Raw genomic sequence first — 288,358 nt, 5'->3', positions numbered from 1 at the left:
GATGCTTGAGAAGCATTCTCTAATGCTTCTTGAGAAGTAAAAGCACTGTCAAACCAATCAATAAGCCTATTGACTGTGTTGTGGCAATCAATACAGCAGGAAAGAATGCCCTGATGAAATTTAAGTACTTTAGTCATTCAGGAGACTGAGGGGAGAGGGAGAGAGAGTCTTTTTAAAGATAATCCCAGGGCAAAAACAAGTATGGGGGTTTGTTGGTATGTGTTGGGAGAGATACTACTTAGGGACATATTTTCTTTGTCAGTTTTCTAGTTATTTATCAATATAATTTAAGTGATTTACCCATAGGTAAGAATATTAGCCTACAAAGCCCTTGAATTCAAGAAATTTCTGTTGATAATTCAAGAAATTATCATTTCAAGGGCTCATCTCCTTTGGCAATTACTGAAGTTTTCTACTTAATGGAATCAAACTAAATATTTGTTAATTTGATATGAGAACTGTTTGTTTCACAATTTTAAGGGGGTTATTAAGAACCTTTTCTGACATTTTCCCTTTGGAATTCAGAATTTAAACTTACATTACAGTTTCCACCACATTTTACCTCTAAAACAAATTTCATTTCAATTGGCATAATGTTTTTCAAAGTGAAAGTGTGTTGGAATTCATGAAGAACACACATGATAAAAAAAAATACCTGAAGTTAAACTTTGAAAATCTAATTTCAGACCATAGATGAACTATTTTCTTCCTAGTTAAGAGGATTTTATTCAGTCATGTCTGACTCTTCATGACTCCATTTTGAGGTTTTCTTGGCAAGGATAGTAGAGGGGTTTGCCATGTCCTTTTCCAGATGAAGAAATAAGGCAAATAGGGTTAAATGACTTGTCCAGGGTCACACAGCTAGTAAATGTCTGAGGCCAGATTTGAGCTCATAAAGATGAGTTTTCCTGATTCTAAGCCCAGTGCCAGACTTCTTCCTGCTGAAAAAATTACTAACTTCTTTTTTTAAAAGTTAAACCTTATACCATGCTTAATTATTATATTAGCAACAAAATCCTAGAATTATTTCACTTGGAAAGAACATTAGAGATTTTCTAGTTCCATTCTCTAATTTTACAGGTGAAGAAACTGAAGCCAAAAGAAATACAACTTTGCCAGTCATACTAGTGCAGTAAAAGAAGCATGAGATTTGCAGAGGACCTAAGCTCAAATTCTAGCTCTACCTGGGTGATGTTGGGTAAATCAGTACTCCTCCCTTGGCCTCAATGATCTCATCTGCAAAATGAGAGGATTGTGTTAGACAATCTGTTAATTCCCTTCCAGTTCAAAATCCTACAGGTAGTATCAGAGATTAGTTATAGGATAAAGAAGGAATAGTAAATGGTTTTCTACCTGATCAGCATTCAACAGCATATCTGAGGATGTATCATCTGAATTAGCAAAGACCCTAACTTAATGCTATTATTAATGCAACTAATGTAAAAAGGGGAAAAGGGATAAACATCATTTCTGGTTACAAATTAGTTTGCTGTTATTAGGCCATTTTTCAGTTGTGTCCAACTCTCTGTGACCCCATTTGGAGTTTTCTTGGCAAAGATACTAGAGTGGCTTTCCAGTTCCTTCTCCAGCTCATTTTATAGATGAGGAAACTGAGGCAACCAGGATTAAGTGACTTGCCCAGGATCATACAGGTAGTAAGTGTCTGAGGCCAGATTTGTACTCACAAAGAAGAGTCTTCCTGACTCCAGGCCTGGCACTCCATCCATTGCACCACCTAGCTGTCATTCGTAAACTTTTTGTAATGACAATCCTACTTATTTTTAGGGGAAAAAAAAGTCTTTGCCTATCACACATTTCATAAAAAGATCTACATAAGTAATTTTCATAGCTTGTATTTATTAAAATAAAATAAATTAATATTTTATAATAATAACACACAAATATTAAAATCTAATAAAATTATACACACTTTTCAATGTTCATTTTAACATAAAATAACAACCCCGATAATTACTATCGTGATGAATAAACTTGCTTTTCAGTGAAAACTTTTCAAAGCCTGGTGTCAATGATATTACAACTTACTCTTTTTTCCACAATTAAGATAATATTCATATCACTGTCAAAAAAACCATTTTGCTTGCACAAGTAAGATTTTATAGACAACAGTAAAAATTTACACTGCTTTGTTTGATAAACCTGAGAACTTCACCTGTATACAAAACATGGTAAGATTTTCAAACTGAAAGTATTTCTTTCAACATATACTATCACAAGACAAGTCCATTAACTGTTCTTGTTCAGATGAATACCATGAGTATCATATTTGTCCATTTCAAATAGGTCCCTTATTAACATTTATGAATGTATAGCTCATTAAAATAAAATGAGAATTTCTTCTGTCTAATAAAAGTTTTTTTTACATTCATCCATTTCACTCACAAAGTATTTCTTTTCATTTTGAAATAACAATACTCAGTAAGGAAGAAGTATATTTCTAAATTATAAGTAAAGAAGCTAGAGAAAGCACTTTAAGAAAAGTGGATGACTTCCTTCTTTTTTTAAAATAATATGATTCGTACCATGAATCAGAGTTATAACTAGCACAGAGGAATCAGAACTTTGCCCTAGGATGCCACATGATGGTTCTGGTGACTGGGGGAAGGGCAGTAGCAGGGCTAGCAGAAGACTGCAAGGAACAAGCACTGGAAATAATTACATATCCCATATCCCCAGATGTCAGCACCCTGGATGAAGTAGGAGAAAGATCACCAAAGTTGAACCCTAGGGGTTTTCATTGCCTAGTATTACCAAACTGATTCTTACCAAAACTGATTCCCTGTGTAATGTGCAACTTCGGCACTCATAACATACAAGAGAATGACTGAGATTAGCAGTGGGATCAGTGCCTGTGTTGTCATCTATAGCACCTTTGAGATAGCTCTGTCTCATCTCCTCAACTAAATTCATTCAAGATGCTAGAATTTTCATTTACAATTACACTATGAACCCCTGAAAACAGCCTACATTGAATAAAAGGTTGTGTAGCATACTTCAAATAGCACTGGACTTGGAACCGCGGTATCAAATCCCAACTTTCCCATTTATTAATTGTATGACCTCTGAGCCTTAGCTTCCTCTTCTGTAAAATGGGAATGGCAATATTTGCATCTTCTACCTCATGGGGTTACTGTGAGAAGAACTCTCTGTAAAATGCAGAACACTGCGTAAAGGTAAGCCACAGGGACACTGAGTAAGTGCAAGAAAGCTTACCCGGGGTAGCTTTACAATCACAAGACAAAGGACAATATTTGAAAGTGGATGTGATGTCCAGACCATTTATTTAACATGAATATCTATGTCCACAGATATTAGGAAAGTGTCTGATAGTGAAATGTTAAAATGAGTGTCCTGAAAAAACCCTTGTGGCTTTCTATCTCATTTAGTTTTAGTTTCTTTCAAAGGTCAATGTAGTGGCTCAGCTTTCTTTCTAATAGCTCTTAAAACCATTTTGAAATATCACTGCTAATGGCTTATAAAGTTTTTCTTCCCTTCAAGCTCCAGAATTTGGTTGCTAAAAGCCAGGCTTCTAGCAAAATTTAAATTGTACACCTTTTTATTCCCCATCTACAAAATATCATAAAAGAGGGTTTATTCCTCTTGGCAAATAAAGTATCTTAGCTCCACTTGTCTTTTTTTAGACTGTTTACACACACCAAGTGAAACGGAGAATGGAGTTATAGCTCTAAAATAATTATTTGTAGACAGAATCAGAGATTAGAAACTAAACTGTGGACATCACCAGACAAGCATCCTATCTCCTTCCCCGGTGGGCAAACACATATTTTGGAACATTACAGACCTGACAGCCTTGTAAGGAATAATTCACAAAAGCATCTGTTTGTTGTTGTCACTGACCTGCCTGCCATCTGTCCTCAAGATATGATCCCTACCTTTTCTAATTCTCTTGTCACTTGTTTAATTTCTGACCTCTTTTTATAGGACTACATGTCATCTATTAATTCTTCAATTTAAAGCAAATTCTGATTAACCTTGTGAGAATTTTACAATGCTTCTCAAAATAACTATAAGAAACCCTGAAATGGAAAATGTCCAGGATCAGAAGTCATTGTTAGAAGTGCTACTCCCCCCATCCAGTACACCACAATTATGTGTTATAATAATACTCTTGGCTATGAATTGGTTTTTTTTTGTATTCCTAGGTATCAGTTCACTCAGAATTAAGCACAGTAGATCAGAACTTTAAACTCCTAAAAATGTACACATTTTAGATTTTTGCTGATTTCCTGGGCCAGTCATGGCTTAAAGTCAGAACAAATCTGATTTTAGTAGTCCATCTCTACTGTATACAGAAAATTACTCCTTCCCCTGCCCAAGATACATACATGCTCTTCTCTCCTGAAGTCATCTCTATTTTCATAAATGCCAACGCATAAATTATGCATCATTACTAATTGTTTTAGTTAGTAACTAACAGTTACTAGCTGTTTTCTCCTTCTTTGCCTCAATCAATCATTGATTTTAGTGGCTTAAATATTGTTTAGAAGAGCGCATGTTCAATTTAGATCAGCAGAGCCAATTTAAAACCACAGCACTACCAGTGGCTACCTGTGTGACTTTGGACAAGTCAGAAACTTTGTGTCCTCATCTATAAAGAAAGTAGGGAACAAGCATTTATTAAGCACCCACTACATTTCAGATAGTATCCTAAGCACTTCATAAATATCTCAGTTGATCCTCACAACAACCCTCTGAGGTAGGTGCTATAATTATCCCCATTTGACAGTTGAGGAAACTGAGGCAGGCAGAGATTTTAATTATTTTCCCGGGGTTCACAAAACTAATAAGTGTCTAAAACTGGATTTGAATTCAGGTCTTCCTGATTTCCTGGCACAGGGCTCTATCTACTACACTACCTAGCTTAAGAGATTGAACTAGAAGAACACTAAAATTCCATCCAGCTTGAAATTGATGATACTATGTCTTTGTCCCTGCTTCAGCCAGATTTCTACCTGCCTTTCTCTTCTTTCCCTCTTGAATATTCCTCAGCATTCTGTCACAGTTCTTCCATATTTACAGATTAAAATCAAACACATTTAAGCTTTCTACTATGCCTTATTACTGCCCATTTCTAAATACCTACATAGGCACTAAGTAAATGCAAACTATAAAAAATGTTGAACTACACTTTTAAAAAACACCCTAAAGAATCCAGAAATTGTTAGTAAAGGCAATTTTTAAAATCTATAGTATCCATATAATTGCTAAAATTCTCCGCTTTTCTTCCCATGTAAAAAGATAGTATTACTGAATTATATCTTTGGGTAAAAGGAGTAGCTTTCAAGTCTTAATTTGAGCAAGATTAATTATAGGGAATATTTGTAGTCACCACAATTAATCATATGTAAATATAGTACTAATCTGTATTATATATGCATAGTAACATTGAAAATGTAATAGAGTATGTGTGCAAATTATATATGCGGTACCCAGGACCCCCTCAATGGCAACTATTTTAGTTATCACAAGTTCATGGATCTTTAGTACGTATTACATACTCAAATTCCCAATTGTTAACATTTATTTCCACTGATTCTCCAACCAAAACCAAGTAAGCCACAGCATGGGAGTTGGGGAGGGGAGTGAAGACAGACAAGCAGCAAGGAATTGAAGAAGTTGGGAATATTTGGACAGGATAAAAAGAATGCCTGAGGGACATAATAGCTGTTTTCAAACATTTGAAAGGCTGTCATGAGACGGATTAGACTCCTTCTGTTTGGCCCCAGAGAGCAAAACCAAGAATAGTGAGAAGTTGAAAAGGCAAATTTAAGCTCCATGTTGGGGTGGGGGGACTTCCTAACAAATAGAGCTGTACCCAAGGAGAATGAGCAGCCTTGGGAGGTGGTAGGTTCCCTTTCAAACAGAATGGGTACAAAAAGCAGATGACAACTTGCTGGATAGGTTACAGTGGGGATTCTTCTTCAGGTATGGGTTGGACTAGATGACTGATGAAGTGTCATTATAGCTCTAAATTTTGTGATCTTGTGATTTTGTGATCACATCATACAGTAAAAGCAGCTAACACCATGCATCCCAAAATTCCTACCTTCCAAACCTCAAGGCACTGGAGTCCACTCATTCTGAACCCCTTCCTGCCCCTGCCCCCACATCTTCAACACAGCAGGAAAGGGGCAGTACCCACCCCTCCCAATTTGCCTTTCTCTCTCCTCAATACTAGAAAGAGGGGAACTTTAGAGGGAGGATAATACTATGGAGGAAATATTAGCAAACAAAAGAAACATCACCACATCTTTTCTATTCCTGGTTCTGATCTGTGACTTCATCAGTTGAGGGAACTCTTAGCATGAAATCTTCCTGCACCAATTCAAGCTAACAACTGCCTAAAACTTATATTCTTAGGGAAATTCTGGAAGTACTGAAAGGTTCAGTAAATTGCCCATGATCATAGAGCCAACATGGATGACAGGCAGAACTTGAACCCAGGTCTTTCCAACTAAAAAGCAGAAACCTCTTTATCCATTACACCATGTTGCATCCTTTTCCAATGCCAATATCCTCTTCTAAATCCTCCACCAAGAGTCTTCCTCTAGGTCTCTTTCTCTTAGTATAGATACTAATGGAATACATGGTCTATTCATTAACTATACCATCGGTCAGTACATAACCAGCTCATCTCATTTTCCATTCATATATTTCCCTAATAATATCCTTTATTCCACTTTTCCATGCTGTTCTTCATCAGTAAGATATTGCAGCTTACTCATCTGCCATTCTTTCAATTGCCCTCTAGGCCACCTGCCACTTTATTTAGAAGCAATGGCTTTTCATGCTTCACAGTCATCTAGCATCACTGAAAGAATGCTGTTGTTAGAAAGTTAAGCTTTTGATTCAGGAAGAATGCTTGGGCTTATGAAAAGTATTGTTTAATTTCTCAAAAATCATTCATTCCACTCTTCTCTTCATATTAAATTCTGTGACCAAGTAATTATCCATGTGCAGGGCATGTCCAATATATGGTATCCATGCATATATATACATGTATGTACACGAATACACAAACATACTATGGGTTGTCTATTCAAATGCTTTTCAAACTATGAACAATTGACATTATTCTTCTACTTGATTTTTTCCTGTGTGAATAGTTAGATCAAAATTTTGAGTCATTATGTTCCTTATTCAATAGGCTTAGCAGTGTCACAGAATGTAATGGAATAAGAATGTCATCATCGAACAGGAACATTGAGAGCATGTTCAAATCTAGAGAATCCTTCTATTTTGACTCTGACAGTGGCAAATGTCTTTAGTGAACATGATGTTCCACCCTCTTCTTCTTTAAGATTGAATAAGTAAGTTTAAAATTCTTAACCAGTGTCACCCTTTGATAATATAACTCTCTCATTCGGCAAGGAGATGATATGTTTGCTGGTGAGGTGACATCTAGACTTTTTTTGGTCTCATCATGGTGATCAATTTATATAAACTAAACTCCCTTGGGAAATGGTCATAGTCTGTGTCAATGGCTGTCCTTTTATCTATTTCATATTTTATAACATCAAAGTTTACTGAAATTGTCAGATCATAGTTCTATTTATAGTATGTAATATTTTATTTGTATTGTTATTCTTCTAATTGGTTATTGATTTTGATCTCTAGCAGATCAAATATATTATGTATACAGAGATGGCTAATCCAGAAATAAATTCCACATCTATAACTAGTTGTTTTCTATTAAGATATAATTGACTTCATTTTAATGACATTATTCAGAATTTGCCATGTTTCATGACAACTGACTCTCTTTTTGAAGAAATAATTCGCTAAATGTGTGTGTATATGTGTATGTTTGTGCGTGTGTGTGTGTGTGTGTGTGCATTTGTGTGTATGTGTATGTGTGTGCTAGGCTTCTGCTAGCTTCTTTGTTTCTATTGCTAACCCATAATTTCCAACATTATTTTGGTTGTCCTTCATACTGTTGACTTCATTTTGATTGTGATATTGAGCTCTTCTCCAATAAGTGCTGGCATGCAAGCATACCTATTTTCTTCATGATTATCTCTTTTGCAAATGCCATCCCAAACTGTGCAATACAAAATGATCACGTGACCCATGAAATTAGGTTTCTTGTTGCCTTCTAATGCAAAATAAAACCCACTCAGCCAACTCCTCTGCTAGCTTCCCAGAGAGGAGCCCAGAAACCACCCTTCCATTTATTTGTAACTTCATTTTGTTTTCTCATTTCATGTATGTCAAAAACGTCAACACTGGCCTAATTCAGTTTCTCCAGAATTATATCTGGTTTTGGGTCACTGGATAAGCATCTTGTGTTTAGAATAACAATGGTTAAGACCACGGCTGTAGAAAGTCTAAAAATGATTCTCTTCTTATTCCCTTTCTGTATAAAAAGAAAGGGGCCGCTGAGGATTCAAAGACTGTTTTATACTTTTCTTTGTTTCAAGAGTTACCATGGACAAAGAATTAACCATCAAGTGGCCAGCTAACTTAACAAGGCTGGCCCTCAGAAGGCAGATGCATGGTGTTGCCAGGATGATAGATAGCTAGGTGGTAGACTGGTTTTAATGTTGGACCTCAAGTTGGAAAGAAAAGATTCTGCTTCAGGTCCCTCATCTGTAAAATGGGGATATAAGAGCTACCTTGTAGGGTTTTGTGAGGATCAAATGAGATATTTGTAAAGTGTTTGCAAACCTTGAGGCACTATATAAATGCTAGTTATCATCATTATCATCAGTATTGATAATATCAACATAAGAGAACCTCTCAGAGTTTATATTTCTCTGATATGGCCTTCAAGAAACCAGGATCAGCTCCATGCTGAAGTGAGTCAAATGAGTAGGATTCTGTGGACTTTTTCTGCACAAAGCTGCTTTTTTCAAATGAATAAAAATGTAGTCTTGTTAATAAGACACACAAATATACATATATATGTATATATACATATATATACACATATATATACATATATATACATATATATACATATATATACATATATATATATATATATATACATATACATACATACATATATATATATATATATAAAACACACGCACATAATTTCTTGTTGTTGAGTCATTTTTCAGTCATGTCCAACTCTGCACGACCCTATTTGGGGTTTTCTTCACAAAGATAATAGAATGGTTTGCAATTTCCTTCTCCAGCTCATTTCACAGATAAGGAAGCTGAAGCAAATGGAGTTAAGTGACTTTTAAAGGGTCACACAGTTGGTAAGTGGCTGAGGCCAGATTTAAAGTCAGGAAGAGTTCCTGCCTCCAGACCAGGCACTCTATCCACTGTACAACCTAGCTACCCAGGACTTAATAGCTAAAAAATAATCTGGCATTTATTTATACAGTGCTTTAAAGTTCACAAAGTGCTTTACAAATATCAACTCATTTTCTACTGACAACAACCCTATGAAGTAGATGCTATCAGTATTCTCATTTTACAGATAAGGAAACTGAGGTGGACAGAGGATAAGTGACTTGTCCAGAGTCACACAGCTAGTAAGTGTTTGAGGCTGCAATTGAACTCAGACTTTCTCATTTGTTTTTTGCCTTTAATCACATAATAATAAAGAGCCGGTACTAATTCACTTTTCATAACTCCGCTTTCTAACAAAATTTGCATAAACATTTTGTAGTACAAAGTACAAACAACCTTATGTGCAGTGCTCAGCACAATAAGTATCCTGACTCAATAATTATTTACTGATTGTCAGCTAAAGTGCCACCCTCCTTCTTGTGACTTATCCAAACTACTCATCCATAAAAGCCTACCTGAAGTCACAACTCTTCAATGTGATTTTTTCCATCCAGAAAGACCCTCCAATATAAGTTCCTTGAAGGTACAGAGTGTTTTCAATTTTGTATTTATATCCCCAGAGGTAGAAGTACTTAATAAATGGTGATTTTGTTTTCATTCATTTCACTTGGATATCCCATAAGTCTTCCAAATTCATCATTATCTCCCCTTCCCCCTCTCACTCCTTCTTCTGGTTTTCCCATTTCTCTTAAGGACACCACCATCTGTCTAGTCACCCTGGTTCACAACCGCAGAGTCATTCTCTATTCTTCATGGTCCCTCATCCCAAACTTTCAATCTCTTACCAAATCTTCTCAATTCTCTCTCCACAATATGTCCTTTGAATTTATCTCCTCTCTACTCTCACTACATTCATCTTAATTCAGGCTCTCATCGCCTCTTGCATGGACTATTAATTGACTCCTAATTCTCTCCGCATTCAGGCTCTTTCCTCTCCTATTTGTATTCATCCTCTATAAAACTGCCAGATAGATATTCCCAAAGCAGAACTCAGGTCACGTGATTCCACGGCTCAAGAAGGATCAGTGGATGCTTCATGCCTCTGGGATAAAACGTAAACTATTTCTCCCTAGTATGAATGAATGAAGCATTTGTTAAGTGTTCACCATGTACAAAGCACTGGAGATACAAACAGAGAAAAAAAGACAGTCTATTCTCAAGAAGCTTCCATTCTATTGGGGAAGACAAATCATAGAAAACATTTCAGCTGCAAATTAGATGGAAAAGTCCCATGTTTCTTGGGGTTTGGTGGCAATATAAATATTAATGCTTCTTCTTTAATGTTATTTTCACTGATAAAATCTTGCCAGTTTCAGATGTTGAAACTTGGGATAATGCCAAGGGTTTTGGTGGTAAGAATTTTCTTTTCTAGTGCTTTAGTACAAGCAGTTGCAAGACTGTATCTCCAGAGGGATTGCTTCCCATGGGTGATATGTGAGGGAGGGTATTGGGCTGGAAGTATTGCTATTCTCAAGGTTCTTGGGTTCAGGGTTCAGACCCTATCAAAGTCTGAGGAGAGATAGCCCTCAAGGTGGTGGTGCTAGTTTGAATTACTTTGCACCTGCTGCTTTCTGTCAATTCCTCAGGGTACCTTGCTGCTTCATCTAGACTGCCCTGTGTTTGGAAGTTGGCTGGCAGTTGGTAGGAATGACTGGCCCCTTCTCCACAACAGTTGCTTTGTTGGGTGAGGGCTTTGGGAGAGGGGCTGAAAGCAAGAATGATGGTCTGGGTAGTGGGTGCTGCCCCTCTCAGAACTCCTGCACCGAGTTGCCTGTGGGTCACCTCCAGTTAAGTGATAGTTATTGTTAGTGGTGATGAAAGCGGTGGACCCTTTTTGTGATAGAATGTAAGGTTCTCAAGGGAAAAGACTGTATCTTTTTTTGTATTTGTATCCTTGGCACCTAGCACAGTACCTGGCACTAGCATTTTTTAAATAAATGTTTGTTGATCAAAAGATTGATAGATTTAGTATTCGGAGCTTTACATAGTCTGGTTTCAACCTATTCCTTCATACATTCTATATTCCAAGCTGATTTACTTGTTTCCATATGTGACATTCTATCTCTCTTACTTCTAATTTGTACAAGCTGTTCCCAGAATGCTTTCCTTCCTCACCTCCACCTCTAAGAATCCTTGGTTCCTTCAAGGCTCAGCTTAAAGATCACTTCCAACAACAGGCCTTTCCCTGATTCTCTTAACTGTTTACTGACGATGATGATGATGATGATTGATGATGACGAAGACGATGACGATGACTAGGCAGCTATGTGGTACAGTGAATAGAGTGCTGGGCCTGGAGTCAGGAAAACCTGAGTTCAAATCTGACCTCATACACTAGCTTGTGTGGCCCTGGGCAAGTCATTTAACCCTGTTTGCCTCGGCTTCTTCATCTGTGAAATGAGCTGGAGGAGGAATTGGCAAACCACTCCAGTATCTGTGCCAAGAAAACACAAAATGGGGTCCTGAAGAGTTGGACAGAACTGGAACAACAACAAACAATAATAATAAATAGCATTTACTTAGCACCTACTATGTGCTAAGAATTTTACAAATATATGATCCTCACAACAATCTTGGGAGGCGAGTGATATTATCCCCATTTTACAACTGAGTAAACTGAGGGGAAAAAGAAGTTAACTGACTTGCCCAAAAGCACATAGGACGTGTTTTCATCTGGATTTAAAATCAAGTCTTCCTAACTCCAAGGCCAGCCCTCTATGCACTGTACCACATAGCTGCTTCACCCTAAGTACTTTGCATTTATTTGGGATATATTTTATGTTTATTTTTCTGTCCTCTCTTCTCCCCACAGAAGGTAGGCTCCCCGAAAGCAGGGACTCTTCCATTGTATCTTGGCATCTCCAACATCTAGCATCACGCCTGGCATATGAGTCTATGAGTAGGAACTCAATAAGTACTGAGTGAATTAAATTAAACTGATTTGAAAATTATTATTTCTGTTTCGTATGTTGCTCTTGTTCCCACTAGACTTTGGTGAGTAGGAAATGTGTATTACATTCCTTTTTAATTCCCCAAAACGACTAGCACAGCACTGAGCACACAGTACGAGTTCCAAAAAGACCCATGGTAAACTGAAAAGACTACCAGCCAGGGAGTAAAGAGATGTGAAAGAGTCAGGGTAAGGCAGTGGAGGAACTGTGCCAGTGTTTGAATCAGAGGATCTGGGTTCATATTCTGGCTCTTTGAATTCTCTTCCTAGTCACTAGTAAGCAAGTCACTTAATCTGTATGAGCCTCAGTTCCTTCATCTGTAAAATGGTATGACCATCTAAAAAGGATGACCTCTTAGGTACCTTCCAGCTCTAAATCTGATTCTAGGATTGTATGGTCCAGCAAACTTATGAACTAGATCCTTTCTGGATAAGAAATGAGATGATTCTTTGGTTTAGATTGATTCACCTGGGACACACAGAACTAAATTCTAAGCCAATTTTCTGGGGCTGGGCTAAGCTCCATATCTACTTCAGCTTTCATGCTGTTAACATCTGCTCTTCTGCATCTGCCATTAGTTTGCTAGTGTTGCTTTCCCCTTCATTGGCTGGGAAAAGACAAGTGAGGATTAAAATCTCTCAAGCTGGGAGAGTTATGAAGGGATAATCAATTTGTCTGAAATTCTTCTGATTCTGGAATATTGTTTTTTTCAACAAGTTTCTTCTCAGTCCCGTAGGAGGGGGTCAGCAAACATACTCCACAGTGAATTGAAAGAGAATCATCACCACAGCCCTTTTAGGGGCCTTTCTTCTCTGGCTTTGGCTGAGTTTTCTGCTATGTTAAATGTGTTCTGTTTTAGACACATGGGGACTGTAGCAAAAACCTGTCCCCAGACTGTTGAGAGGGTTTTATTTCATTCAAGCAGCTCTCCCGTGAATAAACTTAGTTTTGCTCCATCTGCAGAATTGGAATGGTTTCTTGAGAACACAGGCACGTTCCTTCTTGAATTTCACAATAACTCCAGATTGCAGTCACCCTTTGCAAAGCTGAAATCCAGCTCCTTGGCTTAGTGGAGGATATGGAGCTGCTCTAATTGATACTTGGAACAGCTCTCTAAATGAAAATCTGGCTGTTTTAAGTTCCAAGCATGAAGTAATGAAGCGTTCTTGCTTAAAAGTATTGCCCTGATGCGTCAGTCCTCAGATCAAAATCTTTCAATGACTTCCTTTTGCCTACTTCTTGTTGTTTGTCCTTTGTTTTCAAAGAAAACCAATGACATTACAGAGCAACATCTTGACTCGCGCATGAATTGGATTTCAGTGAGGCAGAATTGCACAAAGTCATCAATTTCACTCTTTCTTCCAGTCATTGAAGTCCAGTGGCAAGACAAAAGCAGGATAACTGGGGATGGGCCAGGATGCAGTGGATGCCCTTGGCAGCTTTGATGTCTGATCAACTCTAAGTGCTCCACAGTGCCTGCCTCACCCTCCTTTGTGGCCACTGGAAGAAATTGTTCTCATCTTCTCATTCTGCCAAAGGAAGCTCTTCACATGCTTGAGATAGACACCCCCCCAACTTACTGATGAGTTTGACACCTGTCACTTACCCTCACCCTGGTTTAGCCTGTCTGCTAATATGGTTTTACCAGGATGCGGCCACTACACTGCAGCTTCTTGGAGCCACAGGTGAGCGTTGGGTGACCAGCTGGGCACCAAAGGTGGATAAGCAGCCTTGAGAAGAGTTCAGCAAGCCCTCAAACCAGAGGTGCCAGTCCTCCCTCAACACCTCATATGCCTCCTTTTGCCTACTAAATAAAGGTGCAAGCATCATAGATTTAAACCTGAAAAGGACCTCAGAGGCCAATTAGTCCAACTCTTTCATTTTACATGAGGAAAAAAAAATCTCAGGGAGATAAAGTAATTTACCCAAGGTCTCACAGGTAGTAAATGTCAGAGGCAGGTTTGCAACCCACCCTATGGCACATTTCATAGGACCTCTTTTAACTCCAGAGCCAACGTTGTTTCTACTATACTGTGTTGCCTCCCTCTGAGAGAGATATGGAGGTCAACCTTCGTGGCCTGGTATTTATGACTGTCCCACCCCAGTCACAATCTGGCATTACTCTACCTTCTCAATCTTATTTAATATCATTCCCTTTCCACTGGGGCTGTGCTCCAGACAAAATTGAATAAATACTGGTTATCTGACATAAATAGCCTCCATTGCACTTCCTTGCCTTTATTTATACTATTCGCTACCCAAGGATTGACTTCCCTTCCCTGTCTCTACATACTGAAACCTTACCCATCTTTAGAGGATCAGCTCAAATATCACCACCATCATGAGGCCTTTCCTGATCTCCCTACTCAGCAATGATCCTTCCTTTTGGGACCTTGCATATAGCACTTGGTTTAGACCTCACTTGTGCCTTTGTGATGTATTGACCTGCATACGCATTACTTTCCCCTACTAGACTGTGAGTTCCACATGGATGGTAATCATGTCTTATTCAATCTTTGTATTTCTCCCCAGTAGCTAGCCTAGTGCTCTTTACACAACAGGCATTCAGTAGATATTTGTTAAAGTGAAATGATATAATTTTTGTTTATGTCATGATTGATACGAGAATTTCCAGACACTTCTAGGTCATGGTACTTGTTACATTCAGCACCATATGCAATATTAGTTAGCAAATATACCAATAAGCAACACTGTTCCCTTGGAAACATCTGCCAGCCTGAAGAACCTCTAAAATTCAAAAATTATGGCATGGATCTTGGGGGCTAGTCCATTTATGACCACAGGTAAGTAAAGTGGTAAGTGGAGAGAGTGAAATCCACATTCTCATACTAACTTCGGGCAGAAAACATCCCCAGTTCCCTACAGTGAATTTTAAACTATTTATTGAATTTAATTCAGTAGATGTTTATTAAGCACTTTCTTTAGACAAGACACTGTGTTATATGCTGAGGCTACAAGGATAAGAAATGAAACAGTCTTAGTGCCCCCTCCTCATGAACCTTATAATCCAGTGGAGGGAGGGAAAATATGTATGCAAGTCAACTTGATGGAGTGTAGAGCGTAATAGGAACAAAGAAAAAAATTCAGATGAAGTTCTCCAGAAAAATTCAAGGAAAAGACTCTCTTAGCAGTAAGGATGAGGAAATGATGTCTGAGCTGAATCTTAAAGGAAGAGAAGGATTTCAATGGGTGAAGATGAAGAGGGCATGCAGTCAACACATGGGAGACAAACTGTTCTAATGCACAAAAGTTGGAGAAAGGAGGACAAGATGAGGACAAGATAGTAATTAGTTTATCTGAAATACAGAGTGTATGATGGGAACAAAATTAAATTAAGCTGGAAAGGTAGGTTCAAGACCCATAGTGGAGGGCCTTAAATGCCAGACTAAGGAATTCACATTTCTTTTCTATAAGCAGTGGGAAACAACTAAAAGATTTTGGGCAGGGCCACAATGAACAAACTAATGGATGTTTTAGGAGATGCAGCTGGGTGGCTCAGTGGATAGAGCACTAGGCCTGGGGTCAGGAAGACCTGAGTTCAAATCTGGCCTCAGACACCTACTATCTGTGTGACCCTGGGTAAGTCTCAGTTTGCCTTAATCCACTAGAGAAGGAAATGGCAAAATACTCCAGTATCTTTGCCAAGAAAACCCCATGGACAGTATGGTCCATGGGATCATGAACAGTCGGACATGACCGAACAACAACAAGGTTGATGATTAGTTCTGCATCGATGTGAAGGACGGACCTGAGAGGGGAGTGAATGGAGGCAGAGAGATCATTTAGGAGTCTATTCTAGGCTAAACATGCTGGGGACCTGAATTAGGGGACAGTACTGTGAATGGCAAATAGAGGATGGAGGAGATATAAGTACTAAGGGTAGAATGGAAAAGACCTGGCCACAGAATATATGCTGGGGATGAGGGTGGGGGGGAGTGTATTAGCAAGCACACCCAGGATGGCCTGCTAGCATAGGGTCGTTGATCTCCTTTTATAAAGGAAAGAGCTTCCAATGGGTTAACAATTCTACTTTATTCAAACAATGCAGACTTTATTGTATCTGACCTTCTCACAAGGGTTGCAGAGCACCAACTCCTACAGCATTCCCTAATCACCCTTCTGGCAGGGGCTGTCAAGAAAGCATGCCAACTCTCTCTACATCTCGATGGGGCCAATAGAGACAGGCACAGCTTGTGCATTCCCCTAAATCCCCTCGAACCTCAATGGGGGCCAGTTGAGGCAAACACAGATTCCCCCCAAGCCTTGATGGGGGCCGATCAAGGCACGTACAGCATCCTAGCTTGTGCATTTCAACCCTATAGGCTCCCCACTCACTGACCAGTGCACCCTGCTTTATACCTACATTCCACCCCTCTAGGGTCTTGACCTTTACAATCTAAACAAGTGACCCTTAGCCCTTACAATCTACACAGGTCGTGGTGGAGATGTTTTGAACCATCGAACTCATATCTAACACCTGGGGATGGGAGATTGTTATGGCCATGGATTCTGGAAAGCAAAACTCTGAAAAATACTAACAAAAATCCACTTTGCTTATGCTTACAGGAAGGGAGGGGAGGGAATGAGAGAGGGAAGGAAGCATCGCAAATGACTCCAACATTAACTATCTGAGTGACTTGGAGGACACCATCAGTAAAAATAGGGAAGATCACATGAAATCAGTTTAAGAAGAAATGCAATGATTTCAGTTTTACACATGTTGAGATTGAAGTGTTGGAAGGATATCCAAGTGGATCTGTCTAGTCAGCAGTTGAATATATGTGTTTGAGAGTTATCTGCATAGAGTTAATAAGTAAATCCCTGAGAGCAAAGGAGAGAAAAAGGGTATGGGGATAGAGGTAAAGGGCTAAGGGTAGAACTCAAAGGTCACCAACACTTATAGATTATACTCGATGCAGAGGGTTAGTTGTGAGTTTACCCCAGTTTATACACTGCATCAAAAAATTATTAATTAAAAAGAGTAAGGACCAAAAAATAAAATGAGGGAGTAAGTAGTAATTTCTAATATCCCTTCCAGTTCTTCAATCCTATGATTCAATGAGTCATTATTAAGTGGAGGTTAGAGAAAGGCAGGGTGGGGGAGGGGGGAGATTGGAATAGGCATATATCCAGTGATGTCTTAAAGTGTTTTGTACAAGAGTTCCACACAATTTCTTTTTTGATGATCCAGATAAAGCAACTACTTGAGAATATATTCATCCAATTTGCAAAGAAATTGCTCAAGGTTGGTAATACTTTACAACATAAGAATAAAATGTTAAATAACCTCAAACAGTTGGGGGAAAAAAGGGATCCTAGCTAGGAGTAATCAGGCATGCCTATAGTCTTTGCCACTGGGGAGGCTAAACCAGGTGCACTTGAGCTCAGTAGTTGTCAGCAACAATAGGTCTGAAGTCAATCTGGTGTCCATGCTAAGTCCAGCACAGATCCTACAAAAGGGATAACTGGCCCAGGTCAGAAATTTAACATGTCGATCTTCTGTGCTGGTGAACAGTGGGATCAGTCCCATATGTAGCTACTGAACTTCTAGCCTGAGTAAAATAGGGAGACCTGGTCTCCAAAAAAAATCGATCCAGTATATCTAAACAAAATTTGGTGATGATAAGGACACAGTAGACAGCCCACCTAAGCACAATTTTTGTTGTTCAGTCGTTTTCAGTCATGTCCAACCCTTCATGACCCCACTCCAACATCTGTATGTCTGACTCTTCTGACCTCATTTGGGGTTTTGTGGGCAAAGATCCTGGAGTGATTTGCCGTTTCCTTCTCTAGCTCATTTTACAGTTGAGGAAACTGGGGCAAACAGGGTTAAGTGACTTGCCCAGGCTCACACAGCTAGTAAGTTTCTGAGGCCAGATTTGAACTCAAAAAGATGAGTCTCTCTGACTCCAGGACTGTGACTCTCCACTGCATCCCCTAAGCTGCTTCTTGACTACTGGAGGGATAATATCTTAGAATTGGTGGGTAAGGAAGATTATAGAGTTTCTATCCCTACAGAATTGACAGATCTTTTTCTTATATGTCTGTTAGGTCAGTTGGTTAAGAATCTAGTGACATCTGGACTATTCCATGGTTGGAGTAACATTATATGGGGCTGTTAACTTTAATTTGTTCCAAAATAGACCCCAAACCTCAAGCCAATAATCTAGGAAAGTATGTGTCATTTATCATAAAAGGAATGGAGTTAGTAAATATAAATGGATCAGGCAATATCTATAGGTGCATATGCCCTCTACAATGGGTCAGAAGCACTATCGTCCTCTGGCACATACTAAGCAAAGCACGTTAAACGATCACCTGCCTGAAAGTAGGGGACTGTGGTGACTATCCTCTAAATTCCTTCCAACTCTGTAATTCTACATTTTCTCATATTCTTTATCATATAGCAAAAAATAAAAAAGGCTTTTTTAACCTCTGAAAAAATTAACACTTGTCTCAACATAGAAAAAATGTCTGTCACACCACCATTCAAATGTTTGACTTCTGTGACAGGAGTTGAAGTGCATTATTTCCAGTGAGAACCAACTCATCATTTCATAACTTTCTCAATGATACTGCATGTGAAAATCAGCTCTTCAAATGAAGCAATTTTATGAGGTTGGGAGGGATCAAGAGTAATATACCCAGTTGTGAGAAGTTAAATAAGAAAACGTATTTCATTCTGAGCTGTTTTCATTCCTCATCATTCCTGGTTTTAGAAAAATATATATATCTATTTTGACCTGCATGTATTTCCACTGCATATGAAGGTGAGTAGCCAATCGTGGCTATGTTTTGCTTTCCTCTCTTATCTGGTAGGAACAGGCTTTACATTTGCACAGCTGTTCTTTCTGGGGAGAGAAAAACCAGCTACAGGTGAGTAGTGACATTTCCACATATTCAGTACTGTGCCAGTGAAAAGTTCTCTGACCTTTATTAGTGCTTCACCTACTCCTGGAATCTCAGATTCCCTGAAAAAATTCTAAATTCTGAACTTATGTGGAGAAAATTCATCAGCTCTAATATGATGATCAGTTAGAAATGAATAGGGCAATGTAGACAATTTCAGCCAATCTTACCTGTTAACAGATACCTATGTGATTCAAAAATTGATCATTTCATGATAGCATTGCAGGGTTTAAGAGCTGAATAGGGACTTAGAAATCATTAAATCTAACTCTCCCATTTTGTAGGTGATGATAATAAAGCCCATGGGGGCAAAACTAATTATTTAAGGTCTCATTGCTAATTAGTGGAAGAGTGATAACTGGAACCCAGGTGTCTTGACTCTAGGTTCAGTGTTCTTTCTGCTGTACAACATTAATTTTATTTATTGATTGATTTATCTCTGCCATCTGAAGTTTTATCCCACTTATTTATCTACTTACAAGTAAAAACCTATTACAGATCACAAAAATTTTCTTTTCTGTTAATAATAATAATAATAATAGTTTCTTTTCTGCTAATAACTTGATCCAAAACAGTGCATAGAACTCAAAACCAAGGAAAAGAGATGACTGAGGCAAAGGTCAGAGAGAAAGGACTATGACCAGATCAGAGAAGAGACTCCCTCTGAGATTAAAGCCAACAAGAGTACAGATGCCATAAACAAGGTTTATGTATGGGAAATGCCATAGTATGAGGAATTTTTGAAGTAACCTATGCTACAATGTGATTTGTACTGATAAGATTGAAAGCCTGTAATTTAGAAGAGGAATTACACTTTTTCTGCTTGACCCTGGTGGCCAGAACTAGATACATAGCACAGACTCTACAAAGAAGCTAATTTAAATTTCATGAATAGAAAACTTCCTGATAACTAAAGCTATCTGAAAGTGAAATATTCTCCCTTAGGAAGCAGTTTGTTTCCCCTTGTTGGAGGTCTTCAAGCATAAGCTACATGACCTCTCATCAGGTATAATGTAGAGGGGATCATTGTTGATAGATGGATTGGACTGTATATCCCCTGAGGTACCTAACAGCCTTGAGATTCTGCGTTTCCAGTATTAAGGCAATGCCATAGAGTCCACAGTGCTGCAGCCACCATAAAACACCAATGCAAAATAAACCATCAAGCTGAAAGTTATAGTGTATAAAATGTACATTGAGATAAGGAAAAGCGATGAAGTAACAAGTGCAAACAGGAGTCATGACCTTGTGGAATCCAGAAACTTGAAAGCTGAAAAAGCTAGAATTTGTCAGTCTCCAGCACCAGTTAAACAGAGCAGATACCTAGAGAATGGCCACAAGTATTCCAGTCTGATGTATAGCTATGTCATTATAATGAATATTAAGCCATAACATCAGTGGAGTGCTCAGGCTGTCTACCTATCATCCCCTACCCCAATGAAGTTGTTAGACCAGTAATTCTGTTTGTTTGAATTTCACATATATGTTCAACCAGGTCTTTTGATCTGAATTTTACTTCCCAAGTTACGAACAATGGTTTCCTGTTCACTACTGAATGAGAATATACTAACTGGCCAAAATGAATGTTTTGATTAACTTGGAAATTATAATCTAAAAATTAATCAATTGGTATTCCAATGTTATTATGAACACACTTTGGAAACCATAAAGTACTAATAACAATAATAATAGTTGATATTTGTTTGTGCTATAAGGCTTTCAAAGTGTTTTATATATTTCTCTAAGGTATTATTATTATTATTATTATTTGAGTCTAGGTGGCACATCTTTTTTTTAAATAAATTTATTTTTTATTTTTAGTTTACAACATTCAGTTCCACAAGTTTTTGGATTCCAAATTTTCTCTCCCTCCCTCTCCTTCCCCCAACCCCCCAAGAGGGCATGTAATCCAATGTAAGTTCTACATATAACTTCACACTGAACTTATTTACATAATAGCCCATATTTACATTCAGTAGTGAACAGGAAACCAATGTTGATAACTTGGGAAGTAAAATTCAGATCAAAAGACCTGGTTGAACATATATGTGAAATTCAAACAAACAGAATTACTGGTCTAATAACTTCATTGGGGTAGGGGATGATAGGTAGACAGCCTGAAGAATTATAACCAATGGAATGAATCACGAGAAAGAAGAAATGAAACCAAAAAAGAAGGGGAAAAAAGAGAGCAAATAGTTTGCCTCAAATCTGCATTCAGACTCCACAATTCTTTCTCTGGATGTGCATAGCTTTTTCCATCATGAGTCTTTTGGAGCTGTTGTTGAACCTTGCATTGATGAGAGGAGTCAAGTCTATCAAAAGTTAGTCTTTATAGATACCGTGTGTCTGTAATCATGTATAATGATCTCCTGGTTCTGTTCCCCTCACTCAGCATCAGTTCATATATGTCTTTCCAGGTTGTAATAAAGTCTATCTGCTCCTCATTTCTTATAGCACAATAGTATTCCATTACATTCATATACCACAATTTGTTTACCCATTGCCCAATTGGTGAGCATTTCCTTGATTTCCAGTTCTTTGCCACCACAAAAAGAGCTGCTATAAATATTTTTGTACATACAGGTCCATTTCCCATTTGTGTGATCTCTTTGGGATACAGCCCTAGAAGTGGTATTTCTGGGTCAAAGGATGTGCAGATTTTATAACCCTTTGGGCATGGTTCCAAATTGTTCCCCAGAATGGCCAGATCAGTTCACAACTCCACCAACAATGTAACAATGTTCCAATTTTTCCACATCCTCTCCAGCATTTCTCATTTTCCTGTTTTTTGTCATGTTAGCCAATCTCACAGGAGAGATATGGTACCTATGAGTTGTTTTGATTTGCATTTCTCTAATCAATAGTGATTTAGAGCAAAACTGCCTGTTCATATATTTTGACCATTTCTCACTTGGGGAATGACTTGTATTCCTACAAATTTGGCTCAGTTTCCTGTATAGTTTAGTTATGAGGCCTTTATCAGAGACATTGGTTGTAAAGATTCTTTCCCAATTTTCTGCTTCCCTCCTAATCTTTGTTATGTTGGCTCTGTTAGTACAAAAACTTTTCAATTTAACATAATCAAAATTATCCATTTTTCATTTTGTAACACTATCTTTTGTTGGGTCATGAATTCTTCCCTTCTCCATAAATCTGACAGGTAAACTATTCCTTGCTCTCCCAAATTGCTTATCGTATCAGCCTTTATTCCTAAATCATGAACCCATTTTGACTTTATTTTGGTATACGGTGTAAGATATTGGTCTATGACCAGTTTCTGCCATACTTTTTCCCAGCAGTTTTTGTGAAATACTGAATTCTTAACCCAGAAGCTGGATTCTTTGGGTTTATCAAAGAGTAGATTGCTATAGTCGTTGACTACAGCATCTTGTGTACCTAACCTATTCCACTGATCCACCACTCTGTTTCTTAGCCAGTACAGGTAGTTTTGATGACTACTGCTGTATAATACAGGTTAATATCTGGTATGGCTAGGGGTGGTACATCTTTTTGTTGTAGATAAACTGAGCTTTGGGTTCTAGACCTTCAAGGCTGAAAGAATAGATCCTGGATCTATCTATGGTAAACCCACCAAGTTGCAGTGTCCCACGAGATTTATAATAAACACTCTCCTAGAGTTTCTATCACCTAAGTACAAAGCTTATAAGGAGCCAGAGTGCCCAACATCAGCAACTGCTGTAGCTATGTGATAAGGCATTGCATAAAGAAGAAGAATTCAAACCATCTGCCCATGCAATGTGCAGTAAAGAATTGACATGGTTATCTAAATAATTAAAAGTGAATTATCCCCAGTAGAGGGGCAGCTGGGTGGTGTAGTAGATAGAGAGCCAGGCCTGGAGTCAGGAGGACTCATCTTTTTGAGGTCAAATATGGCCTCAGATACTTACTAGCTATGTGACCCTGGAGAATTTACTAAACTGTGTTTGCTTCAGTTTCCTCATTGGCAAAATGAGCTGTATCCATTCCAGTGTCTTTGTCAAGAAAACCCCAAATGTGGTCACAAAGAGTCAGACACAGCTAAAAAATGACTGAACATCCCCAGGAGAATGTAAGCTTCTTGAAGGCAGGGACTGTTTTCTCTCTTATGAGTTCCCCTGCACCTTTTACAATTCATGGCACATACTCAAATTCCCAAATGATGCTATGATCTCACTAATTTGGATGTTCCCTTGAATGATGCAGATCACAACCTATCCATACCTGTCTATTTTGTGGAACTCTCATCCATATCCTCCCTTAAATTTATCACAGTGGGTCAGATCAATGTGCTTAGGGCCTGGCTTACTTCCTCCTGGCACTATGAGAATACCAGTGGAGCTCTAAGGCTGTCTATCTGTCATCTCTTGCCCTCAGCATATGAACAATCAATTTTCCTTTTCTATCATGCATTTCCTTGATGGCAACTTTTAGTACTATTATTTTTTTAGGTTTCTTATACACACACATACACACACACACACACACACACACACACACACACACACACCACTAGAATGTTGATAATAAAATGAGGAGCCTTTGATTCTGGGAGAAATTCATAGTTACCAAAGGATATTTAGTTTCTTGAAGGTAATTCTGTTCTTCCTAGTTAATTTGAGACCCAATTTATTGTCCATCTGCATTTTCTATACTATAAAGAGAGTAGTAACATATGAGTTTACAGATCTATCGAACTGCATCATAATCTAGACAATAGATAGTCTTCATCCACTTAGTTTTTTTTGTTTGGATGGGCAGGCCAGACTCTTTGAATGGTTTCTGATTTCTTCCAAGAGTCTCAGAGATGTTCTGTGGCTTGATGCAACCAGCATGATATCACCCACAAAAAGGAAGATCTGGAAGAGCTCTGTACTGGATCTCCTCTATCACATTGGCATACAATTTTGATGAGGAAAACATCTCCCTGTTTTATGCCCTACTTTCCACTTATAATCAAAAAGTCACTGAATAAGACTATTACCATTGTTATATCTTTTAAGGAACCTTGAATGCTTTTATATATGGATGGGTAGCACCTTGTCAACAAGGAGCCTTTAAGGAAGCAATATTCAGTAGCAAATGAAATGCTTTCTTAAAAATTTAGAATAAATAAACAATAAGAACAATGGTCTGAAAGCAGTCACTGATATCTTTATGACATTTTGGAGGAAATCTCCAATGACTACTTTCAGGCTTGATCATTCAACCAATTCAAAATCTACTCAATTTTATTTAGATCTTTCCCACAGTTCTCCATTTCATCCAGAAGGTTACCTTGAAACATTTGATGTTATGGATTTTATTGCTGGATATGGATATTGTTGCTTATAAAAAACAATGGTATTGTTCTTTCTGTGTTGCACCTATTACTTTCTATTACATCAGACTTAGTAGATCTGTGTAGGCAGGTTTTTTTTCCTCCTCATCTCTTTTCAGTTTTAAACACCCTCAATCAGACCCACAATTTTCCAGTCAAACATACTTTACCAGTGCTCATTAGATGAATTGCCCCCTTTTCCAAGAATCTATACTGCCTATATTTTAAGTAATGATACAGAAATCCACAACTTTCTCTCAGACATTCTCTTCTTAACTAGATGTTCACTTCCTAAACCTGACTTTCCCCTCTGTAGCTCCTACCTTCAATCAGGAAAAAGGATGGGGAAAAAATTATTCATGTCCATGACATTTTGATTTTCTTATCCAAGAATACATATTATTTGCCAATGTTACCTTAGTTTCTAGTTGGCAGTATCATTTGTCACCAGATGAATCACTAAGAATTGGTATTAATAATCAGCTTTGGGGAGGTGGAACCATGATGGCAGAGTAAAGGCAGGGACTTACCTGAGCTCTCCCCCAAACCCTCCAAATACTTTTAAATAATGACTCTAAATAAATTCTAGAGCAACAGACCTCACAAAAAGATGGATTGAAATAATTTTCCAGCCCAAGAGAATTTGGAAGGTCAGCAGGAAAGGTCTATGGCACCAGGGTGAGAGAGGAGCACAGTCCAGTACAGACTCCAAAGCTACAGCAAACCAGGAGCAGACCTAAGGGAAACTGAATCACTGGCAGCAGTGGTGGTTTCCAGACCTCTCAGCCCACAGATGCTAAAGACAACTAGCAGGAAAGGTCTGACACACTTGGGTGAGAGTGAAGCACAGTCTAGTTCAGGCTGCACCAGCTCAACCCTGGCCTCAGCAAACCAGGAGAAGGCCTTGAGAGACACTAAATTGGCAGTGGCAGAAGCAGCTCCTGCTGCTGCTGCTTCCAGAGCTCTCAGACCACAGACAGTAAGGGGAATCAAACAACTAGTCAGAAGGAGATTACAGGAGTCTCTTTGCAAGCATTGAGGCAGGACTCTGGTGCTTTTCCCATACTCCAATCTGGGTCACATTCCTGGGTGGCAATCCCAGGGTGAGGAGGAGTGCTAACACACCAGAGCTTGGAACCACAGTGGAGTGGGGACCTTTGTCACAGTTCTAGGACAGAGAAGGGAGCTTTTGGTCACTCACAAACCAGAGCATAGGCCAGGAGAGTAGTAAACACCTTTCCTTAGATCATACCACCTTGGAAGAACTGAAAACTTACAGGTCCCTAGAAGTAGCCCTGAAAACAGCTACACAAAAACCCTGAAGCTTGGGACAATGAACTCTCCACCCTGGAAGCGGAGTCCCACTTTACTAAAGAGTTAAAATTCAAGTAATAGGCTGGGAATATAAGCAAACAGAATAAAAATGCTGACCATAGAAAGTTACCATGGTGACAAGGAAGATCAAAACACACACTCAGAAGGAGATAACAAAGTCAAAGGTCCTACATCCAAAACTTCCCAAGAAAAATATGAATTGGTCTCAGGCCATAGAAGAGCTCAAAAAGGATTTTGAAAATCAAATAAAAGGGGGAGCAGAGCCAAGATGGTGCCTGGAAAGCAGGGACTAGCGTGAGCTCCCTGCCAAGTCCCTCCAAAAACCTATAAAAATGGCTCTGAACTAATTCTAGAACTGCAGAACCCACAAAATGGCAGAGGGAAGCAGGGCTCCAGCCCAGGACAGCCTGGATGGTTGCTGGGTAAAGTCTATTGCACACGGAGCTGAGAGTGGAGTAGAGCAGAGCCCAGCATGGGCCGTGCAGACCAACCAGACCAGGAGCCTGGCAGAGCGGGCCCTAGCGTTCTGAATCAGTGAGCTGTGGCAGTTGCCAGTCTTCTCAACCCACAAACACCAAAGACAACAGAGAAGGTTAGTGGGAAAAGCTGCTGGGGACAGGGTGATAGAGTTCCAGGTTCAGCCACTGCCCCAGGGGCAGCGGAGGTGGGGGAGCTACAGAACTACAGCTGCAGTTGCTTCTGGCCCCAGGCCCACCTGGTGGGAGGAATTAAGTGGCGGATCTGAGCAGGAGTGCAGAGCCTGCTGAAGATCTGAGTCCAGTCTGGGTTGGGGGTTCTTGGGGAAGGAGGAGTGCTGGTGTGGCAGAGCTGGCTATAATACCTCTGAAAACAACAGCGCATCCCCTCAAGCTTGGAACAAAGTACTCTTTACTCTAAAGCAGTCATACCCTGCTGAAAAACTCAAGGATCAAGTAAGTTGGCTGGGAACATGGCCGGGGAGTCAAAACACACCCAGATTCAGTCTCAGACTTTGGAACCTTCCTTTGGTAACAAAGAAGACCAAAACATACAGCCAGAAGAAGTCAACAAAGTCAAAGAGCCTACAACAAAAGCCTCCAAGAAAAACAAGAACTGGTCTCAGGCCATGGAAGAGCTCAAAAAGGATTTGGAAAAGCAAGTTAGAGAAGTAGAGGAAAAATTGGGAAGAGAAATGAGAAGGATGTGAGAAAACCATGAAAAACAAGTCAATGACTTGCTAAAGGAGACCCCCAAAAATACTGAAAAATATACTGAAGAAAACAACACCTTAAAAAATAGACTAACTCAAATGGCAAAAGAGCTCCAAAAACCCAATGAGAAGAAGAATGCCTTGAAAGGCAGAGTTACCCAAATGGAAAAGGAGGTCCAAAAGGCCACTGAAGAAAATACTACCTTAAAAACGAGATTGGAGCACATGGAGGCTAGTGACTTTGAGAAATCAAGATATTATAAAACAGAATCAAAGGAATGAAAAAGTGGAAGACAATGTCAAATATCTCATTAGAAAAACTACTGACCTGGAAAATAGATCCAGGAGAGATAATTTAAAAATTATTTGACTACCTGAAAGCCATGATCAAAAAAACAGTCTAGATATCATCTTTCAAGAAATTATCAAGGAGAACTGCCCTGATATCCTGGAGCCATAGGGCAAAATAGAAATTGCAAGAATCCACCGATCACCTCCTCAAATAGATCCCAAAAAGAAATCTCCTAGGAATATTGTCACCAAATTCCAGAGCTCCCAGATCAAGGAGAAAATACTGCAAGCAGCCAGAAGGAAACAATTTGAGTATTGTGGAAACAAAATCACAATAACCCAAGATCTAGCAGCTTCTACATTAAGAGATCGAAGGGCTTGGAATACGATATTCCGGAGGTCAGTGGAGCTAGGATTAAAACCAAGAATCACCTACCCAGCAAAACTGAGTATCATGCTCCAAGGCAAAATATAGACTTTCAATAAAATAGAGGACTTTCAAGCTTTCTCATTGAAAAGACCAGAGCTGAAAAGAAAATTTGACTTTCAAACACAAGAATCAAGAGAAGCATGAAAAGGTAATCAAGAAAAACAACAAGAAAAAGAAATCACAAGGGACTTACTAAAGTTGAACTGTTTTGTTTACATTCCTACATGGAAAGATGATGTGTATGATTCATGAGACCTCAGTATTAGGGTAGCTGAAGGGAATATGTGTGTGTGTGTGTGTGTGTGTGTGTGTATATATGTGTGTGTGTGTGTGTGTATGTGTGTATGTGTGTATGTGTGTGTGTGTATGTGTGTGTATGTACGTATATACATATGTGTATATATACATATAGAGAGAGAGGGCACAGGGTGAGTTGAAGATGAAGGGATGATAACTAAAAGAAATAAAATCAAATTAAGGGATGAGAGAGGAATATATTGAGAGAGGGAGAAAGGGAGAGATCGAATGGGGTAAATTATCTCATATAAAAGTGGCAAGAAAAAGCAGTTCTGTAGGAAGGGAAGAAGGGGCAGGTAAGGGGGAATGAGTGAATCTTGCTCTCATCAGATTTGACCTGAGGAGGGAATACCATACACACTCAATTGGGTATCTTACCTCACAGGAAAGAAGGAGGAAGAAGATAAAAAAGGGTGGATGATAGAAGGGAGGGCAGATGGGGGAGGAGGTAATCAAAAACAAACACTTTTGAAAAGGGACAGGGTCAAGGGAGAAAATTGGATAAAGGAGGATAGGTTAGGAAGGAGCAAAATACAGTTAGTCTTTCACAATGAGTATTGTAGAAGAGTTTTACAAAATGATACACATGTGGCCTATGTTGAATTGCTTGACTTCTTAGGGAGGGTGGGTGGGAAGGGAAGAGGGGAGAGAATTTGGAATTCAAAGTTTTAAAAACAGATGTTCAAAAAAAAAGTTTTTGCATGCAACTAGAAAATAAGATACACAGGCAATGGGGCATAGAAATTTATCTTGCCCTACAAGAAAGGAAGGGAAAGGGGGATGGGAGGGGAGTGGGGTGACAGAAGGGAGGGCTGACTGGGGAATGAGGGCTGACCAGAATATACGCCATCTTGGAGTGAGGGGGAAGGAGGGAGGGAGAAAATTTGTAATTCAAACTCTTGTGAAAATCAATGCTGAAAACTAAATATATTAAATAAATTTTTAAAAAATTTAAAAAACTCAAATGAGAGAAGTAGAGGAAAAATTGGGGAAAGGAATGAGAGTGATACAAGAAAATAATGAAAAATGAGTCAACTGATTGGTAAAGGAGAAACACACAAAAAAATATACTGAAGAAAATAACACCTTAAAAAACAGACTAAACCAAATGATGAAAGAGATACAAGAAGCCGATGAGGAGGAGAATGTCTTAAAAAGCAGAATTGCCCAAATGGAAGAAGAGGCACAAAAATTAACTGAAGAAAAGAACTCCTTAAAAAGTAGAATTTACCAAATGCAAAAGGAGGTTCAAAAGCTCACTGAAGAAAATCATGCCTTAAAAATTAGAATCAAACAAATGGAAGCTAATGACTATGAGAAATCAAGAAACAATAAAACAAAACCAAAAGAATGAAAACATAGATGACAATGTGAAATATCTCATTGGAAAAACAACTGACCTGGAAAATAGATCCAGGAGAGATCTTTTAAAAATTATTGGACTACCTGAAAGCCATGATCAAAAAAAAAAAAGCCTAGATATCATCTTTCAAGAAATTATCAAGAAAAGCTGCACTGATATTCTAGAACCAGAGGGTAAAATAGAAATTGAAAGAATCCACCAATCATTTCAATCCAACATGAAAACTCCCAGGAATATTATAGCTATATTCTAATGCTCCCAGGTCAAGGAGAAAATACTGCAAGCAGCCAGAAAGAAACAATGCAAGTATTGTGGAGCCACAGTTAGGATAACATAAAATTTAACAGCTTCTACATTAAAAGATCAGAGGACTTGGAATATGATATTCTGGAGGGCAAAGGAGCTAGGACTACAACCAAGAATCACCTACCCAGCAAAACTGAGTATAATCTTTCAGGGCGGGGTGGGGGGGAATGGATATTCAGTGAAATAGAGGACTTTCAAGCATTCTTGATAAGAAAAGATCCCAGCTGAATAGAAAATTTGACTTTCAAATATAAGACTCAAGAGAAGCACAGAAAGGTAAACAGGAAAGGGAAATCATAAGGGATTTAATAAGATTAAACTGCTTACATTACTACATGAGAAGATGATACTCATACCTCATAAGAACTTTCTCATTATTAGGGCAGGTAGGAGTATACATAGGCAGAGGGCACAGGTGTGAGTCGAATATGAAGGAATGATATCTAAAAACAATTAAGTTGTGAGAGAGGAATGTACTGGGAGAAAGGGAAAGGGAAGGGTAGAATGGGGTAAATTATCTCACAGAAAAGAGGCAAGAAAAAGCTTTTACAGTGGTAGGGAAGAGGAGAGAAATAAAGGGGAGTGAGGGAATCTTACTTTCATCAGAATTGGCTCAGAGAGGGAATAGCATACACACTCAATTAGGCATAGAAATCTCTTACCCTACAGGAAAGTAGGAAGGGAAGGGAATAAGAGAAGGGAGGGTGATAGAAGGGAGGGCAGATTGGGGGAATGGGCAGTCAGAAGCAAAACACTTTTGAGGAGGGACAGGGTGAAGGAGAGAAAGAATAGAATAAATGGGGTGATAGAGAGAGAAATACAGTTAGCAATAGTAAAAAAATAGTGAAAAAAAATTTGAAGCAAGTTTCTCTGATAAAAGACTCATTTCTCAAACATGTAGAGAACTGAGTCAAATTTATAAAAATAAGATCCATTCCCCAGTTGATACATGATCAGAAGATATGAACAGTTTTCAGATAAAGTAATCAAAGCTATCTAAAGCCATGTGAAAAAAATGCTCTAACTCACTATTGATTGGAGAAGTGCAAATTAAAACAATTCCGAGGTACTACTTCATACCTATTAGATTGTCTAAAAGACAGAAAAGGAAAATGACAAATGGTGGAGGGAAAATGAGGTATTAATGCACTGTTGGTGGAGTTGTGAACTTACCCAACCATTCTATAGAGCAATTTGGAACTATTCCCAAAGGTCTATAAAACCATGCATACTCTTTGACCTGGCATTACCACTACTGGGTCTTTATCCCAAAAAAGATAAAAAGGAAAAGGACCTACATGTACAAAAATATTTATAAGAGCTCATTTCTGGGGGCAAAGAATTGCAAATTGAAGGGATGCCCATCAACTGGGGAATGGCCGAATGAGTTGTAGCATGTGATTGTGATGGAATATGATGGTGCTATGAAAAATTTAGAGCAAGATGCTCTTGGAAAAGCCTGGAGAGATTTGCATGAGCTGATGCAAAGTCAAATGTACTGTGTGCAACATGTAACAGCAGTACTGTGAAATGATCAGCTGTGAATGACTTAGCTATTCTAAGCAATACAATGATCCAAGACAACTGAAGGAGATATGATGAAAAATCCTATCCATCCACAGATAAATTGCTGATGGTGTCTGAATACAGATTGAAGCATACTTTTTTGGCTGACTTTATTTTTCTTGCAGTTTTTTTGTCTGTGTTTTCTTTCACAACATGACTATTAGGGGAATGTTTTGCATGACTACACATGTAAAAAGTACATCGAATTGCTTGCCTTCTCAATGGGGTGTGGGGGTGGGGGTGGAGAGGGAAGAGGAAAATTTGGAACTCAAAGTTTTAAAAATGAATGTTAAAAATTGTTTTTACATGTAACTGGGGAAAATAAAATGCAAAATATATATTTTTTAAAAAAACAGTTAGGTTTGATAATAATAACTGATTGCATACCATCCCAGATGTGTATATTGAGAAAACCAAAAGGACTCTATTGTTCATGTCAGGCAAGTATGGGGTCCCCTCAGTAGCTCTCAGCAGGAAGCCATCAATCACTGCCACTCATCTGTTATTTCTCTGACCATTACTGAAGGACACCTCTCCTGAAAATATTTGTGGAGCCACATCATTATCATTCCTGTGAGCACAAACGGCTGCTTGCTCGCAGAGGGTCCAGCTCACCTGTCAGGGCAGAGGCCTGTATTTATCACTATAAAGCTCCAAATATTTAGCAAGCCTTCCGTTCGTTTTCTTTGTCACCTTCTTCCCCTTCCAATCTCCTGTCATACTGTAGGATCCCCCTCTGCTTCTTTGTCCTCATTATTTTCTCTTTGAAGCACTTTATTCTTTCAAAGAACATTTTATTCTCTCTGATAAGGATGGGTAGAAAAAGGCAATCTTCCAGCCTTTTCATCTTCCCTTCCTTAGTTTCTTCAACTGTAAAATGGGGGTCATAATAGCACCTACTTTACAGGGTTAGTATGAGGATAAATTAGATATTTGTAAAGTGTTTAGCCCATAGTAGCTGTTTAATAAATGCTCGCTCCCTCTTCCCCTTCCCTTTTCTAACAATGTTTAGTTGTCACTCCAGCTGTCACTTACTACATATATAAATGTTACTTGTCACCAGCAAAAGCATAAACACAGCTCACTTTCATAGACACTGGGAAACCAATGCTTCTCGGTTAGAATTCCTTTAGTTTCTTTGATTCTGTCTCACTTAGAATGTACTTCTTTAAAGATTCTCCTAAATACTTGTCAGGCTGTCAAAGCTGCCTAACAGATCTATGCTGGAGGTTTCATCACTAACCTTATCAACCTCACACTCAAGCCCTGTCATCAAATTCTCTAAATGTTCAAAATGAATATAACTAAATTTTCCTGGCAGTTATTTTCTCTCAGCTACATTTATATTGTGCCTCTGGATGATAAGCTACAAATACTCTTTTATAATTCTATCAAAACTATCAATAAATTTTTCTAATAATTTTGTCTTACTCATATTCAGCAAACTTGAAAATGACTAAAAATTTTTGTATATATATTCACTCATTGAATTGGAAGCTCTCTTACTGTCTAAGGATAGATTATTAAGTGAGAATAATTGTTTCTCTTTGTTTTCTCTAAAGAAAATATGTATTACCTAGAAAGAGAAAAAAGGTATCTGGTAACAATTCAACTTTAAAACTTTACTGAGGCTTCCTTTGCTCAAGGTACTGCGTTAAATGTTGTAGATTGTACTAAGAAGAACCAGATGCCTGTCCTCGAGGAGTTTATAATATAGTTGAAGATAAAAGATATGCACAAAGAACTCTAAAATAAGGAAGAACATATTGAGAAAAATAAGAAAGGTATAGATAGAAAACTCAGGAATAACAGGCAATGAATCAAACACTCAACTACTACAACCCAGGTTCTGCTTATGACTATACAATAATTCTTTGGGTTTCCTTAAACAAGCAACTTTACTTCTATGGGCCTTGGTTTCCTTAACTGTAAAATGAGGGATTTTGGTAGATCTTCAGACTGAGGAATAGGGCAAAATTGTCCAAAGGAAATTCAAATGGAAAGGAAATGAAGATATTGTGGGAGAACAGCTAGGGGCCTTCAGTGACTTCAGCACCTAGTGGTGCAGTGGATAAGTCATTGGAATGGGAGTCAGGAAGGCACTGATTCAAATTCCATCACAATCACAAATCCCCAATGTACCCCACTAGGTATTTCCTTTAAGGTTAATATTAAACCATCAATGACTATCCTTTGGTTCTTTCAGTTTCATCATTTTGACTCCATATAACTGGTACTGTTGCCTAGTATGCATCTTGATATCTTAGGCACTTACTAGCTCCAATACCCTGGATAAGTCACTAAGTTCTCTCTAACTCAGATTCCTTATATTCAAAGGAGAAAAGTAAAAATCTGAAAGTGAAAAAGTGTGAACTAAAAACAAGATTCAGCTGACACCAGTGATCTAGACTATCTACTCCAAGGAGCAAAAACAAGAAGGGAAATCAGTTTAAACAACAGAAAGTAAATCCATTGAGATCAGATCATGAAGTAAAGGAGATTTCTTCTTGGATAAACTTCTATACCTCTGCTTGTACCTGAAAATCCCTTCTAGTGAAGCCTGATGGACAGAGTTCCATCTCTTCCAAGACAGCCTAGCAGCAAGTCACAAGATAGGTTTGCTGAAGTCACATGTACACGATGATGCTTGCAGAAGAAGTCGAGAAAGCATTGCCAACAATTATATGTCTTCAACAAGAAACTAAAGAACTTAGCAAAGTAGTCAGTGTCTTTATTGCTGGAGCCAGTCAAACACAAGCACTCCAGAATAAAAATGCAGATCTAAGAGGTGAGTAGCTAGTTAAAGGTTAGAGAATAGAATTCAGATTTTTGGACCAGGCTTTAAAATACTCGATTCTATAAACATTTATTAAGTGCCTATTATGTTCCAGGCATTGTGCTAATTGCTGAGGATACAAATAAGAAAAATAAGATAGACCCCAACCTCAAGGAACTTAAATGATCAAACAGAGGAAGACAACACAACAAAAAAAAAGCTGGAAAGAGTAGGGGGAGTTTGGAAGGGGGAGGCAACATGTTCCATAATGTTCTAACCAAACAGAGCTGCATATAGAAAGTGGAAAATAGGAGAGATATATAGGAATGGTGGGATCATGGCCAGAGACAGAGGACTCTTAAGTTTATATTTTGCCTGGGATATTATAAATCTAATCAAAAAGGGTTTGAATTGAAAAGGAAGATGGGAGAGGGAGAAAAAAACTAGTTATATCCACCAAACTATAAACACAGAAAGTAGCTATAACATAAGAATAGTAGCAGAGACACTTAGAAATTCAAAGGAAACAATCCACAATATTAGTAAGAGGTAAAATAGCATAATAATAATAATAATAATAATAGCCAGAATTTATATAGTGCCTACTATGCACCAGACATTGCACTAAGTGCTTTGTAAATATTATCTCATTTGATTCTCACAACAACCCTGGAAGGCAGGTATTATTATTATCCCCATTTTACAATTGAGGAAACTAAGGCAAACAGAGTTTAAGTGACTTGCCCAAGGTCACATAGCTAGTAAGTATCTGAGAATGGATTTGAACTCAGATCTTCCTGACTCTAGCCCCAGCACTCTATCCACTATGCCACACACCTGCTTGAGCAGTCTATAGATACATATAAAAAGTACAGATAACAAGCAATATAAAATAAAGATCCTAATGCAAGAAAGAAAAGTTGATCTCATAAGTATCACTGAGACTTAATAGAAAGGAGCTCATGATTAGAATATGACTGTTGAAGAGAGTGGTGTAGATGCACAGGGAACTCACTGGTCCACTTTGATTTTTTTCAAAGACAAGTACAGAAGATAGAAGCAGAGGCAAGTAATGGAGGATTAACACAAAAGCACAGGCCAACATTGTAAGAACATGGTCAAGAGTGTTAAAGGTCAGTGCTATGGCTAGGAAAAAATGTTAAGGACAAAAAACAGGGGGGATTTGGATGGGTTGTTCTACATTAGGAAAAGAAGAGGATCCAAGAGGGGTTTGGACTGCTGCTCTCTCCAGACAGAGCAATGGTTGTAGAAAACAGAGAAAATACAGAGCTATTCATTTCGTATCTTGCTTCTGTTTTCTCTTCAAGGGAGAATGGTCTTTGGCTTAGAAAGAATGGAATATAAATGGATGTGAGGGAGTGGAAACTCAAAAACAAGAAAGGAATGAGAAACTACCTAGCACCCTGGATGAGTTTAAATCTCAGGATCAGAGACATAATTAGTGAATATGATTACTGATTTAGTGAATATGATTACATGATTACAATGATCTATCAAAGTTCATGGAGCACAGAATAGGTGCCACAGAACTTTGATTCCTGCCAGGAAGGGAAATAGGAGATTGAAGCCAGAGACTGGCCACTCTGCTCTCCTTGAAGAAAGGGATTACTAAGCTAGAATTATATTTATCTACTCCATTAAACTATTAGTGCAGAAGATATAAATTTTAGGTTCAAGCCAAACTCCTGACCAATGTTCCTTAACAGGAAAGGAGGGCCCCTAACCTTTATCTCTAAGGCCTGACCTTGTTCTTATCAGATACCTGTTCTACAACGTACAGCAAAAAGGAAAGAAACTCATTTATCCAAGTCGATAACAAAACAAAAAACAGAGGAAGTATGCATAGGAGAAGACATAATAAACAATATAAATTGAATGAACTGTCCTCCTGGGAGTGAGATAACTCAGCTCAACCAAGAGAGAGAATCCCAGGTTCACCCAAGAGAAAATTCCATAAAATCTGGTAAAATAAGCTGGGAATAGGACATGAAAAAAGTTCTACATGGGGGCTTCTTTCCAGAGTCTTTCTCTCCCTTCGTTAACTTGAAGAGAGGTTGAAGCCCAAAGTCAGAAGATCCCAAATCTCTCTTTGCTGCTGTCACCAACTCTGCGCATTCAGGCAGGTACAGGACAATACAAAGTCAATCTCCACCAATAAGAAGAGAATCCTATACACTTGATCCTTTGAGCCAAGCACTAAATTTAAGCCTATCTGGAGGAAGATGACGAAGGTGCTGAGAAAACTAGAAACTTTCATTTAAGGATCACTTGAGGGAATCGAGGATATATAGCTTGGAGAAGGGGAAAGAGGAACAAAATAGCTGTCCTCAGTTATTTGAATGGTTATCTCATAAAACAGATAAGATTTGTTTGGCTTGGTCCTAGAGAGAAGAACTAGGACCAACAGGTAGAAGTTGCAGAAAGGCAAGTTTTGGTTCAACCTAAGGAAAAACTGTGTAACAATTAAAACATCTAAAATTCAAAATGTCTGCCTTGGGAGAAAATGAATTCCCCATCGCTGGAGATCTTCCAGTGGAATTTTGATGACTACTTATCAACGATGTTCTAGAAAGGGTTACTACTGAAATTTGAGTTTGATTATGTGACTCTTGAGGCCTCTGCCATCTCTGAGATTCTGTAATTTGATAAGTAGATAATCTAATCTCTAAGATCCCTTCCAGCTCTATAAGCCTAAAATAAGTACAGAAAGAAGTTCCTCAAATGCTTTCTCATTAAAGCTTGATAACCTTAATAAGACCCTAGAGGTAGGGGATAAAGGGTCAAGGACTCAAATGTCAGGTGCTTTGGGCCCTTAATAATGAATGTTTTGTTCAGCTTTATCATTTCAGGGATTCCTCCCCTAAGGAAATCAGCCTTTTTCAATCTAGAATTGAAATACATAAAAGGACCGGAAAGGGAATTGGATGTTCTCCTTTTACCTTTTCCTGAAAATCTGAGCACATGAATGAATATAATAATAGCTAACATTTATATAGCACTAACTATGTGCTGGGCACATGCTAAGTGCTTTACCATTATCTCATCTGATCCTCACAACAGCCCTAGGAGGTAGGTGCTATTATTTATTATCATAATTGGTTATTGTTGGAGACCATGTGGCTCTGTGCAAAACCAAAGCAACACTTTGAAACGTGAAAAAGATCACTTTCCTTCTCCAGACTATAGTTCCTTCACCTATAAAAGAAGGGAGTGGGGCTAGATGACCTCTAACATTGCTCCTAAATTTTAACCTGTGATCCTTTGATCCGGTTCAATAAAAAAAAAAAGTAGATATCCTTAAAAGGAAGATATTTTAACTGAATTCTGAATTGTTTTTATTAATGTTTCTATCCACTTAGACTGATAATAAAGTATATATAGTTTCTCTATTTCCCTTCTTTAGATGCTTTTGCCAAGCACCCTAACAACAGTCTGAATATGCTAGTACAGGTCAAGGTAAATTCCAACAGGAAAGAAATGGTGGAGTCGAATAAGACTTTTGTAGTCCAGATTCTGCACTAACTTGTAATAAACTACTTCACTTATAATAACTATACCTAGCCAAATAACTCAAACTTCAATACTTTATTTAGAAAAAAAAAATTAAGCTACTGCCTCAACCCTGATAACTGTCAGCAGCATGAATCCTTCCAGGCTGACACAAAGGGAAAGGCCCTAGGGCTCCTGTATGCAGATGCTCTGAATGAAGTAAACAAACCCTCCAAGGTCCCCTCCAGCTCTAAATCTGTGATATATGAACCCACATGAACACAGTGTAAACCACTGAGGTCTAAAATGCAATCACAGGCTGAGGAGCCAGCTGTCACTGTGGAGAGAGCCGATTAGAGAACAAAGGTACAGTCAGGACAGCTGGAGTTGTATTCTCACTGGCTTCCTCCCCTGTTGGAGGCAGTTAACCTATGTGTAGGAGTAGTAGCATCAAAGGCTCTTCTGATCTTGGTAAGCTGATGACCAAATTTTTCCGGTCTTGCTGAGGGAGGTTATCGCAAAGCATGAGTTTTGTGTGATTTTGTTGCTAGGATGCTCATATGAAGCTATATAAATCAGGAAATTTTCCTCTTTATATTATCTGGAATCCTTTCTTCAGGTGGAAGTTTGTATGTATCCTTCAGGGTCATCTCATTTGGGCAAAGGAGATGTATCCTGCCCTTGTCTTCATCAGAGACCTAAGACCCTCTTTAGGTATCCTACTAGTCTGTATCTTTTTTAAAAGTAATGGGAAGGAACTAGGAAACCCACGAATTACTTAGAGTGAGAGGGATGATAGCCACTGATAAAAACTGGCCTAAGAGTAGGCCTCTTTTGCCTGAGAAGGCTCCCCCATTTCTCTTTCATATATATCCAAGGAGAAGATATTACCCTGTCAGTATTTCCTTAAAGTACCTTCCTCTCTCTTTCCTTCCTTTCCTTACCTCACTTCTCAACATTATAGTTCACACTCTGTATCTCTACTTGTTCACCATACATTCACTCCTTAACCCTTATAATCTGACTTCCAATTTCCATCACATGACAAACTACCCTCTTGAAAATCAGTGACATTCTAACTGACGTGTCCAATTACCTTTTCTCAAGACTTCATTTGCCTTGACTTCACTATGCTACATGGCCAACTGGACTACCCTTTCTTTCCTGAAACACTTTCTTCCCTTGAGTTCCATGATACTGAACTTACCTATTTTGCCTCATACTTCTTGAATTTCATCAAATGTCTCCCTTACTGGTTCCTTTTGCTCCTCTGACTCACTAAATGTGGCCTAAAGGTTCAATCCTTAGCCCTCCTTTCTCCCCCTCTAAATTATCTCCCTTGGTGATCTCATCCATTTCCATAGTTACTTCTTTTATCAAATTTAACTTGTCAGCCTCAATACCCATAATAAAATATGGTTTCTCAATTTTAGCTCACTATTAGATATTTAGACCTACGTGGCTTGTAGTTAACTCAAACTCATTACTTCTGAAATTGAACTCTTCACTTTTCTCTCCTCCATGAACCCAGCCCCAAACTTGCTCTTTATCCCAACTTCCCAGTTTCCATTAGAGACAATGAGCTTTTCCCAGTAACCCATGCTCAAAACTTTAGATATATTCAATTGCTTATAATCCACCCCTACTTAATATCAGCCTATTCAATTCTGTTTGTACAATGTACCTATGTATTAATTCCACTCACACTGTAACCACCCTACTTCAAGTCCTCAGTACCTCTGGTCCAGACTACTGCAATAAATTTTGCACGTACATGTATATATATAAACTATTCCATTCTAAGGCCTCACAATTGGAGCATACTCATAGTTGATTGCTTGCATAGGCATTATTTAAGGATACAGAGAGATAATGTTAGCAACCTCCAGATGGCCCTATACACCAGCAGCTGCTTAACACAATTACCCTTGCCCTGGGACACTCCCAAATCCTGAGATGTGATAGTCAATGCCAGGATTTTGCTCCAATTAGAGCTGCATTTGTGTTACAGATTTGTAACCCAAACTTTCAGGGGGAAGGGTGTTCTAGTTCTATGCCATATTTCTCCATAATGATAGCATGAAATACTCTGTCAAATGTTTTATTTAAATTCAGGTATGCTACATCTACAGCATTCCCTGATTGACCAGTACAGTATCAAAAAAAAAAATATCAAATGGGGTTAGGCTGTCATGAAGCCATCCTTGCTCTTAGTAATTACCTCTTTTCCCCCAATGCTCACAGACCACTCTAAAGGGGTGCATTCTAAATTCAACTGGAGATAGAAGTCAATGCAGGGGTCTCTAGTTTTCAGACTACACTCTCTTCCCTTTTGAAAAATCAGGACATTTGTACTTCTCTAGCCCCCTAAATTTTAATATTACCTTACATGGGTATATTTTACATATGAAATGCTCCCCTATTACACCTTCATCTACTCTGTTCCACTTAAATATAATATACCCTTCCAGAGTTATAACAAAGTCATGAGTCTCATTTGCCAGCTTGCATTAGGAACTCTAGCTTACCTTATTTATTACCCATGCTTTTTGCATCAGCATGTAAACATGGTTCTATTCTTGTATATTGCTTCCTATGAATTACTGATTTTCTTTTCTGCTATTTTTCATTCCTGTGTTGTACCTACAGATTTCTATCATACATACTTATCAGGCCTACATGCACAGTTTTTCCTCTTTCCTGCCCTTTTTCAGTTTAAAGCCTCATTGATCAGATTCCCAAGTTTCCAGAAAAATGTTTCTATGCTGCTTCTTAGGTGTACTCCTTTGCTGATTAAAAGCCAATCATTTCTATATTTTAGATCATGCTAATTATTATTAATTTGAGAAAGTGTAAGTAACCAGAGCCTTCAAAGGCTTGATAAAACACAACCTTAAATACAACACTCTGTTGAGTGCACAGATAGAATATCATTGAGTAAACAAAATGGATATTCAGGTAGAAAAACACTGGAAACAAAGAGGACGCCAACTGAAAAGGGAATATCTGACCAAACTGTAGGAAAATAATGGAAATGTTACCACTCTATTAGAAAAGACAAATATGAAGAATTCAGAAAAACACAGGAAAAAACACAGTACTAGGAGGACAATATAAAGAATGACTAGCAGAAATGAAACACTAAGAGGCAGACTAATTGGAATAACTAATCTAAGTCCTTGAGCCGAGACGATAAAACACACAGATCTCTTCTCAGTGGAAATGTTGGAGACTATGGGAAAGGATTGCTTTAGGTATGATCAGATTCAATTGTTTTGGTAGTCACATTTGTTTGTTACAAGAGAAGGTTCAGTGAGGGAGTGCATAGCAGGAAATTATAATGATGTAGAAAATAAAAATTAGAAATAACACTTTCATTTTAAAATAGGCACTCAGTAAATAAATTGCCAAATGGGTCATACAATTTAAAACTCAAAAGGATCTTCATTTCTTCCAACTTCTTCATTTTACAATTGAGATAATTGAGGCATAGAGGTAATTAAGTGGTTTAGGATCCCATATTTAGAGCTTTAAAAGCTTCTTAGAGATTCAGTTCAATTCAAAAGCATCTACCAAGTGTGACTAGGTATTAAGGACACATAGACAAAAATGAAAAGCAAGCCTTGCTTTCAGGAAATTTACCTCCTTGAGTCTAACCCCATCATTTGTAGATTAAGAAACTGAAGAAACCAGAAAAGTTGTGACTTGTTCCCCAGGCCACATGGTGTGTAAGTAGCAAAGGCATATTTTAAGATAAACCTTCTGTCTCCAAATCAAGTGGTTTGCCAAAAATAATCATAAGTTGAGATTTTAATACATCTCCTTTGATTCTAAATATATAGTTTTTTCAACTATACCAACAAAATCTAAGTTATGATTTCTAATATGATGATTTATATAAACTATTATTTGCCTTTGATTTGGTCTGACCTAGTCTCAGTTCAAGTCCTACTATCAGATGTCTGACCACCAATCAAATAATTTTTTTTGATCACAGCAATGTCTGCTAAGGCATTGAAGCAGTGTTATGTGTATTTGTGGGAGGTATGCTCAGACAGATGAAATCTCATCCCTTTCAAAGCATTGATGTTAAATGTCCTAAGAGAACTGAATGGAGACTGAAAAATCCCAAACAGCATTGATCAGGTGCAAGCAAAAAGCCTGGAAGATCAATGTCATCAGCTAAACTGAGAAAAAAGAAAGCTAGTGATCCACTCACCCATAGGTGTACCTATAGGGCACTAAGAAGCCATTTAGTTCAGACTACATCTTAATCACTCAGCCTCAGTTTCCTGGCCTGTAAAATGGGGATAATAATAGCACCTACCTTCCAGAGTTGTGAGGATCAAATGAGATAGTATTTGTAAAGCAAATCTTAAGATGCTATATAAATACTAGGAATTATTATTCTAATAAGGGTGCTGTGCATTTCTTGGCTTAGGAGCTTTCACCTTGGAACACTTATAGGAAAGTTTTGTGTGCACAAGATTTAAGACAAGTCATTTTTTAGAAATGATTTAAAGTTATATTTCCACAATATCTTTTTCTGAGTATTCTTAGTTCTGTTTATTCTTACTGCTCAGTAAAAGATGGGAGCAATCTAAAAATAATAATCCATTTTATTGTTCCCTTAGGGGGGGAAAGGTTCCCTGTTATTAAATAAATGGCATGCTATGGAAGTCAGTCTTTCAAAATGTAATTTCAGGTGTCTCCTGCTTTTATAAGAAATTAGTTCCTAAAAAAGTGGGCATAAATTGAATTTTTAAAATTAAAACAGATTTTTAATTTGCTAGGGAAGTTTGCAATTTTAAAGAATCATATAGTAAATCTTTTTTCGTAAATTGAATAATCAAATCCTAGTTTACCCGTTTCGGACTTAAATACATTTTGGACTTCAAATACATTAAATACATTTTCATATACATGCATATATATATATATATATCAATACATTAAATACATTTTCATATACATGCATATATATATATATATATATATATATATATATATATATCTGTGTGCAAATTTACATGCCACAAGTGTGAGTTGAGTGCCAGGTAAGCACCAAAGGTGGATGAGCAGCCCTAAAAAGGGCTTGGCAAGCCCTCACATGCTCCTTGACCATACTATAAACCCCTTTTCAGAGCTGATCATCTACCTTTGATGTCTACCAATCACTCAGTTCTCACCTGTGGTTCCAAAAGGCTGTAGAATGCACAGCAGCCACACCCAACTAAACCATTTTGGCATTGAGGGTAACTGACAGGAAACCTTTTGGTGAGTTAGGGGGTATCTACCCAAGCATGTGAAGCCTTCCCCCAGAAGAATAGGTGGATGAGAACAATTTGTTCCAGAGGCCATGAAAGCAGTTGAAGCAGGCACTGCGGAGCACATAGAACTTAGTCAAATATCAAACATTCCAAAGTCATCCACTGTATCCCAGGTCATCGCCAGTCTTCTTAACTTTGCCAAAGGTGACTGAGGAAGAGAAAGTGAGGCTGATGACTTTGTGTAACTCTGCCTCACTTAAATCTAATTCATGCACAAGTTAAGACATCATCCCATGATGTCATTGGACCACTTTGAAAATGAAGGACAAGCTACAACAATAATTCAATAAACATTGATTTAGCATCTGTTATATTCCAGGCATAGTGTTAGGCAATGGAGCCATGAAGAAAGATAAGCCCTATGCTCCTTTTCTACTGGTGACAGTATGGCAGCAGAATAGTACATATAAAGATAAGTAAAAATGAAACATATAGAAAATAAATTCAAAGTAACAGGGAAAAGGAAAAATTAATAAGAGAAATAGGAAGCCTCTAATTGGAACTAGAAGTTCCAAGAAGTAGAAGCAAAGAGGTAGAGGGTTACAGGAAGATGGGCAACCTTTGCAAAGGCAGAGACTTGGAAAAGGAGGTCATAAACAAGCTAAAGCAAGTAGTCCATTTTGGATTGGAGGGAAAGTAATGTGTAATCAGCCTGGAAAGATAGACTTAAGACAGATGATAAAAGACTTTAAATACCAGGTAGATCATCAATAAGTATTTATTAAGTTAGTCAATAAAGATTTAATAAGTAACTACTATGTGTCAAGCTCTGTGCTAAGCCCTTGGAGCTCCATATACCACTGCCCCCCCCCAAAAAAAAACAGTAAAAGACAGTTCCTGCTCACAAGGAACTTACAGTCTAATGGGAGAGACAACTTGCAAACAAACATGTGACCAAAAAGTTACATGCAAGGAAAAAGTCAATAGAAAGAAGGTACTAAAATTAAGGGAGATCAGGAAAGGCTTTCTGTAAAAGGTAAGATTTTATCTGGGACTTGAAGAAAGCCAGAGGGAGAAAATTCCAAGCATGAGTGACAGCCATTGAAAATACATGGTCAAGAGATGAAGCATCTTATTTATGGAACAGCAAAGAGGCCAGTGTCACTGGATTGTCAAATATTTGACAAGAAGACTGGACAAGTATGGGGAAGGTGAGGATGTGAAGGGCTTTGAGTGGAAAATAGAGGATTTTAGATTTGACCCCAAAGGTGACGGAACCACTGGAGTTTATAGAGTAGAGGGCTGACATGGTCAAACCTGTGCTTTAGGAAGATTACTTTGACAGCTGAGTGGAGGGTGGGGATAGAGACTTGAGGCAGGCAGACCAACCAGTAGTCTCCTGAAATAGTCCAGGCAAGAGGTAAGGAGGGCCTGCTTCAGGGTGATAGCAGTGTCAGAGGAGAGACAAGGGCATATTTGAGAAACATTACAAAGGCAAAATTAAGCAACTACCAGCACTTTGCTAGGCTCTAGAGATACAAGTACAGAGACTGAAAAAATCCCTACTCTCAAAGAATTTATATTCAAAAGGAGGAAACAATACACATGAAAATGATCTTCTGTATATAGATATCTATCTAATACATATTTCATTTATTTTCAATAAGCATTTATAAACATATACATGTACATAAATATGAAATTACTAAATGGAAATATATACAAAGCAGATAAATACAAGGTAGTTTAGGAAAGAAGACACCAGCAGTTAGAGATAATTAGGAAATGCTTTACGCAGAAAATGGTGCTAAAGCTGCATCTTATAAGAAGAAAGCACCACTTTAAGAAGGAGGTGAGGAATAAGCACTTTTCAAAAATGGGTAACAGCAAATGAAAAGACAAGGAGTTGGTGAAGGAAATGTGAGTGAGGAATAGAGACAAGGCCAGTAGGGTTGGATTGCAGAGTGCTGAAGGGGAAAAAAGATAGATAAGAGCATGAATGTGAAGGGCTTTGAAAGCTAAATAAAGTAGTTTATATTTTATTCTAGATACAACAGTAAGTCATTGCACTTAATTGAAAGGGGGTCACATGGTCAGATTTGTTTTTAAGGAAAATTACTTTAGTAGCAGTGTGTAGAATGGATTGGAGTGAGGAGAGACTTGGAGCAGAGAGAAAATCAGGAGATTGTTGTAATAGTCTAGGATAGGTGCCTGGTCTAAGGTGGTAGCTGGATGAGTGAGTAGAAAAGAGTGATATTGAGGAGATGTTGTGAAAGCTGAAAAGGCAAGACATGACAACTGATTAAATATGTTGGGTGAAGTAAAGTGAGAAATCTAGTATAATTAAAGAGAATTAAAGAAAGTGTCAAAAATTTATGAATACAATGCCAAATTATGTAAAACAAGGGATTATAGCAAAAAGGAAATATTGTACATTAAAAAATTAAGATATAAAAAGTTGTAAAGTTTGTTCTATACATTTAATTTAAACATTTAATTATTTTATCCCAGTTAATTTGTATACCACTGTAGATAACACAAATGTGTAGCCTATAGATTAGGATCTCATATCTGAGGTCACATGTACCTGATTTGGCTTTTGTGATTTCTCAAGAAAATCTGTAAATTGGGCATCCCTACCACTCCAAAACATAAAAAAAAATGGCTTAAATATCCCTGGGTCCCAAGTTTGAACTCCCTGCAAACATAAGGCTTTTAAAATAACTGAGGTTTATTAATGGTAGTTAATAAAACAAAAAAATCAATAGAAGTAGTCCTCTTTTCTAGTGAATTCTCTTACCCTGCCCTCTCCCCACAACCCCAAGGTTTCTGAACAGTTCCTCCTAACTTGTAGTCCTGGCCAGGTACACACACACACACACACACACACACACACACACACACACACACCTATCTCAGTCTCACCTATCAGTATAATTGGCTCCATTTTATAGCTAAGGAAAATGAAGACTGGACAGGCTGAAAAAGGAAGATCATAGCATTGGTTGGGACATTAGAGATATTTGAGTCCAATCCTTTCATTTTACAGATGAAGAAACTGAGACCCTGAGAGCTTTAGCGACTGGTTCCATATCACACAGCAAGTGTCTAAGGTGGAGTTTGAACTTGTCTTCCTGACTCCAAGCCCAGTATTCTCTCTACAATGTTATTCTTCTTGCTCTAGGTCTATAGCTGGTAAGTGAAGAATCCAGAATTTGAATCTAGGTTCCTTACCTTAAATGCATTCTTTTCCCCCATGCCAGGTTTTAGGTAAGCTTCACTTTCTTCCATATTGCTCAGGAATCCAATAGTGATGGACAGCTCCTAGGTTAGCAACTAGTGCAAACCAGTAATTTCACTTTTGTAGACAACGGTCACATTTCCTGAACAGTGCTCTCACAGGAATATTGTCAGATCTATCAGGCTGTCCAAGGTGATGTTTTACTTTCTGTGCAAAATATGGTTGCCTATACAAGTGGCTCTTGGGACCATAATGGGATGTGAATTTGAATTCTAGGGTGTTTGGTTTTTTGCAATAATACCTTTTTTTTCATCTAGGAGAAAGACCTTTTCTATACTCTATTGTTAATCTCCTTTCTGGACTATTGAGTTTTAATTAATTCTAGAGATTGAAAACCTCCCTTGGGAAACATTTTAATGTACTTATTATTGAGAGCACATTTGGTTTCCCTGCCTAGATTAAGACTTTTCTTTGCTGCAAGAATAACTTTGAAATAACAAACTTTCATTAATCATTTGACGTAAAGGCCTTTGCTAGTGGCCAATTTCTGACACAAGAGTGGGCAACTACATGACTCTCTCCCTATCTTACAATGACAATTCTTCATTAAGCTTTCAACTTTGACACCTTGCCACTGGTCAGTTTCTGACACAGGTTGGGTAACTATGTGACTCTATAATTTGCAATAAATGTATCCGGTCATTGTCCTCTGAGATTCAGTGGCCAACACATGCAAGAAAGGAAGGGATGGGTTCTAAATGTCAGAAAGACAAGGAATGAACTTGGGCATACCACATTCTAATAATGACAATTTCTGTATTAATCACTCCTTTAAAAATTTACCTTTGCATGCCACTAAGAGAAATAAACAGAAATTCTATGGATTTAGCTAATTGTGGTGAAATCATCTAAAGGCAGGTAGAGGATAATGCTAGGAGGTAAGGGAGGCATTGTCATGGAAATGGAAGAGGTGATTCTAGATAAAACAGCAGTTCAAGTCACGATCAGGGGAGCCCCAAGGCAGCTTACACTCACACTCTCTTGAGAGCATCGCTGGCAACAGCCAGGAGTAGGTATGATTTTTTAAAAAAGAAGGAAATAAAATTCTCAGTGGCCACACTGAGAGTAACCAGATAAAGCACTGTGTTCAGGAGCAGAGTATTTTATCTGGCTGGCATATACACAGCCTGAGCCAAATTGTCTGGGGATCTGACAATCTGCATCAAACTAAAATGAAAATATGGTGCTTGGGGGGAGCCAATGCTGGCTGAGTGCTTATAAATTCTGAGCCCTGGTTAGTTTTCCTCCTATTTACAAGACACCAGAGAGTAAAAAATAAGTTAAAAATCATGCAACCAGTTAAAAGGACAGAAAAATAAAGTTATACGAAAGGGCATGCTGAGAGGGCAGCTGGCAAGCAGCCTAAGCAATTACAGATGAGCAGTTTTCCTTTCCATATCATCTTCAGAATCATGGCAGATTCAAAGACACTAGGAGAAAAATCAGAGCACAAAAATTTTATTTGAATGAGAATCTCCTTATATTTGACTCCACTGTGTACCTTCAATCCATTGTAGATTAACTACTGAGAAGCCCTCGCTCCATGTATATAAAAGCTTCAGTATTTTAATATTACAAAAGATTCCTGTTTCATCATTCTGGTGATTCCTTTCACACATACAGAACACAGCTCTCCTGTGCCTTAGTCAACAGGTTCATAAGTTGTCGTGCCCCTGCCACAAAACAAGATTCATCATTCTAGTGGGCAATCTAGCAAAGAGGTTTTTTTCCATGTTAGGCTGGGTGAGGTAGAACTCCAACACCTCCATTTAAGAAGAGAGCTCAGCTCAGCACATCTTATTTCTCACCCAGCTGCACTACTTCAGGACTTCTCTGATTTTTCTGCCATGACCATTCATTGGGTATTTGCCCCAGTTTTGAAAGAAAGGAGATCATTTTTAACTATTGTGAGGCCATCAAATCAACAGCCAAATAGATATGCTTATCTCTGAATTATCTCACTGACCCACACAGCTACCAAAGCAGGGGAAATTTTTAAAAGCTGAGTTCAAATCCTGACTAACTCACTCTCAGATTTTTGACATATTATTTCACTGCTTTTTGCCTCAGTTTTCCCATAAGCGAAATTGGCATGTTGATAATATCTACTCCTACTTTTCTCACATGACCAAAGATACTAATAAACTTATTACTGAGACTGACTAATAGATTGCTAGAACTAGACTACGATGGGGTTTGTATAATTGTCTGACAAAAGGGAGGAGTAGGGGAGGAAGAGAAAGAGGAAGAAGAAGAGAAGGAAAGAAAGCCTCATAGTGTAGTACAAAGACCCTATATTCATACTCAAGACATGAATTTGAGTCCTGTTATTAACACTTACTACTTGTATGACCTTGGACAAGTCACGTAAACTCTGAGAACTTTGAGGACCTCAGTTTCCTCATCTGTAAAATGAAAAGGTAGACTACATGACCTCCATGGTCCCTTGGAAAACCTAGAATCCCACTACTGTGAATATGAATGATGCATATGTATCTTTGGATGCCTTAAGACTTATTTTGAGATAACTCTGGGTTGTGGGCTCCTTGAGTGGAAGGACTGCCTTTTGATATGTGAGTGCTTAATAAATATGTACTAACTAACAAATGACTGAGATAGGGTGCTTGACCAAATAAACTTTCAGGGACCCCCCCAACCTTGTTATTTCTAGGAATGCATTGGCATGCCCTATCAGCATCCACTCCTCCTTTCTTTCTGTCCCCTACCTCTCCTAATTCTATCAAACTACCTTTGGACATTTCTCTCCGATCCTTATCCCCAGCTCCTCTCCCTACCAGAGCCAAAGGTAAATACAGAATAGGAATTTAGAAGTGAAAAGGAATTTAGAGATCATCTTCCAGACTGGTCATTTTTGCCAAAGAGGAAGCTGAATACCAGAGAAGTGAAATGACTTTACTAAAGGCAAATAGGTAGTTAATGGAGGAGCTGATACTGGAACCCAAGTCCATTGTCCTTCCACCAAAGCCTAAATGGTACGATTCAGGAAGAAGGGATATGTCGTTGGATGTCAGTCTGGCTTCACAGAGGCATGTCCCAGCAAATATCTTTCCTTTTACCATAGCTAGCTATATCAGAGCAGCCCAAAGACTTAATTTGGGCCTGATGAGAGGATATCTCCTTCCCATGAAATACAATGAGCAAAAAAAGAATAGAAAGTTTCAGGCCATATAACTGTCGATCCAGTTCAACACCTCTCTTAAAGGAGGAAATAGACTTACTTCCTTTAATTGAAAGAAAAATCTGTAATGGAACTTTGTCTCTGTAGTGTAGTTAATGTAAGGATGTGAATCCATCCCCACTTCAAGGAGGTGTTGTCTAACTAAATCATCACTCAGAAACCTACATTGTTACTATAGAAATCCCTTATTAAGTAGGATTTCCTTTTTTGGAGCAGTTTTAAGCCATTAGCTACAGGAAACACTGAAAAAAATTGAGGTTACATGTGAAGCCACACTTTTTTGGTCCTCTTGCCTGAGGAACAGTAAACTGGGATCATTCAAATGCTAATCCTTTTGAAATGATTAGCCAAAAGGAAGGACATCATATACTGTGACCAAGGATAATATATGTATAACAAAACTTTAAGGAAGGAAAATTGAAATGTTTTACGAAAATCTTATCCAATGTTAGGAATGTATGACTATAAATAGAAATGTGATAACACATTGTTTTAGTCATATTTATGCTGAATTTACAATAATAGAAAAAAATGGAAACATTAATTAAAACTGGAAAAAATATCATGGGTTGTATGAATGACAATTTGAAATGAGCTACATTATTGAGTAGTCGCAGATCTAATATAAAAGCAGCATTTTGAAAATAAGCTAAAATGATTTAAGTGATTTTTAGATCACTTTAGCTGGGTTCAAATCTTGACTAACTTACTCTCAGATGTTTGCCATATCATTTCACTGTTTTGTAACTCAGTTTTCCCATAAGTGAAATTTGCATGTTGATAATATGAATAAAAACACAATTTCTCAGTTTAAGGTGATAGTGATTAACAGGAGGAAAGCAAGATTATGCCTCTCCACTCTCCTATGTCATTTTTTTTTAATCCTAGCTATAGCAATAAGAAAAGAGGGCAGTCAGGATGGTAAATGGTTTGGGTCCATTTCAGATGAGAATTGGCTGAAAACGCTATGCATGTTTAGCCTGGAGAAGAGCTCCAGGGTTGAGGGAACCATGATTGCTGTCTTCAAGTATTTTAAGTACTGAATGTGTGGGAGAGATTAGACATGTTCTGTTTATTCCCAGAAAGCAGAACCAGAAGCAAGGAGAAGAAGTTACAAAAAGGCAAATTTAAGTTTGATGTCAGGAAAAAACTTCCTAACATACAGAGCTGTCCAAAAGTGGATTTGGGCTGTCTTGGGAAGTTGTGGGTTCCTGCTCATTCGTCAAGCAGAGACTGGATGAGCAATATATCATAGTGGAAATTCATTTTTTATGTAGGACTAAATAACTAATTCTGTGGTTCTGTTTTTTTTTTTTAAAAAAGGATTTCAAGGTAAAGAGCAGACATACTTATCCCTTCCTGATGATAATATGACAATTTACTTTGAAAATCCCAGAGAAATTCATGAAAAAAATCAACTAAGATAAACAGCTTAACTAAAGTAGCAGCATCAAAAAAATCCATAAAAATCATCAGTGTTTCTAAGGGAAAAAGCACTAACAAAACCAGGATGAAATGATAGAAAGCAACATTCTATTCACAATAACAAAAATGCACAAAGTATCTGGGAGTTTAAATCCCAAGGGAAAAAAGTCAAGATTTATAAAAACATATATTTTTAAAATATTTTTACAAAGCCTATATAATTAAAGAGACAATCAGTGTTCATGGTTGGACCATGCCAATATAAAAATAATTTACAGATTTAATGTTATAACATACTACAAAGGAAATTTTTATAGAAATATACAAAATAATGACTATTTATTTGGAGGAATAAATAGTATAAAAATTCAAATTAAAAGAGTATTAATGGAAGGAGCATTATCATTACCAAAGCTCAGACTATATGCATTATTACATTTATTACATAATCATTAAAAAGAGGTAACATGACATAAGGCATAGAGATCTGGACTCCAAACCTGAAAGACTGGTATTCAAGTCACTAGGCAACCTTGGGCAACTCTCTAAGAACTGAGTTGCAGACAAGATGTCAATGTGCATTGGTGGAAAAAGTTTCTTACTTGGAGGTCTCCATATCAATGATGTAAAGGAAAGAAAAATCATCAAAGCTATCTAGTGCTGGTTTAAAAGTAGATCAATGAAAGAGAATATATAAGTAAGACCCATGAGCAGTCAAAACACAGTGTTTAACAAACCTAGTCTTCAACCAACCAGTGTAGATAAACTACTTGGTCAAAGATGGCCTTTTTAGCAAGGACTTCTAGGGAAACAGAAAATTGTTTGGAAGGAATTCAGTGTAGATTAGCTTTTGTAGTATATACCATGACAAGCTCCAACTGGCTATGCAACCTAAATGTAAAAGGTTCCATCAAAAAAAAACAGAGGATTTGAGCATTTTGTAACTCTGCCAAGGAGAGAATTCTTTGCCAAAAAATGAGTAAAAGAGGAGAATGACAACAAATGACAACAAAACTAACTTCAACTACCTAACATTAAAATTGTGTTGCATAAATAAATTAAATGCAGATAAAATAAAAATATACTATTCAGTAGATGTAAAAAAATTGTATCAACTGTTTCTCATAACTCTATGATATTCAAGACATATAAGAAATTGACCTACTGTATCAGTAAGGCAAGATTCATGACATCAATGGTGACCATGAATATGCCTATATAGTTCAGAATCGCAAAGTATAAGAGACCCTGTATGGAAGGCAGAAGAAGTAAAACACTTATTCAAACACCAGAGGATCAAATCCCAGAAACAATAAGCCCAATTCAACATAGCAGTAATTATATTCCAAAACCAGTAAGTCCACCTCAATGTAACAGCAAGGAGATTAAAACACAGTCTCACAGCAAAGAGCCAAGTCATCCTCTAACCTACCTTTCTGCTAGGGCCTTCTCATAAACACTCACTCATGAATTCTAACTCTCCTTCTGAAGTTCTGAAAGCTCTGGCAGTTCTCAGAACCCTTCCAGTTCTCTCTCTGTCTCTCTGTCTCTCCATCTCTCCATCTCTTCCAGTTCTCCATCTTTTCTTGAAGTTCTCTCTTCCTCCTCCAAAGCTCTCTAGTCTGAGCTTAATGGCTACCCACAGGGTATGTATTCCTTGTTTGGGGCCCTGGGGCTTAGCACCTACTTAGCAAAGGGGGCAGTCCTGGAGCTTAGCACCTAATAGCAAAATGGTGTGGGCCTGCCTGCAAACAAGCCTCACCTAATCAAGCTTCCCTTAACTAGCTCCACCTGAGGCCTATTAAATGGGTGTGGAAGATCTTTAATCATGATTAGGACTACACTGAAGATATACCTCATCATCCAAAATGTAAACTGTCAAAACACAGGAAGTTTTCCTCCCAAAACTAATAACCATATAAAAAGCTCCAAATAACTAATATTCAGAGAAATACAGATTTAAACAACTCTGAGATTTTACCTAAAATCCCTCAAATTAGAAAAAAAATTACTCTTCCCAAAGAAAAGAATAGTCAATATTGAATGAGCTACAAGAAGAGAAGCATTAATACCTTATTAGTGGAGCTATAAATTAGTCCAACTATTCAGAAAGGGAAAATATTGAAAATATATGAGAAAAGTGAGTAAACTGTTCACACCATTTCATCCAGCATCCCACTACTGAGCGTATACCCCAAGGAAATCAAAGACAGAAAGGCCACTTATATGCCAAACTCATTATAGCAGCAGTTTTTATGATAGCAAAGAACTGTAAGAAAGCAATTCCTACTGATTAGAAAATTGCAATTCAAATCATTGTATATGAGTGTAATATTAAGGAAGATGAGAATTCAGAGAAACATGACAATACTTGCAGAAACTGATTCATAATAAAGCCAATGGAACCAGTATAACAATATATATAATAACTACAGTAATCTAAAGAAAAAGAACACTAAAAAGAAACTTCTATTTAACTCTAAGAACCAACCTTAGTCCTGGAAAACAGTTAATGCCACATTCTACCCTCTTCATTGTTAATGAATGATTGAAAAGCCTTTATCAAGCACTTATTATGTGCCAAGAGCTGGGATAATTATGATGATGATTATTAATAATGATAGTAATTAATGATAACAAAAACTAGATTTTATATAGTGATTTAAGTTTTGTGAGAATATTAACAAATTTCTCATTTTATCTCTGCAGCAACCAAGGGAGTTGCTATTATCATCCTCATTTTATTAAGCAAGGAGTCACAAATATCAAAGTTGAGGCAGTTCCTGCCCTAGAGGTGTTTTCATCCTAATAGAGGAAGATAATAGTGGTCCAGGAGGGGTATTTGGATTTGGAAAGTAGAAAATCAAACCTGTAGGGGGTAGATGGACATGCCCTTTCCAAGACAGTGGCAATGTTGATTTAATTATGGTTCAGGAACTAGGGATTGTTGTTGTTGTTGGTCTTTTCTTTTGGAAGAGGACCAGTGACATCAAGAGGGTTGCTAATGAACTGGATATAAGTGAGGCAGAGCTACACAAAGTCATCAGCCTCACTCTTTTCTTCAGTCATCAAAGTCCAATGGCAAGATGAAAGTCAAGATGACTGGAGATGACCCAGACTGTGGAAGCTAGAAAGTGATAGGAGGATACTTGAACAGAGGGAGTTATGATACTTATATAATACCTAGTACATGCAGCCTTGTGTTATAAATATATATGTGTGTATATATATGCATATATATATGTATGTGTGTGTACACATATATACAGGTGTACTTGTTATCTTCTAGTCTGTAAATAACTTGAGATCACAGACCATATCTAATTTACCTTTATATTTCCCTCAACATCTAGCACAGGGTCTTGCACACAGTAGGAATTAGAAAATTGAGGGCTGGGGAACTTAATGAACAGAATGAAAAGACATGATCTTTAAACTATAACCAGGGATACTAAAATTGCATATTATGAAGAACTTAGACTCATAGATTAGAAAGAACCTTAGATACCATCTAATACAGTCCCTTCATTGTATGGATGAGAAAACTCAGGGCCAGAGAGATGAGATGTCCTGAGACAGGTCTCTAAGGTATCAGAGCTAGTTAGTGACAGAGATGGTTTCAGAATCTCGTCATTTTATGGGTTGTTGTTTTTGCCTCATAAATAAAATATCCCCAGAAAACTGACCAAGTCAATCCATAAAGGTCCCATAAAAAAATAAACTCAATTTTTCAAGCTTAAGTGCAGTTTTAAAATTTTGGCACCAAAGAAGTTAAGGAATTGATCTGAAAAGAAATTGGTTCCCTCAAATTTTCAGATATGTCATTTCTTGGCATTTATGCTATAAAAATTCCTTAAGGTAAATTGTGAAAAATTGTTTTCCCTTATAAAGTAGAGTAGCCTTTCCTTTGGATTAAGTGTAGTCTGCCTGAAGGAAGAAAGATGCAATAAATTTTCTGTCAGAGCCCTTGGACTTTTGAGCTTCTACTAGTTTCTCTCTCTCTCTCTCTCTCTCTCTCTCTCTCTCTTTAAGGAAATAGAGCTGATCAGTCCCATTGGCTCTACCCTGAGTTCAAACCTGTACAGCATACACAAATTGGAAATGGGATTTTAAAAAAAATTCTGTTATACTCAATGGAAGATTACTGATAGGAACAATGCTTACAGTTCTGAGACACACAGATGAGCCAAGAAAAGTAAGAATGAAAAATAAAAACCCCCCCTTCCCATTGCAATTTTATAATATAGAGTGGGTTGTAATCCCTATTTCCTTGTAGATGAAAATGTAATCAGTTGTAAAATTTTAGAAATGTTAATATCATGATTGTATCTATGAGGCCTGCATGTGATGTTTTAGGGCAGGGAGCCCTTACCTGGGAAACAGAAAGGTGAGTGCATCTGGGTTGAAAGAGTGAGCTGCTATGGACAACACAAATAGACCATGTTAAGTGGCCAGAGGGCAATCAGAGAAGATTTAAAAGCAAAGAGCAGCTTTTAAGAGGAATTTGTCCAGACAGACAGGAAGGCTACAGAGACGGAGCATACCCATAAGAGATGCTAACTAGAATCCAACAATTCCTGTAGCTATGTTGTAGTGGACAGTTTGGTGGACTGGAAGTCAGGAGCGAATTAGCCTCTACTTTCTTTTTTTCTCTTTTTAAAAAAATTAATTTATTTTTAGTTTTCAACATTCATTTTTATGAGATTTTGAGTTCTAAATTTCCCCCCCCTCCCCAAAATGCCATGCAATCTGATATGGGCTATACATATACAATCATATTAAACATATTTCCACATTAGTCACATTGTAAAAGAAGAAACAGAAAAAAGGGAAAAACCACGAGAAAGAAAAAAACAACAAAAAAAGAGAAAATGGTATGCTTCCATCTGCATTCAGACTCCATAGTTCTTTCTCTGGATGTTAGCTTTCACTTTCAACTCAGAAGTTTACCAGCTGTGTGAAACACAGGCAAGTCATCATCCTCTCTGAGCCTCAGTCTCCCTATGTGTAAAATAAAGTTAATAATTGTACCTACCTCACAAGGCTGATAAAAGGCTTAAAGGAGATTATATGTGTAAAGTGCCATATAAATGGCAGCTTGTCCCCCTCCCAAACCCCTAGCAAGAAAGAAACAAATGTCCCCCTAAGTCTGGGGTAAAGAGTGATTTCGCCCATCTGGAACAGAACAAATTTGGAGCTATTAAGCTGTCACCATTGTCTTAAACTGAGACAAACGACATTCAATGAATCCCTTTGTATACCTGAAGCATCCAATGGTCCAATGGTTAGACCATTGTGCCTGAGCTCAGCTACAACCTCAGACACTACCTTTGTGAATCTGGACAAGCCACTTTTGCCTCAGTTTCCTTGACTATAAAGTGGAGATAATACTAGCACCTACCTCATTGCTATCAGGATCCAATGAGACAATATTTGGTTTTGCTGTTGTTGTTGTTGTGTTGTGTTGTGGCTGTTGTTGAGCACAGTTCCTGGCATGTAGTAAGCCATATATAAATGCTTATTTCCTTCTTCCCCCTTACCTGTAAATGATCTACCTCTTAGCCCCTCGAAGTGGCCTCATGATGTTATAATCTGTGAGTTTTGCACGCTGAACAGCCAACTAAACAGTAAATTCAATAATGCTTCGAACTGGGGAGAAACAGAAGAAAAGGCAGATGGAAGTTACACATGTCACACAGGTGGCCCAGGACCATTTTGTCAACTGCATAAGCTTGACTCCAGATTGGTGAAGAGGATGCTGATAGGCATTGCATGACTGCCTAAATATCAGAGTTGATGCAAGACATTTGAAAAAAAAAGAAGACCTTCATCATTACTGCTTCAAGAGCATACGCATGCAATTTCCAGACTTCGAGGAAAGATCCATGAAGAAAGAGAGTAGACTTTGGAAGGGAGATATGTAGAGGGAGTTAGATCCTTGGCATGCCGCTGATTTCCAGCTTGCCTCCCTTAGAGACTTTGGGGTACTTCCCTCTGGGTGAGGATAAGGCCTCTTTATCTTGGCTGAAGTGAGATATCTTATTCCCTGTAGGATAATTCATTAACTTTTCATATTATATGCTGTATTCTAATCTGTATAATTTATCTGATTTCTGTTTGCTATCTGCTTCAATACATTAGGTTACAGGTTATTCACTTCCTGTCATGGTCTTTTATTTAACTAGCATTTGGCAAGAAAGAGTCAAGTCAGGGGAGGATATAAGTATAATAGAACCTTTTGTGACCAGGGAAGGTAACAGCCTGAACTTAAAAAAATGAAAAAAGAAAACTGTTTCTGCAGGGCAGCTAGATATAAATTTATTCTGGTTCTTCTCTTTCTGAGTATGACTGACATCATGGCTGGCCTCATGACCCTTTCTCATGCTCCCCTCCAGGCAGGAATCAAAATCAAAGTCTCCCTTGGAGAGGGGTGAGAAAGGTTCCTAAGATATATACTCGTGGCTTCCCATGAGCCACATATAGACAACTGATGTGGACCAGACCCAGGCTAACCAGTGATGAACACTGGGTAACCTAGTATTAGGGAGTCCCCCTTCTGGTTTTGTCACAGAAACCAACCATATATTTTGGCTAAAGCTCTCATTCTGTGTCAGTATAAGCGAGGTGAAGGATAAGGATAAGAAAGCATGGGAGAGTGAAGAAGATTTTTGTTTGAATTAACTGCCACTTTTTTTTTACATGATTACATTTGACTTCCAAGCCATTTCCCTCCCTTTCTCCCAACCCCACACTAGAGAAGGCCAACATGTGACACAGATATATATGGGAAACTATAAAATACATAGTTCCATATATCAATTATTTCTCCGCAAATGAATAGCATCTTCCTTCAAAAGTCCTTTATAGTTGATTTGAATATTGATATAACTCAGAATAGCCTAGTCATTTTAAATTTATTCTTTGGACAATATTGTTGTTACTGTATACAACATTCTCTTGGTTCTGCTCATTTTACTCTTCGTTATTTCATGCAAGTCTTTCCGTATTATCCTAAAATCAACCTGCTGATCATTTCTTACAGCACAGTAGTATTCCATCTTGGCAACTAGTCTCATACCTTTCAGCAAATAGAGAAGAAATGGAAGCACTGTCAGATTTTATATTCTCGGGCTCCGAAAGCACTGCAGATGGTGACTGCAGCCATGAAATTAAAAGACATTTGCTCCTTGAAAAATCTGGATACTAAAAAGCTGAGATGTTACCTTATCAACAAAGACCTGTATAGTCAAAGCAGTGGTTTTTGCCATAGCAATGTACGGCTGTAAGAACTGGACTATAAGAAAAGCTGGGCTCGGCAGACTTCACAATTTTGAAATGTGCTGGAGAAAATCTTTGAGAGTCCCTTGAAAAGCAAGAAGATTAAATCAGTCAATACTTAAAGAAATTGATTCAGGCTGTTCACTGGAAGGTCAAATACTGAAGCTGAAGCTTAAATACTTTGGCCACGTGATGAGAAATTGGGTTTCATTGGAAATGACCCCCATGCTGGGAAAGATTAAAGGCAAAAGGAAAAGGCAAAGGATGGCAGAGGATAAGATAAATACATAATGTCATGGAAACAATGAACATGAACTTGGACAGAATTTGAGAGACAGTAGAGGACAGAAGGACCTGGCACGCTATCTACCATGGGGTTATGAAGAGTCAGATATGACTGAACAATAACAGCACTTCATCACAATCGTATACTACAACTTATGTAGCCATTCCCCAATTGACAGACATCCCCTCAATTTCCAGTTCTTTGCCACCACAAAGAAAGCTACTATAAATATTTTGGAACATATAGGTTTTTCTACTTTTTCCCTGATCACCTTGGTAAACAGATCCAATATTGGTATTGCTGGGTAAAAGAATTCCAGATTGCTGTCCAAAATGGTTGGATCGGTTCACAGTTCCACCAAAATGTTTGCCAGTTTTTCCACATCCCCTCCTCTATTTGTCATTTTTGTTTTCTGTCATATTACCTGATCTGATAGGCGAAATGGTACCTCAAAGTTGTTTTAGTTTGCATTTCTCTGATCAATAATGATTTAGAGCATTTTTTCATATGACTACATATAGTTTTGATTTCTCCCTCCAAAAACTGTCTGTTTATATATCCTTCGACCATTTATCAATTAGGGAAGGACTCATATGCATATACATTTGACAAAGTTCTATACATATTTGAAATATGAGGTCCTTGTCCTAGAAACTCTCTATAAAAAAATTTTTTCCCAACTTTCTGCTCTCCTTCTAATCTTGGCTACATTGGTTTTGTTTGTAAAAAAAATTTAAGTTAATTTTATCCATTTTACATCTCATACGCTACCTCTTTTTTTATTTACAAATTCTTCTTCTATTCATAAATCTGATGGGTAATGTATTCCATGTTCTTCTAACTTACTTTTGATATCTCCCTTTATATCTAGGTCATGTATCTATTTTGACCTTATCTTGGTAAATGATGTAAAATGCTGGTCTAAAACTAGTTTCTGCCAAAATGCTTTCCACTTTTCCCAACAATTTTTACCAAACAGTGAATTTTTATTCCAAAAGTTTAAATCTTCATATTTATCAAACAGAAAATTACTAGAATCATTTACTACTGTGTACCTACCCTATTCTGCTGTTCCACCATATTCTTAGCCAGTACCAGATAGTTTCGATAATTGTCATCTTATAAGACAGTTTAAGGTGTGATACACTAGACTTCCTTCCAAAACATTTTTTTCATTAATTCCTTTGATATCCTTGATGTTTTGTTCTTCCCAAAGAATTTTGTTACTATTTTTTCTAGTTCAATAAAACAATTTTTGGCAATTTAATTGGGATGGCACTGAATTGTGAATTGTCGTTTTTATTATATTGACTTGACTACCCATGAACAACTGATACTTCTTCATTTAAATCTGACTTTATTTGTATAAAAAGTGTTTTATAATTATGTTCATATAGTTCCTTGCTTTGTTATGGCAAGTATACCCCCCGGCATTTTATATGGTTATTTTGAAAGAACTATCTCTTCTTGCAGGGCTTTGTTGATGATTTGTAGAAATGTTGATGATTTATGTGGATTTATTTTATATCCTGCTATTTTGCTAAAATTATTCATTGTTGCAACTAGCTTTTTAGTTAAATCTCTAGGATTTTCCAAGTATATCATTATATCGGCTTCAAAAAGAGATAGTTTTGTTACCTCAGTGCCCATTCTGATTCGTTCAGTTTCTTTTTCTTCTCTTATTGCTATTGCTAGCATTTCTAGGACAATATTTAATAATATTGGTGATAATGGTCATCCTTGTTTCACTCTTGATCCTCAGAAATCTAATTTACTTCTGACCAATGCCTCCCTTATCCACAGACCCTTCTAAAAGTCCCTCACTTATCCTATCCCCTTTCCCTCTTATTTCTCTCTAAGTTAAGAAGACTTTTATATCCTATTAAATTATATATTATTCCCTCTTTAACCCAGTTCCAGTGAGAATAAGGGTCCCACACTATCAGCCCTCCACCCTATCCTCCTCTCCACTGTAACAGTTCTTCCATTTATGCCATTTTTGTATTCTCCATGCTCTATTTTTTAGAATCTTACCATCATAATCAACTCAAGTCCAAGTCTTCTTTCTATGTATATTCTTTTGATCATACTCACTGGCACATGCTCACTCCTCCTCACTTGCAACCACAGCCTGGGACCCCATCTGATCATGTCCTCTGTGTCCCACATCTAGTCCAGTGGAGGACTCCCACAGTCTTCCCCTGATAAGCCACCCAATCCTCACATTCTCTGTGGAGCAAAAGCTTCCAAAGTCAAGGCTGTAGCCAACAGAACTGCCCCCAGGGCTTGATGTTTGTTGACTCTGCAGTTTCTGCCCTGAGGTATCTGCACTTCAATCAGGCCAGACCACCACCTCCAGAGGTCAGATCTGTCCTAATTTCTTTCCAAGTTGTCTTAAGCTGGACAACTGCTTTACCCTAATCTAATTATTTCTGAAGCTCTAAAATTTACTTTGAGGCATTATTTTAAGTTGTGAGGGAATTTGGGAAAGCCAGATAGTTTCCTACCTTATTCCACCATCATTCCACATTCCCCAACTGCCTCACTTCTTAAATTTGCCTTCTGAATACATACCTTGAGGCATGACTATCATTTATGGACAAATGCTAGAGTTACAGAGAAAGGGGATTGAGAAATAGAGATGTGAGGCTGAAAAGAGCCCCAGGACAGCAATCATAATGTTTCTGTTTACCCAGGGGTAAAAATAAGAGGAAGCCTTTTCCCTTCCACTGTGTATTTTATAAATTTTTGCTTATCTATGTTGTGGATGAGTCTTAATCTAGATCTCCAATTCCAAACTCTTCTGAATTTCAAATTCACATTCCCAATTGTCTACAAGCCACCTCCACATGGCTATTCCAACAGCACCTCAAACTCAATATGCACAAAAGCCTGTCCCTCCTAAACCTGATCTTCTACTCTTTTTATCAGTGACACCACCTTTGGCTCAATCTCACCTGCTGAAATCTTGGGAGTAATCTCTTTCTCACCTCTCCTATCTAATCAGATACCAAATCCTGTCAATTCAGTCACTATATCATTTGCCATATCCATTTATTTATCCATTAATTTATTCAATGCACATTTATCAAGTACCTATTATATTCCCAGGACTTCAACAGTACTATATAGAAAAAAAATGAAGGACTCTCTGCCTTCAAGTACTTTCATGGGGTGGGGGAGAGGGGCAGAAGAAGAGTATGCAAAAATGTAAATATGACACATTTTTTCTTAAAAATTATTTTATTATTTAAAGTTTTAATTTTCAACATTGATTTCCACAAGATTTTGAGTTACAAATTTTCTCCCTATTTCTTCCCTCCCCCCACTCCAAAATGGCATATATTCTGATTGTCCCATTCTCCCATCAGCCCTCCCTTCTGTCACCCACTCCCCCCAACCTTTATCCCCTTTCCCCTTACTTTCTTGTAGGGCAGGATAGATTTCTATGCCCCATTCCCTATATAATTTATTTCTCAGTTGCATGCAAAAACAACCTTTTTTTGAGCATCTGCTTTTAAAACTTTGAGTTCCAAATTCTCTCCCCTCTTCCCTTCCAACACACCCTCCCTAAGAAGGCAAGCAATTCAACATAGGCCACACAAGTATCATTATGTAAAATACTTCCACAATATTAATGTTGTGAAAAACTAACTATATTTTACTCCATCTTATCCTGTCCCCCTTTATTCAATTTTCTCCCTTGACCCTGTCCCTTTTCAAAAGCATTTACTTTGGATTACCTCCTTCCCCTATCTACCCTCCCTTCTATCATCCTCCCCTTTTATGCCCTTCCCCCTTCTTTCTTGTGGGGTAAGATACCCAATTGAGTGTGTATGTATATTCCCTCCTCAAGTCAAATCCAATGAGACCAAGATTCACTCATTCTGCCTCACCTGCCCCTTCTTCTCTACTAACAGAACTGTTTTTTCTTGCCACTTTTATGTGAGATAATTTACCTCATTCTATCTCTCCCTTTCTCCCCCTCTCAACATATTCCTCTCTCACCCCTTAATTTTATTTTTTAGATATCATCCCTTCATATTCAACTCACCCTGTACCCTCTGTCTATGTGTGTGTGTGTGTGTGTATTCCTTTCAACTACCCTAATACTGAGAAAGGTCTCATGAAATACATACATCATCTTTCCATGTAGGAATGTGAACAAAAACAGTTCAACTTTAGTAACTCCCTTATGATTTCTCTTTCTTGCTTACCTTTTCATGATTCTCTTGATTCTTGTGTTCGAAAGTCAAATTTTCTATTCAGCTCTGGTCTTTTCATTGAGAAAGCTTGAAAGTCCTCTATTTTATTGAAAATCCATATTTTGCCTTGGAGCATGATACTCAGTTTTGCTGGGTAGGTGATTCTTGGTTTTAATCCTAGCTCCTTTGACCTCAGGAATATCATATTCTAAGTCCTTTGATCCCTTAATGTAGAAGCTGCTAGATCTTGTGTTATCCTGATTGTGTTTCCACAATACTCAAATTGTTTCTTTCTGGTTCCTTGCAGTATTTTCTCCTTGACCTGGGAACTCTGGAATTCGCAAGAATGTTCCTAGTTTTCCTTTAGGGAAGTTTTTCAAGAGGCAATCAATGGATTCTTTCAATTTCTATTTTACCCTCTGGTTCTAGAGTATCAGGACAGTTTTCCTTGATAATTTCTTGAAAGATGATGTCTAGGCTCTTTTTTTGATCATGGCTTTCAGGTAGTCCAATAATTTTTAAATTATCTCTCCTGATCTATTCTCCAGGTCAGTGGTTTTTCCAAAATAGTCTCCCTCCACATGCAAATACTCCTTCTGCCACAAATCATAGTTGCACCTTTGAGCTATACTTTACCTATCCTTTAAAGTATAACTAAAAAATGTAACTTTAATTGCCACTCCCTCCAAGGAATCTTCCCTGATCCCTCCAGTTGGCAATAACTATCACCCTTAAATATCATATGAACTTTAGTGTGCATTTCTCTATTGCATTTACATTATACTCATCATGTAATAAGTGTATATTATAGTTATCTGTGTTTATGTCTTGTCTCTCTCTTGGACTATAAACTTTAGGAGGATATCATGCTCAAACTTTGTATCTACTCTAGAATTTGGCAGGGAGGTCTACACACATCAAGAACTTAATAAATGTTTGTTGAAGGGAGGAATGGCAATGTGTGTTGTAAATGCATGTGTTGCAACAATTCAGCTAGCAGCTGCTGTGGGGGTGAAAAACCAACATAAGCCCAACAACAAGAATGCTGCAAGCCCAAGTTCTTTTGATCTGCTTTACTAAGGAAAGCAATGTTAAGGGGTTAACAATCTTACTTTAGTCCAGCATACAAATATCATTCACTTAGTTCAGGGCAAAAAGCCAGCACTCTGAACTTCGGAACAAATACAAATAAATTACAAACATCAAGAGACAGACCTTGCCTGATTCAAATCTCAATGCATAGTTACCAGTTACATCCAGGTTTACAAGCTGGAGGGCTCTTATCTACAGCTTCCCAGAGTCTCCACATCAGCACACTGCCAAGAGTGAAATCCCTAAGCAAATAGCTCTGTTCTCTCTTTTTATGCACTCTTTAGCCATCATCAAACATCATCTGAGCAACCAGAACTTAAGCTCTTACTATTGGCTCTGGTCTTAGCAACTCCCCTTAGGACACTGGGGGCTTCATGCCCACATAGGCTTAGCACCTAGTAGCTAGGGGTTTGGAGCCTATTTGGGAGCGAAGATATAATCAGACCTCCCTTCATGGACCCCACCTAAAGCCCCACCTTAGTTACCAATGCAACATGCTGTAAAGAACAATGAATTAGAAATAAAATTGAAGTTTATTCTTTTCTCAGTTACATCTAATCAATTCTTAAGTCTTAAAATAAGACTAGGTCTTTATCATTTTATTGGCCAGATTCTTTATATTTCTTGGTTTAGAGCATTCTTAATCTGATATCTATACTAAATTCATTTAATTTTATTTTGATTCTCAGTGCAATTCAATTTTATGTCCTCAAATACAATTGTCGTTAATAAAAAAAATGCTACAAATTTTAGCCTGTTACATAACTCCTATTTTTAGTCATTTGGTAGGTGTGAATTCTATTTTTCCCAAGGTTTAGCAAGCCCATGTATAAATTTTTAAAACATGAAGTTAGGGGGGCGGAGCCAAGATGGCAGCTAGAAAGCAGGGACTAGCATGAGCTCTGTACCGAGTCCCTCCAAAAACCTATAAAAAATGGCTCTGAACCAATTCTAAAACTTCAGAACCCACAAAACAGCACAGGGAAGCAGGGCTCCAGCCCAGGACAGCCTGGATGGTCTCTGGGTGAGGTCTATCCCACACGGAGCTGGGAGCTGGGAACAGAGTGGAGCAGAACCCAGCCTGAGCAGCATGGACCAACCAGACCAGAAGCCAGGCGGAGGGGGCCCTAGCGCCCTGAATCAGTGAGCTGCGGCAATTACCAGACTCCTCAACCCACAAACACAAAAGACTGCGGAGAAGGTTAGTGGGAAAAGCTGCGGAAGTGGAAGGAGTTCACGGTTCAGCTTCCAGCCCCAGGGGCAGCGGAGGTGGGGCAGCTACAGCTGCTGCCACTTCTGGCTCCAGGCCCACCTGGTGGGAGGAATTAAGTGGCGGATCAGAGCAGGAGTCCACAGCCTGCTGAAGATCTAAGCCCAGTTCAGGTTGGGGGTTCTTGGGGAAGGAATAGTGCTGGTGTGACAGAGCTGGCACCTCCCCCCCAAACGTGGAACATAGAACTTGTTAGTCTACAAGCAGTCATACCCCACTGAAAAACTCAAGGGTCAAGTTAGTTGGTTGGGAATATGGCCAGGCAGCGAAAACACACCCAGATTCAGTCTCAGACTTTGGATTCCTTCTTTGGTGACAAAGAAGACCAAAACATACAGCCTAAAGAAGACAACAAAGTCATAGAGTCTACAACCAAAGCCTCCAAGAAAAACATGAACTGGTCGCAGGCCATGGAAGAGCTCAAAAAGGATTTGGAAAAGCAAGTTAGAGAAGTAGAGGAAAAATTGGGAAGAGAAATGAGAAGGATGCGAGAAAACCATGAAAAACAAGTCAATGACTTGCTAAAGGAGACCCAAAAAAATACTGAAAAATACACTGAAGAAAACAACACCTTAAAAAATAGATTGACTCAAATGGCAAAAGAGCTCCAAAAAGCCAATGAGGAGAAGAATGCCTTGAAAGGCAGAATTAGCCAAATGGAAAAGGAGGTCCAAAAGACCACTGAAGAAAATACTACTTTAAAAATTAGATTGGAGCAAGTGGAAGCTAGTGACTTTATGAGAAATCAAGATATTATAAAACAGAACCAAAGGAATGAAAACATGGAAGACAATGTGAAATATCTCCTTGGAAAAACCACTGACCTGGAAAATAGATCCAGGAGAGATAATTTAAAAATTATTGGACTACCTGAAAACCATGATCCAAAAAAGAGCCTAGATATCATCTCTCAAGAAATAATCAAGGAGAACTGCCCTGATATTCAAGATATTCACAGGGCAAAATAGAAATTGAAAGAATCCATCAATCGCCTCCTCAAATAAATCCCAAAAAGAAATCTCCTAGGAATATTGTCGCCAAATTCCAGAGCTCCCAGATCAAAGAGAAAATACTGCAAGCAGCCAGAAAGAAACAATTTGAGTATTGTGGAAATCCAATCAGAATAATCCAAGATCTGGCAGCTTCTACATTAAGAGATCGAAGGGCTTGGAATGCGATATTCCGGAGGTCAATGGAGCTAGGATTAAAACCTAGAATCACCTACCCAGCAAAACTGAGTATCATGCTCCAAGGCAAAATATGGATTTTCAATAAAATAGAGGACTTTCAAGCTTTCTCAGTGAAAAGACCAGAACTGAATAGAAAATTTGACTTTCAAACACAAGAATCAAGAGAAGCATGAAAAGGTAATCAAGAAACAGAAATTGCAAGGGACTTACTAAAGTTGAACTGTTTTGTTTACATTCCTACATGGAAAGATGATGTGTATGATTCATGAGACCTCAGTATTAGGGTAGTTGAAGGGAATATGCATATATATATATATATATATATATATGTTTATGTATATATATATAAGTGAATGTGTATGTATGTATATATCTGTGTGTGTATATGTATATATGTGTATATATATAGGTATATACATATATATATTATATATATATATATATAAAACAGAGAGAGAGCAGACACAGGGTAAGTTGAAGATGAAGGGAAGATATCTAAAAGAAATAAAATCAAATTAAGGAATGAGAGAGCAACATACTGAGAGAGGGAGATAGGGAGAGATATAATGGGGTGGATTATCTGGCATAAAGGTGGCAAGATGAAGCAATTCTGTGGAAGGAGGGGAGAGGGCAGGGGAGGGGGGAATGAGTGAACCTTGCTCTCATCAGATTTGGCCTGAGGAGGGAATACCATACATACTCAATTGGGTATCTTACCCCACAGGAAAGAAGAGGGAGGAAGATAAAAAAATAAAAGGGGGGGGATGATGGAGGGAAGGGCAGATGGGGGTGGAGGTAATCAAAAACAAACACTTTGGAAAGGGGACAGGGTCAAGGGAGAAAATTCAATAAAGCGGGATGGGTTGGGAAGGAGCAAAATATAGTTAGTCTTTCACAACATGAGTATTGTGGAAGGGTTATACATAATGATACACATGTGGCCTATGTTGAATTGCTTGACTTCTTAGGGAGGGTGGGTGAGAAGTGAAGAGGGGAGAGAATTTGGAATTCAAAGTTTTAAAAACAGATGTTCAAAAACAAAAAGAAAGTTTTTGCATGCAACTAGAAAATAAGATATGCAGGCAATGGGGCGTAGAAATTTATCTTGCCCTACAAGGAAGGAAGGGAAAAGGGGATGAGAGGGGAGGGGGGTGATAGAGGGGAGTGCTGACTGGGGAACAGGGCAACCAGAATATATGCCATCTTGGAGTGGGGGGGAGGGTAGAAATGGGGAGAAAATTTGTAATTCAAACTCTTGTGAAAATCAATGCTGAAACTAAATATGTTAAATAAATAAATTTAAATAAAAAAACATGAAGTTAAGAACATAATAATAATAATAATTTACTAATTTGTGATATTTTTAAAGGATGTTATTATAAGATATATTTCACAAAGTCCTAATTTTGCTGACTTTTAATTGATCATATTTCTTTGATGTACAGCCAATAGGTATTGTTTTACACTAGCTTTTATTTCATTCACTTTAAATGACATCATGTAGTTTCATCTTGCTTTTCCCCTCCACTAACCAATTTTGTATCACTACTCCATTTCCCATGTCCTTATTATACTATTGTACATGTAGGAATGTATATGTGTATATATACATATATATATATATACAAAATATGTGTGTATTCATATATATATGTAGTTACACATGTATATCAACATACCTCTTTTAAATTTCAAAGCACTGGTGCTAAAATGCTCTGAGCTCTAAGTGAAATGACAGCAAAGAACATTACATGCTATGCAGTGTCCAGGGAACAACTACTTTTTAAGTTTGTGATGGCACTATCCTAATTCTACTTCTGCCATCTCTCTCAGGTGGTATATATTGCCTTTCCTCAAAATGAGCCCCCTGCATGTCTGACAGCATATACCAGCTTTGGTTGCCCAAGATTTCACAGATATGCTACTCTTCTAGGACCTCAGTTTCTAGTGATTTTTCTGACCTCTCTCAGGTTACCACCATTCCACTCACCATGTGGTATCTGCTTAATTGTTGTGTGAGGGAAACAATTCTTAGGAAACGGCTGCAGAACACAATTTAGTGATTTTCTCCAAATGGCAAATGTTAACTCTACTTACAGGTAAATGATAGATGAAGGTCAATATTCTGCTCTTTCAACTTAAGTAACAAGACACCATTCTAAAATGTGGCCATTCATCACCCATTAGGGAAAAATCTTCATTTATACTGTTAGTAAGGAAGTAAGTTTTAATTAGAAGAACTTGGAAATCCCCCACCACTACCACCACCACTGCCATTCATAATGGAATCCATAGTCCGAGATTCAGAGATAGATGAGGTTGCTTACCTCATCTAATTAGCAAAGCAAGCCACACATTGAAATTTGTAAAGCTATCCTTTGGGCTGGGCACTGTGCCCAGGGATAAAGCTTCTCTGACTTGCTGTAACTAATGTTACCACTGTCACCTCGTCCCTTCAATTATTTAGGTTTCCCCCATGCCTAGACTGGATTCCTGCTGACAGTATTGTGGAAAGTGTTCATTAATCATCTTCTTGTCATTCCACTCTGGGGGAGGGAGGACAGGGAAGAAGGAATGCTCCAGCACAAAAACAGAATAGCTTCTCTCTGATAGACAAGTGAAAGCTCTAATTAATATTTTCTAGTGTCATAGGACATGTTGTTTTCAATGTTTCCAGAGTAAATGTATATTTATATTCACAATATAACTGTATATCCTGCCTATGTAAGATGTTTATGGCATAAATAGTTCCTACAGCTAACATTTATATTGTCTTTAATACATAATGAAACACAAATCATGCATTTGAGCTAGCTACAGGAGTGCCTAAGGCAAATTCAATTTGAGGAATCATCAGGGAGTATGTTAGGTTAGCTGTGAATAGGTGAGACCTAACACTCAAGGGTACATGCGCACACACACACACATATGCACACACACTATATGTACATATGTACATATTTATACATATACATATGCATATATTGAATAGAGAAAGAGGCAATTATGATATCCATTTGCCTTCTCGTAGAAGCAATATTTAAGCTCTTGATAGGAATTCTGAAGAATTTCTATAAAGCTGGGTCAGAAGGCCTCTATTAGGGCTCCTTTACATGTATATAGTATTAAATGACAACTCCAAAAGAAAAGTTAAGAAATCAGTCTTATTTGAAAATTTGGTACAAATGAATGAGATTTTCCCAAATGCACAGGGCACCCTCTGGTAGTAAATTATGTAGGAAGGCGTATAATTTTTTTGAGAGAGGAGTAGGGTTTCGAGCATATCCCAAATGTTTACCCTCTGCCTATCCACTAGTTCTTTCCCTACTGCCCGAAAACATATTGAAGTGTTCTCTCATCTTTAAAAAAACTTTCCCTTGACCCTACTATCCCCTCAAGCTGTTGTCCTGTACTTCTTTTTCTTTCCTCAGCCATATTCCTTTAAAAAACTGTCTGCATTTGCTGCCTACACTTCCTTTCCTCTTACTCATTCCTAAACCCTTTGTGATCTGGCTTCCTTACCTTATCACTCAACTCAAACTGTTCACTCCAAAGTTACCAATGCTTTCTTAATTGCCACATCTGATGGTCTTTCCTCAGTCTTTATCCTTGATCTATCTGTTGTCTTCAACACTATTGATCACCCTTTCTTTCCTAGATAGAAGGTTCTTAACATTTTGGGGTATCACAGACTCCTTTGGCATTCTGGTAAAGCCTATGGATGCCTTCTCAGGATAATTTTCTACCATGGAAAAGATTATCAAAAAAATTATATTGAAATAACAAACATAATTTTTCCTAATGAAGTTCACAGACCTGAAATTTCTCCACCAATCCTTTGGCGGTCTTTGAAGCCCAGGTCAACAACTTTATTCTACATATACTTCCCTCTCCAAGTTTTCATGACACTACTCTTGTCTACTTCTGAGTGCTTATTCTCATGCCTTTTTATTGGCTTATCATTCAGATCATACCCCATAACTGTGTTTTTTGCCAAGGTTCTATGCTAGGCCCTCTTCTTTTCTCCCTCTATGCTTTCTCTTATGGTAACTTCAACAGCTCCAATAGGTTTAACTATCATATCTTAGCAGATGACTACCAGATCTATATATCCAATTCCAGTCTCTCTCTCAAGCTTTAATTTCAATTCCACAAATAGCTATTGGACATTTCAAAATGGACCTCACAAGGATATCTTTAACCCAGCATGTCCAAAAAAATAACTCATTATCTTTCCCCCAAAAACACTTCCCTTTTCTCTATCAAATGCACCACCATTTTTCCTGTCTCCCATGTTCATAACATTAGCATTATCCTTGATTTCTCGTTTTTCCTTCACTTCATCTAATAAATTGCCAAATCTTTCCATTTCTCCCTCCACAACATTCTCAGTTGCAACTATTCTCTTCACAAATATATCATTACTGCTCTCCTATATCATCAAGGCAATATCTTAATTGATCTCTCTGCCTCAAGTATCTCACCACTCCAGTCCATCTTACATCCTGTTGCCAAAGTAATTTTCCTAAAGTGCAGATCTGACCACGTGAATCCCCTACTCAAACTTACTCCAGTGGCTTCTATTGCCTTTAGGATGAAGATGATGGTGGTGGTGGTGATGGTGATGATAATAACATCATTTATATAGCACTTACTTTGTGCCAGGCACTATACTAAGCACTGTACAAATATTATCTCATTTGGACAAAATATAAACTTCTTTGTTTTATTTTTAGAGACATATTTTGGTCCCAACATTTTTTTCAGCTTTATTGGGCATTATTACTCTCCCAAACTCTGTAATCTAGACAAACTGACCTTTCTGATTCTCACACATAGGAGCACTCCATCTTCCAACCTCACGATTTTACATTGGCCATCCCACATGCCTGGAATATACTCCTTCCTTACCAATACTTCATAGAGTCCCTCTCTTCCATTAAGATGTAGTCCAAGAGCTCATGATGGAGAATGCTATCTCCATCCAGAGAAAGAACTGTGAAGTTTGAACACAGATTGAGGCACCCTACATGCTCGCCTTTCTTGCTTCTCTTTTGTTTTTGTTTTTGGTTTTTTTTTTTTGGTTCTGTTTCTTCTTTCTCATGATTCATTCCATTGGTCATAATTCTTCTCCACAACTTGACTAGTGTATAAATTAATTCAATGCGAAGTTAAAAAAAAAAGATGTAGTCCAAGAGGGGGCAGGGCCAAGATGGCAGCTGGAAAGTAGGGAGTTGCATGAACTCCCACCCAGGTCCCTCCAAACACCTATAAAAATGGCTTTAAACAAATTCTAGAACTGCAGAACCCATGAAATAGCAGAGGGAAGCAGGGCTCCAGCCCAGGACAGCCTGGATGGTCACGGGGTAAGGTGTATTGCAGAGGGCTGGGCAGCAGAGTGGAGCAGAGCCCAGTGTGGGCTGCACCCGCACCAACCAGACAAGGAGCCAGGCGGAACAGGCCCTAGTGCCCTGAATCAGTGAGCTGTGGCAGTTACCAGACTTCTCAACTCACAAACACCGAAGACAACAGAGAAGGTTAGTGGGAAAAATTGCGGGGGACAGAGTGAAAGGAGTTCAGATTTCAGCCACTGCCCCAGGGGCAGTGGAGGAGGTGCAGCTACAGAACTACAGCTGCAGTTGTTGCTGGCCCCGGGCCCACCTGGTGGGAGGAATTAAGTAGTGGATCTGAGCAGGAGTGCAGAGCCAGCTTAGATCTGAGTCCGGTCTCAGCTGGCAATTCTTGGGGGAGGAGGAGTGCTGATGTGGCAGAGCTGGCTGTATAGAAATAGCTCTGAAAACAACACTGCAGCCCCTCAAGCTTGGGACAAAGTACTCTATACTCTACAAGCAGTCAAACCCCGATGAAAAACTCAAGGGTCAAGTAAGTTGGCTGGGAACATGGCCAGGCAGTGAAAACACTCTCAGATTCAGACTCAGACTTTGGAATCTTTCTCTGGTGACAAAGAAAACCAAAACATACAGGCAGAAGAAGTCAACAAAGTCAAAGAGCCTACATCAAAAGCCTCCAAGAAAAACATGAACTGGTCTCAGGCCATGGAAGAGCTCAAAAAGGATTTGGAAAAGCAAGTTAAAGAAGTAGAGGAAAAATTGGAAAGAGAAATGAGAAGTATGCGAGAAAACCATGAAAAACAAGTCAAGGACTGGCTAAAGGAGACCCAAAAAATACTGAAGAAAATAACACCTTAAAAAATAGACTCAAATGGCAAAAGAGCTCCAAAAAGCCAATGAGGAGTAGAATGCCTTGAAAGGCAGAATTAGCCAAATAGAAAAGGAGGTCCAAAAGACCACTGAAGAAAATACTACCTTAAAACTTAGATTGTAGCAAGTGGAACCTAGTGACTTTATGAGAAATCAAGATACTATAAAACAGAACCAAAGGAATGAAAAAGTGGAAGACAATGTGAAATATCTCATTGGAAAGACCACTGACTTGGAAAATAGATCCAGGAGAGATAATTTAAAAATTATTGGACTACCTGAAACCCATGATCAAAAAAAGGAGCCTAGATATCCTCTTTCAAGAAATTATCAAGGAAAACTGCCCTGATATTCTACAACCAGAGGGTAAAATAGAAATTGAAAGAATCCACAGATTGCCTCCTAAAAAAGATCCCAAAAAGAAAACTCCTAGGAATATTGTCACCAAATTCCAGAGCTCCCAGATCAAGGAGAAAATACTGCAGACAGAAAGAAACAACTTGAGTTTTGTGGAAACACAATCAGTACAACACAAGATCTAGCAGCTTCTACATTAAAGGATCGAAGGGCTTGGAATACGATATTCCGGAGGTCAGTGGAGCTAGGATTAAAACCAAGAATCACCTACCCAGCAAAACTGAGTATTGTGCTCCAAGGCAAAATATGGACTTTCAATAAAATAGAGGACTTTCAAGCTTTCTCAATGAAAAGACCAGAGCTGAATAGAAAATTTGACTTTCAAACACAAGAATCAAGAGAAGCATGAAAAGGTAAACAAGAAAGAGAAATCATAAGGGACTTACTAAAGTTGAACTGTTTTGTTTACATTCCTACATGGAAAGATGATGTGTATAATTCATGAGACCTCAGTATTAGGGTAGCTGAAGGGAACATACATACATATATATATATATATATATATATATATATATATATAGACAGAGGGCACAGGGTGAGTTGAATATGAAGGGATGATATCTAAGAAAATAAAATCAAATTAAGGCATGAGATAGAAATACATTGAGAGAGGGAGAAAGGGAGAGAGAGAGTGGGGTAAATTATCTCGCATAAAAGTGGCAAGAAAAAGCAATTCTGTAGGAAAGGAAGAGGGGGCAGATGAGGGGGAATGAGTGAATCTTGCTCTCATCGGAACTGGCCTGAGGAAGGAATAACATACACACTCAATTGGGTATCTTACCCCACTGGAAAGAAAGAGGAAGGAGATAAAAAAGGTGGGGGGATGATAGAAAGGAGGGCAGATGGGGGAGGAGGTAGTCAAAAACAAGCACTTTCAAAAAGGGACAGGGTCAAGGGAGAAAACTGAATAAAGGGGGATAAGATAGGAAGGAGCAAAATATAGTTAGTCTTTCACATGAGTATTGTGGAAGGGTTTTACATAACGATACAAATGTGGCCTATGTGGAATTACTTGCCTTCTTAGGGAGGGTGGGTGCAGAGGGAAGAGGGGAGAGAATTTGGAGCTCAAAATTTTAAAAACAAATGTTCAAAAAGAAAGTTTTTGCATGCAACTAGGAAATAAGATATACAGGCAATGGGGCATGGAAATCTATCTTGCCCTACAAGAAAGTAAGGGAAAAGGGGATGGGGGGGAGTGGGGTGACAGAAGGGAGGGCTGACTGGGGAATGGGGCAATCAGAATCTATGCCATCCTGGAGTGGGGGGAGGGCAGAAATGGGGAGAAAATTTGTAATTCAAACTCTTGTGAAAATCAATGCTGAAAACTAAAAATAATAAATAAATAAATTTAAAAAACAAAAAACAAGCAATTAAAAAAAAAGATGTAGTCCAAGAACTACCTTCTCCATGAAGTCTTTCTTGTATTGCCCCACCAGATGCTAGGGTTCGCCTTCTCAAACTACCTAGTATTTAACTACTTTGTATATATTTGTATTTATTAATTTTATATTAATGCAATGTATATTTATATATTTACTTGTTATCTCCTCCATTAGAATGTAGTCTCTTTATTAGTAGAGGTTGTTTCATTCTTTGTATGTACTTCTATCCTCAGGACCTAAAACCATGTTCCTGACACAGAGTAGGTGCTTAATAAACACTAATTAATGTATCTGCCACCATTGCCCTTAGAAAAATCAGTCAATCAATAAATATTTATTAAGTCCCTACCATGTGCCAGGTACTGTGCTAAGTGCTAGGGATATAAAAAAGGCAAAAGATCATCTTTGTTCTCAAGGAGCTTACAATCTAAAGGAGGAGACAACATACCAACAAATATGTACAAGGCAGGCTATATACAGGATAGTAATTAACAGAGAGAAGGCACTAGAATTAAGAGTTGGGGAAGGCTTCCTGTAGAAGGCATGATTTTAGTTGGAACTTAAAGGAAGCCAGGAAGGTCAGTAGTTGGAGAGGAAGAAGGAGAGTGTTCCAGGCATGGAGGACAGTCAGTGAGAATGCCAGGATCTGAGAGATGAAGTATCTTATTTGTGGAACAGTCAGAGAGCTAATGTCATTGGATCAACTTAAGCATTAGGGAGAAACTGCCTCAATGTGTATTTGTTGAAACTTTCTTTAGTGGAAGGTTCATGGCATTGCCAGTAAGTACATGACAACAATCATTTGTGAAACAATATGTAAATAGCCTCATAGAATCAACACAGCTTTCCAAAAGGTCCCTATTCTTATTTATTCCATTGTAATAGGTTATAAACTAGGAGAATCTGGAACAATATACAATATACAGTATTACCTTCCTTAAACTTTACTCTTCAGGTTGGCCTCCAATTCTAAACCCTTTTCTACTTTCTCATCCCTGCTGTCACAACCTAATATGGCAATCAATAGAAATCAATATAATTGAGTATAAAGACTTATGACAATAGATAACATATGTAGATAATTCTCCTATAATTTCTCCAAGCCCTTCTCTATCATTCTTTATTAATAACAACAATAATGATAATACTTTGCCATTGTGTAGTCCTTCATACCTTTCAAAACTTAACACATATGATCTCATTTGGTACTGGCAATAAGAGAAATGGTAAAAAACAAATATTACTGTCTCCTTAGGGGAAGTGGTGAAAGCACATACTACTATCTTCATTTTATTAATAAGATAATGAGATGGAGGTGCTAGGTAGCTTGTCCAAATTCACAGTTTAGTTGGAAGAACACTTCCATTAACAGCAACAGAGCATAGTACAGTGAATATAAACCAGTCTTTGAGTAAGAAAAACATAGGTTCAAAACAAGTCTCTGACACTTATTTAGAGACCTTGTACAACTAACTCAATCTCTCTGAGCCTTAACCAGCTCTCTAAGAGTAAAAGTTATTTATGGTTTCTGTGACAAGATTACAGGGCCTTTGTGGAGTGGCAGAGTTGGAACTGGCATGGATGTATCCCATCTTCTAATTCAAGCTTTTTCCCACTACACTAGTAGTCATAGGGCATAGTGGTGTTTAAAATGATTGCTGTTGCTGAGTGCTAACTTTCAGATCAGGTCCTCTATACCTTAATTTTTCAAAAATTGATTTATCAGAAAAGAAGATTTTTTTCCATTTCCAGTATCTCCTGGTTGTCCATGTGTATAAGATAAAATTTGAAAAGGGATTAGAAAGGCTTCAGAGGCAAAAGAGGTAAGTCTGAGTTCACTCATTTAATCTTTCCCTGACAATATGTCTTCAAAATGTCTCCCACTTCCTTGTCTCTCTTGTTACTTTACATATCTCTTTCCTTCTCTCTCTCTTTCTCTCTCTCTCTCTCTCTCTCTCTCTCTCTCTCTCTCTCTCTCTCTGTCTCTCTCGATGCAGAATCTGTTCTGCCCTGATTATGCCAATTATAGGGTGGCATACCCTCTGAGAGAATACTGGGCTACAAAAGAGGGGCCTGTATTGGCTTAATTTTTATATTACTAGGTTTTATTTGGGTTAATTGGGGAAGTTTACTCACAAGAGGCCCTGTCCTTGGCAGCAGGAGGACAAAATGGTGGCTCCCCACCTGACTCTCAGACTAGGTCAAGCATTAGATAGAAACAGAACAAAGAAGGCATCAGGGATGGCCCAGGGTCAAGTGCAAGTTTTCCCATGAGATAGATTGTTTCTTTTGCTGTTTATATATATTCAAGATAGTTTACATTCACAGTGTGGAATTCCACAGTGTGAAATCACACTTCCAGGCTGTCTCTTTGTCTCTGTCTTTCTCTCTCTTTTCTCATAGAATCCAACACTGTGTCTACATGCTTGTAAGAAAAAATTTTCTAAGACCTCTGAAACATAACTTTATGTCAAACCAAAGTACACTTTCTGTCCTTGCGATGAACACTTATAGGTGTCTACGCTTTATAAATGCCTATAAATGAATGGAGTATTGGTATTTCAGTTTGATTAAAGATTATAACCAAACTAAACTAGAACAGTTCTGTTCATGAAGAGGTAGGCACAGCCTTTAAGTATACACAATTATTGCCTCAGTATACTTTTTTTGAAAATATCACTTCTAGTGATTCTACCACTGGCATATGACCTCTATTTAAAAGAATTTATAAGAAATTCCCCACACACATAAAAATATTTATTGTAAACCAGAGGAATGAAAAAATGGAAGACAATGTGAAATATCTCCTTGGAAAAACCACTGACCTGGAAAATAGATCCAGGAGAGATAATTTAAAAATTATTGGACTACCTGAAAGCCATGATCAAAAAAAGAGCCTAGATACCATCTTTCAGGAAATTATCAAGGAGAACTGCCCTGATATTCTAGAGCCACAGGGCAAAATAGAAATTGAAAGAATCCATCGATCGCCTCCGCAAATAGATCCCAAAAAGAAATCTCCTAGGAATATTGTTGCCAAATTCCAGAGCTCCCAGATCAAGGAGAAAATACTGCAAGCAGCCAGAAAGAAACAATTTGAGTATTGTGGAAACCCAATCAGAATAACCCAAGATCTGGCAGCTTCTACATTAAGAGATCGAAGGGCTTGGAATGCGATATTCCGGAGGTCAATGGAGCTAGGATTAAAACCTAGAATCACCTACCCAGCAAAACTGAGTATCATGTTCCAAGGCAAAATATGGACTTTCAATAAAATAGAGGACTTTCAAGCTTTCTCAGTGAAAAGACCAGAACTGAATAGAAAATTTGACTTTCAAACACAAGAATCAAGAGAAGCATGAAAAGGTAATCAAGAAACGGAAATTGCAAGGGACTTACTAAAGTTGAACTGTTTTGTTTACATTCCTACATGGAAAGATGATGAGTATGATTCATGAGACCTCAGTATTAGGGTAGTTGAAGGGAATATGCATATATATATATATGCATATATATATATATGTTTAAGTATATATATAAGTGAATGTGTATGTATGTATGTATCTATGTGTATATGTATGTATGGGTATGTATGTGTATATATATATATATATGTAAAAGAGAGAGAGCAGACACAGGGTGAGTTGAGGATGAAGGGAAGATAGCTAAAAGAAATAAAATGAAATTAAGGGATGAGAGAGTAACATACTGAGAGAGGGAGATAGGGAGAGATAGAATGGGGTGGATTATCTCGCATAAAGGTGGCAAGAGGAAGCAGTTCTATGGGAGGAGGGGAGAGGGCAGGTGAGGGGGGAATGAGTGAACCTTGCTCTCATCAGATTTGGCCTGAGGGGGAATACCATACATACTCAGTTGGGTATCTTACCCCACAGGAAAGAAGAGGGAGGAAGATAAAGAAAAAAATAAAAGGCGGGGGGGGGATGATGGAGTGGAGGGCAGATGGGGGTGGAGGTAATCAAAACAAACACTTTGGAAAGGGGACAGGGTCAAGGGAGAAAATTCAATAAAGCAGGATGGGTTGGGAAGGAGCAAAATGTAGTTAGCCTTTCACAACATGAGTATTGTGGAAGGGTTATACATAATAATACATGTGTGGCCTAGGTTGAATTGCTCATTCTTAGGGAGGGTGGGTGGGAAGGGAAGAGGGAAGGGAATTTGGAACTCAAAGTTTTAAAATCAGATGTTCAAAAACAAAAAAACTTTTTGTATGCAACTAAAAAATAAGATACACAGGCAATGGGGCTTAGAAATTTATCTTGCCCTACAAGAAAGGAAGGGAAAAGGGGATGAGAGGGGAGGGGGGTGATAGAGGGGAGGGCTGACTGGGGAACAGGGCAACCAGAATATACGCCATCTTGGAGTGGGGGGGGAGGGCAGAAATGGGGAGAAAATTTGTAATTCAAACTGTTGTGAAAATCAATGCTGAAAACCAAATATGTTAAATAAATAAATTGCATTTAAAAAAAAATATTTATTGTATAATTTTTGTCATAGCAAAAAACTGGAAACAAAGGAGATACCCATCAATTAGGTAATGGCAAAATAAATTGTAGTACATGAATGTAATGGTTTACTGTAAGAAACAACCAACGTGATGAATATAGAAAAGCAAGGAAAGACTTACATGAACTGATGAAAAGTAAAATAAGCAGAGCCAAGAAGACAACATACATAATGACTACAATGATGAAAATATAAAGAACGGCAACCAAAAACAATCAAAAGTGAATGCTAAAGAATTACAAAGAATCAGGAGCACCTGTTACAGGGAAACCTCTCTTAGAAAGGTAGGAGGTCTGGAAGATTGAAAATATTTCCAGATTTTTTTTCAATGTATTTATTAGTTTTGTTAATTTTTTTCTTTTCTTGAAAAATATTCTTTGTCTTATAGGGTGGCTCTGTAGGAGGGGTAGAAGAAGGATATGGGAGAAATTTTGGAGGAGTAAAAAACAAATGTCAATAAAAATTATTTTTAAAAACACTTATAAGCAGGTGCTAGTGGACTCTCTAAAGGTCACTTTCCGGTTTGTTACTTAAGATTTTACCTTTTCTGCCTTAGTAACTTTTCTTTTGCCATTCTTGTTTTCCAATCATGAATAAGAGAAACAGAAAGATATTACTCATGTTACTTAGAATATGCTGAGACAAAGAAAATAATGATTAGCGCCCCAATTATTACTAATGCAGAATCCTATGTGATAGGACAGATTCTGTTCCCAGCTCCTGTTTCCCAGGATATGATGTTGAACTTTTACATCAACAAAAATTGTAATAGGTTATCTTGTTCAGAGAAATAGGCATTAACTTTAATACATGATGCCTGAAACAAGTTCTTAATGAGAATAAGTTTTCAAAGAACAATTCAATTCATGTTCTGTTATATGTCATTGTTGATCTGTCAGGCACAGAATGAGTCTCTACTGGCTTTGAAGGAAAATCTGTCTGTACCATCAGTGTTGTGATAGGTATGACAATGGGATAAGATGTTAATTGTGTTTGAAAACATTATCTGAACATCGGAACAATCTAAATTTCTCTTTTAAAACTATAGCACTCCAGGTTATGCAATCTCATCCTATCTCACCAACTGCATTGGTATTCTTATCTTAGTGTTTCTTATCTGATTGACATAATAACAGAAAGTTGAGATGTGTTCTTCCAGTTGTCCTACTTGACTGAACTGAAAGCATTTCAGATTCCTTGTTCTTACCCCTACAATGACAGACTAGTCAGTCAACACATTCACTAGTGCTTAATGTGCAGAAAAATTTGTAGAATGTACTCATGGTGCAGAATTCCTTTAATTTATCTTCAAGGAGCTTATAATTTTTTATCAAAAAGCACTTTGACACTGTAGCTGTCATCAAAAGCTAATCAAAGAAAAATATACTGAGTGCCTAAGGGCTGAAGAAGTACCAAATATGCTAGCTCGAACATTATTCAAATAGAATCAGATGAGACATAAGTTCAATGTCTATTCCACTTTTAGAATGGTTTCCAAATGGAGGTGAATTCTTTCAAGATTTTACTCATATGACTTAAAATGTAGAAAGAGACATACATTTTCAGGCATGGACAATGTAGTAATTTGTTTTGTAGGACCTGCCAGCACTTGAACTCTGCTGGTCAAGCCATTAGTGAGTCATTACAGAGACATGTTAATGAATAAAAGTGTATTTGAAGCAATCTAAATTATTGTGGGGCTAAAGTTACCTGGAATAACTACAGAATAAGTTCTCTTCATGGACCCCACTAGTTTATCTGTCTTCATAGAGTTGACCTGGTATAATGTAATAGCATCATACCAGCTCAACTCTATGAAGACAGATAAACTACTGTAGTTTCTTCTCTTCCCTAACCCCACACAAGCACATACCTTGTTCTTCCCTGTTTTGATTTCTCCTCTAAAAAAATAACACAATGACTTGAGCTGAATTCCCCAACAAAGTCCTTGGATTTCTTAAAGAGTTAATGTGCTAAGCAACTAACTTACTACTATAAATAATAACAAGCACTGGGGGGATAACTAAAAGACCTTTCATTTCTTCAGTAAAAGTGTCCAAGCAACTCCTCTACAACTTAGTTGATGATCTTTGAAAATTACTGTGGCTAGAAAATGGATTACACTAAGTCAACTGACTTCTGAGCCTCTCTAAACTTAGATATACTAGTCCTTAAATGGCATACATTTTACCACCTGGCCTATATTAAATACTTTCTAGTTTAATAGGACTCTGCCAGAGCTTGTGTTCTGCAGACTTAGAATCCAGGTTTACCCCCATGCTGTGAAGAATTATAGGCCTGTTGCAGGGTGGGAGGGGAAATAGAACCCCTTAAAAATTAGCCTTCTGGAGCCAGCTAATAGCACAGTTTCCCAAAGAGGCCAGGATAACAGTTTCAATGCCCAGAGCTCCAATCTAGGTCAGCAATTAAGGGATACCCAGAGTTGATCATCAGTTTAGCCCCTGACACAAGCCAGCAGCACCCCAGCAGGCAAGACCACAGATTAAGCCCTCATATCTCCCAGAGAGGCCATCAACTATGGTGCCCAAGATCCCTGAAGAAATTAGTAAATAAAACAAGATAAAATACTACTATGATGCTAGAGATACCCAAGACACTAACCCAGATGAGAAGAACTCTAAAATACAACCAAAACCTCAAAGAAAAACACAGCTTTCCCACAAGATCAATTAGAATTCCTAGAATATATGATTTAAAAGATTTTTAAGTTTAAAATGATATTATAGATGAAATGAACAATAAGGAAAGAAATGGAAAAGAAATGAGAGCTATGGAAGAAACAATTAGAAAGCGAATTAACACCTTAGCATGAGAAGTACCAACCTTACCCATCTTAACAAAGTCCTTGAAAATTAGAATGAATGAACCAAATAGAAGTTAGTGATATAACAAGAAGATATGTTAAAAATAAATGCAAAAAGCTGAAAATAGAAGAAAATATAAGGTATCTCATATGGAAAAGAATTGACCTGGAAAGAAAATGGAGAGATAATTTAAGAATATACCTGAAAGCCATGACCAAAAAAGGCATCTGGGTCGCATATGTCAAAAAATCACAAAAGAAATCTGTCCAGACATATTAGAACCAAAGGAGAAATGAAAATAGAAAAACATCCTCCAGCCACTTCCTAAAAGAAACCCTAAAATGAAAACTCCTGTGAATATCACAGTCAAATTCAGAGCTTGCTGCAAACAGCCAAGAAAAAGAAAAGAGAAGAAAAAGAATTCAAATACCAAGTAACTGGTAAGGATCACACAAGATTTAGCAGTTACTACCATAAAGAACAGGTAGTGTGGAATATAATATTCCAAAGGACAGAAAACATGGGCTTACAATCAACAATAGCTTACCCAGTAAAATTAAGTATAATCCTCAAGGAGGAAATTGATCTTTAATGAAATAGAGGACTTTAAAACATTTCTGATGAAAATATCAGGGCTGATTTAAGGTTCCCAATAACAAGGAACTCACTAGCTTCCAATTCTCATTTAATTTTTAGGCAGTTATAATTGTGAGGACCTTTTTGTCTGTATATCAAGTCCAAATTTGCCTCTTTGCAACTCTTCCCCTTCCTCCTAGTGCTGCCCTCTGTGGCCAAGAAAAAAGCTGTGATGTATCTGTTATATAATGTAATCAGTCTTTCAAATATTTGTTTTCCTAATCTTTAGCAACACTTTCTAGGTTCCTCCTAAAAGTATCATTTGTCCCCACATGAATTATCAAAAGAACATAGCAGTTGCAAAGTTCAAAATTTCTCAGAAGACTTACTGGGGTCCATGGACAGATTTCAGGGGGTCCATGAACTGTGGTGAGGAAAAATTACATCTTTATTTTCACTAACTTCTAAATGAAAATTTGCATTATTTTCAATTTTGAATGTAGACAAAAAACTTTATTTTGAGACGGGGTCCACAGGTTTTACTACATTACCATAGAAGTCCATGACACAAAAAGGCTAAGAACCTGTGCTTTAATTCCTTGCATAAATTGTTTGGATAATTATGTCCTTTTCACATTGCCTACAAATATTGATGGGGTGTTTGGGTGCTTGTGCTTGAACCCTAATTCTAATAGCCTCTGCTTGGGTGCCTATGCCTGAACTCCAATTCCAAAATCACATCTAGTTCTAAAATCACTAGCTTCAAAGCATTGGCCCTAGGAGTTTCTCGCAGGGAAGCACATTCTAGCAAAATATTTATCTCTCCTCCTGATACTAGGCAGCTGTGCCTATCTACTCCCTGTGTACTGATAATTGGCTGTGCACTGGGTCATAACCATATTCACTACTTACTGACCTTAATGATATGTATGCTAGATATAGTCAAATGTATACTCTCTTACATTTATTTTGTCTAACAAGACATTTCATGAAAGCTACTTAGATATTCCCAGTCAGCCCTGACCGAAAGGTAACTTCGTGGCATTTCACAGTCAAAACCACACCTCCAGGTCACCCCACCTTGGGCTATTTCCCAGGGAGCCCTGGATAATATGCCTGTGCAGTAGATACAAAAAGTGCATGTTCCTTTAAGAACTGACCACCCCTTAACCACTCCCTAATCCTACCCCAAAACACCTAATTGACATGCTTCACCCCTAAATCTCTTATAAAAGCTCTTCCTGCACCCATGTAAGGATGCAGGTTCCCTAAGAACTCTTGCCCACTGTAAAACATAATAAATATTTGCCATCTTGAGTTAAAGAATGCTTGAGATCATGAATTCATTCCAGACAGCCCCAACCCTCTCCAGTACTCAGGTCCTTGAGGGGCACTCCTCAACCAAGAACTCCAGTCCTAGGAATCTTAGTTTTGGGATCCCTGAATCCCTGGGTTTTCTCCCTCAACAATATCACTGTGGAAATACATTAATTATAGGTAAGCACTGGAATCTCATCTTATATAATCAGGGCTAATTTTTTCCCTAATTTTTGAGTGAATAAAATTAGTCATTTGGACTTTTTTGTCTTAATCTGTGATTTTATTCTATATAGGGAGATATCTTTGAGGAAGCTTCCTCTCCCACTACAGATCTACAATTCACATTCTTAGAAAGTTGCCTTGGTTGTTGAGAAAATAAGACTTGCCACAGGTCAAATAACCAGTATATGTCATATGTAAGACTTAAATCCAGGCCTTTCTGGCTCAGAACTCAATGGTCACTTAATTACACCATACTTCTTTTAGGGCATTTCCTAACAAACCATTCTAAAGAATTGGATAATACTATAGAAAAGAATTGCAAAACACATCAATGTCGGTAGCATGGTGTAGTTGTGTGTGTGGTTTGTCCTTCATTCCTGAAGAGGACCATGACATCAGGGAGATGATGACATGATTTGCAATTAATTTTGATTTGAGGGAGGAAGGGCTATGCAAAGTCACCAGACTCACTTTCTCATCCAGAGCCATCTTGGTCCAGTGGCCAGCTATCGATCAGGATGACTGGAGATGGCCCAGGAGGCAGTGGGAGACCTTGGCCTTTTTTAAGCTAAGATCTTTTCAAGTTCTCACTTTGAATGAGACAATGCTCATTTAATGAATAGCCCTCTTTAAGGAGTGAGTCAAGGGATGGCCCCTTTAATGAAAAAAAAAATCAAACTGGGAGGAGAAAACTCTCAGGGTTGCTAGTTAAAAGAGAAACAGTTACTATTTACATTCATTCTGAGCCAAGAGGGACCTATTGTTGTCCAATCCATGAAATCCAGAGTGAATTCAGTTTGATGCTTGGTCTTCAAGATAGAAATCTAGCCAGTAAACCCCAAGTTAACTAGGTAGCTTTTGGGCATCAAAACTGACCTTCCTTGGGGCAGAACTGCCATCTCCAGTCATCCTGATCAAGATCTGGCCACTGGACCCAGAAGGCTCTGAAGGAGAAAGTAAGGCTGGAGACTTTGCACAGCCCTCCCTCACTCAAGTCAAAGTCAATTGCAAGTCATGTTATCATCTCCCTGAAGCATGGTGTAGTAGAAAGCAATGGATGTGGAGTCAGAAGACATGGGTTTGAGTTCTGACTGGCTCTCCCACTAACTAGGTTTGTGACCCTGAACAAATCCCTTCACTTCTTCTCTTCATATGTAAAATAAGGACTAAATGATCTCTTCCAGTGCTATGATCCTCTAATAGGAATAGGGATGGGGCCATAGTTTCACTGGTATAATAATTCCTTAGCAAGGAAACTCCTAAGAATTCTGGATGGCATCTTCTCTGCAACTTAGGTTCTTACAGAGGTGCCAAAAGCACTGAGAATTTATGTGGCTTTTTGAAAGTCACACACTTACCTGTGTAAGAGGTAGAACTGAAACCCAGATCTTCAAGCTCCATCAAGCTAGTATCCATGAGGATGCTAGCTTCCAGGCTGAAGCCAACTCTCTGACCATTACGCTACACAGACTCTAAGCATATCTTTTGAAACAGGAAATTCCATAGGCCATTAACTTCCTGCCTCCTCCTAGAAGTTTCTGCTCTTTACCTATTGAAACTTTTTTTGACTTTGTACTTACTTATCTATTTTATTTTTGTCTTTGTATTCTTGGAGCCTGGCCCAGGACCTTGAGTGTGATAGGCATTTCTATAAATATTTGCTGAACTGCTATAATTTCTAAGAAAGATTATTGATAGACTAAAATTTCTAATTGATGCTTGTCAATAAGATTAGGTGCTTTATTCTAAATATGAAGTAGATGGATAGAGAGCTGCCTTTATTTCCTATACTTCAAATGTCAGTGACTCAAAAAGAGGTAAGGAAATGATAGAGAAAAATTCCCTTTTAAAGCATTTTGGGTTTTTTTAGGACTTTCAGGTAAAGCAAAGCAAAACTTCAGGTTTCACTTTTTTCCAATATGGGATTGATGAACCAGTGTTACTATTTTATTAACATTCTTCTGGGTCCCCTCTAATAATAAAACTTGCTGTGTAGGTAAGTTTTTTTATGTACTCAGAGCATGATTCATAGTAGGTGCTTAATATTTGTCAAATTAAATCAAATGAATGTGCCTACTTGGTCTAAAATGCCAACACAGTTTTTCTTCTTTGATGAGCATAAACAAATAGGAAAGAGGTGAGTGCTTAAATGTACATAGGAAACATTTTTCCTGATGTATTATTCATTATTGTCTTTGCAACACTGGGCTATGAATTTTTTTAATCTTTTCAGAATTAACAGTAGGTATGATTCCCTTAGGGAAGTACTGAAAATACCTTGCTCTACATATGGCTTTCTCATCATTTTACCGCAGGTACACCTATTCTAAGATTACTTGCCAAAACAATTTATACAATGGCAATGAATGGAAAATGGAGATATGGTAGGCCATATGTGCATCTGGTATATTTTTTCTTTTCAATAGATCAACTGCACTTTCTATGTTCTTGCCACTAGAGATAGATGTTTTCTTCTTATTCTATGAGCATATTTTCTGCATATGGTAGCTATTAAGCTAGAATGCATAAATTTCAACTTATGGTATGTTCACAGTTACTGTTCCCATTATTTCTTTTGCTCCTGCTCATACTATAACCACAAGAATTGTTTTCTAGAACTGAAGTTTATTCCTATGTCTTATTTTATTTTTCTCATAGCTTTTGTTGAGATATAAGTAGTGCTTTGATAAGTTTTTTTCCTCTTCACTAATTCTTTCTTTGAAATGTTTGGTGATCACTCCCAGATCCTCAAAGAAAAAGAAAGGGTAAAAGCATTTGTCTTATAAAAATTGAAGGATTTTTTTTTAATTATAGGAATTAGTTTAATGACAAAACTACAAGCTTTATTTTGTTTTTACCTTGTTTAAGGTTCTTACAGACAAGCAAGTGGAAATATAGTAAATATGTCAATAATTTTATCAATATAGATAAAGTCTAAAAACTAAAGTCTAAAGGCCCATAAATGAATTTTTTGTATACTTTATCCTCACCATAAATTAAACAAAATACTTTTTCCCACATCAAAATCTAATAGGACTCAGAATTTACCATGGCCCTTATCTTCTGCAGTCAGAATATGAGTAACCTGGCACTTAAATATAAGCAAAAGAATTGTTATAGACCTATTTATTTCCTATTTATCCTGTATATAGCTTATTTATCTAATGGGAGAGACAACATGCAAACAAATATATACAAAGCAAGTTATATACAGGATAAATAGGAAATAATTAATGGTAGGGAAATTAAGCAGATAATTCAGGTTTATAAATAGGTCCCGAGGCTGAGAATTGGAAGAATTTGGCTTTTTTTTTTTAGCAGTTTTTTGCTTTCATAGATAATTAAACCTAGTCAATCTCAAACAGTAGTGCTATTTTTTTCATGTCCAAAGAAGATACAAAGCCAAAAAACTTTGAGAGGATAGATTAAGTTGATAACAGTACTTTTATTAATCTAAGAGTTGATGCTATTATCCCTAGAATGTAGTAAGTATTAAGTTACTTCTGTCTGACACAAAGAGTGCAAGTGTACTTTAAGAACATGTTATTTCACTTAAAAGGGGTTGGGAGGAACAATCTGAGCCACTTCCTGTCTTCTGAATCAGGTATTCATAGGGTTGTTCTCATTGTTTATATCAAAATATATTATCAGATCAAGCACACTAATATTCACATCTATACTAAAAAAAAAACTAAATGCAAGTGATCTCCATTATTGACACTACTGTTCTCTCCTGTTGTGAAGAGTAGCATCCTCTAATTACTTTATCCATAATAATGTCTATATTTCAGTCATAAATTATATGATTTAAATAAAAAAATTCTTGGAAAATCAGTGAGTGATCTTTGAGAAATTATGGAAATCAGGAAAGGTATCTCAGTATTAGAGAAGGTTAAATGTTTTGATGTAAAATGGATATGGAAAACAAATTGAATCTGAAAACTCTAGACCAGTAAATTTTATATTGATTCCTGGAAAAAATACAGAATGCATTGTTAAAGAGCTGGTTAGTGAAGATCTAGAAAAAGATGCAACACAGAACCAAAATGGATTCATCAAAAATAGATATTGACAGACCAAACTCATTTTCTCTTTTGACCAACTTATTAAACTGGTTCTTATTAAACTGTTCTAAATAGACTTTACCTAGATCTTAGCAAAATATGTGACAAAATCTTTTATACTATTTTGAATAACTTCAAATAACTAACATTAGTGAAACAATAGTACAGTTAAGTGGATTTAAAACTAGTCGAATTATCTGGACCTAAAAAAATGTAATCATTAGTGGCTTGGTGTCAACTTGAAAGGAAATCTCTAGCAGCATGCTAATATAATCCTTTGGGCAAAGGGCTCTGCTTCCTAATGTAACCCTGTGTCAGGGACTTCCATCTGACACAAAGAGTATAAGTGTACTTTAAGAACATCTTATTTCCCTTAATCACTGCTCTATTCAAACAATCTGGGAATTTGTTTCTGATATCCTACCACAGAGTATAATCACTAACTCCTCTAACATGCACATAGGTTCACAAGGCTCAAAGCATAAACAGTTTTATTTCTAGGTCAGGAAAACAAATACAATCTATCTCAGAGCCCTTAGAAAATAACAACACCTATAAGGGAAAACTTTTCCCCCATCATTTAAGAAAGAGATGTTTCAATCCTCACTATAGTAATTATTTTCTTTAGTTTAACATGAAAATGAGTTTGTGTTCTGGAGCCCATGCCAAGTGATATGGCTTTTTCAGAGTATCCAAAATAGGAGACCCATGACCTTCTCCACCTTGGATAACTGAGAATTGACTTGAGTTTAAAAGCATTGGATCTTGCATTTAATATATAGATTTTTTCCCAAAAAATTCACTGTAATTATATTGAACTGATTATTCTTTTTCTTGAATTAAATTTTCTTTGAGTGCTGTGACAAAAAAAATCTTAACTGTCAATCTCTCATATGACTTTCAGTAATATGGATTTGCATTTATTAAATGTTATTATAAGGAGATGCATTTTGCAATGACCTAACTCATTTACTGTAAGGTGCTGCTGCTAATAGCATTGTTTTGTCAAAAATTTACTTAAATAAAAAATTGAATAATAATCAGTATCAGAGATAAAAGAGAGAGAGTAAAGCTATAATGGCAAAAGTTACCTGGAAGATATTATTTAAAGAAATTGTTAGTAGACTACCACTTATATCTGGATGGAGCTCTGATCTCAATGATGCGGGTACTCCCTCTAGTGGTACAGATAGTATCCATCCATCCATGCCTTCTCATCTTGAGTGACTCTTGGAACAGGTCCCCTTCTAAGTCATCCACAGGAAATACACTCAAGGTACTAGGGACCTTTCTCTAAATTTCTAGATATTCTGTGGAACCAATGGAGCACAAATACTCTTCATCAGTTATCCTTTCCCAATTATACATCTTTTTGATAACAGCCTTCTCCTGCTTAACTTTTCATTTGTAGCCTACTTATGCCCACCATGTACCTTCCCCTACTCTTTAGGTGACCTGCCATATTCTTCTGAGATTTTGGTAGCCCATGACTTATAAACATGCAGCATCATAAGAACAGGGCAGTAATATTCAAATTAACTGGAACAACAGAAAATAAAATATATTGACCTATGGAAAAAATCTTACAACTTTTTACATGTTTACATGGATTAAGCTTTCATAGTCTCCTTTTGCTGTGGCCATTTGTTTTATACCATTTAGCATTCAACGCACTAAATTTTTTGTGAAGCCAAACTTTTATCACATTGGATATTAAGCATATCTTTGAAAGACAGTCCATTTTTCTGAATCTAGCCCATATGTTGGCAATGGAGTGTAAACCAAACAAGTTCCCAAGCTACTGAAACATGTTGATATTCTCCTCTTAGATAAATCCTAATTTTCAATAATGTCTATCACGGTATAAGTCTGTGTTCCATCTCCACTTAGGAATTTTTCTAATTCTGAAATAATACTAGCAATGACAACAACTAGCATTTCTATAGCCCTTTAAGTTGTGCTAAGCATTTTATAGATAATATCTCATTTTATCCTCACTACAACCCTTGAAGGTAGATGTTATTATTATGCCCATTAATCTCTCAAACAGGACAAGATTCTCAGGCCAACTGGAAGTAAAAAATCCCCCAAATGTTTTTTGGGCATAGATGTTTAATAGTTGGATGAAATAAGCAAATTTTACAGACTCATGTGGACTTCTGATAAGAGTAATGGTATAATTATGAATGAAAAAAATCAGTAAAAACTACTTTTCCAATCTTCAGTACTGTAGTCTTTGCATTGTTATATTGCTCAAAGCAAATGTTTTTCTTCATACAATGGTTACCTAAGGTTGTATTTTGTTTGATTGGTTTTTACTGATCTCAATGTTCTTCCAACTCCAAGAATCCAACACTGCACTATAGAAGAATCAGCAACAACCCCTCCAGCTTTTAGGACTCTCTGAAAGTTTTGCTTCTTTTATAAGAATTAATTAGATTGCTTCATAGAATTCATTTGTCAGTTCTTTGAATGAATTTTCATTTTTTACTGCACTATCCTTTGTGTTTAACATCACTGACACTGTTTTGTTAGGGAACTGAAAGATTCTTGAACTAGTTTACTTCCCACACCAAATAACTCCTGCAACATCTCTAACAGTCATGGAAGTGTGCTCTTTAAGAAAGCTAACTTTTGCACCATTATTTGATGTAATATAAATCCTTAAAACTACAAAATTTAAGATGCAACATAAGAAGGCAATGAAATACATGTGTATTACATGAAATCTAGCACACAATGGGCAGAGAACTAAATAAATATGTGGAAACAAGCTCAATCTGATTTCATTTGTTCAAAGTCAATTGTTCTGAGTCAGTCTAGTGTCACTAGAATAAAACATACAGATCTGAGGAAATATTTAAGGTTTGAGATTTGGGGGCTGTATATACATAGCAGACACAGTGAAGCATTTTTTTGGCAAATATATGATTTCCTTTAGGCCTCACGGGAGAGCCAGCTGGATTCAATTTCCTTTTCTAACAAGTACTGGCTGTGTGACCTTGAGCAAATCACTTGGCCTTTCAGTAACCCCGAGCAAATCTCTAAAACAATAAATTGCAGAGCAGGTACCAATATGCACTGGTAAAGGGAATTTCCTCAAGTGAAGGTTCTCTATACCAATAAAAGCACAGATCTTCTTGAGAGAGAGAGAGAGTGAGAGAGAGAGAGTGCGAACAAGAGAGAGAGAGAGAGAGAGAGAGAGAGAGAGAGAGAGAGAGAGAGATAGACATATAAGAAAGCATATACGCTTATATATGTACATACATACATACCACTTTTAGGCTAAAAACATTTTTATATATCCTTACATATATAAAGTACATTACATATTATGATGTATATTACATATCTCATTATACAATTATCATATAATACAAATAATATAATTGTATATGATGTGAAGCATTTATATATTATTCATATATAATATGAATGTTGGTTTAACCCTAACAATATTTTTTAAATCAGTGTATTCATATTCCTCTTTTTCTTAGTAGCTTTACTTTAGACTGTCCATGTGACATAGATGGAATAAGAAAACAAGAAAATTTTACTCCTATCCAATTCAGACTGGTAGGGAGAAAAACTAAATAATTCAGGACAAAAGTAGTCTCCTTTGGAGTATCATTTTTTATTTTTAATTCACGGAATAAAAGAATCATTTTCATAACATAATACAAAAAAAAGATTGCACATGAAACTGCAAATCTACTGTACATGACCTGTGATTCCTTCCAAATATACAAGAAAATTGTAATATAAATTTCTTTTTTTCTTTCCTCCCCACTCCCCTACATATGGCTACCATTAGGCACAAATAGGTATGTATATATACACACATACATACATACATGCATACATACACACACATATGTGTGTGTGGTGGAGTGTAGGGTGTGTTCAGAGAGGACTGATACCTCTGGTGTGATGGTTTCCAAGCCCTTTTCAGGGCTGCTTTCCACCTTTGATGTCCACCTGTTCCACCCAACTCTCATCTGTGGCTCCAAGAAGCTGTGGCATGTGCAGCAGCCACACTCCAGTAAACCATTTTGGCAGACGGGCTAAACCAGGCTAAGGGTAACTAAGGGGTCTCAAACCCATTGGCGAGTTAGGAGGGTGTCTACCCCAAGCATGTAAAGACGTCCCCCTGGTGGAATGGGCCGATGAGAACCATTTGTTCCAAATGCTATGAAGGCAGCTGAAGCAGGTGCTGTGGAGCGCTTAGAGCTGGTTTAGACATTGAAGATGCAAAGGTCTTCCACTGCATCTTGAGCCATCACCAGTCGTCTTGATTCTGTCCTGCCACTGGATTGTAATGCCTTTGGGGCGGAGAGTGAGGCTGATGACTTATGGTGCTCTGCCTCACTTAAATCCAATTTACTCATGAATCAAAAGACATCACTCATACCATTTTACCATTATTCCTATCTCAAAGTCCTATGGCAACAGACAAGTGACAAACCAGCAGGTGCGGATACACTGGGAGCTGTAGTCACAATCCTTCACACAGGTGGACCAGGCCATAGGGTGTTTCTCACTGGAAGCAGCAGTGGGATTCAGCAGCCCCCTGGATGTCTGAGCAGCCTTTTAATGATCACACTGCCGACCTCTTAATGTGAAGAAGGGGCTAAAAAAGGTGCCCTAAAAACTGTCTGCTTACCCAACCCTGGCCTGATTACTGCAGCAAGCTGGGAATCCCACTCCATGATAGAAACAAAAAAATATATACAAAAATGTCTGCAAAGATAATTCCACTCACCATTGGCATATGGAATGTGTGCACACTTATAGACAACACAAAATATATGTGTGTGTATATATATATATATATATATATGTTAAATTATTCTATACGTACTTCTATTTATCAGTTCTTTCTCTGGATGCAGATAGAGTCTTCATAAATCCTTTATAGTTAATTTGAGTATTTATAATAGTCAAAATAACTTATTCATTCAAAGTAATTCTTAAAACAATACTGCTATTATTGCATGCAGTATTCTCCTGGTTCTGCTCATTTCACTCTTCATTATTTTCTGCAAGTTCTTCCATGTTTTTCTAAAAATCATTGAGCTCATCGTTTCTCATAGTACAGTAGTATTCCATCACAATCACATACCACAACTTGTTGAGCCATTCCCCAATTGACGGGCATCCTTGCAATTTCTAGTTCTTTTCCACCAGAAAAAGCGCTGCTATAAACATTTTAGAATATATAGGTTCTTTTCCTTTTTCCCTAATATCCCTGGAAACAGACCAAGTAGTGGTATTGCTGGGTCAAAGGGTATAGATAGTTTGGGCATGATTCCAGATTGCTCTCCTTAGAGGCTGGATCAGTTCATGATTGCACCTACATTGAATTAGTGTCCCAATATTTTCCACATCCCTTCCAACATTTGTTACTTTCCCCTTCTGTCATTTTAGCCAATCTGATAGGTGTAAAATGGTATCTTAAAATTGTTTTAATTTGCATTTCCCTAATCAATAATAATCTAGAACATTGTTTCACATGACTATAAATTGTTTTGATTTCTTCATTGGAAAACTGCCCGTTCATATCTTTTGACCATTTATCAACTGGGGAATATCAATTAGTTGCATTATACATAAATATAACAAGTAAGTATTATATATTTTTAAAAACTAAGTTGCCCATTTAGAAATGAAAAAAATAAAATCTAAAGAAATCTAAAGTCTACCGGTAAAGAAAAGTGTTTCTTTTTAAAAGTATATTTGGCATATTTTGTTTACACTTCTCTAATAATAGCATGAGAAGATATATGGACTGACTGAAAAATACACTAAACAGATTTGGAGGGGGCTGGATACAAAGTTAGAACTTCTGAGTCATGAAAAAATCAGACAACCACTACAAAAAGGTGTAGCTTTTTATTTAAAACTGAGCTGCTATGGATGCTATCATGCTACAGACACCTCTAAATCAACAATCCATGTTGGCAAAATCTTATGCTGACAATTCTCACATAGACTGAAATTTTTCACTTTATAAACAAGTAAGTGGGAAGTCTTATCACCTAGGCTGCATCACGAGACTGGAAGTTGGAAGAGCTGAGTCCTCTGACAGGCACATATGACTTTGTGTCTCTGCTTTCCTGCTCTTTCACCTTCCGTCTAAAGAGCAGGCATTGAAAATAGCAGGGATATAATTATCATAAATATAAATTGTATTGTCCTCCTTAGGCTTGGGAAACCACAAGACACACCACTCTACCAATCTTTTCTAGTTTATATCCAACTACATCACTCATTTGCCACACTTCTGAAGGTATGGATTTAGAGAAGAGCCAATGATACATGCTAATTGGGTTCCTACCTTAATGTGGGTTTGAAGAGACTGCTATGGTGGATTTTACATAGCAATAACTTTCTGGTCCTACTCATACCAACCCCCAAATACCTCTGGTGGCCTAGAAGTGGGTAGGTATAAGCACTCCATGTGTTTATATATAAATGTAGGGATACAAATGTGTGTGTACACATTACAAAAATCACAGAACTCTGGAGTTGTAAGAAACCTCAAAGAATATTCAGTCCTATATGAGTGGAAATCTCATCTACGATATCCCACAGAAGTCATCATCTGGAATCTACTTAAAGGTCTCCAATGATGTGAAATTCACTAGCCCATGAGGAAGCTCATTGCACTCCTGATGAGCTCTAGTTGTAGGAAGATTTTTTCCAGACATAGACTGATGCGCCTCCCACAGTTTCCCATTTCTTCCCTCTAGGTCCAAGCAAACCAAAGAGAATCAATCTCTCTGTTGTATAGCAGGCCTTCAAGGACCTGAAGACAACACTCTAAGTTTTCTCCAGGCTTCAACATCCCCAACTCAGGTCACCCTCTTCTGGATATTTTCCAGTCCATGAAAGTTTTTCATAAAATAGGGCACCCACATGTCTGAGAAATGCTTCTTCTGGTCAGACTTAGGGCCAAACTGATGGTAGAGGGGTCATTTTGTGGATGACTAAACAGAAAAGTGGTCACACATCTGAAATGGTGTTCGAAAGTTAAACAAGGGCAGCATGGTAGTAGACCAGAGGTCATTAAAAACAGGGTTCTGGGCCCAGCTCTGCTACTAACTCACCTTGTGACTTTGGCTCAGATTCCTGTCTGGTTTTGGATCTCTTCTACTTGGTCTAAGAATTTGGTGGTATCCATCCTTTTTTATGGATTTTTACTCAGGGAGCATGCAAGGCACGGGAGTGGCCAGGGAATAACCTACTCAGCAATTCCAGGGTCTCTTGCACAAGGTTTGATACACTCGCTGTTGCCCAAAGTTTCTCATTTCTGGATGTTTCTAGATCTCTACACTGCTGAGGAAACAAAGGGGAGAAGAGGAAAGGAGGGACCATAGATTTAAAGCTATAAGGGACCTTACTGATCACCTAATATAACCCATTCATTTTACACATGAGAAAAACTGAGGCTGAGAGAGATTAAGTGCTTTGCCCAGCATCATACAAGTAGTGAGCAGTAGAATCAGAATTTGAACCCAGGTCCTCCAATTTTAAATCAAACCTAATTTCCATTGCATCCCCTTATTACTGCATCATGTCCCAAGTCAATACTATTTAGAGACACTAGATTGACTGAAGGTCTCCCAAAAGTAGATGACTCCCAAATCTATATAGATTTACCACCTGCTTATTGGACAGTCCATACACGACTCACACGCATCTCAAACTTAATGTGTCCAAACCAGAATTCATTTAATTTCCAAAAAAACCTTCTATACTTCTGTAGAGGGCACCACTAGCCCTCTAGTCTCTCAGGCTCTCAACCTAGGAATTTTCCATGTATAGAATCAGTGGTCAGATTTTATCATTTTTACCTACATACTATCTCTCTACAACATTGTCTTCCCGATAGAATGTAAGCTCATAAAGAAGAGACTTTCATTTTTGTCTGTCATCAGATACAGACAAATACAATGCTTGTCACATGGGAAGCACTTAATAAATGCTTGTTGATCCACTCACATTCATGCCAGAAAAGGGTAGATTTACTTCCAGACTTATCAATGTGAAATGTGTCTCTTAGAACACTTAGACTACTTACTCTCAGGTAGACACACAATTTGTCAATGCATTCTCAGTACAAGGGTCCAATGAAAAAGAAATGTTAACAAGACAAACCATTTTCCTTCTGGTGAGACAGGGTCTTGGGATCCACAAGTTTATAAAGCAAAGAAAGTTTAGACATTCACAGAATTCAGAGATCAGAGAATATCCAGTAGGCACTGGTTCATATTTAGAAGCTTCTTTAAAGCTTTTTTTGAAGGTATAAAATTTTTGAGACATCTATCAAAATCTTTGGTAAGAAGAAATACAGTAACAACCCTTGATTGCCTCAAAAAAAAAGAATACAGTAGCAACCTATATTTGATCACTTAATGCTATCATTTTGGTAAGTGACACACCATTCAATGTGAGCTAAAAAAATGTAAATCCCAAAAGTGGCTGTCAGGAAATTCTTAAATTCTATGGAATTGGCTCATACATTCCAAGTCATATGAAAACTTAATTGATTTAGTATACTCAGTAATCTTAAATATGTATGTGATGCTAACTATATATTATGCAGCCAATATCAATTATCTTTATATATCACATAGTACAGAATATAATCAATCTTATTAAAATGGTCAAGCTGTGCTTAAGTATTCCAGGAGGCACAGATCCTCTAAGTTCCCTTCTAGCTCTAAGATCCAATAATACTACATCATCCAGGTTAGTGCCCAAACTGTCTGGAGAGGAGAGGCTTTCAAGTAACCTGGTGGTTCTTCGGCACTCAATTCTACTAGCTCATTCCTGGGTTTTTTCCTCTGTATTCTTCTCACACAATGTTCCCTTCTTCAGATACTTTAAATCCCTCTGGTTTGTGTAGGGCAATGTCTGAGTTGAACTCTCCTTCCTGGAGGTGCCAGCTTAGATACTGGGCAACAGAATGCAAAAATCCTTGAGGACAGGAATTCTTTTTGCTTTGTTTTTGTATCCCCAATGTAGAGCACAATGGCTGGCACACAGTAGGTACTTAATAATGCTTGTTGAATTGATCTAAATTAAATTGCCCTCAGAATCCTTGACAGCCACACTTCTGTAGCAAGGAAACATTTATATGTTTCCTCTATGTTCCCTGGCCTAGCACTAGCCACCTCCCATCTGTGTCCTCTTCTGTCCTCAGGTTTCCCGGGCCCTCATGCTACAGCAGATCCTTCCTAAAATGGAAGGAGATCTACTGAATCAACTCGTCTAAGGTTCAGGATACTTAATGCACTAACCTTTCTAAAAATAATTGCAATTTAAGGATTGTATTTTTAATACATGGCAGCACTATTCCAGGAGGGGGTTGGACTGTTTATAAGTACCCCTGAAATCACACAATGGAGTCAGTGGTTAGTCAGCTCATGGTACTAGTTAGGCTGTGTTTGTAGTTAGTCCTTCTGAACTTAGCCTTGCTGACTACGTGTATGGAATTCATTCCTTTTGCCCTTTATCTGCAGTGACATTGGCTAATGCTAAACTGTGGCCTGTCTGGGACACTTAATTAGGTTATGGAAGCTGCCAAAACCCCAAAGTCATAATAAGAAAATGCAGCACATTGAGATGTAGGTAAGATGTAGAAGACAAAAAAGAGGGGGGAGGGGACAGAGAGAATGTAGAAATTTAATTCTTAATGCCTTCAAGTACTTTGACGAATGCACTGGAAATAAGATTTTGTGTCTGAATCTTCTAAAAACAGTACTGTGAGTCAAATTAAGTTCAACTAGATTTTTTGATCCCCACTATGTAAAAGTTTGAGTGGGCTGTGGAATCTGCCTATAGTTACATTATTAACCTTCTGGGTTTCTCCCAAGTTCATGACAGAGTGATTCCAATTCATTCAGAGATATCATCCATAGGAGTGATGCTATTAGGGCAGAGAGTGTGAAACTGCATAGTTAATGAGTATAACATTTTTGCATGTTCAAAATTACTTCGTTTGAATTTGGTGAGAAATGCATCAAAGAAGAAAGAGCTGTCTGCCCCCTGGCTATAAGGGATGGAAGTGCCACCCCTAAAGTCCAGTGTTCTCTAAGGAGCAATCTCCCCAGAGATGGCAATGAGCCCAGAGAAAGCAGCACAGCAGCATCTGCTGCTTCTGAACCACCATCCACACAAGGTAACTGAGTTCAGGGGCAGAAAACTGTCTCCCTGGGGGGCCCTCAAACTAGACAAAGATATTTCAAGTTTTACCTAGTTGACTTTCAAATTGCTGGCATATTGGATATTCTAAGTCTAAACAACTTGTTTAGATTATAAAGTATACTCCCTAACTCTTGGTACCTGTCAGCACCCTGCATCCTCAGCTTCAGACTTCTGCAAGAAGAAAATAACTCCCCCTGGCAAAAAAAGTTTAGATCTCTACGCCCCAGGATTGGTGGGCGCTTGTACACTATGTTTGCCCTACCCCCAAAGCTGCTGTGAAGTAGTAGCAAAAGCAGTGGATTTTAGAGCACCTTGGTGCAAATCTAGACTCTGCTACTGAATACCTCTGTGTGGCCTTGAAAAAGTCACTGTAACTTCTCTGTATAAAATGACAGCCCTAAATGAACTCTCAGGTCCCTTCCTGATCTACATCCTGGGATCCTAAACTCTAAATGATTGCATTTTCCTTGGCTCTTAAACTTGCTTGGGAATAAGCATTTTTCAAGGGGCAGATGCCAGTGACAAAAAGTACCTGTATAGAGACTAAGAATCTTTCCAACTCAAAAGCTGTTGGTGATTTCTAGTCTTAGACTGTCTGTGTGGTAATGATATTCACTTTCTTCCTCTATAAAAAAAAATAAAAAGGATAATACTTGCACTCTATTTCAAAGGATTGTTGGGAAGTGCTCTGAAAACCTTAAGACTGTGAAAACGAGCTGTAGTTGTACAATGAAATTACTCAAGGTGTCGCGTCCCGCCCCTGCCCCGGCCCATCCCCATAAAAAGGGAGAGTTGTGTGGTGTCCTGGAAAGATCATTAAGCCGGGGGTCAGAGAACAAAAACGACATCCTGGCTGCTAACTACTTAGTTGGATGACTGTATAATCAATCACTTAACCACTCTGAGCCTCAGTTGTTTTCATCTGTAAAATAGGGTTAACACCACTTTCTAACACTTACCTCACGGAGTTAATGAGTACATTTGTAAAGCACTGAACGAAAGTGCGATCTTTCCCCACTCCCTACCCCACTCGCCTCTCGACCCAATTCCTCACACCTCTGGCTGGATCCCCCGAGCCACGCCCACCCTGCCCGCCGGGCCAGACGTCCACGCCCGCGGAGCGCGAGCACTCGTGCCCTCCGGGAGGCGCATCAGAAGCACCCCACTACATTGGAAGGCTCCTCCTGCTTGAACGGCCCCGCCCTTTCTCTGTGAACTAGAAAGCAACCCGAGCAACAAGCAGCTATGGCCCCCAAGTCATTCTCCTCTCTCTTGCTCCCTCCCCCACCTTGACCAAAACCTTTTTTTCTTTTAAATATTTCATGGGAACCGCTCTCCAAGACTCCCCGCCACCTACGGCTGCTAGGAGAGCTGCTCTCTCTCTGAAGCACCGCGCCGGGTCCCTGCATCCCCGCATGCAGCTGAGATATTCTGAGCCCCAACATCCGTATGAATTAATAAATAACCCGCCTCCGGGGAAGGAAAACAAGCCTCTGAGCCTTTGCTTTGTACACGAGCTAGGTGGGCTTCCTGGCAGGGTCCACTCAAAGAAAGGTCTCAGACCTGATTTAAATCTATCCGACCATGAGAACAGTGAAAGGAAGTCTCCTTTAAAAAAAAAAAAATCCCAGCTCCGCCCAGCCCAGCTTTGAGAGGGTAGAAAAAGCCAGGGGATGCTACAAAGCAGAGAATCCAGCCCTTCCCTTCGGCCGCACCTCAATCCTTACTAAATATCCAAGGAAATGTCTTTCTGCTTCACATTCTGCACTTAAAGACACTTTCGTGTTCCTCTGACCTGCGCGCAGCGAACCCGGCCCAGACAGGGGTCAGACTGCCTGTGCGTGTGTGCGCGCTCAGGCGTCTAACTTTGAGGCAGCCTTACACTGTACTTGTAAACTGAGAACGTGAAGGTGCCCAAACTCGCGAATTGGGGGGAGACGGGGCAAGTGTTGGGGAGAGATTCAAGTGCTTTTTAACACTCGGAAAAGCAGCCACCCAAGAAAGGGTCATTCTTTTTAAGCTTTCTTTTTTTCCTTTAGCAGAAGGACGAAAGTGGGGCAACCTGTCAGGACGTCTAGTCCCAAGGCGTCTGGAGGTTCCCCCTGCCATCTCCGCCCCATTTCAACACCTCCTCGTAACAACAACCTTTTGGTTTTAGGGGGGCGGCAGGCTTAGTGGGTTGGAGTGCCTGGGTGCCGAAAGTCTGAAAATAAACTCGGGAGATCTTTGGCGTAGAAAGTTTGGTTTTCTCTCCTCACCCCCCTCACACTCCTTCACCACTGCCGCCACCTCCACCCTCCTCCTGCTGCTGTGCTGCGAAGAAAAGGGGGGAGGGGGCTTGCGGCGGGGGGAGGGGGCGCTGGCGGAGGTGGAGGAGAAGAAGAGATGCCAATAGCCTCCCTCTCCGCCTCTGGCGCTCGCTCGGAGGCTCAGACCTGTGCTGTTTAAGTAGCCGCCGCCACAGTTGACCTAGCGCTCCTCCGGCCCGCCGCTGCGCTGAAGACACTGGAGGAGGAAGAGGAGGAAGAAGAGGAGGAGGAGGAGGAAGAAAAGGAGAGGTGGTGGGGGCAGCAGCAGCCTAAGGGACTGGGGAGTTCGTATGGCCGCTCCCAGTTGGCAGGTGGTGCGCCCTGCTGATCTAGCTGCCGTGTAGAGCTTCGGGCGGCTTTGAGCCGTAGCGGTCTCTTGGGGATCGCCCTACCCAGCGCTACCGAGCCAGAACCAGGGCGAGGAGGAGGAGGCGGCGGCTGCCACCGTGGGCAATGTGGCCGGCTGGGGCGGGCAGCAAGCTGCCCTGTGCCCGAGACTCGGCTCTCCGGCGGGCGGCTTTCTCCGGGAACCTCACAGCTTTGCCTTCCCACCTAGTGCCGGCCGGCAGAAGCGTCCGGGTCTTCATCAGCGCCAATCCTGAAGGTAACTTACTCAAGGTCTCCACCTCTCCCCTCTCCCCGGGTCTGTCTGTCTGCCGGTCTGTCTGATCTAGGCTATCTGGAGCGTGGGTCTTGTGGACTGACAAGCTTCTCCCTTCCCTCTGTTCATCCACCCTCCTCTTTCCCTACAAAGCGGCTGCTACTCTGGGCTTGATTTTTTTTTTAAAGCAAACTACTTTTTCTTTTTTCTCCCCACATCTACCCCCGCCCTTTGCCTGCTGTCTTCCCCCAGGACCCACACACATGCCTGGGTGAGCCACCTGGCGATGCTCAGAATTGTGCCTGCCAGCCCTAGAGCAGCTTGGAAGTGATACAGGCTACAAGTCCAGGGCTCCCCACCCCCATCCCCACCGCGTCCCTTTCTCTTTTTCTTTAAGGTTAAAGCTGTTTCTTGCCACAGCAATCTCAATCTCAAGTTGTAGTTGCTGTCACTCCCCAGCTCTGCAGCAAGATCTGTAAAGCAACATCTCCTTGCTTCCTTTCCCACTTTCCCTGCTACAGGAAGAATAGATTCGTCTTACTTAGAACAGGGTCATCGCAGGGTGGCCAAGCTAGTTCCCCTGCTGACTGAAGGCTTCCGCGTAACAGGCTGAAGTCGCCCTTTGAGATGATTTTAAACCTTATGTTGGAGATGCGACCTTTAAACTAAACTGAAGCAGAGACACGGGTGAAGTGAAGCAGTTTGTCTGAGGGGGATGGGGAGAGGGTGGCAAGGGTGGCTCAGTCTGGATCTTGGAGTAAGAAAGAGAGTGTAGGGAGGTGGTTGGTGCCTGAATTAGAAGAGGCATTCGGGTTCTCTGGGCCAAGTCGAGTCAATAGGTTTTTTAAAAATGTTTGCTTTTTTTAAAATCCCTGTTCTGCATTTGATTTTTACCCATGCACAATTCTGGCCCTTACGCTGATAACATTCTTGACTCTCTGGTTTCCTTTTTAAGCTTGAAATGTGGGTCCGAAGCAGCTACCTAGCATTACTAGATACTTAGTGTGCGCTCAGTAAATACTTGTTGACTCATTACAAGTTTCTCAGGTACGTTAGGAATCACAGTTACCAGCTAGTAAATTTTTGTCCTAGTTGTTCAGTGTTAGTCTTTGTAGTCAGCTCCACCGTCTTTCTGTTTCTATTGCTGGATGTTAACTCACCCTCAGTACTCAAGGGGGAGGGAGTTGGAAGAGATGGTCTCGGGTCTGTATCTAACTTCCTTAATGGAATTTTTGTTTTGCAAGGTGATAGTTTAGCAATGAGCACAAAGTACAGAGGACTGAAATAACCTTTCCTGGTCTGCCTGGTAGTTGGTGGTTTTGGTTTTTTGTTTCTAGCTCTGAGTATAGGTACTTTGCATATCATAGGAATATATTAAATATCTGTCCAGTTAATTCATTTTTATGGGTGAGTTATACTGTAAAAAGAATTACTAAAGAATCTACTAAAATTAAATAGTAATAAAATTAACCTTATCAGTTGTTGAACACCATGCTTATTTAATAATAGCCTATATTTGTACAGAATTCCCAGCTTTCTAAAGTACTTTTCCCACAACGACCCTGAAAGTGCAAATATTATTATCCCCATTTTTCAGAAGAGGAAACAAGGCTTTGGGAGCTGAAATGAATTACTTCTGGTTACACAGGTAGGATCATAGCTGAATTTGATTCTGCTCCACTTTACTGAACTTCCTGTCACAATCTCTAACTGTTCTGCCAGTGAGGGTGGAAAAGAACGGACAGCTTTTTGAAGTTTCACTTCACTTATAAAATAATGAGCATGCACCAAAAGTTTCCAGTATAACTTTAAAATTATGACAGGGAAGTTGCATGAAGAATGAAATAGGTCATGTACATTAATTAGTAATGAAAGATAATAGAAGAAAATTTTACTTAAGGGGGGAGGAGGCACTTAAAATTCCTTTAATATTCTGATCAGACTTCCTAAATGACTTATACGTCATATAGCTTTTAAAGAGCCACTTTACATTTAAAAAATCTGTGTTTAGGATATTCTTAAGATATATACATTAATAGGATATATACGGGATATGTATGTGTAACAGGATATATACATCTTAAGATATGTACAGTAATTTAGAAAAATATATTTGAAATATCCAGTTGATTTGCTACAAATAGAAAAGTTGAAAATGTACATTAGAGAAATAATAAAAATGTTGGGAAATTATATTTTTAACTTTTCAGTGGAAATAATTTGGAATGTTGAGGATCTTAGTAAAATGTATCAAAATAATTGCTCACAAAATTTCCTCATTTAAAAAGAAAATAGATTAAGTGGTCTAGTGATGAAAATGTTAGTTATCAACAATTGCTGTTTTTCTTTGGAAACAACATTGCCTTTTTAACATATGGTGAAATCAAGTATCTGTTATTACTATAGTATACAGGATGATGGAATCATAGACTGTTAGTGTTAAAAGGGATTGTAGTGCTTAGAGTCCAGCCCTCTCATTTTATAGAAAAGGAAACTGAGGTTCAAAAAGATTGTGACTTCAGCTTGTTTTAGAATATAAATAAGTTCATTTTTGCCTAGTTTTTAACTTATTGGCAGTGGTAAATTTTTAATGAGTTAATATTGAATTAAGTAATACAGGAACAAACCTTCTTTGATCATTTTATATGCTTCCTCAAATTAGTTATATTTCATGGTAAATATTGGCTTTAGTGCATGTGTAAGATCATTGAGTTCTTGATTCTAGGCAAGGCTCTCACTAATACCATAGAAGACTTTTTGTGTACTGATTTAAGCGGAGATTCAATCAACCTAAGAAACTCCTTATTAATACAAACATATTCTGGGCCTGATGGTGCCAGCATAATTCCCATTAACAATTATCTGGCATTTGCTGCCAAAATCATGAAGATAAAATTCAATATTCCTATTAACCCCAGGGAAGGAGAGGGTGGAATACTAACTAATCCTGTAATTCTACATCCTTGACCCAGACAAATTCCACATGGCTCTTAATTATCTTAAATGGGAAGCTTACCTGACAAACTCCTACAGCCTTGAATTTTAGCTACATTACAAGGGAGAATGACATATTGAATGAATCTGAGTAAAATAGGTTATTTTCTTATAATCTAAGTGTGACACCTTGCAATCTTAGTAACAGCTCTTTCTGAGGAACACTTTACTGCAAGCTTTTCCTGGATACTATTTCAGCGCACAAATGGTTGTGTGTTGGTAACATCGATTATGAGATTCTCAGCCAATTCTAAAGATATTTTCAACTGTTAAATTAAGTCAAGGAACATTATCTGTTCTTTCCTTATAAAAGCAGCTTAGTTTTAATTTATTCTCTAAACAAAAGCTTCCCTATGCTGAATTATGTTCATTGCTCTAATAATCATGCCCAAGACTCTCCCTATCATTATCGATTTAATAGGTATTTGTTTTAAAAGGTTGGTCTGGCTGTATTCTCTCCTCTAAGTCAAGAAAGGGACAAGCAACAAACACACATCTTTCATTTCTCTCCTATGTCCTCAGGTCCATTCAAACTTATGTCTCATTTTGATAGTAATATATTATAGGCTAGAAACATGTTTGCTACCCTTAGTAGTAGCTCTTGACAGCCATAGTGAACTAGAGTTGGGTGATTACTTTCTACAAATACCTAATACACTTGCCAGAAGACACTGAGAAGCTGGATCTCAACTTAACATTTCTGATTCACTTTTATCCTACCCTGCCTTCTACCTCTGGGCCACAGTTTGCTGTGCTGTGGCCCAAGTGGCCTAAATGAGTATTTCAGTATTGTGCCAGAGCCCTGTTTTCTGGGCATGGGTGTTAGTGGAACAGTTCCCCAATGAACAACAAATCAATTCAAGCCCATTCCTCATCATACAGAGGAAGAATTATGTTTACAGAGTGATGGTATTATCTTAAAACCATAGAAAAAGCTTAAAGCTCATCTGCAATCTCCTACTCAGTGCAAAAAATCCTTCTGTAATATCACTGATAGGTGTTATATGAAAAATAAATACTCCACATTTACATCCCAACATATTAATCACAGAGTTTGAAGAGACCTAAAGAAGATTGTCTCAAGTCAATTCAATTTTATCTATGTATCTATAGAGAGAGAGAATGCAGGTTATTTCTTCCTGGCAGACAGGGAGAGATATAAAATTTAGATAAGACTTGATCCTTGCCCTTGTGGAACTTATGGTCTCATACACAAAATATAGCCCATATATAAATAGTTGTAATACACACAAACACCCAAAAACAAACAAACATAAAAAGAGTATAAGAGAAGTATGAACAAAATGCTGTATGAGGACCAAGGGAAATAAGACTTCATGGATGAGATGGCATTTGAGTTGAGTTTTAAAGGAAAAGTAAGACTTTACTATTAGGGATAAGGAAAAGATATTATGAGTTCCTCAAAGAAGGGTCTGATTCATTTTTGTCTTTGTATTCCTAGTGCTTGTTCATTCATTTCTCAGTCATGTTCAACTCTTTGGGACCCCATTTGGGGTTTTCTTAGCAGTGATATTGGAATGATTTGCCATTTCCTTCTCCAGCTCATTTTAGAGATGAGGAAATCGAAGCAAACAGGGTCAGGCGATTTGCCCAGGGTCATATACCTTGTAAGTGTCTAAGGCCAGATTTGATCTCAGAAAGATGAGTCTTCCTGACTCTAGACTCAGCACTCTGTCTACTGTGCCACCTGGCCTGCCTGACACCTAGTAAGCACTTAATAAATACTTGTTGATTGATTGATTAGTGGATGGCGAGTGGTCCAGTTCAAGCTGAGCTTAAAGTATGTAAAGCAGAGAAGTGTGGGATAAAGCTGAAAAGATAGGTGGCCAAAGAAGGAGATTAAATTTTATTCAGTAGGTAATAGGAACCATTGAATGGCTTGAGGCAGTAAAGTCCTATGACTATATTTATGAGTAAAGAAGATTAGTCTAGCATGGATTAGAAGGGAGAGGGGATGGAGTTAGGAAGCACTCTGTCCATGGTCTCCAAGTGCCAACCAGACTTAGACCTTCCAAATACAATGATCATTACAAAGCACAGACAAAATACTATACTTTAATTAGCTTGCACATTACTTGGGCACTTTTCTCTTGATTCTGCCACTTACCCAGATTAACATTCTGGAAAAGAAAAGAGGAGTTGGCTGTCACCGAGCTATTTTTCTTCTCTCCCCCTATGCTGTCTAATAGAAGTGTCCACCCCTAAAACACATATGCTTTTTAGGTCCATGGAAAGACAAACTACAATGGACAGAGAGCAGACATGATCATGCTTTATAGGAAAATGGGAAAGCATATTTGATAGACCTACTTCAAACTTGTCCTTTGGCTTCTGAGTGATACTCTTTTTGTATAAGCATTATCCAGGCAGCTAGAGTACCACCAGTACAAAAGGAGAGACATTTTACTACAGTTTACATTATTCATTCATACTCATTTTCTTTGTCCCTCTCTGTCTCTCTCTTTCTCCCTCTCCCTCTTTTTCCTCCCCATCCCCTTTCACTGCTTTCCTTTCCTTTATGTTTCTCCCTCCAATCTTTCTGTTTCTCTGGCTTTTGCTCTATCGTCTATGTGTGGGAATGTGCACACACACATTTGTAGTATGCACATACATATGAAGGTATGGTACTGGGTACAGTCTGCTGGAGCCCACTTTCTCTACCAGCAGATTAATATCAGGCTCATAAAGTTCAGTATGAATTAAGCACCTCTTCCCCAAAATGTATCTTCCCAAACATCTTCAGTTCCATTTTCTATTGTTGTACATTATAGAGACAGTTGAAGAGAGAAATAAAATCAACTTAACACAGCTCAGATACAACTTAGTAGTAAATAGTATTAGAAATGATGCTACAAGAAGAGAAGGCAAATTTAGTTTTCAAGAAAAACATGTGGAGCTATTATTTTTATTTTGCCCTCAACACATTAAAAGTGTTCCTTAATCATTTTAGGTACTTAATACTATTTGTCTTTATTTTACAGTTGAGGAAAATTGAGATAGCATGAGGTTAAATGACTTGTTCAAAACCATAATCAAATGTGAGATATAGTGATGAAAGTTTGAAAGAAATAGTGTTAGTTATTAAACACAGGACACTCATTCCCTTGAGTTACTGCAGAGCTAATGGCCTAGGATGATGTTATCATCATATACCATGACATAATAAATGCACTTAGCATTTAGGTGGAGACTCAAGAGGAAGTATGACCTAGACTATAAACGTATTCTGCTCCACTAATAAATCATGCCTAACAGCTTATTGATAATTCAATTCCTGCTACACTGCGGGAATTGCATCATTCATTTATAAAAGGTGAATCAGAGAGAATGAAATGCAAATAGAACTTAGCAGAGCCTTACTATAAAATATTTATGACCTCTTGTGGTGGCACTTCCTTTGGGGGCATTGGTTGGGCAATGTTCCATCTAGGTTTAAATTCTTTCTCTTTCACCTGTGGGACCTTGAGCAAGTCACTTGATTTCTATAGGCCTCAGTTTGCTTATCTGTGATATGATTGTATGCGGTCAAAAGAGTTGTCAGATCACTGCAAGCTCCAATTGATGTACCAGTGGATAGAGTGGTGGGCTTAGAGTGAGGAAGACCCGAGTTCAAATCCAGAATCAGATGCTCATTAGCTGTGTGACCCTGGGCAAGTAATTTAAAGCTCTGTTTGCCTCAGTTTCCTCATCTATAAAATAGGGATAATCATAGCACCTACTTACCAGGGTTATTGTGAATATCAAATCAGATAATATTTATTAAGTGCTTGACACATAATAGGTACTATATAAATGTTCACTATTATTATCATTATTACTAAATCCATATTGCTATCTATTGCCACTAACATTACTAATTCACAAGTGCTATGAATTATCTCAAATTGTAGTATTGCTGTCAGTCAGATTAAAAAACATTTATTTTTACCTACTATGTGCATCATACACAGACACAATTTTTCCCTTCTAGAATCATGTTTATATAAGTTTTACTTAAATATTCTGGGAAAATCGAGCTATCTTGCAGTTGTTCTCGTTGTTTCAATATTTAAGTCCAAATTTTTCACCATAGTTGGAGGGCAAGAGGGGGGAGAAGGAGGTTCTGTGGAAATAGATCCTTATATGGCCATGGAAAGATCAATCAGAAAACCTATACAAGTGCTTACTGTGTGTCAGGTGCTGTGTTAGACTCCAGGTATAACAAAGACAAAAATGAAACGTTCCTTGTCTGCCCTCAGAGAACTTACAGTCCACTAGGCAGAGCAGAATGTTCACAGATAAATAAACTATTTTTTTAACTACATAGTGATAGGGGAGGTATTGGGGGACCAATTTGAAGGAGCTGGCACTTGAGATTAGCCTTAAAGGAGACTCGGCATTCCAAGCATTAGAATTCAGGAAGGAAAAGCCTTCCAACATAGAGGAAAGTCTATACAATAATACATGGAAACAGCAGATGGGATGTGGTATAGAGGGAAGAGTAAACAGGCAATCTGGAATACAGAGTTATCTCATGAGGGAGATAATGTGGAATCAGCCTAGAAATATGGACTGAAGCCAAGTTATGAAAGGTCTTAAGTGCCAGCTTAATTTATTTCTTTCCTAGAGGCATCAAGGAGACACTGAAGCTTCTTGAGCAAAGCAGTGACATGGTCAGACCTGTACTTTAGGAAAATCAACATTTGGTAGCTTTATAAAAAAAACTGGATTAGAGAGGGCATAGATTGGATTCAGAGAAAGAAATAATATTTGTTGTCATTTGAGACAGGTGCTAAAGTTGACCTTCAATGACTTTATACAAAGTAGTATTATATCAATTCCCCTTTCTTCTGCCTCTCCCATTCTCAAGGGAACTTTCAGTGGCACTGTTGCCCTGGATAAATAGCCCTAAATGAGGGAGGAGCTCGAAGTAGGACAGAGAAAATGGAGATGGATCCAGTAAGCAAACTCTGTGCTTATTCTCTAGGGTAAACTTGTAGGAATGTTAGCCTACTAAGGTATTTAGAAGATTTACCCACTCACAACCACTATATATTGGGATTACAGTATAAAATCAAATAAAGTCAATTCAGACAAATTCCAATAAAATAATAACAGGCATTTATACACTATTTTCAAGCTTTCGGATGTTTTATATATTATCTCAGTGACCCTATAAAGTATAGATGCTGAGTATTATTATCCCCATTTTTCATATGAGTAAACAGTTGAGTCTCAGGGAGACAAAGAGGCTTGCCAGGGTCATAAAACTAACAAACATCTGAAAGGAATTGAATCTACATACTTCAGTTTGTATATCCAGTGATTTCTCTACTATACCACATGGTTTCTCCCCAGTATGGTCAAGAAAGTTCATAGATATCACCATCCCACTCTCAGACAAATCCAGTAAGTTCCTACTCTAGACAATTAATTTAGTGGTAAGAGTAAATGTTTCTAAAGTACGACACAGTGATGTGAATTTTGCTCTTGAGGCAGAATCTGTCAAGTCAGTCTTATTTAATTCAGAAAACATTTATTGAGTGTCTATAATGTATATAGCATTGTACTACCTGTTGGGAATATAAAGATGAAACAAAACATGGTACCTTCTACCCTTAGAGCTTGCAGTCTATTAATAAGTGTTTAAGAGAACCCTCCTTCATTGACAATTGATACCTGAAGCACTGGACTACAATAGCCAACTCCAGCTCTTTAGAAAGAAATCACAGAACTTTGGATTTGGAAAGAATTTTAGCACTCTATTCCAACCTCTAACTAAATCATGGTTCCTCTCTATCTACAACTCATATAGCTTCTACCTGAGGACTATGATTGATGTATAATGGACAAGTTATTGATACTACCCTTAGAGGGCCCTAAGGAATATCCAGAATCCCCCCACAGATAACCCAACCAAAAATAGATTTCTTAATGTTAGGGTCCCATAAGCTGCTATAGAGTTCCATGTACAATAACAAGGAAGAAACCATAGAAACTCTGAGTACTGGTTTCTCCCAATGTTTGTAATAAATACTCAACCATGGGATACAAAGTGGGACAGCTACAAATCTGTAACAAAGTTATTTGGAAATTAATACTAGCAAAGTTAAGAAAATGTGGTATATTGCTACTTGAAAAGAGTTACAACTAATAATAAAATATGGATCTAAATGGTTGCAAAGTCCATTAATAGAAGTGAAAATTTAGCTAAGGTAAAACTCAAATTATAAATATACATAATTTAAAACATGGCTAGCCAAAAATGGGAAGAGTTTATTTATAAAAATACTAAGATTGGAACCTAAGGAGGAAATGGATTTACTTATCTAAAAGTGTTTTCAGAAGAAAAGCCCTAAATATGACTTGAGACAAGTCACTTGTCTCTCTCAGCCTCAGTTTCCTTGTCTATTAATAAGAATGTTGGATTTGCTGATCTCTGAGGTTTCTTTCTGATCTAAATTCTATAATCCAACAGTGGATGGCCCCCAAATTTTCAAAAACATTTTAATATCATGTTTAATTCTGCCTGCATGGTGATGTAAATTTAGATAACAGAAGGCACCAGTTTTTCACATATATACCTTCTATGGAGAGCATTCCGGAATTGTGCCCAAAGAGTTATAAAACTGTGTATACTCTTTGACATAGCAATACCACTGTCAGGTCTGTTTCCCAAGGTAATTAGGGAAAAGAGAAAAGAACTCATACATTCTAAAATATTTATAGCAGCTCTTTGTGGTGGCAAAGAATTAGAAACTGAGGAGATGCCGGTCAATTGGGGAATGGCTAAACAAGTTGTGGCGTATAATTGTGATGAAAGATTATTTGTGCTGTAAGAAATGACAAGCTGCTTGATTTTAGAAAAACATGGAGGGGCAGCTAGGTGGCGCAGTCAGCAGAGCACCGGCCCTGGAGTCAGGAGGACCTGAGTTCAAATCCGGCCTCAGACACTTGACACATGTACTAGCTGTGTGACCTTGGGCAAGTCACTTAACCCCAATTGCCCTGCCAAAAAAAAACAAAAAAAAAAAAAAAAAAGAAAAACATGGAAAGACTTGCATGAAATAATGCAGAGTGAAGTGAGCAGAGCCAAGAGAATGTTGTACACAGTAACAGCAATATTGTCCTAAGAAAAACTTTGAATGACTAAGTCATTTTGAGTATTATTAATATTCAAATCAGCTACAAAAGATCTATGAAGGAAGATGCTATCCACATCCAGAGAAAAGCTGATAAATAGAAGTATGCATAGCATGATTTTACACACACACACACACATTTGTGTCTAATGATAGCCTTTCTAGGGTAAGGTAGGGAGGAGGGAGAAAACAATTAAAAGTGCAGAGTAGAAAACTTAGAAGGAAGCACAGTAGAGAACAAATAGAACTTAGAAGGAAGCACAGAAAAGCAGGGTAGCTTTGAAAATGATGTATAGTATTTATTATATAGTTTTTCAAAAAAAAGGTAAACTATGAAATGGAAATTCACAGTGTTATATTGAATCCTCTTTTCATATTGTGCTGTGTACATGGAAATGTGTTTTTTTTTCTTTCCATATTTAAGTTAAAAATGAATTTAAACATTTTTAAAAGAAAAGAAAGTATACTTTCTGGCTTATTGTTCTCCCAAAAAGAAGGAACTGGTTTCCAGAGTGGGAATAATGAAAACCTTGTGAGTTCCATCTTAAATAGGGAGAAAAGCTGTGCATAATCTGATATGGACTCTGGTTTTGGAGAGCAGATTTCAGAGTTCGGAGAAAGGATCATAAGAGCTTATGTACCAAAACTCATCAGGCAACATCAGCCCCAGAGGGATAGGAAGCTAATAGATGTTTGTTGAAATTAAGTCCTAAAGGCACAAAATGAAAGTGAAACAATTCTAGTGAGGAGAGAAATTGAAAGTTGCCTATAGAGACTGATGGAGTGGCACTGGTAACTTACTGATGAACTTGGATTTAGGAATACTATGTATGGAAGATGGAAGCAAAGCCTGGTAACAGTATAAATACAAAGTGTGTAAAGCCCTGTAAGAACAGTGACAGGGGGCAGCTAGGTGGCTCAATGAGTAGAGCACTGGCCCTGGAGTCAGGAGGACTTGAGTTCAAATCTGGCCTCAGACACTTGACACACTTACTAGCTGTGTGACCTTGGGCAAGTCACTTAACTCCAATTGTCTTCCCTTCTCCCCTCAAAGAAAAGAACAGTGACAGGAGGGTTAAAGATCAAAAGGAGTTGAATCTAATGAGGAAAGCTAAAGACAACAAAAAAATTTTTTTAGCTATTTTGTGGTTAAGCAAGTAATCAAAGAATGGATAGGATTGTCATTCAAAGTGGTTTAATGGCTAACCTGGAAGAGAGAGCATCTCTTATTTTCCTTTGGTTTTCATTGCCAGTGTTCTCTGAAGCAAGAATAAATTTAAAGGAGGTGATTTTCAAATAGGTAAATATGATAGATCCTAGCTTCCATTGATAAGTTCAAATTACTAGGGCCAAATGTACTATATTCCAAGATATTGGCAGCTATGAATGCTGAGCCATTGTTAGTGATCTTTGAAAGACTGTGGAGAAAAGGAGAGACTCTGTGGAGCTGGATTAGCACATAAGCGTCCCAACTTTTACAAATCAAATCAAAGGAAAAGAATGACTCTGTGAACTGTAAGCCAGTGAGGTAAGTTCAGTGGCAGAATTCTAGAATATATTATTAAAGAAGAGATGGGTAATGAACACCTGGAAAAGAAAGAAGTGACCATGAAGAGACAGCAGGGTATCATCCAGTACAAATCATTCTAGGCTAACTTCATTTCTTTTTTGACAGAGCTACAAACCTGGTAGATCAGAGAAATCGTGTAGTTATAGCTTGCCTTGATTCAAATTAACTTTTTTAAAATGAAGATCTGTCTTCTCTATCTCTCCACTCTCCCTAATCCCTCTTCATCATGAAAGCAAGAACAAAACCCCTGTTACAAACGTGTATAGTCAAGCAAAACAAACTCCCACACTGGCCATCTACACACATATATACATATGTCTGTATAGGTATATATGTATGCATATTTAAACATGTGTATGTATGTGTGTCTCAATCTGAAACCTTGAGTCTATCACCTATATCAAGAGTTAGGTAGCATATTTCTTCATGAATCCTCTGGAGTGGTAACTAGTCATTGCATTAATCAGAATTCCTAGGTCTTTCAAAGTTGATTATTTTTATAATATTGTTGTTATTATATAAATTGTTTTCCCAATTCTGCTTTCTTCCTCTGTATCAGTTCATACAAGTCTTCCCATGTTTCTCCAAAATCATCTCCATTATCATTTCTTACAGCATGGTAGCATTTCATCTCATTTCTATACTGTAACTTGTTTAGCCATTTCCCAAACTGTTGGGCACTCCCTCAGTTTCCTTTTTTGCCATTGCAAAAAGTGCTGCTCTAAATATTATTGTACATATGGTACCTCTTTCCTTAATGTTATTGTTATATAGACCAATATAGATGATAAGTGGCATAGCAGTGGTATCATTGGGTCAAAGAGTATGTATATGTGGTTTAACAGTTTGGGGGGGGTACAGTTTCAAATTGCACTCTTGAATGGCTGGACCAGTTCATAGCTCCACCAGCAGTACTTTAGTGTACCTGTTTTCCCACAACCTCTTCCAGCATTTGTCATTTTACTTTTCTTGTCAGCTCTGCCAACATGATAGGTGTGAGGTAAACCTCAGAGTTGTTTTAACTTGCATTTCCTAATTATTAGCTATTTAGAGAATTTTTGTGGTTTGATAGCTTGGATTTCTTTCTCTGAAAACTACCTCTTCATAAACTTTGACTATCAATTTAGGAAATCATTCTGATCCTTATGTAAGAAAAGAGATATTCATCACAAAAGCCTGATGCAAAGATTTTCACCAATTTATCTGCTTCTCATCAAATTTTAGCTGCATTGGTTTTGTTTCTATAAAAAACTTTTTTAATTTTTTGTAATAAAAATCATCCATTTTACCTTCTTTGACCTTCTCTGTCTCTTGCTTGGTCATTAACTATTCCCTTATACATAGGTCTGATGGGTGATTTTTTTCCTTGCCCCCTGATATGTTTCTGATATCAACCTATGTCATATATCCATTTTGGAGGTTATCTTGGTATATGGTGTGTGATGTTGGCCTATTCCTAGTTTCTGCCAAACTACTTTTCAGTTTTCCCAGCAGTTTTTCTGAAATAGTGATTGCCTTCCCCAATAGCTGGAGTCTCTAAGTTTATCAAGCACTAGGCTCTTGTGCTCTTTTGCTTTTGTATATTGGTGTGTGTCATCTGTTCCGTGGCTCAATCTTCCTGTTTCTTAACTAGTATCGGATTCAGTGGTGGAATTCAAATGAATTAACAACTGGTTCTCCACAGAACCAAGCCAAGGTTGCACCCCCATCCCCACTAACAACTGGTTCATCAAATTCAACCTAATATTAGGTACCAGTTCTACAGAACCTGTGCAAACTGGCTGAATCCCACCACTGATCAAATTATTTGAATTATCACTACCATGGAGTATAGTTCGAGATCTGGTACTTCTAGGCCCCTTTCCTTCTCCCTTTTTTTCATTAATTCTCTTTAAATTCTTAACCTTTTGTTCTTCCAGATGAATTTTGTTATAACTTTTTCTAGCTCTACAAAATAATCCTTTGATAGTTTGTTATAATATTGAATAAGTAAATTAATTTAGGGAATATTATCATTTTATTATATTAGTCCAACCTATCCACCAACAATTAATATTTCTCAAAAAAGATCAATTTTTATTTGGGTAGAGAGTGTTTTGTAGTTGTAGTACAGTTTTGTAATTTATATTTTCTATAGTTATTTTAAATGGAGTTTCTCTTTCTATCCCTTGATTTTCCCAAGGTATCTGAAAAAGTCTCTTATGTTATTCTTTCAGATAAGGTAAAGAGATATAAGTTAGGTAATAGTGTAATTAAGTGAATTTGGAAATGTTTGGATGGCCGAACCCACTAAATTGTGATTAATGGTTTAAGGTAAACTTGAAGAGGTCTCTAGTGAAATATCCCAGAGATCTGTGTGTGGTTGTCCTTATACTCTTTATTGTTTTATCAATGTGTTGGATAAAGTTATAGACAGAATGCTTATCATGGTGACAGAAGAAACAGAAGTAGCAATGTGGTATTAGTGGAAAATGCATCTGTCTGAAGAGTCTCAGGACCTAGATTCAAGTCCTGCTTCTGATGCTTACTGCTTGTGGGGACTTAGAAAATCTACTCAGTTTCCCTGAGCCTCAATTTCCTCATCCATAAAATAGGAAAGGGAAACTAGAAGGCCTCTGAGTACCCTTTCAGCTCTAAATCTATGAACTTCAGCAGAAATAACAGGGATAGCTTACATGTTGAATAGTAGTCAGGATCCAAAAAAATCTTAAGAAAAGGGGGAAAAGAGGCTAAATTTAATAGATATAAATGTAAAGTCTTAAAATATGGATTCAGAAAATCAGTTTCTCAAGTATAAGACATAGGAAGCATGCTAGGTAGACAGCATTTCATTTGAAAAAGATTTGGAAGTCTCACTGGTCTTGGACTTCAAGCTAAGGCGACAGTGTGATATGGCTGCAAAACACTGTGCATTAAGAGAGTCATAGTGTACAGAACTAGAGAGGTGATTTAGTCCTGCTGTTCTCTGCCATGACTAGGTGACATCTGGAGTTTTATATTCATTTATGTTTGCTACCGTGTCTGGCATGTGTTAAGCACCTAATAAATGCTGATTGATTGATTTCCTTTCTGCAAGTCCAACATTATTATATCACCCTACCTTACTGCCTCTAGCCCAGATTGATAGTCTAAATAAAAAGAACTTTTTCTGAATATTTCACTTAACAGAACCCTTGTTTAAAAAATTTGGTGAAAAAGTGTTGTGGTAGAGAGTTAAAAGTGAATCATTATGTTTCTTGGCGTGATACCAGAGGATATTAGAACTACACTTTTTTTATGTTAATGTCTTTGAATCTGAAGTGTTCTAAATGGCTTCTTACTGCCATGGTTAAAATAAAGGACAAAAAGCAAAACATGGATGGCAGGTGTCATTCCATGAATGATGACAGAATGTGACCTAGTTTCACTGAACTGATCTTCAGTGAAATTCCTGTATCTTCTGCTATGTGTAGCATCATGAAACTGGTAAAATTGACCTTTTTTTCCTCTGATCATATTTCCACCAGGAAGAATAGAATACTTCTGACGCAGATTTATGGAGGACTTGAATTTAAAGCTGTACTTCCATGGAAAGAAAGATTTGGTTCATTTTGGTGAATTGGGGAGTTTGGAGGTAGAATGGAGCACTGTTAAGTGGACGGTGCTAGCAGATTGTTGCTATTTGTGGGTTTGGTTTGGTTTTGGTTTTGCCTGAGGTAGAAGACACAACCTAGTAGAAAATGTATAAGAAACAACTGGTGAGAAACTTGCTTGCTGACATTTGCAGAACTAATGGCATCTCACAGAAAGGAATAAAGGAATTGGAAACCATTAAATTGGTTCAAAAATGGTATAGCACCAGGTAAAACCTGAAAGCATGCTTAGTCAAATATTTTGTGATGGTGGGCTCCACAGAAATTCACACTTCATCAAAGATACTTAGCAAAATTCTAACAATCATTTATTAAGTACCCACTATATACAAGGTACTGTGATGGAATATTCTAAGATTAGAATGGAATTAAGAAACCATTGTCCTGTGATTGACATTAAAGAGATGATATGAAATAGCTGTTTTAAAAAAAATAGCTATTTACAGAGATACAGGGAGAAGGAACTGGAAGCCAATTTCTTTTCCAAATCCTGATTGCCTGAGATATTCAGAAGATCATGTCATATACAGCAACACTTGCATAAACAGAAGGCAGAGATGTTTAAGGAAAAAAGAGGAGAGAGAATTCAGTCTATACCCCTCAAATAATCACTGTCCATTATTTAAGTCACTGCTACCTTTAAGGGCATTGATGTGAGAGGAGACAGGCTCTCATCTTGAATATGTGAAGAGAATTAAGAGGACTTTTTTAGCTTAAAAGAAAATGAAATAAAATCTTTGATTCAAACTACTTTGAAAACACTTCAAATGTACCTGAACAGCAAGTCTTTTTAAATTGTGGTGTGTTCTTCCTTCTACTAAAGTTGAGATGCCTATGCAATATTGTATATTTTTATGAAAAGACCAAGGCTACAAAATATATACAACTTCATATTTTTAAATATTGCTTCAAATTATGAAATGTTAATTCAGATTCAAACCAATTAGTATTGTTATTGTAGATTTTGACTACAAATGGTAGGTACAAACTCTTAAGAACCTGAATTCAAAGGCAACTTGTCAAAAAAAAACACACCACTTTTTACTGGAACCGTGAGTGGTCTCCTCACTGTACAAATGTTCAGAGAAATCCATTATATCTCAATACTTATATTTTTATGTAAAACAAAATTACTAGTTCATTATACTAAAGTTAGTAATTCTCCTTCATACTTAAAGATTATGCTTTAATGTTCTGCTTCTATAAAACATATTTGCATAGGAGTAGATACATACTTTACCTCATCCCCTAGCACTTTCAGCATGTAAAAGTCCAAGCCTTCATTGGAAACTCAATTAGATAAATATGTAATTTGAAAATATTTAACAAAATAAATAAAAATACAATAAAACAGAGATAATATTAATTTGTAATTATCTAAGTCATTATGTGGTTTGCAGGGACCCATTTGGTAACCATTGTTCTAGAACACTATTGTTCCATTGTCATTCAATAAACTTTAACTCCTTTTAAAAATCCATAATTATATTATACCACTTTCCCACCATCCATGCTATCTACCAGCTTCCAGAATTCTCCCCCTTCATTAAGGACTGTATGTGCTATAGACTTCTTCACTCTCTCCTTTCATCATCCTTGAAAAACTTAATATATGTTTCTAATACTTCAGCACTCTAACCTTGCAGTTCATTATTCTTCTCAGTGCCAATAAGTTCAAGTTCCATTACTTTTCAACCACCCACCAGAGTGATCCCAACTTAGACCTCACTTTCACTTGGAATTTCCCACCTTCCAAAAACTGAACTCTGACATTCCCATCTCCTACTGTAGAATTCTACCTTTCTGCCTCTTCCATTTTGCTCTTCCTACTGCCTAATCTGTTTGTCATGATCATCAATCTCTTGAAGCCATACAACATGATCCACACAATTTCCCCTTCCATATCTCAAATCTCATTTTTCTATATTTCTCTTATGTGTCAGAGAGAGAGAAAGTACTTTTTCTGTTAACTTGTCCATCCTTTCCCCTGATTTTATCCATTCCCAACTTTTAAGACTTATGTTAATGATTCCCCCTATCTCTTGCTGGGCTAAAATACTTACTCCTCCTCCATGATAAGATTCAGTACTGAGACATAGAACTCCAGTTTGGAAGAGATGTTCTCCTGAAATGTCCAAACTGGTTCCTCACAACCCCTCCACAAACAAAGTTTGATTCAAAATCCTCTCTCTTCCCCTCCTGCTTCTGTGAGATAACTTTGGAATGCTACCAGATTATTTCCTTTCTTCTGGTAAGCTGAATCTCCTTTTCCTCTCTCTATGATCTTCCCCTGAATGTTTATCATTGCTCTCACCAAAACAAAGTCTTTGATCCTCCACTCTTAAATATTGACACATCTTTTCCTTGACCTCCATCCCACCATCTTCTTTCACCAGTAAAATTCTTCTTTATTGTTCCACTGCTAATAACATTAATTTGCAAGTGAAGGAATGAATATTTCATCCTGAAAATATTTGCATTACCCACTACTTTCCTGATTTTTTCCTTTTATTACTTTTATTCCTTAGATTCTTTTGTCCACTGATCCTCTTTGCCTTCTCAATTTCAACCAATGTCCAATTTTCTAAGAAGTTAAAAATGCCAACAGGAAGACGTAGCTTTATCTAACCACATGAAAACAATTTATCATTTCTTAATCCTTCTTTACTATCTGATACTCAACTCATCTCTCTTGATACTCAACTTTTCAGTTTTCTCTCTTTCCCCTCCCCTTCCCCCAGTCAAAAGTCACCCTGGTTCTAGATACCCCTATCAAAAGAAATGAGCTGAGTTGCTTTCTAAAAGCATTTAATTTTCATTTGTTTGGTGACTTTGCATTTTGAATGCCCTGAAGACTAGCTTATCAACTCATTTGCCCTTTAAGAATTATCCTGAGGATTCTTTCAGTTTTATACTTTGCAATGTTGTATTTACTGCATTTTATAATGCTTTTCTTTTAATTTGATGTGACTCTACACTCTTTAATGCATTCTGATCCAGACTTTTCAATCCAAAAGAAAATTGAACTGGGTGACCCACAGAGTCCTTTTCAGCTCTAGGATTCTAGGATTCTTCAAATTGCTTTAATGCATTAACCAAGATTAATTAGCGACTTCCTGAGGCAAGATTATGGCTCTGGTTACATGCTAATTGTGCTTGTTATTTACTTGAATCCTTAAATAGAGATTATGGCCTAGGTTTCTTGGCACCCCAGGGTAACAGAGCAAACCTCCAGGGGCACCACAGGATATTTTAAATTTTTGAGGGAAGCATGATACTCGCTATCTGTTGACATATGGTGAACTGCTTTCTCAAAGTTTTGAGATATGCTTTTGTCCACTTGTACTTTTGGCTACAACTATAACTTCCCAAAGTTTCCTGTTTCTTAGATTTTTTATATAAATACTTGTCAACCGTCTGGATCCATCAATAATCAAAATATTTTTTAAACAGCTACTATGTTATTAGTACATAAACATTTATTAAGTTGTTCTAGACCAGGGATGGGGAACCTGTGGCTTCAAGGCCACATGTGGCCCTCTAGGTCCTCAAGTGGGGCCCTTTGACTGAATCCAAACTTCACAGAACAAATCCCTTTAATGAAAGGATTTGTTCTATAAAACTTGGCCTCTGTCAAAAAGCTGCACCGAAGGACCTAGAAGGCCAAATTTGGCCTCGAGGGCATAGGTTCCCCACCCCTGTTCTAAACCTAACAACCTAATACATGGAACTGTTAGATATTTCCTTTAAGCCAAGGACACCATGAAAAAAATTACTGAGATACTGAGAGCACCGTGAATCTAGAAAGTCTGGGAACCTCTGGATCATTATATCTTCTGACAAGAGGGTACATATGATCTGTATTAGGCAGACTGATGATATGGAAGTAGAAGACAGTTGTAAAGAAGTTTTCAAAGAAAAGAAGTTAGGTACAACACAATTAATTATCAGCGGTAACTGTAATTACAGAGAGAGAGAAATATCAATGAGATGTATAATAATGAGAGATACTAGAGAAACAGAAAGAACTATAAAGTCAGAAGACAGCCTAGAGAGGGTATGGGAGAGAGTAGGGGAAGAGAAATGAATGGAATAACCATTTATATAGTACCTACCATGTGCCAGGCATTGTGTGAAACACTTTTTAAAATTATCTCATTTGATCATTACAATACCCTTGCGAGGTAGGTGTTATTATTTTCCCCTTTTTACAGTTAGGCAAACAGAGATAAGTGACTTGCCCAAGGTCACATAGCTAGTCAGTGACTGTGGCTGTATTTGAATTCACATCTTCCTGACTCTGGGCCAAGGGACTCCCCTGACTCCACCGTGCCAGCTAGCTGCAAAAGAGAAAACATACAAAAAAGAGCAAGTACATGAAAGGTGAATAATCTTGAGGGGAGAAGTTTGAGCTTTTTTTAGGTGAGTGGAGTCAGGGAACAGATCTGAAGAAGGTAGGGTTATAAGATAACAATGATTGTAAAAAAATCATTTGGACAATTAAATTTTGAGCCATCATTGAACTGGTTATTAGGAAAGCCAAGTTGTAGGTCGGCCTCTGCCACTGATGCTGTTTCCTTGAATAAATATCAATGCCTCAGTTACTTCATCTATAGAATTTTGTTGCAACATTTCATGTTTGTTTTCATTACTGTTTACAAGTTTACTAAACTGCCACCAATCAACTTAGCAAGTGATAGTTTATGAGAAGCCCTTGAATGAGATAGCAACCGCATTTTACACTATGGTTTTCACTGAAGAATATTAAGGTGGAGATTCCAAGATGGGGATGGGGAAGAGGGAGTGTAACTAAGAGTCTAACAACATTCAGTCCAGTTCAGGTAAAACCAACAAGCTCATTTAGCACTAAAAAAAATTTTTTGGTCTTAATTCATACAATCCAGCCAGCCCAGAATATTGCTAGTAAAGGGTGAGCCTGGCCTAACTTAGATATGATAATTGATTTTTTAAGCAGTCCCTTCAAATGGACTAAGAATCTAAAGCACTGAAAAGTTAATCTATACAAGGTTAGGTATTTGTAAGTAATTCCATAAGAACCTAGGGTTTTACAGAATTTGCTCTGAGATTCATGAGTCTACATTTTTTTGTACTTCCTTTTTTCCTCAAGTAGAATTGTGACTTCCTGATCCTGTGATTTCTAGGTTTGTTTTGTTTTATAATTTGATTTTGTATAACCAGCTGACCTTTTTCCTAAATAGGTCACCTCATCATGCAGCCCGAAAACTTGGTGTACTGGGGATTTTTGCCCAAGGAGATTGAATATATTTTCATCTGGTTGTGTCCATATGTCAAACAGATATTTCAATTGGAATCCAAAAACTATTCAAGCTATAGTATTATATAATTCCAAGTGCAGGGAAATTAAAAATATTGGTTGTGAACACATAATTTTTTAAAAGAGGAAAATTTAAGTGTAAAAATGATAAAGGTGAAAATAAGGTTTCAAAATATGCTCAAAATTGGAGATGAAATAATATGACCTATTTCCATTACCATAATCAATGACAAATTTGAAAATTCCACCATATGTAATAACTTTTCCTGTTGCGGTCTAAAGAGAATGGCATGGTTATGTACTTATTTATGTAGTGCTTTTTTGTATTGCATTTATGTAGTGCTTAATGTGTGCTAAAGGCTTCATAAATATTATCTCATTTTATCTTCACAACTTTGACAGGTAGGTACTGTTATTGTCCCCGCTTTACAGTTGAGGAAACTGAGGCAAACAGAGCTAAGTGACTTATCCAAGGTCACACAGCTAGTAAATATCTGAGGATGGATTTTAACTCAGGTCATCCTAACTCCAAGGCTATGTGTCTGTGTTCTCTATGTGTATTCATATATATTTTACCGACATAATACTACATGCTAACCAAAGTGACACATAATGGAGAGAAAAGAACACCACAGGTACTTTGTTTTCAGCATCACTTTATATCCATGAGCAATAATTATACAATTAATTTATATCCAGATGACCTTAATAAAAGTCAATAAGTAGGGAATAATTGGCCAGAAAGCAAACACTTATTGTTTCTATGAAATGCCTTAATTGTCAAAAAAAATTGAAAGAAAATCGAAATTGGATCAACACATAATTTGTGTTGGTCATATTTATCACCTAAGCTTGGGTGAACTTGGTGACCCCTATGGAAAAAACAATTATGTCAGAGTGTGGAGAAAATGGAACATTTCTCAGAGGAATGAAACTCAATAGAACAATAAAAACAACAATACAAGAGATGTCAAAGGCAGTACATGATTAATTGTAAAGTGAGTAGTATAGAAGCGAAAGCTATGAATTCAGTGCGGGGAGAGGTCTGGGGAAGTTTCAAGGAGTAAGAGAGACTTGAGGTGGACATTGTAGGATGAATAAGATTTGGGTTTTTTAAGCAAATCTAGGAAGGAGACCTTTTCATTTGTACATGAGACATATAGTCATCACTTATTTCTTTATTAAAATCTACCATAAATATCATATATATTAGAAGATGAGATCGTTGCTGGAAGAAAGCTTTTCACATAAAGCATTCATTCATTTAACAAGTATTTGTTTCAATTATATGCAAAGTCCAAAATATTTTGGGGTTTTAGAAAAGGAAGGAAACTTAGGAATCAAGTAGTCCAGTATACTTCTTTTGCAGATGAGGAAACTGAGGCACAGTAAGAAGTGACTTTTCTGAAGTTACATAGTGAGTTACTGGCAGAGTCAATTTCAAGATGATCTTTAATATCCCTTGCAGATCTAAATCTATGGTCCTATGAACCTTGATGTTCTTACTCTAAATTCAGTGCTCCTTCCATTATACAACATAGCATCACTGTGATATCATCCTCTCTATTTCAGGAGATAGAAAATTCTGAAAAAAAACTCCAAAAAGGATAACAGTGAGAAAGATGTCATCTCTGGCTAACTGGACACCACAGTGGTCCAAGGGCTCTAGCATCCTCTGATAATCTTTCAACTACTTATTCTGCCTTCACCATTTTAATATTTTAGGGGGGCTTTTTAATCTAGGTGTGTTTATAAACTATATTTTTATTTAATTTCCTTGGATATAGAATTATACATGATATGGTCAATAATTTTCAAATGCTGAAAATTTAAATATATGTTTGACTTGTGGATACATTCAGATGAAACATATATTTAATGGATACCAAAAGGTCCTACTTAGATGAAAATTATAGAAGGAAGTCAGGAAGGAAGGAAGCAAGGAAGGAGGAAAGGGAAGGAAGGAGGAAGAAAAGGAAAGAAGGAAATAAGAGAGGGAAGGAAGAATTTTTGCTATGTGCCAAGCACTATGCTCAGTGCTAGGATACAAATAAAAAAGCTAAGACAGTCTCTGCTCTCAAGGAGCTCACATTCTAATCAGGGAAACAACACATATAGGAGATTTCAGTTCCAAGTAAATAGTAATGCATCTTCTTTCAAGTCATTTCTACTGATAAAATCACATCCATTTCTGATGCTAAACAGCGAGAAAGACAAAAAGAAAAATAAGATATAAGGCCTACTCTGCAGGAGTTTTCAGCCTAGTAGGGAGCCAAGATATATACACATGAAACAGGTAACAAAGGAAAAAAAAGTGTATTATCAAATGACAAAATATTAGTGGCACATTCAATTAATTCTGAAAGTATAGTAGTATTAAAAGGATAGTTTGTACACATTTATACATGAAAGTGGTGATCACCAATGACTAGCATGAGTTCATCAAAAACATATAGGCCATGCCAGACTAACCTCATTTCCTTTTTTTGATGAGGATACTAAATGGTTAGATCCAGGGAGTGATATAGACACAGTCTAGGTGCATTTTAGCAAAGCAATTGACATAATCTCTCATGTTATTCTTGTGAACAAGATGGAGAAATGTGGGGTAGATGATAAAACAGTTAGTCGGATAAAAATGAGTTGGAATGACTGGACCCAGAGAGTAGTTATTAATGGCTCATTGAGGGTTTGGTGGAAGGCCTTTAATGGGGCTTGGCCCTGTGCTGGTCAACAACTTATCAGTGACTTAGATAAAGTCATAGATTATTATCATGTTTTCTGAGGTCACAAAAATTTTAACAAGTTAGAATGATCAACCAAAACTAATGAAGATAAATGAAAAGCCCTATTCTTAATTTAAAATATCAATTGTACTAGCACAGGATAAAGAACATGCGGCTAGACTCCTGGGAGCCAAGATGGTGGAGTAAGAAGTAAATCACCGTAACTCTCCCATATTCACCCCCCAAACAACCATAAAATAGCAGCCCAAAACAAATCTTGAAAACAGCAAAAAGATAAGGTGAAACAATCTTTGAGCCCAAGAAACTTGGAAAATCATCAGGAAAGGTCTGTCTGTCTCCCTTGGGTAAAAGGGGAGCACAGTCTAGGCAAGAAAGTGACCCAGTAAGCCAGAAACAAGCCCCACCTCAGCAAACCAGTGGTAGCACCTGAGGCCCAGGATGACAGAATAGGCAAATGCCAACACCAGAACCCCCCCCCCCGCCACACCACATGCCTTAGCATAACCAGGGCAACAGGCAGACTCCAGCTCTGAGAAATGCCATGTGCTTCAGCATAGCCCCCAGGCAAATGGGCAACCTTCAGCATCCAGAACTCCATGTGCTTCAGCTTAGCCCTGGGCAAACAGGTAACCTCCAGTGGCTAGACCTCCACATGTTTCAGTGTTGCCCTGGGGAAACACAGAAGCACCCCATCAGCCTCAACACACTAGACATCACCACTAGGAACCCAGCTTAGCACCAGGTAAGCTGCCAGGCCCCTAATGCCTCCAACAGCACCAGCACATTCCAATGCACCCCCTCGGCATAGCACTAGACCACAAGGGTCCACTGTGGGCCTCAAGATAACATCAGTGCAGTGCCAGGTAAACAGTCAAGGCCTGCAGCCCCTGGTGCAAGAAGCCTGAGATAGTGCCCCTTACACCCTGGGAGCAGAGCTCAAATTTAAAAGAAAGGAATAAAGCCAAAAAAGATGAGCAAAAAAACAACAAAAAAGAATCTAACTATAGAAAGTTATTATGGTGGCAGGGAACATCAAGACACAAACTAAGAAGAGAACAACAACATCAAAACACCTATGGATGGGCAAAACCCCAAAGAAAAATGGGAAAAAGTCTCAAGACCAGAAAGAACTCATGGAAGAGGTCCAAATGAGCTTAAAATTATATAAGAAAGGGAGAAGAAAAATTGGGAAAAGAAATGAGGAAAGTGATGCAAGAGAATTATGAAAAAAAGAGTCAACAGCTTGGAAAAAGAAAACAACTGCTTAAAAGTAGAATTGGCCAAATGGAAAAGGAGATACAGAAATACACTGAAGAAAATAACTCCTTAAAAAGTACAACTGTGCAAATAGAAAAGAAGGCATAAATGTTAATTGACTAAAATAACTACTTGAAAGTTAGAATTAGGCAAGTGGAAGCTAATGACTATAAGAGGTCAAGAATCAATCAGACATATTCAAAAGAATGAAAAAATAGAAGAAAATTTTAAGTACTTCATGGGAAAAACAACTGACCTGGAAAATAGATCCGGGAAAGACAATGTCAGAATAATTGGACTCCCTGAAAGCCATAATCAAAAGGAGGACCTGGACAGCATCTTTCAATAATAATTTCTATCAAGGAAAACTGCCCTGATATCCTGGAGACAGGGAACAAAATAGTCATTGAAAGAATCTACTGGTCACGTCAGGAAAGAGATCCCAAAATAAAAATTCCAAGGAACATTATAGCATTATAACAATATAACATTATAATGTTATATTATATATAACATTAATTATTATTTCAAAACTGTTAGGTCAAGGAAAAAATACTGCAAGTGGCCAGAAACAATTCGAATATCAGGGGGCCACAATCAGTAGACTTAGCAGCTACAACATTAAAAGATTTGAGGTCATGGAACATGATATTCTGGAGGGCAAAGGAGCTAGGACTACAACCAAGAATCAAAAAAAAAGAATAATTTAACTGGCGTAATTAAGCATAATATATCAAGGGGGAAAATGGTTATTCAATAAATAGAAGGATTTCAAGCTTTCATAAGGCATTAAATCAAAAATTCATCTCCAATAGCAAGACCAAAGAAAATCATAAACAGGTAAAAATGGAAAAGAAAACATAAGGGATTCAGTAGAGCTAAACTGTTGGCATCCCTACATGGGAAGATACAAAGTATACTGTGTACAGAAGGAAGGGAGAGGTAGAATGTGGTAAATTATTTCACATGAAGAAGCATAAAAGACCTATTACAGCAAATGAGATGGGACAGTGGGTGATGGGCATTGCTTGAATCTTGCTCTCATCAATATTGGCTCAAAAGGGAATAATATACAAAATCAGTTGAATATAGAAATCTGTCTTATCTAACAGGGAAATTGGAGGTGAGGAGATTAAGTAAAGGGGGGAGGGTTGACAGACGGAAGGGAGGGCAAATCAAGGTCAGGTGGTAGACAGAAGCAAAACATTGGTGAGGAGGGAAAGGTGAAAGGAGAGAGGGGACAAACAGAAGGAAAAATAGGGTGGAGGGAAATGCATGATTAATAATCATAACGGGAGTGGGATGAACTCTCCCATAAAACAGAAGTGGTTAGCATAGTGGATTAAAAACCAGGATCCTGCAATACATTGTTTACAAGAAACATACTTGAAGGGAGACACATGGGGTAAAAATTAAGAGCTGTAGCAAAATTTATTATGTTTCAGCTAATGTTAAAAAAAAAAGCAGGGCTAGTAATCCTGATCAATGACAAAGTAAAAGCAAAAAAAATGGATCTAATTAAAAGAGATAAGGAAGGAAACCACATCTTGCTGAAGAGTACCATTGACAATGAAGCAATATCAATACTAAACGTATGCACCAAGTGATATAGCATCCAAATTCTTAAAGAAGTTAAATGAGTTACAGGAAAAAATAGCAAAACTATACTAGTGGGGGACCTCAGTTGTCTGCTCTTAGAACTCAATAAATCTAACCAAAAAATATAAAAGAAAGAAGCTAAGGAGGTAAATAGAATATTAGAAAAATTATATTTTAACAAGCCTTTGGAGAAAACTGAATGGGGATAGAAAGGAATTATTTCATTTTCTCAGCAGCACATGACACGTACACAAAAATTGACCATGTATTAGGACATAAAAACCTCAAAATCAAATGCAGAAAGGTAGAAATATTAAATGTATTCTTTTGGGATTATAAGATAATAAAAATTACATTTAATAAATGGCAGCGGAGAGATAGATTAAAATTCATTGGAAATTAAATACTCTAATCCTAAAGAATGAGTCAAAGAATAAATCATAGAAACAATCAATAATTTCATTAAAGAGAATGACAACAATGAGACAACATACCAAAATTTATGGAAAACAGGCAAAACAGTACATAGGGGAAATTTTATTTCTCTAAATCTTACACCAACAAAATAGAAAAAAGAATAGATCAATGAATCGTGCATACAACTTATAAAAAAAAACTAGAAAGAGAAAAATTAAAAATCCCCAATTGAGCACCAAATTGGAAATCCTGAAAATCAGAGGTGTGAGATTAATAAGATTGAAAGTAAAAAAAAAAACCTATTGAGCTAATAAATAAATCTAGCAGCTGTTTGCACAAAATAAGATAGATAAGCCATTGGTTAATTTGATTTAAAAAAAAGAAAGAAGAAGACCAAATATCTGGTATAAAAAATGAAAATAGTGATATCAATGAAGAAGAAAATAAAGCAATGATTAAGAAGTATTTTGCCCAATTATATGTCAGTAAATCTGACAATATGAGCAAAATCGATAGATGTTTGTGAAAATTTCCTGTAAACAGCAAATAGGATGCCTAGTTATCCCATCTTAGAAAAAGAAATTGAACAAGCCATTAATGAATTCCATAAGAAAAAATCCCCAGGGCCAGAAGGATTCACAAGTGAATTCTACTAATATTTAAAGGACTAATTCCAATATTACATAATCTATTTGGGAAAATAGGCAAAGAAGGAGTCCTACCAAACTCCTTTTATAATACAAATATGGTGCTGATATCTAAACCAAGAAGAGATAAGACAGAGAAAGAAAACTATAGACCAATTTCTCTAATGAATATCAATGCAAAAATTTTGAACAGAATACTAGCAAGGTGATTATTGCAATATATCACAAGGATTCTATACTATGACCAGGTGATATTTATACTAGGAATGCAGGGTTGGTTCAGTATTAGGAAAACGATCAACATAATTGACCAAGTCAATAACAAAACCAACTGAAATCGTATGATTATCTCAATAGATGCAGAAAAAGCTTTTGACAAAATACAGCACCCATTCCTATTAAAAAACACTAGAGAGCATAGGAATAAAGGAAGCATTCATTAAAATGATAGGCAGTACCTATCTAAAACCATCAGCAAGCATTATCTATAATGGGGATAAACTAGAAGCCTTCCCAATTAGATTGGGGTTAAGCAAGGGTGTCCATTAGCCCCACTATAATTCAGTACAGTGCTAGAAATGTTAGCTATAACAATAAGAGAAAAAGAAATCAAAGGAATTAGAATAGGCAATGAGGAAACAAAACTATCACTCTTTGCAGATGATATGATGGTATTCTTAGAGAATCCTAGAGAATGAACTAAAAAACTAGTTGAAACAATTAACAACTTCAGCAAAGTTGCAGGATATAAGATAAACCTAAATAAATCATCAGCATTTCTTTATATGAACAACAAAGCCCAGCAGTAAGAGAAGGAGAAATTCCCTTTAAAGTAACTATAAACAGTATAAAATACTTGGGAGTCTACCTACCAAGACAAACCCAGGAAGTATATGAACACAATTACAAAATACTTTTCTCACAAGTAAAGTCAGATCTAAACAACTGGAAAATATCCATTGTACATGAGTAGTCCGAGTCAATATAATAAAAATGACAACTCTGCCTAAACTAATTTTCTTATTCAATATCAATAACACTACGAAAAAATTATCTGATAGAGCTAGAAAAAAAAATAGCTAAATTCATCTGGAAGAACAAAATGTCAAGAATATCAAGGGAATTAGTGAAAAAATATAAAGGGAGGTAGCCTAGCAGTATGAGATCTCAAACTATATTTTAAGGCAGTAATCATCAAAACTATCTGGTACTGTGTAAGCAATAGGGTTGTGGATTTATGGAACAGATAAAATATATAAGAGAGAATATATATAAATATATATGGTCGATGACCGTAGTAACCTAGTTTTTGATAAAGCCAAAGACCTGTCTTTGGGATAAAAACTCACTATTTGACAGAAACTGCTGGGAAAACTGGAAAACAATAGGACAGAAACTGGGCATAGACAAACATCTCACACTGTATATCAACGTAAGGTCAAAATGGGTGCATGATTTAGATATGAAGAGTAACACCATAAGCAAATTAGAAGAGCAATGAATAATCTACCTATCAATAACCTACCCTATAGATCTATGGGGAAGAGAAGAATTCATGACCAAACAAGAGATGTATTACAAAATGTAAAATAGATAATTTAATAATTAATTTAATTTAATAAAGAGATGCATTATAAAATGTAAAATAGATAATTTAACTATATTAAAATAAAAAGCTTTTACACAAATAAAACCAATGCAACCAAGATTAGAAGGAAAGCAGAAATCTGGGAAACAATCTTTACAGCACATGTCTCTGATAAAGGCCTCATTTCTCAAATACATGGACAACTAAGCCAAATTTATGAGAATGCAAGCCATTTCCCAATTGATAAATTGTCAAAGATATGAAAAGGTAGTTTTCAGATGAAGAAATCAAAGCTATCAATAGGCATATGAAGAAGTGCTCTAAATCACTTTTGATTAGAAAAATACAAATTAAAACAACTCTGAGGTACCACCTCCTACCTATAAGATTGCCTAAAATGATAGAAAAGGAAAATGATAAATGTTGGAGAGGATGTGGGAAAATTGGGACACTAATGCACTATTGGTGGAGTGATGAAATGACCCAACCATTCTAGAGAGCAATTTGGAACTATGCCCAAAGGGCTATGAAACTGGACATACCCTTCAATCCAGCAATACCACTACTAGGCCTATATCCCAAAGAGATAAAAAAGTGAGAGAGAGGACCTATTTGTACAAAAATATTTATAGTATCTCTTTTAATAGTGGCAAAGAATTAGAAATTGAGGGGACATCCATCAGTTGGGGAATAGCTGAACAAGTTGTGGTGTATATGATTGTAATGGAATACTATTATGCCATAAGAAATAATAAGTAGACAGACTTCAGAAAAACCTGGAAAAACTTGTACAGATTGATACAAAGTGAAATAAGCCGGACCAGGAAAACCTTGTACATGGTATCAGCAACATTGTATGATGACCGATAATGAATGATTCAGCTCTTCTCAGCAACACAATGATCTAAGATAAGTACAGAGGACTCACAAAGGAAAATACCATCCACATCCAGATAAAGAACTGATGGACTCTGAATACAGATTGAAACATATTTCTTTCACTTTATTCTTCTGTGTGTGTGTTTTTCCATTTGATCTGTTTCTTCTTTCACAACTGTGACTAATATGGAAATATGTTTTACATGATAGCACATGCATAACCTATATCAAATTGCCTACCATTTTTGGGAGAAGGGAGGGGAGGAAGAGAGGGAGAAAAATTTGGAGCTCAAAATCTTGTAAAAATGAATGCTAAAAATTATCTTGACATGTAATTGGGAAAAAAATAAAATACTATTTAAAAAAGAACATGGGCTCGTGTTCAAGGGCTCCTGTGAAAAAGAGGTGATTTTTTTTCATGGTTTTTTTTTCACTCATTTGTTAGTGGATCACAAGATGAAAATGAGATAACAGTATAACGTAACAACCACAAAAAAGGCTAATATGATTTTAGGTTACACTAACAGAGGCATGGCATTCAGAATGCAAATATTCAAATGAGTTCTGGGTCCTATGACTATAGTACTAGATCTATATCTACCATAGCTTAGATCATATTACATTTTTTAAGATAAAAACAAAGTCCTACTGTATTCTGTCCTGGCCATTTCTAAGCTATTTGTGTTCATTTTTTGTGAACTATTTTAGGAGGGACATTGACAAACTGGAGAGAATCCAGAGAAGAACTACTGAAGTGTGTAGAGGAGCACAGCCTATGCTATATAAGCCCATGCTTGAAGGAACTAAGTATATTTAGTTTAGAGAAGAAAAAACTTACAGGGCACATGAAAGCTATCTTTAAGTACTGGAAACACTGTCAAATAAAAGAGGGATTAAATTTGCTTTACTTGGCCCAGAGGACAGAACTGGGAACAATGCATGGAAGTTGCAGAAAGATACACTTCCCAGCAGTTGGAGCTATTCAAAGTGCAATGAATGGTGGAAGGTGATAAAGCCCTTATCATTTAAGTTCTATAAATGAAAGACAGATGACTCATCAATAGATGCTTCAGAGGATGGATCTTTTTTGAAGTCTTGGTTGAACTAGATAACATCTAAGGCTATTTCCTATTCTAATATTCTGTCATGCAATAGGAGTAATGGTAATCAAGGAGTGACTTCTAATGAGGTTGGAGATTTCACTGAGGCTGAAGGATAGGTGGAATTTCAATGAGAAGGAGAGTAAGGAAGTGCCATTTCAGATAGTGGGAAGAGCTCAAGCAGAAGCTTGTTGCCAAAAAATGAATATGACTCACTCAAGAGACCATAAGGAAACCTACCTGGTTGGGAGAGAGAGTTCATTTTGGTAAATAATTTTCAGTTAGGTGACAGAATAGACAAAGTATAGGACACAAGGTCAGGAAGACCTGAATTCAAATCCTTATTCAGACACTTACTAGATGCGTAATCCTGGGCAAGTAATTTAACCTCTTAGCCCCATTTTCTTCTTATATAAAATAGGAATAAAAATAGCATTTACCTCATAGTATTGTTGTGAGGTTCAAATGAGATAACATGCATAAAGTACTTTGAAAATATCAACATGCTAGATAATGCTATTAGCTATTATAAGGCTAAGTTTAGGGAGAAATAGGCCTGACACTAGATTGTAAAAAAAATTGAATGTCCTGCTGATGAGTTTAGATTTTTTAGCATATAAATAGTAACATCTTAAGATGTTACTTAAGATGTAATATCTTAAAAGAATGGCACAATTGGAGATGTTTGGACTCATTTAAATGTCTAAGTGGCATCTTCCCTTCTATTGTAATATCTTCTTGATTTATCTGCTTCTATGCTGGGCTTTTAGATGAGTTTTTCCCTCTTGATATTTTTTTCTAATTTCATTCTTTTTTGCCCTTATTCTGCTGTCTCTTACTTTCTGATTCCTGCCAATTTGATGATGGATCCCCTGAGGAATGGACCACAGAGCTATGTCTGCCTCCTCCCACACTGAGGAATCACTTTTCTCCATCTTAAGTCCTTCCCCATGTGTCTTCTGAGGGCATAGAATTGGCCTCAGGTAGATGCTGGGCCCCTTTCCTTCAGGCCTGGTACAGCTTCAACTGTTCCAGTTTGGCTGAGGGCTGCTGCAGTACACTGCTATCCCAAAGAGAGCACACTTGTCTTCCAATATCTCTCCCTGCTATACAAGGGCTTGGCCAGAATGGTGACCTGCTGTTTAGTGGAACAGAATGATACTGTAAGGATGGAGGCAAGTGTTCTAACAGTGAGTGTAGCAACAGCAAAGAAATTGCTGTGTGGATCTAAGTGCACAAGACTGTAGGTTGAGTTAGGTTGATCTACCATAGCATTTGGGATGGTGGAAGGAGTACTGAGAGAATACCTTTATGGATTAGGAGAGAACCCTTTATGGATTAAGGATTATCCCTCCCTGCTCTTTATTAAGCAGGTTGTTTAAACTTCTTGATGTTTTTTCCTGCAAAAACAGCTGTAATTACTTTATCTCTGGTGCAAAATTCTTATTCTGGGAAGTTTTGAAAGTTCTTGGTCAAGAACTTGGTCGACTCTCTTGTATCCAAGAAAAATACAAGCAAATTGGCATCAAGTTATGTACAGTATTGGAGACTGTGGAAAGAGGAGACTGGGGACAGAGAGATCAGATACCAGGATGCTACAGTAAATAAGTCATAAAAGCCTGACTAAGAGCTGAAAATATTATAGTGCCTCTCTCCATTTTATTTCTTTTCTAGCATTGATAAATTTTATGTAATTTTATTTATTTTTATTAGGTGATACAATGAAATTCAAACAAGTATTTTTGTACCCATTATCACACTGAAAGTAAAATAAGACTTGTCTGCATATTCTGTACACTGTAAATATATAGCTTCTAACGTAAGTTCCTAAAAAAACTTAGGGAAATTGCATTTTCAAAATGATCTTTTAAGTCTCCTTTCCAAGTTATAAAAGGAATTGATTCAAATTTATAAGAATTAGAGCCATTCTTCAAATAATAAATGACCAAATATATAAAGATGGTTTTCAAAAGAAAATTCAAGCAATCAATAGTCTTAGCAAAAAAATTAAAGAAATACACATTAAAGCAACTCTGTGATTCTACATCACACCCACCAGAATGGCAAAAAATGACATAAAAAAGATAATGATAAACGTTGGAAGGACACTGGGAAAACAGGCACATTAATGTAATTTTGGTGAAGCTGTAAATTGGTCCAGCCATTCTGAAACAGTTTGGAACTTGCGCCAAAAGTTTACTTGTATCTATTTCCCTTCTGCACAGCAATACCACTACTAAGCCCCCCAAAGACAGTCCCAAAAAGAGGAAAAGACCTATCTGCATAAAAGTATTTATAGCAGCTCTTTTTGTAATGATAAAGAGCTGGAAAATAAGGAGATAGCCATCAACTGTCAAATAAACAAGTTATGATACATGAAAGTAATGGTATACTATTGTGCCAAAGGAAATTATAAAAGACATGATTTCAGAGAAATCTGGAAACACTTCTATGAGCTGACACAGAATGAAGCAATCAAAACCAGAACAAATTAACAATAATTGTAGCATTTTAATGACAAACAACTTTGATAAACTTAAGAATATGGATCAATGCAATGACCAATGATTCCAAAGGACTGATGATGAAGCATCACAATCTCCTGTGGTGATGGCTACAAGATGCATAATGAGACATGCATGGCCAATGTGGAAATTTGTTTTAGTTGACCAAATATTTGTTTTTCTTTTTATTGAGAAGGTTAGAGAGAGAGAGTAAATAAATATACTTGTTAATTAAAAAGAAAAAAAATTGCAAAAATACTCAAAGTAATACTTTAGATATTTTATTTAAACCTGCCTGTTAATTTGTAATAGTTGAGAAATTTTATAAGAAACTGAAAATATTTGATCATCAGCAGATATTAAAAAATCCTCTGTTGAAATAACCATTTATTAAACATCTACTGTAGGCAAAGTGCTATTCCAGTTCCTAAGGGAATTAGATAGTAGAGTTGTAGCCCTCTAAGGGTTTATAATCCTCAAGAGTTTATAATGCTTCCTTGTATCACAGGCATGAAAAGAACACTATTAAATAACCTAGTTTATATACCAACCTTCAACTGTAATGTCCTTAATTTATCCTCTGCAAATAAATAGCCACCCTTTGTTTAAATATGGTCTTCCTGAGCAGTCAATTCTAGCGATTAACAGCTCTTACTCTTTTGAAAAGTTTGTTGTTTTGTGTAAGCTGTCAATGTTTAAAATTAATTTATGTAAAGAAACTCATGGATAGGTTAGTAGAACACAGACATTAACAACAGCATTTTCCCATGCCAAATAAGTTAGGCATGCTTTTTGGCAAACAAAAATGTGTGTTCATTAAAACATTTAATTAATTAAAACTATTAATGTTTAATATATTAAAATTGCCACAGAATTCCTGTTTCTGTTCTGATTCTTTCTATACAACTGCTTCCTTCATTTCATCCTTCTCTAAAGAGTTGGATATACTTCTGATTAAGGAGATCTTGAGATAAGTAAGCCTGATGCTTGGAATGTTAATGTATTATGCAACAGGTTTTACTGGCATCTTAATACTGATAGCAGTTTTGTGAGAACTTAAACTTGAATTATTTCTAATTATTCTAGGCATGTAATTTTCATTTCAATCAGGTAACACTGTGTCATGATAATTTGTGAGTATTTTGATTCTGCTATAGTTATGTAACAGAGTTATAGAAATATTTCCTATTTTTTGTAATATAATATTTTTTATCCCTTTTTTGGGGGGAGGGGAAGGTTGAAGTTGTTTCTCTGCCAGTAGGTGTTGAAGGCCTCAGAGAAAGTCAGTACTCATATATATTCCTAAACATTCACTTGTCAAAGAAGACATGATCCAGCACGAGGCAGGAGAGGAAGGCTAAACTGGGGAAGCCACACCTTTTCTGGGAAACTGGTTCCCATATTGCCTGACTCCACTCTCATCCAGAAATGCAAGTGGAAACTTAAGGCTGCTCAAGCCTACAGACTTCTCCATTTACTCAGTAATATGTCTCTCTTATAGGCTTCTCCAGTTCATTGCCCCGGGGTGAACCTATTGACTCTACATTGTTCTCTGCTCTTGACTCCCTTGCCCCTTTATATCACTGATCTTGCCCTGCCAAGCCCAAACTTTCGATCACCACCACAATCCTCTACCTTTGTGTCTGTTCCCAAACTGCTGAACAGAATCAGAGAAAATAATGGAACCCTGCTAAGTGGGTACACTATGAATTTATGTTTACTAATCTTCACTGGACCCTTACTGCAGCAAAACAATGCTTTTAAACCTTTCTAATCAATTCACCATCCAACTCACCATCATGGCTTTCTAAACCTTTCCAAAGTTCCTCAAACCTTCCATGGCTCCCCATCTTCCCACCCTCCCAGTTGAAAACTTGGCCTCACATTTCATTGCAAAAAAATGAGGCTACCCATCCCTTCTCCCTTTGCCCCCACCTCATCTCACATCATTCAGATACTATCACCACTGTCTCCACCTTCACTCCTGTCTCATACAAAGACATGGCCCTTTGTACAGAGGCAAAAGCAACTATCTGCAACCTTGATTCCATTCTGTGTTATCTTTTCCAAAAGATTGTCCCATCTAGGATCGAATATAAAATCTTCTGTTTAGATTTCAAAGCCCTTCCTAACCTGGCCCCTTCCTACTTTTCCCATCTTCATACATATTGTTCCCCTCTACATCCTATACAACATGGCAACACTGGCCTCTTACTGTTCCTCACACAAGATATTTCATCTCCCAACTATTTTCACTGACAGCCTTCCATGTCTGGAATGCTTCAAGTCTCAGCTAAAATCCCACCTGCAAGAATATTTTCCTGCTGCCCCCTCCCCCACCCAAACACACACTGCTTGTGCCTTCCCTCTGAGATTACCTTAACTTATTATATATGTATGGGTATAGTCATATAATATTAATATGATATGTATCATATTAATATCTTATATAATGTTAATATATGATATATAATATTAATTCATAATAATATATTAAATTTTTTGAAGCCATCCAGCTAAATTAACTTTTCCCAAGTTTTGTCCCAGTAATCCATCCATCTCCTGGACTCTTCCCGAACATTGTTTGTGACTTTGGTACCTGACTTTTTGCAACTAACTCCTGGTTCCGCTCTACCCTTTTCTTTCTCATCATTCTTGGAATTTTAGTATGCACATTGATGACTCTTCTAACACACTATTTCTCAGTTCCTTGAATCCCTCAGCTTTTGTGTTCTCCAGTTCTACTCTACTTCAGCATCTCCTGTATCTCCAAATTTCTTTGACTCTAAGATCTAATCCAGAAATTCCCTCTTTGATCATGGTTGTTTGTCTTTCCACTTCTCTCATTCACTTCTATTTCCATCCTTCAATTATTATTCACATCTATCAAATTTCACATATCTCTTTATTCAGGCTTGACTCTATGGTCAGTCACTTAAATAGTACCATCTCATCTACTTTCTCAAATCTGCTCTCCCCTGGCCTTTATGATATTCTCACTGTGTTGAACTCTCCTTCTGTTCTAACTCTTAAGTTACTGACTGCTACTGAAGGAAAACACATTATCATTGTGACTAGACCCACAACAAATTTATATTACTTTAACTGGGCCCTCAATGCTATGTGCCAATCCTTTTATTCTTCTTTGACTGGCTCAAACAAACTTCTCTTCTCAATCACCCAACTATATCTTCTCCTACCTCACTCTCAAAAGATAGTCTTTTCTTCTTCTTTACTAAGATTACTGTGAATTCCTTTAATTCTTCTCATTTATTCCTCCAAACCTCTCATTGTCTTTATCTGTTCTCTTCTCTTTCTTTCTGACCTTAAAGAAATAAATGTCCTTCCTCCATGCCAAGTAGCCATGATTCCATCTTTTCCCATTTTCACCATTATTTTGCTTCATCAATGAGGCTCTTTTTCATGTAGCTTCCTTCTTTCATTTTCTACCAGGCCCTTCCTCTCAACCTAAAGGCATGCTCATGTCACCTACTGTAAAGGAAAAAACCTCCCTTGACCCTGTTACTCCTTCAAATTATCACTAAAAATGCCTAGAAATAATACTGTGTATAGATGGCTTCCCATCTTCACCACTCATTCTTCACAGTCTTGTCATCTTGCTTGTACCAACCATTCTACTGAAACTGTCCTATCCAAGGAGAGAATTAATAAATGATAATTTGCTAAATGTCAAATCTCATGACTTTTTATGTCATCATCAATCTTGATTTTTCCATGGCATTTGGTAATGTTGACCAGACACTATACTTTGGTTCTTCTCTTTCCTTGAGCTATATGGCCCTGCACTGTTATGGTGTGCACTCCTTCCACTTCTTTGATCTTTCTTTGTATCCTTTGTCCCTTATCTTCCTCCCACCACCATTGTGGGTGTCCCCCAAAGCTCTGTCACTGACCCTCCATCCTTCTCACTTCATGCTCCATCCTTCAGTAATCTCACCTACTTTCAAATTTGGTTATCACCTCTATAGAGAACTCCCGAATCTGGACTGCTACCAGATTTTTAGTCCCATATTTCCAGCTACCTGCTAATTATCTTCACATAAGTATCTTCCTAACATTTTAAGTTGCGCTTGTCTAAAAATGCACAGATCATCTTCCCCACTAAAACACGTCTTTCCCTCTAACTTCCTTGTTTCTGTTGATGATAGACCCATCTCCCAGAATCAAACCGGAGTGATGTTTGATTTTTCTCTCACCAACTACTTCACCCCACACATCCAGTAATTTTCAAAATCTTCTCAGTTTTACTTTGCCAGTATTTGTAGCTTCTGTCACCTACTTTCTGCTCCCAGTGCAATCGCCCTAGCTCAGGCCCTGGTCACTTCTTACCTAGATTATTGTAATAGCCTCCCAGTTGGTTTTCCTGCCACCCATTGATTCCCTTTCTCATTTATTCCTCTCACTGTTGCCAGAGTAACCTTTTGAATACACCCTCTGATCACTGTGTGAAAAGAGAACTGAATTTAGAGTTAAGGGGCCTGAATTTGAATCCTAGTCCTGCCTGTTGTTTAGATGTTTCAATCATGCCCAACTCTTTGTGACTCCATTTGGGGTTTTCTTTGGCAAAGTTACTGGAGTGATTTGCCATTTCCTTCTCCAGCTCATTTTAGAGATGAGGAAACTGAGCCAAACAGGATCACACAGCTAGTAAGTGTCTGAGACCACATTTAAACTCAGGACCTCCTGACTCCAAGGCAGGTGCTGTATCTACTGTGCCACCTAGCTGCCCCTATAAATAATAAACTATCTTCATGTCCCTGGCCAAATCACTTAACCTGCCTAGATCTGTTTCTAATCTGTAAAATGAAGATTCTGTATATCACTCCCCTCTTCAAGAAGTTTCAATGGGTCTCTACTCCATTTAAATAAAAATGTAGACTCCTCTCTATCATTTAAATCCCTTCACAGTCTGTCTCCAGTCTCTTTTTCCAGGCTGACTATACATTCCTCCCATTCATTCATTCTATGCCTAGTTACCTGTTGCCTGTATACATTTCATCTCCTGCTTCCTTTACAGAGGCTGACCCTCATGCCTGAGAAGCTCTACCACCTCACCTCCACTCTTTGGAAACACCAACTTTCTTTAAGGTTCAGTTCAAATGCAACCTCCTTCAGAGACCATTCCTGATTCTTGCAGGACTTGCCAGTCCACCCAAATCACTTATCTGTGAAAACAATTGTATTTTCACCATCACCAACACCACCAGGTGAAATGTAAAAGGCAAGAATTGTATCACCTCTGATTTGTATACCCAGTGACTACCACAGTGCTTGGTACATAGTGGTAAATGCTTAATACATGCTTATCAATTTATTAATAATGCTATTGAAAATAACCAGCATTCATCCAAGGCAACGTGTTTTATTTACATGTAAAGTGCATGATCTCATTTGAGATTTTAAAATGACTGTTGTAAGGTAAAGGCTTACTATGAATAATAAACAATCAAATTTCAATGGATCCTTTCTAGAAATATATGCATTAGGTTTCTCTGTTCTTCAGATTTGTTTTGTGTAGGGGCATCATTGGTGTTGTTATTGTTTTTGCAAGTTTCTGGATCCTTATTTCTTTTATTTGCTCATATTTTTGCATTTGTTTTCTTGAAGCCAAAATAAGAATAGAATAACACCTTTAAGGGAAAATGCTCCACAAAAAGAGAGTCTGCTTAAAGCAACATAAAATGGCACACCTACAGTAGAATAACATTTACACGACAATTTACTTCTAATTTGGAATGCCTCCAGAATAAGGCCTCCTTGCCACAAAATCTAGGTATTCAAACTGAGGTTCATTATAAATTAGTGTAGTTTGCTTAGTTATAATATTATATAACAGCAAGGATAAATTATAGAAAAATACAATGGAAAGGAATAATAGACTTCAAAAATGTAGTGTCTGCATTATATGGATTATATATAAATTAGTGTTTTCTATCTAGATAACAGTGAGTTTGGTTATTCACCAAAAACTGTTTCTTATTCATTTATTCACAGGTATTTAATTATTCAGAACAAAATTTTTTTCAAAAAGTCTCTGCTAAATATTAAGCTAGGAGTCTTAGTGTTGGACTGGGCTGGGGAGATTGCATTGAAATGACATTATCATGTGGAAATAAATTTAACTGGGGCAATTGGGAGACTAAGTATACTCTAAAGAAATCACGTTACAGTAAATGTGTGGAAGTGCCTCTTAATGGACAATATTGGGTAATAGAATGGGAGATAACAAAGAGTTCGCTGTGAATTGTAAGTTAACATGTGGTGTGTGAAAATCTCAGTGTATTTAGATACCCATCTATAATGCCCAGAGGCAGGAGATGAAACATATATAGGGAATAGGTAACTAAGCATAGAATGGATGAATGGGAGGAATGTGTAGTCAACCTGGAAGAAAGAGACTGGAGACAGACTGTGAAGGGCTTTAAATGATAGAGAGGAGTCTGCATTTTTTTCTAGATGAAGTAGATGAAACTTCTTCAAGAGGGGAGTAGCATACAGACTCCTCATTTTACAGAACCAAAACATCTAAACACAGTAAAGGTAATAAGCGGTAGGACTAGTATTTAAACCCAGCCTTAGTGTATCTTCTACTGAAAACCTATTATCCATTACTGACATTGAAAGTAAGGTCAACTTTTCCAAAGGGCAAATCTTGGTGATATTTATAGTTTGGACAGCTTCTAGAATTGATTTCTTGCCAACACTTAGCTCTGGATCATTTGAGCTTAATTTGGGTGCCTTGACTGCATCTTCCTCCTCCTCTTCACCATCATCATCTTATTATCAATAATAAAAACAAGTATTTATTAATTGCTTACTATGTGCTAGACCCTGTGCTAAGAACTGCTGATATAAAGAAAGACAAAGCAAAAGATAGTGAGAAGGAGCAATCAGGCAGGAGGAGAACCAGGAGAGAGCAGTGTCACAAAAACCTAGAGAAGAGAATATCCAGAAAAGAGGGTGATCAGTAATGTGAAGGGATGCTGAGAGGTCAAGAAGCATGAGAATTGAGTAAAGGTCATTAAATATGTAAATTCAGATAAATTTGGAGATGACAATTTCGTTGAATGATAAAGTTAGAAGGCAGATTGTAGAAGGTTCAGAAATAAGGGTGAAGAGAAGTGGAGGTAACAGCTGTAGACAACTTTCTCAATAGTTTAGCCTTGAAAGAGAGAAGAGATATAGGATGAAGCTAGTTGGAATGGTCAGATAAAATGAGGGGTTTTTTTTTAAGATGAGGAAAAGATGGATGTATTTCTAGGCAGCAGAGAAGCATCCAGGAGATAGGGAATGACTGAAGATTAATGAGAGTAGGGATTATAGGAGGGACAATCTGCCAAAGAAGATAGGATGGAATGGCAGCACAAGGTATTAGAATGAAATCTCCAGAAGAAAGGAGGATGTTTTGCCTTTCTTTGCATCCTCAATGCTTTACACAATGACTGGCACATAGGAAGTGCTAGTAAAAAAATTGCTAGTTATGGATTGATTGTTGAAGGTACATGTGTCTATTGTACCTCTCTTACTCTTGTTAGAAAAGAACATGGAGAAAGACTCTAAGGAACCTACAGCTAAAAACATAATTAAAGCTGATTTGAAGAAGTAAAGATGAGATTATGCAACCTTCATTCTCCCACCCAAGCCTTTGCTTCTATGTATTCTATTCCTTTGGCTATGACTTTATTTCTAGACAGCAATTCATCATGAGTATCTTCTTCTATATTACAACTTCAAGAAATATTCTTCTGTCTCCAGTCTTATTCACTCTGCATTTTTGTCATCTGAATGATGTATAAAATTAAAAGAAAAGGGAGTAACTTATCCTGAAAAAATCCATTCTAACCAATATCATACTATTATGCAATGATAATTTGTTGAATGTGTGTATTTGGATTGTGTTAACTGTTCTTGTATATTAAACCTGTCTGACAGATGGCTTTAGATGTAATCCATTGCCAGCACCTCAACTTCTTGGCTTATATGGACTATATCTAATATTGGAGACAACTACCAAGATCACTCACTCAAACCCCTTCCTTCCCCTCACTCTGAGTTTACTTGGGGAAATCTCAGAGTGTAGTTCATCTCTAGGTCTCCACAGATGTGAATTAAATGGTACCCAGATTATAAAAGTTTAAGGTGCCAAAACATATTGGGGTTGATAGCTGTCACTCTACCCCACAGAAAATTCAAAAACAACACAAAGAACTTTCAATAGCCCTTCACCCAAAAAATACCATTCTCTTCCCTCCTCAATGAATCTTGCCCACCCCAAGCCCCCAGATTCATAGTGCCACTCTATAGTTTGGACTCCTCTCAGAAATTAAATAAATTGAGGTTGCTAGATAGGTAAGGGCCCAATATTCTGGTAAGCCTCTCTTTAATCCCAGAGATATATACTAGCAATTAGGTTTATAGTATCACCCTGAAGCCTTGCACTCCCCCCCCCGATGGAATATCAACATTTGGTTCCTAGAGAGAACCCCCTTATCATAAGACCTTCAGTGTCTTATTAAGCTACAGTAATAGTAAAAGTAGATATGTGTCTTCTGTGTTGTGGTTCTAGTCTCTTCCTTATCCTTCAGCTATAAGAGGGCCATGTGTGCTATCTCTTCTCCTCAAGAGGCTGACACTAATTAGGAACTTTCTTTCTCCAGAAGACTGGATTCTCAAACTCTCAACCTTAGAGTTGCTAGAGAGATAACTCCAACAGTAGCACTGCTTAGGAAACAAAGGTTGGGGTTCAGGAATTCTTACCTCTTGGCCATAGTTTTCCTCATTTCTTGGCCTAAAAAGTTATACCATTGCCCTTTCAAGGCTGGAGCCTGGAACTCAGGGTCCATGAACTTTGAAGAGCGACAAGGATGAGAACATGCAATTCTCATGTGTCTCTACCCCAAGGCATCCATTATTGATGGCTAGGAAGAAGGAAACTCTCTTTCCCTGTGGTTCAAGTCCATTCTGAGTTCAGCTGCTCTCTTAGGATCTCACAGACAAAACAAAAGCTTCAGTTTCATTTTATATAGACTCAGCACAAAGGGATGACTACCCTCACAAAAATCCAAGATGAATTTTTCATCTCAAGTTACTGAGATCCATCCTTCATGAGTGCCGAACAGCATATCCACATCTTTCATAAGAAAATACAATCAAATCCCAAAGTCTCACGGGTTGACCAGGAACTCCCCTAATTAGCCCCTTACAAAATACCAAGACTATCTTATTGTTCAGGCTGAAACCTAGTCTCTCTTCTTTCAAGTGGTTAAGTATTCTAAATGAATCCATTTTGTCTTGAAAGAATCAGTGCACCTCGATAATAACCTAATTTACTACCAGGGAATGACTTATGTACCAGGGACAATCTAGCTTTCTAGGAATAATATAATCAACCAAGCACAGACCATTAATGTGCAGTGGGGTAATTTAATGTGCAACGATATAAAACTCAAAAGTAACTTGAAAATTTCTTTCACATATTCATAGGATTATTCATTATCATTTGGATTCCAATTTAGATATTAACTGTCAGTTAAGTCATGTTTCCCTAAACCTAACAATTACATGTAGAAAAAATCCCAGTATAAGTCAGCCTGTGAGAGTCAAAGTGACTAGAAAAACAGCCTAGAAGACCTGGGTTCAGATCCTGCCCATGAAATATACTCACTGTGTGTCCCTGGGCCAACTACTTAACTCTCTAAGACACTAAGTTGTAAAGGTGAAACTTGCATTGCTAGATGGAGTTTCCTCATTCAGATGGAGTTTCCCTGTTTCCTTATTCCTTATTCATATTAGCTTATCTTAAGCCAATGAGATCACAAGTTTAGCCCCTATTCCTATATAGCCCTCTCTCTTCCAGAACCAAGAATGTGGTAGGCATTCAATAAATGCCTGCTGAATTGGAAGTCTGCCTTATGAAAATGCATTGTTACAATTGTTTCAAAATACAAAAATTATAAATGTTCTAAATCATAGACCAGATGTTTTGTCATGTCTTTATTGGTCTCCTGAACCCAGTGAATCTGCTTCAGTGATAGTTTTTGCATCATTAAGATGAAAAAAAAAATGCAACTTATCATTTTTTTCTAAATTAAAAGGGAAGTTACTAAAAGCATAGGCATAAACCAGTTAGTCCTATCCTTTATAGCTGGCAAAGATCTTAGAAATTACCTAAACTAACCCCCTCATTTTACAAATGAGGAAAACAAAGAGAGGTTAAGTGATTTGCTGTAGGTCATATAAGTAGTAACAGATCTGAGATTTGAACCCAGGTCCTCATGTCCATGTCCACTGTTCTTTACATTCTTCTACACTGACATCTGGGGGGGAAAGTATCAAAACAAATTTTTAGAAATATAATTCACTTTCAGTTATTTACTTTATCTATCTTTAGTATTCTGTCTGACCTTTTAAGGATGATATGATCCATCTTGGTACAGCATTGCCATAGAGTTTTAAAAGGCTAACAGAACACAGCCTCTAGCAGTCTGTGGTAGAAGCAGCATCTGCTTTTCTCAGGCTGGGCTGGTTTCCCTTTAAGGGGACATGGAAACCATATTTGGGATGCATTTGGTCCAGGAGATTTTGAGATTGAACTATTGGTGTTGTTTCCTTGTCACCTGAGTCATAAAAAACCCAGCCTGCGAGGAATTGCAGTAGTTAGTTGGAGCAGTTCCCACTGGCTTGAAGGACATCTTTCTCATCCAGTAATGCAGCCCTAGGCCAGCATTGATTTAAATTAGTAAATCGTATCTTTTTAATGTAAATAAATTCATCTTTGTTGAATTTTACAGTACATTGAGATCCAATCCCAAGCCTGAATCACTGCACTGGTCTGAACTATGGTCCTGCCAGTCTCAGATGGTTTCAAGGATAGTCCCTGCTGTAGTCTGATGCCTGAGTACTAGTCTTCATTAAGTCTGAAGAAATTTGTCAAGAGAAACTGGCCACCAGGTGTTTTGGAAGGGGAAGCTCAGTACTGAGTGCACAGAAACCATCTCCTAATGTAAGGAAAGCATCTGCATCAGTGGAGGGAGTACCCTAGACCTTTTGAAGCATTGACACAATCTGTGAAAATGTATTTCATTTCTCTAGTAATTTTTAACTCACTTAAAGGGGGGAGTGGAATTAAGCATTTATATAATGGTTACTACGTGCCAGGTATGGTGCTGAGTGCTTTACAAATATTGTCACATTTGATGCTTGCAACAACCTTGTGATTTAGATGCTGTTATTATCCCCATTTTACAGATGAGTAAACAGACAAAAAGGGGCTAATTGACTTCCTCAGGGTCACACAGCTAGTAATTTCTGAAGCTGGATTTGTACTCAGGTATTCCTGACTCCAGTCCAGTTCTCTGTCTAATGTACCGCCTAACTTCCTATATACTTAACCATGTAAAACTCAGAAATAACTAGATAATTCTCTGTTATTTACACACTTGTACACAGTGACATTTTCATATCCAAATCATAATAGATTTTTATTCTTAAAATCATATGAAACCTCCACATAATATTTATGATTACTTTGAAAGTGGAATCTACCTTTTCTATAGAGTGACTTATTGAACTATGGAAGTGTCTGTATTTCTGTACATGAAACTTGGCTTCACAGGCAGTTATTTCTCCAGCAGCCAAGCACAGAACTTTAACGTTCAGTGGTATAATTTAATAGTCTCTCAATTTAAAATCACCACTATATTTCCCATAGAAATACAAAGAACTCCCCTGAAACCACTGGTCCCTTTGATGGAAAACTGCTCAAGAGTGCCCCCCAAATAGAATTCAAAAACATTGGGTTCTGTTCAGGCTGAAAGAAAATCAATTATCATAACAAGATTTCATGTTTGTGGTTTGAGAGAAAAAAAATAGTGTATTATATCAGATCCTCACCTAACTTATTCCCCAATGCTGAAGTAAGTGAGGTGTTTAAGGAGGTATATCACCTTTCATGCTCCTGAGATTATAGTTTACTGCAATTTGGCTTCCCTTTGTAGAGAAAAGCACTGTGACATAAAATTCAACTAATTCAGGCTCATTGAGTTCAAGTCTTCTAATCTGAATCTGTATTGATTTAATATTAAAGGGGTTTTTTTGAGAATGCATTTCATTGCTTTTATTTTTCTTTTTTTCATTATATGTGAATTTATTTTAAACTCAAACACAAAGTAAGAAAAAAGCATTGTCATGTACAAGAGGATTCAAGAAGATTCAATATAAAGCAATAAATGTCCTTCTCAAGAAAACCTATATAATAAATACTACACATTATTTTCAGATCTCTCCATCTCTTCTTTGTTTCCTTGTATGTTTTCTTTTGCCCTCTGCTGTGCACTTTTTATTTTATTTTTTCCCCTTCTTCCCCCCTACTCTACAATTAAGCAAGGAGATATAGATATATGCACACATATGTATATATACGTATGTGTATGTGTATATGTATTTGTGTATATGTATATGCATATATACATATACAAAGATATCCTTTATTGTACCTACATACACGTATACACTCAAACACATATATGTAAGGTGGAATTATGCTTATTTCCACTTGTCATCTGTTTCTCTGTTGGTGGATAGCATCTTCCTTTAAAAGTCCAAGTCCTTCTATATTTTCCTAAATCCACCAGCTCATTTCCTACACCACAACAATACTCCAACCCAATCACATTCTACCTGGGAGATTGTCTATGAAAGTTTTTTCTCATTTTTTCTGCATTCTTTCTATTCTTGGCTACATAAGTTTTATTTATACAGGAAAATTTTAATTTAAAGTAGTCAAAAGTAATAACTTTACACTTCAACACTGCTCTCATCTTGTAATATGGTTTAAGGTTTGATACTACTGCATCTAGTTCTTTCACATCTTTTCCCCCTGGTTTCCTTGAAGTTCCTGATGCTCTGCTCTTCCAAATCCTGTTATAATTTTTTTCTAACTCAGTAGGATTTATTACATGAATAGATTAATTAGATAAAACTGTCTTTTTATTATATTAGCTTTACCTACCCATGCACAATAAATATTACTTCAGTTATTTAGATCTAATTTGTTTGTATAAATTATATTTGTGTTTATATTCACATAGTTCCTGTGTCTGTTTTGGCAGGTATACTCTCAGATATTTTATACTGTCTATTTTATATGGTCTAAAACTATTGATTAATACGGCTGACACATAGTATAGTTTTCCTGTTTTTCTCTTTTGATTAAATATGATTTTAACTTTACCTTTGAGGTCATGATTGCTATCCCCTGCTCTTTTACATAGCAAATTCTACTCCTGACCTTTATTTTATGTTTCTGTGTGTCTCTCATTTTTATAACATTTCCTAAAAGCAACATATTGTTGAATTCAAATTTTTAATCTGCTATCAGTTTCCATTTTACGGGTAAATTCATCCCATTCACATTTTAGACTATAATTACTTGTGTATTTTCCTCCTTCCTCACTATCCTTGTCACTCTATTCCTTTCCTTCCTCACTCCTCTACTTTATTTCTACCTGCTACCTTGCCATCCTATTTCTTAACCCACCACTTCTCCCAAGAATCCCACCATTCCCATTATTCTACACACCCTTCTATCCCCCCACTTATCCTATTCCCTATTCCTCCCTTCTCCTCTCCCCCTTCCCTGTCCCCTTGCCCTCTTATTTCTTTCTGAATTTAGAAAACTTATGCCCTTCTAGATAGATATATGCACATATATCTAGATAGATAGATAGAGTTCCCTCTTTAACCCATTCTTGATGACAGTGGTGTTCCAGAACTACCCACCCTCCTCCCCATCTAATTCCTCTGTATCAGTTCTTCCTCTTGCACCACATTGGTATGAGATAATTATTCTTTTTGCCTTTCCCTACATTATTTTGCTTTTTAGAATCACATTATTTTTGACTCTACTGCACCCTTTCTTTTGAACTACCCAATTACTAATGACAAATCTTAGACATACAGTTTACATTTCCACATATAAAAAGTAAACAATTTGTCCTTATTGAATTCCTTGTAATTAATCTTTAATGTTTACCTCATATTTCTTTTGGATCTTATATGTCAAATTTTCTATTTAGTTTTGGTCTTTTTGCAATAAAATCCTGAAAGTCTGTCAATTCATTGAATATCCAGTTTTGTTTTTGTTTTTATTCAGGATTATACTTAACTTTGCTGCAATCCCAAAGTTCTATCACTCTTTGATATATAATGTTCCAAGATCTAGAGTCTTTTAGTGTAGCTGCTGCAAGGTCTTGTGTAATTCTAATTGTGGCTCCACCATATTTGAATTTTTTCTTGTTGTTCATAATATTTACTCTTTAACCTGGGGGTTTTGGAATTTAACTATGATATTCCTATTGGTTTTCCTCTGAGGATCTCTTTCAGGTGGTGATTGGTGAATTTTTTTCTATCTGCTTTCCCTCCTTGTTCTAATACTTCAGGGCAATTTCTTTTATTTCTTGTATCATTGCATTAAGATTATTTTTTTGATCATAGCTTTCATGTAATCTGATTATTCTTATGTATTCTCTTCTTGATCTGTTCTCCAGATCAGTTGTTTTTCTTATAAGATTTTTCACATTATCTTCTATTTTTTTCATTCTTTAGATTTTGTTTTATTATTTTTTGGTCTTTTATAACCTTGCTGTCTTCCCCTTCCCCAATTCTAATTTTCAAGGATTTGTTTTCTTCCTCAAGATTCTGGATCTCCTTTTTCAGTTAGTTGACTTTCTTTTCATAATCTTTTTTTCTTGGCTTGTTCTTAGTTTTAAAAAAAAAAATTCCTCAATTTGATTTTTGAAGTCTTTTTCGAGTTCTTCTATGAATTCTTTTTGCGTAGGTGACCATTTGACATTACTCTTTGGGGCAGGAGAGGCTTTTTTGCTTCAGTATCCTCCTCTGAAGATGAACTCTGGTTTTCTCTATTCCCATAGTAACTGTCTATGGTTGGGTTCTTTTTCCTTTGCCTGTTCATTTTTTAGCAGCTTATTATTATAATCACTTCTAATCTTGGCAGCACAACTGGGCCTGGCATCCCTTATCAGCAAAGACTCCCTCAATCTTCCCCCGATCAGACACCTGACTCCCCAAACTGTCCAGGAGGTGAAAATTCCTGTGGCTGAGGTCCAGGCTATCACCCAATCCAGATACCACTAAGACTTGCTGCTTGCTGTTTGAGCAGAGCTAGCCTAGAGGTTGTTTACCCTTCACTCGGGCCAAACCTCTGTCCTGGGAACTTTCTTTGCATCTTCTCTGGTTGTCCCAGGAGGACCACTGTTCTGCCCTAACTCTTGTTTATTTTTGCCACTGTGTGTTAACCCTTAGGTGCTATTTTGTCTTATTTGTGGAGGAAATATGAAGAGCTTAGAATTTTCTGACCTACTCCTCCATCTTCCCAGAATCCTCTCCCCCAGTTTTATTACTTTTAAATACTTAAACATTACCTAGGAGAGCGCTTACTTCAGTGAATAGATAAGTGATTTGTAATACATACTAGACTAAACTGTGCTAAATTCTGCTTACATTGTATTTACATTACTATAAATTGTGTGTTTAAAAGGTGGTAGTCTAAACTATGAATAAAGTGCTTGTTCCCTGAAGGAGGTTGCACTCTCTCTATAATCTTCCTTACTCAATTGTCTTGCAAACACTTCTTTCGTAAGTAATATAAAGGTAAAGTGGCATAGCAAAAAAAAAAGGAGGAAGAAAAATATTTCCCTGAATATTCGCTTTAGTTCCATCTTGTAAAATTTTAGCTTTAAATTCAGAGTTTCACTTTTTTACTAATCAAATTGTTGCTTTTAGTGCTTCTATCAGATGCTTTTATGCATCCTACAATAACTCTTGGATAAATTATGTTTAATATGAGAATTGTGCCATTGAATCCTAAAATCCTAAAAAAAAAAAAACTTTGAATTTCCAATATGGAAATGTGCTACCACAAAGTGACTTGAAACTATTAATGAAGTAGCTTGTAAACTTTAAAACTCACCATTATCATCCTCATCATCACTGTAACCTTGTTCTCATTTTTTTTGTCCAAGAACAAGTCCATTATCTTGCTGTTGTTCCTTTGTATTTAATGTCCTGTGAACTATTTCACAGGTAGCTAAGATGACTGCTTTTTTCTAAATGAATAAGAATATTAGAATGTTAACTCACCTTCTATAGAATCACTGCAAACATCTCGGGATGACTTTGGTAGCAGTAAGGACGATATGAATGACATGTACCTCATCCTGTTATGTTAATTTCTTGCTCTAGGGTTCTATGTTTTAAATGCCTTTTACTACATGCACTTGAGAGATTATGAGTATTTAGTATTATGAGGTCTATTTAAAATGTTGTACTTAATTTTTTATGGATAACTGTTATATCTAAGCATCATGAACAACAGTTCTGCCTATACATGAAACTCTGCTTTCAGTACAATTAGTTGAATTTTCAAGGATATTTTGGGGTTAATAGTTTGGGGATTTATCATGTTAGTTTATAAGAGAGAACAAGCTTCTAGTATCTAATTCTGACCATTTTTTATATAGAGCTTCTGTCTTCTTTTTCCTCTCCACCACCTCACCAAAACCCCCTTCACCAGGGAAGGTCTTTGGGAATTTTAGAGGACCAGAGAATTTTAACTTTTCTTTGGCATTACGGTAGCATCTCTGAGACAGCAGGTCTACTAGATTATTATTAGGGTAACTTAGAAATGAGCTTGGGGTATTTCTAGTAAAGTAGCTAGGATGGGTTGATTGTAGGGGTCAGTACCTCCAGCAAGTGCAGTACTAATAAAGTTGTGCCAGCTCCTTCTGGTGTTTTAGTTATCTTTAGTATGATGTAGCAGAAAGAAGACTAGAATTAAATTTAATAAAACTTGATTTCGGTCCTAGCAATGGTACTTATTAGCTATGTGACCACAAAAAATTATTATTATCTCTGAGATACAATTTGAGGCCAATAACGCTTATAATAGATAGCTTAAGGTAGTAAATAGAAATCGGGCTTGGAGTAAGATATGAACAGTGTAACATGGACAAGTCACTTCCTCTCACAGGGTCCCAAGGAACTGTCTTAAGACTCTAAGTTACAGATGACTGAGAACTGCATTAGCAGAATGTTTCTAAACAGTAGTTTCACATAATAATGAAAGCATTCCTTGTCTGTAAAATGAAGGTAAGACTAGCCCTTATCTCTTAGGGTTGAGATAATAATTGTAAAGCTTAGCATACTAACTGGCACATAGTAAGCACTACATAAATGTTAGCTATTATTATATGGGTCCCAAATAATAATTAATAATAATTATAACACTTGTACTATCTAGATCACCGATTGTTCTAAGTATAACACAATTTTATGCTAAACCAACCATAGCAATCCTTTGGACAAGGGTGTGAGTATCATTTCAGGATATGTTGTAATTATGTCTTCGATGCATTCGAAGGCAAACACACCAAATGCCTATCCCTCAACGTGATACTAACTCATTGTCTTATTAATTCTTCTTTTCACTGGATTCAAAGGACATCAAGAGGCATATTCTAATATTACCTCACAAATCAATAAAAATGTAAAACATTTCTCATTAATTAATTAGCTCCAAGACCCCATCAGTAAAGCAGGAGAAACCTCTTTTGTCATGAGCTTTCTCTCCTCTCTCAATCCCAAACTCATGGGTTAGAACTCATAGGTTTGGAAATACATCCATATTATTGACCATATACTTTATTAATCATAACAAATAATACCAAGACAAATAAATATTTCTGCAATATATCCATTGTGCAAGGCAACAGGGCATAAAGGTTAGCAAGCCAGTCTTGAAGACAAGAAGACCTGAGTTCAAGTTTGACTTCTGACACATTCTGCCCCTGTGACCCTGGGTAAGTCACTTAAGTGTAAGCACTTCTCAGTGCTACATGAAACTCTCTAAGACTATAGGTTGCAGAAAAAGCTGACCTGCATTTATAGAGGTATGGGGGTTCCTCATATCAGTGAAGTCACAGGTCCCTTATGTGAGAGAGTTCACAGAGTCCCCTCCATGCTCTTCAGTAACAAAAGGAAGTTGTTGATTCTATGTATCTTACCAATGGCTGAGGCTGCTGATTCTTCCAAATCACTGGAACTCCAGCAATTCACTTCTCTAAGGATGGCAATTAAAATGTCTCATAAGCCTCCCAAGAGTGCCTTCTCCACTGAATAGCTTCCATAAAGAATTTTAAAACTCACTCCTCTCTAAATGTCTCTCCAAATTTGCTCAAGGATGACTTAACCAAAAAAAATTAAAAAAGAAAAAAAATTTAAAAAATTAAAAAAATAAAAAAGATGACTTAACCATCTAAGTCACTCAGAGACTTATTCTCTCTTGACAGTTAACTGTCTATAGTCTTTTACAGGCTATTTATCCATAACTGTAATTCTCCAAGACTTCAGGAAAGTTCTCTTTATCCACTCTCAGTACTTCACACAGACTCCTCCAACGATGATAGTTGTATCAATACCTAATATTTTATTCCACCTCTCTTAAAAATACAACAAAAACCACAGTCTCTATAAGAGGTGCTATTTAATCTGGGACTACATAAGGAAAGTGCTTCGTGAATTAATGTTTTGTTGTTATAATTATACTTTATCCACTTATCCTCTCCCATTCATTCTTATGATGTGCCATTAGTTGAAAGACACATATTCTAAATTTATTGTTATTTTATTGATTTTCATTCATTTTTTCAATGTACATCCGACCCTTGTGCCTCATTGTAGTAGAGAGGTAGTACTGGATTTCCATTAGAGCACAACCTCTACCAGGAAAAAAATTCAAGTATGGAACTGGTGATGTACTCCTGCTATCATCTGAGGACCAACCTAGCTGAGTAAGGAGAAGGTGGTTGGCCTCAAAGTGACAAGATTTTTTTAGCTTTTGAAGATAGTCTACTAAATATCAGCAGTACTGTGGTCTGAAAACTTACTAGGACAAAGTAAAATGAATATATTAAATAATGAATACAATAGACCTTACAACTTTTTACATCTCTAAAAAACTTTTTCAATATAACATGCCTTCCTTTGGCTTCAGTCATTTGGTTAACATGACTCGACCCATATTCCTTAATTCTTCATTGTGAAAAAATACTTTTATCACATTAGTCTTTAAGAATGCCTCTTGTGAGCAGTCTATTTTCCTAAGTCTAGTCTTCCCCCATAGGTTTCAATGAAGTTTAAATGAGAAAAGTTCCCAGGCCATTGAGGCATGTGAATCTCCATCTCATGCATAAATTTCTTAATCCTTCATAGTATGTGTTGTGGAACAAGGTCATATGGCAGTATAGCTTCTCCATTTGGGATTTTTTTTAATTTCCAGAAAAACCTAGCATTTCTTCAAAATAGGATTATGTAAGTATATCAGTATATTTGTCAGAGACTGTTATTCCTTCAATGGCAGCAAGACTTTCAGGCCTATTGGAAGTAAAAATCTCTAAAACATTTGGGGGAAAGGGTTTTTTATCATCTGATAAAGATGCTGAAATCTTATAGGCTAACCTGGATTTCTGACAAAAGTATTTGTCGGAATTTGAATGAAAAAATGTGCTTCATCAGTAAAAATTATCTTTGCCTAATCTTTAGTATTGTAGCCTATCTTTGTTTTACCCATAATCAGAATTTTTCATAGCAATGGAATATTTCCCATTATTAAAAAACAAAAGAAACCAACAAAATGTGTACATCTAGCATTTATCAGACAGAAAAATAATTCAAGATGGGGAAACGAGCTCACTTTCATCTGGTCAGGGTTAGGCATTATGAGTTAATCTGGTTTCTATAGAAGCACACATGCAAAACCATTAATGTCACAAAATGAAACCATATCAAAATTGTTGTTTGTCCCAGTAATTTGCATATCACTGTCTTGGGTGTGCATAGGTAAAGGGAAAACCTATACAAAAAAGGCACAGATGCTTGTAAAGATGAAGTACTCAAGTGGCACTAAATTAGTTCAGAACATTTAGTTTTGGTTCTTTTTTCCCCAAAGTCTAGCAGCATCTATTAACTGCTAGAATGACCAGAAATCTCTTTTTAATTTTTGAAAATCAAATTAAATAGTCCTCTAATATCTCATACATTTTTAAAATATATGTTCTGTTTACAGGAATGCAAAGTACTGTAGACTATTCTGTTCTAAATATAAACTGTTATTACTTAATTCAGAAATATAGCTAATACCTTATATTCAGAATTTTCAATTAGTTATAATGTTATGAATAAATATAATTCTAATTATCAGTTTTTACACAAGTGTCCAGGAGGCTAACTGTAAAAAATATTTGGGGTTATTTTGCAAATTAACTTTAATTTTATTAACCGAATTCTGTCCATATGAATTGTGCTATTTTCTAATGTTTAATTATATGGCAATTCGTTTGATGTAATATTCTGACCTAATTTGAGATGGCTAATTTTCTTCACATATTTTACCCTCACAACAAATCAGCCTAAGAATTTGTCCCCAAAAAAGCAGAAGGATCAGTATAATCAACCATGGGTTGTTTCATGAATCACCATGGTTGCCATGAAAACAATCCATTATTATATTGATTTTTTTTGCTGTTTGGCTGATTAAATAAAAACTGGTCTTGCAGCAACTTCTCTTAAGTGACTTTGACATGTCATTTAATCTCTACGGGTCTCTGTTTCATCATCTTTATAGATGATATTTTATAATTTTATAGTGAGTTGACTAGACTAGGTGACCTCTGAGATTAACTTCCTGCTCTAAATCCCTTGAACCATTTAATTCCATATCTATGTTAACAGTTTTCAAAGTATTGGAATATAATACAATTCATTTGAAATTATTTCAGGTAGAGCTTTGTCTCTTTTTCAAATTTTTGAGTGATTTAGAATGCTCTTCACATTTCTGTAGCACCTCAGGATCATGATCATGAACCAGAATTACCACTATAATGTAGAATACAAGATTGATTTGGACTTTACAGATGCTTAACAGAAGCCCCAGATAAGCCAAATTTTACTCTATCTGGCTTACTGAACAAACTGAGTTTTATAGTGCTACTAGAAAAGATAGAACAATTATTTTGGAAAAAATTATTATAGTAATTTATAAAATCATCTTCTAATGAAATTTTTACTTTGTAAGATAGTTATTTTATATACTGCTGATTTTAGACATGACCCAATAGCTTTAGTGATATTTTATTTAGTCTTTTTTACTAATGATAATAATGATGATGATAAAATTCTAAGCATGTCTTGCTGTTGAAATATTATAATTAAGATTACTGAGCCAAATTCTCCCTGCTGCCTGAGTCAGGCACTCACTAACACTTTCTAGTGTCTTGAGCAGTACCCTGAACATACTTGGCATTTAGTGTTTAATTTAATTTAATATTCAGATATATCACATTACACTAAATGTTCTCCAAGGCCTCAGTGAGTTACAGCAGGCACTCTTTTTCAAAAAACCCCAGTGTAGGATTCCTTACAGACACTGGCTTGCATAAACACTCTACACCCTCAATTTAAAAACACTTTGCTATATCTGATGCAACCACATTTAGAGATTCTCAGGACAACAAAAGAAAGATCTGTATATCATTAGGTGCTAAGTAATATTCCTGATATATTCCAGAAGGGATTCCATCCTGTATAAGATAAGTTTTTACGAAGGCCTAAGCTGTATACCAAGGAAGCAACCCACAAGCAAGACTAATCAAAAAACAACAGAAACAATAAACATGGTAGGCAGAAATATTACCACACCTCCTCACCAACTAAATCACTAGGAGGTCCAAAGGAGAGATCAAGAAGTAGGAAACAGAGAAAGTACTCTAGCAGGAAGTACAAAAAAACAGAGACGGGGTGATTAGATTGTGCTTTTTATCACCGTCTATGAATTTGTCACCATAGGTCCGTGTGCCATTACATAGCTCCAAAAGACAAGCCCCCTAAACCTCCTGGGAACTAATCCAGCGTATATCAGGGGACCGAAAGCAGTCACATCTCACCCTTAGTAATCCAATACAATTGGTCTCAAAGCACTTATAAAGCTCTTACCATATGAAAGGCACTGTGCCAGATGTTGAGAAAACAGAGGCAAAATAAAACATAGTTCCTGCCCTGAGGCAACTTACAAGCAACTGGGAGGATGAAATATGTAAACACATAAGTATATACATGTTTATTGGAGGATGGAGAGAGTTCTAACAACCTGAAGGATCAGAAAGAGCCTGCTATAGGAAATGGCACATAAATCTAATCTCGAAAGAAGCCAAGGAATCTAAGAGATGGAGGTGAGGAAGCTGTGTTACAGATGTGAATGGGCAATAGAATGCCTGGTCTGGGGAGCAATCAGTTATTACTAGGACAGCCCAGTTGTAGAATATACATCTCTATGTGTATCTAAAAATGATATTAAGGAGCATAAATATGTTTTTTATTATTTACATTCTAAGGAGAATAAGTAGTCAATCAACGTTTATTAAACATGTGGTATATGCCAGGCATTGTGCTAAGCACTGTGGCGTACAAAAAGATTAACAAGGCAGTCCTTGCCCTTAAGGAGCTCACAATGGTAAGAATCTCGAAAATAAGAAATATTGATCATGTTGATGACGTAGCCTTTGCTCATCATTCAACTGCTATGTACTCTGGCAAAGAAAAACAAAACAAAGGCCCTACAGAGACCACAATCTGCCTGTCTCATTAACCACAAACATTTTTGAAATGTATAAAGGTCAGATACATAGGTTTGTAAGAAGTGTAATTTCTGTAAAGTAGAGTTTAATGTTCATATTGGTATACTTGCATAATCTTTTCATCTTTATCCCACAAAGCCACACAGAGGTGACTCCCTCCCTCCCGGCCCCCCCTTCTCTCTCTCTCCTCCCATTCTTCTCCCCTTCCTCCTCTCTCTTGCTCTCTTCCTCTCCCTCTCTTTCTCTCTCTCTCTCTCTCTCTCTCTCTCTCTCTCTCTCTCTCTCTCTTACTCTTTACATATACATATATATGTCCACACAAACTATAAACATATGCACACATATGCTACATACACATATGTAATACACATCTATATATTTTATCTATATAGATATATTACAAACTCAGTATATTGGAGAATATATATTAATAGCAGAAAGCATCATGTAGATGGTTTAATTCAGAAGTAATAGAATCAAAATAAACTAAAATTAATTTCGCACTTCAGCCTCCTCTATATTATTTCCCCTAACATCATTTAACCCTGAGATAAAATAGAATATGTCAAATGGAGAGAGAAGTTTTTTTTTTTAATTGCAAATAGCCATAGTTTAAAATTAAACATGCTATCTGTAAGGTACTCACTGACTGCTGTTGTTTTCCCATTTGTCAACTAGATTGAATGTTTTAAAATTGTGCGTACATAAATTTAATTATAAAATCATGATAACATATAAGAAGCATAGTTTAGTACGTAGGTGGTAGGTTTGAAGTTAAAGAGAAAAGATGCATTTGCTCACTGTGGATGTGTCTATACATTGCAACAGAAGTGGATGAAAAATGAAAATTTATCAGTCTTCTTTAAAATTTTTTTATATTTTTGGAGGGGGGAAGGCAGGGCAATTGGGATTAAGTGACTTGCCCAAGGTCACACAGCTAGTAAATGTGTCAAGTGTCTGAGGCTGGATTTGAACTCAGGTCTTCCTAACTCAGGGCCAGTGCTCTACTCACTGTGCCACCTAACTGCACCATTTTCTCAGTCTTTTTAATCTACACAATGCCAAGGGATCAATCCTTTTTACTGAAATGATCAAAATATTTAGTCATTCTAGTAGCAGATAGACACATACGGAATTATTTCAAATGCTTGTCAGTACTTTAGATTAATTATGAGCCCTAGAGAAGAACTTTTATAAAATATGGAACTATGAAAAAATAGAAATTTTATTGTTATTGATGTCTTAAAATTTCTTCACATTGTCAGTTTGGATAATACTCTTGGACTTTATTCAAATAGTTTCACTGCTTTTGCTGATAGCTACATAATTAGAATACTGTTTACTACTTTAAAATGCATAGGTTATATAACTACCACCTGTAACATAAATGCAATATTCAAATTTCACATATAAAATTATAATGAAAATTGTAATCATGAAAAATAATCATCCCTCTAGAACTGACTAAATTTTTCATGTGTTCTTCTTGCCCTGCTGCTTATAAATTAAATGATATTATGTCTTAACTTTATTTTTCCTCAGAAAAGATATTTTTGATCACTTGATAAGTTCTTTTGTAGGCAAATCCATATTAAAACAATTAAATATGATTACATATGTAATACTCTCAAGCTTTGTGGAAATTAAATTTTCTAAATAATGAGGACAATTATTCCCATAGTTACACTGTATTTTTTACATGAAGGAATATTCACAGAAGGAATCTCCACAGAAAATCAATTTAGATAGACGTTATGTAACGCTAGCATAATTTTTATAACCTTATATAGGTTCATTTTTTTCTATTGTTGTTTTGTTCCCCAAGATAATAATTTTCTTTTGAAAAACTCAGTGTCATCTTTGATTTGCCAACCTCTTTGGCTTCATTGTCAGTATCACTAGAATGTCATCTTAATCGAAACATGTATGGTTTTGAAACATTTCTTTACATGTAGTTCCAAAAGGTTATGTGACTCATACCCAGAAAGAAAGTGAAGTGAGATCAATCAAAAATGTTGGTTCTCCTGTATTTTGACAGGCACTTAATCCTCACTTTAGTGAATGTTGTCAGTTAGAAGTCTTATAACCAAAATGATGACAATAAAAGAGGAAAATTATAGTTGTTGGAGGTGCTGTGGGAAAGCAGGCACACTAAATGCATTTTTGTTAGAACTATGAATTGGTTCAGCCATTCTGAAAAACAATTTGGAATTATGCCTCCAAAACTATTAAATCACACATACCCTTTGTTCCAACAATACCACTAAGATAAAATACCAAATACCAAAAAGATAAAAAAATTGTCCCTATGTACAAAAATATTTATAACAACTCTTTTTGTTGTAGCAAAGAACTGGAAACTAAGAGGGTACCCGTTAATTGAGAAATGGCTGAACAAATTTTGGTATAGAAATATAATGGAAAATACTATCCAAAAATATGCCATAGGAAATAATAAAAGGGAAGGATTTAGAAAAACCAAGGAAGACTTACATGAAAAGAAAGAGTGTCATTGGAGCATTTTTTTAAATCCACAGGAAAGAACTAAAGTTCAGAGGGAGACAGAAACAAGCAGAACCACTTTAAAATGAATGTGTTGAATTTAATTATATACTTAATTGAATAAACTATACATAAAGAGATTCACAATTCATATACAATCCTCTTTTTTGTTCTTTGTATGTGAAAATGTTCATGTTAATTGATATTTACCAAGTTCAGGTTAACAAAAAATGGATTCTTTTTAAAAACAATCTTGTAATCAAACACAAATCTATAGTCCAGCATATAACATCTATGTACCTTATGAACCCGTATCTAACTTACATACTGTTTACAACATGGGAGGCAAAAGGTAGAATTTTAATGTGGTAAAGGACCTAGAAAATGCTATCTAATCCATGTACATTGCAATTTTAGAGATCCCCAGTTAAACCATGAAAATTTATCATAGATGAGAATTTATTCCATTTTTCAGAATCTTCAGATCAAAAGGCTCCACAGAACCCCTCATGATCCCATTTATATATAGGGATAGGGCCTGGACCTGTAATTTCATTGACATAAGGAACTTCTTTATTAAAAAATTCCCTCAACTAATGTAGATCAGCACCTTCTGTGCAATTTGAAGTTCTTAGAATGTTGCATAGAACACAAAGAGGTTAAGTGACTTACCTAGGGCCATATAGCTAATATTGTGTCTGAGGCAAGACTTGAACCCAAATCTTCCTGGTTTCAAGGAGAGAGGGAGACAGACAGAAATAGAGATGTATATATACATACATACATACATACATACATACATACATTTCTTTTATATAGTACTTAAATATAAATATACACTTTGAACTTTTCTTTTTTTATTTTTTTTTATTTTTAGTTTACAACACTTGGTTCTACATAATTTTGAGTTCCAGATTTTCTTCCCTCCTTCCCCTCCCCCCCTCCTCAAGACGGCATGGAATCCCATTTATCTTCCACGTATAACTTCGCATTGAATTAATTTACACACTAGTCAAGTTGTGCAGAAAAATTATGACCAATGGAATGAATCATGAGAAAGAAGAAACAGAACCCAAAAACCCCCCAAAAACAAAAACCAAAGAGAGAAAAAAAGGCGGGGGGGGAAGGCGAGCACAAAGTGTGCCTCAATCTGCGTTCATACTCCATAGTTCTTTCTCTGGATGTAGATAGTATTCTCCAACGTGAGTCCTTTGGAGTTGTCTTTGTACCTTGTGTTGCTGAGAAGAGCAAAGTCGATCAGGGTTAGTCCTCACAGAATCCATATATCTGTGGTTTGTATAATGTTCTTCTGGCCCTGCTCCGCTCACTCAGCATTATGTAATATAGGTTTTTCCAGGTTGTTATGAAGTCCATATCATCCCCATTTCTTATAGCACAATAGTATTCCATTACCTTCATATACCACAGCTTATTCAGCCATTCCCCAATTGATGGGCATCCCTTTGATTTCCAATTCTTAGCTGCCACAAAAAGAGCCGCTATAAATATTTTTGTACATATGGGTCCTTTTCCTACTTGTATGATCTCTTTGGGATACAACCCTAGAAGTGATATTGCTGGGTCAAAGGGTATGAACATTTTTATAGCCCTTTGGGCATAGTTCCAAATTGCTCTCCAAAATGGCTGGATCAGTTCACAACTCCACCAGCAATGTAACAATGTTCCAATTTTCCCACATCCTCTCCAGCATTTATCATTTTCCTGTTTTGTCATTGTCATTTGTCAAAAAATAAAAATAAAAATAAATTTGGGGTCAGGGAAGAATTATTCAGTTATCAGAAAACTTTTTTCATTGAGAAAAAATTAATCATAAAAATAAAGTCAATTCACTCAAAAATTAAATAAATAAATGAATGAATAATGTGCATACATGTGTATGTATATAGGTATACACCAACTGGTATTTATTCCTTATATATAAAACTGAAGCCTTATTCAAAATTAGTCTGATTCCATAAACAGGACAGAACAGTTTTTATTAAGCCACACCACTAGGATGGGCTTCCAAAGGCAAGTATTCATCCATCAATCAATCAACATTTATTCTGTACCTATTATGTACCAGTCATTGTGCCACTTGTCCACATGCTGAAAGATTGATACCCAGTTGCCCTTTGGAGGAAGACCAATATGATTGTCTTTTGAAATTCTCATTCTTGTTTTGACCTCATTGATTCATCCATCTTGTAAGAGTCCTTTATGTATACATCTTTTATCTGCTCTATTGCATTCCCCATAGAACCTCTTCCAAATTGCTTCTTTTTCCTCACTGCCACCCCTACCAACTGCCCCCATTCTTAGTAGACAAAAAGAACACAATTTCTACTTTACTGAGAGTGAGGTAATCCAACTAGAACAGTTTCAACTCCACTCCTTAACACTTCAAGATGTCTTTGTCTTTTGCTATTTTTTCCTCTCATAATCCCATCCCATCAGGGAAATAGCCTTTTTAAGGCTAACTCCTCTTCCTATGCTCTTGATCCTGTCAATCCTCAATTTAGCATGCTGTAGTACAAAGAACACTGAATTTAGATTCATAAGATCTGACTTTGAATGTTGGCACCCCTGGGTTATCTTAGGTAAATCACTTGACCTCTCTGGACTTTAGTTTCTTCATATGTGAAATAAATAGGGTGTACTAGACTATTTCTAAGATACCTCACCATTCTATGAACCTTGCTCTGTAAGCCATAAATTGTCTTCTATATTTTCATTCTCTTCCACTTTCCCTCCTCCTGTCTTCTCCTCCTTTCCTCTTTCCTTATTCCTATGTTGGATAAGATTCCTTCAGTTGTTATATAATCTCTTCAATGTGGGTATTTCTTCTGTCTCCTCCTTTTATTAAGCCTCTAGAGGATTCATCCGATATGCTAGAGGCCTTAATATGCTTTTTAATATCTAATCAATACCAGTGGAACAGTCAGGCTGTCCTTTTTTCACTTACTCTTGCTAAATGACCATGCCACCTCCTTTTCTTGTAACACATGTCTTTGATGAGATCCTTAGTTCCATATTCTCTAGTGTGTCTCTAGTGAGTCATTGTTGTTGCTCTCAACTGTTAACCTTCGGTTTTTCCTTCCAGATTCACAGTTATGTAGAGGAAATTTGGACTTATATGAGTACTTTATTAAACTTAGTTACTCTGGCTAAAACTTATGGAGAATATGCCTATAGGCATAGTGTAAGTCCAACTTCCTTCTAGTAGCAAGTTCTGGTATTTAATACGCTATAGGTAACCATCCTCCCATCCCCGTGACATTCACAAATATTACTCCCCCCTCATCATTCCTTTGACATATGCCACTCAAATATCAGTACAGGATATCATATCATCATTATTCTAGAGCCAAAATGGACCTCAGAATCTCTCGAGCTCAACCCCATCATTTTACAGATAAGGAAACCAAGGCCAAAGAGGTTAAATGACTTACTCAAGGTGATATAGGAGTAGGCATCAAAGGTAGGATTTGAAACAAGGTCTTACTGACTTCAGTGTTCTTTCCACTGCATCTTCTACTGTTATCTATTGCAATTTGCATAGCCTTACATATGCCTAGTCCAAACTCCAGCTCTGTTGTCCTGGTAACCATCCTACTCTGCCTGTGAATAATTGCCTTGGTTCATTTGTAGTTCATCCTTGGTTCATTCTCTGGCTATCTAATTCAGGGTCGCACTATTTCTGCCTTGTTGTAGTCATTCTTGTGGCTGTCTCTTCCTGTATTGTCTTTCCTGCTGATCAGTTAATCAACAAGTATTTATGAAATGTCAACTATATGCCAAGCACTACTCCAAACACAAAGGATCCAAAGAAAGGGGTGGGGGAGGGGGGAGCAAGAGAATGGTTCTTGCTCTCAAGGTGCTCACAGTATAGTGGGGAAGCAACATGAATCTGTACAAACAAGATACAGGATAAATTGGAAATAATCTCAGAGGGAAGGCACTAAGACTAAGGAGGACTTGAAAGGCTGCTTGCCGAAGGTGGGACTTTAGCTAATACTTGAAGGTCATTGGCACAACTTGTGTCAGCTTCAATGATAAAGGGCCCCAAGCATTTTCTTCATTCCATCTCTCTCTGAATCCTTGAGATAGCCTGTTTGCAATAGGATATTAGTATTATGAGGAAAGGAAAGTTGCTTAGGTTTTTCTTACCAACAGCTTTAGCCAGTTTTAATCTCCTTAGCTACTGTTACCTGGATTGTTAACTCGCTTCAGCCTACTTAAATTCACCATATGTCTTTCCATTACCCATCAGTCATCTTCAATAGTCAGTCTTCTAGATGGTATTCCATGATTTGCAAGCATGTAACAGCACTGAAAAAAAATGATAGGATTCAGAAGATGAGCTCTTGTGGCACTGAGAAGCTTGGGATCATTGACAATCACTGGCACATTTTCCCAATGTGATCCAACTCAGTGTCCTTCTTTTCAGTTCTGTGCCCAGTCCATTGTCCATTTACAATACACATTCAAGATCATGTATTGATGGACTAAATTAATTGTTTGCCAAACTGAATGACTTAACTAGGAAACATGTTTTGATATCCATTTTTTTCTATTTTGGATGGCTAGGAGGCCCTATACTATTCTAAGGTGCAAAGGAATCAGTACAATAACATCCTAAAACAGGAGTATGTATAGAACCTCTCCATCTAGATAATCCCTGTTCTATTTGGACTTCATGCAAGACATCCTCCATGGTCCTGGCAAAAACTTTTGATGAGTATATGTCTCCCTGTGTTATTCCTTGCTTGAAGTTGGTATTTACTGTACTGAAGAACAAAGTAATTTCTATTATCTTTTCTGTCATGGATGTATGTATATCTGGGACAGACAATAAAGATGAATAATTAGCTGGGCCCAGAGTCTGAAAGGAAGAGTGGGCTGGGTTGCTTTCAGGAAATTGCAAAGCACTTCTTTATGACGCCAAGTTTCCCTTAACATAAAGCCCCATTTTTTCAATACAAACATTTTACCAGTGTCCTGTATTGCAGTGAGAACACCACTGCCTTTAAAAAGTTAAGCATTATAGATGGCTGTAGAAAGGTGCATGTTGAATCTGAACACACTGCGATATATAATCAAGGAAGCCTCCAAAGAAGAGCAGGAGTAAAAGAAGCCTTTTTGTGTTTTAATGTGTTTCATGTATTGCCCTGGCCAAAAGAAAAAATTAATTACCTAATGGCCAGCATTTATGGAGCTTAGCTGGATTTCAGACAACAGTCTCATGGGGCAATACTTGAAGCCTATCCAACTTGATCAATAGTTTTGCTCAGCATAGGCTTTGATAACTTAGGCCACCTCCACACTAAAATGAGGCATCAGAGTATGACTTTTAATGATAAGATTGTACATAGAGTCATCTGCCATTCAATATGAATTAGTCAGTTGCTTTATTGAATTGCATGATATGACTAATATAATTTCCATTAACTTTTTGTAAATTTCATTTTAATTACATCATTTTAGTGCATTCCACGCAGATATTTACTCTTAGCATAATGGATTTTTAAGAGAAAATGTTCCATGAAAGCATCGAGCTTTGAATATTTTATTTGAAAGCAAATGCTAACAGTACTGTTATAACATTCAATATTGATAATTTGTTGGTGGGGCAGAGAGGAGTCCATCATTTAATGTACCAAGAGAAAATTTCAAAACTATTGTCTATTCATAGTATTAGAAGTTCATACTAGTAATTATAACAATATATTATTCATAAGTACATTAAATTTTATATATATTTTAATGTGAATATTTTAATGCTTTTCTATTTCCCTTTGTTTTAACATGTATAAATATTCTTAAGGTATCTTTATGCATTTTTAAGATGGCCTGAGCCAGGGGATTAGAACAAAATAATAGGTAAATATATATATATATATATATGCATATATATATACATAAGTATACCTATAATATCAACCAGTCAGTACATATGAATTCTTTAAAGTTATGATGCTACCAGTATTTTGTATAGGTAACAGAGATTTATGATGCAATTGATAGCCTAAAAGAAAAAGTATTCCTTAGTCAGCATGTGTCATAAAAATAAAACCAAATCTTTGGCTGTATCTTGCATATTCATCCTTAATGTACTTCAGTGCCCTGGATCGCTGTATTGATCATTTTCACAACTTTAGATACATATATCCAGTGATATCCCAACATTCCATTCTCTTAAGTTGAACATGGACATAAGCATTTTCCCTCCACCTCTACCTCATGCCTGATGGAATAAAAATAATCTACCCTCTCTCTCTTGAAAGCCAAAAAGAGCAGTCACAGGAGGTTCACTATTGTAGTATTTTGTTCAGTCTGACCCCAAATTTTAGAAAGAGGGGATAGAATACATCCAAAGGATAGTGAGGGAACTGGATTGGTTGAAATAAATGATGATGTTTAACCTGGAGGACAAAAAAAATACATGGCGATGCATGATACCGGTCTTAAAGTATTCGAAGAGCTGTTACAGAAAAAAGCAATTATATTTGCTCAAATTAGCCCCCATTGAGAAGAACTAAGATCATTGTCTGGAAGTCAAAATAGTGCAGATATGAGTATGTGAGATGTGAGTAAGGAATAACTTCCCAATAACAGGGCTTTCCATGAGTAGAATGGGCTGCCTCAACAGAGGTCTTCAAGCAAACACTAGATGTCCATTTCTCAGTAATGTTGTAGACTCCTGTTCTGTTTCATCATTGATGTGCCTTCTAGCTCCAATAGTTTGAGATTCTGTGGTAGGAAAACCATACTCACAAAGACATTGATTTTGTGACAATGTCCCGTGGTAACATGCTCCTCCATCCCTCTTATAGTCTGTACACTTAGATATGTACTCTACTCCTGTACATTGATGGTTCATTTTACAATCATCAGTAGGCCTGTCCCTGGGAAGTCAGTTTCTGATTTCTTATTATTTCATCAGGGGAGGTTGCCCACAGATGTGTCTATCGGCTACAGTGGTTCCATGTACCGGAATACTACTTCTTGTGTTGTTTTAATTCCTAAATTATGCCCCTCTGTCCAGACTATTAATGACCTAGGCATATAATCAAATAACAATGATTTGAAGGCTATAAAAGAAACTATTGAGTTTATGTTGTCAGTGGCTTCTACCCCAATTCTATCTGGGGTGCCTACGAAGATGCAAACATATTTACAGAAGATAGTACCACATATCCATGCATAAGATGAATGGAGAATGTTACAAGGAAACAATTCTATTGGCCTCTTCTATGTACAAAGAGTTAAGATACCAAGTCGTACCCACATAATTGGAAAATTGGGCTTAATAAAAATTTTTCTTAAATATACACATATAGATAGCACTATGTAGATATTCTCTCTATAGCGTATATGTACAATATTTTTCAAGTATTGTTCAGCTAACCAGTGTGAAATCAATTGTCTTTGACTTTGTAGCCATGCTTGTCATGGTGATTTTTTAACTAAATGGTTTATTTGTACAACTGAATTGTTTTATTAGAGGTTGCTCACACATCAAAATATTATTTGTTAAACTTGGCAAAATAACGAATGGTACTTTTTTAAACTTTTATTTGATCTTTAAGAATTATCTCTTATGGGGACCTTCTAAAACACCTTTTTGAAGTTTTTAGAGCACCGGTAAATATAATTAAATGAATGTTTGTGGTATGAACAAGCCCTAGAATTATCTACCAACTTGCTACTCATCAGCCATGATCTTGATATCACATCCTGCTATTAACTCTCTTAGCTAAATAAGTAGATGTGTATGTAGTATCTTACAATAACTAATTTTAGATTATAACTGTTTTAGAGGATTTGTTAACATAACATCAATGTTGATTTTGTGACTACGTGGGTGATTATATTACTCTTTATGTGATCTATCTAGAATTTGAGATGAAGGAAATATGCATGAAAATGAATTTTGGAGCTTATCCATTGTGTGAAAAACTTTTGCATATATTTTTAATGTACTTTATGAATAACAAGTGAGAATGTATTTTGTTTATCCTTTACTTTTCTCACCTCCTTTTGGAAGCCATTTATGACAGGAAACCAAGTACCAAGCAGTTACTTAGCACGAAGACTTTGGATCAGTGTGAACCTGCAGAGTGGACCCTCATACCACAAACAGAAAAGACTCTCAGAATTCAGAAAAACATCCTGAGCTCCCAAAGGAAAGCTATCACTCAATTTCTTCCTCTATTGTAAACTAATCCAAAGCAAAATTAAATAACTGACAGAAAGGCACAATCATGTCTGGTTCTAAAGTGATGCAGAAATTCTGGGCAAAGAGCAGTATGTAGTAACAGAAATCCAAATGTTTGTATCCCTCCCACCACTCCTTCCTGAGGAAATCTTCCTGTGTTGCCAGGTGAGGGAATAAAGGGGAGCAGGGCACAGCAAAATTGGTCTGGTGGAAATGTGCATGTTTGCTTTTGGAAATATCCTCATCTATCATTAAGAGCTGTCTTTTTTCTTGGAAATGTCTCCGATTCACCCTTTCCTCTCCAACATCACCTCCATCAGACAACATCATCTCGAACCTAAATTAGTATGAAGTCTTCTCTCTTGTCCAGTCTCTCATTCTACTTAGCATTTATTGAGCACCAATGATATGCAAAACATTGTGGTAGGAACTAGGGGGTGATATGAAGTTTAGATAAGATGCAAGTCCTTCTTTCAGGGCATCTTCAATCCAAAAGATGGATTTAACACAAAAACAACTTACTTCAAGTATCTAATGTCATCTGTGTGTATGTTCCCACTACATATAATGTAATGTGCTATTTCATTGCCCAAATATTTCCAGAAAACTCTATTTAGTCTTAGACGCAAAGAAGCCAGGGTTAACTAGAGTTATAAATGTAAGGTTAGTCAGAGAGTCCAATCTCTGCCTAGATGTTAGGAATTTTCCTAATTAGGGACTCAGAAGCAGCTGATATGGCACAATGGCTAGAATCCAAGGCCTGGAATCAGGAAGATTTGAGTTCAAATCCTTCCTTGGGCATTTATTAGCTGAGTGACCCAGGGTAAGTCACTTACTCTGCCTCAGATTCTTCAACTGTAAAATGGGCATGGTAATTACACTTACTTCCCAGAGTTGTTGTGAGAATCAAATGAGATATTTTTAAGTGTCTAGCACAGTGCTTGGCACACAGTAGGCACTTAATAAATGCTTGTTTTTTCCATTCCCTCAGAGCAGTTGTGACTGAACTCAAAACTTTTCATCTAAAACAAATTTCCCACATATAAGTAGAGACCCTCCATGAGTGCAGGTAGAACTATATATGGAACATGATATATGCATGCCACATATATACATACATATAACTGCTGTTGTTTGGAATACCTGTCTATACCTTTTTTTCATGTTTAATTTTCACATTCCCAATACTGCCTTGCACAATACTCTGCACACAGTGAAAGCTTAATAAATTATGTTCACTGGCACGAGATTAACATAATATTTAGTATGGTAAACTCTGAGTGAGAGTCATATGTAAGTAATGTCACACTATTTGAGTACAAAATGATAAATTATAAAATTATATTTTATTTGAATGAACAGTGCTGAGTTGCCTCATACAAGTCTCAGTGGGAGATCCTTAAATGGAAATAAACACGAAAGGAAGAACAGAATGAAGCATAAATTTTGCTACCCCTACAGCAATAACAACAGATCTAATTTGAAGAGTTATTTCCTTTTTTCCATCAAAATAAAAACTGAAACTTTAAGAATAATTGTGATGGCAGTATCTTCATTCAGGAAGATTAATTTCATAATGCAAATGAATGTACTTCTGAAAAACAAGGCAATTTCATCTTGCTCTAGTAAAGTGTGGAAAGAAGTGTTTGTCATTTACTTTATGAAAAAGCAGAGGAGTACCACTCTAATTTATTATGGCTTAATACTTCCCCCTTTTTTTGTTTGTGGAGGTTTGGGAACTACATATTTTAATGAAATCCTACTGAAACACTCAAACAGTATTTTGTTTAATGATAAGGGAAAAGATTAAGAAATTTCTGTCTTGATGAAATATTTTCTCTATGGTTCCAAAAATGCATGTTTATTTTGAGCACTGTGTTGATTGTACTGTTCTATGATTTCCAGTCATCCAACATAATGAAAAGAATGTCGGTGTTAAAATGATGGCTCCTCATATAAGAACCAGCTTGGGGTCATTATAAATGTTGTGCAATTTCCCAAATGTACTCCAGCCTCCTTTCTTCCTCCTACTTAATCTATTGTCAAATCTTCTGTTTTACTTTCATATTTCCTGTGTACTTCCCCTTCTCTACCCACACAACCACCACTCTGACATTATCAAATCTTGTCATTTTTGCCTTCACATCTCTTGTAGAGCTCCCCCTCTTTCCATTCACGTGACCATCACTCTGGCATGAGCCTTCACCACCTTTCATCTAGACTATTGCAGTAGCCTTCCAATTGGTCTACGTGCCTTTAGTCTCTCTCCCTTCCAGTCCATTCTCCTCTCAGCCACCAAAGTGATCTTCATAAAGTACAATTCTATCTTTCCACTCAGTGACTCCCAGTCACTTTCAGGATGAAATATAACATCTTCTGTTTGGCACCATTCTCATATCAGCCCCTTCCTGCCCTTTCAGTGTTCTTAGAATTTACTCACCCCTTGCTGTATGATCTAACTACACTGGCCATCTTACTGCTCCTCACACACAACATTCCATCTCTCAACTCCATACATTTGCACTGGCTGTCCTCTATCCTAGGAAGCTCTTCCTCCTCACCTCTGACTCCTAGTTTCCCTTACTTTCTTTAAGACAGAAAACCCTATTTTGATTTCATTGTTTTGTTTTCAATTAAATTTTGTTGTTAATATCATTTTTTAAACTCACTATTAATTCTAAAGTATTTTTACTTAGTTTAATTTTTAACTCAATGATGACGGCACAGGAGAGTGAATATTATACAAAAAAAAAAACTTGATAAGATTTTCTAAATCAAATCAATGTGTACTGTGATAATCAATACCTTTAATACAAAAGCAGGTATTTGGGAGGATGGAGAAAAATATATTGGAAAATATGTTTCAACAGTAGGAAGCAAGAGAGGCCAAATGATTATAAACTTCATATAAATTCTACACCTGCACAAGCTTCCCTGATCATAGATTAAGAGCTGGAAAGGACCTTAGAAAGATCAAGTTCATACACTTCATTTTACAAAGAAAGAAACGCAAGCCCTGAGAGGTTAATTGATTTGCCTGTAGTCAAACATCTAGTAAGTAGCTGAGGCAGGATCTGAGTTCTTCCTGACTCCAAGCCTATCTCTCTATACTGTTCCATCTAGCTGTCATATTTCAAGAAAAGTGTTAGCTTTGCACATGGCAGGTAATAAAATATCATCACAAAAATGAAATAGATTGTATTTTTGCAGACAGAAAATGATTCGTTGCTCATATGGGAATCAATACTCAATCAACTAATTATGCATAATCATACCACCAGGTCATCTGAGCAAAGACCAAAGTTAACACAAAGCCTGGAAAAAAATTTTTAAAAAAGAGATATATGGCATACAGGTAGAATATATCCAAAATGACCTATTTAAACAAGTTGTTGCAAGAAAAAAATGGGACATGGTAGGAGGAACAGATGTTGACACCAATTATAAGTAATTCCCAAAGAAATTGAACCAATATGAATCAAAAGTCATGAGGAAAACAAAAGAACTTAGAAAGCACCTCACCCAGCAAGTAATCTCTTTGTCAAAATGAAGATATAGGAGCTAAGGGAACCAGTGATATTCAATTTGCAAAATCTTGTGTAAAAAAAATACTGAAAAATTATGGGCAATGTCAGATCATAAAACAGTGAGACATAGTAGAGAGAAAAACAAGATTTTTGAAAAGCTTAGTAACTCTCTAACTAAACTAAGTCCAGCTAAATGAAATCATCCCAAGGATGTTTAAGGATGGAAATGGAAGGCCAACAAAGAAAAAACAGATACAACCTATAAAGATTTTTATAACAACTCCCTTTTTATGATCCTTGGCAATGGAGCCACCACATTTGGACTTCTAGCATCACAGTATTGGATGAGCTGATAAGGAAGTGGAAATAATAGCATTTGAGAAAATATGAGAAAGTACTTGGACTACATCAAATATGTATTCAGGAAGTTATGTTGAAGGTGACACAGTTTTCAGGGAATCGAAAGATTGTTTCTCCGTGTGTCTGAAAGAAAAATGGATACCAAAGGTAGGAGAAAAATGATAGACATTATTAAGGTGACTGAGAGAATATTTATAACTACCTGTCCATGTGCTTACTTTCTCATTCCTATGCTTTTATGGTTATAATCAAACCACACCTTAAGGGCATCCTTGAGAAGCATATAAGAGGAGAACAGGCAGGCTTTTGCAAGTCATATTACTCAGTAGATCCCATCTTTACAATCACACAGTTGTCTGAAAGATATAAACAATTAAAGATCCCACTGTACTTATTGATTGCAGAATATAAAAAAGCATTTAATTCAGTAGACAGTGAAGTAAAATGTAGCTTTAAAGACTCTCTTCCAACAAAATACCCCCTTGAGTGTCTCAAAATCATATGTGATTTCTTGAAGAATGTGAATGATAATTTTATTCAATTCTCTGATTACTAATACCAGGCAAGAAATAAAACCATAAAGGCATATTCACACTAAGGTGTTTGCTATTGTCAGAGAGGAGGCTCCAGCATAGATCCAAAACTGAAGATGGATTCTCTCTAAATCTTACAGATGTCCAAATAGGGGTTACTTTGTGCTAATTGCATCCTGCCCCAGGACATCATAGTCTTCTAAACAAGATTCAAAATCAATCAAAAGAGTTAAGCTTGATAATACACAGAGGAAAACACAGTAGATAAAGAATACTGATTGTTCAGACTATGATATGCAGTTAGATGGACAATCTATAGAAATTATTCATAAGTGCATATATTTTGGACAGATTTTGTAAATAGATAATGAACTGAGTCCAGAATTTAACAGGAGTTTGAAGACAGGCTCTATTATCTTTAGAAAATTATTTAGTTCTTTTGATGATATAAAACTACTTTCCTGAAATGAATTCTATTTTTAACACCACTATTTTACTGGTGCTGTCATGTGGATATGAATCAAGCAATACTAGTCCAAAAAAATGAAATAGAGGGTCAGTCAAAAGGCAATACAGAGGTGCATGTTGTACCTAAGTAGGTCACAATACATTATAAGTAAGTGATCACATAGGAAAAAGTATACAATATATCATCAGAGAAGCATATGGCCAAGCAGAAAGATGGCCCAGCTATGCAGAGAGTGAATGACAACTGATGGACAATGTGTGTACTCCACTGGTATCCACACAATGTAAATTGAACTTGAGTAAGGCTCTGACCACATTAGGTAGGGCCCCTTTAGTGAATTTATGGAAGGATGTGGGCAATAGTCACACAAAATGATCAGGCATGAATAGTTTGTGATATGTATCCAAATCTTTGCAGGAAGCATCCACATTGATGTGACCACAGAGTCCCATTTAGGCTTTGGAGTATTGCTTAGACTTAGACTCTAAAAACATGTTTATCTCTATATTTGGGTAGGTGCCAGCTTCCAATTTATAAATAGGCTGACCATTTGCAAATGGTTCAATTTCTACATATAAGCTAACTTACACAGAGAGAAAAATTCTCTTTTTATAACCTCTTGAGTCACACCTTCATAGTTTGCAAGGGCAAGCAAAATGGGACTTTTTACCATTTTTTCTTTTCGAGTTCTTCTCAGCACTAAGAGAATCAAGTGCCTTTGATTGAGTCTTGCCTTTGTTTGTAGGAAGGCCTATACCCTTTTGCTAATTAGGTCAGGAGAGGTATGAAGCCCTCGGCCCTGAAAAAAGGGTATATATATATATATATATATATATATATATATATATATATATGCTGAGGGTAGCCATTAAGCCAGAACTCTCAGAACTGCTGGAGGAGAGGGTTTGCTTTGGGGGCTAACTTATTGGAAGTGTTGGTATGGAGAGTCTGGGTAGCCAGCAACGAGTGTCCCCCCAGCTTTGAAAAAAACATATGTTGGTGCTTCTCTCTCTGATAATTATTTTGGGGTGCTGACTTTTTCCCCTGAACTAAATAAATGATATATGTATGTTTAATTAAAGATTAACCCCTTAAAGTTGCTTTCCTTAGAATATTAGATCAAAGAACCTGTGCTAGCAGCCCTCCTATGTGCTGGTGTTATTGGTCTTACACAGCCACGGTAGCAGCAAGTAGCATTGTTGTTTCATAGTTATACAAATATATTTATTCATAATATTCAAGTAAGATCAAAACAACCCTTGCTGGCTTCAGACTGGCTAAACCACTAATCTAACAAAATGTGGCATTTCTATGAGCCTGTGGAAGGAATTAAATAATATCCAGTGTTTGGAAGGTTATAGGTCTATTACCCATCAATTTAGTCACCGATTTTGTATGCGCTTATATTAATGTTATATTTATGCTTAATATGCATATATTTCCACGTGCATGTAGGTTTATATATATATACATATTTATATTATATATATATGAATAGATGGGAAATATACACTTATCTCCCCCATTAGCATTGAAGGCATTATAAGTAGGGATTGTTTTATTCTATGTACTTAACAGTGCCTGGTGCATGGTAGGCACTTAATAAGTAGTTGATTGATTGAGTAACCTTTCTTAAGGCTATAATCCAGTTTTTTAAATGTTGATTATATCCATGATGTTACTCTTCTGCCCCAAATCAGGTAATGGCTTCTTGCCATCTGAATAAATTCTAGCTTCTTTAATTTAGTATTCAAGGCCCCTCACAATCTGCCAACACCTTACCTTTCCAGCTTTATCTTACATTATTCCCATCCATCCAGACTTCACTCCAGGCAACTTGGACTACTCTTCACCCTTCACATACAATTATTGTGTTTGCTTACACCATTTCCAGCACCAGAAATGGCCTTTCCCAACTTCTCACTCAGCTTGTTGTAATTCTACCCATCCTTCAAAGACTACCTCAAATGTTACTTCTTTCACAAAGCATTACTCAATTCTTTCTTTCCTTGGACCTCACCTAGTATTTTGCTCTTCTCTTATGTGCTTCTCATACTTTTTTTGTATTACAGTTATTTATATTCATGTCATATTCCCTTTTGGATTATAAGTGCCATTAGGGCACCACGTCTTTTGATTATTCTTTTTATTTTCCCCAGTGAATATCTTGATGCTCTAGATATAGTAAAGACTTAATACATGTTTATTAAATTGAATCAAATAATCATTGCTGTTAAGTCAGACTGTACCACTGGTTTAAGCTACTCCCTGAAAATAAATTAAGCTCTCTATGTACCTCTTCTAGGTCAAAATGAGACTATTTAGAAACCTCCTCTTTCAGTAAACTGAGCATTAGGGTAGCATCTGCAAAAAATTTAAGTAGCTTTCCAAAATGCCTAACTTTGTTAGGAACCTAAAGTAAATTTACACAGATAAACTGTTTGTGTATAGGCACAAAATAAGTAATGTTATTCAGTGGCTTTCATCTATTGCCTATTCTGCTCTTTCTGTCTTTCAAACAGAAAAGATGTCCCTTTTGATGTGTGGTATTCAGCAAGTTAAAATTTTTCTGTCCATGGTATACTAATTTTTTAAAAATAACCAGCCATCCAAATCTTCTGCTAGCATGAATCAGGTTTTTTTGTTTAATTAAACCAGCTTATCTGCCATCCATTCTAATTAATCCATTCTATCTTAATTACTTTTTCATTTCCAATGAAAAGAGAAAAGCCAATCATCATGTATTAATACAAATAGAGGAAATCTGAGTCATTTTGTAATATAAGTAATAGCACAGCGTGTTAGTCAGACAGAAGCATAAACTTTCTATTACATTCTTAATGCAGTAAAATATCCTAACAGTATATATGGGGAAGACTCAGTTTGTGTACTACTAATGCCTCTAGCTATTAGTGTTCTCCCCCTCATATTTTCTTATATTCACTTATTTGTTTAGATATTTATCTTCTAGTAAAATGCCTGCTCTTTAAGGATAGGGACTGTTTTTCATTTTCATTTTGGCAATGCCTTTTCCATTTTTTATTAATTCTTCTCAATCAGCAAAAATCTGCACCCTCTTTCTTCCGCCTCTTCCCCATGAAGAAAAAAAGAAAACAAAATCCCTGCTAAAACATATAGTTAAGCAAAACACATTTTCACATTAGTAATGTCCAAAAGAAATATGTTTCATTCTGAATCGTATCACCTCTTTAAGCAGGTACTGTTTCATCATGAGAATTCTGGAATCATGATAGGTCAGCATACTAATCACAATGCTTAAGCATTAAGTCTTGTCTTTACCGTATTGTTGTTTTTGCATAACTTTGGAATTGACAAACGATAGCCCATGTTTCTTTCCTGCTTTAAAATGTAAAATATATATATATATTCTTAGTTCATTGCCATACAAAAACAGGCAGCGAGTAGGATTTGGCTGGCAAGCCCTAGTTTGCCACACTTAGTGTAAATTGGTCTTCTGGTTCTGCTCACTTCACTCCTTGGTTCATACATGTCTTCCGAGGTTACTTCGAAACTATCCCCTTCACAATTTCTTATAGCGCAAAAACATTTCATCACATTTATATACCAAAACTTGTTCAGCCATTCTCTAATTTATTATATTCTCTATTACATATTATTTATCCAATTATATATTGTATATATGATATAAATATAGTATATAATTATATAATTTATTATAGTAATGGGTATCTTATCAGGTTCCAATTCTTTTTCACCAGAAAAAAAAAAGCTATGATAATTATTTTGTACAGGGTTTGCTCCTTCTCTCCTTTGACCAGTTCAGATAAGAGTGAGATTTGTGTCATGTACTCTCCTAGCCCTTCTTCCTTGTTTGTATAGACTTCTATTTGAGTACCGTAATTATTTAAGATAATTTTCCCTAACCTTCTTCTCCTTTCCCCCACCTAATGTACTTTTCTTCCCCTCCTTTTCTATTCTTTTTTAAGATCATCAGGATCATACCAGAACCCGTTCCAGCACCTCTGTCTAATTAGACTCCTTCTATGACCCCCAAAGATGATAGGGTTCAAAGGTTACACATGTATCCTCCCATATTATAATGTAAACATTTTGTCCCCTTTTGACCCTTTATCATTATTTTCTCAAGTGTACCTTTTCATGATTCACTTGACTCCTGTTTTTCACTTCACAGTTTTTCCACAGCTCTGTTCTTTTTATCGGGAATATTTGAAAGCCCTCTATTTCATTAAAAATCCACAAGAAGAACTGGGTGCGTCAATTGACCAATTTTTTATTATAAATTCATTTTGAAATAAAAATGTTCACTTACCTCTATTTTATTTGCCCTATGGTTAATATGTGGTTATATTATGGTTATATATGGTTATATATAATATGGTTAATATTGCATCAATTGATACAACTTGATCCTTTGAGGTATTCTTAAATTCTTCTCCTTCTAATGCTAAGTTATCAGTTTGATCTATTTTGAGTCAGTTTTTTGCCATAAGATACCTTATATTTTATTATTTTTTCAATCTTTTGACTTTGTCTTAATTTCCTGTGTTATTTGTGGAGTCACCAGCTTCTTTAGGATCCATTCTAATTTAAAGGGAGCTTGTTGCTTGGGTAAGGTTTTGTACCTCTTACGCCAAGCTGTTGATTCCCTTTCCAATCTTTCTTCCATAGCTCTTATTCTTTTCTGGTTTTTTCCTCTGGTACTCTCATCTGACATTTATTTTTAAAAAAACATTTTTAACTGTTGCTTTATGTCTTCCAGGAATTCTAGTTGAACTGGGACCTAATCCATGTTTTCCTCCAAGGATTTACTTGTAAATGTTTTGGAGCTGTTCTCTTCTTTTGGGTTTATATCTTAAGCCTCCCTGTCACCATAATAATAGCTTTTTATGGTGGGATTCTTCATCTATTTAGACATTCTTCCAGCCTACTTCCCAACTTCGGACTTTAGTTAGGGCCAGGTTTTGTATACTTCTCAAAGGAATGTCTGGGCTTGTCCTGCTGCTGCTTTCTTGGAGTTTTGAGTGTTACATTATTCCAGGATCTCAGGGACAATTCAGGCTGGGTGCCTGCAAGCTTTCAGTACTCCCATAGTGGTCTGATTCAGGGTAAATTTTGGTATCCACCACAACCACCCTCTCCTACCCCCCACCCCATATGAGTTCTGTAAGCTCTTGACCTAAGTTTGAAACTGAGCAACATGCCTATGAGTTTTGCCCTATTTGGAATTCCAGTAGACTGCTTCTAGACTCAGCCACTGTCAACCACCTAGAAAGTTTTGCTGGTTCAGTGGCAAAACTGTAGACTTGCCCTCAGTCTGGGATTTCTGCTCTGATTATTCTTCTGCAGGCTTCAGTCTATAGCTGGAAGCTGGAATTCAGATCCTCACTTCAGAGGTTCAAGCCATACAATTTCTACCTGCTTCTGAATTTGTTTCTTTCTAAGCATGCTGACTATGGCCCAGGACTAGTCCTCAACCTGGAGCACCTATGCCTCTTTATTCCACTCTGTATTTGTAACCCAGAATTGGGTGATGAATGACAAAACTACCACTTGGCACCTATTACCTGTACCATGCACAAATTTAGGCCCTTCTGTGCTGGATCTGTGACCACGTCTTTACCCTGGGCCTGGTATAAGTCTCTTTCTGACACCAGAATGTTCTTCATGGCAATTCCTGAAGAGGCCCCATCCCTAATGTCTACAGACCTCTCTGGGCAGATCTCCCTGTGCCAACCTGGACTGAAAATGACTATGACTTTTTCTTGAATTTCCCAGTCAGGAATTGGTCTCAAGTATTTTGTAGATCTGAATGGGATAGTTGGGAGGGATGGGGAGCTTGCTGTACTTCTTCCTGCCCCATTACCTTGGGTCCACGTCTTGGCAAACCTCTTTCCTAGTCCAGTGTCTTGCATACAGTATGCACTTAATGAATGTTTATGAAATATCATTTATATCCTGCCATCTCACATTATATTCTCCCACTTAAACTTTACCTGATGTCAGTTTTACATACTCCAAATGATGGAGTGAAAGGCAAAGAGACACTGTAAGATAGCATAATTCTCACAGTTAAGCTGCCTTTTCTCTCCCTCAATTTGATCATCCTGCTTTTTTCTGATGTGCCCTTTCCCTAGTTTCTATGTCCAGATGAGCCTAAAGCTCACACACAGGCATATGCACACACATATGTGTGCATACATTTTATGCATGCCATGAGTGTAGGTGACATTTCAAAGTGCCAAGACTTGTGTTTCTCTTTTAGTAGAGGCTGAAATGTGTTAGGAGAGTGGTCAGTAGTACATTTTGGTTGGATTTTCATAGATATCTTTCATATATAACATTAAAAGAATTATTATAAATTGGCTCCTTAATATAGTGGTGTCAAACCCAAGTGAAAACAGAGGCCACTACTCAGAACATAAGGATCTCTGTGGGTCACATATTGACTTAGTTTTGAAATGCAATATTATCTATATTTCATTTTATTTTCATTTATTTATGTATTTCACAATTACATTTTAATCTGATTCATGATGCCCTTAGGAGTGTTACTGTGAATGCAGCCAACAGGCCATGTGTTTGACACCTCTGCCTTAGTACAAATGCAGTATGCAAATGTTCCTGTAGCAACTGAAATGGGAGGGGGGAGATACATTTAACAATGACCCTTCTTCAACTTATTGCTATTATCTCTTCCATGAAGATGTTGAACCTCATTGACAAGAACTGCCTTACCCAATATTAATTATTACAGGGTTGAAATAAGGCCACCTGTGTTCTTATATACTTCAAGCAACCTTGCATAATATGCATTATGTATAGTAGTCAATTTGTTGGAAAAATCATTATGATGGCATTTTTCCCTACTTGAATCAAAAGACTGTAATCAACAGACAAGCTCAGTGGGATCTTGTCTTCTCTACATTTTTTTTCAAATAATTGTATGATGGTAAAGATGTTCTGCTAGATGAAATCCAGCACAGAGTCTTAAGCTGAAGAGAGTTTCCATATAGACAAAGAGTTCTTGCAAGAAGCTCTTGTTTGCTGATAGCATTTTGCTCTTCATCTCAAGTCCTAGAACACTGCAGAGTATTGGAACAAGTCCATAACTACTCAAAAGGTTTTGGCTTCACCACTTAAATATTAAAACAAAAAAGATAAAGAATGCCTCTTATCCACATCATGATATGTCATTTCTTCTAATGGCATATTGAGCTAAAGAACTCTATATAGAGCTAAAATAGTTACTGAAAGTAAAAAAATGAGTTATACCAAGAATTAAAATGGAGGATAAAATGAGACTGGATTGCCTTAAAAATTCTTTTAATGAACTCAAACTTTTTAAAACAGCCTGACCTTTTTATCACTAGTATTCTTTACAACAAGTGGTAATGGTGTCTGCCTATGAATCAGGAGACACTATTCTTTTCCGAAGAATCAAAATAAGTCCAACATCCTTTAACCTTTTATCTATTGGGGAATGATTCTTCTTGGGAATTTGAGTCTGTTCCTTATGTATCTTAGATAGGAACCCTTTCCAGGAGAGTTTTTCTCCATTACCTGTTTCTCTAATTTTAACTGAATTGGTTGTTTGTGCAAAAACTTTTAAATTTTGTTTGATAAAAATTGTACAATTTATCTTCTGTGATAATCTCTTTCCCTTGGTCATGAACTCTTTTTCATATATAATTGTGAAAGCCATTTTATTTGGTGTCCTTCTGATTTATTTATGACATGAACCTTTACGTTATTAACCAAAAGTAACAACTCTGTAAGACATGGGTAGTAACTTGATTTATTACAAGAGAAAAGCACATGTATGTGGGTACTGCTTATACCAAGGAGCCCACAATACTGGCAAAGCTTTGGATATTTATGGGGTATAGCAAAAAGGGGAGTTCTTATGGGAGGAGTGAAGGATAATTCCCTCCAAATGGGAGTGGCATCGGAGGAGGAAGGGAGCAGTAGGGGAAGGGGAATGAGAGGGAGCAAGAGGCCTTGAGAATGTCAGACTGTGGAGGGAGGATGTTCTGCTTATCTGAAAGGGTCCCAGATGCACAAGTAATTGATTAGTCTAGGCAGACTGGCCAGAGCCAAGCTTGTGACTGACTCAGCTTCAAGGGCGCTGAAAGTTTAACAGAGATCAATTGCAAAAGATCACTTCTGTGTTAGTGTAGGATTATTAATAGGAATAATTAGCAGGAATCATTAATAAATAATGAAATGCAATTTAAAGCAATTCTCAGTTTACATATCACACCTACTAGATTAACAAACATGACAAAAAAATGATAATTGTTGGAGGGACTGTGGCAGGACAGGGACATTGATGAACTGGTGGTAGAACTGTGAATTGGTCCATCCATTCTGGAAAAAAACTCATAACTATGTTCAAAAGTCAGTGAACTGTGTATACCACTTTACCCAGTGATACCGCTAATAGGACTAAAACCTAAAAGATTGAAGAAAGAGAAAAAGGACCCATATGTATAAAAATACTTTTTTTGGTTTTTGTCTTTTTGTGGTAGCAAATAACTGGAAACTAAGGTGGTATGCATCAACTGGAGAATGGTTGAACAAAGTGTTGTATATGAATGTGATGAAATATTATTGTTCTGCAAAAAAAGATTAAAGGGACAGTATCTGAAAAACATGGGAAGATTTGTTTAAATGGATGTGAGTAAAGTGAAGTAAAATGAAGTGAGCAGGAGCAAGTAAACAATTTAAATAATAACATCATTCTTAAAAGATAATCTTTAAAAGACTTCAGAACTCTGAGCAATAATCAAACATGATACCAAAGATCTTACGATAAAGCATGCTACCTACTAGGAGTTGGACTCAAAATGCGGAACCAAGCATACATCCATACTATTGTGCATTTTTTTTCTTCTATGTGTATTTGTTACCGGAGCAAGTTTTTTTTTGTTTGTTTTTGGTGAGCCAGGATAGAGGAGAGAGCTAGGTATAGGGTAGCCAAAAAAAAGTAAAAAGAAATAATATACAGCTTCAGCTAGGTTAATGTAATTTTTTTGATTTTAAAAAATGAATATTACCTAGAGAATAATGGAAAGGCATTTGATGTGTATGAACAGTGAAATAAAAACATAAGAAACTAAAGATAAATTTAGCAAAGGCTGTCATCAAAGAAGTATATGACTAAAAAAGATGGACTGTTACCATGACAAAATTCTTTATTGGTATCCTTAAGACATGAACAAAAAGATAGGCAAGACCCCAGCACATTGTGCTTACTTCATGACAAGACATTGACAAGAATTACACAATATAGTTGTCAAAAACATCTATATTAATGATATCCTAGGCTTGTTTAATTAATTTGTTTATCACATAGCATATCAACATAGGAACTTTAATTTTTTTCTTTTAAATTTTGTACAAGTTAGGCTGATAATGAATGGTTTTTCTTCATTAAAAGAATTATTTCAATATCATGGCTATAACAGAAGTATTTGCTGGAAATTTTAAAAGGTCCTTCTAGCTCTACATCTATAATCTATGATCCTGCGCTAAAAACTGTAGAGAAATATAACCACACACACACATATATATATACATACATATATATACATATATATGCACCAACATGTTTATATGTGTACATATATACCAATCTGCAAGTGCAATATACATACAGGTTTATATACATACGTATGTATTAGACAGATGGAAGGATGATCATTTGAGGTTTATCTTGTTTGTTCTGTAAAACAAAGAGTAATCTACAAACAAGTTTATCTTCAAAATTTTAGCCTCCACAGAGCTGGCACACCCATTATTATCATTCTTGTTATCCATTTATCTACCAAAAGTGACTTAGTCACACCTATTGAAAGTTGTTTCCACTGAAGAACACTTGATCTATCACCAGTACTGTATTAGAACTACAACAGAGCCCTCAAATAATCTCTCTGACACTTTGTGACCTGAGTTCAATACAGAGTTATCATAGACTAATGAAGCATGAATTTCATCTTCTGCTTGAACATCTCCAGTGATGGTAAAGTTGCTATCAGCTCATTTCATTTTGGAGCAGCTCTATTTGACAGCTCTTTATATTGAGCCAAAATTTACATCCCAGTCATTTCTACCCATTAGGTTCTCTTTCTTCCATCTAGAATCGTGCATATTAAGTTTAATCCATTTTAACATTCCAGCCTCTCAAGTTTTTGAAGACAGTGAGATCATGTTCACTCTAAACCTTCTCTTCTCTAAGGTAAAGATCTCAGGCAGACATCTGTAGAAAGTCAAAAATTTTACGGTTTCCACATTTCACAAAAGCTCATATTTCCTTGCTTATTTTATTATTAATTTTCCTCTCTCCTCCTGAAAATCAACATATGCTAGAGAAATAAAGTTGATTAAATACTATTAAAAGTGTGTGTCTTTTCCCTACCACAGATACAGGAGCAGAACGACAAGCTCTAAGAGAAAATGTGTATCCCAAGCTGAGGGAATTCTGCAGAGAAAACTATGGATTGGAATTTCAGGTAAACTTGCTATTATCCCTATCTTCAATTACTCTATTATAAACGCTAGGTTTATATTTCTAATAACACATTGAGAGTTATAAGGCAGCATAAAACATTTGTTTCCTTAATATAACAAAAGTTAAAAACAAACAGCATCACTGTTGGTGGAGTTGTGAACTGATCTAACCATTCCAGAGAACAATTTGGAACTATGCCCAAAGGGCCATAAAACTGTGCATATCTTTTGACCCAACAATAACACTATTAGGTCTGTATCCCAAAGCAATCAAAAAAGGGGGAAAGGACCTATTTTTACAAAAATATTTATAGCGGCTTTTTGTGATAGCAAAGAATTAGACATTGAGGGGATGCTCATCAACTGGGGAATGGCTGAACAAGTTGTGGTATGTAAGTATAATGGAATATTAATGTGCTATAAGAAATGATGAGCAAGCTGATTTCAGAAAAACCTAGAAAGACTTATATGAGCTGATGCAAAATGAAATGAGCAAAACCAGGAGACTATTATACACAATAACACAGGTAGTGTCTGAGATCAAGTTTGAACTCAGGTGTTTCTGACTCTAAGCCCAGGGCACTCATTATCTCATTTCTCAAATATGTAGGAAACTGGGTCAAATTTGTAAAAGTAAGAGCCATTCCCTAATTGATAAATGGTCAAAGGATATGAACAGGCAGTTTACAGAAGAAAAAAATCAAAGCTATCTATAGTCATTTGGAAAAAAATATTCCAAATCACTTTTGATTAGAAAAAAATGTACATTAAAACACCTCTGAGATATGGCTTTATGTCTATCAGATTAGCTAACTCTCTAGAGGAATAATAAAATGACAAATACTGGAGGCAAAGTGGAAAATAGGTACACTAACTCACTGTTAGTGGAGTTGTGAACTAGTCCAACCATTAGTACAGTGCCCAAGGGGCTATAAAACTGTGCATATCCTTCGATCCAGTAATGTTATCGCTAGGTCTGTATCCCAAAGATAGCAAAGAAAAAAGAAAAGGACCTATGTGTACAAAAATATCTATAGCAGTTCTTCTTGTGGTGGCAAAGAATTGGACATGAAGGGATGCCCATCAATTGGGAAATGGCTGAACAAACTATGTTATGTGATTGTGGTGGAAAGCTATTGTGCTATAACAAATGATGAGAATGATGGTTTCAGAAAAAATCAGTGAATGTTTATCTGAACTGATGCATAGTAAAGTGAGCAGAACCAGGAGAACATTGCACACCATAACAGCAATATTATGATGATGAGCCAACTGTGAAAGACTTAGCTATTCTCAGCAATACAGTGATACAAGACAGTTCTGAAGGACTCACAAGGAAAAATGCTATCCACTTCAGAGCTATCCACTTCAGAGGGAGAGCTTATGACCTCTGAGTGCAAATTGAAGTGTGATTTTTCCATTTTATTTATTTTTCTTGCTTTTTTGCAACATGGCTAATATGGAAATATGTTCTGCATGATTTTGCATGTATAGATGATATCCATCATATTGCTTGCCTTTTCAACATGTGGGGCAATTAAGAGATCATTGGTAACTTTGGAGAGAGCTTCTTGTTGCTCCGTCATTTCAGTCATGTCCCACTTTTCATGACCCCATTTGAGGTTTTCTTGGCAAAGATGCTAGAATATTTTTGCCATTTCCTTCTCTGACTCATTTTACAGATGAGGAACTGAAGCAAATAGGATTAAGTGACTCTCCCAGGGTCACATAGTTAGTCTGTCTTAGGCCAGATTTGAACTGACAAAGATGAGTCTTCCTGATTCCAAACCCAGTATTGTAACCACTGCACCACCTACCTGTCCAATTTCCATCTTGGTGGAGTGTAAGTGGAGGGTGGAGGGCTGTGATTTGGAACCGCCTCTTATATGCTGTTTCCAAGAAGGGTATTGGCAAGAGAAATCTACCTAACTGCACATCACATATAAGCAGATTAGGGGTATGATGCTCTGTTAAGAGTTCAGGATAAAAGCCACTTTCCCTAGTCACTCCAAAGGGGAAGGTAAGAGTTAACTAACTCTTAGCAAGCTTAGCTTCCTCTAAATGCTTGTTACACTGAAGACAATCACAGAGAGGAAGTAAAATTACTTATATAAGCAATCTATTAAACAGAAAATATACAGGTTAGAGCAGATGATAGAATAAACAAGAGGAAATAGGCCCTTAGACTTGAGCATAAGATAAGAGCTCAGCTCAACCAAGTAGAGAACAATCTTACTGAAGAAGCCACTTGCAGTGTCTGGGACTAGAAGCACTGGAGATCAAAGGATGTGGGAGGGGCCCAGGGATGCCTGCTGGCCATTCAGAAGTTCACTTCCTTTCTCTTAACCATCTCTTTCTAAATTGGATTATCTCTTTGAAGTCCCCTTACTCTTGAATTGTTCAAAAGTAGTCTCTGAGCTGATCAGGATTCATGTCTCCCTGCTTGTGTGCAACTCAGTATCCCATGGCTGTCCTTCAATGAACCTTCCCAAACTCCCATACCACCCCCGCATAGATAGGGAGTGGTACACTAAACTATCTGAGAAATTTTAGTTATTTGTATAAGAAAAGGCCAAAATCAGGATCTACTAAAGATGATTTATGAATGCCAGTGGTAAAACTCATGCATACATTAGCATTTGTATAGGCTGTTCATTTTGAAGGCCCTTTAATATAAAAATATTTGCTTGTAAACATTGGGCTATTTGAAGGTTCACAAATTTTTATCTTCAATTTATAAAGTAAATCACTCTTGCAACAGACAGAATTGTTAGGGTCAAAATTTTTCTCCCTGATTTATAGAGTAGATCTCACTTTTTCAATGCTGCCTCAGGTTCATGCTTACTTTGTCAAAAATTAAACATGTAACAAAGATACATAGTGTGGGGGAAGAACAGGCACCACTGTTTGTAGAAGAAATTTTCATCCCTTATTTGTTTACACTCAGGTAAACAACTTACCTTAGAGATCTCTCATGATAATTTATGATGTGACTGATAAAACAATGGTATAAAATGGCCAAAATTGGTATGCAAAATGTCACAATACTGGGTCATCAAGACCGCTGTTGAATGATTAGTCATGTATCACCATAAATCATAAACCTGAATTAAATTCATTATATGTTCAATATTATGGGCTTCAAGAAAAAAATATGGCTTTACAGATAACAAGGCCTCAGTTGTTGGAAAATATCAGACCTGGCAGATTTTTCAAAGTGTTAGATTCTCCTATGGGACTCAATTACCATATGTGGAGAAATGCATCTGAGTGTATTAATCAAATCTCTGATTTAGTGTTCTCTTGCAATATGTTAGTCAGGATAGTTTTGTCCTTGAACCACAGTAAAGCTTCTGCAGGCTTTATTGGAAATATTGATTAGTGTTAGCTAGAAGCAAAATTAGAATGTGTAGGCTTGAATTATGAAACTAGGTATTTTAATTTGACCCTTAGACATTTTATATATGTGTTTTGGGAGCTACATAGTGAAATTTCTGTCAGATGTGCCCTTAAACCAATAAATTAGTATAAAATGATTATACAAATTACAATTAATACTATAGTCTTTAACACACAAATTGCATAGAGAATAGACCATATAAAACCTAAATGCTTAAACAACAGAGTATATGTAGCTTTCAGGAAAAAAACTTTTCAACAATACTTTCTTTCATTTTGCATACATTTGAGCACCTACTTATGCTGGGCCTTCTTAAGGAATATACAAATATAGGATGGTTACTATCCTCAAATAGTTTACAGTCTGTCTATAGAAACAAGACTTGTACAAATGAGGGCAAGAACTGTGCCTCATTTATCTTTGTTATTTCCCCTAGGAACTTAACAGTGCTTTGCCTGTACTAACAGTTTAACAATTTTTTGATGAATGAATGAGTAAATAAATGAATTGATAAATATAAAACTATTAGAAACTGATACATGACAAGATATTATCAAGTGTATAATCATACACTAAAGTCCCATTCCAATGTTTCATCATGATTTAGAGGTGACGTTGATTTCTTAAAGGCTAGGTCAGCAAAAGACAAACTCTAGTAGGTCCTACCAAGCTAGGAAGTCCCAATTTATAAGACTTACAAGGAATTTTATAAGGATAAATCCCACTAAATTTGGAGAGATTCAGCACCAGTTTTGCCACACACTGACAATTTTTTGGCCACCACAGCTCTTAAAGACTATCTACTAAATATGTCACCAAGAGGTTGCATTTGTATTGGTTGTAAGAGACAAAAATCTGAAGTATTAAGGCATAATCAAATGCCAAGGCATTGAATAAAAAAGTGTCAGAATAAGTAAGAGATAAGAAAGATAAGTATAGGTAAGGTAGGAGTCATTTGTGAATATATGTGCTCTTTTTCTTAGGAATCTGCTATTGTAACAATGTAGTCTGTAGAAGACATGGGATATCATGTCCATAGAACTTCTTAAAACAAGTGTGGCAGTCACTGATCTAAATGGTGACAGTGTTATTTAGTCTAAGCTAAAAGGATTAAATGAGTAAAGAGTATTGGGTCATGAATGGATGATTTTCAAATTGTGTGCATGGGCTAGGTAAGCCAAAAAACCTTGTCTGGAGAGAATATCCTATATTATCAGAGCAGCTTAACTCACTGCCAAATACAATAACAAATAGTATCACAAGGATATTAATTTTAACAAATTTTTTCGTGAGATATTGAAGGTCCCATGAACATCCTTACCCCTTCAGTTACCCTGTATTACTAAAGGCATGTAGGTATGATGATTGGGATTTGGACTGAGGAAGGAGAGGCAAAGATTACATAACACTCCACCTGGAATTTTGAAAGTGAAAAGGAGAGAAAATGGATGATAGTTGAAGAGGTAGCAAGGTCAAAAGAAGGTGATTGTTTTCTTTTATTGTTGTCATCTTGTTTTTAGGGGAAGGAAGAACTGAACATGTGTGGGAGATGATGAGGAAAAGCCAGTAGCAAGAGGTGGGGGAGAAAAGTATGGATCACAGGTGTAAGTTAGCCTTAGTAATTATAAGAATTACTATGAGCTTGAAGGTAAATAACAGAGGATATGCAATGCATATAAGCAGTATAGAGGAGTAAGGAAAGGAACTCGAAGGACATGACATCAGATGACCTCCATCTTCTTAGTAAAGAAGTAAAGGGGACCATCTGCTGAGGGTGAGAGGTAAGAGATTGAGTTGGAAGCCTGAGACTCAAAGAGAAGTCTTGTATCAACTATGATAAGGAGCATGCTAGAGAATCAATGAGGTGAATAAGGACTTTTGCGTATCTCTGAGAGCCAATTTGAAGTAAGTGGCATAAATATTTCATGCACCAAAACATCATGGTTTCATGAAATTCATCCTTTGAGGTTAGATTTGAATTTTGGAGATAGAAATATCATTCAGAGTAAAGTTTTTATGATTAAGGTGGATGAGCAAGCTCAAGAACATAAACATTAACTTTGACTAGATAAAATTCTGCACTCTCCCCTGGGTAGCTCAAAGACTGCAGTAGCAAATAGGAGCTGTCTGTGGTTCTGAATGTGTCAAAGCAGGCACGTCACTGGAGTTTGGCAGGGAGCACTACATGCTACATGTCAACAATTCCCCTGAAAGTCAAGGTCTCTCCCATTTTCCATTTTCCTAATGACACCCAGAGAGGTAGCAACTATACTTATGCGGGAATTAGCCCTGGTAACTGTATTTAGGGAACCCAGATACCCAGTTGTTTATCTTGGCCTGGATGTTCCACAGGTTAGCTGGAACATTTCCCCAACACTAGTGGGTCTTAGTATTTGCCATGTAATTGAGAATTGCCTTCTCAATGAACCTAGACCTTCAAATATCTAGTAGCTAGGTTTTTTTCCTCCCAGCATAAGTGGAAAGGAGTGGCCAGTACTTGGGTCTTGAGCTCTCTTTTAAGACACATTCTTTGTCCACTGTGTTTTCCAGAGAATGGGATTCTTGTTTGCTACCACTGATCTTTATATAGGCATAAAGTTGGAGAGACTGAAGAAATTTGTATACTTGTCCTTAACAGGTCAAACCACTTCGCATCAAAGAAATAGTTTTAGAGTTGCTTGCTTCTAGGATGATATTTAACTTCTGTGGTTCTGAAGGCCCACCTGCAATCACTATTACAGTGAAAATGTAGAACAGCAGTTTTCAAATTTTCAGAAAAATATTCAGTAAATAGATTTCCAAAAACATTTTGGGCAATGGGAGTATTCTTAGAATAAATGTACAGATTCCCATTGTGACTACATTGTAAGACAAAACTAACTTTAATATATCTTCAATGTAAAAAAAAATGTCATTTTTGGAAGTATTTTAAGAGACAGGACAATTGGTAGAGGGGAAAGAAAGGAAGGAAAAGAGGAAGGAGCAAAATTTAGTTAGGAAAATACTGAAAATTTAATTCACTGAAATTCCTTTTAAAGGAAATGATTGTATAGGATAATTATTCATTTTAACTGAATTAATTATTTTGCATATAATGAATGTTTACTTTCCTGTTTTCAAATCTTGGTATATAAATGAATGGTCTTAGTTTTTTCGGACTAGTTCAACAACATAATGACCATGATATATCTGTTGCCCAGAGACTATAGTTCTTTTTCATACATGTCAAGTGGCTTTAAGTAAAAAGGATACAAATCAAATTACTTTTTATGGGCTTTTATACTTAATGATGGAATAAGTATGGGCATATAAAACACAGTGTCAACAACTTAGGATTTGGATAAGTGGCAAATTAAATTCCAGCTCTTACACTGGACAGCCATTAAGCTAAAAGCTAAACTTAATTTTTTTAAGTACTTAATAAATCTTGTCTTGGTAAGCAATTTAGACTGAAAACACATTTTGCCAATTTTTGATCATGCAGACATTTTACCATATATCAATTTGCATCAAAGAGTTTGTACATCATATACTTATCTGCTATTTGGAAATCTCAGTTCTATTTTTATACCTGAATATTTTCTCATTTTATACATATAGAGACCAGTGGAAAGTGGGACATGTGCTAGGGAAAAAGGGAATATTTTAAAAGTCTGATTAAGTAGTAAAAACATGAATTCATGGACTTGGGTTATAGTTACTAAATCTTCAGAAAGGGTCAGGTCCAAGATATATTTCAGAAGAAATTTGTAGGCACATATATATAACACTATATATTCTGTATGCCCCTGATTAAAATTTAGTAAATTTACTATCTTGCTACATGTATTCAAATCATTCTATAATTTTTAAGTAAGAATACAAAGATAAATTTTTAAAACCTCAAGGAGATTATGACATATAGGGGGAGATAAGATGTATACAAATAGAAAGGCAGTTTGTAATAAATATTGTAAGAGGGGTACAGAGACATGGGATTTCAAAGTACGGAACAACCACATCTAACTAGAGGAACCACAAAATTAGAGATAAAACACTGAAATTGAAGTATGGAGATTTAGGTTCCAGTACTTGTTCTGCCAAAAACTTGATGTGTGACTTTGGCAAGTCTCTTCTTTTTGACGTGTTTTCTCATCTGCAAAATGGTGGAATTGAATTAGATGATCTCTAATTCCCTACTAGGAATTTGACATAATTTATAGCTTCAGAGGGCATGATCCATGTAGTATACTACTTTTGTATCTTCACAGGACCCAGTATGATATTTGGCACTAAGCTATTAATTGATAACTATATTTATTGATATTACTAAATATTGATAAATCATTGAAGAAAAAGAATAAAGATAGAAGGAAAGGGAGATGATCTTATTTCTTATGATCTTATTTCTTCTTTCTTTTAGTAACTTTAGCACTTTTTTAAAGCTTTTTCTTCAGTACTGTGCCATAATATATTAAATGTTATGAGAGTCTAGAACTACATCTGTAAAATTAACACTTTTCAAAGGCACTATAATCTTTTTATTTTTTAAAAAATTCTTACTTAAAGTACTCATAAGGAAGCCTACAAGAGTAACCAATCTGCTTCATCTGAAACTCCCTTTCTATGCAACTACAGATGAGAAAAGATTCAATTCAATAAAATAATTATTGCCTACCTGCTCTGTTCACGGAAGGGAGTCGGCATGATATAATGGATAGGAAACTGACTTTGGAATAAGGAAAACCTAGATCCAACCCCTGCCTCTGATACATAATATCTATCTAGCATTTATATTGCACTTTAATGTTTTCAAAATGCTTTACAAATATTATCTCATTTGGTCCTCATAGCAACCCTGGGAGGTAGGCACCATTTGTTATTATCCCCATTTTATAGATGAGAAATCCTAGGCAGACAAAGATTGCCTTAGCTCATTGTCACACGGCTAGTAAGTGTCTAAGGTCAGATTTGAACTCAGATCTTTTTACCTCCAGGTCCAGTATTCTATCCACTGTGCTACCTAGCTGCTGATAATACGATGTGATGTGTGATGTGTGATATGTGATATGTGATACATACTTGCTCTGGGCAAGTCACCTAACCTCCCAGTGCTTCAGGTAACTCTGTAATTCAAGGTGTGCAATAGTTGTTGATCTGCATTAGGAGAATATTTTCCATCCAGGGAGTCCCTTTCACTGATGAAATCCCAAAACTGCAGACCACACATTCTCTTTCATTTCTCTGTTGATTATCTCCAATTTCTCCTGTATATATCTTACATGTACATAATTGTTTTCATGTTATCTGCTCCTTAGACTGTGAACCTGTTGATTACAAGGACTTTCTTTTGCCTTTATTTGTCTCCTTATCACATAGCATAATGCCTGGCATATATCATGGTGGGAACTTAATAAATGCTTATCAACTGCTTCACTGACAGTATGCTATGTCTTGAGGGTAGAAAGACCAAAAAATGACATGTACTCTACCTTCAAAGATCTTAAAATCCACTAGGGCATAAGAAGTATGCAACCATATTACAATGTAGGAAATGTATCTCAGAGTGGCCAGAGAGATTCAAGGAAAAAGAAATCCAATATATTGACATCAAGAACCATAAAGCAAGAAGAGCCATTTCAGGTGGATGGGTAGCATATAAACCTGATCACCAAGAGGAGATATATAAAATATTTGTTCCTCATTTCATTCCATGCCATGTAAATAACAAAATAGAGAAGAAAAAATTATGACATTAGAGTGGGAAAATGTAGTCAAAAAATTTACCTTATGTAGGTACTGGAGAGGATTAAGACCATATTATTTTTTATCAACCACCACATTCATAAAACTCTTGAGACTCACTAATCTCCCCTAGTTCTCTTTGAAGTAGGTAGATGACAAGTCCCATTATCCTCATTTTACAAATGGAAATGATAATATGTACCTTTCATTGTTTTCCATTTGAAACCTATATTGATGAAAGCCGAGCTGCTTAGGAGACATGAGGAAATCATCCCATTGATATAAAAAGCATGATGACTAATTTTTTTATAAAAAAGAGGTAGATATGTTAGTTCCTTTTATATAATGCCCATAATTATGAAAATTCTACTCTCTGAGGTATACAATGACCCTATACTTACTTACTTAATTGCTTTAAATGATGTGACAACCTTATTCTAACTGCTTTCAAACATTTTCTTGAAATCTTATTACCATTTTAAAATAATGAAAACTTAGCTGTAAGTCCTCCTATAGTTAACATTAATTTTCCTCTGTGCTTATTTCTATAGTATAATCAAGAGTGAATGGATAAAAAATTAGTGTTCACATATGACTCTTCAGCATATAAAAATGCATATCTTAAATAAATCTTTAAAAAACATCTTTTTTTCTTCCAAGGACAAAACTAGAAGGAAATACACAGAAGAGCTAAAAACTTTATTTCACTTGTTCTTGTAAGAAAAGAACAAAACCAAAGGATAAATTAACACAATTTGGTATATTTATTTTCAGGTCATAGATTTATACTGGGGCCTAGATGAAGATGAATGGGACAGTCCTGAACTCCAAAAGACTCGAATGAAGCTTTTAGAAGATTGCTTGAAAACATCTGCAGGTCCATGTTTTGTTGTGGGTATAAAAATAATGCTTTTTATTTTGAAAGTACATGAATGTGGTCTTTTCTGATATTTGCAATAGTTGGAGGTATTTCTGGGGAAAAGCAACTGCTTTTATTTCTGAAATGTCTTGTTTCCTTCAGTGTGTGAAGTGGGAGATATCCTTCAGATTTCCATATGAAAGGCTATAAATTAAACTTCATTGTCTCTAGAGATCTTCTATCCTCACTCATATAGGTATTCCCTCCATCAGTATAGATCACTACCCATCCATACCTTCTCATTCTCTGCAGTTCCTGTTTGTGTCTTTCCATAAATCCCCCATAGGCACCCATGTAACACACTAGAAGCCTTCCCTCTTGGTCTTTTAACATTAACATTAAAAGTTTTGAAAGACTACTAAATGGATAACTAATATTTGTTTTAAGTTTCCACATACCTTCTGATCAATAAGAATTTCAGCCTCATATTGATTACTTTACAACTTTACCATCAGTCAGGGCCATTCTTCCATTAGAAAGTCTTCAGTTATAATCATCATACTGTTTGCCTCAATATTTTTTCTTTTTCTCAGTAGCTGAAACAACTCCAAAGTAAATTACTAAATTACTCTTTCTGCCAATAGAGACAGGTATTCTCTGGAAAATTTCAATTGTTTCTAAAATGACTTTCAGTTGGATGCTCATTGTTTGATAGAAACAGGTATTTTGGAGCAGACTATTTTAGTTCACCTTGATCTTACAAATGGCATGTATTTTACTTTATATGAATTGCACTGGCATGAAGAGGGCACTTTTTAGCGGACCAGTGTCTTGAAATCACTATAATAATAATAACTTATGTTACTCTTAGAAGGCAAGATAATTTGGATTCCAAAGAAAAAAAATTCTTTGCCATTTTATACATAATTTTTCCTTATAATATAGGTTATTCATAGCCTAATATGTGTAGTGAATTTGCTTAATAGGAAATATAAAGGAAGTAGAATATCATACTATTCATAACCAAAATAATATTCACATAAGTTCACCAACAGATTAAAAAAAGTTTCAGGTCAGTATGCATATATATTCCTGAGTGAATATCTCCATAGGTCTTTATGGGATGACAGTTAAATGGTTTGACCTTTGATGGTCCTACTAACCTAAAGTATCCTACTACTTTGATATTGGGCATTCTTTCATCTTTTTCTTTGTATCTCAGGCACCTAGGACAGTGCCTAGTATCTAATACATGCTTAATAAATGCTCACTGATTGATTAAGTACAGGGGGTGAAAGGGGAGGAAGCAATATTGCATAATCTGATCAGTTGAGGACGAATTCCTTACAAAATATGGCAAAATGCTTAAAAAACCACTTGGATAAAGAATTTCATGATTGTGTAGTTATCTGGGTATGGTTTTTAGTAAAGACTAGTGGAAAGGTAGAATCACAGAGGTGGAGTGAAGGTAGCATCTTTGCTTTAGCTCCTCAACAACTTCATCCATAAGAGATAAAATTCTGATAAAGAAAGCCAAGAAAAAGTCACAATGAGTCATTTTCTAGCCCGGGACTAGAATTCTCTGTCTTAGGAAGATAGAGAGGTCTGTGGACACTGGGGCAGGGACTGGCCAGGAGTGATAGAAGCAGGGGTATTGGCAAGGCAGTATTCTTGCATCCAAAAGCAGTAAGGGAAATGAACACCAGATCAGGAAACACCTGGGCAGAAAGAGATTTCAGAGCCCCCCCGGGCTATCACTGGGAGCAAAAACAGGGGCCATTTGGTAGCTCTGTCTGTTGCCCATTGCCCAGTCCTGGATCACAGTTCCAGTGCAGAAAGGAGTGGTCATGAGGAAGCAGAGACCCTACTTGTGTAAGGAATAAGGAACAAATTCCAGAAACATAGCTGCATGGTTCTGAGCCCAAGAGCAGAATAGGGATGCAGTTATAACCTTTAGCCCTGCACATAAGTCTGCAATGGAATAACCCAGGATAGGAGACCAAAACCAAGGGGAAGCTCCAAACCTTAATAACCTTCCAGTGGGTTAACAGTGACTGAGTCCAGCAGCAACAAAGTGAAAATGCAACAAAGTTTAAGAACTTATAGAATGCAGTGAACAAGTGCCTCCCCAGATCACACTCCTTTGAAAGCACCAAAAACTTATAGGCCCCCAGACTAAGCTATAAAAGCTGAAGAAGGGCATAAAAATGAAAGCTCAACCCAGACATCCCCCTAAAAGTGAGCAGAGCTCAATACTAACATGAAGTCTGAAGTCAAGAAGTAGACTGGAAAAAGAACAAACAAAAAAGGAACCTGACCATAAAAAGTTACTATGGTGACAGAGAATCTCAGGACACAAATACACAAAAAGACAATGACTTGAAAATATCTACAAGCAAAACCTTAAAGAAAAATATAGTAAAGGCTAGTTTAAGTGTACTTATAATATAGCACCATTTGAGAATCAATTGCCTCTGTAGTCAAACAACACAGTTGGTAAGAGCAAAGATCAAAGTAAGCATGAACAAACAGGATAAAAAAATAAGAATACATATGCCCTTATATGAGTGCCAACCTGAACTGTTTAAACAAACTGTGTCCTAAAAACTGTATGAAAAGAACAAAAGGAATGACATCATTTAAATGTCATTAAAATAGGCTCAGCCACTTCAACATTTATCTCTTGTCGCCTTGTGTCAACACAAAGGTAGTACCTGTTAACATTACAAGGAAAACATTATAGAAAATGACAGATTAGGAGCAGTATCAGCTTATAAAATTGTTAAAAGGAAAATAAAAATACTGAATGCTGTGGATAAGTTAACTTGGCAGTATACTTTCCAGGGATATACACTTAGATGATGAGGTTGACATGTGCATTGCCAGAGCTAGCTCAGTATTTGGGAGTCTCTGAAGAAAAGTGTGGGAGAAAAGAGGTATTAGACTGCCTGCTGTAACAGCAAGCAAAGTGGGACTTTTTGCTGTTTTTTTTCTTTTGGAGTTCTAGTACTTCTCAGCACTAAGGCAATCAAGTGCCTTTGAGTCTTGCCTTTGATTTAATCAAGAGTCTTTGGTGACCTGCTTAAGTGACAAGAAAGCCTAAATCACATGAGTTTGAGTCACATGAGCCTGGGTCATGAGGGCTGTGATGCTCTCTGACCCTGAAGAAGTATATATATACTCTGAGGTTACCATTTTGCTTTGGGGCTCACTCATATGTGATTTGGCCAGACAAGACTCTGGGTAGCCATTAAGGAGCCCCGAAGCTTTGAAAACCCAGATGTTGGTGCTTTTCTCTCTGGTAGCTATATATGTGTTGCCTTGGTCAGACAGTTAGAAGCCCTGTCTGTTGATTTGTATTTATTTTCTCAGTTTATAATTTCTGCTTGTAATTTCTGTTTATATTTTCTATGAAGTTCAGGGTGCTGACTTTTTCCCCTGAATTAAGTGAATGATATATGTATGTTTAATTAAAGTAAGATTGTTAACCTCTTAAAGTTGCTTTCCTTTAGAAAAGCAGGTCAAAGAACCCGTGCTAGCAGCCCTCCTGTGTGCTGGTGCTATTGGCCTTATACCTCCACAGCAGCTGCAAGCAACATTGTTGTTACACTTACCAAACTGAAGGTTTATAGAGCTGTTGTGCTAACCTCATTGTTGTATGACTGTGAAACCTGAACAGTATACCAGCACCATGCCAGGAAACTGAATCATTTCCATTTGAATTATCTTAGGAAGATTCTGAAGATCACCTGGTATGATAAAGTACTAGACACTCTGTCCTTTCTCAAGCTAAACTGCCAGGCATTCACACTCTACTACAGAGAGGGCAAGTTTGATGGGCAGGCCACATTCTTCAAATGCCAAACATACATTTACCTTAATTATTATTTTATGGAGAACTCACACAAGGCAGGCATTCACATGGAGGTCAGAAGAAGCAATATAAGGACATTCTCAAGGTCTCTCTGAAGAACTTTGGAATTGATTATGTGACATGGTAGACATTGGCAAAGGACTGCCCAGTATGTCTTGCCTGCACCAAAGAAGCCACTGTGCTCTTTGAGAGAAGCAAAATTGCAGTAGCTCAAAAGAAACATGAGATGGATAAATTTAGAGACATCTCCACTCCAAACATTCACATGGACTATTTGTGGTAGTACTGACCTGTGACAGAGCCTTCCAAGCTTGTATTGGACTGATCAGCCACGGTCAGACACATTATACCTTGACTCCAACATAGTGATGTCATTTTGGTCCTCTTATAGAACAAAGGATGACAACTAACCAGCCTGAAAGCAAGAAACAATAATACAAAAGAGACAAAAATAGCAGCCCTATGTGTTCACAAACACATGATACCAGGGAGAGGAGGAACTTATCTAACTGTTACCAATAACAGCATTTTGTCTTACTCTTCACTTGAAAGTTCCCAGGGAAGAGGGAGAGATTTCATAGTTCATGCCCTTTGTATTCACAATTACTTCCAGCTCAACAGCCAATGAAAAGATGTTTAATTATAACAGAATAGAATGGAGACCACGCCATACTGTACAAGAATAATTTAAGGAAAGTAGAGGTTATTTAACCATTTTGGGGGTTATGATGCTCTTTGAGGATTACTATTAAGATATGGATTGGACTAGGTCCTTTAAAGAATTGATTTTTAATCTTTTTTCTTTCCCAGTAGTCTGGTGAAGGATATGAACCTCTTCTCAGAGTAATATTTTTAAATGCCTAAAAGAAATAAATTAAAATGTGTCAAAATAATGAAATACATAGGATTACGAAGGAAACAAGTCATTTTACCCATAACATTACATGAATTCCCATTACATATATACTTTTTCCCATCCGAGGCCATGGACTACCCCAGAATCTATGTACATGTCCTTGAAGATATGTGTACTTCAGGTTAAGAACTCCAGTTTCAAGGTCACTAGATCACAATTATCAATGTTATTATAGGACTCACTTGTTATTTTGCCCTAAGCTTTGTGTTCTAAATAAAGGGTTTCCCTGGTGCAAGCTAGTATATAATCTCAAATCTGAGTCTTATCATCATTGACTAACTCTTCAGTGCATATTTTCATATATTAGCATATATTTTCATATTAGCAACAAATTCGTCAAATTACAGTAGCTTCTGAAATACTCTGCAGAACATTTGAGAAAATTTATACCACTTTGCATCAACGTTTTAGGACCCAAAGGGACCTTAGATATCAGTATTCTAATCTTCTCTCCTTCTCCCTTCCTGATAGTTTTTAGCAGATAAAAAAACTGGGAACTCAGATCGTTATCTGATGTGCCAAAGGTAATAGAGCTAATTGGAGACAGAGACCAGAACTAGACTCCAGATTTTGAGTCCAATGCTTTTTCCACTAACCAAATGGAATTGAAGTGTTTGCCATAGAATAATCATTGTACTATGTTCTTTTTTGTCACCTCCTCAAGTACTGTTCAAGTACATAGAATAAAGTTAAATTTATTACTCATCTATTTCACTTCATAAAAGGAGGTAAATTGTCTGGGTCATCATCAACACTTTCATAACTGATCATGTAATCCTGTAGCAAACAGAATATTAATGGTCTTCTCTGAGCAGTCGCTATTCCTCCTAGGGTAGTAGAATTTAGTCCAAGCTTTTCATTTTAACATATGAGCAAACCGAGGTCTAGAGGGCTTAAGTGGCTTTCCTAGGGTCATACAGACAGTAAGGACATATCCCGCATTGCAAATACAGGGCTTTGGATTCCAAGTACACTACACTGTGCTGCTGCGTCTCTAAATCCATGCCTAGTAATCTGTTCGTAAAGTTGATGAATATAGTATTGCAATACTTATTGTTGTTCCTTGCATCTCTACATATCTACCCCCACAGAAAAGTTCCTATCTATTATACTGAACCATATCTGAAGTCTCCGTTTGCCTCTGGAAATTCATTATTGGCCATGTGCTCTGACAAGTCCAGAAAGCCTTCAACTAACTAGGGTTTTGACATCAATGAAGAATAACAAAACATCTTGATATTTCCAGGCATGTTTTTTGATTTTTTTTGATGGTGAGGATGCTGTTGAAGATGTGCCGTAGCATCACACTCTATATGTTGAATAAAATCTGATGCAAAGAAGACCATCCAACCCATTTATAAATATCAGTAGGTATGCCCCCACAAGGCATTGGTCTCTACTGTAGTATTGAGTCTTCTATAGAAACTGAAAAACTGGAACAAGTAAGTCTATATATTCATGGCTTCCCTGGGTCTCCTTGACCCATATCTGAGATATTGAAGACTATTCTTATTAGTTTCGAAAGGAATCGTTTCTCCTCAAGATTTCCTCTTCTTTATTTTCATAATGAAGATAGAACCATTTTCTCTCCTTAACACCTGTGTAGATCTGACCTAATTGATTTGCATTGAGTAACTTACTTTTTCATAATTATAAAAGAATAATGCATATTACATCCCTGTGGAAAAGGTATTGTTTTAAACCTGGTCTTTTGAAAGAAAAGATTCCCCTTTAGTTAATTAAATGTTGTCAGCATTAACTATATATGTACATATACATATACTTGCTGCCTATCCCTCTCTATTGTCATTTATAACTTTTCAATATTTTCTAAGGGTTTTATTTATTGTTACTTATTCTTTATCTAGAAACTAGTATCATATCCTAAATATGACATTTCAGATAACCTAAGCACTTTGTCATGTAATGCAGATGTGTGTGTATTTTCTCAAATTTATCAAAATATACCCTTGTCCTTAAATTAAAGTGAAAATTTTTACCCACCTCTGAGAGAACAGGCTGAGTAACTATTAGGAAGAGCCTTTAAATTTCAAATACTATGGAAACCGCCATTAATTAACCAAAAACTCAAATCCAGATGTAAAACCAGGAGAGGTCCTCATTAATAAACAGCAGGGAAGAAATGGTATCTTAATTGGCTTCAGGAACATCATAATTAAAGTCTCAGGACCTGAACATTCTGTTTAAATGTAGCAAATGAAGTAAATTCAAATGGACCTGAGTAGAGCATAGGATTTAGTGCTAAAAGGTAATTATTGGACTAGATGGCCTTTGAGGTCCCTTCTGAGTGACTCTGTGATTGTGTGCACCTTAGATGGTGGCTGAAAAGCAGAAAATTGCATGAGCTCCCCCCCAGGTCCCTCCAAAAACCTATAAAATTGGCTCTGAACAAATTCTAGAGCTGCAGAACCCATGGAATAGCAGAGGGAAGAAGGGCTTCAGCCCAGGGCAGCACAGATGGTCACTGGGTAAGGTCTATCCCATGGAGCTGGGAGCAGAATAGAGCAGAGCTCAGCGTGGGCTGCTCCCAGACCAACCAGACCAGGAGCCAGGTGGAATAGGTCCTAGCACCCTGAATCAGTGATCTGTGGCAGTTACCAGACTTCTCAAACCACAAACACCAAAGACAACAGAGAAGGTTAGTGGGAAAAGTTTCAGGAACAGAGTGAAAGGAATTCATGGTTGGGCCACCACCACGGGGGCAGCAGAGGTGGTGCAGCTCTGAGGACAGAACTACAGATGCAGTTGCTTCCAGCCCCAGGTCCACCTGGTGGGAGGAATTAAGTGGCTGATCAGAGCAGGAGTGCAGAGTCTGCTTAAGATCTGAGTCACAGTCCGGGTTGGCAGTTCTTGGGGGAGGAGGAGCACTGGTGTGGCAGAGCTTCCTCTGTACAAATATCTCTGAAAACAACAGTGCAACCCCTCAAGCTTGGAACAAAGTACTGTCTACTCTACAAGCAGTCATACCCCAATGAAAAACTCAAGGGTCAAGTAAGTTGGCTGGGAACATGGCCAGGCAGCAAAAATGGACTCAAATTCAGACTCAGACTTTGGAATCTTTCTTTGGTGACAAAGAAGACCAAAACATACAGCTAGAAGAAGTCAAAAAAGTCGAAGAGCCTACAACAAAAGCCTCCAAAAAAACATGAACTGGTCTCAGGCCATGGAAGAGCTCAAAAAGGAGTTGGAAAAGCAAGTTAGAGAAGTAGAGGGAAAAGTGGGAAGAGAAATGAGAAGGATGTGAGAAAACCATGAAAAGCAAGTCAGTGACTTGCTAAAGGAGACCCAAAAAAATATGGAAAAAAATACTGAAGAAAACAACACCTTAAAAAATAGACTAACTCAAGTGGCAAAAGAGCTCCAAAAAGCCAATGAGGAGAAGAATGTCTTGAAAGGCAGAATTAGCCAAATGCAAAAGGAGGTCCAAAAGACCACTGAAGAAAATACTACCTTAAAAATTAGATTGGAGCTAGTGGAGGCTAGTGACTTTATGAGAAATCAAGATATTACAAAACAGAACCAAAGGAATGAAAAAGTGGAAGACAATGTGAAATATCTCATTGGAAAAACCACTGACCTGGAAAATAGATCCAGGAGAGATAATTTAAAAATTATTGGACTACCTGAAAACCATAATCAAAAAAAGACCCTAGATATCATCTTTCAAGAAATTATCAGGAACTGCCCTGATATTCTAGAGCCAGAGGGTAAAATAGAAATTGAAAGAATCCAATGATCAGCTCTTGAAAAAGATCCCCAAAAGAAAACTCCTAGGAATATTGTCACCAAATTCCAGAGCTCCCAGATCAAAGAGAAAATACTGCAAGCAGCCAGAAAGAAACAACTTGAGTATTGTGGAAACACAATTAGGATAATTCAAGATCTAGCAACTTCTACATTAAGGGATCTATGGGCTTGGAATATGATATTCCAGAGGTCAATGGAGCTAGGATTAAAACCAAGAATCTCCTACCCAGCAAAACTGAGTATCATGCTCCAAGGCAAAATATGGATTTTCAATAAAATAGAGGACTTTCAAGTTTTCTCAGTGAAAAGACTAGAGCTGAATAGAAAATTTGACTTTCAAACACATGAATCAAGAGAAGCATGAAGAGGTAATCAAGAAAGAGAAATCATAAGCAACTTACTAAAGTTGAACTGTTTTGTTTACATTGCTACATGGAAAGATGATGTGTATAATCCATGAGACCTCAGTATTAGGGTAGCTGAAGGGAATATACACACATGTATATAGACAGAGGGCACAGGGTGAGCTGAATATGAAGGGATGATATCTAAAAAAAATAAAATCAAATTAAGGGATGAGAGAGGAATATATTGAAAGAGGGAGAAAGGGAAAGATAGAATGGGGTAAATTATCTCGCATAAAAGTGGCAAGAAAAAGCAGTTCTGTAGGAAGGGAAGAGGAGGCAGGTGAGGGGCAATGAGTGAATCTTGCTCTCATCAGATTTGACCTGAGGAGGGAATACCATACACACTCAATTGGGCATCTTACCCCAGAGGAAAGAAGGACGAAGAAGATAAAAAAGGGGGGATGATAGAAGGGAGGGCAGATAGGGCAAGGAGGTAATCAAAAGCAAACACTTTTGAAAAGGGACAAGGTCAAAGGAGAAAACTGAATAAAGGAGGATAGGATAGGAAGGAGCAAAATATAGTTAGTCTTTCACAACATGAGTATTGTGGAAGGGTTTTGCATAATGATACACATGTGGCCTATGTGGAATTACTTGCCTTCTTAGGGAGGGTGGGTGGGGAGGGAAGAGGGGAGAGAATTTGGAACTCAAAGTTTTAAAAACAGATGTTCAAAAAAAAAGTTTTTGCATGCAACTAGGAAGTAAGATATACAGGCAGTGGGGCATATAAATCTATCTTGCCCTACAAGAAAGTAAGGGAAAAGGGGATGGGGGGGAGTGGGGTGACAGAAGAGAGGGTTGACTGGGGAATGGGGCAATTAGAATATATGCCATCTTGGAGTGGGGGGGAGGGTAGAAATGGGGAGAAAATTTGTAATTCAAACTCTTGTGAAAATTAATCCTGAAAACTAAAAGTATTAAATAAATAAATAATGATTAAAAAATTAAATTTAAAAGAATTTTAAAAAGAGAGATTACCTAGTCCAACCCCTTCACTTTATGGATGAAGAAACTGAAACTTAGTGAGGTAAAGTGACTTTCCCCAGTTCACACAGGTAGTGAGTAGAAGAGCCAAGATTCATCCCCAAGTCCTCAGACTTAGGATCGTCACCTGTGCTTTGGAGGAAACTTGCTTATTGAAATATAATTAAAACTTAGATGTTGTTCAGTTTGACTCTGGGATATCTTTGAGTCACTCTCATTGTAAGTCTTTCTAAATGTAATTTTTTACTTGCCTTTGTTATAATTGTTATCTGGAGCAAATCAACCCTACAAATAAAGTATGTGGCACCTGTTTTACAGCCTACCAGACTTTAACCCAGGGCCATGACTAAGGCTTATTATGATAGAGACATGATGGGTACCACCCTACTCCATCCACTGAGATGGCGGGGGGGGGGGGGGGAAGGACAGGGAGACAGAGAGACAGAGACAGAGACAGACAGAGACAATATAGATTTACTTGGAACCCAAAATTTACAAAATGGACTTTTTGTGCTCCAAAATAAATTCAACTGTTTAATGTTGCTCTGAAAACATTTGTTAAACTCCATAAAGGTTAATGTTGTTCTTTTTAAAAACATTATTCTTATGTTTCTTTCTAGTTCTCTTAAGAGATCCAATCAACCTCTTTTCTAAAACTGCAAGAAAAAGTTTTAAAATTTTCTCTGGGATGGGGTAATGATTTTCTGGCCTTTATTCTAATTAAATCTGTCAAAGTATCTCAGAAACTATAATGTGCTAGCCATTTTTCCCTTTGATCATTTTATTTGTGTATCATCCATAATCACAGCTGACATGAATTAGGTCAAGTTTACTTGAGAGCAAGAAGTATGTCATAGACATAATACTAGTCTTTGAGATCCCAAACTGATCAACTAAACTTACAAGCTTCTATGCAGTTTCCCTGAAGAAAATTTTATAAAAAGTCCTCAGAAATATGTAAGAATCTTTGTTCTTAGAGTCAACTCTGCATATTAGTACATTATCAAAAGTTTTTCTGGCAAACAGAAATTAAATCTCAGAAAGGTCAGTTTTTTGCATTTGAAAATTTTACTTCCATACTGAACATAGCTATAGTCAGAGTAATCAAATCTCAGATGAAGAGCCATTTTCTATATGAAGCTTTTCCTGATGCCCTCAGCAGTCAGAACTTTCACCTCCCTGCCCCGCCCCTGGCCGGTTCAAACAAAATGTATTTCTTTTTCACATATATAATTTACATGTGCATACTGTCTTCTCCAATAGAATGTAAGCTTCTTGACGCCAGTAACTTTCAGTTGTGTTTGTGCCGCCAGCACTAAGCACATAGTACCTTTTAATGCCTACTATGTTCACTGACTGGTTGTTTGAAACATGAAATGTGAGAGAAGAAAGAAAGGAAAATGTAAAATGTTTAAGAGCCATTCATATTTGTATTCCTTGAAATATAACTTTAAATAGGGCAACATTATAGAGTATGTTAAAATATGCTAATGTGCAAACCATTGCTAGGATCTACATTGATGAGATTAAAATAGGTCCTCATACTTTGCTTTCTAATAGTTTTTGATTTACATTTTATTTTAGTTGCTACCTTTAGTATCTCTAATGCATCAGTTTTATTAAAGCTAAAAATACTTAATTTTTTATGATAATGTTCTTCCCTAAAATGAAGTTTTATCATGTTTATTTTTCTGTGTTTATGGGTATTTCTCATCACCTGGTTTCTTTTCTTTTGAATTTGATTTAATTTACATGGGACCTATTAATACCATGAGATGTAAGTCTTAAATTTGAGGAAGGGTGGCAGCTAGCAACATACTTTCCTGGGTGTTGAGAAAAGTAGAACTTTTGCTTTCATCTTGTATATTCTCTACAAAAATTAGAATCAGATATTCCTCACCCACCCACTGCTATAGACAACTTGCATACAGAGTAAATGGATATATAAGGATAAGGGCATCAGCTTTGCTCCACTTCTCCCCTGCTCTGTGCAAGTCCAGAATCCTAGACATATCTGAGATCAAGCTGGACTTCAGAGCACCATGTGGCAACATGTCCATCTGTAAAAGAAAGTGATACTTTGTTTGTTCTTCCTTGCCTACTAATGCATAATGAATTTTTTATCATGCTTCCTTTTAAAATATACATTCCTCAAAATATTAAAGAAATTAGGCAAAATGTAATATAAAATTATTCTACTTCCCTAGGATTCCTTGTGATAATGAATAACAGTATTTTAATAACCTATCTTCAGACTTCTTTCTCCACTACGTTTACCTGTCATTCCCAGGTAAAAGAAAAGTAACCACTAGATGGCACAGTAGGTAGTAGACTGGATTTGAAAGATAAGTGTTTGAATACTGCCTCAAACCCCGGCCACATGCCCTGGCAAGATACTTAACCTCTGTCAGCCTCAGTTTCCTCATCAGTAAAAGGAGAAGGCTGGATTCAGCAGCTTTTGAGGTCCATTTCAAGCCCTAAATCTATGATCCTGTGAAACCACCATATTTGATTTGACAAAGGATCTTAGTGGTAAGCTGTCAGGACCCTGCCAAACTTGTTTAGGAGAATGTAAAAAGCTAGCTTCATGAGATAGACTATATGACATTCTAAAATCATCATTAGGAATAAAAAGGGTCCTGAGAGCAATCAAATACTTTAAAGACCACAAATAGCTGTTAGATTGTAGATGTCTGACAAAATGTGTTCTTTTTTTATTCTAAAATTCTACCATAATTAATTAAAAGTATGTATACTGTAATTACCTTAGTTTAGGAAATTTAAGCCATTCCAAGTACTGTATTCTCCTCGTACCTTTGTCACAAAGAGAAATAAAACCATTATCTACTTCTAATACTTCATGTGGGAACAAATGAAGATGTGGGCAGGAAACTAAAAGATTTTCCAGACAATCACCTCTCTTGTTCAATAGCCTCTCCAATATAAGAAAGAATGTAGGTTATGAGTGGCAAAGAACTAACTGAGAAGATAGAGTCAAAGAATGAGATTCAAACTTCTGGACCATGGCATAAGTTGGAGGAATAATGAACTTTTTGTCAGCATTGAAGTATGTCTAATGAAGGTTCTGATGAATGAATTTGCTATTCCGAACTTAATTTTGACTAGTAAGGACAAAGTGATTGATAAAGTGGAAATGATGAAAACCTTGTGAAGTGGCCATGGTAGCTTAGTGTTAATGATAAATAATCAATATTTATTAAGAACCTGTGTGCCAAGTATTGTGCAAGGCACTAAAGATATGAAGACAAAAATGAAATAGCCCCTTCCCTCAATTAACTTTTATTGTTTTCGAAGGAAACATACATAAATATATAGACAAGCATTTGTTCAGTCATTTCAGTCACGTCCAACTCTTCATGGTCACATTTGGAGTTTTCTTGGCAGACATACTGGAGTAGTTTGCCATTTCATTCTCCAGCTCATTTTAGAGATGGGAAAACTGAGGCAAACAGGGTTAAGTGACTTGCACAGGGTCACACAGCTAGTAAGTATCTGAGGACAGGTTTGAACTCAGGAAGATGAGTCTTCTATATACAAAACATACAGAAAAGACCCCCTGTAGGAAGTGGTGTTTGATCTGAGTATTAAATAAAGTAGGTATTTTAAGAGATGGCAGTGAAGAAGGTGTAGTGCCAGACATAGTCTAATGTGTATAATAGGCTTCAGAAGAGTAGATTTCAAAAAATTTAGAGGTTAGGATCCCATGACTTGAGACTCAAAAAGGAATTCAACTCAGGGGAAATAGAAGGTTCTCAAGAACAAATTTCCAGCAATGTAATTTCCGTTGATTCCAATGAGGAAGAAGACTGTCAAAAGAGATGATTGTGTCTGCTCAGGTAGTTCATCAACAAACTTGGATTTTAGACAGGCATATACAAGAGATGTAAGCAAATAAAAATAGCTTAAGATATGCAAAAGAGTGGAAAAGTCCATTATAGAAATCAGGTCAAATACTATGCAGAATATTGGAAATGAATTATTAAAGCACACATCCTTCCTGTCTTTTAACAATTACTTAACTACAAAATTAAAAGTGCTACAGAGTCTCAATGGCAATTCTTCTATGACATAGTTAGTTTGGCTTAATTTATCAAAGAATCTCCTCTATAAGAGTTTTATTTGGATGTATGGGGAGAGAGTGGAGTATCAATTGTGTCAAAACAAAAAAATCACTTTTTTAATGTCATAAAGGTTAAAGCCCAGTATGAACTGAAGCTTTTGATAACTGCTAAAAGGAATTTTTTAAAAAGTATTTTTGAAAGTTATTTTAGGGGCAAGAAGATCAAGGAATGAATAAGACTTATGACTGAGATACATAGGAAGATGTTGAGAGAGGGGGAGTGGGGAGAGAGAGAGAGAGAGAGAGAGAGAGAGAGAGAGAGAGAGAGAGAGAGAAACAGAGAAGAGAGGCAGAGAGAGAAGGAAGGAAGGAAGGAAGGAAGGAAGGAAGGAAGGAAGGAAGGAAGGAAGGAAGGAAGGAAGGAAAAGCTTTCCTATTCCCATTTTGCTTCAGTTTTCTCTATCCAAAAGAATGATCTTCTATAATGGATAGAACCATTATAATAGATAGGAAAAATGGTTAGCAGGATATTGAAACCCAAGACAAGTTAAAATAATGAACTAACGAACTGAAACCTAATGACAATAAATGTAACATCCTCTCCTTGGATTAAAAACCTGCTGTTCAAGTAGAGGATTAGGAAGGTATGATTTGCCAATAGTGCATATGAAAAAAGACCTAAAGGTTAGTGTGAGCAGCAAGTTCAATATGAATCCATAACGTGATATGGTCACATTAGTAGAAGCATATTGCATCAGTAACACGGGAAATAGTAGCCCCACTGTACTTGTTCAAATTATGACTGGAATCATGTCATTTAGAGTGGATATTTAGAAGCTGGAGCACATTTAGAAGAAAGAAAGCATGATAGCGAAGGGACTAAAAATGATGCCATACCAGGTTTGGTTCAAGTCATTGTGTATGTTTAGCCTGAATAAGAGAACATTTGGTAGGAATGTGATGGCTGTCTTCAAAAGTAAAAAAGAATTACCTACAGTTATTCTGCTTGCCCCTACAAGGCAAAATTAGGATCAGTGGATGGGAATTGCAGGGAAGGAGATTTAAACTCAACACAGGGAAAAACTCCATAACAATTAGATCTGTCCAAAAATGGAATGGGTGACCTGGATAGACAATCACTGGAGTTCTTTAAGCAAAGATGGATGACAACTTATTAGGGATCTATTAGGTGGGATTTATACTTTGGGTAGGAGTTGGACTAGGGGAACTCTGATGTCCTTTCCAATTATAAGTTCTCATTAAGCTTCTTATTTATCTTAAGACTTTTAGTAAGATTCTGCGGAAATGCCCTATTTAACAAACATTGATTGACAAATTTTAGTTCTCTTTCACTCCCTAAGATTTCTCAAATGGAAAAGCACTGTGTTGTTTTGTTTTCTTTTTTAAAGCACTCAGGCTTTTCTTCTGAAGACTGGGTAGTGCCACAGGATGTCACTCAATCCATTGAACCTTCCTCTTTCAATAAAAATCCCTTGACTTCAAGGATAACCTGGGAACTTATGCTTCCTTGCAGCATATGGCTGGACCCAAATGCAAAAAAGCCTATTGTGCCCTTCTGATGGTTTCCCCACTCTGTTGTGCGATAAACCTTTTGCACTTTGCTTTATTCTCTGAACATATTTTTCTTTGAGTGACCTTTGAGTCTGAGTGACTTATAATTTAGGGCCTCTTATCAAAATGCTTTTTTGCAATATTCCCCATGAGGTCTCTCAGAATGTAATTTCTGTAAATCCTTAAGAACTGTGTGTTTTTGCTGTAATCCTTGATTGGTCCTTGTGCTCAGTGACTCAACTTCCTAGAAAATGAAGAGGCTGGGGAAAAAAATGAACATTTTGGTGACACATTCATGAAGCTTTGTTGCTTCTTTAGAAGTTGTTTAGCATGTAGAAAAAAATTGTTTTATAACTCATTAAAATTAGAAACTATTACACTAATGACTGAATTTCACTGTTGTTGACGGCCTGAAATCCCCATGCTGTATAGTGATTGGCATATAGCAGATATTTAATGAATTTGTGCTGAATAATGTTGAATGATTTTAAATCAGAGGGTCTACTAGTACACTTTTAGACCAGTTAAGTGAAGTACACAGAGGGTTGGCAAAAACCCAATTCCAAATCCTCTTTAGTTCCAGTTATCTAGAGAATGCTGTCAAAAAATCAAAGTAAGATGTTATTTGGGAGTCAATTTGATATTTTGGTCGTGTTGAATGGACTTTAAGATTCCATCAAGGGAAACATTACATTCTACTTCACATCATTTGTAGTTGGAAGGGATCTCAGCAACCATTGTGTCCAACCCTCTTCTTCTGTCAAAAAAGAAAATGGAACTGAGATGGGGAGTGACTTGCCCAGAATCACACTGGGGGCAGAGCTAGGATTCAAACCCAAATCTTGATTTCAAATCCAATATTTCTTTTTCAATTTGCCTCTCTTCTTATGTTGTTGGCTGGTTTCCCCTGCACCCCCCCCCCATATTGGTGTTCACATAGGAAAAAAATGGTGAGCAAACCTAACTATATTCAGCCCAGTCCATTAGTTTAATTTTATATTTCATTCTGGATTGAAAAAAAGAGAAGAATGGGTAAAAAAGTAGCACGGGTGAAGGGAGCAGGAAGATCATAAGCTTAAAGGCAGCATGTATAGTGGAAAGTCAGAGGACCAAGGTTCAAATTATGACTCTACTCATTACCCTATGAACTTGGACAAGTCACTTCACCAAGATGAGCTTCAGTTACATCTATAATATGAAGGGGCAGCACTTTTGGATTGTAAATCCTGTGATTTTTTTTTACCTAAAATGGTAAGATTAGCCATATAACTATGTGCCAGTCACCTCATCTCTTTGAGGCTTAGTTTCTGCACCTATAAAATGAAGATTATGGACTAGATCATCTTTAAGGTTCCTTTCAGGTCTAGAGCCCATAACCTTACAAATACTTAGAGAAAAGGAATAGGAAATGGGTCCAAAGTAGACTCCAACCAAACGCACATGCCTTCAGTGTGTTTCTTGGTCTAATCAGCAAAGAAAGATCTCTTAGACTTCCTTCTCAGACTTATAGGTCTACCTTAAATACAGGCACTCAGCTATTAGGCATGCTCTGTTTGTTTGTTTGTTTCAATCAAAGACCCTTGGAAGCCATTATAAGAAAAAGAAGTTCCTAATTTCCTGTGATTCCATCAAGGCTTAAAAATGTAAAAATATATTCCTTGGCATGATGAAATTCCTGCTATTTATTGGTAGCTGATATCTCTCAGCTGTGCAAAATTGAGTTGCGTAAACATTGCTTCCATTGGGGATTAAAGGCGTTTTACTGAATCTTCCAAAAAGCATGATTATCTCAGAACACATTTTTATCACAAAGAATTGCCACAGACATATTTTCAATTGAGAGCATATGTCGTTTTATTTCAATTCTTGATGTTAGACATTCAGGGATTGTGTGAGATTTATCTACTGTACTTATTCACCACACAGAATTTTGTTATTTCAGTATAAAGAGAGCTTTCCAAGGATTTCTATAGCTAAACTGTGCTAATGTTTTCTAGGGGTAATGTAATCCTAAATGTGTATTGAAATAAACTGCAGTTCACAGAAAAGATGAATTCCAAATAAAAATGTAGTGACACTAAAACCATGTTGAATTTATAGATGTTATCCCAGTTGGAAAATCAAGATATATAAATGCAATCATTTCTTATCTCTCATAATTAAATATCTGATCTCTAGACTCTGAAGCAGATCTCTCTTTTTTTGGCTTATGTATTTGGCATTGATAATGTTGATAATGAAAACACTGTTGGGCTTCTATTCTGTGTATAATTAAATGCCAATTTTAATATTTTAAATCTTAAAGTATTTCCATTTTGCATTTCTAACTAGCAATCCTTTTATCTTGAAAAGAAAATTACTTGTTGTCTGGTAGTAGAATTAATATTAACACAGATACATTTTCATATTTATTTTGTTGGGTAAAGTTGAGAATGGTGAGATGTTTATACTTTTTAAAATGTCAGAGTTCCATCTAGTGGTCAAATTGTATGTGATCCTATTTTATACCTAGAGAAGTTGGTTTATCCAAAAAAACTCATAAAATTTGTATATGACCACTCATAGGAAGGGGCCTTAAAAGTCATCAACATTCAACATCCTCAGTACAGAGATAAGGAAAAATTAAATCTAGAGCAATTAAGTGATTGGCCCAGGTGCACAAGTTAATATCAGAACTAGTATTACCTCAGCCTCAGTTTACCATTTTGACTTTTCCTCCTACTACTTCCAGATAAATTATTTTTCATTCCCTCTTCAAGCATCACACTTTTCTATTTAAGCCTTTCTTTGCTCACACAATTCTCTTTGCCTAGAATATTCACCTCATCTACCTAAGCTCACCTATGTTATTCCCAAGCATCCTTCAAAACCCAGATCATATATTATCTCTTTTATTTGATGTTTCTTCATGTACATAGCCTGAACTAATCTCTCCTTCCTAACTACTATAACACTTCATATTTCTCATCTTTCACATTTGCATTCTACCTCATATCCTATGTCCCTAGATATGTTATATCCCCTAACAGATTATGAATTCAAGACAATAGCTCATTGTAAATCACAAAGTAGGTGCTGTTATTCTGCCTTTATCCCCCACTTCTTCCCTATAAACTTCATGATTGCATTTTCTTCTTTGTCCCTTTCAAAGCACCTAACATAATGCCTTATACAGTATGGCACTTATAATAAATACTCCTTGAATGAATGACTAGAATGAGATTAACTCTGAACTTGACAGAAAAATAGCAAACAGGTTTTCCAGGTTTTTTGAGAGGGGTGGTGGTTTTATTTTATTTTGCATTTAAGAAAAAAATAGTGTGGCTACTCTAAGGCTATGTCCACACATATGAGTGGTATGTATATCTGTGTATTGTCCTTGTAGGTTATGTGTCTACATGAGTCTGTCTAGATGTGGCTCACAGGGAGACATGAATGCATATCTCTAGAGTCTTCTCTACCCATCCCTCCCCAACAGAGACTTAGATTCCTGTCAGGAAAAGAAGCAGGAGATTGGTAACATAAGACTGGCCATTATACTCCCTCAGAGAAATGGTACCATTCTAGGGGAAATAATTTGTAGGTTCAGGCTGCTCTTCTGATCACTATCTCTTAATGGGGAAGGAATGCCCCCAGTTATATATTCAAGGCTTGACTCCCTTCCCACCAACTGCCAGTTACATAAAGACCATACAAATTTAATAACAAATAAACTCATTTATCCAAGCCAATAGCAAACAGAAATCAGAGAAGTTACACAGATGATAATATTCCAAGACAATACACAGAATGAATGAGCTCTCCCACTCAGACTGAGAAATCTCAATTCAACCAAGAGACAAAGTCCCACATCTCACCCAAGGGGAAATTCCCCTAAAGTCTGTAGTGTGATAAATTGGGAATTGGGACATGATCAAGGTGCTGCCTCCTCTATAAGCCAATTCCTTCCCTTCTCCCTTCACAGAACTCTCGCTGAAGAGAATCTAGAACCACATATTTATCTGTACAAGCTGGAAACCAAAGGGACAAGGATATCTTCTCTCCCAAGTTCTTGCCAACTCCACCCCTACCTGTATTGTAATCTCCACCAATGAGGAAATTCATACACAAATAAATTGAGCCCCAGGTTACATACATAATACCACAATAACCACTTAAATGTAAAAAGTGTGACCAAATAAAATTATTTCACTGAATTTGAGTGTAGATGCAACCTATGTCACTAATATTTTATTTTTCGTGGAAATTCTGTTGCATTTTGTGCTAGAGACCCATTTCATAAGATTACTAAGAAGACCAGTTATAAAGTTTTTTGAAGGCAAAAAGCATTATATAAATATAAGATATTATTGTTTATCAATTATTCCACATTTTATGATAATCTTTTTAACCATTTTCACAAAATAATTGCCTTTCAGACAAATTTTATAGTGATTAATGTTTTCATTATCATTAAGGTCACAAGGTACAGTATGTAACTACACCTGAATTTTTTTTCTGGAAGCATTCCTTTAAAAAAAATTAACACCATCATCATAAATACAATCAACACTACGTATCCACTGTAGGACTTTGCTTGCTCTCAGACTGATAAGAGATAGGAACCATTGTTTTATTTCCTTCCTTCCCTCTTTCAGAGTAGGGAGATTTGTATAAATGTGTAGAATTAACGTTCCCCAATGACATTCTCTTGGTTGCTAGGTTCCCTTGGGGCTAGAGTAGTGTGCAAATAAAGATGTTGCATTATTACTAACTCATTAGACCCCCACAGAGTGAAAAAGCCCTGAACATATTTTTACGGCCCCTTTAAACCTTAAAACCATAATAGCAGCATAAATACCATGCAATTTATAATGTTACATGTTACCAAAGCTATTTTACTGAATTAAAAATGTGATCCATGCTTAGGATTTTCTCTTCCCAATTCACCTTTCTTCCCTGAAATCTAAGGTAAGCATGTTAACTTTCTGAAATCTATCATTCCATACGTCATCTCATCCAACCTGCCTTTCTTACTTTGGTCTGCCTACTAAGGTGACTTTGAGACTTCCACTTATTATTGTAAACTCTTTCATAGCTTAATCCACTCCACTTTCCATCTGCAGTTCTATTTGGTTTCAACTCCATAGAATATTATTCCTCCCAGGATAAGCTAATCACTTGAAATTTTGCCATCATGTTGCTAAGTCAGCTTTGAATACTCAACACCTTCCCAATTCCCTCAGCATCCTCTTCCTCTGATTGGAGGGCTAGAAAGTAGAGTGCTAAACAACCCCCAAAGCTTTCCTTGACTGGAGGCTGAGACTTGAACTTTCTAGCTAACTCTCCACTTTCCAACTGTTTGGTTTCAACTCTACAGAATATGATGCCTCCATATTGAGTATCCACTGGTGATCCCCACTCCCACTTTCCAGCCTCCTTTTGTGTGTTGTCTTGTCCATTAGACTGTAAGCTTTTCAAAGGTAGGGACTGTCTTTCTTTTTTGGATTTGTATGCCCACAGTTTAGCACAGTGTCCGTGCACGTAGTAGGTAATAAATGTTTATTGTATTATAAATCTGTTACATCAACAATTGGCCCCTGAACCATAATATCAGAGGGCCTTCCCAAAAATACCCAAACAAGCAGAAATGGGGGGCGGGTGTTCTAGGCATGGAAGATAGCCTATACGGATATATGAAGGTGGCAAGAGAGTAGTGTGAGATTATCGGTCACATACTACTCTAGTTTAGCTGGAATGCAGATTGTGCAAAGTGGCATACTAAGAAATAGAGCTGGAAAGGTAGTTTGGAGCCAGCTTGTGGAGATCTCTGAAATGCCAAGCCTATATTGTATCTCCCCACTGGGAATCACTGAAAGTTATTGAGCAAAAGTGGCATGGTTAGACCTGTACGTTAGGAAAATTATTTTGTGATCTATGTGAAGAAGAGCTAGAATATAGAGTCCAATGGCAGGGAGACAAGTTAAGAGACTACTGTAATAGTCTAAATGAAAGTTGATGATGGTCTGAATTATGATGATAGGATATACAGAGAGGAGGGAATAGATGCAAATAATATTATAGTGATAGTATCCAGAGGACTTAGTAATTGGTTGGATAAAGGTGGAGGAAAAGACAAAGATATGTCTAAAATTTCAAGTCTATATTAGTGGAAAGATAGTAGTACCCTCAACAGCAGTAAGGCAGTGGGCATAAAGATCGGTTTGAGATGAGTTCTGCTTTGCACACACTAAGTTTGAAGTGCCATAAGGGCCAGATCTCAAGAGACAAATTTGAGCTGGATATATAGATTCTGAAGTCATTTACATACTTACATGCTCATATGGATCTATGATCTCTTTGATTCAGGAATTCAGTTCAGAGATAGCAATCTCAATCCATGCCAGTTCATCCTGTGAGATTCTTGTCCATCCATGATCTCCCATGTGCTTACCACATGAAATCCAACTAATGTGCCAAAGGTCTTGTTGATTTGTCATTGCATCGATGCTAGTGTTCTGCAGAGTTCCCTATTAGTTATGAGTTGCTCGTTGCTCGTGTGTCATGTGATTCTCTATTTCCTTCTGTGTTATATTCATTATTAGTTCTATAGAGGTATTTTTATTCCATGGCTTGCTGGGATATGGCAACACTGGTAGAATGTTGGTATTAAAAAGAAAGGCCTTTGCTTTCATGGAAACATTGGAGTCCATAAAGGAGTTTTGCAATTTCCTAAAGGAGACCTAGCCTGCTCATCATCTCCTCTTCCTCCTCTTCAACTCTGGGTCCAACTTATCCATGTTATCAAAGAAAAAATATTAATACTGTACTTTGTGTTTTTAGGCACATCTGTCAGAAATAATTTTATTAAATTTAATATTAACTAAAGGTTTTTTACCTTGAAGAAGGAGATGCTCAAGTTGGCATAGCTCTCTATGACTTCCAGCATAACTCTGAACAAAGATGATTTAAGGTAACATTTATCAGAATCTTGAACAAAGAAAAGGTATATTAAAATACAGTTTGAAGTTAATATTCCTTAATAGTTGAATAAACAAATCATTGAAATTTCTTCATGAACCAATGTCTTCGATCTCCACACAAATAAAGCAACCTTCTGTCTCTGTTAGATATGAATGTGCTTTCTCAATAGAGAAGAATGGGACATCCTGCCAATCATTTCAGATAAGTGGAAAGGCTACTATATTAACAAGAGTTATTTTTTGTTCAAAGGCTGGGTACCACCCTTAACACATTTCCCTAAGAAAAGCCTTTTTGTCTTCAACCTATAACCCACCTTTCCAAGGGTCTTTTCCCAGAACTCTGGAAAGAGAAAATATTTCTTAATATTTTCAATTTTAGTAAAAATGAGGTTTTTAATCTCACAATATATACTATCTATACCAGATAGATATTGATGGAGAAGCTTTAAAAGATAGACAAGCTTTAAAACATCCAAATGTATGTTAAAATCCAGGTAGTAGGTATTCTTCATCTACTTGGTCTCTTCCATATGAAAATACAGGCCAGATTCCTTTGATTACAGATCTCTTCTGAGAGACTCTATAGTATTTCAAGACTGATCCAATCAGTGCTCTGTCATCCACAAACAGGACCATCTATCTGGAGAAACTCACCAAGAGATTCCTCCCAGAGCCAGAATGTCTGCTGGATCTTCTCCACAGTGGCAAATATCTTTGGCAAACATAAACCTCCTTCTTTTATGCCTTGCTTGATGTTTATTATCAGAAGGTCATTGCACAGGGTTATATTTTGTTTGTTCTGTATTCAAGGAATCTTGTATTAATTTGATGCATAAATTGGAAACAAGTTATTATAAAAGACAGGTAGGAGAATTGGGATTAGAGCAGGGTCACTGAGCCAAGAAAGTAAAGAACAATTAACAGTGTCCAATGCTCGTGGAAGATCAAAGATGGATGAAGACTTTTGGATTATTGGTTTTGCAATTAAGAGATCATTAGTCTATTCCTATGAGTGAAAGTTTAAGAGTTGGAATAGAGTTGATATTAAAGTGTGCTTAATTAGAGCAGTAAGTGGTAGCCACACTGTATGGTAAAAGATAAGGAAACTGGGTAAGAAGAAAAGTAACAGGTCTATTCGATAAAGGGTCATTAAAGTCTAGAGTTAAAGTTTTAGAAATAATAAGCTTGTAGAAAGGGAAGGCTCTCCCTTCTCACTTCCTCCTTTACACAGAAGAAGAAACACACTGCTGATGAGTGGCAAAGTTAGGTATTGAAACCTAGGTCTCCTGATTTCCAAGCCAGTACTTTTTCTACTATATCATGCTTACTTGCCTCATACTTGGTTGGATAAACAATTGGCAGGCATTGTCTTCTGTAGGTTTTTGCCAGCTAAAAACAAATAAACACATTTTCTTTAAGTAAAACAAGATTTTTTAATAAAGGCAGAAAACAAATTCTGACATATCCAATTGTTATGTATATATGAGTGTGTGTATATATTGAGAAACCTAAGAAACCTTATAAAAATTAGCAGTAATATGAACATAATATAAATACTAAAAGCCAAATTAGAAACAAGTCAGAATAGTTAATCATTTTATAATATATATATATATATATATATATGTCATTTACATAACCCATATAACAAATTAGGTGGTAAGATTTGCTGGTAGGAAAAGAAAAGAAAGGAAAGGAAAAGAAATGTTTCATGAAGCCTGGTGTATATAAATATACACTTATTATCTCTTACGTATCAGTTTATGCAGTTTGGATTTAGCTTTTGCTAAGTGCCTACTACTGAGCTTTGCAAATGAAGGGTACTCAATAAATGCTGTTGACTACATGGGTGACTCGACAGTCAGCAATTGATCAACTTTAAAATTCCATCTCTTTTAGTTATAGCTGCCTAATCCCGCTAGAGACTCCTCAAAACTTGCTGAACTGGTTTTGCCACTTGGTGTTTCCTAATTACCCCCTAGAGGAATTGCCAACTATCAAAGAAGTGTCTAGCTCACAAAGCGGTGTCTGTGAAAGTTGTAGAAGTTAAAAAAACTCCCTTGACCCGAGTCACAGTCTGACATAATATTATTTCCTGCCCTCTTCAATGGAGCAGCCTGGAACCAAGCTGCTACTCTGTTCCTGTCTTTGAAAGCATAAGCTGCTAAAATAGTGAACTTCAGGAAGTAGGACAAAGCAGAAGGCAAGGCCAAGCAGCCAGTGACTAGGCTTTTTCCTAGAAAATAAAATTTCTACTATTAATTGGTAATAAACATTTTTACTTAGCTCCGCTCTTCATTTTAGTTGAATCGAAATTACAAGTTTCAAAGAAAGCTGCCTTTATTCTATATGTCTGATCCCCTTTGAGAATGAAGGACAAACAACAATAATCATAGCTTATGTGATGTGTGTCTCATTCATATAAAATAAACAGTTACCAAATACCTTCTAGGAGCTAGGTGCCAGAAGATTTCAAAGGGGGGGGGGACTATCTGCTCTTAAGTTAGTCTATAGATTAGCACTTTTTAGAGATCTTCCCCATTCTTATCCCTACCATCACTCTTTCCCAGGTTCTACGTGCTTTGTCTCCATCCTAGAGATAGAATCTGGATCATTCTAAGTGTCTGAAGAAAGAATAGAGAAAGGGAAGGAGGAGATAAAAACAGTAATTAGCAGATTTAATTATAATTTGAAAATTTCTCACAATCATACTATATTGCATATACTATGGGCATATACAAAATAAATGTGAATATATATGTGTATATATATATGTATATACATATATACACACACATATATATGTATGTATGTGTTCTCCATACTATTACATACGCCTGTATGGCTCCTCAGAAGTGTTCATGGTATATAGCCTTTACAGCTTTTTGCCTTGCTTGCTTCATTTTGGATTCCTCAATTTTCTAATTTCCCTCCTACCTTCTACTTGTTGCCATTCCTGTGTGGTATTGATATTTAAGGTTCTGTACCCTCTGTGAGGTTTTTCTCCAGCCCTCCTCCAATCACTTTCTCTTAGTACTCATTATTTAAGTCTAATCACTGAGTCCTCAGCCATGCAAATTATCATAGTCCCCTGAAGACTGAGCCCTGAAAGGAACTAGGCCAGGTCTTCAAAATAATCCTATGCGAGAATAAGATTTTTAATTAAAAATGAAACTATGATGCACACATCTAGCAACAATTCACAAGTATGTATCACTTTCTTTAAGTTAAAAAAAAAACATTCCTCACAACACACTGGGAGGCAGAGGGAGAGACCCTGTGGTGTAGAAGGACCACAAGAGTGGAGTCAGAAGACTTAAATGTGAATCCTACTTCAGCCACTTATTGTATTATGACAAGCCATTTCTCTTCTTTGGACTCAATTTCCTTAACTAAAATAAGACTTTTGGAATGGGTGTTCTCTCTAAAGTACCTTCCAGTTCCAGATCTTTTGATGCTATTTTTTTGTCCTTATTTTACCAATGAGGAAATCAGGTCTAACAGAGGCTTATTTGCCTAGCCAGGGTCATGTAGCTAGTAAGAGGCAAAGCTGAATTATTCACCTTTATGAGGTAAGCCAGTCATAAATTCAGCAATTTCCTTCACTTATACAAGATGAATTTTTATCTCTAGATAAGCAGGAAAATAGTTATTTTCAAGATTTCACCAATATGTGTAAGCATGTACACAGTATGAATAACTCTCAGATCAGTTGTTCAGGGCATCACACAAATGAGGTCAACATTGTAGGTTCAGACCTCACCTGAGCTAGTTAGCTTTTCTTTGTTCTGTTATCAGACTACTGTCCTCCTTCTGGCCCGTTATTTTGCAAATATATGCTATTGTTCACAAGGGGATCTGGGAACACAGAAGGATTTGTGCTACCTCATCACCACTTCTGGGGAAAAAAATAATATTTCAAAGGACTGGTGGTGGGTCAACAGCATTCATCATCTTTGAAGCCTGTTTATATATTTCATAATCATTCAGCGATTAATAGTGATTACATAGAGTAGGTTCATCCTTCCAGTCCTGCTTTCTGTTTTAGCTAAGCAAATGCATTTATTGTCCCTGCACACAACTTTCTTATCCCAATTTGTGAAGCATCGCCTAAGTCATTATCCCTCTCTCAAATGTTCTCTGTGCTCTCTCTGCCAGATGATACCCTTCCAATACTTTAAAACACCACTAAATATATGTCTGTTCCATGAGGTCTTCCCAAGCAAACGTCTAGATCCAATCATTCTGACAACCCTCTAGGTATTGTGGGAGGCTTGATATCACTTTACATTTCTAAAAGCAAGGGTTGTATGTTGTATCATTTCCCTATTAACTTCTGCCAGAATTCATTTCCAGGGAAAGATCTTAGCCTACAACACATGATAAAAACCACATTTCAGAATTCTGATTCATTCCAATGTGTACTCTGCCTTTGTCAATGAGCATTTTGTGTGCAATGAATTCTACCACGCAATCCAGTCAAGAAGAATTAGTCCAATGAAGGCTCATATCGTAAGATCCTTGTGCATGAATATGGACATATTAAAATACATCACCCCCTAACTTCTCATTGAAGTATGAATTTTCATGAACAATCTAAGGACTTGCCAGTGAAAACAGCCCCAGGGTCCATTGCACTGCCTTCAAAATTCAGCAGGGGTCACTAATTGAAAGTGTTCATGATGTTGGCATTTTTTTTTAGACAGAATTTAGTCTATTCAAATTCTGCAATGGCAAACAAATTATTTTCTGATATCAATTACTGTTCTTCTAGAGAATGCTTTCGACACTAGGTGGCTCCACTTCCATCAATCAATAAACATTTATTAAGTCCTACTATGTGCTAATTGCTAGGCATATAAAAAGAGAAAAAAGACAGTCTGCCCTTAAGGAGCTTAAAATCTAGTAAGAGAGACAATATACAGGATGTTCCTAAAGTCTGGACATATGGGCAAAAATGCATATTTTCGAGAAATGAAATGAATGAAATTTTTATTTAATTGGAATATTAATGAATAACATCTTCAATATGATTTCCATCATTAGGGATGCATAGGCTGATGCGCTTTGCAAGATTCACATGAACTCGATGCAGTAACTCCACATTGTCGTCAATTACCTGTGTGTCCAGACTTTAGGAACACCCTGTATAAACAAATATATGAAAGAAAGCCACATACAGGATGAATGTGAAATAATTAACAAAGGGAAGGCACAAGAATTAAGAGGGGTTTGGAAAAGCTTCCTGTAAAAAGATGGGATTTTAGTCAGGACCTAAAGGAAGCCGGGGAAGTCGATAGGTAGAGTTGAGGAGGAAGAACATTCCATCCATGGGGGACAGCCAGAGAAAATGTCTGAAGCTGAGAGATGGAGGGTCTTGTCAGAATTCCTCTCTCCTCTCTCACTATCTTCTAAACTCTATGCACTCTGGTTTCTGACCTTATTATTAAACTGAAACTGCTCTCTCCAATGTTCCCAATGATCTCCTGGATTGCCCAATCAAAGGTCCTTCTCTCAATCCTCATCCTTCTTGACCTTCAAAGGCTATTAATAGCTTCTGTCACTGTCAAACATTCTTTCCTCCTGAATATTCTTTCCCTTCTAAGTTTTCATGACATTTTTCTCTCCCAGTTCTCCTACCTGTATGACCACTCTTTCTTTGCTGGTTATTCAAGTCACATACACTAACCATGAGCATCCCCCAGTGGTCTGAGTTCCATTATCGTCTCGATGTAGATGGTTATGAGATCTGTGTATCCACCCTAGGTCTTTCTGATGAGTTCCAGGCTTTCATAACCAGTTGCCTGTTGGAAATCAGGAATGGATGTCCTATAGGTATTCCAAACTCAAAATGTCCAAAATAGAGCTCATCGTCTTTCCACCAAAACCATCCTCTCTTCCAAACTTTCCTATTCCTGTCAAGGGTATCACCATACTCCTAATCTTCCAGGCTCACAAACTATATGTCATCCCTAGTCAGTCAATAGACATTTATTAAGGGGCAGCTAGGTGGTGCAGTGAATAGAGCACTGGCCCTGGAGTGAGGAGGACCTGAGTTCAAATTCGGCCTCAGCCACTTGACACACTTACTAGCTGTATGACCTTGGGCAAGTCACTCAACCCCAATTTCCTTGCCTTCCCACTCCAAAAAAAAATAATTATTAAGTACCTACTATGTGCCAAGCACTGTGCTAAGTGCTGGAAATACAAGAAGAGGTAAAAATAAATAAATGATAGATAGATAGATAGATAGATAAAACTAAGCCCTGCCCTTAAGGAACTCACAAATTAAAGAAGGAAATGACAAGTAAGCAGATATGTACAAACACATTATTTATAGGTTAAAGAGAAAATAACTAACAGAGAGAGAAGGCACTAAAATGAAGAATTGTAAAAGGTTTCCTGTAGAAGATGGGATTTTAATTGGAATTTAAAAGAAGCCAAGAAAGCCAGTAGGCCATGAGGAGGAGGGAGAGCATTCCAGGTATGTGGGACAGCTAAAGAAAAGCACACTTGACTCCTTACTCATCTCATACATCTATTCAGTTGCCAAGCCCAATTGATTCTAGCAATGCAACATTTCTCCTATGAGCCCCCTTGTCCACTCTAACACAACCAGTCTTCTGGTGCAAGACCTCATCACCTCATGCCTAGACTACTGTAACAGCTTTATGATTGGACTCCCTGCTTCCAATTTCTCCCTATTCCAGTTCATCTGTTGCTCAGCTATCAAAGTGATCTTCCTGAAGCATAGATCTGAACATGTCACCTCCTATTCGATACATTCCAATGGCTCCCTGTCACCTCCAGGATTAAATATAAAATCCTCTGTTGAGCACTTAACACCTTTACCACCTAGTCTCATCCTACCTTTCCAGTCTTCTTAGACTTTATCCCTCTACATTCACTCTAGGATCCAGTAACACTGGTCTTCTTGCTGTTCCTTGTTAGTCTAACCCTCTCTCTTGATTCTGCTTTTTAAAAAAAAAAAAATTCTGAACTTAAACACCAAGAAAGAGCATTTCCATATACAAAACAAAACACAAAGAGAGAATTGTATATAAAACTGTGACTCTCTATCTCATACCACATGTGTATTTTTTTAAAGTATAGTATATAATTAATTCCACATACTACTTTCAAAACCATCCTGCCTGTCTCTGTGCCTTCTATTCTATTCATATTTTAAAATGTTCTAATGGCCCTACTTTTTTGGCATCACTATTGTTAACCCCACTCTTCTCCAAGCTCCTTCTTCCTACAATTAAAAATAAAGTGGGGAGAAAAAAATCCTTATAACAAAAAGGCATAGTCAAGCTAAACAAATCCACACACAGTAGCCATGTCCGTTCTCTGTGCCTTTCATTGTGTCCCGCATGCCTGGAATGCTCTCCATCTCTGGCTTCCCTGGCCTCCTTTAAGACTAAGCTCAAATATCACCTTCTACAAGAGGACTTTTCTGGTTCTCTACCCCACCCCACTATCTTCCCAGTATCTTCCCTCTGAGATTGCTTTCTATTTACACTGCATATTTCATATATGTAGTTATTTGCATCTTGCCTACCCTACTGAAACATAAGCTCACTGAGAGCTGGGACTAAGCTTTTTTCTTTGTTTTTCCAGCACTTGCCCTTGGCACATAACAATGAATACTTGTTTACTGACTGACAGTTGTTTTAAATAAGTAGACCACTGGCTGTATGCATTGCCTTTTTTTCTTATACAAAGATTCAGATTATAATGGTGGAAGGAAATGAACAACAAATAGGAAAAGAATCATTTCTCAGAATCATACCCCAGTTCTAGTTGGAGTTTTCTTTCTTTTCCATTATTCTCTCTGTTGGAATCCTTTGGAAATATTTTAGCCAAAACCCTCTGCAATCAATTCTAAAGATTATTTGAAGTTTTGAAACTAGTCTAGAAGCCAGCAGGATGATTGTGAATCCTAAAGCATGTAGCAAGGGACTCATGTTAGTCAAATTATATGTCTGTTCATAAAACACTTGGAATTATGCATCGTATAGAGCAGACATTCAATAAATATTTGTTGAATATGGTTGTTTATGAATCATATCTACCATGTACTAAATGTGAAAAAGTGAATCTAATGAGTATGTGCAAACAAAGCTAATTCAGCAATATGTTAATATTTATTGTGTGCTTTGTGTAAATGCATGGAGTCAGGAGATGGAGTGATGAGTTCAGGAAGTCCTTAGTAGTCTAGTTTGACTAAAATGTAGAGTGTGTGCAAGGGGAAATAATAAATAAGAATGAAAAATAAATAAGAATAAAAAGGTAGCCTCTAACCAGACTATGAAGAGCCTAAAATACCAAGTAAAGACATTTTTACTTTATCATATAGCAATAGGGAGCCTATATGACAGTTTTTGAAGTAGGGAAATACCATGATCATACCTTTGCCTTAGAAAATTATTTTGGCCTCTAAATACAATTTGGATTGGAGATGAAGAGACTGAAGGTGGGAATACCAGTTAGAAAGCGAAAGCTGATCTATGATAGCTTTACATCTAATCTTCATGCTTTTATGTATTTCTCATTTGTTATTAAATAGCCACTATGAACACAGGTGTAAATAGTGTAGGGAGAAATTTAAAAGTAAAATAAAACATAATTCCTGAATTCCTTGAGTTCATATCTCCTTTGTATCATTTAATGATATGAAAATAAAGCAGCACATCAATAAATGAAAAAATATTGTATACACACATATATACATATATATGTATATATAATTCTGACTAAGTATGTAAATGCTGAGGAAATGTAGTAATGGAGTAATCAGATCAGAGAGAAATCATTCCAGGAAAGCTTCCTATAGAAAAGGAGAGTTAAGCATAATTCTCAAAGAGGCACAGCTTTTAGTTCTTCTGAGAATTAAAGGGATAAGGAGAATTATATTTAAATAGCCTCCACCTATGTTTGAATGTAAACACAATAAATGTCAGAGACATAAACTTTTAATTTTCAGAAGCTGCATTTAACCCATCAATTGTCATACTAATTGAATTAGTCTTAGGGTCCTATGATTTTTCAGAGCCACTCTGTGGTCAACTCTGAAAAGCCTAATCCTATAAACTCAGATTTCCTAGTTTTTCACAGACTGGGCAAAATTGTACCATCTTTCCCCTGCTCCCACTACACCCTGCCTTTTCACTTCCAGCAAGGAAACAAAGTAGAAAGGTGAGAACTTCTAATAGGGTCATAGTACCTAGAATTAGGAGGGACCTTAGAAAATACCTAGTCCAGTTGCCTCATTTTGTAGATGAGAAAATGAAAAAAAAAAACTGAAGCAAAAACAGATGAGAAATTTGCCCTTAGTCAAAACAAAGTTTCCGTTTAAACTCTCACCTCCCCCACCCCAATACAGCTTCACCAGTTATGATCAGCTAAATGGAGGTTTTCCCCTCCCTTTCTGAAGCACCTTCTCTTTCTTCTATTTGTGAACCATCCTCTCCAATGATATATTTGTTCCATTTGGGGGCTGGGGAGCTGATTCATTTGCTATGGCCACAGATTGTACTTCAATGGTACTGAAACATTTAGCTGTCATGTAACACTCCACTGTACCCCACATAAGAACTTCTCCCTTGAATCATTCCTCTGAGGATTACACGACCTCACTTGGAAGATGAGTTTTCTGGTACTCTAATCTAAATTTCTTTTTGCTGAAAGACCATTTACCTACCTTTTTTCTTCTACAGACAGTGATTCAAATCTCTAGTTCTATCTTTTTTAATAATGACTCTCCAGATTACTAATATGGTCAAATCATCTTTCAGTCTCTTTTGCTCCTTCTAAAATACCTTAATTTCTTTATTTTTGCCTCAAGGGTCTAGTATCTGATCCTGGTTTTGTTTTTTTTTTTTTTAATATTACAACACTTCCTTCAATTTCTCCATATCTCCATAAGGCCTTTTCATTTCTTTCTAAATTCTAGTAATCTCTTTTTACCCTTTTTCCAGTCTTTAGACATTTCTGTTTTCCGTATGTTTTGAATAATAATTGCATATAAATAAAAAAGAACCAATTGGAGAATTCTGTAGAATCTTTTCAGCCATATTTAAAGTTCTTAAAGCAACATTTAGTATATATTAAATTATATATATGGTGTTTATATGTAAAAGTATGTATGTGTGTATACACACACATACATACACACACACACACATACACACACACACACACACACACAGAAAGGAAAAGAACAAAGGAACATGAGGGAAAGAGGCAATCACTTATTAAGCCCCTACTGTGTGATAGACACTGTCCTACTATGTGACAAACAGTGTCCTACTATGTGACATACACTGTCCTATGCGCTTTACAAATATTATCTCACTAAAGAATCTGCATGATACAGTGAATGAGGCTTAGGATTTAGAATCAGAGGACCTGGTTAGGGTCAGGTAACTGCCAATGTGACCTCATGTATGTCACTTACTGGAGTCTCAGTTTCCTTATCTATAAAATGAGAGAGTTAGAACCTATAATTGTTAGGGTCCCTTTTTGCTCTCAATCTGAGATGTTGTGAGTACTTTTAAAATCCTTTACCATTTGTCATCCCTGGGTGTAACCTCCAGATACTTCTCTGTTTATCTACAAATTGTTGGTAATGAGAAGCCCAAAGCTGAATTCTATAGTTCCACTGACCTTATTCTAGAGTGAAAATTAACAGAAATTACCCTCCTGCTCCATGACTGTGTATGGCCTGAACTCTGACAGTTTGTGTGTGTGTGTGTGTGTGTGTGTGTATGTGTGTACACAGTGTAACGTGCTTTATGTCCTTTCCCATTTGCTTATTGGTCTCAACAATAAAAGCAGTATACTGGGAAAACATTTCAGAGTTAATCAGAAAATTGGGAGGGGGTTATTATATATTGCTGGCCCTCTGCATGAAGCACAGTACATTACAGCCATAGCATCGATCTACTTATAAGGAAACATCATCTTTAAATTAGATATCTCCCTGGTTCTTATCAAGGTTTTAGAGGTCTTCTAAAACTGCCAACCATTTACTTTTCATTTTGTGACAAATTCCTTGTTTATTTAATTTCAAAAAGTAGCTGACAAGTGGGCATCATATGGAAACTGTAAGAGCTCTACTTTTGCCTCTTCTGTGACTATTAATGCACTGTGAACAAACTGAAATTTTGAATGTATTATATCAAGCAATTTGCATTTCTTGAAACACTCCTTAAGAGATTTAAAAGAACTCAGTAGTAGTTTTCCACAAAATATTAAATAGAAAATGTTTTCTTCTGTCTTTTTCTGTTCTACTTAAGAATGGACTTGTATCTAAATAAATTTTTTCTCATTAAATAGCAAGAAAAATAACAAATGATATCTGGTCCTTATCATCATTTAATGGAAATTGAGTCATCATTTCAATTTGGTTCAGCAGTATAGTATCCAAGGCTGTCAGCACCCTCATGGCAAAAATAACCGTAATACCCAATAATGCATAATATTTATATTAGAGAGTTCCAAGGTGCTATGTGAATAGAGGTGGGGAAGAGGTAAAGGAGTCTTCATAGAGGAGGTGGTACTTTAGTTAGACATGAAAGGATGAGTAGGAATGATGTATAAAGCAGTTTGTATGTGGGAGAGATAGTGGAGTTGCAAATTTATTTGAGAAAATGGGTGTGATATAGAAAACAAAAAGTGTAAATGAAACTTTTGAAAACAACTTCTAATTTCCCTGGACTATAAGAATTAGCAAACTCCCTTATTAGCTGATATTCTTAAGGTATAGAACCATGTCTATTGAACCCTTTGTAAATTGCCCACAGAACCTAAGTGCTTTGGTCTGCTCCACACTAAGTGGACCTATCTGTCAATGCCATTACCAAATGAAGGACCATTAGTTAAGGAGAAGTCAAGTGTATTGTGTCATATCTGATGGAAACTCTTGTCTCTGTGATTTCATTTGGATGTAATGCTCCCCACCCACACTCATAACATTTATTCTACTGCCCACACTCTTGTGGCAGGTAAACTTCACCCATCAGTGAAATTATTCTCTCTCTTTTTAAAAAGTGTTCCCTTTATTTGAACAAGGCATAAATATGGTGGGTCAAAGAGTGTCAAATGCCCTTTGCAGCACAAAAGGTTCTGTGATTCTTTGCATGATACCCTGATCATTACCACCATCTTCACTTAACATTTATTCATATAAAATCTAACAAATAAAGACCTCAGGTTTTCCCCTGTTTCCCCCCACCCCTTACCTTATGCTTATGCACTTCAAATTTTTCAAACCAAAGGCGGAACACTGAATTTATCCTTATCAAATGATATGGCAGTGGATTCATTGATGGGTTGAAAAGGCCCTGAGAACCCAGCTAATTATCCCTCTCAGGGGCTTAGCTAAAGTCTGGACCTTTGTGGTCCAGGTCTGAGGAAGCCTTTAGGTGTCAGATATGTCCTCACTTTGCTCAGACTACGGAATCCATGTGAAGACCTGTGTAAAGCCAAGGAAGTTTCAGGCCCACCTGGAAGCTTAAGTACTCTTTAAAGAGAATCAAAGAATCTTTTTTAAAGATCATCTAGTCAAGCTTCCTATTCCATGCAGAACTTCCTTCTTCCAGCGACTGAGATCTAAGTTACAAGGCAGCTTGTTTCGTTTTTGAACAACTGTAATTTTTAAAAATCAGTTCTTTTTTCTTACTTATACTTAGTCAAAATCTGCTTTCCTCTAACTTCTGTTCACCGATCCTAGTTCAGCCTTCTAGAACTACACAGAATAACTCTAATCTCTCTTCCATATATGACATACCTTCAGATATTTCAGTACAAAGATCTTATCTTCGCTATCTTCTGCAGGTGAAATTGCCTTAATTTCTTCTATCATTCTTTGTGTGAAATGGCTTCATGGCTCTTCATCATCCTGGTATCCATTATCTGCATGCCCTACAGGCCATCAACATCCTTCTTTAAATATGGTTCCCAGAACTAAATTCAGACTATTATCTGGCTTCTTTCAAACAATAGACTTCCATTAATGGTCACATTGTCTGGTTTTGATAGGGATATTACAGTGTTGATTCACATAGTTGACTAAAACCTCTTAGATGTTTTCACATGAGCCGCCATTAAGTTACCTCTCCCTTACCTTATGCTTACGCACTTCACATTTTTCAAACTAAAGGCAGAACATTGAATTTATCCTTATTAAATTAGATTTAACCTCATTATATTCAGTCTCTCTTTTCAGCCTTCTGCAACCTCTTGAGGATTCTGATTACGTCATGCAACATATTAGATAGACTTACCAGCTTTATGTCATCCACAAATTTGATAAGCATGTCCCCGATGTTTTTGAATTGCTCATAATTATGTTGATCAAGATATAGTTGAGTAAACAGGCAATGTAATGTAGTGAACAATGGAATTTAGAGCCAAAGAGCCTGAATTCAAAACCTGGTGCTACTTACTACCTGTGTGACTTTGGGCCAATCATTTCACCACCCTGGGCCTCAGTTTCCTCATCTGTAAAATGAAGGAATTGGATTAGATGACTACTAAGACATCTGCTCAAAAACCTTCAGTAACTACTGCCTTTAGATAAAATGCAAACTTCAACTTGGCATTCAATGCCTTCCCTGATCTGGGCCAACTGACTCTTTCAGGCTTATTTCACTTGCTTCCCCTTAAGGCACTCTATTCTAGACTCTCCTGTGTATAGGTGATAGTTAAGTCATGAAAATTGATAAAATTATAAAGGGAGATTGCAGAGAAGGAAAAGAAGACTAAATTCAGAACCTCTTGGGAAATCCGTACTAAAGGGATAGAGAATAGCAATGACCCAGCGAAGGAGGTCCAGAAGGCCTGGGAAGACAGATTGGAGCAGAAGTAGGAGGGAGCAGTAGCATGGAAACCAAAGGAGAAAAAATATATCCAAAAGGAAGAGTGTTCAGTAAGGCCAAATGCTGAAAAAAGGTCACTGGATTTGGTGATTTAGTGGTCACTGATGACCATGGAAAGAACAATTTTACCAGAGTGGAAAGGATCAGAAATGAGATTGCGAGAGTCAAACGTCTGCCAGTATCACACTGTACTAGGTGCTGTGAAGAATGTAAAAGAAGTAAACAACTACTAAATTGTAAACTCTTGGAGGGCAAGCTCTGTATCATTTTTTCATCTCAGAATACCCAAGGTCTAGCACAGTGCCCAGGAGCTAGCAGTACTAGCACAGTAATAATACCCAAGGTCTAGCACAGTGCCCAGGAGCTAGCAGTACTAGCACAGTAATAATACCCAAGGTCTAGCACAGTGCCCAGGAGCTAGCAGTACTAGCACAGTAATAATACCCAATGTCTAGCACAGTGCCCAGGAGCTAGCAGTACTAGCACAGTAATAATACCCAATGTCTAGCACAGTGCCCAGGAGCTAGCAGTACTAGCACAGTAATAATACCCAAGGTCTAGCACAGTGCCCAGGAGCTAGCAGTACTAGCACAGTAATAATACCCAATGTTTGTTGAATCGAACTGGACTAGACTCAACACAATACAAGTCTACCTACATGGAAATTAGGATTCTACTATACACACAATATATACAACAAAGAATTTGAGAACAAGATGGAAGAGTATACAACCAAGTACCCATGCGTGGCACAAATTTTAAATTCTCTTGGAGGCCCATGAAGAAGGAGATCAGTGTGAGCTAGATAGAGTAGTTGATACTAGCCTAGAACTAAGGGTAGGTGTTAGAAGATGGACTTTATGACAGACTTTGTTAGAGACTCTTCCTATAACCGTATTATTACAGCCAACCTTTGCCTTCGATTCCTACAACTAGGAGGGAGAACCAGGACCTATAGAGCACTCATTCTTTAGAGGGCAGAGGTTGAATATGACACTGTTACCTATCTATCTCCCAGTGTGTATTTATACAACTTCCTAGAACCCTACCTTAGTTTCCCAGGACCAATGGTATACAGTATGAAATTGCCAAAGGAATAAGGCAGCAGCCCTGTAGAGAAAGATAGAGGAACACAGATAGAGGCCCTGTCTATGGATTTTGAAAGAATTGTAGCCCACGAAGGCCATTCCAGGCATTCTGTTCTTCTCTGGCAAGCAGTGTAAACTTCCAAAGGATGAGTTAAACCACAGGGATATGTGACATTTGTAAGTATGGCCAAAAAGAATAAATCGGCTATACTGTTACTTGATTCAGTGACCGTGTTGAGATCTATAGTAAGACAGGAAGGATCAAGCTTTATACATGGGAGGGGACTTTCAAATGTCACTACATCTTCACCAATGTTCTTTAAGTAGAGTAGGAGGGGGATTATTACTCCCATCTTACAGAAGAGAAAACATGAAGTAACTGACTTAAAGTCACATAAGTAGTTAATCAATAGAGAATAAGCTCCTTGAGGGCAGGGATGTTTATCTCATGTCACTAGCACCCAGAAGAGTACCTGAAATATTGTATGTACTCAATAAATTTTCTTAAATTGAATTTAATTGAGTTACAATTAACAGAAGCTATTTATCCTCACCCCTAATCCAGGATTCTTTTCGCTGTTCTGCCATGTATTTGGAATAAATAATAAAACTGTTTACATGTAAAGTAGCCTATCTAGCCACATTCTCTGAGAATATAAGTTATTCCTTTTGAGCACTTTGAGCTGTCTGCTCAGTGCAGCAATTCTTTTAGTGCTAATGTGTACAAAAATCAAAATTCATTCTAAAAGAGTTTCTATAACAAGAGTCTCTATTATAAACCTCCTCAAATGCTGATTTAGTATGAGTAAGTAGCTCACAAGCTAGAAGAACCCAGCTATGTAAGGGCCATTTCTTTGGATGGCAAACAGTTTCCAAATTATTTCTTCCATGAGGAAATCAACTCTCCATTTTAAATTTTTTTGCTTTCCACCAACATATTTGAATCCTGCTCCTGCATGTTGAGTGCTTCAAACACACTTATATAAGTCAAATGTCACCCAGACTCAAAATATGCACTAATTATTGGCACCTCCAAGTCATGAAATGAAGCACCCTGGACCAAGAAGGATGAGGTAGGAGCAGGGACTCCCAATGTATATATGGAATGGAGGGGAATGGGAGGAAAGGGTAGCCAAGAAGGGAAGGAAATATAAGATGAGGCAGAAAGCCACACCATAAGCATGGAGACCCAAATGGGAGATTGGGTTTTTTCAGGCCTAAACTCCAAACAATTTCATATTGCAGAAAATCTAATAGAAATTCTTATCATGTTATTAAACTGCACTACTAAAGACTGTGCCAAAAAAGTAAAATCATTTTTTCATATCTTTTATTAAAAAGCTTTCTTTGTGTTTCCAACCTCATTTCTTTGGTAAAGTGCTACCAGAGTATTTTTATATAAAATTTATACAAATTTCATAGGTGAATCAGAAGGCACTTCAAGATTTCAGGGTGAGTCAAGATTTTGGGTCATCAGGTAGGTATAGCATTATACTTTAGACATGGGAAGTATAGCAGACTGAACTATATCTCTCAGCTCTAAAACTTCTGCCTTATCTTACAGGATACCAGGCCTCCATGCCACTTTTCACCCTGTTCCTAGGGCTATATATTACCCTTTATCTTTTGAACTCCCCTTTATGTTTTGTCTTCTATAAGCATCATTTATCTATAGAGGTAGATGATAGATTAGATAAATTGATATATAGATAGACGGACAGACTAGCTATATATCTGTACTGTGACAGAACATTCACTGGAAGTTGCTTTGGAATAAATCCTTGATATTAGTTTATTTACCTTTCCTTTTACTCTTTCTCATAAAAAGGGGTAAATAAAATCAATTACTTGAGTTTTCTGGCCATTTGAAATTTGGATAATGGAATTTTTTTTGCTATAACTTTGCTAGTTTCAAACAATAAATAAGCATGATTTTTTAGTTTTTATTATATAGACCAATTTAATTCTTCCTTCCAAAACAAGGTTTCTTACCCTTTTATTGTGCGTCATGAATTTCTTTGGCACACTAGTGAAACTTATGGACCCTTTCTCAGAATAAAGTTTTTAAATTAATAAAATAAAACAAAATTACAAAGAAAATCAAAGGTCAGTTTAAAAAAAAGATGTACTTCATGGGGCCCCTGAAAGCTATCCACAGATCCACAGATTTCAAGTTACAAATCTCAGCTCTACACTAAGAATTCTCCTTGACATCCTTCTAATAAGTCTCTATGCTCCATCAAAAGCAACTTAGAGATATACTGGAATGTGTTTCCAAGGAGCATTGTTAGGTTCTCGAAAGAATACCTTGTTTACATAACCAGAATTACCCCCAATGCAGGCTGTGTCCACAGTCTACATACCACAAAAATGTGTGTGGGAGTAGAATGGTGGAATATAATACCATCCTATTATTGTGCCGAGGCAGTGGAGAATGAGGAATTCGTGTGCCTTCTGTGAATAGACAGATGTCTGCCCTCCAGAGGGAATCATATTTTTTGCCTCTGGCTCAGCCTAAGTTTAGCTCTCTGGAACCAAGTGAAAGAGGGTGCTAAGGAGCCTCCCATCCTCTCTGCCCTTGGAGAATTTGTTCTCTCTGTTGTGCACAGGAACCTCAAGCTCACTGACTAGCATCATAATAACAGATGGCTGTTGCTTGGAAACATGAATAAATGTCACCAATATGGACAAAAGAACAGGACCTACTGGTTGTGGTAGTGGTATGGAAATAAGACCTTCACAAATGTGGCATATAGCAAGACCTCAACAAATGCTTTATTGACTATCAGGCTTGACTCTTTTCATATCAGAATGTATATATGAAAGCTTTCTGTGGAATCTTGACAGGTACCATGCTCCAAAACTCTTATCAAGAAAACGAATGTGACTATTTAATGATGCAATACAATAAATGCAGTGCCTAGCACACTATATGTACTTGATGAGTCAATGATTGATTGTTTAATTGAAGCAAATGTTCAGTGGGATGACCAATGGGATTAACCTGTGGCATGTCTTTTTAAATCCAGTTCTCTAATTCCTCCTTTAGATCCTAAAGATAGGGTCTTATTAAAAGTTGTCTTCCATTCTGGCCACGCTATATAGCAGGAGAGTAAATGTAGAAAGGTTGAGATTTTTCCAAAAGCAACCCCAAGTCCTGTTAGGCTTTCATGCCCAAATATAAAGTGATAAGGAAGTTGAATGAGAGCTATTTGTTCGCAATCCCAATAAGCAGAGGTAAAGTTTTAAGGGCTTCTGTATCTGGATGAAAAGAAGATTATACAAGAGGCCAGAGATCTCAGTGACACTGTCCTAAGAAAGGGGCCAAAATATTCCACTGTTAGAAGAGCAGCATTGAATTTTTTGGAGGGAGTGAGGGGTGGCAAAGTGGGGAGGAATGTCTGAAATGTTGTTTTTGATAGTGAGTCAGAACTGAGAAAAGGCCCACAGACTTAGAATGTTGTTATTTGAGGCCATTTCTTTAAGCAATTCCTACAGGAAATAGGCTGATTGTTTTCATGAGTTACAAAGATTGGGTAGCATCTGTAAACAGGTTATCTATAAGTAGTGCAATGTGACAGACCAGTTACCTGCTACAACACAGGTACCTAATTATTCAGGAGGAAAAATCTTTTCCATTCCAAAAAGTTTTTATAAATTGTTGCAACTAAAAAATCAAGTGGGAAGATAATGTTTGGTTTGGTTTTAAGACTCTCACTTACTTGTGTTTCTCCAAACAGTGACAGCCTACTGGGCTAGTCCTGGGCTATTTATTGATCAGTCATCTAAGTGCAGTAGGCATACTTGAACCACTCCTGTTTTCACTGCAGAAATCATGAAGGAGTCACGCAGTGATGCTTCAGACATATGGATTTACTGTCAAATCTCAGGTCTAAGGAGCCAAACTCCGAGGTTCTCAAGCTATCATCAGATTTGTAGAGAAAATGATAATTTGAAACAGGGGAGTGATCTGGTTGTGTGAGCTGCACTTGAAGAAACAACCAGAATTAAGTGGTGGTTCTTACAAAAGATACTATCTCGGATAGCTGAGATTTTCTTTCAAACGTGTGGATAGGTGGCTGAATCCATCAAATTAAATCTTACTTTGTTGTTTGCTTCTAACCAGCTGCTTAGAAGTCTCTTATCTAGAAAACAGATAGCACAGTGACTCCCACACCCTGTGTCGCCCCTTGCCCCTACCTTATTGTCCATCACTGCTGGAGACACACTGCCAGGTGGTGTAGTCTGGTGGCAAGAAGACTAGATCCAGAGTTGAGGGATCTGAATTCAACTTCCAGATCTATCACTTAATACATCTGTGACTTTGGACTGATAATCACTTCACCTTTCTCTGCCTCAATTTCCTCATGTATAAAAATGAGGGAAAAGGACTAGATGATTTCTGAAGTCTTTTCCCATAATGTCATGAATTGAATTGTAACAGGTACCAACTACATACCCTACAAACCTATAGATACTAGAGCTTTAGTAGATAAATGCAAGTATCTCTGAACCTTTGAGAAGTCTATCATTCATTGGGAAGTGAGTTTCAATAGCGTAAAACAAGTAACTTCATGTTCTAGAGGCAACATGGTACAACAGAGAGCTAGCCAGAGAGGCAGGAAGACCTGCATTCATGTCCCACCCAGGTATGCTCATTTAACCTCTTGGTATTCAGGCAACTCTCTCAACCTCAGTTTCCTCATCTGTACAATGGGGATAATAACAGAAGGGGTTGTAAGGATTAAATGAAGTAACATCAACAAAGTTTCTAGCCATTATTATTATAAGTGGCAGAAAAGGTGTTGGCTTGAATTGATAGGAGCTTTCTCATGGTGCAGCTCTTTAAAGCAATGTAATCACAAGTCCAGTCCTTATCCCTACCTCAATCTTCATGTCCATTTTCCAGAATAAGAAAATAACAAAATAAGAGAATTATAAAGCAGCTAGCTGTAGTAATGAGATGTGTGTAATAGTATTACTGAACCTTAAAGGCCATCATTATTCCTTCTGTGAGAATATCTAGGATAAATTGATCTCCTTTCTCTGTGCAGCATATGATACTATAGTCCATTAGCTCTTTCAGAATTCATTCAAAAATATTTTTAAGCATCTCTTGTGTGTAAGTCACTGAGCAGGACATTAAGGGAGGTACAAAAATAAGATTCCGTCTGTCTTGTAAGAGCTTGTAATTTAATAGGGGAGATAAGACACAGACAGAATAACTATAATATTAGAGGAGAGTGCTTTATATAAAGTTGATGCCTTGAAAGTTCATAGAAGGAAGAGATCACTCCCAACTAAGACAACTAGGAAATGCTTTATGAAGGATGTAGCATTTAAAGGGGACCTTAAAGAATAATTAGGTAAAAGGAAGGATTTGGGAGTAGGCGAGTGGTCAACTGGTCATTCCTACCAAGCTTTGGATATGTAAGGGATAATCATATAAGATAAGATGTAAAAGAGAGATTAGAGCTAGGTTTTGAGAATCTTAAGTGGTGAAAGTTTTTGAAAACTTGGGTTTGCCTCTATGAATTCACATAGGCCAATCCCTAGAGCCTGGATCTGCTACGGAAGATGGATCATACAGGTTAGGTTCGTTCACGGCATAAAAAACCAATCTTCCCCTCTTAGAATCCTCTCACTTTATGGCTCAGTCCAGGTGCCACCTCTTCCACAAAGCCCTTCCGAATCTCCTCTGGCAGAAAGTATTCTCTCCCTCCTCAGGTATTTGTAGACCACCTTGTCTGCATTTCTCCCTTGCCTCATTTCACCCTGTGTTGTATTATGGTTGTGTACATGCAATATCTCCTCTACTTAAGGGTAAGCTACTCGAGGCCAGAGACTGCACCATTTTTCCTTCTTTGTATCTCCCATGACTCATGTGTGGAGGTACATAATAAATATCTTTTGAATAACTGAATGAACCAAGTCTCCAGCCCAGGACTGATGATGATTGTTCTGTTCACCACATGGGTCCTAATGTTCCCAGAGATCATAGGATCAGAGATCTAGAGTGTAAAGAAAACTTGGAGGCGATCTGCTTCGACCTGCCATTTTATAGTTAAGGACTCTTGAGTCTCCTAAAGCCTCATAGCCAAGATCAGGCCGGTAACAAGTCCCAGAGCCAGGATTCTAACTCGGGTCCTGTCCCTCCGAGTTCAGCTCTCTTTCCACCATATCACACTGTGCCGTCTTAAAAAATGGCACGCATTGCCTTATCGAGTAGTGAGCCCTCTTCACTGGAGTTGTTCAAGCAGAGACTAGATGACTACTTGTCAGGGATTTCACACTTCAAGTAAAGTGCGTAACAGATAACCTCTGAGAGCACTTCCAAGTGAGGATTTGATGATTCTAACAAAAGTCCCATGATATATCCAGAGAAACTCCTAAAGGCCTTCTAAAGAATATTCCTTCTCCTTACAAAAAGATCCTCACACAAGCACCAAATCAGTAGTCTCATGGCATAATTCCTGGTTTTTTAAGGTTATCAGTTACATTCATGTTTAAATATAGCTTAATTGAATAATACTTCGCTCCCAAAAAGAAAGGGGACTGCAGAGATGACACGAGAGGGACCGTAAAGAGAGAAAATTCTAATTAGGGATTAAGTGCACACTTAATCAAGACAGCAGCAGCAGGACACATAAAATGGAGCATCACTTATTGAACTTGGCTCTTGTTAATGAATGTCTTCCAAGTACTGATAAATTTTTAAAATAATTACCACACAATGAGCCAGCTTTCCCCCCTTTGAGTCCTTCAGGATATGAGCAAAGGGCACTCCCAGAGAAGGAAAAAATATGGTCTTTTGTGTATTGTCTATTGCCCCTCCCAAAGGAAATGATTAATTGTAGCAGCCCCACCCCCGCCCCCTAAGACCAGCCTTCAAATACTGGCTCCACTACCCCTTACCAGTGTTATATCAGTTAAATCACATTCCCCTTGCTAGGTTTCATTTCCTCATCTGAAAAATGTAGTGGTTGATCCTATCCAACCCCACATCTTAAGCATGCATTGGCAATAGTCTTTCACTGATCACTTTCAAGATAGGGTATCTAGTGTCAGGATCAGGATTTATGGAACTATGAATGCTTTTAGATCCTGAAGTGGATAGTCTCCCAGGCCCATGAACTCCATTAAAAAGAGCCCATAATTCCAGTAGCTCATTCGGAAAGTGACCCGTCTACATGGTCTCCAGTTAACCCTGCTGTGGTTCTGAGTATAGGTGTCCTGCTTTCTTGGTTTTATCTTTGTGTCTGTGCTAGTTAACCATTTCTTCTTAGCATTATTAGAAGCAGTGGATAGAGCATTGGGCCTGGTGTCAGGAGGACCTGAGTCCAAATCCAACCCAGGGTGGGCCGCTTAAACTGTCTGCCTCAATTTTCTCAACTGTAAAATGGTGTTAGTAATAGCACCCACTCCCCAGGGCTGTTGTGAGAATCAAATGAGATAATCGTTGTAAGGCACTTAGCACAGTGCCTGGCACATCTTTGCTTCCTTCCTTCACAATTTGATTGTGATTGGAAATATAGTACTTGAAGATTTCATGGTTTCTTTTTGCTATCTTCCTTAAATTCATCCGGGTTTCTCTGACACCTCCACTAACACCAAATATCAAAACACACTAGTACCCCTCTGACGTAGAAAGTGGGGAGGGGGAGTAGTTTACTCTCCCACATCAGTCTATACCCCTCCCATCAAGGAAATAACCAGCATAGATATCTCACCATAGCTACCATGGGACCAGGACTTGACTGCTTTTCGTTAGATTTTGTGGGGTTGCAGACCAGGTTGCAAATGCCCTGCAGCCAAGCTCTGACATTAGAGACTCAAAGCTATACCAGCATAGCTTGGAGAACTATTTATTCCCTTTCACCTCAAGACAGATTGGTCAGTCCAGGATGGGTGGTGATCAGAAGCTGGAAGTACATTCAGAATAGCCCATATTCCTGTGTCTGCTGTTGCAAATGGATCACACTGGTGAGTTTTGATCAAGGTTAGAAAAAGTGCCATACCAAGTCAGACATGATCCATTCACTACATCTTAATGTGTCTAATAAACGTACCCAGAGAAAAGCATATCTAAAGTTAGAGGTCAGGACAGTTTTTTTTTAAACTTTTCCATCACTGCTCACAATCCCAGAGCAACTTAGCAGGAGGAGACCAGCCCTGGCTGCAGGGATCACAAGAGTTAAGCTCAGATGTGACATTTCAGAGAAGCAATGTTGCACAAATTCAGTGGGGAGAAGGGACCCGATAAATCTGCCTCATTTTATAGATGAGGAAGCCTAGCCTGACCAGGTTCCTACAGCTGATTAATGGCAGAACTAGAACCTTGGTCTTCTGATTCCTAGACTGTACTTTCTTCCATCGCATCATACTGCCTTCTTTAGCAGGTTTATCATAATTTGTTCTTTCTCCTTCAGGGGAGAATTGAATTGCCTGAAACCTGCAATAGCCGTAATAGCCAATGGGGTTTAAGGAAAAAAGAAAATCTGATTATTCTTTTTAAAAAGAAAAACAAGTGGTAAATCAATGAAAATACTTTGAGTTTATGGCTATAAAAGCAGCACAAGGTATTGGAATTAGAACATTGCTTTATTCTAAGGCCTTCACATTGGGTAATCCACTGTCGTAATAGAAAAAGTAATAATCGTATATACCTTTTGTTTTTACTTTTTCCTTTATTAAGTTAAAACCCGGTTAGAAAAAACTCTAGCATAGTTAGAACTTTTATAAGACTATTCAAGAGAAGATTACTTAACTCTATGGACTAAACAGACTACTTAGTGATTTTTATTTTAAATGTCAGAATAATGATGATATAGCAAAGAGAACAGGTAACTTTTTTATTACTTTCAAATGTAGTACAAAAACAAAGGCTATGTATTTTATTTTGTTCATTCACAGTGGGTCCAGTCCAGCTACCAGGTACCATAATGATGTCAGAAGGTAAAGTGGGGAAAGTACTGAATCTGTAATCAAAGGATCTGAGTTCAAATCCCACTTACCATCTGCATGATTTTGACCAAGTCATTTCACTTGTCTGGGCCTCAGTTTCCTCATCCGTAAAATGAGTTGGACTAGATCCGAGGTCTAAGGATTAAGCTCAAATATAATTCTTTACCATCTAGGTGAGGCAAGAAGGTCTGGCATAGAACAAGACAACAAAGGCCAGATCAGAATATGTGTTTGCTTTCCATCCATACCTTATTTCGTTATGTCACAATTTTACAATACTACAGTACCTTCTTATGTGGATAACAGAGTTGTCTTCTTTTTTTTTCTTTTTTTTCAATTTATTTAATATATTTAGTTTTCAGCATTGATTGTCACAAGAGTTCGAATTACAAATTTTCTCCCTATTTCTACCCTCCCCCCCACTCCAAGATGGCATATATTCTGGTTGCCCATTCCCCAGTCAGCCCTCCCCTCTGTCACCCCACTCCCCTCCCATCCCCTTTTCCCTTCCTTTCTTGTAGGGCAAGATAAATTTCTATGCCCCATTGCCTGTGTATCTTATTTCCTAGTTGCATGAAAAAACTTTTTTATTTGTTTTTGAACATCTGTTTTTAAAAACTTTGAGTTCCAAATTCTCTCCCCTCTTCCCTTCCCACCCACCCTCCCTAAGAAGGCAAGCAATTCAACATAGGCCACATGCGTATCATTATGTATAAACCTTCCACAATACTCATGTTGTGAAAGACTAACTATGTTTTGCTCCTTCCTAACCTATCCCCCTTTATTCAATTTTCTCCCTTGACCCTGTCCCTTTTCAAAAGTGTTTGTTTTTTATTACCTCCTCCCCCATCTGCCCTCTCTTCTATCATCCCCCTTTTTTATCTTCTTCCTCCTTCTTTCCTGGGGGGGTAAGATACCCAATTGAGTGTATATGGTATTCCCTCCTCAGGTCAAATCCGATGAGAGCAAGATTCACTCATTCCCCCTCACCTGCCTCCTCTTTCCTTCCTACAGAACTGCTTTTTCTTGCCACTTTTATGCGAGATAATTTACCCCATTCTATCTCTCCCTTTCTCCCTCTTTCAATATATTCCTCTCTCATCCCTTAATTTGATTTTATTTTTTATAGATATCATCCCTTCAAATTCAACTCATCCTGTGCCCTCTGTGTGTGTGTATATATATATATACACATATATATATATATATGTATATGTATATACACACACATATATAGATACACATACATATATACATACATATACATATATGTATGTATATGTATATATGTATATGTATATACACACACATATATAGATACACATACATATATACATACATATACATATATATACACACATATATACATCCACACACACATATATATATGCATATTCCCTTCAGCTACCCTAATACTGAGATCTCATGAATCATACACATCATCTTTCCATGTAGGAATGTAAACAAAACAGTTCAACTTTAGTAAGTCCCTTGCGATTTCTTTTTCTTGTTCTTTTTCTTGATTACCTTTTCATGCTTCTCTTGAATCTTGTGTTTGAAAGTCAAATTTTCTATTCAGCTCTGGTCTTTTCACTGAGAAAGCTTGAAAGTCCTCTATTTTATTGAAAATCCATATTTTGCCTTGGAGCATGATACTCAGTTTTGCTGGGTAGGTGATTCTTGGTTTTAATCCTAGCTCCATTGACCTCCGGAATATCATATTCCAAGCCCGTCAATCTCTTAATGCAGAAGCTGCCTAGATCTTGTATTATCTGATTGGGTTTCCACAATACTCAAATTGTTTCTTTCTGGCTGCTTGCAGTATTTTCTCCTTGATCTGGGAGCTCTGGAATTTGGCAACAATATTCCTGGGAGATTTCTTTTTGGGATCTTTTTCAGGAGGCGATCGTTGGATTCTTTCAATTTCTATTTTACCCTCTGGCTCTAGAATAGCAGGGCAGTTCTCCTTGATAATTTCTTGAAAGATGATATCTAGGCTCTTTTTTTGATCATAGTTTTCAGGTAGTCCAATAATTTTTAAATTATCTCTCCTGGATCTATTTTCCAGGTCAGTGGTTTTTCCAATGAGATATTTCACATTGTCTTCCACTTTTTCATTCCTTTGGTTCTGTTTTATAATATCTTGATTTCTCATAAAGTCACTAGCTTCCACTTGCTCCAATCTAATTTTTAAGGTAGTATTTTCTTCAGTGGTCTTTTGGGCCTCCTTTTCCATTTGACTAATTCTGCCTTTCAAGGCATTCTTCTCCTCATTGGTTTTTTGGAGCTCTTTTGCCACTTGAGTTAGTCTATTTTTTAAGGTGTTATTTTCTTCAGTATTTTTTTCAGTTTTTTGGGGGGTCTCCCTTAGCAAGTCACTGACTTGTTTTTCATGGTTTTCTCACATCATTCTCATTTCTCTTCCTAATTTTTCCTCTACTTCTCTAACTTGCTTTTCCAAATCCTTTTTGAGCTCTTCCATGGCCTGAGACCAGTTCATGTTTTTCTTGGAGGCTTTTGATGTAGGCTTTTTGACTTTGTTGACTTCTTCTGGCTGTATGTGTTGGTCTTCTTTGTCACCAAAGAAAGATTCCAAAGTCTGAGTCTGAATCTAAGTCCATTTTTGCTGCCTGGCCATGTTCCCAGCCAACTTACTTGACCCTTGAGTTTTTTGTCAGGGTATGACTGCTTGTAGAGTAAAGAGTACTTTGTTCCAAGCTTGAGGGGATGCGCCATTGTTTTCAGAGCTATTACAGCCAGCTCTGCCACACCAGCACTCCTCCTTCCCCAAGGACCCCCAACCCAGGCTGCACTCAGATCTTCAGCAGTCTCTGCACTCCTGCTCTGATCCCGCCACTTAATTCCTCCCACCAGGTGGGCCTGGGGCCAGAAGCAACTGCAACTGTAGTTCTGTAGCTGCACCACCTCTGCTGCCCCCAGGGAGGTGGCCGAACCTCGAACTCCTTCCACTCCCGCAGCTTTTCCCACTAATCTTCTCTGTTGTCTTTGGTGTTTGTGGATTGAGAAGTCTGGTAACTGCTGCAGCTCACTGATTCAGGGCACTAGGGCCTGCTCTGTCCGGCTTGTGGTCTGGTTGGTCCACACGGCCCACGCTGGGCTCCGCTCCCCTCCTGCTCCCAGCTCCGTGTGGGATAGACCTCACCCAGCAACCATCTAGGCTGTCCTGGGCGGCAGCCCTGCTTCCCTCTGCTATTTTGTGGGTTCTGCAGTTCTAGAATTTGTTCAGAGCCATTTTTTATAGGTTTTTGGAGGGACTTGGCGGGGAGCTCAGGCAAGTCCCTGCTTTCCAGCCGCCATCTTGGCTCCGCCCCCCCAGAGTTGTCTTCTTTTACTATATGAGGAACCTAAAATTAAAAATTATGTTTAAAACTCTCAGATGTGTATATATACAAATATAAATATTTTTAAAGTTGAATTTCATTTGTTCATAAAACACCTAAAAATTATTTCAGCATTTGCTTCTTGTACAAGGTTCTTTTTTGTGTTACCATAGGCAGGGGTTGGGATGGAGTCATCTCCAACAGACTCACAGGAGCCGAATGTCAAATTTTCAGTGTGACCATCTACACTTCAGAAATTGGCAAAGTGGGGTCGATTATTGTTTTGTTAATTGTCTAGATTTTAGAAAGTGATGGAGAAAATGTTAATAATACATATTAAACTTAAAACTGTGTCAAACTTTTTTTTCCTAGAGAGCCAGTTGTTAAACATTTACCAGCATGCTCCTGGATATGACTGTGCATAGAATCTCTAAATCTATTAATTCTAGGTGATGTAGAAGTTAGTGGCTCCTCATTTCCTCTGGCATAAAATATAAACAATATTTGGTGAGTAGAGACTTGTTTGTGTTACCAGCACTTAGCATAGTGCTTGGCACATAGTAGGTACTTATAAAATGCTTGTAGAATAGAATTGAATTTGAATATTACTCCTCAGATTCAAAATCATCAATAGTCCTTATTACCTTTAGGAGAAAACAAAAACTCTTCACCCAACCATTTAAAACCTTCTGTAATCTTACTCCAATCTACATTTCCTAACATTTCATATTATTCCCTTTCATACATTCCAGGCAGACTGGCCTATTAGCTCTTTCCTAAACCTGGAATTCCATCTCCCATCTCTTTTCATTCATACCACCTTCCCTCATGCCTGGAATACACCCCTCCCCTCACTTCTACCTCTCAGAATCCTTAGCTTTCATAAGTATCCTCTCCTGTGTGAAATCTGCCCTGATTCCCTTCCTTACCTTATGTTTCACCTAACATTTACTTCTCAATGTAACCTACTTTCCCCTCCAGGTATAATCTAAGCTCCCCTTTGGGGCCAAGCATAGGCATTATGCTTTTGAAGCATTCAGTTTAGATTTTGTTTCTTTCTACTTACTTCATTTTGGCTTCTCTGTATTCTATATTCATAGAAGAAAGGAAAAAATATGGAAACAAATGGAGAACAGAATGAACAAAACCAAGAAAATAGTGTGCACGATTACTACAAATATCAAAGTGGAAAGGAGAACAAAGCAGAAATAAATGCTGTGAAACTGTAATGGCCAAGCATGGCCCCATGAATTTGAAATGCTACTTACAGTGCCAAAAGTTTTAATTGGTTGGCTAATTTTGTTAAACTGTTTTTGTTTTCTACTTTTTTACTCTTTGTCATGAGGGATGATTCTCTGGAAGAGAGGGGAAGGATACATTGGCAAAGTTTGGTGATGTCAAAATAAAAGATATCAGTAACTTTAACTTTTTTAAAACAAAATGTAAGTTTCCTGAAGGCATGGATTGTTTCACATAATAATTCACATAATCACAGAATCTCAAAATTGGAAGACAACCCAGAGGTTATCTATCCCAATCCATAAAAGGCATCCTCCCTTTAATATATCAGACAAGTGATCACCCAGTCTTCACTTGAAGACTTCTCAAAGTGGGAGACCACTACTTTGCAAGGTAGCTCATTCTATTTTTAGATAACTGTAGTTTTCTTTAGGAGTTAATCTGCTTTTCTGCCCTCTAGAGCCAAACAGAACAAGCCTAATTCCTCAGCCACAGAACAGACTTTCAAATATTTGAAGGAAAGTATTCTCCACCGCCTCACCAACCCAAGACTTTCCTCTGAAAGCTATACATCCCCAGTTTCTTGAACAGATCCTCATATATCATGATCTTGAGGCTCTTCACCATCCTGGTTGCCCTCCTCTGGACACTTTCCAACTTAGTAATATCCTTCTAAAATGTGACATTCAGAACTGAATAGAATATTCTAGATGGGATCTGACCCAAAGCAAAATGCAGAAGAACTATCACCGCTCTGTCCCTGGACACTATGCTAGGAGAGATTTCTAAGCTTATGGGAAGAGACATCAAGGTTAGGGTAGAATGATGGAAGTGCTGAGTGAGGTCCTTCAAGACATTGGTGGATGTGTGATGTCAACAGAATGTCTCTCATCTACCACTGCAGATTGTAGGGAATCGCCCCTTCTCTTTCAGTGTGATCCTTTCCCACACACGTCCATAAATCCACCATAAAGGATCCTCCCCATACAATAGAATCTTTCTTTTGATTGAGCAGTCCATAAATACTAGAGTAGCCTTAGGGCTGGCCTTGTGTTATCCTTTAACCTCTCTATACTCGCCTCTTTTTCCAGTAATGAATGAATTTGATGATTTTTTAATGCCCTTTCTTACATTTAAGTCATTCTTGATAATATGCTACAGGCTCTTTTCACCTACCTTGCATCTTTTCATTGTTCAGTGGGTCATCCATGTTTCTGATTTGTCTGAGATCTTTGTTTTCCATGATTCTATAGCATCACAAGGAAAATATTGGTTTTCAGTAAATAGGTTTTTGTAGCAGTGAGCAGCTGGGGATCACTGAAAGTCTTGCAAAATTGCCCACAACTGATCCAACCTGACCTTCTGTTGGTCGCAGTTTAACATCCATCTATAACTTCTATCCAAGATATACATCCTAATGCAAGGGTTTGGCCACGTTACCCCCTTGTTCAATAAACTCCAGTGGTTCCCTATTAACAGCATGGACCAAACACAAACTTCTCTTTTAGCATTTAAAGCCCTTCACAACCTGGCTCCCACCTCCATTTTATTGTAATCTTAACATATGTACTTGACTTTACAAGCTGGCCCTTTAGCTGTTCCTGACACAGAAACACTTCATTTCCTAGTTCCATGTTTTCTCACAGGCTATCCGCATACCTTGAATATACTCTGCCCTCATCCATCTCTGAGAAACCTTAACTTTCTTTAAAGATCAACTCCTCCAGTGAGCTTCTGCCAGCCCTCTCAGTTGCCAATGCCTCCCCCAAATATTTACCTTGTGTTGAGTTTGTATAGGTTTTGTACACATACACACATGTTGCCTCTTTTCAGAGAAAAAAAAACTTCCTGAGGGCAGGAACTGTTTAAGTTTTGTCGTTATATCCCCAGTGCCTAGTACAGTGCCTGGCACATAGTAAGCCCTTAAAATATAGATTGATTGCTTGTGGTTGCAATGGAGGAGGCTCTGAGGAGCAATAGCACTTGTAGCTACAAGGGATCAGGGGGCCCTTCGTGGGTAAAGACCAGAGCACAGACCAAGAGAGTAATGACCACACCTCTCCCAGAATCACACCACCTTAGAAGCACAGAAAACATCCAAAACCCCAGAACTACCTCTGAAAACAGAAGTGCAGTGCCCTTATCCAGGTGAGCAGAGGCCAACTTTAGTAAAAAGTTCAAACTCAAGAAATAGGCCAGGAAAACACTCCAAAGAGAACAACGATGTCAAAAACAGCTACAAGCAAAGCCTCAAAGAAAAATGCAAATTGGACATAAGCCCAACAAGAATTCCCAGAGAAACTTTAAAAAAAACCAGAGAGAAGGATAAACAAAAGAAAATAAAATGGGGGTAATACACAGTAAAAATAACCATGAATGTGATGAGCTTACCCATAAAACCATTGGAGCAGCAGACATAACAATATGTTATTTACAAGAAACCTACTTGAATCAGAAACACACATGCAGAGTAAAGATAAGGTGCTAGAGCAGAATCTATTATGCTTCAGCTGAACTTTTTAAAAAAGCAGGGGTATCAATCATGGTCTCAGACCAAGCAAAAGCAAAAATAAAACTAATTAGAATAGAATTTTAGAAAAGTTAGATATGATAGATCTCTGGAGAAAATTGAATGGGTATAAAAAGGATATACCTTTTTCTCAACTATACATGGCACCTTTACAAAAATCAACAATGTATTAAGGCATATAAACCTCTCAAATACAGAAAAGCAGAAGTATTAAAGGCACCCCTTTTGGACCATAATGCAATTAAAAATTACATTCAATAAAGGCCTGTGAAAGCATAGATTAAAAATTAATTGGAAACTATATAATCTAATCCTGAAGAATGAGTGGGTCAAAGAACAGTGAGAAAACATACCACAATTTGTAGGATGCAGCAATACTTAGAGGAAAATTTATATCTCTAAATGTGTACATTAATAAAAGAGGAAAGGAATAGATCAATGAATTGGACATGCAACTTTAAAAACTAAGGGAAAAAATGAACTGTGCTAGTGGGAAGTTATTAAATTATAATGAGTAACCTCTAGGTTCACTGATTGTCAAAATGAGTAATTAGTCCCTCTTACCTCTGAAGTCTGCACTCCAGGGAAAAGCACTGTGCTCCCTCAAACATAGAGATAAAAAGAACATACACATACACTTAACACGCCTTTTATTTATTTTATTTTAGAAACACATTAAGCAGGAACACTCCACAATTGACCTGTCCTCAGTTAGGGTAAAGTGTAGTCAACTATCTGTTACCTCCTGATCCATGCTTTTCTGATTTTCCCCAAAGAGACACCTTCTCTGGGTCTGTGGAGCCCTACATCACTGTGAAATATCAGATACTTATGATGGGTCCTTTACTTCTCAAACTCCATTCTATACTTTCCAGTTTTTTAATTGGTGAGAAAGCATAGTGCTAATTCTCTTGTCTTTGCTTCTGAAAATATCCCTGAGGGTCTTTGGGGATTACAGTCATTTGAGAGGGAGAACAGTACTGGTTGGCTGGCTGCTTTGCTGTTAGCCTTAAAAAAATTATCATGGGGAGAGGGAAAGGGGGTGAATAAAACAGAGACACATGTTTATTCTGTACTTACAACTTTTTGAAGGTCTAGGGAGGTGTCATACATAGGAAGCTTCTTCAAAAATGCTACAAACAAAAGTATAACAATAGGTTATGTATAGGTTCAGCTTATTACAAGCTATTCTATATACCTTCTGCTCAGGAATATACCCTTACAGATAGCTATATTATACATATATGATCAGAACTCATATCAGACTGAAGAGTTACTCATGTGGGCTGTGGGCTTTACCTCCCAGTACATTGCTCGATCTAGGCTTATGCTTGCCCATAGGTGAGAACTGTGAACTTGAGTACACTGAATTCAACTCGATGAATATAGTATGCATAAACTACTCAGAGATTCTTAGTTATATGATTCAGCACTAGTACAAAGTTTCAATATGTTCCAGATTTTTATTTTTGCTGTTGATGACAGTTTAATGAAACTTCAGTAATTAGGTCATCTTCTTTAGGACTAAGTCCTGATTATTGCTATCTTTGGAAAAGTAACTTTTTTTAGAGGAAACAGTACTGGCTCACTATCAGTAGGGCATATACTTGGAATTCTAATGGTGGGGGTGGATATTTGATTATCTCATGCGGTCCCTCCTTGGAATCAAAAGCACACATACATGTGCAGGATCACCTTCTGGGCTAGAGGTCCTTCCTATTGCGACAGAACAGTTAACTGGCCCACACCGTGATCAAATCAGACAACTGTTGTGCCAAGTCATTTCCTTTTCTTATTACAGGTTATACTATATATACTATACTATACTATTCTAAGAGAATAATGGATATGCTCAGGGTTTTTTCCCCTAAGAAATGATATTTCCTTGGAGACAGGAACACTTTGTAGTAAGTAGAAAAACAAAAAGAGTCATTGCTGTAAGCGATTTGACTGTGTTTTTGATCATAGTAATGAAAGACCATGGATGAGCCATGAATTCTGTTTAAAAATAAGGTGCAAATATAGCAACAAAAAGACATGAGGTAGGTGTGATTTGATAGCTCTCAAGGAAACCTAATCTACATATTGACTCTGAGTTACTCTGTTACATATTAAGTAAAAATGTAATTTATTCTAAATCTATATCCCGTTTCAGTGTACACTAAAATAGGTAATAGAGGATCCTTATGTTTTGAAGGAAAAGAATTTCTCCTAGGTTAATTTTTATATTGGCATTTCCTTTTTGGACAATATTATTTAAAATAAATCAAGGTTCTGACTGACCATCACACCATACCCATCCCATTTATTCCATTTTCTACTCTGTTCCATTTGGGAGGAGTGGCTTGCTTGTCTCCAATCTCTAAGAGGTTAGCACTGCTCTGCCTTATGCATAGTTGGCATACCCATCTTCTCCATTGAACACATCCCACCCTGAAGCCCAAGAATGAAAAAAGATCATCATATGTACCTTTCCTTTTTGTTTTTTTTTTGTTTGTTTGTTTGTTTGGTTGGTTGGTTGGTTTTTTTTGGTGGGGGAAATATGGGGGGTTTTGTTTGGAGGGGGGAAGGCAGGGCAGTTGGGGTTAAGTGACATGCCCAAGGTCACACAGCTAGTGTGTCAAGTGTCTGAGGTCGGATTTGAACTCAGGTCCTCCTGACTCCAGGGCCAGTGCTCTACTCATGGTGCCACCTAGCTGCCCCATGTACCTTTCCTTTTTGATTCACAGTGACTCCATGATTAGTATTCCATCTGATTCTTTCTACCTCCCACTGAAGGTGATGCTAACATTTACTACATTTGCTCATCTGACCACTCACTGTCTTATTATTTTCCATCTAACTACTCATTCTTCCCTGATTATCCTCTATATGAACTTCCATTGCCCCACTCTCTTTTCTGTTCATCACATACCATCACCCTACCCTCTCTTATATATCTATCTACAGACACTTCTGAGTATATGCATATGTATGTGAGGGTATATCTATGAATAATTGTGTTGCTGTGAGAGGCAGCATGGCACAGTAGAGATGGCATGGCATCTAGAAATAGATTCTGGGATTAAATGCCACCTTTGCCACTTAGTACCTGTGATCTTGGGTGAGAGTCTTAACTGCTCTGTGCCTCAGTTCCTTTATCTGAATGGATGAGAGTGTCGGATTCCATCATCTCTATGGTATAGGGAAGAGATTACTATACTTGCATTCAGGAGAAATTTGCATTTACACCCCACCTCTGCTACTTAACAGCTATATAACTATGGTTAAGTCACCTAACCTAATCTGATCTAAAGTTTCCTCATCTTCAAAATTGTAATAACAGTAATACCTGTAATCCCTACTTCACAAGATTGTGGCAAGGATCTAATGATATCATCTATGTAGATAGCTGGGTGGCACAGTGTATAGATTGCTGGACCTGGGACCAGGAAGACCTGAGTTCAAAATCTGGCTTCAGACACTTCCGAGTTTTGTGTGACCTTGGACAAATCACTTAATCTCCATCTATTTCAGTTTCTGCAACGAGAAAATGGGGATAATAATAGCTCCTACATCCCAGGGTTGTGAGGCTTAAAGGAGATAATATTTGTAAAGTGACTAACACATAGTAGGTACCATATACATGCTGGTTATTATCATTATTATTTGTAGCATATGTAAAACAGTAAATAGAGCCTTAAAACTCTCTATAAAAGTCACCTATTGTTATCCACATATGTTAGTCAGTCAACAAGCATTTATTAAGCTCATACTATTTGCTAAGCACTAATGATACGAAGGCAAAAATCCACTGTCTCTGCCCTCAAGGAGCTCACATTGTAAAGGAGGAGGCAAAATAGAAATAATCATATGTACAAGACATATGTAGTGTAAATAAAAGGTGACCTCAGAAGGAAAGCATGAGAGGCAGGGAATGGGGATGGGAGGGAGAAAGGAGAGAGCAGCAGGAAAGGCTAAAAGATAAGAGATGAGCTGTGTCTTGAAGGAAACTAGGAAGTGGAGGTAAGGAGCAAGAACATTCCAGGTATGAGGAAGAGTGAAAAGCAGATTTGGAAGAGAGACTGTTGAATTTGACCAGTGTGACTAGATCATAGAATACGTGGACTATCTGTTAATTTGTACATTGGCATGTTTGCATATATTTCATATATCATTAACTCAGGAATGTGGATTATCATAATAATTAACATTCACATAGTTCTTTTTCCTCACAAACCTTTTCCTCACAACATCTTCCTTATGAGGTAATGGGACATGTATTAATTTCTCTATTTTGTAGATTTAAAAAACTGAGACACAAAGAAGTAAAATGATCACAGATCGTTTCATGATCTACATGACTGTGTAGATGATACATGACAATCAAGACCCAAAGTCTGAGTCTGTTGCTCTTTATACTCTGTTATGATGGATGGTAGCTGTTTCTGTTTACAAATAGATAGGAATATTTCCACCAAGTTATAGAAATGTAGACTACTTTTCACTCAACTATGGACTTACACAAACTCCCAAGTTCAATGTGGGCTAATTTTGGAAAGAACTATATCTCAGTTGCCTTGAGCTCTAAAATTATCTGAACTATCAGACAAGACATAAAAAGTAAAAATGTTGGTTCTACACTAAGTGCTAATGCAGGTAAGAGGAAAAAATTTGTCAGCATCTAGTGCCCAATGAGAATAAACTCTTCCCTATAACCCAGCAAAAGAAACTGGGAGAACAGTTTCTCCCACTCATCTATTTCAAAGAGGGAAAGGTTGTTGGGGTGTGTGTGTGTGTGTGTGTGTGTGTAAGATTAAGTAATGTAAGTGCTTCTTGACCTTTCAAAAAATTAAAGAAAATAACACTTCAAACGTGTGAAGTAGTTATAATTGGCTCTGCAGGGACATGAAAGTAATATAAATCTTACAAATGGGGCTGTTCTCAGGGGATCTGGGTCCTGGAGTCACCCTTAGCTTATATGGGGGCTGGAACAAATCAGAGTCTCCCCCTCACACACATTGATATAGTTAATTGCCTTCTTGAGTCAGCAGTGGCCAGCGGCCAATAGGATAGAAAGAAAAAAAAAACAAATTGTAGGAACTATAGCAACTTACCCAATTCAACCCTAAAGATAACCCATGACCTTCCTAACATCCAGAAGCAGAATTAGGGTAATTCTGTGGAATATGTAATTCTACTCACAAAGATCTTCAGGCATTCCCTGATTCCATGGTGCAGTTCACTTCAGTGAAAGTTCATTGCTGGCCCTGAAGCCAATCAATCATCCATGTTAATTCTCTAATGCAAGAGCAAAGAGAATTGGCAGCACTTGAAGCATGAAAAAGGAGAAAAATTAGACTTTTCCCTATGAAGATGAATTAAAACTAAATATTTTTCATAACCTTTAAAAGTAATTTCCCTTGGATATACATATGTGTGTGTATACACACACACATATAAGAGAGAGCGGAGAGAGAATAGAAAGTAGAGAGTCAGTTAAATTTCAGATTCATGCAGGACGCCATTATCAGAGAAAACCCAATAGTTCATAAATTTTCTCATGTTAATTTCCTAGATGTTTTTTTTTAATTTCAGTGACCTCATCAAATTTTTTTTTGTTTCACTTACCATTCTTAATTTAAAAAAAAAATCCTTAATTGTATTCAAACATTTATGTCAATGAAATTCCTGATATAGGATGAGTACATGGAGCACTGCTTGATCTATAAAAAATAATTGCCTCTAGCATGAATTATAGGTCATTTTAAGTAAATGGGTGAGAGGAAGTAAATCTAAATTCCCACAGCCTGGATCTTGTGGTTATAGTAGCAGCTACTTGTATATGCAATACCCAAATAACTGTATCAAAAGTGAAAATTTTCTTTTCTGAAAAGTCAGCTGACACTTTCCCTAACCTGACAAGTTTTCTAAAGACTATTTCTTTTCTGATATGCCGTCTCACTTCACTTTTGTCTTTATATCCCCAGCAACTGACACAGCCCCATGTACAAAATAATAGGTCCTTGATAAAGGTTTGTTGAATTGAATGGTGGAAACATAGAAGGGGTTTTACTCTCTCTGTGTTTTCTTGGGACTGTTTCTAGTAAGTTTTCACAAAAGATTTGGTAGCAGAATTCCTTTTAGATTCCTTGTATGTCAGCACGTTGAAGGACAAGACAAGATTGGGATCATCTCTTGTCTTGGACTCATAAGCATCCCACCTAAGGAAAACAGAGAGAAGAAAAAGATAAGCCCCCTAAATTGCTCCAGGCCTAGAGCATGAGGTCACTTTTTCAGCCTTATTTGGCCCATAGCAGGAACTCAATAACTGTGTTTGATTGAGTTATGTCAGCATATTTTTATCTTCCTTGCTTAAATGGCAAATTGTAGGTCAAGAAATATATCTTATTGCTAACTACATTATGTTGATCAAATAATAAAAATGTCAAGTGCCAGTTGTGACTAAGTGAAATATAGGACAGAGGTAGGTAGATATAGGTAGGTGGTGCAGCTAAGTATTGTAGTGGATAGAGCTCTGACCCCAGAATCAAGAAGACCTGAGTTCAAATCCAGCCTCAGACACTAGTTGTATGACCCTGAGCAAGTCACTTAACTCTGTTTGCCTCAGTTCCTCATCTGTAAAATGAGCTGGAGAAGGAAATGGTAAACCACTCCAGTATCTTTGCCAAGAAAATGCCAAGAGTTGGACATGACTGAAATGACTGAACCACAACAGGGAGTATAGCAGGAAAAATAAAACACCGAATTTGGAGTCCAAAGACCTGTGTTCAAATCTTGGCTCTGCTACTTGCTACTGAAATGATCCTAGGCAAGTTATTTAGACTCTCCAAACTTGAGTTTCCTGATCTTTGAAAATGAGGGTGTGGAACTAGATGGTATCTAAAGACAACCCAGCTCTAAATCTATGGCCCTGATAATGTTATAATTTTCTTTTAAATGGAAACAGACCATTGTGTAGTTGCCATGGGAAGAAAGGCACATGAATTAAGCTTATTGGTAAAGCTTCAGATTGGCATGATCATTTTGAAAAACAACTTGGAATTATACAAGGAAATTCACTAAAACAGTGTTGCCCTTTTGACTCAATTATCCCATTCCTGGACATACACTCCAAAGAAGTCAATGACAAAAAGCAAGGTTCTGCAATATAATGGCATAGTCATAGCAACATTTTTGCAGTAAGAAAAACAGGAATAAAAATGTGTACCCATGCCTGAGGAATGATGGAAGAAAAAAAGGTGGTATATGAATGTTATGGGTTATTATTGTACAACAGAAAGCAATGAATATGAGAAATTCGGAAAAACATTAGAAGACCCATGAAGTGATGAAGATCAAGCAAACAGAACCGAGAAAACAATATACACAGTGACTAAAATAATACCAGCAATAGTGCCACTAAAATGAAGTCAAACTCTGATGAACTGTTATGAAGAAGCTCAGTCCTGGAGAAGTGAGATTGCAGCTCCCTCCACAAAGTGGGAAAGTGACAGACAGCAAAGAATGTGGGACATATACATCATCAGACACCATCACTGAGTCTGTTGGTTTTGCTTGAAGCAAAGCTTAACGGGAGGGGGCACTTAGGGAGAAACGATGGTGGCATAAAAGCAAGGAAACAATAAAACCTTTTAAAAGAAAAAAAATAAATGACAGGTTTGAACTAGATGATCTAAAATCCCTTCTAACAACCTAAGACTCTTAGGGGCGCCTCTTAGAGTGACTAAGTGCAGTAATTAGCATATCAAAGCCCCAAGTTAAATATAGCCCACTTGTTTGCTCTGGGGAAAGACCCCAGAGGTGATGGAGGTGATGAAGAAAATGAGGCTCAGAGACATTACATGACTCAACAGAGGTCACATGAGTTCCAAGGAGCAGAGCCAGGATTCAAACTGAAATTCTCATTGAACCTTGTCTTCATGGAAGGTATATCCAACCCCTGACTGTAGACAGCAGAGTAAGCCATCTCAGAGGGTGGCTCTGGGGAAAAGGACTTGGGGTGGAGTGGGCAAGATGGGAGCTACTTATTCTCTCCTTCCCTTCACTCCAACAAGGGGTCTGGTATCAGCCCTTCCTCTTGCACTAGGAGGGTTATTGGTCAAAAAAGACCTCATGTAGGTGGCTGAGCTTTAAAGGAACCTGGGGATTCTAGAAGGTAGAAGAGAGGAGAAAGTGCATTCCTGGTATGGTTGTTATGTGGTGCTGAGCCAACACAAGAAGCTGAAAGATGAGGAAGAAGAAGGTTCCGAGGCTTCTTTATCTTACTGTTCAGCTCAAGATTCCATCCTTTGTTCCCCCTCACAGTGAGGTATGATGGGAAGAGAATCGGACAGGAAGTCAGGGAAAACAGATTCTAATTTCAGTTCTATCACTGACAGGCTGCGATTTTAGAAAAGCTCCTTCACTTCTTGGCATCAACCTCTTCATCTGTAAAGTGAAAGCATCAGACTAGTTTGATTTCTTAAGGTCTCTGCTAGATCTTGCAATCGGTCAAGTGATTCTGTGACTCCAAATTCAGTGACTTTTCACGGTATACCATGGCTGCCACTAGAGCACAGATAAATATATACTATATTTTTAAGCATCCTTTTAAACATGTTACATGCTATTCTTTTACTCAGTAAAACCCTTTTCCGCTTACCAGATAATAGCAAATATCAACCCTTACTTTGTCTAAATTACCAAAAATTCCAAATTGGCGACATAAGGCTGTACTGTGTGATCTGTAGAGATATCAACAATTTTCAAAGAAAAAGCTAGTCTCTCACAGCTAAGAAGAAAATGCCATCACAATGAAGCACAAACTTGAACGTAACATATACTTAAGATAAAAGTTACAGTGCTAAAAAAAAGGATACAAATATTTTAGTTACAAGTATGTAAAGATTTATATTATACAGGATTCAAGTCCAAATATTGTCATACAGTGAAGTAGATAAATATTAGATAGATACTATTTGTCAATTCAATGTATAGGATTAATAAGTCATCCTAAGAACTATTATCCTAAGCAACACCAAAGGGCTCAGACTAAAATTTTAGAATTTGTTCAGTCATCTATATAGATGACTTTGTCTACAAGACAAAGAGCATAGTATAGAACTTAGTAACTGTTGTTGTTGTTCAGTCATGTCTGACTCTTCATGACCCCATTTGGTGTTTTCTTGGTAAAAATATTGACTCAGCTCACTTTGCAGATGAGGAAACTGAGGCAAACAGGGTTAAGTGACTTGCCCAAGGTCACATGGCTATTAAATGTCTGAGGCCAGATTTGAACTCAGGAAGATGAGTCTCCCTGACTCCAGGACCAACACTCTCTCCACTGAACCACTAGTAATACTTTGAGACAAAACACCCAGAAAATTGTGTTGACCCAGCTTGATGGGCTCTGATAGTAATATCAGTCAGGAAGCGCTGGTTTCAACCGTTGCCTCTGACACATACTGACCTTGACCCTGGATTACTTATTTAACTTCTTAGTGTCCTAGGCCACTGTCTCTAAGGCTATAAATTCTGGTAAATATACCGAACTGCATTGGTAAAGAGAGTTTCCTAATGTGAGTCCCCTAAACCAATGAAATCACAGGTTCAATCCATATCCAATCCACTAATTTCATGCATTTATGTAGAATTGAATTGTTAGATGCTATATAAATCAGATCTTAAGCATGAAGAAATTCAGTTTACCTAGAATTGTTCCTCTGAAGATTTGGTATGAATATTATAATTTTTCAATTCCATCAAGGTTTTTTCCTCCACTGACTTTCTAAACTCATGGGTTTTTTTCCTTGTAACAAAGACCTGAACTATTCAATCTTCCAGAAACTGTTCTTCTGTTTTAATGTTGTTAGTATTCAATATCTTATTTGCATAGTCTAACAGGTTTTTCTTCACTTAATATCAAAAGCTTGGAGGAAAAAGAAACCTATTTAATTATCCAAACCCTTATAAGAAAATGGCATTATAATGCCTTAAATTTGCATGATGGTTTGCAATTTACAACATGTTTTTATATAACATTATCTCAGAAAAGTCTACAGTTAGAAAAGCAAAAAAAATACCATGTTCTGAATTTGCCTGAAGAAGTATTAAATCTCATTTCCAAGTATCATAATAATAAACAATTGATTGAATTAACAATGAAATGTTAAAACTCTGAGGTGTCATACCTCCCTCGCCCATTGAATTGTCAAAGATTTTCAAATAGTGAGTATTGGAAAAACTGAAACTGTGGATTGCTATAACCATTCTGTAAAAAAATTTGGATTTAAGTGAGGTAAGGTACAAATCTTTATAGCCTTTGATCCAGAGACCCTTCTACTGGGTATGTATCACAAGGAAGTTGATGACAGAAAGAATGATTCTAAAAATTAAAAGTATTCATTGTGGTACTCTTTGAGATAACAAGATACTGGAAACCAAATAGGTGTCCCTCAACTGGTGAATGGCTGAATAAACCATGGTACAGGGAGGTGATGGAGTATGACAGCACTCCATGAAATGATGAACTTGAGATATTCAGAGAGATATAGGTAGGCTTGTATCCACAAATGCTGACTGAAGAAAGTAGGACAAAGAAAACAATAGCCACAATGACCAAGATAATGGAAATAGAACTAAATTTAAGAGCATACTCACGAATCACAGTGATCGGTGTTGGTCTCAGAGAAAAGGTGATGAAACACATTTCCTTCCTCAACAAGTAGGTGGGTAACTACAAATGCATCATGCTGCCTGTATCAAATCACTTTTTAGTTGGGTTTTCTTAACTATTTTGCTTTGTTATAAAGAAGTATTCTTTAGGGAGTGAGGGCATATTGGGAAATGAGTGTAATGTAAAAAAATCAAAAAACTTTTTTTTTAAAGTTAAATAATTGGTTCAATTTCATGACATTTATATGATATCTAGTCCAACCCAAAGTAATTGTCCCGTGTGATTAAAGGACTCTAGGAATAAAATATTGAACATTTGCATTTATTAAAACCTGAATGGCACTCTATAAAATGTTCTACAGAATGCTAAACTTCACTTTCTTGTTAATACACAGGGACTGTTAGGTGAAAAGTATGGAAACATCCGAATTCCTGGAGAAGTTGAGTCATCAGAATTTGAGATGATTTTGGATGCTGCCATAGAAGCAAAGCTGGAAACCAAGGTGCTCGAAGACTGGTACTGCCGAGATGAGAACTCTGTTCCAGCAGCCTATTACCTCAGACCTAAATGTGAAATGCTGAAAAGCAATAAGAACTCAGTAAGTGGTCTCTCAATAGAGTTCCTTATGTTCTTAAGCATTCATTCAGGGAAAGTATTTTTGAATTCGCTGACAGAACACTTCGGGTTGGCATTTCCTCTCTGTGCTACAGTACATAAATATGAATTCTACTGGACCTCAGAGGAGAACTATTGCAATAATAGGCTCATGGATCTAGAGCTAGAAAGGATGACAGAGGCTATCAAATCCAACCTCCTCATCACATTTGACAGATGGGGAGACTGAGATCTCAGAGCTTACATGATTTGCCCAAGGTCACACAGGTAGTAGGTGTCAGAGGCAAGATTTGAACCCAGATCATCTGACTTTAAGAGCCAGTGTTCTCTGCAATGTATAACATTTATTTAATAGTTTGATATCTATCCCCAGTGCTTAGCACAGTGACTGGCACATAGTGGGTGCTTACTAAATGCTTATTGACTGACTGACAGTGTTCTTTCTACTGGAAACATATGTTTATTTAGTTTTTTGAAGTTTACAAAGCACTGTGCACATATATCTCATTTGGCCATTCTAAACAGCCCTTTGAGATAGATGCTATTACTCCCGTTTTCCATATTAGAGATATTAATTGATTTCTTTATGTTACAGAGCTAGTTAAGTGTCAAAGATTTGAACACAGGTTCTTCCTAACTCTCCAAGTCCAACACTCTATCTATTACACCACATATTTATTATTTAATGCCAGTATCTAGGCTGCTCATATATAAAGATCTCTCTCAAATGCTCTCTATAATAATGATCATTTACATTTATACAAGTATTATTATATCTGTCTCGAAGATGAGATAACTGAGGGTCAGTAAGCTTGTGGGATTTACCCAAAATCTCACAGGTCCCAAACCCAAGTCTCCTGCCTAAAGATTTAGTGCACTCTATCATTTTCCAATTCTCTTTCATAATATACTCAAAATCATAATTAAGGTGAAAAGAACAATCTTTCCTATGAACCAAAACTCGCATTGGAAAAAAATTCATGCTAGTAATGATGAAGGAATCAGATAGTACTCTGGACGAATCACCAGCCATGCAGGTTTCCCAACTCTGCCTTTGATCAATTGTCAAACCCACTTTGCCCTCCTCCTCACTCCACCCCAAAAGAAAGGAAAAGAAGATTGACATGACTCATACATGAAATTTCTGTGGGAACTAAAAAGGTTCTCCTCTACCATAAAGAAAGTGCCCCCGTGGATGTAGCAAAGTACAGTGGAAAGATCATTGGCATGGGACTCAAGGAACCTATGTTTTGGTCCCACTCTGTCACTAATGAGCTTAGCACAAGGCATTCAATCACCCTGGGTCTCAGTTTATGGAGTCTGTCACATGCTGTTGTCATTGTTCAGTCATTCAGCCATGTCCAGCTCCTTGTAACCATGTGGACCATAGCTCACCGTTGCTATCCATGGAGTTTTCTTGGCAAAGATACTGGAGTACTTTGCAATTTCCTTCTTCAGTAGATTAAGGCAAACAGAAATTAAATGACTTGCCCAGGGTCACACAGATAGTAAGTATCTGAAGCCGCATTTGAACTCAGGTCTTCCTGATTCTGGGCCCAGCACTCTATCCACTGAATGACCTAGCTGCCTCCCTGTCATGTGGTAGACCCTTAATAAATGTTTTTTGACTTGATTTCTAATGAAATTCAGTTATATGTGTATATATTATAAATGGATATATCACATATACATACATACATGTATACATTTATGTATACATTTATACTACATGATGTTTTTCTATGTATGTGAGACATGTGTGTGTCCTATGTGCCTTGCACTGTGCTAAGCACAGTGGATACAAAGAAAAGTGAAAACATAGTCCCTGCTCTCAAGGTACTCATAGTCTAATTGATTTCCTTTGTAATCCATCGTATTGATCAAGTGTTCTGTGTCATACGAAAATAAAAATGCTAAGAACCCTTTCCCCATAGACAATTGAAAAATCTTCATTTCCCGACTCAAAACAGGCTAATTTATAATAAGCTAATTAACTTGGGATGGTGACCACATTAAATATGGGTTAAGAGTCAGAGACCTAGCTTTTCATCACTACCCTGCCAGTGACTTTTTATGATCGCAAGGTAAGTTCATTTTAACATAATATGCTTCACTTTTAGGATTCTTTTCCTTATCTCTTACTCCATACTTCCTCCCCTAACCAGGCTTGATTACTTAGTATCCTTCTACTGTGGTTCCCTGCTTGTGCATGAAGGATCTATGACTGGGATTGGCTGCTACATGAACAATAATCATATAAGATATCCCCTGATGGAGAATCAATAGTAACCCTTCAGTGATGCCTCATTTATGCTGACCTGACTGCATGCTTGGTTTCTGCCTCACCTTGACCTCCATTCAGCACCTGGCTTCTCCCTGACTCCCAATTGCCTAAGTGGCATCTAATTCCATTCTCCAACTTGACCGTTGATTCTGGACACTGTTCAGGTCCAGCTTATTATTGACCTACCTCGACATTGCACCTTCAGTCTTGTCATCTTTGATTCTGTCTTCCCTTGCAATTTTTCACTGGTATTCGTGGTCTGTGTATGATAGCGTTTCCTCTTTTGAAAAATGGGAACAATAATTCAGTCCCATATAACTTGAGGGGATAAGGTGAGCCTCAAAAATGATGGAGATGAAAGGATTTTGTAAAAGTATAAAGCATTATACAAAATAAGACATAATTGTTGTAAAAGTTATATAAAAATTACTTTATTATTATCAAAGTATGTCTATAACCCTTAGATCACTACTACAAAATCAACTAATCAATAAACATTTATTAAGTACCTACTATGTGCCAGATAGTGTGCTAAGTACTAGGGACACCGAAAGAGGCAAAAGACAGTCCTTGCTCTCAAGAAGTTTCATCAGGCTAGTTGAAGATTATGTAAATCATAAAAATGTCCCATTGTTGGTAATTTTGTGTGAGATTTGGAGCTGAAAACTAGAGAGGAAGGTTAAAATTTTAAATCCTGAGATGCCTAACTGTGCTTTCTATAGTTCAAACTCAGTAGAATCATGCAGTTCCCTAACCATACAGTAGTCAGCAAGCCTCCTTTTTCCTGGATGAAATTAAAAACAATAAATTTGAAAAATAGAACGGGATCCATTGCTGAATGACCAGGTTATATCTTTTATAATGATTGAGGCATGACTTGGATATAAGCTTAGAAACTAAATAAATGATACAGAGGTTTTAAGTGTATCAAACAGACAATTTACAATTGAAACAATACAGTTTTTTAAATGCTTGAAGAAAAACACAGCCCTTAACTCAGTTTCATATTTTTACTTCTTTGGTTAATGGTCATTGAGACATTTCTGCATAACTAGACTAGCTGTTATCTAAGGTCCCTTTCAGCTCTAAATCCTTTTTTAAAATTATTTAATACTTTATTTTTCCCTTAATTACATGCAAAAACAACTTTAACATTCTTTTTTTTAATTTTTGAGTTCTAAATTCTCTCCCTCCCTGTCCTCCCCTCCCCCTACATTGAGAAGACAAGAAATTTGATTTAGATTATACATGTAGGTCATGTGTAATGGCAAACAAGGTGGGACTTTTTGTTGTCTTTTGTTTTGGAGTACTTCTCAGCACTAAGGCAATCAAGTGCCTTTGAGTCTTGCCTTTGTTTCAATCAAGACACTTTGATTGAATCGGGAGTCTTTGATGACCTGCTTAAGTCACCGGAAGGCCTACGTCACATGGGTTTGAGTCCCATGGTTATGACACCATCTGACCCTGAAGAAGTGTATATGTACTCCGAGGTTAGCATTTTGTTTTGGGGGCTCACTCACTGGAAGAGTGTTGGGTGATTTGACCAGATGAGACTCTGGGTAACCATTAAGGAGCCCCCTGGTTCTGAAAACCCAGACATTGGCGCATCTCTCTCTGGTAATGTATGTAATGTCTTGGAAAGATAGCTAGAAGTCTGCTGATTTGTGTTATTTTGCTCTGTTTACATAATTTCTGCTTGTATTTTCTGTTTGTGTTTTTTCTGAAGTTCGGAGTGCTGACTTTTTTCCCCTGAACTAAGTGAATGATATATGTACGTTTGACTAAAGTAAACCCCTTCAAGTTGCTTTCCTTAGAAAAGCAGATCAAAGAATCTGTGCTAGCAGCCCTCCTGTCTGCTGGTGTTATTGGTCTTACACAGCCACAGTAGTGACAAACAACATTGTTGTTACATCATGCAAAACATATTTCCACATTAATCATGTTGTGAAAGAAAACAGACCAAAAAAAAAAAAAGAAAGAAAGAAAAAGTTTTTTTAAAAAGTATGCTTCAATCTGCATTCAGACTCCATCAGTTCCTTCTCTGGAGATGGATATTAGCACTAAATTCTATGATTGCACATATTCAAGCTGGGACTAATGGGGGCAGGGTAGGGGGAGAAGCTAGTATGATCCATGCCCACCAGTAACAGAGTAATGCTAAAAGAGCCACAAGAAAGAGAATCTGAGACAGAACTTGGTCCAATGGAAAAGACACTGGAATTGGGTTCAGCAAGACTACAGTCAAGCCCCAGTTCTGCCAAATCACTACAACATCTCATCCTCAGTTCAGCTGCCTGTAAAATAGGGGTGATAATACTTGCTATTTCTATCTAAACAGTCTGTTATTAGGCTCAGCTTTGTGTTTTTTAAAAAAATGGTGTAACAATAAAGCTCTTTACCTATCATCTTTGACTCCTGAGAGCATAAAGAATGTTGCTAAAAGAAAGGATCAGTGATGCCTCATTCCTAGTACTTAGGGCTTTCCCAGAAAATATAATATTTCCATCCCCTAACATGCATATTACCCAGAAGTGCTATGGCTTCCTGTAATATTTATGACCACTAGACAGTTTAACAATAACTTTCTGACACCAAAACCTTGGCTAACATTTATCAACTAGATTTGTTGTTTCAACTCAAGAGTTCACATAATGACATTTCAGAATGAAACTATTTCTACTTTAATGTATGTTCTAGCATAGTTCTAATGCTCAAAATTGTGCAGGTCTTTCAGGAAAATATTCTCCAAATTTTAGAGCCTAAAGGTTTACTGTTTGTATAAACATGGAGACTGGATACTAAAAAAGAAACCCAAATCAGATCAGAGACTGCATTGATAACCTCAGCTCATTTTCCCCCAGTTAATGTCCTGACCAAGGAATCTCATGCAAATGCTTCCTCCTCCTCCTCCTCCTCCTCCTCCTCCTCCTCCTTCTCTCTCTGTGTTTCTGTCTCTGTCTCTCTCTGTCTCTGTATCTGTCTGTCTCTCTCTCTCTCTCTCTCTCTCTCTCTCTCTCTCACACACACACACACACACACACACACACACACACACACACACACACGCTAATCAAGTATTCCCAGGGTCCTTCTCTCATGAAATAAGTTGGGGATTGGTAAACTCTGACTCCACACATACCTAAAGCATCAAAGAAACACAGATAACTATGGTTGTTGTGTCTTTTCTCTCATTATATGTTCCCTTAACACTTAGGCAAAACATGAAACATTCATTTTCTATCTACTGGACAAGTACAGGGCAGTATGGTCCAGAAAGTATCATCTGGGAGGCTTCAAACAAAATCATTCTATTTGTACATAGAGTGCAATTATTTCACCCTTCTTCCCCTACCCCATAACAGCCATCCAACAAAGTTGAATATGTCTACTTCCTTATTGCAGGAGGTAAAACTAACCTCAGTAAATTGCTTGAGAAAACTACCTTCTCACCTGTCAAATTTCTTTCTGCAGCAGTGATGTTTTCACTGGGGATGTCACCATGGCATGGACACCAATATTTGGTGCCTCCTTTCCTCTTCATTTCCTTTCTCACTCCTTTAGATTGTCAGAAAGATATATTATTATTGCACTGCATCTTGTTTGTAACAATTCTTGGGGGAAGGGGAGATCATGCAGTATCAGGTCTCTAGAGTTGGAAAGAATCTAAAAGTCCATCTAATCCAATCTCCTTGTTTGCAAATGAGGAAAGTAAAGCCCAGAGCCATAACCTGAATTGCCCGAGGTCAAACAGGGAGTTAGCGACTGAGGCAGGAACTTAAGCCAGGTCCTTTGACTCCAGAGCCAGGGTTCTTTCCACCGTGCGGTACTGTCTCATTTACCTCAATGTCAGATCTGTCCTTTTTAAGTACCTGAAATTTGTGCCTGTTTCCTTGAATGTTTTTGGTAGATGCCATCTTCTGCCAATGCTGAGAATGAAAAAAAATGGCAAGAGATATCTGAGGAAATAAAGAAGATTTTTAGGACAGCTGTGAAATTGCTACATGAAAAGGGGAAAATGAAGCACAGCCAAGCCAAGAGATATCTCTTTTCAGGTAACTTTTATACTGTCAGCAAAGGCCAAAAAATGGCCACATATAAAATCTTTTATGAATGAATAAATGCAACTTGCATCAAATGAAAGAAATTGTCCTAATTATCTCCATCTAGAAAAAGATATTATTCAACCTTCTGCTACGGATCATATCCTAATTAACTTATGGGGTTTCTGGATGAAACCGTAACTTCAAAAGAAAGATGACTATGATAAACCACATTCAGCCAATATTTCTGACTTAAACCACTTGGCACCTCCGTTTTAACAATGAAAAACGAGGCTTCATTATTATAAGTAACACAGAGCGCTAGTAATCTCCAAGGAAATGTCCTAGATTTCAATTTGGGGAGAGGGGGAGGAGATGGTACCCAGAAAGAAAAAAAAGGATCAGGTAAAGAAATAGGACATGTAGAGATTTGGAATACTTGAAAGTAAACTGCAGACCTGCAGATATCTTTTCTGCAACTTTTATTCCTTCCTCATTGAAAACTGATATTATGGAATATGGATCTGTGGCAAAGGTACTTAGTTGTTTCAAATTTTGTCAAGGAATAGATGATGATAGTGATTTTAAAAATGTAAAGTTAACTGTAAATCACTTTTGCTAATGAAAGACACCTCAGTTTTACAGTTGCTGATATCTTTTTAAGATATCAGAGCTGATTAAAAAAAGATAAAAATCATAAGAGACTAAATTTGATAATCTTATTCTCCTAGATTAAGACACTCCTGATCTTTATATTTTGGTGGGAGACTTAGCCTGTTTCTCTTATCAAGTTAAAGCCACACTGATTTTCTAGGATGCTGCTTAAAAACTGAATTTGGGGGAAAGTATCAGTTCAATTGATTAATTAATGATACAATTAATTTTAATCATAAAACTTTTGAGAATCTATTTTAAAATACTTCATTTGAGTTTCCTGTTCCTGATGATCTCCAAAAAGACACCAAATTATGACCTATCAGGGGATATGGTAAAGGAGATTTATACTTAAAATGGAGATTGAACTAAACTGTTTCTGAGATCCTTTCTATCACTAAAATTCTATGATATTGATTCTACTTAGTATGAAAACTTTTTGAACTTTTTAAAAAATTTCTTTTATTATGAACCTTATTCAAGTTTTATATTCATATACAAATAGTATCATACTGATTCATCCTCCCCACAAAATAATCCCATATAAGTTTATATCTCTGTGAAGAGTATTTCAAAGGAAACAGAGTCCTGGCTCTAGCCTTTACCATCTATGCGATATTAGGCAAGTCACATAACCTTTCTGACCCTCAGTGTCCTAAGTGGAATAGTTCTGGCTTTATGTGCCGTATTATCTATGACAGCTACATTGCTAGCAAGTTTCAGACCTCACTTGCCTATCTTTTCTATAAATCCTTCACTCTATCCTCAAAATCTCTAACTGTATGGGAAATTTCCAAGTTTTCTAAAATCTTTTTTTCCTCTTTCCTTCTTCCTCCCTCCTTCCCTCGCCTTCCAACCACCAATCAAGTAGGCAAAGTTTGCCTAGAGAAGAAAACCTAGTAGGCAAGGTCATTGGACCAATTATCCAAGGGCTTAATCTTTTGGTCATAAACCTCATTTGAAGCTTAAATATGGTGGGGCTAATATGAACTATTGAGTACTACAGGCTCAAATACTTTTGGCTAAAAATTGGAGGGGGGTGTCATCTATCTTCACATTAATAATAATTCTTCAAAATCAGGGGAAAAAATCTATTGGCAGACCTAACAAGTCTGTTTTTTTTTAATTTAATCATTTTTCCTCCCTGGGCTCAGAATAAATTGTATATCCTAAGAGGATTTAATATTAAGCAACTAAGGCTGAAACATTTATTAGTTTGTATTTTATTTCCATGGTCATCAATTCTATTTAAAGCATTTGTATTGCTATATCTGTCCTTAATGCTTCAGGCCACTAGCCAATCAGATAGGAGGCATGTTAGTCAAAATCAGAGCAAAAAGAATTGTTTGAACAGTTTACTAAGACAATCTGGAAAAAAATGGATTTGGAGCTAGAAAGGACTTTAGAGATCTACTAGTTCAGTACTTCTCAAAACTTTTTGGTCTTAGGATGACCCCTTTATGCTCCTAAGAAATTATTGAAGATCCCAAAGAGCTTTTGTACATGTGGGTTATATCTAATAATATTTACCATATTAGAAATTAGAACTGATAGATTTTTCAAATATTTATTAATTCATTTTAAAATAACTATAAAAAGTCTTTACATGTTAATAAAAATAACATGCTAATGAAAAATAACCATATTTTCAAAAAAATTAATGAGAAGAATGGCATTGTTTTACATAGTTTCGCAAATATCATGACTTAATGGAAGACAGTTGGATTCTCAAATCTGCTTCTGCATTCAATCTATTGTGATATGTTGTTTTGGTTGAAGGAAAGGAAGAAAGTTTGGCCTCATACAGATGTGTAGTTGAAAACAGGAGAAGTATTTTAATAGGCAAATATTATATTAGTATTATCATAAAAAGACCTCAAAGACCTCCAGGGATTTTAGGACCACACTTTGAGAACAGCTACTGTAATCCAACCCCCTCATTTTACAAATGAGGACATTTAGACCCAAAAATATGAAGTGACCTCTCCAAGGTCATATACCACTGGGAAATCCCTAGTTAAAATATCGAATGACATAATCACAAGAAGAAATACGAGTCTTAGTCAAAGCTAAAGGTGAATGAATAGTCTGCAAATCTGGCCTAGTATGTCATTGACCACCTTTTTTTCTAATTTGTAATATGTTTAGGGGCCATTATATAGACACAGACTGAGGTCATTCACACTCCACTGGCTAGGTGATCAGATAGTAAATTTCCTACAGTTTTATATATTCTTCTGGTCACTTAGGAAATAGTTCTTCTGAAGTGAAACATCCTCCTCCCTATGTCTAATGCCACTGATGACATATCTTGTCACCTGTGTAGAGGACTATTCTGCTCAGAACGCCCCAACAGGAGCAAAGCAATAGAGTTGAGATTTGGCTTTTTCTGCTTTTGAATGGGGAAGTTAGCACTAGATTTCTTTTGTTTGTTTTTTCAGCTATTGAAGATGAGTTTGACTTTGCTTTGGGAAAACAAACACCAGCATTCCTAAAGAAATGTGTTTGCTACATTAGAAAAATTGCAAACATTGAGCGTTTTGTGAAAATTCCAGCAATGGGTAAATACATGGACATAACTGGGACAGAACCAAGGATTATCCGAGACCCAGAAGCCCACGAGAAACTGATAAAACTCAGGGATGAATTTATTCCTACCATTGTTGCATCATCTAATCTGAGGGTCTACACTTCCATTACACATTGTGACATGAAACTAGGTTATTCACAAGAAGTAGAGAACCATTATATAGAAGGACTTGGCAAACAGTTTTATGAGGATATGATTGACATCATTCAGGCAACTGTACAACAGAATTTTGACACAGAAACCGATACACTGTATGACGAAATTCTTCAGCACTCATCATTATGTAAAACATATGCCTCCTTCTACGAGTACAAATGTGAATCTCTAAATATAGTGCACAAATACCTTCTTCCCAGCAAAGCAGGGCACATTAACCCTCTCATCACCTTTGGAGGACCTTGCACTGGAAAAACTCTTCTATTAGCTGAAGTAGCCAAGAAGGTAAATGTCAATTCATCTTTAGTGTTTTTGTAAAGTTCTACTTTGTATATTTTTTAAAAGCGAATTTAGTTTATTTCACTTTTGTTTATTCATCTGTTGCTTGCTCCAGTATTTATTTTTTGTTTGGCATCATAACCGGGGCTTGCTCCTCAGCAGAATGGGTCAGACAAAGGATGGCTAAGACCCAGAGATCAGACAGGATTGCGGAGACAGGGCAGGTAACCGAAGGATGTCCATGCAGCATGTAATAAGAGGAAGTTTAGGAAGGCGGTTGGAGCATAAAGTCATAGTAATCTGGAAACATGAAAAGATCAAAGGTAATGGAGAAAGGAACAAGCACTTATTAAGTGTCTACTATTTGCCAGGCACTGTACTAAGTGGTTTACAAATATTATCTCATTTAACCCGTACAAGAACTTTGTATGGCAGGTGCTATTAATATCCCCCTCAGTTAACAAAATTGGGTCAGACAGAGGTTAAGTGACTTGCCTAGGGTCACAGAGCTAGTAAGTCACTGAGGCAGACTTTGAATCCAGGTCTTCCTGCTGCCAAGTCAGGACTATATGCACTGTGCCACCTAGTTTCTTCCCTGCAAATAGCTGGCACCAAGCCACGGGAATTAGGGTTTGGAGGAAGGACTCTAGTCCCTGGAAGGAATAGGGACCTTGTAAGGTAGGATCCCAGTCCAGAAAAATCTAGAGTACCAGGCATCCAATCAATGGGGATAAAAACAAAGACCCGGTTACAAAATATGAGGTATAAGGTTGTGGTTTGGTATTATAAGATCAGGAGATGGCTGATGATGCTAAGCCACACAGCACCTGGCCTTGGGCTCTTTATGTCCCACTGCCCAAGTCTAGAACTAGTCCTAGAATCTGAGGCATGGCTACACCTACAGTTGAAATGAAAGTGGCCCAAAGTATAGGGATTAAAAGCAGGTGGGAGGTAGAAAGTCAATCACATAACAACATGCAACGTATCTACAACAGTAGATGACGGGCCACTGTTTTTATTGCTACTGTGCTAGGGTTTGAGATACTTTTTTCTTACTGTGTCCTTGAGAACATAGTCATTCCTTTATATGTTGCTGTCTTAATAGTAAATCACTCATGAAATAATCCAGTTGTCCTAAGTGTAAGGAAAAAATACTTGAATATAGATGATGTACAATTATGACAGTACATGCACATCGAAAATCACAGGAATATAGAATAGATTACAGAGTCTAATTTTGACCAGCTTGGGAAACACTAACTCACCTGTAATTAGATATTATGCAGGTCTTTAATGTTAATAAGAAATCCCACAAATTGAAAAGAACATTAAGATGGGAATCAAAGAAAGAGAGGAAGGAAGGAAGGAAGGAAGGAAGGAAGGAAGGAAGGAAGGAAGGAAGGAAGGAAGGAAGGAAAGAAGGAAGGAAGGAAGGAAGGAAGGAAGGAAGGAAGGAAGGAAGGAAGGAAGGAAGGAAGAAAGGAAGGAGTAAGGAGAGGGAGAGAAGGAGGGAGAGAAGGGAGAGAGGAACATCAATGAAACATTTTAAAGGGGGAGGGCAAACCATGCTTATTTCCTTTCTAATGCTAAGTTCCTGCTTAACCCATTATGGATCTATTTTCAAACAATTTTATTTAAGCCTTTCTTAAACCTATTTATTTCTCGAGCCTGTAGCATATATTGAAGTTATAGTTTCACAAGTTTACTATATATTATTTATAGCAATATTTCATTTCATTTTTTCAAATTTACCCCTTTCAATTTTTAAGGAGTATTCTTTAGCCCTATTATACCAGGTTTTATTGAACCATTCTATCTTTACTCATACTGTATCCCTCACAATTTTAAAAGGCTTTGATCATGTCTTCTCTTAGCTTTTGTCTTTCCAGAGAGAATACTAATCTTTTTAGGCTGACCTCATATTACTGCCTTCCCATCTCTTTGATTATTTCAGTTACACCAATTAAACTACGATTACATAATTAGTCCTTTTAATGAATTTAAAATTGTCACTTAAATACATTGAGGTACTTTTTAAAAAAATTCTAAATTATATTTATGAAATGAGATTACAGAGTGATTTTTCCTAGTGTATCTATTAGCTTACTTGTAATTAGATATTATGCAGGTTTTTAATGTTATTAAGAGATTCAATGAATTAAAAAGAACATTATGATGGGAATCAAATCTGGTTCTCCTTGTGGTTAGCCCTTTATCCCCAGGTTAGGCAAATCACTTACCCAGCCTATGCCTCCCCTCCCAATTTTTCCGTCTATTAAATGAACCTGCCCAACGTTCCCTCAGAGAGATTTTTATATTGAATGAATTAACATTTCTACAGTAAACTTTCTCTTATATCAAATTATTTGCAATATTCCATACATATAGCCCTTCACCTCTTTACTGAAAGGAGGGGATTGTGTTTCATCATTTGTTCTCCAGGACTGAAATTGATTATTAAAAGTCCTCACTTTATCTGCCCTTTGATGTTGACTTTGCTTTAGTTATATTATTACAACGTAAGTAAATTATAATTATAATGTATTTTTTCTCTTAGTTCTGCTTATTTTACTGTTAGTTTGTATGAGTCTTCCCATAGTTCTCTGAATTCCTCAGTCATTTTTTTCTTGTGGTGTATCAGTATAGTATTCCAGTGTATTTATATGCTATAATTTGTCCAGTCATTCTCCAATCAATGAGTACTCCAGTTTTTTGCTACCACAAAAAGTGTGGCTCTTAACACTACAACAAGGAGCATTAACTGATATAAAAATTTTCTTAGTCCTTTGAGGTCTTAAATTCTGGTGGTTAGTGGTAGTAGTGGTAGTAGTAGTAGTAGTAGTAATGATAGCTAATGTGTATAATATTTTAAGGTTTGCAAACATTACTTAATTTTGTCCACAAACAACCCTAAGGGGTAGTTGCTATTATTATTAACATTTTACAGATGAGGAAATCAAGGCAGACAGCAATTAAGTGACTTGCCCAGTCATACAACTAATAAGTGTCTAAGGCTAGATTTGAACTCAGGTCAGCTAAGTGGCACAGTAGAGTGCTGGGCCCATAGTCAGGAAGATTCATCTTATACTTATTATTTATACTTAGCTGTGTGACCCTGGGCAAGTCACTTAAACCTGTTTGCCTCAGTTCCTCATCTCAGAATGAGTTGGAGAAGGAAATGGCAAACCACTCCAGTATCTTTGCCAAGAAAACCCCAAATGGGGTCACGAGGAGTCAGACACAATTGAAACAATTGAACAACTATTTCCTCAGTTTAGAAACCACAGTTCTAGCATGTTATATACTATACCACATGTGTGTATGTGTGTGTTTGAATATATATGTATATATATATATATGTGTGTGTGTGTGTGTGTGTGTGTGTGTGTGTGTGTGTATGTGTATACACACATCTTTGTCCTCCTTGGGGCATATTCCAATTACCCTGCCATTCTATGATCTATGGAGCCCCAAATGCTAGACCTCACAGTGTTTGGGGTAATAGTAATTCACACTTATATAACAATTTAAGGTGCTTCTCACAACAACTCTCTCAGGTTAGACAAAGTCGTAATCATTATCCCCAGGTGGCAAATGAAGAAAAATGGGCTGAGTGATGTTAAAAGATTTGCTGGAAATCATATAGTTAGTTAATAGTAGAGTCTGTACTAGAAAGTAGTTCTCCAGTTTTTAGGCACCTTTATTTTTAATAGCAATCCTAATCAAAGTCCCAAAAGTAATAAGTAATACTGAGCTAGGATTCAGACCTAGGTCTTCTAACTCCAAAGCCAGTATTCTTTTCACTACACCAAACACCTATTACGTGTGTGTTCAAATATTTAATACATTTTGCTAAAGCTAACTCTGAACAGGATTTCATGGGTCATAATTTTGACAGAATGTCTTAATAATTTTTTATACTTTGTTATTTTTTCTGCTTTTTATAGTTTTTCTCTTTTTTTCCTCATTGCCAAATTGTCAGTTGTCACTCCTCGCTGCTATCCATCTGCCTGCCTCTTCCAACCTCTGTCCACAAACACACATATAAGCTCTTCTAATTTGCTGCTTCTGTGGGCTGAGAAACTAGATAACTAACCCATTTAGAATTATGTGTTCTGTAAGAATCATTAAGTTGTGAGTGAAGCCTCAAGGATCTCTCTTATGAAGTAAAATGTCTGGTTTTACATTCATGGGTTTTATGTTCTCATTTTGGTCCGTTTTTTTGAGTTTAGTTTTTTTGTTTTTTGTTTTTGTTTTTGTTTTTGTTTTTTGCTTTCCCAGTTCTTAGTTACATTCCAGATGGTTTTAAGTTTCTTGAAGTCTGACCTCTAGATAAGTAGGATGCTAAAATTTCACTATTTTAGTTTTTAAATTGTCCTTCTAAACTATGCTTCTGTGTTTTAGGCTTATGGTTGGCTACATGAAGAGATGGGACCTGAATCTGACCCAGTCGTAATTGTAAGATTTCTAGGAACCACAGATATGAGCACTGATCTTAAGAATCTACTTCTAAGCATCTGTGAACAACTGGCAGTTAATTACCGATGTCTGGTGCAAAGCTATCCTAAGAAGGTCCATGATCTTCGTGACTTGTTCATAAATCTTTTGAATGAGTCGTCATTTCAGAGGCCCTTGGTAATAATATTTGATGCCCTAGAGCAGCTCTCTGATGTCGATGATGCCAGAAAACTTTGGTGGCTTCCTGTTCATCTTCCCCGTTTTGTACGGATAGTACTATCCACACTGCCCAACAAACATGGGATCCTGCAGAAACTGAGGTGCCTTATCCATGAAGAAGACAACTACATTGAGCTCATTCCAAGGGACAGAAAAATGTGCAGTCAGGTCCTAAAACACCAGTTGCTACGTGTCAAAAGAAAAGTGACATCAGGGCAACAGATATATGTCAACGAAGCTTTCTCGAAGTGCACATTGCCAATGTTTGTGAATTTAACCTTCAGGGAGGTTAGAAACTGGAGGTCCCACAAAGATGTGGATGAGTCATCCCTCTGTGTCACAGTCCATGAAAGCATAGAGCAGTTATTTTGGTCCCTGGAGAGGAAATGTGGGCAGAAACTAGTATCCCGAGCTCTGGGTTACATCACCATGGCTAAAATGGGTTTGAGTGAAATGGAGTTGGAAGATGTTTTAGCATTGGACAACAGTGTCATGAATGAGCTAAATGAGAATATACGACCGAGTAACCCCCTGCGGGTGCCTTATGTATATATTGCAAGGCTCAAGGAAGGCCTGAGTGGATACTTGATAGAACGGCATGTGAAAAACGTCACACTCTTGGTGTGGGCCAATAGGCACCTACAGCTGATAGCACAGAAGCTTTATCTACATAATGACACTGACTTGCGTGAAATGCATACGATCCTAGCAGATTATTTTCTGGGGGTCTGGTCTGGTGGCAGGAGGAAAGTTTTCTGCCTCGAAGACCCATACTTGAATGGCTGCCTTGATCTAGAAAGCAGAAGTTTACTAGAGGAAGAAAAGCATTTCCTGGAGCAGGCATCTTTTGATAGACAGGCCCCAGATCAACCCTGGGTGTTTCAGTGCAATCCACTGGAGCCTGACATCTTTTTTGTCAATCACCGCAAAATGTCAGAGCTTTTACACCACTTGACGAGATGTGGGAAAACAGATGACCTGCTCTATGGAGTCATCATGAACTTCAGCTGGCTTTATACCATGGTAAAAATTGGCCAATTTGACAAAGCCCTCGCAGACATTGAGGTGGCTTACAACTACTCACAGGAGAAGGAACTGAAGTTTCTGGCCAGCACCCTTCGAGGCATCAAAAGCAAGATCATCACGTTCCCTGGCTCCCTCTCTGCCGAGCTCCAGCAGAGGCTTCTTCCAGTTGTCAGTTCATTACCCAAACTGAGGCACCTTCTTTTGGAATGTGACAAAGATGGACCTAAATACTGCTCTATTGTCCCCTTACATTCTTCCATGGATGTGACCTACAGCCCTGAAAGGCTTCCCTTGTCATCTAGTCATCTACACGTCACCGAGATTTTGCCTACTTGTAACCCAAGTACTGTTCTCACAGCTTTGGAAAATGGCTCCATCAGCACATGGGATGTAGAGACCCGTCAGCTACTCAGGCAAATCACCACAGCCCAGTCTGTTATTCTGGGCATGAAGCTCACCACAGATGAAAAGTACCTTGTGGTAGCCACGACCAACAACACCTTGTTGATTTATGACAACATAAATTCCTGCCTCCTGTCTGAAGTTGAAATCAAAGGAGTCAAGCATGGAAGTGGTTCTAATTTCATCAATGGGTTTACCTTGTCAATTACACATGCCCTTGCCTGGTTGGAAGCCAGCAAAGATGTCACCGTCATTGATCTACTTTATGGATGGCCTCTTTATCAGTTCCACTGCTGGTACGAAGTCACTTGTGTCCAGTGCTCTCTGGATGGAGTGTATGCTTTCTGTGGGCAGTATCTAAATACCACCACCATATTTCATTTAGGGAGTGGAGAAAAGCTCTCCACTGTGACATCTGAATTTTCAGGTGGCTTTGTGAAGTTTCTTCTCATCTTGGACACAGCGCAGGAAATGGTCATGGTTGACAGTGAGGGCAGCCTTTCTGTTTGGAATACTGAGGAAATCACCAATCCCCAACTAACGGAGGATTTTGATTGTCGAAGAGAGGACAGCGAAGTTGTCAGCATTGAACTTTCCGAGGACCAAAGTGCAATTCTTATCTGCAAAGCACTCAGCATAGAACTCTTAGACACTACGATGTGGAAGGTGGCAGAAAAATTCAGAGCGAAACACAATGAGCGCTTCATCTCTGCAGTGCTGTCCAAAAATGGCGACTGCATAATCGCTACTATGGAAAATACCTCAGCTGTGTTTTTTTGGAGGAGAGACACTGGACAGTGTATGGCAAGTTTACAGGAAATCTCAGGAACCATAGTCAAGCTGGTCAAGTCTAATCACCATAATATGCTGCTATCTTTATCTACCAGTGGTGTCCTTTCTATTTGGGACATAGATATAATTACAGCAATGTCCAACATAGACAAGACCGGAAAACCCATCCAAAGACTGGTGTTACCTGCTAGAGGTGAAATCATTTATTCCCTAGATGGATCTGAATCTGTCCATAAGTGGAACTTTAGCAATGGATTCATTGAGGCAGAATTTAAGCATGAAGGCATCGTAGAGCATTGTGTCCTCACCTCCTCTGGGGATGTGATGGTGACATCAGATGACAAATGTAGCCAATACGTGTGGCACACCAATAGTGGTGAAAACCTCTTTCGCATTAATGGGCAAAGAATATCCCAGCTGCTGATTACACACAATGATCAATTTGTGGTTTCACTCTGTGAGGAAAATGCCTCTAGAGTCTGGCGACTGGCCACAGGCCACAGGGTGTGCAATATTCTCACTCCTTTACAGAATGCATTTATAACCTCTGCAAATACATTTGTGGTAGGCATCACAAAAAACAAAGTGCTGGCAGTCAGCTTATGGACAGGAAGTATCACCAAGAAGTTCTGCTGCGAGGATGGGACCATGATTGTAAATTTCAAATTGATACCTGACTGCCCTGATATCATAGTGTTTATAACATCAACGGAAACTGTGAACATCTGGAGCCTGACAGACGAAGTCATCTGTCGACGTGTGCAACTTCCAAACAATTTCTTAAAAAATCTAGAGGACTTCGAAATTTCCCCCAATGGCAAACTAGGCATCATGTCCCGGGGAGATGAAAATATAAATGTTCTTGATCTGCATAGTGGTAAACTACGAGTGGTACATGCTGCTGGAATCATCTGGCGGCAGAGGCTATCTCGAGATGGCCGCTACCTGGTCTATATTTGTTTCCGGAATGGAGAAGAGGAAGATGACAATGGTGCAGTCTCCAGCTTAATTGTCATGAGACTTGCAGATGGTAAAAACATTGGTGCTTGCTCACTTTATAAGACACCAACATATCTTGCACTGTCACAGAGGCACTTGAATATTATCGTTGGTTTTGATGATGGAAGTATAGGGATTTATACCGTAGTGGACCGGGTCGATGCAGCTTTGAAAATTAAAATTGCCACTTCAAACAGCCGGCAAATTTTCAACAGTGCAACACAAGCATCGAGGCCAAAGTGTAATAGTTATTGCTTTAAGGCTACTGCAGATTGTATTTGGAGAGAATCCACTGAGGTGTTTGCAAGAGATAGCCCCATCACAGTGACTGATCCTGCAGAAACAACTGAAGCAACACCAACCAAAAAACACAATCCTTATGACCGTGTATGCTCTGCCATAGAGAGCAGAAGCCACAGTTTTGCTGCTGACAACTAATTACATATTTAGATGGGTTTGCTGAAATTCATGATATACATTTGTAAGTTTGTCTTCTATATTGGAGATGGAAATGGTGCATTTCTTAGGCAAAATGAAATACAAGTGACCTATATTTGTCCACATATGTGTAAAAACTACAGAGATGGGAATGTGTTTTGGCTATAGTTTTTCTTGAGATTAATCCATGAAAATCCTCTTCCAATGGCTCATCATTATATGGAAGTGACCCTGTGTTCTTAAAGGCTGTAACAACAGAATGCAAGCTCTGGTAAGTCAAAAAGGCTTTGAGAATGGGTCCTGCAAAGGATTGTACATCTTGCCCAAGCACTACCCTAAGTCCAGAGAAGTCCATCTTTGGAGATTTGATTTATCAGGTGATTAATTATTTTTTGGCCACAGCAACTCTTCAAACTACAGACTAAAGCATGGAAAGATTGTGATCTACCTTCATGATGAGAACGCCCATACAGAAAGAATCACAGCTCTTGGAAGTATGGAATTAATCCAAGTATGAAATCTTCACTGGGCATTTCTAGCAATACTCTTTACATTGCTGCTTCACCTAGAAATTAGAAAATAGTACAATATATTGACTCTATATCTGCCAGAAGTATAACCTCTTCAGTTCACTAGATACCATACTACACACACACACACACACACAGAGCAGTTTGACCAAAATCATTTATCGTGCTTTTTTTTTAAGTTAGATTCAAACAACCATTACTTTGTCTCCATGATGCCAAATTATTCTTGTTTGGCAACATTTGGTTGTTAATATTATATAAATACAGCCTTAACCCCACTCTACCTTTTACCATCCAGACTTGTATCTGGGGATAAAGGAAAGAAAGTGAGAAGGGGGAAAGTAATTTAACAATCCTGACCATATAAAACTCTCCAGTGACTACACCCCAACACAAAGGGAAAGTACCTTTAAAAGATGTGACAATGAGAAGCTGTAAGCTGGATGGGACAAGAGTCAATTGGCAGCTAAAAGGGCAACCCAGATGGAGAAAATCAGTCTTGCAAAAGTTGCATATGTGGGTTTTGTACAAAGGAGGAAACAATTTCTTTAAAAGCTATTTCCCAAGTTATAAAAAAACATGTTTAATACTAAAAATTCATTCTTTTTTTAATGTCTCTTTCAAAGTACATATTTTGCTAGATGCAATGAATACTCACATAAGGGCATTACAAATGCAGTTAAACTGTTCCATTCTATTATTGTACTAAAGTGTTATTCTTCACTCTCTGATAAGAAAGTATGAATTATCTCTAAATCCCTACACTGAAGTTCAACAGAAAGAAAGCTTTCTTGATATGCCATGTACGAACTACTGATAACATTTGCCTTACTCTCATTCCTCTTCTGTCCTGTGTTGAACGCAGAGAGATGACCAAATACTCTGGGACTAACAGAATATGCCTGTATTTGTGCTAAAATATTCCATAAAATCTTAAGGCTGTCCAAAGGTTCTTTACTGTTCCTGTTTGTAATAAATTTCTTACTTCTACATATGTACGTAGGCTTATTATCTGTTTTACTTCCTGCTTTGGGACTGTTCTGAGCCTTTTATATAGTGTGATCAGTTTCAAGGCAGAAGCTGTGAAATATTAAATATTTTTTAACTATTCTACTTGATTCAAGAAAAATAGTTACATCCTAAAAACTGAAAGTGATTTTTCTCCCACTACATCATACATATGGCATGTCCTTGGCTAATTTTTAATGGAATTTTTTAAGAGGAAACAGATCCTCTAGCAAGTGAAGGAAGGAGTTTTAGTTTCTGGTTCTACCACTGACTTGCTGTAGATCCCTGAGCCAATCACCTAACCTCTCTGTTTCTCACTTTCTCAACTACAAAATGAGGTTAGTGGTAGTTTCCCCTATATCCTCTACAGGAATATTGTGAGATTGTGTGATATAAAATATAGTCAACTCTCAATTATTGACACTAATGGAGAAAAATCAAATGGCATATCACTCATGTCTTTTATATTTGACCTTGAAATGTAGTCTGAGACACTAACACCCTGAGATAAGACTCAAATACAAATTATTATCCTACTCCATGTCAAGGCCAGATCTGCTATGGTACTATTGGCCTGAGTCCAAGTCAGGTAGTAGCCAAGGGGTAGAGCCAGGTCCTTGTGTACATAGATACATACTCTAGAGTTGATTGTATATGAAAGTGCTCATCAGAGACAGACCAAGGTCATTCAAGGAATCCCTATTAATATTACAAGTAGTATGAGTTGGACCTCTGTGCCACTAAATTTCTAAAAGTCAGATGCCAAGATGAATTACATGTAGTGTGTGAATGTTCTATGTAAAAGCCAATATATTAAGTATCGAGTGATTTGAATGATTTTCCTAACTTGTTTGCAACTCCTAGATCATACTGAATGTTTTTATGTAAACTTTGTATTGTTGGGAAGAATTACCCAATCAGAGATTTATATTTTCTTAAATGTTACATTTAGTTACATTTTGTTACAGAGTTGTTAAACTAGAATATTATTGCAGTCTTCGAACAATATACAGTCTTGTGTATGCATTGTTTGTATGAATAAAAGATAAACTAATTTGCTTTGGAGTTTTTTGGAGTATTTTCCAAGTTTTGATGATCCAACTGAAAATTGTGACATTAACAGCTGTGTGACTTAGTCAAGTCACCTGATGTTTCTGCCATCTTAGTTTCCTCATCTTTTAAATAAAGAGATTTAAATAAATTAGATGGGAACAGAGGTCCCTTCTGCTCTAATATTCTATGATCTTTTAGGTTAAAAAAAAAGAGACTATCAAAATGGGAAGGGAAGGGAGCGAAGGAAGGAGGGAGGGAGAAAAAGAAGGAGAGAGGGAGGAAGGGAGGGAGGGGAAAAAGGTAACTGGGTATAATGGCACATGCCTATAGTCCCTGCTGCTAGGGAGGCTGAGGCTGGTTGATCCCTTGAATTCTGAGGTGCATTTTGGGCTAAAGTAAGTCTGACGTCTGCTAAGGTGGGACCCACTATGGTGATCTCCCAGAAGCAGAAGGCCACCAGATTGCCTAAGGAGAGGTAAACTGGTACAGATCAGAAAAACAGAACAGGTTAAAGCGTCTGTGCAGATCAACACTGGGATTAGACCTGTGACTACACTTCCAGTGTGGGCAAGAAGAGGAGACACAGTGAAAGATATAACAAAAAGAGAGAGGGAGGATGGAAGGAAGGAGGGAAGGAAAGAAAAAAGGAAGGAGGGAGGGGAGGAAGGAAAAAGAGGGAATGAAGGAATAGAAAGAAAGAATTTAACCCATCTAAGTATCTTGTATAGAAGTATGATCCCAATGGATACTCAACATTGACAATAACGAACAGTAAAGTGTTCTTCAACCATGATACAATAGGCAAAGTCCTAGATTTGAAGTCAGAGTCTCCAGGTTCAAATCCATCCTCTCACACCACTTGTACAATCTTAGGCAGTCACTTATGCTTTCTGGGACTCAGTTTCCTCCCTTATAAGGGCATTGGAGTCAATGAATTCTAAAATCCTTGCAGCTCTAAATCTATCATCTTATGACTTTATGAACCTGTAGTTTAGAGATGAGTCTTGAAGACGGAGATATTCCACAAGTTGCTACTTCCTGCTTAGCAGACCTTTCCACATAGTGTATCAGGAGGACAGAGTTTATAATCTCAAAGAGGATCATAAACATGTCTGAAAGGTTCGGAACCGCCGGATATAAGAAACTCTCAAAGTAGAAGGCAGAAGAATCAAAACATTTATTTAGGCTCCACAGCAACCAACCCATGAACCAGAAGCCCCATTTTGATATGTTGATCAAAATCTTCCAGGCCCAATAAGTACGCCTTGCAAGAGTAACCAGGAGGCTACAGAGAAGCATGATTGCGTAAAGCAAAATCATGCTTCCCCCTCGATGGCAATAAGATTACCCACTGGCCTGAAGTCTTTGTTCAGCTTCCTCCCGTAGATCAGCTCTGCTACTGGCAGCTCCTGCCTCAGCTGTGTCCGTGTCTGAAACTGACGTAACTGTCGTAACTGCCTCTGTAACTGACGATGTAACTGTCGCTGGCTCAAACCGGAAAAGGAAAGAGAGGATCTTCAAGCTGTCCTCTCCCCTCTTATAGAGTTTTTGACATCATCAAGCACCGCCTGAACGACCAGGGCCGATTGGTTCTTGACTTGGCCCCTCCCCCTAGCATAGCCGTTAACACCTCCCCTCAGCCAGCCCCATGACTCATCACACAGGAAGTTGTCTGGTCCTGCCCCGGAAGAGCAAGCCCCAGCGTCCAGGGAAGCTCAATGAGGTAAGCTGAGTCATTCAAAGAAAACAAAAGCCATTCTGGTTACACTCCACCCCTTGTTATAGGATACATAATCTAATCAGCCATGTATCCTAGAACATACATTGTGATCCAATTACAAAGGAAACTAAAACATATCATTCATTATAAAGCAAAACATATCATTCAGTGACATTCCCAAACATTGGTTTACGATTCAAATGTGATCCACCCCTAGATCCCAGCAAAATAATCTCTTCAATCAATCATCCCCAAAATAATTATTAATAATTCAAATGTCCACCCCTAAATCCTTGTATCCATTACATAGGATCAATAATATCATAACAATAAAACAACACAGCAAGGATAACACAAAATAAGTAAACAGAACACTATCATCATTTCCACCCCCCTTGAACGATTGGGGCTCAAAATCTTGGGGTGAGGGGTGAAGGTCTCATTTTCCATAGCTTCTTCATGCTGAAATTGGATGTAGAGATGGCCCTGCCCCCAAAAAGTCCCATTCCAGAGGTCATTTCTTTAACGAGCTGGCAGGAATTCCAAGAATGCTACATGCTTAGGCAGTCACCGGAAAGTGCAGGGTGCTTAAGCCTGAAGGAAACAAAACTAGCAACAAGGTTAGCCAAAACAAAGGACAAAAAGAATAGACAAGTATGGACTATAATTCTTCAAATAAAATCATCTCAAGTTTGGTTGAGATTTCAGTTATGCAAAGATCCAACATCAGAGCCAAACTCAGGTGGGAAATGTTTCTTTTCAAAAGGAACATAATGAGGAAGCCAAGAGGATCCCACCCTAGATATAGACTAAGATTGTCCTCCCAGCCTTTCCCCAAATGTACAAGTTTTCATCCGTTAATCACACAAGGTCACCTTCAGTCTGAGTGGCTTGTAGGCTTGCAGGAGCAGTTCTTATTTCCCTATTTCTCGTGTTATCAAGTCCTCTATACATTCTGTATAATTCATTGGTTGGAATTCCATCTATCATTTCAAAACCTACTCCTGCTCTCAATAAAGCAGTAAACATTTCTTTCCTTGTTACTCTCCTTTGGCGCCAAGTTTGCTGGTTATTCACTCTTCTCTCTCGAGGAGATCTATCCCTTCCCCAGTCACCTAAGTCATATAACTGTAAAATCTTATTTATCACTGTTGTAAGACGGCTCCCTACTTCTCCAAGTAATAAATTCAAAATTAGTTGTTTATAAGCAGGGGGAGCTGTCCTAATTATTAAATTCCTATGAGGCAGTTCCATTGAATCATTGTAATATTTGTCTGCAGTTCCTGTCATAATGGCAGTCTTCATTACCTCCTCCTTTAGTCTCATGATACAATCTCTAAGTGAATACCAGGGTCTGTGCTCAGTGGGCCACATAGAATCAGTAGCATATCTCTTATTGCATCCCACAGCGGCTAATGCCAACAGAGTAGTCCTGCTATCACCATCTCCTTGCTGATGATGTTCCCTAAAAGCTTGTTGAACTAGAGGATCATGGCTGATACCTATGAATCTCATGCAGTCTGTCCCATCTACTGATATTCCACCGGCCCCTTGATCACTGAGTCTTACCATCCAAGATATCAATGGTTCTCCTATTCTTTGGCTGAATCTACTCAAAATATCTGTGACCTCTTGCGGTGAGAAATCTTCCTGAATTTCCCTTGTAACTGAATCTTCACCTCGGGTTTCTGTCTTCCTCCTTTGTATGGGTCGAGCCCTTGTCTGATCATTTAACCATCTCCTATTCTCTGTGTGAGGCACATCCTGAACCCCAGTAGTGTTTTGTGCCTCAGCCCCTAACATTGTCTCATTCTCTCCCCACTCACTTCCTCTGCCACCATGGCTAGGACGAAGCAGGCAGTCAGGCTCTTTCTGGGCTGGGTTGAAATGCACTCTGGGCTTTTTTGGTCTCCTGTTGCTCTTAGCCACATTAATAGAAAAGTTCTCATTTGAGTCAGTTTGATCTCCTGCTATCTGAGATTCCCCTTCTTCCTGTGGGGTAGGAGTGCCCCCATGTCTTTCACTTAATCTCAATCTTTCGTATACTAGCCGGTAGGCTGATAACACTATCCAGCTTTGCCTAGATAGTGATGCCCCTGACTGAATCCCAACTTCTCGTAAACACTTTTCCAAATCCCTAGGATCTCCTCTCCGTAGCCTTGGTTCCCAGTTTTCACAGGGTCCAGCTTTTTTAGCCAATTCTTTTGCTAGGGAGGAATAAAATGGATCCTCCCATTCATCTCTTCCTCTGAAATTGTTCTGCTTCTAAATAGAGATCTTATACCTAGCGATCCTGTTCGTGACGCCAAATGTATCAGGAGGACAGAGTTTATAATCTCAAAGAGGATCATAAACATGTCTGAAAGGTTCGGAACCGCCGGATATAAGAAACTCTCAAAGTAGAAGGCAGAAGAATCAAAACATTTATTTAGGCTCCACAGCAACCAACCCATGAACCAGAAGCCCCATTTTGATATGTTGATCAAAATCTTCCAGGCCCAATAAGTACGCCTTGCAAGAGTAACCAGGAGGCTACAGAGAAGCATGATTGCGTAAAGCAAAATCATGCTTCCCCCTCGATGGCAATAAGATTACCCACTGGCCTGAAGTCTTTGTTCAGCTTCCTCCCGTAGATCAGCTCTGCTACTGGCAGCTCCTGCCTCAGCTGTGTCCGTGTCTGAAACTGACGTAACTGTCGTAACTGCCTCTGTAACTGACGATGTAACTGTCGCTGGCTCAAACCGGAAAAGGAAAGAGAGGATCTTCAAGCTGTCCTCTCCCCTCTTATAGAGTTTTTGACATCATCAAGCACCGCCTGAACGACCAGGGCCGATTGGTTCTTGACTTGGCCCCTCCCCCTAGCATAGCCGTTAACACCTCCCCTCAGCCAGCCCCATGACTCATCACACAGGAAGTTGTCTGGTCCTGCCCCGGAAGAGCAAGCCCCAGCGTCCAGGGAAGCTCAATGAGGTAAGCTGAGTCATTCAAAGAAAACAAAAGCCATTCTGGTTACACATAGCTACTCCACTCCCAAAATCTGCAGGGAAGTCACGGGAGCTCCCAAATGATTTCTTATGGACACAACAGAATTCGCTAAACATTCCTATTCATTGGCTGCCCCAAGAGCAGCAGCAAGACCACCAGGTAAAAATCCCATCCCCACCCTTTTCCATCTCTCAAATGCAAAGCACAAGACTGATTTGTACTATTATAGCCAAGTTAAAGAGAAATATTGTACTAGCAATCATATGTGCAATTGTCATAACTTGATTAAAAGGGGGCAGCTAGGTGGCACAGTAGATAGAGCACCAGGCCTGGACGCAGGAAGACCTGAGTTCACATCTGATCTCGGACACTAGCTGTGTGACTACATATGCCAAGAAATCCCAAAATGGGGTCATGAAGAGTCAAACACAATTGAAAATGAATGAACAACAACCAATTATTCATCAAGAAAACCCCCAAAATTATAGATGCAAAGATCAAGAGAGACTATCTAGCTCTAGACTATCATTTTCCCCTTCATATAGGTGAACGGAAAACACTGATATAGTGAATAGAGTATGGCCTCAGTACCAAGAAGGGTTTAAGTCTCATTTTATGTCCTGCTTTTCACACATCCTAACAGTATGACCATGAGCAAATCACAATTTCTCAGTACCACCAAGCAACTAAGATTATAAACTGCAATCGGTAGAGGAAAGTTCTTCACCAGAAGTTCTTAACCCCAATACAATCACAAGTCTAGTAGAAATCTCCAATAAAACATCAAGCTCTTTCATCATGAACCATGATCAAAGAAACTCTCTGTCATTGTTCATAGAGGGGGTGTGTCAACATACTCCCCTATGGCCTTACCATCTTTGTAATTTTTCTGACCACAATGCTCCTTCCTGGCCACCACTCACCTATATTTACTGGCTTCCCTATTAGAAAGTAAGCTTCTTGTGGTCAGGGATTGACTATCCCTGCTCTTGCATCCCTCCTCAACACTTAACGCTGTGTTTGACACATAGTAAATGCTTAATAAATGCTTTTTCATACAATTTCCTAATTTCTAATTCCAAAATGTTAGATTTTCCTTCTCATTGCAGTCTGATTTCTCTTCTTGTATTCAAATGTTTATTAACCACCTACTATATGAAGTATATTGTGTTAGGTACTATGCTTAAGGTCACCCCTTATACTAGGGAACACACAGCTAGGGATTATATAGATATACAGTTTATATAAAACATGTGCCCTACCATCATGAATCTTATAGTAGGGTAATAAAACACACACACACACCCTAAAAAACCATAATCAAGGCCTAAGAGAAGTACAAAATTATACACTAGGAGAAATCTGAAGTGGAAGTTTATTACCAATAAGGTAAATAGGCATGATAAGGTACATAGAAAACAGCTTTCGCATCCACCTTTCAGTTGGGTTTTAAAAGATGGACCACAGCACAATATATGAAAAAGATAAGGATGGGCAATGCAGACGTAGTCCAAGTATGAGCAAGGAGAAGAGACAGGGCAGTGAAGGTCATGGTCAGGAAGCAAAAAGTAGTCCAGTTTAATTAAAGTATAAGTGCCCTGAAGGGAGTGATAAGAGATAAGGCTATCAAAGCAAGGATCCCACCAGAGGGGAAAAGTGACCAAATCTATGCATAGAGGACTATCCACAACAAGCTTGCAATCTAATAAGACATAAGATGTACACATACAAATACGCACCTAGAAATAAGAGAGGTACCATGAAAAGTGCAAAGAACACTAGAGCCTTAGTCTAGGATTCAAATTCTGACTTCCTTTCTTTCTTAGGCAAGATATGTCATATCTCTGAGCTTTAGTTTTTTCATGTATGAAATAAAATGGTTGGGCTACATCATGGATTTACAGTTAGAGGTTATCTTAGATGTCACCTAGTCTAATCCCCTTGTTTTACAGATAAAGAAACTGAGGCTCAGAAAGTAAAGTGACTCACCGAAGTAGAAGTAGTAAATGGCAAAACCAATCAATCAATAAACATTAAGTACCTACTATGTGCCAGGCATTGTGTTAAGTGCTAGGGATACAAAAAGTGGCCAAAGACAGCCCCTGCCCTCAATCTAATGGGAGAGACAACAAACAAACAAATACACACAAAGCAAGCTATATTCAGAATAAATAGGAAATAATTAACAGAAGGAAGGCCCTGGAATTAAGAGGGATTGGAGAAGGTTTTCTGTAGCAGGTGGAATTTTAGTTGGAACTTAGAGGAAGCCAGGGAAGTCAATAGGTGGAGCTGAGGAAGGAGAGCATTCCCAGCATAGAAGACAGCCAGAAACAGTGCCCATAGCTGAGAGATGGAGTGTCTTGTTCATAGAACCACCAGGGGCCCAGTGCTATTGGACCAAAGAGAATGGCAGAGAGTAAGGTGTAAGAAAACTGGAAAGGTGTGAGAGGGTTAGGTTAGGAAGGACTTGGATCGCCAAACAGAGCATTTTGTTTTTGCTCCTGAAGACAATAGAGAGCCACTGGAGTTTATTGAGTAGGGGTGAGGTAACATAATCAGACCTGCACATTAGGAAAATCACTTTAGGGGCTGCATGGAGAATCAACTGGAGTGGGAAGAGACCAGAGGCAAATAAGCCCACCTATTGCAATAATCCCGGCATAACATGATGAATACCTGCTCTAGAGTGGTAGCAGTGGCAGAGGAGAGAAGGGAACACATTCAAGAGATGTTACAAAGGTAAGATCAACAGCCAGATTTTGATTTTACATCCCCTGACTCCAGGTCACTTTCTACTCTACCACGATGCTTCTATGGTCTCTAAGGTCCCTCTCTGCTGTAAATCAGATACATTTGCAGTTCTCTAAGTGCATAAAAGGCGTAAAAAGCTATGAAAGTGCAGACATCAGTGAGGTTTCTTCTGGCTTCATAGAGTTCTGCAAGTGACGTTTGAGCTTATTTTGAAAGATAACGGAGATAGATGAAAGGGGCAACAGATGGCGACTTAAGAGGAGAGCAATCCAGGAGTAGGGATGCATGTAAGCCAAGACTTCGGGACAGGATAATATAGTATGTCATAGCTAGTCATTGTATTGCTACAGTATAGGTTGAGTAAAAATGCCGTTTGGTTTAACTATAACTCAGAAGCACTCTGTAGGCAGAACTTTAAATCAGCTGCAATTATTTTCAAATTATGTCTTATTTTTTCTAAGCTCAAATAACAGTACCAAACAATGTTTTGGGTTTGAATTAGCTAATTGAACATAGGTATTGTCCCAGTGTAATTATGCCTAAGATTTGTAGTTAAATGTTCCCAAGTTAATGAATAGGAATGAATATTTTAAAATTTTCCCATCTTAGCATAGAACTGAAAGTTCTAGGGCTGACTTACTAGAACAAGATCTAATCAAATAAGACCATTAAAAATATCATCATTACATTTCCAAAATTTTGTCTAAAGGTTATCATTTTTAAGCTACTCAAAGATCTCCATCTAAAAACTTGTGGATTTCAAGGAATGTTCAAAAATGGGCTTCAGGAAAGAAATAAAAAACACTGTCACTGAAATTGACAGAGGATATTAAATGTGACCATAAAGGGGCAGTATGACTAGGGGAAAGAGCTCTGGATCTCTAGATAGGACCTAGGTCCAACCCTCAACTCTGTCTGTTATCAAGGTATTTAACCTCCTAGATCTCAGGACACTCATCTATAAAATTAAAGATTTGGATTAGATGATCCCTAAAACCCTTTCCAGCTCTAAGTCTGGGAATCCTATGAATAGGTGTTTCCATCCTTAATTAACACGTACTTACAACCAGCTAAATCTTTTGATTACCTATCCTTGGTCCCTTCCTGATGCGAATATTGAAGACACAGACGCTAGGTGGTGCAATTGTCCAACACACATCGTCAAGGGAGGTCCTTTTCCTTCGAGTCATTGGTGAGTGATTTGAGCTTGTAAAGACTTTAAAGCCAAGGAAATATCCGCCTCTCTCCTGCCGCGACCCCCATCTCACCACAACTTCATTCAAACTTTGACGTAATCCGTATCTATGAGTACAGTGGTGACCGGTTTGAATGACGGACTTGCTAAACTGAGTGGGGCTGTCAGCCTGTGAATCAATCTAACCTATTTGCAGAAGGGCCAAACAAAAAGACCAAATATTTAGTTTAACCTTCTTAGTGACCATGAGGAAAGATTTGTGTTTAAGAGTCTACAATATTAAAATGTTAATGATGGTAACTAGCATTTACCTAGCGTTTGAAGATTTGAAAAGCTCTTAATACTATATTTACAAATATATTTATTACTTTTATGAAGTGCATCATTTTACTAGATTTTAAGTGAAATGCTACAGAGATCCATTCCTATTTTAGACGAGAAAACGTCTAAAGACGTTTGGCTAAGCCAAAGTTCCTTGGAAAAAGCGTTGGCTCAGGCAGTCAAGAGAACACGACTCCAAATCCAGGCTACATACTAGTATGACCTTGGGCGTATTACCTAGGCCTCAGTTTCCTCACCTGTAAATGGGGGAAGGGAGGGGAAGACTGGAGGAGAGAGAGACAGAGACAGAGAGAGACAGAGACAGAGAGAGAACGAACACGACAGGACCTCTGAGGCCCTTCCAGCTCTGGATTCTATGAATTTGTGTGAAGCTGGCTTGGAACCCAGGTTTCCCTGAAGTTAAGTGATTGCTAACTCAACAATGTAAGAGGCAGGGCCCTGCCAGCTCTCGCATTCTGAGATCTTATCCGTTTAGTTTGCTTAGTCGCCTATATCCCTTTGCTAGGAAACTCAAACCAAGAGCAGCTACTCTCCCTTATCTTCCTG

General features: G+C 37.3%; 1 protein-coding gene across 1 annotated transcript; it reads left to right on the top strand.

The window, feature by feature from the left end:
• Nucleotides 1-100,653: 100,653 nt before the first annotated feature.
• Nucleotides 100,654-276,866, top strand: NWD2 (NACHT and WD repeat domain containing 2). Its single transcript, XM_036762387.1, has 7 exons — nucleotides 100,654-100,804; nucleotides 182,938-183,026; nucleotides 192,923-193,039; nucleotides 257,671-257,874; nucleotides 264,083-264,227; nucleotides 267,311-267,900; nucleotides 272,299-276,866. The coding sequence occupies exons 1-7, from the start codon at nucleotides 100,654-100,656 to the stop codon at nucleotides 276,226-276,228; spliced, it is 5,226 nt and encodes a 1,741-aa protein (XP_036618282.1). The 3' UTR covers nucleotides 276,229-276,866.
• Nucleotides 276,867-288,358: the final 11,492 nt, after the last annotated feature.

Source organism: Trichosurus vulpecula, chromosome 6 (genome assembly GCF_011100635.1).
Source record: "Trichosurus vulpecula isolate mTriVul1 chromosome 6, mTriVul1.pri, whole genome shotgun sequence".
Lineage (NCBI taxonomy): Eukaryota > Metazoa > Chordata > Mammalia > Diprotodontia > Phalangeridae > Trichosurus > Trichosurus vulpecula.
The sequence above is the reverse complement of the archived record's forward strand: the minus strand, read 5'-3'. Positions and strand labels throughout refer to the sequence as shown.

Coding starts and splice junctions, on each gene's coding strand:
- NWD2 (XM_036762387.1), top strand. CDS start 100,654: ATGTGGCCGGCTGGGGCGGGCAGCAAGCTGCCCTGTGCCCGAGACTCG. Junction 183,027..192,922: donor ACTATGGATTGGAATTTCAG/GTAAACTTGCTA, acceptor ATTTATTTTCAG/GTCATAGATTTATACTGGGG. Junction 257,875..264,082: donor TGAAAAGCAATAAGAACTCA/GTAAGTGGTCTC, acceptor TGTTTTTGGTAG/ATGCCATCTTCTGCCAATGC.